Here is a 288,358-nt window from a genome sequence, read left to right as displayed (position 1 = left end):
CGATGCAGTGTCTGTTTATAGAAGGTTATGGCCCGCTGTCAACTGACCTCACAGCTGCTCCAGGCTCTGGAGGGATTCCGACCATATTTTTGGGATTCACGCAGCTGCCTGATTGAGAACTGGAGTCGGCTGTGCTGCTCTCCAGTCTGGTACTCCAGTTAGTGCTGGAGAGGGAGAGCAGTGACTGAGAACTGAGTGATCAGTGGCCATGTGATCACTCAGTTCATAGTCTTAAAGCCAATGCGGGACGTGTTTACTTATTTTAAAGCTCCCTCAAGCAAAAAGACAAACAAACTTGAATATAGTCTCAAATCTTATAGATATTTACAATTCCGTTACCCTGGAATATAATTATACATTTTTTGTTCCAATATGCTCAACAGGACTTTATTTCAAATACTATATTGCATCATCTCACCCATACTTTGTGACACCGCTCCCCTATTCAAAAGCTACTTTGGAATTTCTCTTTTGTATTCTTAAGCCTAGAAAGCGTTCCATTAGGGGTCTTTTTGGCTGAAATATATTTAACATCTTTTGATATTAGACTGCCATTCTTTGGGTTCACGTGTGCCTTCTATACAAATGTATTTGAGTGTGTTGTGTGAATATGTGTCTAGGAGAGAAAAGCGTTCCCTCTTGATAAAGTCAAGAGGGATGACATGTCATTGGGGGTGCAGCATGACAGCGTGTGCAGTTTCAGCTTGCAGAGTAGAGGTTATCCACCTACAGTGCGACCGGCTGTATTATCAGTCCTGGGAAAGCTGGCATGACTGAATATGGTTACCGTAATATGTACAGCACATCCATAAAGTATTCACATCACTTGACTATTTCCATATTTTATGTTATTCCAAAATGGATTAAATTCATTCTTTTCCTAAAAATTTTACAAACAATACCCCATAATGACAATGTGAAAGAAGTTTTTTTTAAAATCTTTGTAAATCTATTAAAAATAAAAAAAATCTCATATACAAAAGTATGAACAGCCTTTGCCATGACACTCAAAATTGAGCTCAGGTGCATCCTGTTTCTCCTGATCATCCTTGAGATGTTTCTTCAACTTGATTGGTGTCCACTTGTGGTAAATTTAGGTGATTATACATGATTTGGAAAAGCACACACATGAAGTTCAAGGAATTGGCTGTAGACCGAGACAGAATTATAACGAGCCACAGAGCTGGGGAAGGGTACAGACCATTTCTGCAGCATTGAAGGTCCCAATGAGCATAGTGGGGTCCATCATCCGTAAATGGTGAGAGGAGAAAGCAAGCGCTCTGAGAAAAAACAATCCAGTGGTCTAGTGGGATAATTGCCAGTATATAATCAGCTAGTCGAAAGATGGTGAAAAGCTGATACAACTCCTGAAGATGGAACATGGGAATCAAAAATGTCCATAAACAGTTTAAAGACATTCAAGTCCATAATATGAAGCGTGGAGTCCCGAAAAAAAGTCAATGTGCTATTTGAGGTAAATGCATGAAAACTGCAATAAGGGCTGGCTCCGAGACACAGGGAAGTCAATTATGTGGATGAGAACAGATAAAAAGGACACACAGAGCGCCTCTAAGTGCAGTATTAGTTTATTACAAATGGAAGCACAGAATATAGTAACTCACAAAAAGTTAGGTATCACAGGCTTGTAATTGCTCCGGTAGTCTGTGGAGGGAAGCTGTAGGGTCCAGGTGTCCTGGAAAGAAAGATGTTTGCAGCTGATAAGGTGGAACCAATAGACGGTCTTCCGGGAACCAGGTTGGAACGCAGCGTACGCTGCGTGGCGTCACCGGAGCTAGGAATGACACGCCGCTTTTTCCTTGTCACTTGAAAAAAGAGCGCGCATGCCCATTGTCAGCTTGGCGCATGCTCTGAAACGCGTTGTGTCATTCCTAGCTCCGGTGACGCCACGTGGCGTACGCTGCGTTCCAACCTGGTTCCCGGACATCAGCTGAACCCGAAAGATGCCCGGCCGGTCTTTCCATCTACCGGTTCCACCTTATCGGCTGCAAACATCTTTCTTTCCGGGACACCTGGACCCTACAACTCCCCTCCACGGACCAATTACAAGCCTGTGATACCTAACTTTATGTGAGTTACTATATTCTGTGCTTCCATTTGTAATAAACTAATACCGCACTTAGAGGCGCTCTGTGTGTCCTTTTATCCATCATCCGTAAATGAAAGAAGTTTGGAACCATCAGGACTCTTCCTATAGCAGGCCGCCTGGCCAAACTGAACGATCAGGGGAGAAGGGCCTGAAGCCCCATACACACGCACCGATTGTCGGCCGAACGATCGGCCGTCTTTTGTCCAGTGTTGGTTGAAATGTGCTCTAGACTGCACACGAATTTTGTCGGCCAACAACAACCAACTGCAGAAGTGATGTCATGTGATGATTAACTTTCCGTGTGTTTTTTCTTCTCTGAGCATGCCCAGTCTTGCTCATCTGGCTTTTGTCGGCTGATATCTGTACTGACTGACGAACAATCGGCCGTTCTGGTGACGGCCAACAAAAATTTTATAGCCTGCACACCAGATTTTGTTCGGCCGAAAAGTCGCAGTCGGTTGTTGGAAGCATCATACTAACAAGCCAACAATCGGCCGATCGGATGTTGGCCGAACATTAACGGCCGACAATCGGTGTGTGTGTACGGACCTTTAGTCAGGGAGGTGACCAAAAGCCGATGGTCACTCTCACAGCTCCAGTGTTTTGTTGTGGAGAGAGGAGAACCTTCCAGAAGAACAACCATCTCTGCAGCAGTCCACCAATCAGACCTGTATGGTAGAGAGGCCAGACGGAAGCCACTCCTCAGTAAAAAGCACAAGACAGCCCACCTGGAGTTTGCAAAAAGGCGCCTAAAGGACTCTGACCATGAGAAACATAACTCTCTGGTCTGATAAAACAAAGATTGAACTCTTTGGCATGAATGGTAAGCGTCATATCTGGAGGAACCCAGGCACTGCTCATCAGCTGGCCAAAAACATCCCCACAGCATGATGATGTTACCATCATGCTTCACTGTAAGGATGTTTTTCTCTTACGTCCTCCGACAGTCGCCGCCTCCTCTAAGTCATCACTGTTGGGTATTGTCTTCCCATCCGCAGGAATAGCTAGGCATATAGACTTAGTCCAAAGACAAAAGGCATTAGCATATACACACCCATGGGGGCTGTCCCATCTAGTCAATACCCCCCCTGCATCACCACTCCCAACTCAGTTTTAATCTGCCTAGCGTCAGGAATAGTCAGGCTTCCCTTGTGCTGGGGCTTCAGTCTCAGCCTTCCTAATCTTTTATTTGATTTTCTTTGAAAATGTCAGTTTTTTTCTCTTACTTTACTAGCTGTTTATTTTGTCAGCTTCTAGTGTTAGTCTTCTCTTCGGATGAAGATGGATTCATGCGGTGCTGGGATTCGGACTGACTGCCCTGGTTCTCCAGAGCAAAAGGGTCAGATGGACCCCCAGCCCGCCATCGAGCGTTCAGCTATGGTTCGCCCTGGCATTACGAACGACCCATCCCTGTTCGCTACAGGGATGCAGCCGTGAGGTGGCTACCTCACAGGACTCGTCTGCGGTGCTGCAGTGTCATGTCCCTGGCTCACGGCACTCCCTGTCAGATAAGGACAGAGGTTTTCCGTGCATAGAGGCTCCCCACGCCATCTGGTACAGGTAAGTACTTTTCTGTGTGGGGCCTCTGTCTGGGGTGGCAGTCTGTGTTGCTGTGTGTTCCCCGTGTCTGTGCCTGTGCGATCCCTGCGGGGATCGCTTGTGCAGATCTGTATGTTGCCTGGGGGGTCCCTGTCCCTGTGTCACCTAGGTGCATTGTTGGGGGTGCAGACGTTTGTGATTGTGCGGCGACCGCAGCGGTGCATTTTCGCGCGGTCCGCCATCTTTGCTATGGGCACACATGGTAGACAACAGGCTTGACAGTGGCATGCAATGCCAAGCCGCTGCAAGCAAAGCCAACAAAATACTGGCATGTATAAAAAAGGGGATTCACTCCAGAAATAAAGAGATTATTCTCCCTCTCTACAAGACTCTGGTCCGGCCACATCTGGAGTATGCTGTCCAGTTCTGGGTACCGGTCCTCAGGAAGGATGTGCTGGAACTGGAGAGAGTCCAGAGAAGGGCAACAAAAATAATTAGGGGAATGGAGGACATCAGCTATGAGGAAAGACTACAAGCACTGAACTTATTCTCTCTGGAGAAGAGACGATTGAGGGGGGATATGATATCAATGTACAAATACTGTACTGGTGACCCTAGCATAAGGAACAAACTATTCAGAGAAAGGGAATACAATAAGACACATGGCCACTCACTAAAACTAGAGGAAAAACGGTTTAACCTTAAAATACGTAAGGGGTTCTTCACTGTCAGAGCAGTAAGGATGTGGAATTCTCTTCCACAAGCAGTGGTATCAGAAGGGAGCATCAAAAAACTATTAGATGGGCACCTTAAAGACCACAACATACAGGGGTATACAATGTACGGTTAACAGCAAACTCACACACACATCATAGGTTGAACTGGATGGACTGATGTCTTCTTTCAACCTCACTAACTATGTAACTACCGTATTTATCGGCGTATAACACGCACCGGCGTATAACACGCTCCTCACATTTAGGAGGGATTTTTTAGGAAAAAAGCTTAAAATTTTAAATAAACAGCATTGAACTATTTAATCAAATGCAGTCTTACCTGTGCCCATGAATGCAGCCTCATCAGCGCAGTGTCCATCAATGCAGCCTAGCCAGCGCAGTGTCCCCAATGCAGCCTAGCCAGCGCAGTGTCCCCAATGCAGCCTAGCCAGCGCAGTGTCCCCAATGCAGCCTAGCCAGCTCAGATTGCCCATATTGCACAGATCCCCAGCACAGATCGCCCATATTGCACAGATCCCCAGCACAGATCGCCCATATTGCACAGATCGCCCATATTGCACAGATCGCCAGAACAGGTCGCCCATATTGCACAGATCCCCAGCACAGGTCGCCCATATTGCACAGATCCCCAGCACAGGTCGCCCATATTGCACAGATCCCCAGCACAGGTCGCCCATATTGCACAGATCGCCAGCACAGATCGCCCATATTGCACAGATCCCCAGCACAGATCGCCCATATTGCACAGATCCCCAGCACAGATCGCCCATATTGCACAGATCCCCAGCACAGATCACCCATATTGCACAGATCGCCCATATTGCACAGATCGCCCATATTTCACAGATCGCCAGCACAGGTCGCCCATATTGCACAGATCCCCAGCACAGGTCGCCCATATTGCACAGATCCCCAGCACAGGTTGCCCATATTGCACAGATCCCCAGCACAGGTTGCCCATATTGCACAGATCGCCCATATTGTGCAGATCGCCCATATTTCACAGATCGCAAGCACAGGTCGCCCATATTGCACAGATCCCCAGCACAGGTTGCCCATATTGCACAGATCCCCAGCACAGGTTGCCCATATTGCACAGATCCCCAGCACAGGTTGCCCATATTGCACAGATCGCCAGCACAGATCGCCCATATTGCACAGATCGCCAGCACAGATCGCCCATATTGCACAGATCGCCAGCACAGATCGCCCATATTGCACAGATCGCCAGCACAGATCGCCCATATTGCACAGATCCCCAGCACAGGTCGCCCATATTGCACAGATCGCCCATATTGCACAGATCCCCAGCACAGGTTGCCCATATTGCACAGATCCGCAGCACAGGTTGCCCATATTGCACAGATCCCCAGCACAGGTTGCCCATATTGCACAGATCGCCAGCACAGATTGCCCATATTGCACAGATCGCCTGCACGCAGATCGCCTGCACACAGATCCCCGCACACAGATCGCCTGCACACAGATCGCCTGCACACAGATCGCCAATAATTTTTTTTTTAAAAAGTCGGGCAGCGCTGAGGCAGAGGTGGGCGGGCCGTGCGAGGAGAAGCGAGTACGAGCCACCACTGTCATCTGACGTCCCGGCGCCTAAAATAGACGTCACACCTCCCATGTCCCGGCATTGGGCCATTGTGCTGTCTATCATAGGAGGCGGGACTTCCTATGACAGCAGCCACTCGTCCTTCCTTCTGCTCCGCCCGGCCCGCCCCCTCCTCTTCCTCTCAGCGCTGCCCGGCTTTTTTTTTTTTACTATATCGGCGTATAACACGCACTGGTGCTTTGCCCTCCATTTTTAGGAGGAAAAAGTGCGTGTTATACGCCGATAAATACGGTATATCTTCTATTTCACTTCAGTGGCAAGGTGAAGCAGCGGCCTTGCCGCAAACACTAGTCAGTTGTCTTCAGAAATTGTGCGTAGTTAAAGTTGGAGTATCCCACTCATCCCTTCTCCCATCCAAGTTCTAAAATAAAACACAAAAAAAAAAATAAAAAATCCCCTGGATTGTTCATTGTCTGAGCCAAGTCTTAAAGTGATAAGTTCTACAGACTGTTGCTATGGGTAACCCAGGGGGAATCCACACTCAGCAGCTCCCTAGGGGGCAGTGCTACATCTGTAAAGGTGAACTAACACACTCACACTAAACCTAACCATTAGGGGCTATAACAAGGGCACTGTTTCAGGCATGCAGAGTTATTCTGAGGCACTTGGAGATCAGAGAACCCCGCACACATATAAAAAATCACTACTGTGCATGGGCAACACACTTACAATGAAAAAATACATTTACATTTAGGGGCTGGCCCAATAAAATGGAATAAAAAACTCTGGACTCCTTGGATGGATAACCTGGGCTTGAATCCAATTGACTTGGTAGTAGGCCGGATCCTCTGTAGTTAGGGAGTAATTGTGCTCCTTTTATTGTAATGTATATTAAAGCGATATTAAAGTTTTGTTTTTTAAATAACAAACATGTCATACTTACCTGCTCTGTGCAGTGGTTTTGCACAGAGAAGCCCGGATCATCCTCTTCTCAGGTCCCACGCCAGCACTCCTGGCCCCTCCCTCCTGCCGGGTGCCCCTACAGCAAGCAGCGTGCTGTGGGGGCACCCAAGCTGGCGCACTCCCGAACCGCAGCTCTGTGTGCCCATTCACACACAGAGCCATAGCTTGGCCCCGCCTCCTCCATCTCCTGTCTGGCTCACTGGCAGTGATTGACAGCAGGGAGAGCCGATGGCTCCAGCGGCTGCCAAAAGCCAATCAGGAGTGCGAGTCCCTGGAAAACCAAGGCTCTGGTGGACATGGCATAGAACCCCAGTGTTTATTTTGTTGTGGAATGACTCTGAGCCCATAGGCTGTATATACACTCACCGGACACTTTATTAGGTACATTTTTTCAATTGCTTGGTAACACAAATTGCTAATCAGCAAATCACATGACAGCAACTCAATGCATTTAGGCATCTAGATGTGGTGAAGACAGCTTGCTGAAGTTCAAACGAACAACAGAATGGAGAAGAAAGAGGATTTAAGTGACTTTGAACGAAGCATGGTAGTTGGTGGCAGACGAGCTGGTCTGAGTATTTCAAAAACTGCTGATCTGCTGGTATTTTCATACAAAGCCATCTCGCCGGTTTGCAGAGAATGGTCCAAAAAAGAGAAAATATCCAGTGAGCGGCAGTTGTGTGGATGAAAATGCCTTGTTGATGTCAGAGGTCAGAGGAGAATGGGCAGACTGATTCAAGAAAGGCAACAGTAACTCAAATAACCACTCGTCACAACCAAGGTATGCAGAATACCATCTCTGAACGCACAACACACCGAACCTTGAAGCAGATGGTCTACAGCAGCAGAAGACCATACTGGGTGCCCCTCCTGTCAGCTAAGAACAGGAAACTGAGGCTACACTTTTCACAGGCTCACCAGAATTGGATGATAGAATATTAGAAAAACTTTGCCTGGTCTGATGGGTCTCAATTTCAGCTGCGACATTCCGATGATAGGGTTAGAATTTGGCGTAAACAACATGAAAGCATGGATCCATCCTGTCTTCTGTCAATGGTTCAGGCTGGTAGTGGTGGTGTAATGGTGTGGGGGATATTTTCTTGGCACGCTTTGGGCCCCTTAGTACCAATTGAGCATCGTTTAAACGTCGCGGCTATCTGAGTATTGTTGCTGACCATGTCCGTCCCTTTATTACCACAGTGTACCCATCTTCTGATGGCTCCTTCCAGCAGGATAATGTACCATGTCACAACGCTCCAATCATCTCACCACTGCTTTCTTGAACATGACAATGAGGTCACTGTACTCCAATGGCCTCCACACTCCCCATATCTCAATCCAATAGAGCACCTTTGGGATGTGGTGGAACGGGAGATTCGCATCATGGATGTGCAGCCGAGGAATTTGCAGCAACTGCGTGATGCTATCATTTCAATATGGACCAAAATCTCTGAGGAATGTTTCCAACACCTTGTTGTATCTATGCCACAAAGAATTAGGGCAGTTCTGAAGGCAAAAGGGGGTCCAACCCGGTACTAGCAAGGTGTACCTAATAAAGTGTCCGGTGGGTATACACCCTAGCTCTTCCACTGTATTACTACAACATACCCTGGAAAATGCCGGTCCCCTTCCAAATGCTCTGTCACAATTGGTTTCTGGGCTTTGTGTTCTCATCGGTGATCCTAGATCCTGCATGAAGGTTTCCACTGGGGGGAGGTGAAGAGGATCAGCAAATGTCTATTTCTTCTCTCCTTTTCCTGTTTGACGGTTGTAATTTATTTTTCAAATGAAAATAACAAACATGTTATACTTCCCTTCTCTCTGCATTGGCATTGTACAGAGTGCCCCTGAACCTCCTCTTCTTGTGCCCCCCGCTGGTAGGCTTGTGTCATCTTCCACCTGATTTCCAAGCCCTGCACCCATTGGGAAACCTGGAACAGCATTGCGGGTGCTGCCGGGTAACTATTTTCATGCACTCTGATTAAACCAAGAGTCCTTTGGTGAAATCAATTGGCCAAAAGTGAAGCTCTCTAGAGAGTAGTGATCACTCCCATTCACTGGCACGCTTTGACCAAGAGATTCCAAGCCTGCCCACCACGACAAGGTAGACTCTTCTAGGGCAGGACCTACACTGACTACACTAAGCTACCCTACTTGATGCTAGTCATCATTTTTTAATGTAGACAGGCTGAGGAAGAAGCTTGGAAACATGTTCCTGTATCCTACTGTGCATGTGAACATCGGCTACATGGGGGGGCCTCCACTTCTGGGGTTGTGGATTGGTGACAAACATTGGTACTTAAAAATCCCCATAGGCAACATTTTAAAAATTTCTACAGATTACTAGCTTAGAGTTACAGAGGAGGTCTAGAGCTCAAATTATTTCTCGCGCTCTAACGATCGCGGCGATACCTCACATGTGTGGTTTGAACACCGTTTACATATGTGGGCGGGACTTGTGTATGCGTTCGCTTCTGTGCTCGAGCTAACGGGGACAGGGCGCTTTAATTATTTTTTTCCTATTTATTTTATTTATTATTTTTTATTTTTACACCGTTTAAAAAAAAAAAAAATGTTGATCATTTTTATTCCTATTACAAGGAATGTAAATATCCCTTGTAATAGAAATAAGAATGACAGGACCTCTTTATTGTGAGTTCTGGGGTCAAAAAGACTAAAAAAAATTGCTGAAAAAAAAATCTGGTTGCTAGGCAACGATGTTTAACGTCGCTCCGGTCCACCAAGACCATAGAGTCGAGTGGGGGCCATCTTGCCCTCACTCGACTTCCTGTCTGTGAGGAGCGGGGACCGGATTGTTTTCCTCGCTGCCGGCGGATCCGGTAAGCTGGGAAAACGGCCGGGACGCGGCGGGAGGGGGGGGGGGGGGCGCACCGTAAGGGTGATCCCACGGCAAATCCCCCGCTGGGACCACTGTTATCTGAAAGCAGATCGCCCGCCGTCTAAAAAAATACCGGGTATTTAGCGTTAAAGGACCGGCGTATAATGATGGTGGGCAGTCGGTAAGTGCTTAAGGGGGGGGGGGCTTTCTTTCTTTTTTAGGGAAACATCAACTACAACTAATATACACATCCTGTATAAAAAGAAAAGATTGATGAAACTATACATTTACACTTATATAGTTATACATTTTTTTAAGGGGGAGGGGGGGGTTTTTTTTTCTTTTTTTTTTTTTTGGGAAACATCAACTACAACTATATATATATATATATATAAGTATACACATCCTGTATAAAAAGAAAAAAATTGTTATACTATACATTTTTTTTAAATCATTAGCTATTAAAATCCAATTATAAACATCCTGTATAAAAAGAAAGAAGATGTTACAGTATACGGATTAATAGCACATACCGAACACCATTTTCATCAACCCGTATGGAATAGAAGTAGTTGTTGTCGATCAGGTCTTGATTGTTGATTTCCTCCATCCTGACCAGTCTCAGTCTGATGACCTGCGGTTGTGGGTTGGGAACCGCAGCCCGGCACAGTGGACACGTTGCGCTCTGCTGAAGCCATTGTTGGATGCAGGCGGTGTGGAATTGGTGAGCGCAGGTCAGAGTCCTGGTGTCTTCGCCATCTTCATATCCTGAAAGACAAATGGTACAAATCACCTGCTCCTCGCCGCGTGGCTCCATGGGCGGTGGTGGTGCTGGGTGGTGTTCAGCAGCCATGTTGCGGTCTCTTGGTGAACGGCTCCTGTTGATTGGCTCGTCCTCCTGTCTCTGCCGACGCTGAACTCTGGACCTCGTCCGGTGGGCGATTGGTGACTCTTCGCCTTCCTGACGGGAGTGTCTTTGCCGGAATCGGGGACGTGAAGGACGAGGCATCCTGATGGTATTGGATGCCTGTGTACCTGAAAGCGGCTAAAAAAACTGAATATTAATACTAATATACAATACAAACTATAATAGTACGATGGTAAGAGCTGTAAATATAAATAAAAGTTATAATATTCGCAGTAAGTAGCAGTAAATAGTAGTAAATAGCAGTGAATAGCAGTGAATCGCTGGAGCTAGGCCCTGACGATGTCACCTCGGCAACTCGCTATGGAGAAGTGACCTGAGTCACCTCAGGCTGCAGGTAAACAACAGGACCTCACACCAACTGTCACTTTTCAGACCTACATTTCAGGCCTACATTTTGATTGGCGATATGTCGGTCATACAACACAGTAACCATATAAATTTTATATCATTTTATAGATTTTACATTGAATTATACAGTAATGGGTTATTTGAATGGTTATTTTTCAAATCGGCCAGAAGATGGCGATGTCATTCTACAATGTAATACCGATCCTCGCCATAGAGGTCACCCTTCCTGATTACCTGAATAGAAATCAGAGAGAATAGAGAATGATGTGTTATTTCTATCAGACATGTGGATGTGAGGAGGTCGGATGAAAGATTGTGAGGGGGGGGGGGAAATGGCGGCTGGGGGGGAGCAGAGGGAAGGAGAAGGGTAATGGAGGTCGGGGGCTTTATGGAGAGACTGGGGGGGGGGGGGTGTATAGAAAGGCCTGATAGATAGAGAGGTGATGTCTGGAGAAAGTGGACCTCCCCTATTACCCCCCTTAGTGTTCTTTCATCTGCCAACCCCCCCATATTTATACAATAATGACCGCCCCCATCCCCCCACTGCTCAGATTGTGATCGGTGTCATACAATCAGTGAGGTCACATCCGGGCGTTTACAATCGCAGGCAGAATCGCCGCAGTTCTTCCCGCCATCCCAAAACATTCTGCAAATCCGCATCATGCAAGGTTTGACACCCAGAAGAAGCCCCGCCCCTTTCTCAGAGACGCGCTTCGCACAATTTATCACACAACAATGGCGGCAGAACCGCGCCCATGTTTAGGTGCCATTGAAAACGAATTTGTAAAAAAAAAAAAGATTTGTCGGCTTTGCAGAGCGTGTTTGGAATGGCGGCAGAATTGCGGTGATTCTTCCCCGGATCGCAGACAGCCGGGTGTGACCGGGGCCTGAAGAATAAAATGATAACTCAGGGCCGGTTCACACCATAGAAATGCAGTCTGGATGCGTTCCGGATGCTTTTTTGCACACGCGTTTTTGATGCATTCTGGTGCATTTTTTCCTTCACCTTAAATAAGGACATTGTGTATTCCGATGCGTTTTTGATGCGTTTTACTGCTTTCCAGTTTAGTGCAGACAAAATGCCGCATGTTCTACATTATTTTCAGGAACTGGAATGCACTGGTGAGATCCATGCCATTGAAAACCATAGAATCTACTTTACATGCGTTTTTGATGCAGAAAAAGAAGCGCACTGGACCGCATGTTGTGTGAAGCGGCTCTAAAGGAAAAATGTATTTTTTATCTTTGGACGGAGTAGAGAGGGATTGGAGCCCCTGTCAGGTTTTTATCGCTGTCTGTGTCCCCGTGAGGGGGATTCATCCTCTATTTATCCTGTTTACCATTATCATCCAAAGTGTCCCCAGAAAAGTCATAGAGGAGAAATCGTCCAATGGGGACACTAGTTCTGGTCACCTGGGGGGTCCCTAAGGAATCCCCTTATTTGCAGGGATTTCCTCTTCCTGTTTTGGCTATGGGGACAGGAAGTGAAGGGAATTCTGGGACACAGATGGCAGAAAATAATCTGACCGGGGTGACCCCAATAGCACGGGGAATCGGTGCGGTCGGGCCGGGGAAATTACAGAAGGAAACCCTGTGCAGCTCTCTGCAGCAGCTGAAAGCCAGTTTCTCCCCCTCCTGCCAACTTTCAGCTGCTGCGGGAAAAGAGAGACAGACATAGGGCATCGTTCCGGTAATTTCTTCTCCAGCACTGATCCCCCCCCCCTCCCTGTTCTGCCTGCTTCTGATCCCCCCCCCCCATGTGCCCCCATTTCACGGTACCTCCTGTGTAACTCCACACTGGTAACCTGTCAGGGCATTTAAGTGTCACCTATGGAGAATTTTCCGTCATTCCACAGGCAGGAAGAATTGTAAAGTGTGACATGTTAGGTATCTATTTACTCAGCGTGACTTCATCTTTCCCATTATACTAAAATATTGGACTGACTTTTTTTTTTTTTTTTTTTCAATTCATGAAAATATGTTTTTTAACCCAAAACATTGTGTTTAAAAAAATGCTGCGCGAATACTTTGTGACATAAAGAATTTCAACACCCACTATTTTATTCTAGAGGGCCTCTGCTAAAAAAAAAAAAAAATAATATATATATATGAATATATTCATATATATGAATGGATATTCGCTATTGTCACATGGATTCTTCTCCTGGCCAATCAGGAAGCGGGTCCTGAGATCCTTTTCCCGATTGGCCAAAAGGAGAAGCCATGCCATTGTCCGAGGAGACGCAGGAGACCGATGGGGAAGCCGCCGCTGCTGCCAATTGCCCACCACATGTCCATGGTGAGTGAGCCAGTGACCGGGGGGGGGGAGGTTTGGTGGTGTATGGTGTGCGGGCAGGTGTGGTCCGTCTGATGCTAAACCCCCCCCCCCCCCCGGCTCCAGCCGCCACTGGCTCCAATATTCACACTTCTTCCAGAAGGGTTTCATCCATAAACAAAGCGCTCCACAACACTCTTCCCTTGTCCTGTACCTCACACGTGTTGGTGAAGGAACCTCTCCAGAGGAACCCCCCCACATATTAAAGGCCTTTATTTCATGTGGGTGTGACACCCCTAACTAATGTCCCCACAGTGATGGCCTCCGTTCCTCCCCACCACTACAACAACCGCCTCCTTTATTCTCTCCTACCCAGAAAACAGAGGGGGGGGTCATAGCGGGAAACCTTTTTATGGAGACAGCTTAACCACTTTACCACCGGAGGATTTTGCTGTCTTACGTCCAGGCCACTTTTTGCGATTCGGCGCTGTGCGACTTTAACTGACAATTGCGCGGTCGTACGACGCCGTACCCAAACAAAATTGATGTCCTTTTTTTCCCACAAATAGAGCTTTCTTTTGGTGGTATTTGATCACCTGTGCGATTTTTACTTTTTGCGCTATAAACAAAAAAAGAGCATACATTTTGAAAAAAATAACAATATTTTTCACTTTTTTATATGAAATTCCCCCCCCAAGAAAATGAAAAAATCAAAATTATTTTAAATTTTTGGACAATTTGTTTTCTTCTACCTATGTTTGGTAAAAAAAATCACAATAAGCGTATTTTGATTGGTTTGCGCAAAAGTTATTGCGTTTACTAACTAAGGGAAAGATTTCTGTCATTTTTGGTGTTTTTTTTTTTTTTTAACGAGTAATGGCGACGATCAGCGTTTTTTTTTTTTTTTTTTTTTGCGGGACTGCAACATTGCGGCGGACAGATCGGACCCTTGACTGACATTTTTGACACTTTTGGGGGTACCAGTGACATTTCTATAGTAATCAGTGCTATACATATGCACTGTTACTGTAATAATGACACTGGCAGGGAAGGGGTTAATTTTATTGGAGAGGGAGGGGTTAATGTATGCCTGGTGCTTACTAATGTGTGTGGGGGGAGGGGACTGAGTGACACAGGGAGAGATCGCAGGTTCAGCTATGCTGAACTTTGCAATCTGACCCTGCCTGTCACTTAGAAGATCCGCCCGCTTTGTTTACACAAGCGGGCAGATTTCCACACTAGATCCCCGACGATCGGGGAAGAGCGGCGGCAATTGCCGCTACTCCTCCCCTGGCCCAACTCCCGCTGTGACTGAAAACAGCGGGAGCGAGCCTCCGGTGGTGCGCGAGCGCCGCCCACAAGGGGAGGAGTCCAGCGACGTAGGGAGGAATCGAGCCACTTTGCCGCAGTACAGTCCCAGTGACTGGTCGGCAAGTGGTTAAAGCAATTGCCCGCACATTAGTCAGTGCCTTTAGGGTCCGTTCACACCATGCCGGCATCTGAATCACACAGGAATGCTCCATGTGTTCCTCTGCGATTCATCCCGCATGCAAAACACGCAGATTTGTGATCTGCAGCGAGTGTCATAAGAATTAAACCACACCCCAAACACAGGTGACAAACGCAGTGCATTTTCCCATCCCTGCCCACACCAGATCACATGATACTTCTGTACCATACGATTTGGTCGCAGTGCATTTTAGAATGGAGTGCATGCAGTACTTTTGGCGCAGTGCAGTTGTAGCCCAATCAAAGCGAATGGGTTTGAAATGGGTGGCACAGAGCCGCACAGGAACGCAGAGCTGCGGGGGTGGTGGGAAGCGGCACTCGGTGTTAGGGATAGACCGATAATCGGCACCCGATATGCACTTTCAGCCCCCCTGGAAGTGGCTGATATTGACAATATTTTTGTGACGTCATTCTGCCTTCTTAGGCCGCCTCCCTCGCCTTGGACAGCCTCGTCTGGAGTTGGGTCTCGCGGGAGTGTATGACAGCCATACACCCACCCACAGCCCCTGTGCCACCCACCCACCACGGGGTGCCAGCAAGCCAGCCATTAAGCATTAAACAAACATTAACATGTTCAGTACCAGATTTGTGTCAAAAATTGTCTTTATTTTTCAAAACTTTAAATGTACAAAATATCGACCGATACCGATACGTTGTGACGAAAATATCGATAACGGTCTCTCCCTACTCGGGGGACACACGTCTCATCCCGTACAGACGCCGGCTCCAGGCTGGTGAGCACAGGGGGGGTACAGGACAAGGGAAGAGTGTTGTGCAGCACTTTGTTTATGGATTGAAGTCTGAATATTGGAGCACGTTAACCCCTTTTTCACACTGATGCGGTTCTGATGCGTTCCAGAACTCACAGATTTGCCTGTCAAGGGAGATAACATGGATTTCTATGGAGGTCGTTCACAGCTATGCACTCCAAACGCAATGTGATTTTCAAATGGGTGCTGTGCGATTTTTAAACCCCATAGACATAAATGGAAACCGCAATGAATCAGTGCAAGATGCACCGATTTGTAATGTCACATAATTGGCTAGAACAGAAATCGCAGCTGTTTAAATTTGCGTCAGAATTGCTACAGAATCGCACGACAAGTGCTCCTGAAATCGCAGATGAAGACGCATAGAAATTGCACCTCATCAGTGTGAACCGGGGCTGATACAAGTTGGAGCACTTTGACACCAATTGGATTATTCTGCAGAACTTTGAAACTATTTGGTCATTATTGTTGATTTATTTTGATTTTTTTTTAAGGTGATTGAATGAATTACACAGAGGAGTTTATGAAGAGCGGAGGAACGCTCTGCTGGGGTAATGATTGTATGCATTGCTCTCCTTTCCTGACTCTCATGTGCCACTTGCTGGATAAGAGGTGGCTGGAAGCCCTAATAGTGAATGGCAATCCCAACCTTTAGATTATCGCCAATCCTCACATCTCGTGGCTGCATTACATTTCATGTTGGGCTTTTTTATTTAACCACTTGCTGACCGCCGCCGTAATGTTACTCACGGCGCTCAGTCACGTAGTACTATGTGACTTTGTGCACGTGGTTTCGGTGGCGCGTGCACGCCGCCGGGGCCTCGCTCCTGCTGTGTTTAGACACAGCGGGAGGCGGGCCTTGGGAGGAGCGGTGGCCATTGCCGCTGCCCTCCTGCGATCGTCTGAGAAACTGAGAGAAGATCCGCCTACTTATGTAAACAATGCAGGCAGATCTTCTGTCAGACAGGCAGGGAGAGCTAAGCTGAAACCCTAATCTATCTGTGCCTGTCACAGAACCCCCCCCCCCCCCCCCCACAATGAGCAAGCACTTTAGGCATACATTTAACCCCTTCGATCACCCCCAGAATTAACCCCTTCCCTGCCGATGCCATTTATACAGTAGCAGTGCATATTATTTAGCACTGATCACTGTATTAGTGTCACTGGTCCCCAAAAAGTGTCAAAAATGTCAGTTAGGGGTCCAATCTGTCCGCCGCAATGTCACAGTCCCGCTTAAAATCGCTGATCACTGTCATTACTAATTAAAAAAATAAATAAATAAGTCCAAAAATCTATCTAAACGCTATAACTTTTGCGCAAACCAATCAAAATACGCTTTTTGGGATTTTTTTTACCAAAAATATGTAGCAGAATACAAATTGGCCTAAACTGATAAAAAAATGTAATTTTTAAAAAAATATTTTATTAGGCATGTTTTATAGCAGAAAGTAAAAAATATGGCTTTTTTTTTCAAAATTGTCGCTCTTTTTTTATAGATCTAAAAACCGCAGAGGTGATCAAATACCCCCAAAAGAAATCTCTATTTGTGGGAAAAAAAGGACATGAATTGTATTTGGGTACAGCGTCACACGACCTCACAATTTTCAAAGTAACGCAGTGCCGAATCGCAAAAACTGGCCTGGTCATTAAGGGGGTAAAACCTTCCGGAGCTGAAGCGGTTATTTACCGCAGGTGCTTATATATCGCCGTCACTTTACACAGCGCTTTACATATTCTACATTCACATCAGTCCCTGCGCTCAAAGAGCTTACAATCTAATTCACATTCATACAAACACATATTAGGGCCAACTAAGACATGAACCAATCAACCTACCAGCATGTCTTTGGAGAGTGGGAGGAAACCGGAGTACCCGGCGGAAACGCACGCAGGCACAGGGAGAACATGGAAACTCCAGGCAGGTAGTGCAGTGGTTGGGATTTGAACCGACAACCCTTGTGCTGCTAGGCGGAAGTGCCGGCTTTTTTCTTCTTTTCACCGGCTGATCCCACCAGCAACACACTTTATATCCAGCACTGCAAATACAGAAAGGAGGCGCTAATTAAACTTCTATTTATCTCACATTTATTAAATAAAAACTGACAGTCAGATTTTTAATGAGAGAAGAGATGTTATCGGTCTCTTCTGTCATAAAGGACCCCTGTATACATGTGCAATGCATACACTACATTATGGTATAAACCTGCAGGGGGCTGCTTAGAATATTTTTTAAAGAGTTTAATACCACTTTAACCACTTGTCTGCTGGGCACTTTTACCCCCTTCTGCCCAGGCCAATTTTCAACTTTCAGCATTGTCACACTTTGAATGACAATTGTACCCAAACAAAATGTTTATCATTTTTCTCACACAAATAGAGCTTTCTTTTAGTGGCATTTAACTACTTCAGCCCCGGAAGGATTTGCCCCCTTAATGACCAGGCCCTATTTTGTGATTCGGCACTGCATTAATTTAACGGACAATTGCACAGCCGTGCGACGCTGTACCCAAACAAACTTTCCATCCTTTTTTTCCTACAAATAGAGCTTTCTTTTGGTGGTATTTGATCACCTGTGCGATTTTTTTTTATGCGCTATAAACAAAAAATGAGTGACAATTTTTGAAAAAAAAAAACAATATTTTTCACATTCCTTTAAATGACATTCTCAAAAAAATAAATGTAAAAATCTAAATTTTTTAACATTTTAGGACAATTTGTTTTCTGCTACATATTTTGGTAAAAAAAAATCGCAATAAGCGTATTTTGATTGGTTTGCGCAAAAGTTATTGCGTCTACTAACTACGGGAAAGATTTATGTCATTTTTATTGTTTTTTTTTTTTTTACTAGTAACGGCGGCGATCTGCGAATTTGTGCGGGACTGCAACATTGCGCCGGGCAGATCGGACACCTTACTGACATTTTTGACACTTTTGGGGGGACCAGTGACATTACTACAGTAATCAGTGCTATAAATATGCACTTTTACTGTAATAATGACACTGGCAGGGAAGGGGTTAATACTGTTGGTTGTCAAGGGGTTAAAGGTAAGCCTGGGGGAGTGATTCTAACTGTGGGGGGCGGGGCTTGTGAGATGATCACAGAGACATGTGATCCTATATAACATGGTCTCTGTGATCATCCCAGGAAGAAGGACGGACGGCTTTGTTTACATCAGCCGACCGTCCTCTGTCAGCAGGGAGAGATCGCCAGTGTCAGGCAGCAATCGGAGCCGCTTGACACATGCACTGGCTTCCCGGCTGAGGTGCGGGACGCGCTCACCCCCTATTCCCCCTTGAGCGAGCGCCGTACATCTGCGGTGGCTGGTCAGAAAGCGGTTAATCACTACTGGGTTTTTTATTGTTTGCTAAAAAGAAAAAGACTGAAAATTTTGAAAAACAAACAATTTCAGAGTTTCTTATAAAAAACAGGTAATTTTTTTCTCCTTCGCTGATGTGCGCTGATGAAGCTGCATTGATGGGCTGCACTGATGGGTGGCACTTATGGGCACTGATAGGTGGCACTGGTAGGCAGCACTGATAAGTGACACTGATGGTGAGGCACGGCTGGGCAATGATAGGTGGCACTGAAAATAAAGAAAAGGTTTGGGACTTAGCATGAGAGACACGACAACCCAAAACTGACAGGACAAAAATACCGTATTTATTGATACAACAAAAAATCCAAACATGATGAAATGATTACAAACATGACATACAATAGTGTAGAAAGGAAGTTTTAAAAGTCAAATACATGGCCCCAATCTAAGTTAATAAAGACCAGCATGGCAATCAACATGAGTAAGAAAATGATTGAGTAAGGTCATAACATCCATAAACTGACGCATTTCGTGGACTAAATCTCGCCACTTCTTCAAGAGTAGATGTATGATCTGTGTCTGATAAAAAACATACGTATAAGGAATTGCAATAATGTTGGTAAATAAAAACTGGGCAGGGGAGGGAAGGGGAGACAGAATACCACACCCCAAGACTTACATAGAACTCTGGCAGTAACTGGTAACGGAGGTAGAGGCAGGGGCCCAGACGTCTCCCACGGAAGCAAAGGGCGCAGAAGGCCCACGGATATGGCCAAAGACGCCACACACAAAAGAGAGTGTGGGTTGGAGTGATTGGAGTAGTACTGATAGCACCATAGAAAGGTATCTATAAAAGATAAGTAATATTAAGTAGTAAATGTGTATGTAGTATATGGAAAAACATCATACTACTGAAATGGTATAAGTGGAAAGTGAGAGGATAAAGTATTCTAATTAATCCAAGTGACTGAGAGATGAGGGGAGTGAAGAATGAGGGAAATAAAGAAGGTAGGCTTGAAAGCCAAGTGTGGAGAAATCATGATGGTGGAAAGGTAAACCAAGTGAATAATAACTCAGAAAGAAAAGAAGGTAGATACATGCATCCAAATGACCGCAATGGCAGGAATATTACCAGATGGTGTAAGCTATAATGAAAAATGATGTGCACTAAGGGTAACCAGAGTGGAAGTATGTAAGAAGGCAATACCAGAGATGTAAATCCCAGACTCCAGTGCAAATGTGTCCCGTATTCGCCAAGGCCGCTGGCAGTAGTGCACCCAACGTCACGCCAGTGTATGTGTGGGGACCCGCAGGAACAGCAGACGGATGGCCAAACCGTTCGGCGGGCCGCCTAATATACACAAGGAATGGGAAACAGCCAGGGCAATGATAGGTGGCACTGATTGGCAGCACTGGTGGGCACTGTTGGGACTGATGTCCCTGTAACAGAAGCCGGTTATCTGCTTTCTTCTTTGTCTTCTTCTGACAGCGTAAGGAGAAAATAAAGCAGATAACCACCTTGTGTTTACTTCTATGATCAGCTGTCATTGGCTGACAACTGATCACGTGGTAAGGGGCTACTGTGATTGGCCCTTTACCCCAATCTATGGTCATCTGAGTTTGAAGTACTCCACAATCACAGAGCATGCCACGGCATCACAGGAGGACGTCCTCCCGGCAAAGGAAGACCACGCTGTAGCCATCTTTCAGCTGATAATGAGAGTGATTGCACAAACTCCTGTGATGTTGATTGTCACGTGGTGTTTCAAGGAAGTAAACATAGGAAGGCTTGTGAGAGTGAGTACCTATGTTGTGGAGAGAAAGAACTAATCGATCAGCGGTGTTTGCCAACTAAGTCGGTTGCTTCAAAAAGAGGCTGAATGTGTTTCTAAATGTACAAAAAAAGCATATCAGCAAGAAACAGAACTTCCTGAAAGGGCTTACTGGTGCATTTGAGCGTTGTTTTTGTTCTTCAACTGAGCTTCTTCTTATTTGGATATGCCAAGAACAGCCCCAGATGCAGATTTTGAGATGAAGTTCAAATAAAAATCTCTAGCCATCTCACCTGGTTGCTTTTGACTTCAAAGCACAGGCTGTTTACCTTCAAATTGCTAAGCTCATTTTAACTTAAAGTAGTCTCTGTTGACTGGGTAAACTTATCTCCTTATTTTGTAAATATGTAAATGAATAGTATGAAGGCTAGGGATGAGCAAAACTGCCAAAGTTTAGTTTGTAGAACAGTTTGGTAAATCTTGCTTGAAGTTCACAAACACTGCAGTGAACTCCACTGAATATTATGGTGGTCTAATCTTGTTATTTCTCGTTCAATACTTTTATTGAGTTCTATAAAACAGCCATAAAGCAAGTTACAAAACAGAAGCAGAAATACTGTTATTGTTACAGAAGTATTATAAATGTTATACTGTATAGTGAAGTTTGCACAAAAGGAAGGAACAAAAGAAAAAGGTAGAATTATTAATATGATATTCTGAGATATTATGATTTTGAGAAGGTATGCAGAACATGGCTGTGGGGGAAAAAAAAAAGGGAAAAGGAAGAAGTCAGCAGGGTGTGGGTAGGGTAAAGTGGGTAAAGGAGAGGGCATCGAGAATAGAACTTGTACCACAAAAGTTAATTGCATGTAATAATGCATTTTTCATCCTATGTTTAACTTCAACAAGATTCAAAGTTGTAGTCTTCCAAGCTTTGGCTATGGTTTGTTTAGCGGCATTAGGAAGCTGAAGGAATAATTTGAATTGTTTTCGTGTCAGGCATGCAGGTTGTAAATTTAAAATGGCAATTACCGGATCTGGAGTAATATCTATTTCAAACATTTTAGATGCTAGAGAGAATATTTCTTTCCAAAAAAACTGTAGCAATTGAGAAATTCCACCATATATGAACATGCGTACCTATTTCCGTACAACCTCTAAAACAAAAGGTCGGATAGTTTGGTGTGAACTTGGCGATTCTAGCTGGTACCAAGTACCATCGTGAAAGAACCTTGTATGATGATTCAATTGCGATAATATTTGAAGAAGAGGATTTTGTTACAGATCAGATTTCAGACCATTCTGATTGGTTAAGTGTACGGCCAAGGTCTGTTTCCCATTTCCTGACATAGTTTGGGGTATCTACGTCTGGATTGTTAAGCAATTGAGAATATAGGCTAGAAATTAGACCTCTGGAGTGTGGGTTGTTGATACAGATACGCTCAAATTGAGAGAGCTGATTCAGAATGGTACCATTTGTTATAAATGGGGTATAGAAATTTTTAATTTGGAGATATCGAAAAAGTTCTGAATGTGGTAAATGATGTGATTCACAAAGTTCAGGAAAACTTAAGATAGAAGAGCTAGAAACCAGATTAAATAGCCTTGACAGGCCTGACCTAGACCATGCCCGAAATGAATTTGGGAATTCCCAAGCCGGATAAAAGGCTGGATTTCTCAGAAAAGATTGTAGTGGATTGTGTGTAGACTGTAAATTATAATTAGTCTTTAGTCTATCCCATAAAGAGAGAGAACGCTCCTCTGGGGCGATCCTGCATGTCATTTTGGTGCCATCCACCGCCATTTTGTGGGCGGTGGAACGATCGGTCCGGCTGCATGTCGGCGGCCATTTTGGCGTAGCCTCCAATGCATCCCTATGGGGCAGCCATTTTCCCAGGGTCTGGCTTATAGTCCAGCCCTCTCCAGCAGCACTTCCTTTCCATCAGCAGCAAGGACACTGGTAGCAACGCTCTGCGGGCTCTGCAGGTTATCACTATCAATTTCCCTCTGTATATCGCTTCTGGCTCAGTTTCTTTTCTCCTTTGGGGGTCTTTCATCACTGTAGCAGTAGCGGTGGGCTGCGCACACCGCAGCGCTCTTAAAGGGGACAGTACACCGTTTTTGCACTGTAGTTTGTTCTGATAACTTGAGCCATGGATTCTCAGGAAAGCAAGTTTCCTCTAGCTTTAGTGGGGGGCCCCAGTTCTCCTGTGGCTCCGCTGCGACCGGATCTGGCTGCTGTAGTAGCAACTTTGGTGGCAAATATGGAAATGCTGATGTCTGAACGGGCTGCGAGAAAGAGGCCCAGGTTGTCTCTCTCTTCTGATTCAGATGGGGATATGGCTGCTGCGAGCGTGCCCTTTTCAGGGTCCCGCTCATCCTTAGACCCCCCGGGGTCTGAGGGGGAGGCTGAAATGGAGGGTGTTGATACATCCTCCCCAGGGTCACCTGAAGAACGGGCGACCATGGATGAGTTAATTGTTTCTGTTAAAGAAACCTTGCATTTAGAGGATGAGCCCTGTCCTCCGGGCGTTGTGTCCTCATTTGGGACGCACAGGACCCGCAAGTCTGAGCAGGTTTTTCCCTGCCCAGCGGAATTCCATTACACTGTTAATGAAATGTGGCGCACGTTGAAACGTCCATTCCTGGTATCTAGTCGGTTCAAATTGCTTTATCCTTTTGCGCCCGCTACGGAATCACGATGGTGTGTGCCTCCACAGGTGGATCACACTGTGGCCGTGTTGAACAAGGCTACCTTGGTTCCTACTGAGGATACCCCGGTTTTCCGGGATCCCACGGACCGGCGGTTGGAGTCTCTTGCTCGCCATTCCTATACGGTGGCGGGTTCATTGCTCAAACCCGTTTTCGCGTCCATTCTGGTGGCTCAGGCGGTGGCTGATTGGACTAAGATACTTAGGAGCAATCTCGTGTCTGATGATGTGCCGCCTGCCGGCTGGAAATGGTGGATCAGATCCACCAAGGAGTCATGTACTTGTGTGATGCAGCCTTAAATGAGGCTCCCTTGGTGGCTCGCCTCTCTAGTGTCGCGGTACTTAACCGGCGACTGATATGGCTGAAGAGCTGGTCGGCCGACCAGTCCTCGAAGAAAACTGTTGCTGATTTCCCCTATGCTGGCTCTCGCCTTTTTGGCGAGGCGTTGGACACTTTGGTAAAAGGCGTCACGGGGGGCAAGAGCACTATGCTGCCCCAGAACCCGAAGAACAAGTCTTTCCGAGGCAAGAGGGGTTCTGCGCCTAGATCCAATCAGGGGTCCTTTCGTGCCTTTCGGAACCAATCCAAGGGCAAGCCCTTCAAGGCTCAGGGCAACCAGAAGAAGCCCTGGGCGGGTAAGCAGAAGGCCGGCAATGCCGGCTCGGCGGGACACTCCGCCTCTGCCTGAAGGGGCGCCCTCACCCGTTTCAGGGGTGGGGGGGACGTTTGCGCGGTTTCCTCCAACCTTGGCTGCTCCGGATATCGGACAGGTGGGTTCAGGAAATCGTTCGATCACGTTACAAGATCGAATTCCTCTCCCGGCCGGCGGACAGATTCTTTCCCTCCAATCTCCATCTGCTTCCGGGGCGTTTGCAGGACTTGCATCAAGCGGTGCAGGACCTGCTTGCTCAGGGAGTGATTGTCCCGGTGCCTCATCGGGACAGGTTTAGGGGGTTTTATTCGAATCTGTTCACTGTGCCCAGGAAGGAGGGCAAAGTGCGTCCTATTCTGGACCTGAAAGCGCTGAACCGCTTCGTGCGTGTTCGGAAGTTTCGAATGGAGTCTCCGTTCGGTTGTGGCCTCCTTGAGTCCAGGAGAATTCCTGGCTTCGATAGATCTGAAGGATGCATACCTGCACATCCCCATTTTCGAGGGTCATCAGCGGTACCTTCGGTTTGCTGTCGCAGAGGACCACTACCAGTTTGTGGCGTTACCTTTTGGTCTCGCTTCGGCACCAAGGGTGTTTACCAAGGTGTTGGCGCCAGTTCTGGGCCTGCTGCGGGCCCAGGGCATTGCGGTCCTGCGGTACCTGGACGATCTGCTTCTGAGATCATGTGCCAGCCAGGACCTTGTGCGCGATCTGTCCATCACGGTACAGACGCTCCAGGAGTTCGGATGGACCATCAACGTTCAAAAATTGGCGTTGTCTCCATCGCTTCGCCTTCCCTATCTGGGAATGGTTTTGGACTCTGCTCAGGCAAAGGTGTTCTTGCCGGAGGACAAGCTCCGGACTTTGCGGGACAAGATCAGGTCCCTCAGGGACAATCCGTCCTCATCACTCAGGACCTGTATGCGGGGCCTGGGGTTGATGGTGTCGGCCTTCGAGGCGATTCCCTTTGCCCAGTTCCACACGCGGGCTCTCCAGACGGAGATCCTGGCCAGGTGGGACAGACTACCTCAGTCCTTGGATCTGGATGTCTCCTTGAGTCGCCAGACCAGATTGGCTCTTCTGTGGTGGATCCAGTCCCCGTCGGTGGCGGAAGGCAAGTCCTTCCGTCCATTGGTGTGGACGGTGGTTACCACGGACGCCAGCCTGTCGGGCTGGGGTGGAGTCCTGGGCAACCTGTCTGCCCAGGGCACTTGGTCGGAGGAGTCCTCCCTCCCGATAAATGTGCTGGAATTACGAGCGATCAAACTCTGTCTCTTCCAGTGGTCGGACTGTCTCCGGGGCCTGCCTGTTCGCGTACAGACGGACAATGCTACCGCGGTGGCTTACATCAACCACCAGAGGGGCACCAGGAGTGCTCGAGCGGCCCGGGAGGTGACCGACATTCTGTCTTGGGCCGAGACTCATGTCCTGGCGATCTCAGCAGTTCACATTCCGGGTGTGGAAAATTGGCAGGCCGACTATCTGAGCCGCCAGACCCTGGACCAGGGGGAATGGTCCCTACACCCGGAGGTCTTTCAGATGCTGTGTGCGAGGTGGGGATCCCCAGACGTGGATCTGTTCGCATCCCAGCTAAATCAAAAGGTGGAAAGGTTCGTGGCAAGAACGCGCGATCCGTTGGCGGACGCCTCGGATGCGTTGGTGGCCCCTTGGCATCAGTATCGTCTGATGTACGTCTTTCCTCTGATTCAGTTACTGTCCCGGTTCCTTCGCAGATTGGTCTCGGAACCGCACGTGGTGATTCTGGTGGCGCCGGACTGGGCTCGCCGGTCCTGGTACGCCGACATTGTTCACCTGGCAGTGGTGCCTCCGTGGCGTCTGCCTCTGCAGGAAGATCTCCTGTCTCAAGGCCCGATCTTCCATCCTGCTTTAACGGCCTGGCTGTTGAGACCCATGTCTTGAAGGACAAGGGTCTCTCCCCTGAGGTTATCCCTACCCTGGTCAAGGCTAGGAAATCCTCCTCTGGTAAGATCTATTACCGTACCTGGAAAGCCTATTTCGCCTGGTGTGAGTCCAGGGGGTTTTCCCCTCGTTCTTACTCGGTGTCGAGAATCTTGGCTTTCCTCCAGTCTGGAGTGGATCAGCGCCTGGCGCTGGCCACGATAAAGGGCCAGGTGTCTGCACTGGCTGTCCGTGTTACAGCGTGCTCCCTTTGAAAACATCAGGGAGATATTGTTGCCTCTGCTGTCGAAAAAGGTTGCTTTTCTAGTGGCGATCACTTCGGCTCGCAGAGTGTCAGAGCTGGCGGCGTTGTCTTGCCGCTCCCCTTACTTGATAATTACTTGATAATTCACAAGGATAAGGTGGTTTTGCGACCACCCCCATCCTTCCTTCCCAAGGTGATCTCGGAGTTCCACCTTAATGAGGACATTGTCCTGCCTTCGCTTTGTACAAAGCCTAAACATCCGAAGGAGATTGCCTTACATTCCTTGGATGTTGTCAGGGCGATCAGGGTTTACCTGTCGTCTACGGAATTCTTTCGGAAGACGGATTCCCTGTTTGTCCTTCCTGAGGGATCTCGGAAGGGCATGGCTGCGTCCGCAGCGACTATTGCCAAATGGATCAGACAGACCATTGAGCAGGCTTATGCCTTGAAGGAACGGGTTCCGCCCTTCCCTGTTAAGGCGCACTCTACCAGGTCTTTGAGTGCATCCTGGGCCTATTGGCATCGGGCCTCGGTGGCCCAGGTGTGCAAGGCGGCGACTTGGTCGTCGGTGCACACCTTTTCCAAATTCCAGAAAGTAGATGTTCTGGCATCAGCTGATGCTTCTTTTGGCCGCAAAGTTCTCTGTGCGGCAGTGCCATGATGGACCCTTGAATTTTTTTCTGGGTCCCTGGCTGTTGGTATTTGCTTTCCTGGGCTGTTGCTCCTGTTGAGCATTGTTTTTTCTGTTGCCCAGTTGGTTCTCTTACGGTGCATGTAAGATTCCTTTCTCTGATGTGGGTACTGCGTTGCCTTTTCTAAGGTTGCGTCTCCCACCCCTCATGTCTATACTGCTTTGGGACATCCCAACAGTGATGACTTAGAGGAGGCAGCGGCGACTGTCGGAGGACGTTAGAGAAAACTGAATTTTTGTAAAATCTTACCTGTAAAATTCCTTTCTCTGAGTCCTCCGACAGTCGCCGCCCCGCCCCTCTTTTGGGGTTCTTATTACCTACTGCTATGCTACCAAACTGGGTTGGGAGTGGTGATGCAGGGGGGTTATTGACCAGATGGGACAGCCCCATGGGTGTGTATATGCTAATGCATTTTGTCTTTGGACTAAGTCTATATGCCTAGCTATTCCTGCGGATGGGAAGACAATACCCAACAGTGATGACTTAGAGGAGGCGGCGACTGTCGGAGGACTCAGAGAAAGGAATTTTACAGGTAAGATTTTACAAAAATTCAGTTTTTTTTTGCAGCAGGAACTGGGAGACTAGTCAAGATAGAGGAAAAGATGAATGCAGCAATGTACAGAGACATCCTTGATGAAAACCTGCTCCAGAGCGCGCTGGAGCAAAGGTTCATCTTTCAACAGGACAATGACCCTAAGCACACAGCCAAGATAACAAAGGAGTGGCTACGGGACAACTCTGTGAATGTCCTTGAGTGGCCCAGACTTGAACCAGATTGAACATCTCTGGAGAGATCTGAAAATGGCTGTGCACCGATGCTTCCCACCCAACCCAATGATGCTTTAGAGGTCCTTCAATTAAGAATCTGCCCAAAAATAGGTGTGTCAAGCTTGTAGCTTCATACTCAAAAATTTGAGGCTGTAATTGGTACTTTAACAAAGTACTGAGCAAAGGCTGTGAATACTAATATACATGTGATTTTTTTTTTTTTGTTTGTAGAAATTTGAAGATAATCATGAATTTAATCCACTTTGGAATAAGGCTGTAACAGAACAAAATGTGGAAAAAGTGAAGCACTGTAAATACTTTCCGGATGCACTGTAAGAGTTTCTAAAAAATGAAGGTGCTTTAATAAAATAATATGCTGTGTGGAATTTTATTTTACCTTGTTTAAGAGAAATCATTTGAATCATTTGAATTGATATACAGTACCTGCAGACATGTTTCTCTAAAGCGATTTTGCCTTTCTTGTGAGAGACTAACAATAAAAGTTGGTGGGTGTGTGTCCAACACGTGGTGGAGCAAAGCACTACTATGATCACTTTTTATCTTATTTTTGTAATATGTTAAGTATTTAATGACATCGGCACTTTGTTTAGATTTTTATATTATTAAGTTGAAGAGCTGCACTGAGGATTATAATGGATTTTCAATTTACTTTTATTTTTTTAAAAAGGGAGATTAATGCAGTAGCACACTAACTGAGATTATATATATATATATATACATATATATATATATATATATATATATATACACACACACTCTATCTCACAAATGTTAGTACACCCCTCACATTTTTGTAAATATTTTATTATACCTTTTCATGTGACAACACTGAAGAAATGACACTTTGCTACAATGTAAAGTAGTGAGTGTACAGCTTGTATAACAGTGTAAATTTGCTGTCCCCTCAAAATAACTCAACACACAGCCATTAATGTCTAAACGGCTGGCAACAAAAGTGAGTACACCCCTAAGTGAAAATGTCCAAATTGGGCCCAATTAGCCATTTCCCCTCCCCAATGTCATGTGACTCGTTAGTTTTACAAGGTCTCAGGTGTGAATGAGGAGCAGGTGTGTTAAATTTGGTGTAATTGCTCTCACTCTCCCATACTGGTCACTGGAAGTTCAAAATGGCACCTCATGCAAAGAACTCTCTGAGGATCTGAAAAAAAGAATCGTTGCTCTACATAAAGATCGCCTAGGCTATAAGAAGAATACCAAGACCCTGAAACTAAGCTGCAGCACGGTGGCCAAGACCATACAGCAGGACAGGTTCTACTCAGAACAGGCCTCGCCATGGTTGACAAAAAAGTTGAGTGCATGTGATCAGCATTATATCCAGAGGTTGTCTTTGGGAAATAGATGTATGAGTGCTGCCAGCATTGCTGCAGAGGTTGAAGGGGGTGGGGGGAGCCTGTCAGTGCTCAGACCATATGCCGCACACTGCACCAACATGGTCTGCATGGCTGTCTTCCCAGAAGAAAGCCTCTTCTAAAAATGATGCACAAGAAAGCCCACAAAACGTTTGCTGAAGACAAGCAGACTAAGGACATGGATTACTGGAACCATGTCCTGTGGTCTGATGAGACCAAGATAAATTTATTTGGTTCAGATGGTGTCAAACGTGTGTAGCGGCAACCAGGTGAGGAGTGCAAAGACAAGTATGCCCTGCCTACAGTCGAGCACGGTGGTGGGAGTGTTATGGTCTGGGGCTGCATGAGTGCTGCTGGCACTGGGGAGCTACAGTTCATTGAGGGAACCATTAATGCCAACATGTACTGAGGCAGAGCATGATCCCCTCCCCCCAGAGACTGGGCCATAGGGCAGTATTCCAACATGATAACGACCCCCAAACACACTTCCAAGACGACCACTGCCTTGCTAAAGAAGCTGAGGGTAAAGGTAATGGACTGCCAAGCATGTCCCCAGACTTAAACCCTATTGAGCATCTGTGGGGCATCTTCAAACGGAAGGTGGAGGAGCAAAAGTTCTCAAATATCCACCAGCTCTGTGATGTCATCATGGAGATGTGGAAGAGGATTCCAGTGGCAACCTGTGAAGCTCTGGTGAACTCCATGCCCAAGAGGGTTAAAGCAGTGCTGGAAAATAATGATGACCACACAAAATATTGACACTTTGGGCCCAATTTGGACATTTTAAGTTAGGGGTGTACTCACTTTTAATGCCAGCGGTTTAGACATTACTGTGTGTTGAGTTATTTTGAGGGGACAGCAAATTTACACAAATTTTGTTATACAAGCTGTACACTCACTACTTTACATTGTAGCAAAGTGTCATTACTTCAGTGTTGTTACATGAAAAGATATAATAAAATATTTACAAAAATGTGAGGTATGTACTCACTTTTATGAGATACTGTGCGTATATATTCATTCTATCTTAATTTTCTTTTTCTTTATTTTGAATTTATCGCTCCTAAACACAGAGGGATTTAGTATACTGTAAAAAACAAAAGTGTGTGTATATGTATATATATATATATATATATATATATATATATACATACACACACATACACACAGCAAGTAAGATAGGTATTGAACACGTCACTATTTTGCTAGGTAGATAGATTTCTAAAGTTGCTATTGACATGAAATTTCCACCACATGACGGTAACAACCCACGCAATCCATATATATAAAGAAATCAAAACAAATATGTTCAGAAATTACGTTATGTGTATTAAAATAGAATAACATAGGGACAAAGTATTGAACACATGAAAAAAGGCATGGAAAGCTAAGACACCAGCTGAAATCTATCAGTAATTACAAAGCAATCCATCACTTGTCAGTGCAAATTTTATATCAGCTGGTTCAGGCTCAACTGATGGCCTATAAAAAAGGTGTCTCATTACCAAGGTGTCACACAAGAAACATCTCATAATGGGTAAAAGCAAAGAGCTCTCTCAAGATCTTCGCAACCTTATTGTTGCAAAACATACTGATGATATTAAAAAACGGAATTTTTGTAAAATCTTACCTGTAAAATTCCTTTCTCTGAGTCCTCCGACAGTCGCCGCCTCTTCATATTCGTCACATATGGGTATTAGACTTTGCTCCGAAGGAGTAGCTAGGCAACAGAATATGTTAACATTAAAGCTTTTAACATATCCCACCCTCAAGGGGTGGTCCCCTCAGTCAATACCCTCCTACTTCCTGCAACCATATCTCAGTTTTAGTGGAATAGCAGTAGAGTATACAACCAAACCCCAAAAGAGGGGCGGGGGCGGCGACTGTCGGAGGACTCAGAGAAAGGAATTTTACAGGTAAGATTTTACAAAAATTCCGTTTTCTCTTACGTCCTCCGACAGTCGCCGCCTCTTCATATTCGTCACATATGGGGACGTCCCAAAGCAGTGCAAACATGAGGGGTGGGAAACGCATCCGCGCCGAAAGGCAACGCAGTCTCCGCATCAAAGAAAGGAACCTTACCAAAGGAAGGAACCCAGCTGGGCAACAGGAAAAAACAGGTGCTCAACAGGAGCAACAACCCAGGAAAAGACAAATAACCAGGGGATAAAAAAACTTATCCCAACAGCCAGTGGTCCCTACAAGGGACCCTAGGGAATCGCCGCACTAAGAACCTTGCGGCCAAAGGAAGCATCCGCCGATGCCTGAACATCTACTTTGTAGAATTTTGTGAAAGTGTGCACGGTCGACCAAGTCGCCGCCTTACACACCTGGGCTACAGAAGCCCCATGACGACAGGCCCAAGATGTACTCAGAGATCTAGTAGAGTGCGCCTTCACAGGCAAAGGGGGAACCTTCCCTGCAAAGCATAGGCCTGTTCAATGGTCTGCCTGATCCATTTGGCGATGGTAGAGGCCGACGCCGCCATGCCCTTCCGAGGACCCTCTGGAAGAACAAACAAGGAATCCGTCTTTCGAAAAGACTCAGTCGATTTAAGGTAAACCCTTATCGCCCGAACAACATCCAAAGAATGTAATCTCACCTCCTTCGGATGTGTAGGCTTCGCGCACAGCGAAGGCAAGACAATATCCTCATTAAGATGGAATTCCGAAACTCGTTTCGGAAGAAAAGAAGAAGGATTAGGTCGCAGGACCACCTTATCCAAATGAACAACCAGATACGGAGACTTGCAGGACAAAGCTGCCAGCTCCGACACTCTGCGAGCCGAAGTGATCGCAACCAAAAAGGCGACCTTTTTGGACAACATAGACAACGAGATCTCCCTGATCTGTTCAAAAGGAGCACGTTGTAACACAGATAGAACGAGATTCAAGTCCCAAGGGGGCAGAGGATCCCTCCTAGGAGGAACCAGATGCCGCACACCCTGAACAAAAGTGCCAACCAAGGAGTTGGAGGCCACGGGACGTTGAAACAGAACGGCCAGCGCAGACACCTGACCCTTTATCGTAGCCAGCGCCAAACGCTGATCGACACCCGTTTGAAGGAAGGACAGCACTCGGGAAACCGAGTACGTGCGGGGAGAAAATCCCCTGGACTCACACCAAGCAAAATAGGCCTTCCAAGTACGGTAATAAACCTTCCCCGAGGAAGACTTCCTCGCGTTGATCAAGGTATGAACGACCTCTGGGGAGAGACCCTTCTCCCTCAGGACCTCGGTCTCAACAGCCAGGCCGTCAAAGCCAGCGACTGTAAAGCAGGATGGTATATTGGACCTTGAGACAGGAGATCGTCTCGAAGAGGCAGACGCCACGGGCCGTCGACCGCCAGATTCACGAGGTCTGCGTACCAGGACCGGCGAGGCCAGTCCGGTGCCACAAGAATCACCGTGCTGCGTTCCGAGTGTAACCTGCGAAGGAACCTGGACAGCAACTGAATCGGTGGAAACGCGTACATCAGCCTGTACTGATGCCACGGGGCCACTAACGCGTCCGACGCGTCTGCCCGAGGGTCGCGCGTCCTTGCCACGAACCTTCTCACCTTGTTGTTGAGACGAGACGCGAACAGGTCCACATCTGGAAGACCCCACTTCGCGCACAACATCTGGAAGACAGTCGGGTGGAGAGACCATTCCCCCTGATCCAGGGTCTGGCGACTCAGATAGTCCGCCTGCCAGTTCTCCACCCCCGGAATGTGAACCGCCGTTATCGCCGGGACATGAGTCTCGGCCCAGGTCAGAATGTCGGCCACTTCTCGAGCCGCTCGGGCACTCCTGGTGCCCCCTTGGTGGTTGATGTAGGCCAACGCCGTGGCATTGTCCGTCTGCACCCGAACCGGGCAGCCCCGCAGCCGGTCCGTCCAGCGATGAAGACAGAGATTTATCGCACGCAATTCCAGAATGTTGATCGGAAGGGAGGACTCCCCCTCCGACCAAGTCCCCTGGGCAGACAGAACGCCCAGAACACCACCCCAGCCCGACAGGCTGGCATCCGTGGTGATTACCGTCCACGAGATAGGACGAAACGACTTGCCCCCGGACACCATCGGGGACTGGAGCCACCACAGAAGGTCTCCTCTGGTGCGATGACTCAACGAGATTTGAAGATCCAGAGATTGAGGTCGCCCGTCCCACATGGACAGGATCTCCGCTTGGAGACCCCGCGTGTGAAACTGGGCGAAGGGAATCGCCTCGAAGGCCGAGACCATCAATCCCAGACATCTCATGCACGTCCGCAGAGACGAGTGCGGAACGTCCCTGAGGGACCTGACTTCCTCCTGAAGAGTTCTGAGTTTGTCTTCCGGCAGGAAGACCTTCGCCTGTACCGAGTCCAGAATCATTCCCAGGTAGGGAAGACGAACCGACGGACTCAGCGCCCAGAACACCACCCCAGCCCGACAGGCTGGCATCCGTGGTGATCACCGTCCATGAAAGAGGACGAAAAGACTTTCCCCCCCCGACACCGCCGGGGACTGGAGCCACCACAGAAGATCCCTTCTGGTGCGATGGCTCAACGAAATCTGGATATCCAGAGATTGCGGTCGCCCGTCCCACCTTGACAGGATCTCCGCTTGGAGACCCCGCGTGTGAAACTGGGCAAAGGGAATCGCCTCGAAAGCCGAGACCATCAGTCCCAGACACCGCATGCACTTCCGCAGGGACGAGCACGGAACGTCCCTGAGGGACTGGACTTCTCCCTGAAGAGTCCTGAGTTTGTCGTCCGGTAGGAAGACCTTCGCCTGGACCGAGTCCAGGATCATCCCCAAATAGGGAAGACGAACCGACGGACACAGCGTCGACTTTGGATAATTTATCGTCCAACCAAACTCCTGCAGAGTCTGCACCGTGACGGACAGATCCGTCTCCAGGCCCTGGCTGGTCGCAGACCGAACCAGAATATCGTCCAGATACCCCAGGACAGAGATGCCCTGGGCTCTTAACAAAGCCAGCAGTGGTGCAAGCACCTTGGTGAAAACCCGCGGAGCCGAGGCGAGACCAAAAGGTAACGCCACGAATTGGTAGTGATCCTCCACAATGGCGAATCGAAGGTACCTCTGGTGACCCTCGAAAATGGGGATGTGTAGGTACGCATCCTTCAAGTCGATGGAGGCCATGAATTCCCCCGGAACTAGGGCCGCCACCACCGACCGCAGGGATTCCATGCGGGACTTGCGAACCCGCACAAAGCGGTTCAGAGCCTTTAAGTCCAGAATTGCCCTCCTTCCTGGGCACGGTGAACAGATTGGAATAGAACCCCCGAAATCTGTCCCGATGAGGCACCGAAACCACCACTCCCTGAGCTCTCAGGTCCCGCACCGCTAGGCGCAGATCCAGCAAACGCTCCGGAGACAGTTGAAGATTTGAGGGAAAAAAATCTGCTCTCCGGCCGAGAGAGAAACTCGATCTTGTAACCAGATCGAACGATTTCCTGAACCCACCTGTCCCGAACACGGGTCAGCCATGGTTGCGGAAATCCGAGCAAGCGTCCCCCCACCCCAGAACCGGGTGAGGGCGCCCCTTCAGGCCGCACTGTTGTGGGCAGCGGATCAGGATTGGCCGGACTTCTGCTTACCTGTCCACAGCTTCTTTTGGGAGCCCTGACCTTTGAACGGCTTGCCCTTATAGTGCGACCGAAAGGCACGAAAGGACCCCTGAGAGGGCCTAAAGGAAGCATGCTTCTTACCAGGAGCCGCCTTAGCCTTGTGGGATTGGGGCAAGAGCGTGCTCTTACCACCCGTGATCCCCTTTATCAGAGTATCCAAGGATTCGCCAAAAAGGCGAGAACCATCATAGGGCAGATTGGCTAAGGTCTTGCGCGAAGATTGGTCCACCGACCAGCACTTCAACCAAACCAAGCGGCGAGACAACACCGCCACACCGTGTACACGTGCGGCCAACGGAACCATATCCAAGTCCGCATCGCACAAATACATGAGACCCTGATGGATTTGATCCACCATATCCAATGTCGCCGAGGGGGCAGAATCAGCCACCAAAACGCGCCTAAGCACCTGCGTCCAGCTCGCGACCGCCTGGGCCGCCATAAGTGAAGCAAACAGAGCTTTCAGCATAGAACCCATAATAGAATAGGTATGACGGGCAAGAGACTCCAACCTCTTGTCCGTGGCATCCCGGAACACCGGGGTATCCTCAGCAGGAATCGCAGTGGACTTATTCAAAACCGCTATCGCGTGATCCACTGGAGGCGGCACACACCAACGCTCGTCAGTAGCGGGCGTGAAAGGATAACGCAGTTTGAACCTACTTGGTACAGCAAAAGGCTTGCGTATATTACGCCATTGATCCTTGACAGCGCGCTGAAAATCATCAGTGCAGGGAAAAACCTGTGATGTTTTGCGTCTTTTCTTCGTCCCATAAGCTGCCAAGGCAGCAGGAGGACATGGCTCATCCTGTAATCGCAGCATTTGCTTGATAGAAGCAACCAATTCATCCATGAGTGCAAGCTCTTCAGACGAGCCCGGGGGAGAATTATCAACCCCTTCAACCTCAGCCTCCACCTCGGACCCTACAAGATCCAGGGAGGAACGGGACCCCGACAAGGAGACCCCAGCCACAGCAGCCCCATCACCATCACCCTCTGAATCAGAGGAAATTGAAACTCTGGGCCTTTTAGAGGATTGAGCAGCCACCAGCATTTGCACCTGAGCAGCAAGGCTAGCCACAACCGCAGCCAAATCCCCCCCCTGGGGGGGAAACAGCAGTCCCCTGGCTTCCCACCAATGTGGCAGGAAATTTGCTTTCCTAAGAATCCATGCCCCAAAGTATGTGGAAAAAGAAAGGGTCAACTGCCCCTTTAACAAGCGCGGCGAGCGCAGCCCACCGCACACACACACCACACAAGTCGACCCCCACAGGGAGAAAGACCAACTCAGGCAAGGATACAGGGATAGGGAGGTAAAAACCTTGAAAGACCGCTGCTGCTTCTGCCTCGATCGGTCCTCCAGGAGAAAGGAAGTGCTGACATGCAGGGCGCTATATTAAAGCCTATGGAAGGTTACAAGAAAATGGCCGCCTGCAGTGTTAACATGCGGCCGGAGCGAAGGCAGCCAAAATGGCGTCGTTTGGCGCCGAAAACGCCGCTCCTCCACCTCAGTGAAGTGAAAAAAAACCACACCACATTATAATAAAACATGGCGGACCGCCGCAGCGATCGCTGTAATGTGCCCCAAACATGATATAATCATGCCCCACAGCACACAGCCATTCACACATACACAGGCTGACACAGACAGTGCAGCACAGCCCCCCCTCCTTGCAGCCCACAGCATGCAGCCAGAGAGATACGGAACTTAACAGTGTGAACACAGGCAGGGTTACACAGTCCCAGACTGACACCCCCCAAACAGACAGGTCCCCACACAAATACACTTACCTCCTAGATGGCGTGGGGGACCCGCACAGGCGAACAAGCCACTGCACATGTGACAGGGAGAGTCGCATCCAGGACGCAGAAGAACTGGGGTTAAGAGCGTCCAGTGAGGTAGCCACCTCACCGTAGCATCCCTGCATCGAACAGGGATGGGTCGTTCATCGCGCCAGGAGCGATACCTGACTGAACGCTCGATGGCAGGCTGAGAAGCCACTGACCCACAACCTGCGACCAGGGGGATCAGCCCGAGACCCAGCCCGCACGAATCCTCTTCATCAGAAGAACTAACCAATGCTGACAAAAACAACAGCTAAGTAAAGAGAGAGAAAAAACTCAAACAAAATCAAAAAAGAATAGAGAAAGGCTGAGACAAAATGCCCCAGCATAGAGACATCCAGCTACTCCTGACAAGCTAGACATTGAAACTGAAGTATGGATACAGGAAGTAGGAGGGTATTGACTGAGGGGACCACCCTCTGGGGGTGGGATATGTTAAAAGCTTTTATATTAACATATTCTGTTGCCTAGCTACTCCTTCGGAGCAAAGTCTAATATCCTATTGTGACGAATATGAAGATGGCGGCGACTGTCGGAGGACGTAAGAGAAATAATAATGTTTGGAGGTTAAATTGCACTGCACATCACCCCAAAATCACCAAACCAAAAGTCAAAACGGGGAAGGTCTCAATATAACATATGGATAAGTGGCTACCTACATCCTATTGATTTGGAAGAGATTGATCAATGTTTTTCAGCGTTAGATGCTCTGTATGATGATATAATAAGCTCCTGAAGAAGTGGTGAATGTCCTGTGAAACATGTTGAGCACAAATTGATCCAGATGTTATATGTCATATTGATAGTCACAATATCCTTAGGGTGACTCCATCTGTGATGCATTATATGTAGAGCATAATTTTTAAGAATATTGAGCATTTGCATATCTATATTTTAAATATGGAGATGTTTCTTCTTTATTTTTATACACTTTTGGATAATAAAACAATGTTTTAAGAAACCCTTTTTTTGTTAAGCTTGTGTATGGTACCATTAAAGTCCGTATATGTCTCATTTCTTCTCTCCTCCAAACCAACAGTGAAGTTTGGAGGTGGTAACATCATGGCATGGAGCATATGGTCCTGGCAAACTTCATATCATCGAAGGAAGGATGAATGGAAAAATGTACCAAGACATTCTTAATAAAAACCTGCTGCCATCTACTAGGATTGATGATGATGAAACGAGCGTGGACATTTCAGCAAACAATGATCCCAAACACTAAGCCAAGGAAACTCTCAATTGGTTTCAAAGGAAAAAAAAAAGCTGCTAGAATGGCCCATCCAATCACCTGACTTAATTTGAATAGAAAATCTATGGTAAGAATGAAACATCAGAGAAGAGGCACACGGAACCTTTAAGATTTGAAGACTGTGTGGAAGAATGAGCCAAAATCACATATGAGCAATGCATGTGACTAGTTTCTCCATACAGAAGGCGTTTTGAAGCTGTCATTATCAACAAAGGATTTTGTACGAAGTATTAATAAAATTTCAGTTTGCGTGTTTAATACTTTTCCCTGTGTCATTCCTTTTATTACACATAACTTAATTTATGAATTTATTTGTTTTGGTTTCTTTGTATGGATTGTTACTGACAGGTGATGAAAATGTAATGTCAATAGCACCTTTAAAAATATACCGGTAGTTATCTAGACAAATGGTGACGTGTTCAATACTTATTTTACCCATGGTATATACACGCACATTTTTTTTTTTTTAGCAAGGGGTGCATCCTTTAGCCATTGTCAGTGAAAACTTACAACGTAGGCTGTTCTTAACCACTTCCTGCAAACTGACGTATCTGTACGTCGGCTTGAAGAAGTGGTTGTACCGGGGTGATGCCTGCAGCAGCTCAGCTTCGATCGGGTCTCTGATCATGTAACCCGGAAGTGACGTCACTTCCAGTTTACTCAGCTGCCAACTATCTGTATTCAAAACGATGAAATCTGCATTTTTGAATACTTTGGATGCACAGTGGAGGGACTTGGGGTCTTTTAGACCCCAGATCCCTCCATAAAGAGCACCTGTCACTAGGGATGTTTACATTCCTTGTGACAGCAATAAAAGTGATCAGATTTTTTTCCCCCAAGGAACAGTGTTAAAAATAAAATAAAACAAATAGGTAAAAAAATAAACATTTAAAAGCACCAAAGAAAACCCATATGCAATTCGCACCCGCAAATGTAAACTGTGTTCAAATCACACATGAGGTATCGTCGCGATCTTCAAAGCGAGAGCAATAATTCTAGAAAAAGACCTCCTCTGTAACTCTAAACTGGTAACCGTTAAAGTTTTTTAAAGCGTTGCCTATGGAGATTTTTAAGTACTGTAGTTTGTCGCCATTTCATGTGTACACGCAATTTTAAACCATAACATGTTAGGTATCTATTTACTTAGCGTGACATCTTTTACAACATACAAATTGGGCTAACTTTTTTTTTAATTCAGTGAAGTGTATTTTTTTCCAAAAAAATTGCATTCGAAAGACGCTGCGCAAATACCTCGTGACATAAAATATTTCAACGACCGCCATTTTAATCTCCAAAGTCTATGCAAAAAAAAATGTATGTGTGTGTGTATATGTATATATTTTTTTTTTTTTATAGTATATATATATATATATATATATATTTTTTTAGCAAAAACTTTGGAGAATAAAATTGCGGTCGTCGAAATATTTTTTGCCACTAGGTATTTGCGCAGCGGTCTTTCAAACACAATTTTTTGGAAAAAAAAATATAGATAATGTTTGGGGGTTCTAAGTCATTTTCTAGCAAAAAAAATACAGATTTTTTACTTGTAAACAACATGTGTCAGAAATAGGCTTGCTCCCCAAGTGGTTAACAGCATTAAAGTATAGCATCTGAAAAAGGACTTTTTTTTTTTTTTTAATCAATCACCTCCTTTTAAAAAAAAAAAATCACCTTTTCTATTATCATAATTAAGATTCAAACACCCTGGGGTTTTAGTCAGATAAGCATAAAACTAGATAAGGATTTCACACAATGGTTTATTTCCCCATTAAAATATATATGCTAGCACATCACAGTTTGGGGAGAGAAGGGCAATAGTCTGTGTGATCCTTGCAGAAAGATAGCGGTCAGGTTTGTCCAAACTGGTTTCTCTGCCATCATTCTTCAGTCTCTTCTATTTTGGTGGTCTTTACACAAGAAAGATTTTTGTGCAGTTTACTTTTTAGCGACAATTAAGACAGCTGAAGGCACCAAACCTGCAAAATTCACAAGGAAGAATGAGTACAGAATTCATGAGGAAGAAGAATGACAACACAAAATGTGGATCACAAAATCGCAAAAGAACATTTTAAAACCAGTATAAAAAATATCTACCCTGTCTTTATATGAATTCATGTGACATCTCTGCGACTAGAGAGGAGCTACATTATCAGGTAATACGGAATGCTGGCATATTTTGTAAAGTGTAGCAATAGGAAAAAATAACATTGTCCTTAAACAGTTCACCACACCTCAATGCATTCACTGATAGCCGTTTACTATCATAAACTACACTTTTTTTGGTTATTACAGAACCTAAAAAAGGGGTGGAGACCAGAATAAATACTGACTATTGTCATATATGAACTCTTTATTAATTGAAATAAATTTACTGACTATAGATTTGCAATGATAGTGGATTCAATTTGTGCCAATGATATAGGGAAGTAGTGCTGTGGTTTTCCACCAATACCTGGAACCAAGTTGGGGATGGCTACAACATCTCTTGACCGTCTTAAAGCGAAAGTATCGTCGCTTTTTTACCTTTTACCTACAGGTAAGCCTATAATAAGGCTTACCTGTAGGTAAAATGAATATCTCTTAAACCTGCAAGGTTTAGGAGATATTCGCCCTGCATGCAGCCGCTGAAACCAGCGGCGCATGCGCTCTGAAGGTCCAGGGGACCTTCAGAGCTCTTTCCCGGAAAGTGATGCCCCATACACACGTGCAGATTATCTGCAGACTTTTGTCTGCAGACTTACCTTTTCTATGTAGTGCAAGGGCCTGCCGGATTGCATACAAATTGAAAGTGTTTAGGTTTGACCTCATATTATATGGTTTTGGTAAGTCTGCAGACAAAAGTCTGCAGATAATCTGCACGTGTGTATGGGGCATAACTCCCGCGCGCATGCGCGACGTCATCGTTGCTCCGTTGTCACCTTGCTTGTGGAACCGTATTGCAACCCCAACTATCATTACTAGCTATTTGAAGACCATCCATCAACAGGAATGAAATGCAAGGTTTCCTGAAGTATGTTGATGCAGATGATATGTGACTAAAGCTGGCCATACAATGGAAGATTTTCTAATGTTTATTCAAAAAAATCTGAGTACACTGAAGAATTCCAACAGAGATTTGGCAAATGCTGTTTTCTTCTAACAACTGATTTTGATATGAATGGAATTTCCAGAACGAAGTTCACTGTTAAAAATTTAAGACCCGTGGCCACTCACTAAAACTAGAGGAAAAACGTTTTAACCTTAAAATACGTAGGGGGTTCTTCACTGTCAGAGCAGTAAGGATGTGGAATTCTCTTCCACAAGCAGTCGTTTCAGCAGGGAGCATCGATAGTTTAAAAAAACTATTAGATGGGCACCTTAAAGACCACAACATACAAGGGTATACAATGTACGGTTAACAGCAAACACAAACACATCATGGGTTGAACTGGATGGACTGATATCTTTTTTCAACCTCACAAACTATGTAACTATGTAAAAATCAATTTTATTGTTAATGGTCAAAAACTAACTTTAATTTGACCTCACTAAGATTAGTTTAAAGTCCTCATCCCTATAGAAAACCTGCAGTATTTTCTCCTGCGAGACACTCACCAAGCTCCTGCAGTGGCTTTTCCATATCTTCTTCAGTAAACACCCTTCGTGGGAAGCTAGTCAAAAGGTTAAAAGGTTCTTCTGGGACACCAGGCCAGTTTAATTCCACATACAATCGGACAGCAGCCAGCTGCTCTCGAGCACGAAAGGTTTGCGATAGGGCAGTGCCATCCAAAAGGCGGACCTGAGAGCAAGAACAGTTTTGTGCTACTACTATAAAAATTGACATCACCTATAAACCTTTGTAATTTCAACATTTTCCAAAAAACATATATTACTGCCATTGAGAATTTTTCCATTCTGCAATATAAACATTATTACTACTTCACAAATAAAACCATGGCTGCAAAAATATATAAAAATGTACCATTTTCTGGCAGATTTGCCCTATTCAAGGCTAGAGAAATGATAGATTTGTGCAAGCTTTGATAATCATTTCTTCAATAGAGATGTGTTGTAGATAGCACACAGTGTAATTCAGTGTGCCTGGATTTACCTGTATACGACACTGATCATACTCCTTCTTAGTAGGTGGCTCCTGTGTTGGGGAAGATGGGGAGATTGCGGTGGCTTGAACAGGTGTCTCTGCTGGAGGGGAGATTGGATCTGATGTCTCTCCACCATACTGGAAGAAAGTAGAATTACAAGTTGGAATAATACAATGTACCTACCCCATCTGTCCTAATGATAGTACTAGAAGATTTTATCTAGAAGGCTCAGGGAATTTTGTTCTCATTATCACTGTGGTGACATTATCCAGGGCCGCTGTTATAAATTATGGGGCCCCATAAAGCCTGCCTGACGGGATCACCTTTGAGCCCACCCTCAGCCCTAACTCTGACCCTGCCTCTGACCTAGTCCCGCTGGCTACCGATGTTTTCTTGGGACCAAAAGCTGTTTTTGGCAGCTCAGTCTTTGCGCTGGGGGCGCACAAGAGGCACACTCCCAGGTAGGGCTGAACGATAGTCGATATGATATCGACTATTGTTCTGCGGCCGTAGGCGATATTCATATTGCCGAGGTCACGATATTTTGCATAGCAAGGGGAAGGGACTCGGAGGAGGACTCACAGACTTCCATTAGGCAGGGACTCGGAGGAGAACTCACACATCAATCCCACTGCAGGCTGCAGCCCGCCCCACACGTTCAGTGAGTCTCACTCTCCGCCCTAGTTTTCTCAATGGCACATTCAGGGAACCAATCACGCCGCGAGCAGCTGCACAGCTAACCAATCACGCGTGCCTGCACACCTGATTGGTTCGCTGTGCCGCTACTCACAGCGTGATTGGTTCCCTGAATGTGCCATTGAGAAAACTAGGGCGGAGAGTGAGACTCACTAAACGTGTGGGGCAGGCTGCAGTGCACGAGTGAGTAAGTGTATGCGGCTGTGCTGTGATCCTTTCCCGGCTCCTAGTCCACCGCTCCAGCCTCCTACCACCACTGTGAGAAAGACTGAATAATCCGATCGATTCCACACTGTCACTGAGACTGAGTAATTGATTTGAAAGTACCATTATTAACCCTGACCTGCCCAGTGCCCTGTATCTGCAATTAAAAAATTTAGAAGGCTGCCTGCATGCTTCATGATTTCCACTCCCAGCATCCTTCCCAATCCCTTGTTGACTTTAGCCTGGATTGACGGGTCCCTCAATATCGCAATATATATCAATAAAAAAAAAATATCGCAATATATTTTTTTTTCCAATATCGTGCAGGCCTACTCCCAGGACATAAACATGGCCTGCCCAGGGATGCATAAGTACAGAATATGGGTGTTAAAAGCCAAGCTTTTTTTGCTGCTGCACAAATGGGTTGCGGGGATGTAAAAGGGTTAAAGGGTAGTGGTTGGGGGTGGTAAAAAAATCAGCTCAGCTGTGTGTTTTTACTCCTTCCTAAAAGGCAAGTGTAAAGTAGTGTCCATCTGTGCTTGTTATCAGCCCAGCAGGTGCTTTATGGCTCTGTCTAGGTGTCCATGATTGTTGGGAGCTGTACTGTCACACAGTACAGCCATACGTCATCAAAGCCAGCACCCAACAGCCATGTGACACTTTGACAGAGCCATACAGCACCTGCTGTGCTGTGTGATTACCATAATGCTGATGATCATAAAATAAGCACAGTGAGTATTCTGGGCACCCTAAACAGATATTAGTGTAACACAGTGCAGCCACACCACCTGCCACCGCTGTCGACATTAGACTTGCTGTTCCCTGCTGTCAGCCACTTCCCATCAGTCTCGGCACCTGAGGGAGCAGAGCGAAGCACATGTACATGAGTCAGGGAAGGCAGTGGGCAGCCGGCCGACCGGCACTACAACCCGCATCCTGAAAAAGGAAAAAAAAAAAAAAAGGCCCTCCTCTGCTCTCACCTCCTGGGTCCCCCTGTTGACCTGATGAAGCCCAGGAGAATGTAATTATACACCCCACTAAACAAGCAGGAAGAGAGGTGTAGTTTAGGAAGCCTGTTTTTTTTATTTGGGAGAAAATAATCATAAAGCTGCCAGGGGCCCCCCTGTAGAGCCGACGGGGCCCGGGCCAACAGAATGGGTTTTACTGCCTTATCAGCAGCCCTGATATTATCTCTGGGGGAAGGTGCATAACACCCTGGACTCAGTTTTTTCCTAACTCTTCCAGGTACCATGCCATTGGGTGTCATTTAAAGTTTTACTAAACCCAGGACCCTGCATTCACTCTATCTGGTCTCCCACAGTGCACAGAACATGGAAATGCATTTCCATTTTATTTTAGTAAATATAAACTGCTAAATACCTTTTCTAATCAGCAGTAGATAGTCTTGTGACTCCTATCTGGTTAAAGCTTGTAGAAGAAGTTTTTATTCTCCTTTAACTGTCCTATGAGGCTGCAGGACCCCTGACCCTCGATCTGGACAGTGCTGATTGGCCCTGTGCTGATCACATGCACCCTCCCCAAACTGAGCATGTGCAGAGTGACTCCAAAGGCTCGGTCTTATAGGGAGATGGATTGGGGACAAGAAGGGAAGGATAAAGGAAGACAGCTTTTTTACACAATGCGGAGGATTAACCCCTTAGGTTCCACAGTGAGCGTAACAAGCATGGTTTACTACATAAAAACACAGATTTTACTGTTGTGTGTTTATTAACACTTTAACTTGGAAAATGTAATTACTGCAAGGGAACTGTGCAGGAGAGGGAGGTAGCTGAAGTTTTTTCAATGCATACTGAATTAAAAACTCACCTTCTTCGGTAGCTATGGGTAACTGCTTTAATTTCATTAAATAGTACCCAAATTGCATGTTATAAAATAAAAAATAAAATTGCCATGACTTGTAATTGTATACAACCAATTGTATACTTAAATCCAGCAGGACATTCTGGTCAGGACAAAGACTTCAATTCCATATATAGTTGCCTTTTCTTTCAATACTCTAAGTGTACAACTGTTCTCAGGCAGGATAGTGTTTTACTGCACTACGACTACACACATCTATAGCTGGATGTTCTGATTTTTTTTAGTTATGACAAAGCCTTCAGTATTTACTATCCCACAACTAGAGCAGGCATCACTAAATGGCGCATTGTGAAGGAGGGGTACTATAAAAAGGGGGCGAGGACAGGATAGTGATGGGGGGGGTGACAAGAAAGGGGCTGGGAACTGCAATTTAAAGTAGGGGATGATATAAAGAGGGGCTGCAGACAAGAATGTGAAGGGGGGCTAAGGACTATAATGTGAAGGGGGACTGAGAACACTGATGTAATAAAAAGGATAGTGATGTGAAGGATCTGAGGCTAGGTTCACATTATTGTGTAATGTGTGTAGGCGGCCCATCAGTGGCGGCCCGTGCATAGGGGGCGCCAGGGCACCGCCCCCCTTAAAAAAAAAAAAAAGACAAATAAGAACAATAAAGTTATCTAAAAAAAAAAAAAAAAAAAAAAATCAGTTCGCCGGCCTATGTGGTGGCTAAAGGGGGGGGGGGGGGGGGTTTAACGACCCAGAAAGGCGCTGATTGGCTGCCTTCTGTGGGCGTAACCTGGGCGCAGGAAAGAGTGCTTGGCCACCCCCACCTTCGTGATATCCTGGCTGTGATTGGTCCAGTCTCCAGCCTGGACCAATTATCATCCAGGACATCCGATCGCTGACGTTGCAATGGGCGCGGTGCCGGTGCGTGCGTCAGTCACTCACCGTCACCGCCGCTCACTTACCGCCGGTTCCCGCCGCAGAAGAGGACGAGGGAGAAGCCGCTCACATTCCCGCCGCCGCTCACCTTCCCGCCGCCGCAGAAGAGGACGAAGGATCGAGGAGGGGAGAAGCCGCCGCCGATAGCCGAGCCGCCGCCAGGTAAGTACATTGAGTTGAAGGGAGCACGCACGCTGGTCTCTGCAATCATTGGGGGACAATGCTGTGGGCACTCTGCAATCATTGGGGGACAATGCTGTGGGCACTCTGCAATCGTTGGGGGGACAATGCTGTGGGCACTCTGCAATCGTTGGGGGGACAATGCTGTGGGCACTCTGCAATCGTTGGGGGGACAATGCTGTGGGCACTCTGCAATCGTTGGGGGGACAATGCTGTGGGCACTCTGCAATCGTTGGGGGGACAATGCTGTGGGCACTCTGCAATCGTTGGGGGGACAATGCTGTGGGCACTCTGCAATCGTTGGGGGGACAATGCTGTGGGCACTCTGCAATCGTTGGGGGGACAATGCTGTGGGCACTCTGCAATCGTTGGGGGGACAATGCTGTGGGCACTCTGCAATCGTTGGGGGGACAATGCTGTGGGCACTCTGCAATCGTTGGGGGGACAATGCTGTGGGCACTCTGCAATCGTTGGGGGGACAATGCTGTGGGCACTCTGCAATCGTTGGGGGGACAATGCTGTGGGCACTCTGCAATCGTTGGGGGGACAATGCTGTGGGCACTCTGCAATCGTTGGGGGGACAATGCTGTGGGCACTCTGCAATCGTTGGGGGGACAATGCTGTGGGCACTCTGCAATCGTTGGGGGGACAATGCTGTGGGCACTCTGCAATCATTGGGGGACAATGCTGTGGGCACTCTGCAATCATTGGGGGACAATGCTGTGGGCACTCTGCAATCATTGGGGGACAATGCTGTGGGCACTCTGCAATCATTGGGGGACAATGCTGTGGGCACTCTGCATTGAAAGGGGCTCGCACGCTGAACTCTGCATTGATGGGGGCACGGAACAGTGTTCATTGCATTGAAGGGGGCACAACACAGTTGCATTGAAGGGGGCACGCACGCTGAACTCTGCATTGTGGGGGCACAGCACAGTGTTTATTGCATTGAAGGGGGCACAGCACAGTGTTCATTGCATTGAAGGGGGCACAGCACAATATTCATTGCATTGAAGGGGGCACGCACGCTGGTCTCTGCATTGAAAGGAGGCACGCACGCTGGTCACTGCATTGAAAGGGGGCATGTACGCTGGTCTCTGCATTGAAAGGGGGCATATACCATCTCCTGTACCATGACCTGTGACATGCCTATACCATATCTGTGCCATGCCTATACCATATCTGTACCATACCTATACCATCTCCGGTACCATCACCTGTGCCATGCCTGTACCATCACCTATGCCATGCCTATACCATCACCTGTGCTATGCCTGTACCATGACTTCAAAGTCACGTAATTTTTTACTGCTTTTTTGTGAGGCGAAGCAATACCCATTACATTTTTCTTTTTGCGCCCCCCCAAAAATTTTGAGCACCAGCCGCCACTGCGGCCCATTTCTTTTAGTGGGCTGCGTTATAAGCAGAAAACACAGAAAAATAAGTCCCTGACCTTTTTTTATTGCGCTGTACCAAGCTGCATGGTACTGAGGCACCATGTGATGTGGCACTCGTAAAGACGCGCCACGTATGCCATTGTGGTGAGGTGCCATTGAGAGCCAAACATATGGTTCGGACCTCGGCTGGAAGAAAATTTTACTGACTGGACCTTCATGAATTTGAATTCAATACCCCTGAACTAGAGGAATACTCATGTGCTTTTCTTGAAGCTAACAAAATGCAGCAGCTTGTACTCACCCTTCTGGCTCTCTCTGCTTTATCCCTTGCAATTTTTTCCCGGACACGCTCTCTGTAAATGAGAAATGAATATAAGAGCTTCCGCCATCCACTTATGCAGCAGAATATAGCAACTGTTAGTGTTCTTTTCACAAATTTTACATAGAAAATACTTCTATAAGCACCGCCACCGCTCTGATAAAGAGATGGGAAACACTGGGCCAAATCTCATTTTCCTCTTCTAAATCATCTTCTTGAAAACCTTAATGCCTCGTTTCCACTGAGCGGTACTATACGGTACACAATTTTTTGATTCCATTGTCAAAAGTTGTGAATGGTACCCTAATTACGAACCGTGCCGTACCACTTTTTTGGTACCTTTCGTTGGGGTACCAAGCACATTAGTACCGTACCAACAGGGTGGAGCTATACTGTTGAGGTACTGTTGTCGGTGGAAACGCAAGCCTGTTCAAGGTGTACCATACAGAACCGTACTGAACTGTACCGAACCGCTCAGTGGAAACAAGGTATAAGTGAGCATATCTGAGAGCTTTTTTAACGTATTGCACATCTATCTGGGTTTCCAATGTGTTGGACACATTTACTCTTTCACATCTAAAAATCTCCAAACTTTAAGCGGTTTTAAAGGCTTAAGGTTTTTTACCTTTATGCTCTTTACTTTTACCTCTATGCATTAAGCAACACCTCGCCCAGCCTCCCTGCCAATACTTTCCTGAGCCTGATCTTGCTCGAGCGCTGTGCACATGAGCCTCTGCTCTCGGGGGACTCTTCCTCCTCATTGGCTGAGCAATTGGCTCCCGCTGCTGTCAATCACAGCCAGTGAACCAATGAAGAGAAACAGCGGTGGGGCTGAGCCGCGGTTGAGATTGCGAATGGACATGCAGAGCAGAGGCTTGGGAGAGAGCCTGCCTGGGTGCCCCCATAGCAAGGGGGAGGGGGTACTTTGAGAAGAAGAGTATCGGCGCTGCTCTGTGCAAAACACTGCACAGAGCAGGCAAGTATGACATGTTTATTATAATAATGTAAAAAAAAAAAAAACCCAAAGCTTTATGATCACTTTCTTTTATCTTAAATTGCTCTACATTTTCTTCAGCATTACCTCTTATACAGTGCCTTTAAAAAGCTGCTTCTCTAATTAATGCTCTCCTTGCTCAGCCAGTCAGTTTAGGTGGACAGACATGTCTTGGTAGGTTTTCAGTTGTGCCATACTCTTTCCATTTTTGGATAATGGATTGAACAGTGCTCCATGAGATGTTGAAAGCTTAGGATAGTTCTTTTTTTATAACCTAACCCTGCTTTAAACTTCTCCACAACTTTATTCCTGACCTGTCTGGTGTGTTCCTTGGCCTTCATGATGTGGTTTGTTCCCTAAGGTTCTCTAACAAACCTCTGAGGGCTTTCCAAAACAGCTGTATTTATACTGAGATTAAATTACACACAGGTGGACTATTTTTTACTAATTAGGTGACTTCTGAAGGCAATTGATTCCATTCGATTTTAGTTAGGGGTATCAGAGTAAAGGGGATTGAAAAAAATGCACACCACAGTTTTCTGATATTTATTTGTAAAAAAATTTGAAAACCATTTATCATTTTCCTTCCATTTCACAATTATGTGCCACTTTGTGTCAGTCTATCACATAAAATCCCAATAAAATACATTAACATGGAAACTTTCAAGGGGAATGACTAGGTTTTCAAGGCACTGTACATTCCCAGTCCCCATTGCCCATTTCCTTTCCTTGATCTCGGGTGGATGGGTATATGATAATACGCACCTTTCAAATCTATGGCTGCTAGAAATGCATCTTTGGGACTCAGACTCATACAAGAAAGTTCAATTTATTCAAACTGTGCATCAATCTGAATTTGCCTGTGCTGCAGAGTTGGGTTATGAAGAAACCGTTTTTTCTCTTTTGTTGTGTGGATTTTTGGACTTAGAATTAGCTGCTAATCTTCTTGCCAACCAATGGGCTCAAACAAACAGAGATGCATTTGCAGGCCTATGGGGCGTACTGCATAAAAAACGCTTGCATTTACTGAACCTCAGAAGCCCAGCCGCTATGTAACTGTACCAATAGGAGTTCTTGACAAAATACAATGTACAGGGCTGTATGTGTGAACGCCGGTACTTGCAATGTACAAGCACATGCATATGGGAGTATTTTCTCAAATGTGAAACATGCGCATTCAGGAAAATACTCCCAGAAAAATCACGGGTAAACAAGAGTACAGGCATTTACACACATATAAAGTGCCAGAAAGACAGCGCTTGCAATAATGTGCATGTCCAAAAAATAACATAAATATAGGAAACATCAATTAATTAAATCATGTAAAGTGCAATTGTGCTACGCCAATTATAACTACCACCCTCAATTAACAGAATAATTAAAGTGCAATAGTGCCAAAACTAAATGACAATTTTGTGCATAAAGTGCAAAAGTGCTGGATGCAAAATAACCAGTGCTAAAGTGCAAAAAATGTCCAAGATTGGGTAAACATTCCACTCAAAATACAACTTCAATAAGGTGCTGCAATCAAAAGGAAGGTGCTGGAGGTGCTCCACACAGTGGAAAGGTGCTTCAAAAACCCTCTTGGGGATCCACTCACCAGAACTAAATGGTTAATGAGCCTTGAACATGGAATATCCAGTGGTCCTCCAGCGTATGACCCCTTTTGGGGTTACCCAAAAGGATGGATGAGCCTTTGAAGTGGATGGGTCAAACCTCCAGCCTCCAATATAGTAAACCCCTCGATATTCACTTGAAAAGAAGGGAATGGACCAAGAATAGTGAAGCCCGCAAGATATTTTTATTATTCAAATGCAAGATTAAAAATACTCACACATTAAAAGTATAAATGCGTATGAAAACCACATTAAACAAACGATAACCGTCTCCTTCCGGGAACGCAGCTGGCGTGCATTCCACGAGATGCAGGAAGGGACGTCGTGACGTGGTTGCCGTCTGCCGGAAGTGCGTCGACGGGTTTTGCCCACCTACAAAGGGGTGCTATTAAAGACAATCTTTGATAATGCCCCTTTGTAGGTGGGCGAAACGCGTCGACACACTTCCGGCAGACGGCAACCACACAAAGTCAATTCCTGCATCTCGTGGAACGCACGCCGGCTGCGTTCCCAGAAGGAGACGGTTATCGTTTGTTTAATGTGGTTTTCATACGCTTTTATACTTTTAATGTGTGAGTATTTTTAATCTTGCATTTGAATAATAAAATATCTTGGGGGCTTCATTATTCTTGGCCCATTCCCTTCTTTTCGAGTGAATATCGAGGGGTTTACTATATTGGAGGCTGGAGGTTTGCTGACCCATCCACTTCAAAGGCTCATCCATCCTTTTGGGTAACCCCAAAAGGGGTCATACTACGCTGGAGTACCACTGGATATTCCATGTTCAAGGCTCATTAACCATTTAGTTCTGGTGAGTGGATCCCCAAGAGGGTTTTTGAAGCACCTTTCCACTGTGTGGAGCACCTCCAGCACCTTCCTTTTGATTGCAGCACCTTATTGAAGTTGTATTTTGAGTGGACTGTTTACCCAATCTTGGACATTTTTTGCACTTTAGCACTGGTTATTTTGCATCCAGCACTTTTGCACTTCATGCACAAAATTATTGTCATTTAGTTTTGGCACTATTGCACTTTAATTATTCTGTTAATTGATGGTAGTTGTTATAATTGGCGTAGCACAATTGCACTTTACATGACTTAATTGAGCTTTCCTATATTTATCTTATTTTTTTGGACATGCCCATTATTGCAAGCACTGACTTTCTGGCACTTTATTGATTTTCTTGGTTTTTACCTAGTGAACAGCAGCTGCAATAGCACTTTTTATTCATAGTTCTAAGCGTGGTTTATAATTATATATTTTTTACACGTTTACACCCATATAATCGAAAAACAAACACCGGCCTAGTGCATTATCCTCCACAAAGGTTTTATTTGATAAAAGGTATAAAAATACTCACCAACAAGTTCTTGGTACAAGCATATCAAATGGATGTATTGCCATCAGCATCGGAACCAAAGGGTGTATCGTCCTCTGGAGCTTGAAGACTTACGCGTTTTGAGGCTTAGCCTCTTCCTTAGAGCCTCCAGGAAGAGGCTAAGCCTCAAAACGCGTAAGTCTTCAAGCTCCAGAGGAGGATACACCCTTTGGTTCCGATGCTGATGGCAATACATCCATGTGATATGCTTGTACCAAGAACCTGTTTGTGAGTATTTTATACCTTTTATCAAATAAAACCTTTGTGGGGGATAATGCACTAGGCCGGTGTGCCCTTGTGTTTGTTTTTCGATTTTAGTGGTCTCAGACTACCCTGGTCTTGTAAGGGGCTGCAAGGCTGAAGTATCCAAGAGAAGCCAAGTAGAAGGTTTTTCGTTAGCCACAGGGGTGTGTGGCTGGATGTGGTTAGAAGAAGCGCAGGAGATAGGTGCTTTGCACCAAGTTTTTGGTTTGGTTTATAAGCATATAGCTGCATACAGTGATTTTTGTAATTCCTTCCTATTGGCAGAACTGCACAGCACCTGGGCATCCCAGGCATCACAAATACAAGCATATTTTATGCTGCATGTCTATACATCTGCAATTACATCTGTGTGCATGTTCCCTGAAGAAAAAAATTTTTAATAACTGGACTGTTTCTTTTTGGAGGAAATACCTTCTTTTTCTCTCTCGCCTTGTCCTACACGTGATCTAGACTTGGTTAAAACAAATAATCTCTTGTTGGGGGACTGACACACAATCACTCGCACAGATGTCACAATGGGAGCAGCGGCTATATCCGTGCATCCGCTGCGTCCCAATAGACTGCATTGGGGCCTGCCAGCATGGGGATGCATGCAACATCAAAACATGGCCCTGCATGGTGCACAGAATTAAATGTCCCTTGTGAACAAGGCCTTTAAATAACTCATGAGGTCCAATTTGGAAAGGTTCAACACAAATCTTACCTAGCTTGCAGCTTGTTTTTAGTGAATATTAACACTTTATTAGGATCGGAGTTTAACACCCCCAAACTGGAGCTAAATGGTGCAGTAAAGGCTTCAACAAAATGGTTCACTGCTTGCTGTACACATTTTCTAATACAAAGCTGAATTTTGTATAAACAAGGCCTTAACCAACTTTTTTTTTTGTGACACTCATTTTCCAGACCCCTATATATAAGAACTAACCTGGCCATTCTCTCCTCTTGCTTTTCTCGCCTCCTCTCTTCCACAGCTTTTTGCATCTCTTGCTCTTGAAGTTTTTGTTTGATTGCAATTAACTCTTGTCCCTGTTTCCGCCTCTGTTTCTCCTGCTCAATTCGCTCCCGTTTTTCTCGCTCTTCACGTTCTTGTTGCTTTTGGGCTATCAGTTCCATCATCCTATAGATATAATCCTAAAGATTTATTGGGCAATGTACACTGTAGTTGCAAGCATTAAACAAAGTGTGCACAGAACACAAGGTTGTGGTTATTGACACAACACAGGCCATTCACAACAAAGTGATGAAGTCAGCCTGGTAAAGAGGGGTAAAATATCGTGCAGCAACACCTGCTGGCTACAAGTTGTAAATATATTTTTTTAGTCCTGACCAAGTAAGACAATATACACGCTTTTCTTTGCTTACTCACCTCTACTAACAGTTACATGTCAACAAATGTTGTTGCCCTGCTGCAAGATGGTCATGTGGTAGCATACACAGGGCTAAGGACTGTTCACATATGGCAGTATTGGGGCTTAGAATGAGCCACATGCTACCCCACAACTGGAAGAAATTCGTATTTTCTTTCCCCCTGACAGCTTAACTGAGTGGGGGGCAAATGAATGGTGAATATACACTATGTGCTGACTGGTTAATGTTGGGGGGGGGGGGGGGGGGTACCTTTTCATTGTACTGAATGTGTAAAGCGATTTGCACTTTACTGTTCTTTCAGTGCAATTGTAAATATATGGTTTTGGGACTTTTTCTAAATATCTCGATTATGTAAAAATACAGGAAAATCACACTAAATCAAAACATGAATGTGAATATTAAACCACAAATAAATAAAATACAATAGTGAAAAATCCCAAAATTGTGATTAAAAAAAACAAATATGTGAAACAGAAGATTTTGTCCACAAAGGCCATTTTGCAAAGGCATAAAAAAGTGACCTATGTCCTATGGACAAAGCTGTATTAATCACTTAAGGACCGGAAGGTTTTATCCCCTTAATGACCAGGCCATTTTTTGCAATTTGGCACTGCCCGACTTTAACTGATAATTGCGCAGTCATGCAATGCTGTACCCAAACAAAATTTATGTCCTTTTTTTCCCCACAAATAGAGCTTTAGTTTGGTGTTATTTGATCACCTTTCCGGATTAAATTTTTTGGGATATAAACGAAAAAATACAGGCAAAATGTATTTAGCTACAGGTCTTTGATAAAAAAAAATCTCAATAAGCGTATATTTATTGCTTTGCGCAAAAGTTATAGCATCTACAAACTATGGTGTATATACTGGAATTTACGCAGCTTTTACTTTCTAAATACCCATCTCATTTCTTGAAGTGCTAAAATGGCAGGGCAGTACAAAACCCCTCCTAATTACCCCTTTTTGGAAAGATACCCCAAGGACTTTCCTGAGAGGCATGTTGAGCCCATTGAATATTTATTTTTACTGCAGTGCTGGTTTAACTACGACCAGGATGTACTAGGCCGCTGGTGCTTGCCAGTTCACCAGAAGGTCGACGGCACTAGTACCGACACTGCTGCATACGAGAACCCTGTAATTACTGCACCTCAGCAACAGAACAGGGTCGGGTATGCATGACCTTAGCAGGGTCCACTACTTTGTCATCAGAGCTATCTGTCAGGGTGCCGCTGCTCTCTACAGGTTCGAATACTGCGCCTGATTCTGACAGTGAGGCTTCCCCATCCCTCTCATCAGTCGTGTAGGCATCGTGTAGGCCTCTTCACTAGTGTTCCTCTGTTTGGGTATTTTGGCCAATAAATTTATAGGTACCTAGTGTGACTCACAGGTATAAAAGCACCTGCTTGTCTAAGACTGTTTGAACCGCTACCAAAAAACGGAATTTTTGTAAAATCTTACCTGTAAAATTCCTTTCTCTGAGTCCTCCGACAGTCGCCGCCTCTTCATATTCGTCACATATGGGGTATTAGACTTTGCTCCGAAGGAGTAGCTAGGCAACAGAATATGTTAACAATAAAGCTTTAACATATCCCACCCTCAAGGGGTGGTCCCCTCAGTCAATACCCTCCTACTTCCTGCAACCATATCTCAGTTTTAGTGGAATAGCAGTAGAGTACACAATCAAACCCCAAAAGAGGGGCGGGGGCGGCGACTGTCGGAGGACTCAGAGAAAGGAATTTTACAGGTAAGATTTTACAAAAATTCCGTTTTCTCTTACGTCCTCCGACAGTCGCCGCCTCTTCATATTCGTCACATATGGGGACGTCCCAAAGCAGTGCAAACATGAGGGGTGGGAAACGCATTTGCGCCGAAAGGCAACGCAGTGCTCAACAAGTGCTCAACAGGAGCAACAACCCAGGAAAAGACAAAAAACCAGGGGATACAAAACTTATCCCAACAGCCAGGAGTCCCCAACAAGGGACCCTAGGGAACAGCCGCACTAAGAACCTTGCGGCCAAAGGAAGCATCCGCCGATGCCTGAACATCTACTTTGTAGAATTTTGTGAAAGTGTGCACGGTCGACCAAGTCGCCGCCTTACACACCTGGGCTACAGAAGCCCCATGACGACAGACCCAAGACGTACTCAGAGATCTAGTCGAGTGCGCCTTCACAGGCACAGGGGGAACCTTCCCCTGCAAGGCATAGGCCTGTTCAATGGTCTGCCTGATCCATTTGGCGATGGTAGAGGCCGAAGCCGCCATGCCCTTCCGAGGACCCTCTGGAAGAACAAACAAGGAGTCCGTCTTTCGAAAAGACTCAGTCGACTTAAGGTAAACCCTTATCGCCCGAACAACATCCAGAGAGTGCAATCTCACCTCCTTCGGATGTTTAGGCTTCGTGCACAACGAAGGCAAGACAATATCCTCATTAAGATGGAAGTCCGAAACTCGTTTCGGAAGAAAAGAAGGATTAGGTCGCAAGACCACCTTATCCAAATGAATAACCAGGTACGGAGACTTGCAGGACAAAGCCGCCAGCTCCGACACTCTGCGAGCCGAAGTGATCGCCACCAAAAAGGCGACCTTTTTGGACAACATAGACAACGAGATCTCCCTGATCTGTTCAAAAGGAGCACGTTGTAACACAGATAGAACGAGATTCAAGTCCCAAGGGGGCAGAGGATCCCGCCTCGGGGGAACCAGATGCCGCACACCCTGAATAAAGGTGCCAACCAATGGGTTGGAAGCCACGGGACGTTGAAACAGAACGGCCAGAGCAGACACCTGACCCTTTATCGTAGCCAGCGCCAAACGCTGATCAACACCCGTTTGAAGGAAAGACAGCACACGGGACACCGAGTACGTGCGGGGTGAAAACCCCCTGGACTCACACCAGGCAAAATAGGCCTTCCAAGTACGGTAATAAACCTTCCCCGAGGAAGACTTCCTCGCGTTGATCAAAGTATGAACGACCTCTGGAGAGAGACCCCTCTCCTTCAGGACCTCGGTCTCAACAGCCAGGCCGTCAAAGCCAGCGACTGTAAAGCAGGATGGTATATCGGTCCTTGAGACAGTAGATCGTCTCGAAGAGGCAGACGCCACGGGGCGTCGACCGCCAGATTCACGAGGTCTGCGTACCAGGACCGGCGAGGCCAGTCCGGTGCCACAAGAATCACCGTGCTGCGTTCCGAGTGTAACCTGCGAAGGAACCTGGACAGCAACTGAATCGGTGGAAACGCGTACATCAGCCTGTACTGATGCCACGGGGCCACTAACGCGTCCGACGCGTCTGCCCGAGGGTCGCGCGTCCTTGCCACGAACCTCTTCACCTTGTTGTTGAGGCGAGACGCGAACAGGTCCACATCTGGAAGACCCCACTTCGCGCACAACGTCTGGAAGACAGCCGGATGGAGAGACCATTCCCCCTGATCCAGGGTCTGGCGACTCAGATAGTCCGCCTGCCAGTTCTCCACTCCCGGAATGTGAACCGCCGTTATCGCCGGGACATGAGTCTCGGCCCAAGACAGAATGTCGGCCACTTCTCGAGCCGCTCGGGCACTCTTGGTGCCCCCTTGGTGGTTGATGTAGGCCACCGCCGTGGCATTGTCCGTCTGCACCCGAACCGGGCAACCCTGCAGCCGGTCCGTCCAGCGATGAAGACAGAGACTTATCGCACGCAATTCCAGAATGTTGATCGGAAGGGAAGACTCCCCCTCCGACCAAGTCCCCTGAGCGGACAGAACGCCCAGAACTCCACCCCAGCCCGACAGGCTGGCAGCCGTGGTGATTACCGTCCACGAGATCGGACAAAACGACTTGCCCCCGGACACCAACGGGGACTGGAGCCACCACAGAAGGTTTTCCCTGGTGCGAAGACTCAACGAGATCTGAAGATCCAGAGATTGAGGTCGCCCGTCCCACCTGGACAGGATCTCCGCTTGGAGACCCCGCGTGTGAAACTGTGCGAAAGGAATCGCCTCGAAGGCCGAGACCATCAATCCCAGACATCTCATACACGTCCGCAGAGACGAGTTCGGAACGTCCCTGAGGGACCTGACTTCCTCCCGGAGAGTCCTGAGTTTGTCTTCCGGCAGGAAGACCTTCGCCTGCACCGAGTCCAGTATCATTCCCAGATAGGGGAGACGAACCGACGGACTCAGTGTCGACTTTGGAAAATTTATCGTCCAACCAAACTCCTGTAGAGTTTGCATCGTGACAGACAGGTCCTCCTCCAGACCCTGGCTGGTCGCAGACCGAACCAGAATGTCGTCCAGATACCCCAGGACAGAAACGCCCTGGGCCCTCAATAATGCCAGAACCGGTGCAAGCACCTTGGTGAAGACCCGCGGAGCCGAGGCGAGACCAAAGGGCAACGCCACGAACTGGTAGTGATCCTCCGCAATGGCAAATCGAAGGTACCTCTGATGACCCTCGAATATGGGGATGTGAAGGTACGCATCCTTCAAATCGATGGAGGCCATGAATTCCCCCGGAGCCAGGGCAGCCACCACCGACCGCAGGGATTCCATGCGGAACTTGCGAACCCGCACAGAGCGGTTCAGAGCCTTCAAGTCCAGAATCGGACAAACCTTGCCCTCCTTTCTGGGCACGGTGAACAGATTGGAATAAAACCCCCGAAACCTGTCCCGATGAGGCACCGGAACCACCACTCCCTGAGCCCTCAGGTCCCGCACCGCCAGGTGCAGGTCCCGCAAGCGCTCTGGAGACAGTTGAAGATTTGAGGGAAAAAATCTGCTCTCCGGCCGAGAGAGAAACTCGATCTTGTAACCAGATCGAACGATTTCCAGAACCCATCTGTCCCGCACACGGGCCAACCAGGGCTGAAGAAAACCGAGCAAGCGTCCCCCCACCCCAAAACTGGGTGAGGGCGCCCCTTCAGGCCGAACTGTTATGGGCTGCAGGTCCGGATTGGCCGGACTTCTGTTTACCAGACCAGGGCTTCTTCTGAGAGCCTTGACCTTTGAACGGTTTGCCCTTGTAGTGCGGCCGAAAGGCACGAAAGGACCCCTGAGGGGGCCGAAAATTAGCATGCTTCTTCCCAGAAGCCCCCTTAGCCTTGGGGAAATGGGGCAAGAGAGTGCTCTTACCCCCGGTGATCCCCTTAATCAACACATCCAAGGACTCCCCAAAAAGGCGAGACCCATCATAAGGCAGATTGGCTAAGGTCTTACGTGAAGATTGGTCCACCGACCAACATTTCAACCAGACCAGGCGGCGAGACAACACCGCCACGCTGTGCACACGTGCAGCCAACGGAATCAGGTCCAGGTCCGCATCACACAGATACATGACACCCTGGTGGATCTGATCCACCATATCCAGGGTCGCCGGCGAGGCCGAGTCGGCCACTAGGACGCGCCTAAGCATCTGCGTCCAACTTGCGATCGCCTGGGCCGCCATGAGAGAAGCAAACAGAGCCTTAAGCATAGAACCCGTAACAGAATAAGTATGACGGGCAAGAGACTCCAATCTCCTATCCGTGGCATCACGGAAAACAGGGGAACCCTCTGCAGGAATCGCAGTGGCTTTGTTCAAAACCGCAATTGCATGATCCACTGGTGGAGGCACACACCACCTTTCATCAGTGGCAGGCGAAAAAGGATAACGCAGCTTGAATTTACTCGGTACCGCAAAAGGCTTGCGCAGATCGCGCCATTGATCCTTAACAGCGCGCTGAAAATCAGCATTGCAGGGAAAAACCTGCGGCGTCCTGCGTTTCCTCTGCGTCCCATAAGCCGCCAAGGCAGCGGGGGGACACACTTCGTCCTGCAAACGCAGCGTTTGCTTAATGGAAGCAATCAACTCATCCATGATTGCAAGCTCTTCAGGCGAGCCAGGGGGAGAATTATCAACCCCCTCAACTTCAGCCTCCACCTCAGACCCCACTAGATCAAGAGAGGAGCGGGACCCCGATAAGGAGGCCCCTGCCAGAACAGCCCCATCACCTTCACCCTCAGAATCAGAGGAAAGAGCAACTCTGGGCCTTTTAGTAGATTGAGCAGCCACCAGCATTTGCACCTGAGCAGCAAGGCCAGCCACAATAGTGGCTAAATCCCCCCCTGGGGGGGAAACAGCGGTCCCCTGGCTTTCCACCAATACTGTAGGAAATTTGCCCTCCTGAGAATCCATTGCCCCTGTAATGCCAGACAACCAAGGGTTAACTGCCCCTTTTAAGCAAGCGCGGCAAGCGCAGCCCACCGCACCACACTCAAGCACAATGAGACCCCCACAGGGAATATGCAAACTGAACACAGGCAATGGATAGCAAGAACAGAAGGATAAAACCTGAGGAGACCCTCGCCGCTGCTGCTGCCTCGATCGGTGTTCCAGGAAAGAGGAAGTGATGCTGCCAGGGCGCTTCTATGTAAGCCTATGGAGGCTACAAGAAAATGGCCGCCATGCATGTAAACCATGCGGCCGGAGCGGGTGTAGGCAAAATGGCGTCGTTTGGCGCCGAAACCGCCGCTCCACAGTGCATTAAAACACACATTACATTCCAGTATCAGAATACATGTCAGATCGCCGCAGCGATCGCCGTATAGTGCCCAAACATGCCAAAAAAACATGCCCCACAGCACACAGCTTCTCACACTGACCAGTCTGACACACACAGTGTCATACAGCTCCCCCCCCCCCTTGCAGCCCACAGCATGCAGCCGAGAGATAGGGAGACAAGCAGTGTGAATAGAGGCAGGTTACACAGTCCCAGACTGACACCCCCCCAGACAGACAGGTCCCCACATAGATACACTTACCTCACATGGCGTGGGGGACCCGCACAGGCGAACAAGCCGCTGCACATGAGGCAGGGAGAGTCGCAATTCAAGACGCACAAAATGGGGGTTAAGAAACCGCACAGCGTCCAGTGAGGTAGCCACCTCACCAATCATCCCTGCACCGAACAGGGATGGGTCGTTCACTGTGCCAGGAGCGTTACCTGGCTGAACGCTCGATGGCAGACTGGGAAGCCACTGACCCACGACCTGCGACCAGGGGGATCAGCCCGAGACCCAGTCCGCATGATCCTCTTCGTCCGAAGAACTAACTAACGCTGACAAAATAACAGCTAAATAAAGGTAGAGAGAAAAACTCAAACAAAATATTAAAAAGAAGAAAGAGTCTGGGACAGAAAGTCCCAGCACAGAGAGAGCCAGCCACTCCTGACAAGCTAGACATTAAAACTGAGATATGGTTGCAGGAAGTAGGAGGGTATCGACTGAGGGGACCACCCCTTGAGGGTGGGATATGTTAAAGCTTTATTGTTTACATATTCTGTTGCCTAGCTACTCCTTCGGAGCAAAGTCTAATACCCCATATGTGACGAATATAAAGAGGCGGCGACTGTCGGAGGACGTAAGAGAAAATGTAATTGCTAGCAGAGATCAGGCCTGACACTAGTGTGCTGTGTATTGGACGTGACCGTAATCTGTGGATACTGCACTTCTTGGGGGCTAGGCGGAGGGGCTAAACATTTTTAACGTGTTTTGGGAACACTATACTATACTATACTATTGGAGACACTAGTATAGGTTTGATCAAAGATATTGATCCATTATACTAGTAATGGAGGTGTTTAGAGCGTGTGTGTCACTGACAATCAAAGGGTTAAAATGTATTACTAAATATGCTGTGGACAATCTGACATTGTCCTGTATTGACGCTAACTGACGTCACCTGTGACACTAATACAGTGATCAGAAAAAAGATTTGTACACTATTAGAGTGACATGGCAATGAAGGGGGTTAACTGGGGGTGATCAGGGGGTTAGATCTTAATTAGAGGATATATGGCAGGTACCCTAAACCTATCTGGGACTGCTACCACTAACTGTTGCTCACACAAACTGGCGTCACAAGTGACACTAATACAGTGATCAGTAAATTATCTGTATACTGTATATAGTGACACTGTGACAGGGAGTGAAAGGGTTAACGGGGGGGGGGGGATGATCAGGGGGTTAAATATGTGCCTATGTGTACTGGTGTCAGTGTAGTGATTGTGTACTCACGGTAGATGCCCTCTCCTCTCATGCTGGAACCGAAAAGGGCTCTAGGAGAGAAGATTGCATCATTTCCTATGCTTGCGTTTACATTACACAGGCGATTCTGCAATTAGTCAGAACCGATAACCAGATCCAGGCCAAAAATCATTGGCCTGGACCTGATGACTGATCAGTTCTGAACTGAATCAGCACATCGCAGGGACGGCTGGCGTGCCCCCCTACCTCAGCGCACGACGGACATACAGTTACATTGTTTTGTGCAGCCGAGCCACCTTGTGGCAGGTGATCAGTAACTGGTTAAAAAGAATAATATATAGTAAAAGGAACAAAGAACAAAATAGGCAATGACAATACAAGCCGCGCCAGGGGGATCTATCCAATCCCCTATCACCTCTCTGACGAAACGCATTGGGCAAGGCTACGTCATCATGCACGGGAGTCCAGTGCAACCATACAACTTGCTGTTTTGAAAAGCATTAATATTTTTATCGTCACTATAGGCGGCTTGTACTATCTTTGCCCATTTTGTCGTTGTGTATATTATACTGCTAGTGTTGCAGCACTTTTTACTATATAATAATCTTTTTTCACCTTTTTTTAAGTTTCACAGGTTACACTATGGGCATATATTTTTTATCTTCTAACATATTTACAATACTTATGGAGCAATCCTGATGGGAGGCATGTCTGGTGCCTGAAGTATCCTGCTCAAAAGGATTTAACAAGCGCTTTCGACCATTTATTTAATGGTCCACTTTATCTGGTAAGAGGCTCATTTATGTGGTGTCACTTGGTGGTGGATGCACAAAATATTTGAAGTGTGGGGACACCTATAAAAAACAAGGACTATGTATTCATTTAGTTTTTACCATAGGACTCTGTCACTTCTTTGCACCTTTGCAAAATGGCCTTTGTGGACTAAATCTTCTTCTGTTTAACATATTTGTCTTTTATCACAATTTGTTTTTTTCCACTATTGTATTAATTTATTTGTGGTTTAATAGTCACATGTATTTTTTGATTTAGCGCCATTTTCTTGTACATATTTGTTTTTTGCTGTTATATTTACAATTGCTTAATTGGCTGCTTTATCACTTATTAGTTTACACGCTCCAGCACAGGTTTTCTACATTATTATCTAGATTATGTGCATGTGTAAAGTGCAACACACCTTTTTGTCTGTTTTTCCCTCTGCTCTTCAGTTAAACCTTGTCTTTCATCTGTAAAAGAAACAAACTGCAAATCAGTCAAACAAACAGGATCTTTGCCAGAAGGAGTTTTCATACCATTAAGTTTTTGGATAGAAAGGAAAAAAAAAAAAAAAAAAAACCTGGTAAATATGTATTGTAGTCTGTGTCCCCACTGGGGAGATTCACCACTTCTATTTGTCACGGTGATCATTGAGACCTAGGCAGGAAGTGATGTGAAATCTGAAATTTTTAGAGTTGTCCCTAGAACAGGAGGTGAGAATACATTTTCCAACGAGGAAAGCTGTTCTGGTGACAACTGTCTAAAAGGGAATTCTCTGCATTTTATAGAGTTTCTCCCACTGCCTGTGACATTTTCAGGACAGGCATTAAAGGGAAATCTCCCTTATGACCCAAAGACGATAAAAAAAAAAAAAAAAAAAAAAAAAGGAGGTTTAACTTGTCCCTACTCTACCAAAAAAAAAAAAAAAAAATTATATATTTATATATATATATATATATATATATATATATATATATATATATACACACACACACACATACACACACACACACACACTTTACAGGCAATACAAAAATGAGAATGAGCTATGGTTTACTTTTTGACATAAAACACAAGATTTCTTCATGGAGAATAAAAATAGATGAAGTCCACTAATCATATATATTACACACACACACACACACACACACTGATCCATTGCAACTTTATGACTACTGACAGATTAACCACTTCTGGAAAGTAAGGTTTTACCCCCTTAATGACCAGGTCATTTTTTGCGATACGGCACTGCGTTAGTTTAACTGACAATTTAACTGACACCAGGGGCGATCAACGGGTTAAATGTATCCATAGGGGGTGCTTTCTAACTGTGGGGGGGGGGGGGGGGCTTGCTGGATGAACACAGAAACCCGTGTTCCTAAATGAGAGGAACACAGGATCCCCGTGTACAGAACAGCGGTCTGCAATGGCAGACAGAGTGTAAGGAAAGGACTGCAGATAACTGGCAAGTCTGTTTACATGTGATCAGTCGTGATTGGACACATCTGATCACATGGTAAAGGGCCGCTGTGATTGGTGATCAGCTGTGTCCAAAGGACACAGCGGTCACAGTGAGTGCACACGGGGCAGGGTTCTGTAAGGATGTCCATAGACGCCCTCCCAGTACTAGAGAGCCACACTGTAGTTGTCTTTCGGCTATAGCGCAGTAATAAAGTGGTTAAGCTTTCTTCCAGGAGTGTAGATTAGGCCCAAAGTCAAGCTATCAAACCTTCAGAAATAAAAGTCACATTAGGTACACAGGGACTTTTCTGGCTAATAAAAAGGTAATGACAGACATGTCACCATTTTTTTTTTTGAACAGGTCATTTTTTTAATAGGCTAAAATGGCTGTCAGGCTCTTTGTAACCATTTGAGTTTCTTGGAGTGTGACACTCCCAGGCATTAAAAGGGTCAAAATAAATGTGTTTCTTTTTAATAGGCAGGCTGGCTTTTCTAGGTGGCATATACAGCTGCTAGATCACTTTTATTGAATAAACAGTGTTCCATTTTGTGCTTGGCTCAGCTGCAGCAGAGAACAGGGGAGACATTAGGGGTCCGATAGACCCTTGATGTTACAATAAAGAGTACCTATCACCTGCCCAATGCTATCACACAAAGATCATTAGCCCCCTGAAAAAAGCAGAAAGAAAAAAAAAAATATTAAAACAGCATCCCCATCACCCTGTATATACACATATATGTAAACAACTACTGCGCAACACACAATCAGTATCTTTGTGCGTGCAGAGTAGGAGAAATCATTTTAGGTCCCTGATTTATAGTGAACTCTGAACAAACAAGCTTGTAAAGGCATTTAAAGCAGTTCTTCACCCTCAAACCAAATATAAGTCAGCAGCTACAAATACTGTAGATGCTGACTTTTACTAAGCATGCAGATGATGTCATCCTCATCCGACTATCCACCAATCCTCGCTGTCAGTTACTACACCGAGCCTGCTTCCTGGTTTCAACCCCGCCGTACTAGCCGGCCACGGCAAGGGGATCTCAGCTCTAGCAGGATGGATGTCTAGGACTGGATGATGATCACTTCCCCACATTGGAACCTTGTCTATGGGAATGAATATATGCTTGCAGATGTGAGTGTATAATGTTATTCATTAAATATGTCATATAAAGTCTACAGAGGCGCCTCTGTCTTTGTTTTACTAAGAAGACGCTTATCTTTCCAGGGATCCAGTGTAATCCTCAGCCAAGCTGGCTCTTCGGGTCCAGGCACTGGCATGTTTACTTTGGGAACCTGGCTATGACAGCTGGCGTCCCACTGCACATGCGCAAACTGCACTACTCTTTGTGAATGGTCCCGCGGCTTTCTGGGACCTGTGACATGTCGGGGGGGTGCGACCGGAAATAGGAGCAGGTCAAAACCACGTACATATCACTTAATTTTGGATACTGTCATTTTCTGAAGGTTTGACATATTTGGTATATATTTACTCAACACAACCGCATCTTGTTTTGTACAACAACTAGGATTTAAATTGGGTTTGCTTGCACAAAAAGTATTTTCTTAATGAAAATATAGATTTGATAAACAGTTGCAAATATTGTGCGATATGAAAAACTGCGGTTAACATTTTTTTTTATTCTACATAGCTTGTGTTTTCAAAAAAATCTATAATAATTTTCTAGCCAAAAAAAAAAAAAGGATGCTTTTACCATGTGTGCGAAAAAAATTAAAAAATTCCTCCAAAGGTGTAGTGAATAACGCAGAACTCCAGGCGAAAAACTAAACGTAATTAAAAAAAAAAAAAAAATGATCTGTGTAAGTGGATTTGTAATACTTTTCAGGCACTATTATGGTCCACACATTTCTGCCACTGTGCCACGAAGGACAGCTATGAAATTAACTTTCTTATATCCTACCTCAGCTTTACAGCTTCTTTTGTCACCTGCCTGCTGAATGGACAGTGAAATAGCAGATGTTCATTTATTGTCGCATATTTAGGGCCCTTTCACACGGGCGATCCGATCAGATCCGCCTGTCAGTTTTTTAGGTGGATCTGATCGGATCCTCCATGCAGCTCTATGGGGCAGCGGATGTCAGCGGAGACAGCTCCGCTGACACCCGCTGCCATCCATGTCGGATCCTGTCCGTGAAATCTGGACGGATTGAAACCCTATTTTTCCATCCGTTCAGTGATCGGATCGGATGAGAGCGGACAGGCGGTCCGCTCTCATCCGATCCCCCATAGAGGGCAGCGGGGGCTGAGACACCTCCCTCTCCGCTCTGCAAGCGGAGACGGAGCTGTCATCCGCTGGCTCAGCGGGGATCCCGGATCGATCCCCGCTGAGCAACACGTATCCGCCTACGGAGGCGGACCGTGTGAAGGAGGCCTTAGGCTGCAAATGGAGAGGTCACCTGCAAAGCTGAACCAGGAAATAGGGGTGTCAGCTGACTTCCTATTCAGTACGGCAATGCATGAACCACACGTCTCTGAACAAGATTACAAAGATTTTGCAGGTAAAACAACTCACTCACACAAGCCGTTTACTTAAATGTTTAGCTGGAGTTTTACTTTAAAATAATTGCTTCCGTCATGTTCAGGTAATGTATACACTTCAAGACAATGTCATGGAAAAACTGACGATTCCAGACCTGAGCCTGTGTCCATTTCTTGTTCAGCATTCTCCATTTCTTGTTCAACATTCTCGCTGGGCTTTTCTTTGGCTACAGGTTCAACAGGTTCATCTATGTCAGGGTCATCTTCATGTTCCACCAGCCTGAAAAAATTAAAATTAAATGGCAGAAAGTCCTAGAACCTCTTTATTATACTGTAAACAGAGGTGATCCAACTTACCAGTCCATTGCAGACTCTATACCTTGGTTGCCTGTGGCAGTCACTGCCTTTTCCCTGCATAAAGGAAACATAAAATAAGCGTGCAAAAAACAAACCCAACAACAGTTAAAACATAATTCTACTAAACAGTGAAATCAATCTTGGGTGGAAACCAGGGGCATAACAACTTCATTGGGCTTCCCGCCCACAATCTATGCATTGATGTTCCTCAGCATTAAGCCCAATGTCAAATACCATATATGTTAATATATATGTTCTATGGCAGAAGAAAGAAGCATATATTAATTGAACCACTTTATTACCGGGCTATACCTGAAAGATGGCTACAGAGCTGCTATTTTGTCCTGGGAGGACATCCATTGACATCCTCCGGAAACACACCTCCCGCGCACCCTCCTTTGGAAACAGCTGATCACAGACTGAGGTAAAGGGCGAATCACAGTGGCCCTTTACCATGTGATTAGCTGTGTCCAATCACAGTTGATTACATGTAAACAAACTTGCAGGTTACCTGCATTCTTTTCCCTATGCGCTTGTAACTGTGTGAGGAAAGGAGAGCCGATTAGTGGTAAGGCTGACAGGGCACATTTACGCTGATAATCAGTGCCCTGATTATCAGTGCTCGTCAGTGCCACCTCATCAGCGTACATCAGTTAAGGATAAAAATTACTTCTTTGCTAAATTTTATAACAGAAACCAAGAAACTTTTTTAAAATGTTCAGTCTTTTATAGTTTGTTTAGCAAAAAAAAAAATAAAAACCAGTGGTGTATAAATACCACCAAAAGAATGCTCTGTCTCAAAATGATGTTAAAAATGTAATTTCGATGCAGTGTTGCATGATAGTGCATTTGTCAAAGTGCAACAGCTCTGAAAGCTGAAAATTGGCATGTGCAAGATGGGGTAAAAGTGCCCTTTATTGAAGTGGTTAAAAAAAAAAAAAAAAAAAAAAAAAAAAAAAGGAATTTTTGTAAAATCTTACCTGTAAAATTCCTTTCTCTGAGTCCTCCGACAGTCGCCGCCTCTTCATATTCGTCACAATGGGGGTAATTGACCTTTGCTCCGTAGGAGTAGCTAGGCAACAGAATATGTCAATATTAAAGCTTTTAACATATCCCACCCCCAGGGGGTGGTCCCCTCAGTCAATACCCTCCTACTTCCTGTATCCATACCTCAGTTTTAGTGGAATAGCAGTAGAGTATATAACCAAACCCCAAAAGAGGGGTGGGGGCGGCGGCTGTCGGAGGACTCAGAGAAAGGAATTTTACAGGTAAGATTTTACAAAAATTCCGTTTTCTCTTACGTCCTCCGACAGTCGCCGCCTCTTCATATTCGTCACAATGGGGACGTCCCAAAGCAGTGCAAACATGAGGGGTGGAAACGCAGCCGCGCCCAAGGCAACGCAGTCTCCACATCAGAGAAAGGAACCTTACCAAAGGAAGGAAACCAGCTGGGAAGCATGAAAAAAACTTGCTCAACAGGAGCAACAACCCAGGAAAAAACAAATAACCTAGGGATAAAAAACATATCCCAACAGCCAAGGGTCCAAAACAAAGGACCCTAAGGAACCGCTGCACTAAGAACCTTGCGGCCAAAGGAAGCATCTGCCGATGCCTGAACATCCACCTAGTAGAATTTTGTGAATGTGTGAACGGTCGACCAAGTCGCCGCCTTACACACCTGGGCCACAGAAGCCCCATGACGACAGGCCCAAGACGTACTCAGAGATCTGGTAGAGTGCGCCTTCACAGGCATAGGAGGAACTTTCCCCTTCAAAGTATAGGCCTGTTCAACAGTCTGTCTGATCCATTTGGCGATGGTAGAAGCCGACGCCGCCATGCCCTTCCGAGGTCCCTCAGGAAGGACAAACAAAGAATCCGACTTGCAAAAAGATTCAGTCGCTTTTAGGTAAACCCTAAACGCCCGAACAACATCCAAGGAATGCAAATCCACCTCCTTCGGATGTTTAGGCTTCGCGCAGAGCGAAGGCAAGACAATGTCCTCATTGAGGTGAAAATCCGAAATCCTCTTCGGAAGAAAAGAGGGGTTAGGTCGCAAGACCACCTTATCCAAGTGAATGACCAGATACGGAGACCTGCAGGACAAAGCTGCCAGCTCCAACACCCTGCGAGCCGAAGTGATCGCCACCAAAAAGGCGACCTTCTTGGACAACATGGACAAAGAGATCTTCCTGATCTGTTCGAAAGGAGCACGTTGCAACACGGACAGAACAAGGTTCAAGTCCCAAGGAGGCAGAGGTTCCCTCCTAGGAGGGACCAAGTGCCGCACCCCCTGAACAAAAGAGCTAACCAAGGGGTTAGATGCCACAGGAAGTTGAAAAAGAACGGCCAGCGCAGAAATCTGACCCTTGATCGTAGCCAGCGCCAAACACTGGTCAACACCCGTTTGAAGGAAGGACAACACCCTAGACACCGAGTATGTGCGAGGGGAATACCCCCTGGACTCACACCAGGCAAAATAGGCCTTCCAAGTACGGTAATAGACCTTCCCCGAGGAAGACTTCCTCGCGTTGATCAAAGTGTGAATGACCTCACGGGAGAGACCCCTATCCCTCAGGACCTCGGTTTCAACAGCCAGGCCGTCAAAGCCAGCGACTGTAAAGCAGGATGGAATATCGGTCCTTGAGACAGGAGATCTTCTCGCAGAGGCAGACGCCACGGAGCGTCGACCGCCAGATTCACGAGGTCTGCGTACCAGGACCGGCGAGGCCAGTCCGGCGCCACAAGAATCACCGTGTGCGGTTCCAAGGTCAACCTGCGAAGGAACCTGGACAGCAGTTGAATCGGTGGAAACGCATTCATCAGTCGATACCGATGCCACGGAGCTACCAACGCGTCTGACGCGTCCGCCCGAGGATCGCGCATCCTTGCCACGAACCTTTCCACCTTGGTGTTCAGACGAGACGCGAACAGGTCTACCTCCGGAAGACCCCACTTCGCGCACAACATCTGGAAGACATCCGGGTGGAGGGACCATTCCCCCTGGTCCAGGGACTGGCGGCTCAGATAATCCGCCAGCCAGTTCTCCACCCCCGGAATGTGAACCGCCGATATCGCCGGGACGTGTGTCTCGGCCCAAGACAGAATGTCAGCCACCTCCTGAGCCGCTCGGGCACTCCTGGTGCCCCCTTGGTGGTTGATGTAGGCCACCGCCGTGGCATTGTCCGTCTGCACCCGAACCGGATGGCCCTGCAGCCTGTCCGTCCAACGTCGAAGGCAGAGATTTATCGCTCGCAATTCCAGAATGTTGATCGGAAGGGAGGATTCCTCCTCCGACCAAGTTCCCTGGGCGGACAGAACGCCCAGAACACCACCCCAGCCCGACAGGCTGGCATCCGTGGTGACCACCGTCCATATAGGAGGACGAAAAGACTTGCCCCCCGACACCGCCGGGGACTGGAGCCACCACAGAAGATCCCTTCTGGTGCGATGGCTCAACGAAATCTGGAGATCCAGAGATTGCGGGCGCCCGTCCCACCTGGACAGGATCTCCGCTTGGAGACCCAGCGTGTGAAACTGGGCGAAGGGAATCGCCTCGAAGGTCGAGACCATCAATCCCAGACATCGCATGCACGTCCGGAGGGACGAGCACGGAACGTCCCTGAGGGACCTGACCTCCTCCTGAAGAGTCCTGAGTTTGTCGTCCGGTAGGAAGACCTTCGCCTGGACCGAGTCCAGAATCATTCCCAGGTAGGGAAGACGAACCGACGGACACAGCGTCGATTTTGGAAAATTTACCGTCCAACCAAACTCCTGCAGAGTCTGCATCGTGACGGACAGGTCCTTCACCAGACCCTGGCTGGTCGCAGACCGAACTAGAATGTCGTCCAGATACCCCAGGACAGAGATGCCCTGGGTTCTCAACAAGGCCAGAACCGGTGCAAGCACCTTGGTGAACACCCGTGGAGCCGAAGCGAGACCAAAAGGCAGCGCCACAAATTGGTAATGATCCTCCAAGTCCGCATCACACAAATACATGACACCCTGATGGATTTGATCCACCATATCCAGAGTCGCCGGCGGGGCAGAGTCAGCCACCAGGACGCGCCGAAGCACCTGCGTCCAATTCGCGACAGCCTGAGCTGCCATAAGTGAAGCAAAAATAGCTTTTAGCATAGAACCGGTAACCGAATAAGTATGACGGGCAAGAGACTCCAGCCTCCTGTCCGTGGCATCCCGGAACACCGGGGTATCCTCAGCAGGGATCGCAGTGGACTTATTCAAAACCGCCACCGCGTGATCCACCGGAGGCGGCACACACCAACGTTCATCAGTAGCGGGTGTGAAAGTATAACGCAGCTTGAACCTACTTGGTACAGCAAAAGGCTTGCGTAAATTGCGCCATTGTTCACCAACAGCGCGCTGAAAATCTTCAGTGCAAGGAAAAACCTGCGATGTCTTGCGTCTTCGCTGCGTCCCATAAGAGGCCAGGACAGCAGGAGGACATGGTTCATCCTGCAAACGCAGTGTTTGTTTGATAGAAGCAACCAAGTCATCCACGAGTGTAAGCTCTTCAGACGAGCCAGGGGGAGAATTATCAACCCCTTCAACCTCAGCCTCCACCTCAGACCCCACAAGATCCAGGGAGGAACGGGACCCCGATAAGGAGACCCCAGCCACAGCAGCCCCATCACCATCACCCTCTGAATCAGAGGAAATTGAAACTCTGGGCCGTTTTGTGGATTGAGCAGCCACAAGCATTTGCACCTGAGCAGCAAGGTTAGCCACAACAGTAGCCAAATCACCCCCTGGGGGGGAAACAGCAGCCCCTTGGCCTCCCACCAGAGTGAGAGGAAATTTGCTTTCCTGAGAATCCATGCCCCCAAAAGTTTGCAGAAGAATAAAGGGTAACTGCCCCTTTAAAAGCGTGGCGAGCGCAGCCTACCGCACTCTCACACCAGCACAAAGCCGACCCCCACAGGGAAAAGTACAAACTCAGGCAGGGATAACAGGGATAGAGAGGATAAAACCTGGAGAGACCACCGCTGCTGCTGCCTCGATCGGTGCGCCCAGGGAAAAGGAAGTGATGCAACACAGGGCGCTCTGTTAAAGCCTATGGAAGGCTACAGTGCTAGCATGAGGCCGGAGCGATCGCCGACAAAATGGCGGCGCTTGGCGCCGAAAACGCCGCTCCCCACAAACAGTGAAAACCACAGTACACGTGCAGTATAATAAAACAATGGCGGACCGCAGCAGCGGTCGCCGCAAGTGTGCATAACACGATCCAATCATGCCCCGCAGCACACAGCCTGTCACACAGTAAAAAACAGCACACAGTCTGACACAGAAACAGTGCAGCATAGCCCACCTCCTTGCAGCCCACAGAATGCAGCCAAGACCGATAGGGAGTCCTTTAGTGTGAACAGAGGCAGGGTTACACAGTCCCAGACTGACACCCCCCAAACAGACAGGTCCCCACACAGATACACTTACCTCCTAAATGGCGTGGGGAACCCGCACAAGCGATCAAGCCACTGCACATGGGACAGGGAGAGTCGCAGTCAGGACGCAGGAGAACTGCGGTGCGAAACCGCATGGCGTCCAGTGAGGTAGCCACCTCACCATAGCATCCCTGCAGCGAACAGGGATGGGTCGTTCACTGTGCCAGGAAAAATACCTGACTGAACGCTCGATGGCAGGCTGGGAAGCCACTGACCCACGACCTGCGACCAGGGGGATCAGCCCGAGACCCAGCCCGCATGATCCTCTTCATCAGAAGACCTAACTAATGCTGACAAAAGTAACAGCTAAGTAAAGAGAGAGAAAAAAACTCAAATAAAATCAAAAAAGAAGAGAAAGGCTGAGACAAAATGCCCCAGCATAGAGACATCCAGCTACTCCTGACAAGCTAGACAATGAAACTGAGGTATGGATACAGGAAGTAGGAGGGTATTGACTGAGGGGACCACCCCCTGGGGGTGGGATATGTTAAAAGCTTTAATATTGACATATTCTGTTGCCTAGCTACTCCTACGGAGCAAAGGTCAATTACCCCCATTGTGACGAATATGAAGAGGCGGCCACTGTCGGAGGACGTAAGAGAAAAGAAGATTACATGCTTAAACTTTTTGTCAGCTTGTGTTTTTATATATATATATATATATATATATATATATATATATATATATATATATATATATAACACGATCAGAATATTCATTAAAACAGTAACAAAAAGTCCAACAAATGTCCTTAAAGCTGAGCTCAAACTTTCTTTTCACTAGAACGGAATGGAATGATCAGTCCCAGCATAGATCATACCTCTGTACCATATTGCTCTGATGTCTGCACATCTCCTGATATTCTGGGTTTAGTTGAGGTTTTGTACCATGGGACATTCTATATAGTCTGGATGTAGACTGAGATACCTCTGTACCATATTGCTCTGATGTCTGCACATCTCCTGATATTCTGGGTTTAGTTGAGGTTTTGTACCATGGGACATTCTATATAGTCTGGATGTAGACTGAGACCCTTCCATAGCCACCTCCTGCTGCATCTATAGCCTAAAACAGCCTTTTTCAACCAGGGTGCCCAGGCACACTGGGGTGCCTTGAGGTTTCTTCAAGGGTGCCTTGGCAAAATGCCTAAAAATGTATCAGAAATTTTATACAAGCCAGCAGGTGGATGAAGCCTGCCTTTTAGTTATACAAAGCCACAGGTATGCATTATGCACCAATATGACTTTCTAGACACTGGTATCCTTACAACCAATGACATCATCAGTTAATAAGAAAGATGTCTGTTGCCTCCACAGCACCCTTGTGTGACCCTCCTGTGCCCCTCTCCCTCAGCACTGGGGTGACAATAGCTGACTGATGGAAAGAAATTGAGGGAGAGGAGAAACATTGGAATAATAGTCAGTACCAGTGTTCAAAAGTGTATTTGCTTTGGAAGAATAAATCACCTCTAACTTTGGGTGTCCTCTGTGTGGATGTTGCTGCATTATGTAAATCTATATGAACAGTTTTTTGCATTTTACAATGGGGTGCCTCGAGATTGTCCATAATTTTAAAGGGTGCCTTGATATTGTCTATAATCTTAAAGGGTGCGTTGACTGAAAAAAGGTTGAGAAACACTGGCCTAAAACACACCCCTGTGTAGTCTCAGACTCTGTAAACGATGCAACTTTTTCACAGCTCCGATGGTGGGTGGGACAGAATATATCCTAATTAGCATTGAATTGCACCCAATCACACCTACAGGAAGAGTCCAAACCTCCCAGATCACAGCATTATGGAAAACACCTTCATACACAGCCTGTTCTGATAGCTAGCTGTGCTGCTGCTGGAAAGGATTAAATGGATCATAACTAGAATTCAATCCTGCCCAGTTAAATATGCCGACCAGTGTGAACAGGGAGAATTCTACCCTCAGATCCCACCCTCTCTAGGTCCTGCTCTCTGTGATGTTAATAACTTACATACGAAGGAAACACCTTCATAATAAACTCCCCTCGCCCTTCCTCTGTAGTCTTGCAGTAAGCCAACATTCATTGGCATGCTACAAGACAGGAATGACGCAGGAGGCGGTATGAAACATTTACACCTGCTTTACAGACTGAAGAGTGATCTGCATTCGGACCCACTTACATCAACTCCCAGAACTACTACAAGATAATCCCGTAGCCTGCCCTGAAACTACAGAGGCTCAAAGCATGATGGGACATGTAGTATCAGGAGAGATAAAGGAAGGAAACAGAAAGTCAGAGAACTTTGAAACCCAGCCAGAAGTAGTGACATCACAGACACAGAAACCTGCTTTTTACAGCTAAAGTAGGTAAAATGACACTGGGGTTGGGATTCATTTAAATGCACAATGTATCGGTTTTGGGAAGGAAAAGCTGTAGTTCTTTAAAGACTAACTAAAGGCAAAATTGGAGTTAAAGCGGGTTCTAGCCACAAAATCGACATAGTCGATTTTGGGCCATCCGCTTGCTATAGCTCACCTGAAAAAGATATGGGTAGTTAGGATTTTTTTTTTTTTTTTTTACTTACCCTGTAATTGCAGAAAAAAAATACTCGCCTTCCTTCCACTTCCTCCCTCGGCCGCACGGCTCGCGCCGTCACTTCCGCTTTGCAATGATTCCTTGGAGCTGAACGTCATCACTCCCAGGAATCAATGCGCCTGCACCGGCCCCGCTCGTCACTTCCGGTGCAACGCCGCATTCCTTGCTAAACAGTTTCTGGGCATGCCCGGAAGCTGTGGAGGAATGCGGCGCCGCACCAGAAGTGACAAGAGGGGCCAGTGCAGGCGCATTTCTGGGAGAAGACGACACGGAAGAGGACACGGAAGAGGACGCAGAAGAGGACGCGCTGGCTTCAGCTGTCCACAACAGAGATGGCAACGCTGGAGAAGAAATTTTAAAAGTAAGTATTTCTTCTTGCAGGTAAGTGCGAACCGGGACAGATCAGAGGCTAGAAATTGTGGAATGTACTAGCCCTGACTGTCCCGGGGGTATGTTTATTGAAATTTTTTTTGTGGCCGGAACTCCGCTTTAAGAGGGATTAGAACACCTGTCAATTTTTATTGTTGCCTGTGCCCCATTAGAGAGATTTATCCTCTCTATTTGTCCTATTTACTGTTATCACCAAAAGTGAAAGTAAAAAAATCCCCAAATTTGGGTTGTCACCAGAACAAAAGAGGCAAAAAAACAAAGCTCAACCACAAGTGTAAACTAAGCCTGAGAAACAAGTGGAAACTTATGCATCATACACACGCAACGATGATCAGCCGACTTTTGTCCAGTGTTGTTGTGTTGGTTGAAATGTGCCTAGACTGCACACAAATTTTCTCGGCCAACAAAAATCTACTTCAGAAGTGATGTCATGTGATGGTTTACTTTCCCTGTGTTTTTTCATCTCTGAGCATGCCCAGTCTTGCTCATCAGATTTTTGTCTGCCGAAATCTGTACTGACTGACGGAAAATCAGCCGTTGTGGTGACGGCCAACAAAAATTTTATAGCATGCACACCAGATTTTATTCGGCCGAAAAGTCGGAGTCGGTTGTCGAAAGCATCATACTAACAAGCCAAAAATCGGCCGATCGATGCGTGTGTACGAGGCATAAGTCTAAAGCCTCGTACACATAATCAGATTATCAAATGATCTGTCGTCCGTTTTTTGTTGCATGCTAGTCTGATGTGGAAAGTGAAGAAGTTATTTTCATACGAAAATTCCTGTACGCCAGAATTCTACTTCAGAAGTGATGTCATGTGTTGGATTGTTTTGTATGTGTTTCTTAGTTTTTGAGCATGCCTAGTCTTGCTCTTACGATTTTTTTCAGACGAAAACTGAACTAATTAAATGAAAAATCGGACGTTGTGTTGACGTACCATAAAAATTTTATAGCCTGCACATCCAGTTTTTGTCGTCCGAAAAATCGTAATTGGCTGTCAAAAGCACCATACTAACAATCCGAAAATCGGCAGATCGTTAGTCTGATGGAATTTTCCTTCCGATTTTCGTATTGTGTGTACGGGCCTTTAGACACACAGGGGTTGATTTACTAAAACTGGAGCACTCAGAATCTGGTGCAGCTGTGCTGTAACCAATCAGCTTCTAACTTCAGTTTGTTCAATTAAAGTGGAATCAAAATCTCCATCTCTAAATCTACTGTCAGCCACTCCAAAACCTAATCTATCTAGCTCTGTTAAGAAGAAGAAAAAAAAAAAACCTAAAAAATAAATAAATCACCGTACTTCCCTCTTCTAAAGCCGATCTGGTCCAGTCTCCAGCGGCAGATGTGCAGATGTGTACAGAGAAAGCAGACAACGGCTGTGAAATGCCTGGGAAGTGACGTCACCCATACAGTTACTATGTGTCTCCCGTTGGCTGCCTCTCCTACACACTGAAGCCGCTGCTGACAGCTCAGCGTAGGACTGGACCAGCTGCAGATCAGGCAAGTATAGCTATCTCTTCCTTGCAGGGTTAGATAGATTACGTTTAGAACGTGGCTGAGAGTAGGTTTAGCGTTAAATGGGTTTTGGCTGAACGTCTACTTTCACCGGTTGCCGACTGCCCACTGCAGTTATACTGCGGCAGGCAGCTGCTCCTGCGCAAACTGACGTTGGTATACGTCGGTCGCGCGCCTGCATCTAGAGGGCGCGCTCCTGCCCCCGCTCGTCAGCGGGGACTCCGATACACGGGGCAGGCGGCTCCGATTTCCTCGCTGAGAGAGAAGGACGAGCAGCTGTTGTAAACACAGCTGATTGTTCTTCTCCCTGCAATGATCACAGAGCTGCTGTGATCCTTCTATATCCACTTAAGCCCCGGAAGATTTTACCCCCTTCCTGACCAGGGCCTATTTTGCGATTCGGCACTGCGTGACTTTAACGGACAATTGTGCGGTCATGCAACGCTGTACCTAAACGAATTTGGTGTCCTTTTTTTCCCACAAACAGAGCTTTCTTTTGGTGGTATTTGATCACCTGTGCGATTTTTTGATCATGCGCTATAAACAAAAAAAGAGCGTCAATTTTGCAAAAATAATATTTTTCACATTTTTTTTATATGAAATTCCCCCCAAAAAAATATAAAAATCTAAATTTTTTAACATTTTCGGCCAATTTGTTTTATGCTACATAGGTTTGGTAAAAAAAAAAAAAAAAAAAAAAAAAATTTGCAAAAAGCGTATTTTGATTGTTTTGCGCAAAAGTTATCTCGTTTACTAACAAAGGGAAAGATTTTTGTCATTTTTGTTGTTTTTTTTTTAACGCGTAATGGCGGCGTTCTGCGTTTTTTTGCGGGACTGCGACATTGCGGCAGACAGATCGGACCCTTGACTGACATTTTTGACACTTTTTGGGTTACCAGTGACATTTCTACAGTAATCAGTGCTATACATATGCACTGTTACTGTAAAATTACACTGGCAGTGAAGGGGTTAATTTTTTTTAGAGGGAGGGGCCATGTGTGTCCCTAGGGGAGTGACTCTGTGATTGGCTGTATGAAGTGATCAACGGTTCTACATAGTAGAACTGTATGATCATCATTCATACACCAGGGAGAATGACAGGCAGCTTGTTTACACTAGCCGTCTGCCGTTCTCCCTCTCCACCGACGATCGTGAGTGACCGGCGGATGATCGGGTCCGCCGGTCACATGCGCGGGGGGGTCCGTGACCGCGCGGGAGCGCGCCTCCGGCGGCGCGCGCTCGCTCCCGAGACTCTCACAGGCTAGCGACGTAGATCTACGTCGCTCTGCCTGTGAGGTGCTGACTGCCGCAGTAAATATACTGTGAGCAGTCGGCAAGCGGTTAAAGGAACACATGTCTCTGATCATTTCACAAGCCACGCACCCACAGTTAGAAACACACCCCTAGGTACACATTTAACCCCTTGATCACCCACAGTGTTAACCCCTTCCCTGCCAGTGTCATTATTACAGTAACAGTGCATATTTTTAGCATTGATTACTGTAGTAATGTCAGTCAGGGGTCCGATCTGTCCGCCGCAATCCTGCAAAAAAAAAAAACGCAGTTCGCCGCCATTACTAGTAAAAGAAAACAAAAAACAAACAAAAAAAAAACCAATAAAAATGACAAATCTTACCTGTAGTTAGTAGACGCAATAACTTTTGTGCAAACCAATCAAAATACGCTTATTGCGATTTTTTTTTACCAAAAATATGTAGCTGAAAACAAAAATTGGCCTACAATGTTAAAAAAATTTGGATTTTTACATTTTGGGGGGGGGGGGGGGGGGCAGGGGAATGTTTTATAAAGCAGAAAGTGAAAAATATTGTTTTGTTTTCAGAATTGTCGCTTTTTTTTTTAAAATCGCACAGGTGATCAAATACCATCAAAAGAAAGTTCTATTTGTGGGAAAAAAAGGACATCAATTTTCTTTAGCTACAGCGTCGCACAACCGCGCAATTGTCCGTTAAAATAACGCAGTGCCGAATCGCAAAATATGGCCTGGTCATTAAGGGGGCAAATCCTTCTGGTCCAGAAGTGGTTAAACTTTGACAATAATACCTGGAGGGCCAATGAACACTGACTTGCACTAAAATGTATAGAAAATGCATGTACATTTTGTGACTACATATCCATTTAGTCACATTTAAACACGCTCCGTTGACATACATTTTGACATCCGCTGACATGCATGTGCTGCGTTATTGTGTGAATAGGACACATTAGAAATTGTTTTCAAAGCGTCCTTCTGTTGATCTGCATTTTACAGCTGCATTTAAACGCAGATCAACGCACTGATGTGTGTGAATTGGCCCGGAAGCAGAGCTGCACCAGATTCTGCACACCCCAGTTTTATTAAATTTCTCCCATAGTTTACACTATATGAAATATATCCTCAGCAAAAATGTTTTCTTTCATCTTTGGATGGAGCGTGGAAGGGTTAGAACATCTGTCAGGTTATAAATGCTGTTATCAGATAAACTTACTCAATGCAATGCAATGCCCCACCCTATTAACCATTTCAGCTCTGGAAGGTTTACCTCCTTCATGACCAGGCCATTTTTTTCGATGTGGCACTGCGTTAATTTAACTGACAATTGCGCCATCGTGCGATGCTGTACCCAAATATAATTTGTATTCATTTCACCCCACAAATAGAGCTTTCTTTTGGTGGTATTTGATCGCCTCTGTGGTTTTTATTTTTTTTTCGCTATAAAGAAAAAAAGAAATCTGACAAATTTGAAAAAAAATAAAAACAAATAAATAAATAAATAAATATATATATATATATATATATATATATATATATATATATATATATATATATATATATATATATATATATATATATATGTGTGTGTGTGTGTGTGTGTGTTTTACTTTCTGCTAAAACAACATGTCCAATAAAAAAAAAAAAAAAAAAAAAAAAAAAAAATGTAATTTCTTCGTCAACTTGTATTCTTGGTCAATATGTATTCTGCTACAGATCTTTGGTAAAAAAAATCCCAATAAGCAGATATTGATTGGTTTGCGCAAAGGTTATAGCATCTACAAACTCATTTTTTTTTTTTTTTTACTAGCAATGGCGGCGATCAGAGACTTATAGCAGGACTGCGACATTGCGGTAGACAAATTAGACACTGACACTTTTTGGAGACCGGTGACCCCAATACAGTGATCAGTGCTAAAAATTTGCACGGTCACTGTACTACTGACACTGGCAGGGAAGGGGTTAATTGTGTGATGTGCTTGCAATATGGGTAGGCAGAGATCCGTGTTCCTGGAACACAGGATTACAACCTTCCCTTCTCACAGAACAACAATCTTCCTTGCTTACATAAGCAGAACGGGCCCAAACGACTGATCGGATTGGCGGGTCCCGGAAGACATCACGTCCACTGGACCCGCTGATTTGCTCCCGCTGTGTCCAACCACAGCGGGAGTGGGTCAGCGGCAGTGGGTGTGCACTCCCCTGACATGCAGGATTACGTACAGGTAGATGATCCTGCCCAGGAGAGCTGCCTTGCCGCCGTAATACTGTCGGCAAGCGGTTAATGTGACCAACAAGATCAGTATATGAAAATACAGCAAAAAACACAGGGAGAAGACCTGTTTTCTTAACCACCGCCTTCCCAAGCCTATTCTGACACTTCGCTTCTACATGTAAAAATCAACTTTTTTTGCTAGAAAATTATTTAGAAGCCCCAAACATTATATATATATATATATATATATATATATATATATATATATATTTGTTTTAGCAGAGACCCTATAGAATAAAATGGAGTGTGTTGCAATTTTCTATGTCACACGGTATTTCCTCAGCGGCTTTTTAAACACAATTTTTTGGGGAAAAAAACACATTCATAAATAAAAAAAATAAAAAAGCAGTAAAGTTAGCCACATTTTTTTGTATAATGTGAAATATGTTACATCGAGTAAATAGATACCCAACATGTCACGCTTTAAAACTGCCTCTGCCCGTGGAATGGCAGCAAATTACGGTGCTTAAAATTCTCCATAGGCGACGCTTTAAACACCGTTACTAGTGCTAGAATTATTGCTCTTGCTCTGACACTCACGACAATACCTCACGTGTGGTGGGATCACCGTTTACATATGCGTGCGGGAGTAATGGATGCGTTCTCATTTGCGCGTAAGCACGGCAGGACGGTGGCGCTTTAAATTGTTTTTTATTTTATACAAATTTTTTTTTTTTACACTTTTATTTGTACAAACTTTATTGCTAACACAAGGGATGAACAACATCCCTTGTGATAGCATGAGCCCCGACAGGTCCTCTTTATGGAGAGATTTGGGGTCTATTGGACCCCAAATCTCCTCTCTCTGTCCAATGCAGCCTCCGCCGCTGGCCACATCACTCCCACTCTCCGCGATGGGACTGGAGAGCCAGGAGAGGTGGCGGCGGGAGGGGGGGGGGGTAGGACCCCCTTTCGCCACCTGCAGAAGTGATCGAGTGGGTAATTAGCCACTCAGATCACTTCTGCCTTCTGCAGAATCACTAGCTGAAAATAATGGTACCAAGACGATGCCTGTAGGTGCAGGCATCATTGCAGTATAACCACTGAAACCCAAGGACTTACGGGTACGTCCTTGGGTGGGAATTGCTTAAATAATGCATACTATACGTTCAATTGGGCATACTTTTGATATTGAACATTGATCTGAAATGTGTTGTGTTGTCTTATAATCCAGTGTAAGAGATCAGTGACTTACGCTCTGGTCTGGGGGAATCCCATCTCTAGGAGACTCTCCAGCGTTGAACACTGCGACATTTCTGGAGGAATAAAATATGTATATTTGTAAATTGTTCTCCAGCAAAAATATCTATTTCTACACAAACATATTATTACATGTGATGCCATTCATGCATGCTGGATACTCCCTAGTAGAGCTGCACGATTAATCGTATAGGAATCGCAATCTCGATTCGCACCCCCACCTACGATCTCAATCCCGAAAGTTAACGATTCTCAGTGTTATATGTGTCTATGACACAGACAGCTGCAGCCCGCATGCTAGAGACTTGGGATGTCTGCCTGACACCCGTGCGATATCCTGGCTGTATGTGTCAGAGCTCAGCTGACAGAACGGAGCCAATGCTTCTTGTGTAGTTCGGGCTCTGTTCTGTCACAGGCGGAGTGATATCAAATGCACTCCGCCTGTGAGAGGAAACCGAGGAGAGCTGAGCTACAGGAAGCATTGGTTCTGCGCTGCTCCTCACTTCGCCAGCAGAACCCACATCACTACCCACCAACCAATTTTACCCACAGCAGTACCCACCAAACAACCGTGCCTACAGCAGTATCCACAGCAGTACCCACACACCAGCAGTACCCGATAGCCAGCAATACCCACAGCAATTCCCACCAACCAGCAGTACCCACAGCATTACCCACCAACCGTACCCACAGCAGTACCCACCAACCAGCAGTACCCACCGCAGTTCCCACCAGTCAGCAGTACCTGCCAGCCAGAAGTACCCACAGCAGTACTCACCAACCAACAGTACTCACAGCAGTACCCAGGGGTAATCCATGACAGATTTATTATAAAGATATATATATATATAGATATATATATATATATCTATATATATATATATATCTATATATATATATATATATATATATATATATATATACATGCACTGCTGCAAGAAAAAGTATGTGAACCCTTTGGAATGATATGGATTTCTGCACAAATTGGTCATAAAAATGTGATCTGGTCATCATCCAAGTCACAACAATAGACAATCACAGTCTGCTTAAACTAATAAAACACACAAAGAATGAAATGTTGCCATGTTTTTGCCATGTGTGAAAGGGGCCTAAACAAAGAGCGACAGGAGTAATTCATCGCTCTGCACTGCTGGCTGCGCTAGGGGGCAGTGTAGTGCACAATTCAGATCATTGCACTCTTTTTTTTTTTGTATGAGCTTTATTTGAACTGTACAGAATGTACACTTCATTCATTGCAATGCCTGACATTGCAGTGCTATTCAGGCCAGTAGTGTGCTGCAATAAAAATGAAGCATGTCTGCTATTTAATCGCAGCACTAAGCTGTGTTGCAGTATGAATGGGACACATCAGAAACAACTGTTTATGTGTCCCTGTGTTGACAGAAGGTTTACTTGCAGCACGGCACATAGTGTGAATTAGCCCTAATTCTACTTGGCTGATGAATAAAGTTGGCCATACATTTTACAATCAGATTTTACGAGGTGTGTTTAAAAAGTTTGGCGAATGGTCCAATATCTCAATGGCAACATGGGCCAGGTGCGCACGCATGCACCTGGCTATCCAGAGACACGTCGAGAAGCACCACCTAGTGTGGAGTACACGTGACGATCCGGGTAAACCCGCTGTAGGCAGTCGATAGTCAGTATGAGAGGTAGGGTAACAGTGCAATGAGAGGTAGGGTAACAGTGCAATGGACCAACGAGTGAACATCAAGTTCTGCTACAAATTGGGGAAAACTGACAGAGATGTATGAAATGTTTGTGCAAGAGTACGGGACGGAAGCTGTGAGCAGAAAATGTGATTACGACTGGATCAAACGCTTTAGCGGAGGGAAGGAAACGAGTGAGGATCAGTCACGTTAAGGTCGGCCATTGACAAGCAGAACCCCAAAAATGGGCGTGTGGGAAAAATTCCGGCAGGAGATCGATGATTGACTGCGGAGGAATTGGACATTAGCAAGGTGCACCATTGATCGCAAAGGTCTGGATAAGCGGAAGATCTTTTCCCGGTTTGGGCCACACAAGCTGACAGATGAACAGAAAGCATAACAGATGGAAACTTCTGGAGATTTCATTACCATGTGTGACCAGGATCCATCCTTTCTGCCAACCATTGTCACAGGGGATGAGACCTGGTGCTACCAGTTCCACCCGGAATCCAAGTGGCAATCGACAGAATGGTATAGCTCATCTTCCCTGCGACCCGAATATTCTCCGCCTGAAGAGCGTCATGAAAGGCGGCAATCCAAGAATGTGTGACATCGGTTCTGCGATCGATTCCTAAAGAGGCCTTTGCTGGCAGTTTCTACAAGATTTATGAACTAGAGGTGCATCAAATGGAAAATATGGTGCCGAAACCAAAAATGCAGGATGCACTTTGCTGAAACCAAAATTAGTTTAAAAAATATATATATTTTTTTATATATAATTGTATTATATTCTACTTTTTATAGGGGTTGTAAGGCCCCATTCACACATGCTGTCCGTTTTTCATCCACCCGTTGACAGATGAAAAACGGACATCAATGTATCTCTATGTAAAAACGGATCGGACGAAAAACGGATGTAAACGGACAAATGGTCCATTTTAGCATTGGTAGTGGATGTAAAAAAAAAAAAAACGGATACATTTTGACGTTACTGAACTGATCAACTGAACTGAGCTGCAACAAAGAAAGTTTTTCACCCTCGTGCATAGAATGCACGAAGGTGAAAAACCTTGAGGAAAAATAAGAAACATCCATTGAATTGCATTGATGCATTTGAATGACATGGAAAACACCATAAGCACAGGAAAATCGTGGTAAAGTCGCTGCATTTTCGGCACCATTATCTGCACCTTTTTCTCTATCTGCAAAATGCCAAAAACACAATTTTCGACTGCCAAAATTTTGGCGCATCTCGTATGAACGTTGCCAAATATACGGTATGAAGGATGACCATTATTTTGAAGGCCAATAAAAGATAATTTGTTTGTATCTTCTGTTTTGTTTTCTGATACCATTCGCCAAACTTTTTAGACCCACCTTATATAATGTCCTTATTGGTGGCCACACACACTTCGCTTTTATTGTGCAATTTGATTGAAACAATTGAACAAGCAAACATAAGAGGCATCATTTCCTTTCTAACTGATTTAGATCAGATTCAATCTAACCATGATGGGCCAGGGTGGGAAATTATCGATCATGCGTCATTGATCAGCAGCACTGAGACACCTTATTCATGCATTTGTTTTTTTTAAAACAGATGCGATCGATAACTTATGATTGACTCTTTTAACCATCGATCAGAATCCACCTTCCTGTGTATATCATACTGATCTAATGGGTTGCTAATGATAGAGCGAATATTTTATATTGAGGGAGGTTGATTGGAAAGAAAACAAACAATCATTATTAAATTGTGTAAGATCTACCAGAAACACTGACACATTTCATCCAATTTGCATCAAATCAAATAGCCCCTTATACTACACAGGCCACACATGCTTTGATATATTTTTTTATTTTTTTTATTTGACTGATGTGCCACTCAATCAAAATAAACGAACCTGCAAACAATCAAATAGCCATAATGTCTCTGTTGATCAATTAAAATCAGATTAATTCAAACCAAGTTGATTAGCCGGGGCAGAAATGATCAAACTTTTTGCATTGATTGGCAGCATCAAGATACTGTGTTCACACATCAATCAGATTATGGGATTACGAGGTGCGGGTGATAATTTATTATTATAATTTACAGCTGTAGCTTAACTATCGACTGAAATCCTCTTCCCTGTGTGAGTGTGTGTCATATCGATCAAATGAGTTGTTGACTTTAGATTAATCATTCCTATCGGAAGGATCAATTGGAAAATAAATTGTTTAGCAAAGCATGTATGGTCACCATGACAATCTTCTTTAGATCTACCATCAACTATTGGCACGTTTCCACTGCATGGTACGTGTTAGAGCGGTTTTGTACAGCAGCGCTTTTCCACTACATGGTACGGCTCACTTAAACAGTACCACCTCGGTTGGGGTTCCAAGCGGGCCGTACCTATACCATATCCCACAATCCTTTGCATGCAGCCTTGATTGTCACTACTAGCCACTGATTGGTCAGAGAATCGTTGTAATCCCACCCACTTACTACTTTAGTGGAAAAGCAAACCGAGCCGAGTAGAGCCTATAAAGTACTGAAAGGTGCCGACTTGTACCACGCAGTGGAAAAGCAAACCGAGCCGAGTAGAGCCTATACAGTGCTGAAACGTGGCGACTCGTACCACGCAGTGGGAAAGCAAACCGAGCCGAGTAGAGCCTATACAGTGCTGAAATGTGGCGACTCGTACCACGCAGTGGAAAAGCAAACCGAGCCGAGTAGAGCTTATACAGTGCTGAAATGTGGCGACTCGTACCACGCAGTGGAAAAGCAAACCGAACCGAGTACAGCTTATACAGTGCTGACTCGTACCACGCAGTGGAAAAGCAAACCGAGTCGAGCCTATACAGTGCTGAAACATGGCAACTCGTACCACGCAGTGGAAAAGCAAACCGAGCCGAGTAGAGCCTATACAGTGCTGAAATGTGGCGACTCGTACCACGCAGTGGGAAAGCAAACCGAGCAGAGTAGAGCCTATACAGTGCTGAAACGTGGCGACTCGTACCACGCAGTGGAAAAGCAAACCGAGCCGAGCTGGGCCAAGCAGTGCCGAGCCGGTACTTGCAGTGGAAAAGTGCCATAATGTAATGTGGGGGCCTATCCCCACTGTACACAGACTGAGCGCAATTTATTGTCCTCCTATTATAGTCTTAAACCAGATACACACTATACAACTTTAGTTGTTAGATTTCCTTCAGATTTACCTTTTCTATGTAGTGTAAGGGCCTGCCTGATTGCATTCAAATTGAAAGTGTTTAGGTTTGACCTCATATTATATGGTTTTGGTAAATCCAAAAGGAAAAAAAAAATCTAAAAGAAAATTGTGAAGTGTGTATCCAGCTTTAGGAAGGCCATACATGTACAATTTTCCTTAAGGCCCCTTTCACACTATCCGTCCGTCGGACGGAGTCCGTTTTTCTCAGCGGGGGATCGATCCGCCGATCCCCCGCTGAGCAGAAGGATGACAGCTGTGTTTCCGCGCTGTGTGCGAAGACAGAGCTGTAATTTCCCCATGCATCTCTATGGGGGAAATCGGATGGGAGCGGACCGTCGGTCTGTTCTCATCCGATCCGCTGGACGGATGGACATGTCTCCGCTGACATTCGATACCCCATAGGGATGTATAGGGGGGACCGTTCAGATCCACCAAAAAAAAAAAAAAAAACAGACAAGGTCCTGTTCACACCTGAGCATATTTCAGCTCGTAAAACGCTCATCTGTGAAGTCTCAAAACGCCCAACAAGCAAAACCCCATTCATTTCAATGACCCCTGTTAACATCTGAGCGTTCTGTCCTGAGCTTCTTTTTTGGCAGATTACAAGCGTTTTTTTTTTTAGATGTCAATGCCTGCCTCCAAACATTGGAAAAAAAAACGCCTGAAAAAAGCACAAAAAAAGCCTTAAATAAAAAAAAAAAAAGCACAAAAAAACGCCTGAAAACAATACGCTCAGGTGTGAGCCTAAGGCCTCTTTCACACGGGCGTTCCGTATGTCCATTTTTCATCCCATCCGTTTGCGGATGAAAAATGGACACAATGTATCTCTATGTAAATACGGATGTCAGCGGATGACACCAGTGACATCCATTTTGCATCCGTTCCATTCTTTTAAACGGAAGAGAACCCTATTTAACTTCCGTTTAAAAAATGGAACGGACGCAAAACGGATGTCAGTGGTGTCATCCGCTGACATCCGTATTTACATAGAGATACATTGTGTCCGTTTTTCATCCGCAAACGGATGGGATGAAAAACGGACATACGGTACGGACACTCCAATGTGTCATCCGTGTCAGTTTAAAAAAAAAAGGAACTGATTGGACGAAAAAAAAGGAACGCCCGTGTGAATTGAGCCTTAAGTGGGGCACAGTATAAGAAAATCGGACGACCGATTGTCTGATTTTCCTTATTGTTTCATAGCAAATCGGAGCCCGAAGAAAGAATTTTCTTAGGAAAATTTATATGAAAATTCTCGCACGACAAAGGCTTTTTTTGTTTATTGCTTCTGATCATGCGCAGTCTCTTTTCTGATTTTTCTTGTTCAAAAATCGTACGAAAGCAGTACACATTAAAGAGGAAGTAAACCCTCCTCTACAACTTGTACCTATAGGTAAGCCTATGAGAAGGCTTACCTATAGGTACTGTAAATATCTCCTAAACATGTACCGTTTAGGAGATATTTACTTTACATGCAGCCAGTGATGTCACTGGCGCATGCGCTATGAAGGAACGGCCGCTGGTGCCGTTCCTTCAGAGCCCTGTGTCGTGACCGTCGGCTCTCGCGCGTGCGTGGGAGTGACGTCACCGCGGCTCCGGCCAATCAGATGGCCGGATGCCGTGATCCCGGAAGACGGACGACTGAACAGGTCGCCCGTCATACAGGTAAGCAGATGGCACGGCGGGGGGTCGTTCTAAGGTAAGTATTTCATAATGAGCTAGTATGCGATGCATACTAGCTCATTATGTCTTTCTCTTGCAGGGTGACAGAAAAGAAAAAAAAAAAAGGGGGGGTTTACAACCTCTTTAAACGAAAAATGTTTGTTTTTTCCCGTACGAGAAAAATTTTGGAGTTTGTCCCTTTGAGAAATTTCGTATGGAAATTCTAAATCATCTGCAGAAAGTTCTGTACACACTATATGAAAATCGTAGGAAAATTCGGTACACACTATACAAAAATCGTACGGAAATTCCAAATCATCTTCTAGTGTGTATGAGCCTTTAGATTTACCAAAAACCATATAGTAGGAGGTCAAAACGAAACACATTTCAATTGTATCCAATCAGGCAGGCCCTTGCACTACATAGTTGTAGGTAAATCTAAAGGAACATTGTACAAGGGAATTAACCGATTGCCGACCGCCGCAAGTAGATTTACTGCGGCGGTCAGCCCCTGCCAGGCAGAGTGACGTTAATTAATGTCACTAGCCTGGGAGGGTCTGGGGAGCGAGCGCGCGGCCAGAGGCGCAGTCACGGACCCCCCCCCCCGCGCGTGTGACCGGCGGACCCGATGTCCGCCGGTCACTCAGCGATCGTCGGGGGAGAGGGAGAAAGTCAGGCGGCTTGTGTAAACAAGCCACCTGTCATTCTCCTCGGTGTAAAAACACTGATCACACGGATCTACTATGTAGATCTGTTGATCAGTGTCCTTACAGCTCAAGCCACAGCCAATCACAGTAGAAATCACGCCCCTAGGGACACACACAGCCCCTCCCTCCCAAATAAAGTTAACCCCTTCACTACCAGTGTATTTTTACAGTAACAGTGCATATGTATAGCACTGATTACTGTAGAAATGTCACTGGTAACCCCAAAAGTGTCAAAAATGTCAGTCAAGGGTCCGATCTGTCCGCCGCAATGTCGCAGTACCGCAAAAAAGATCGCAGATCACCGCCATTACGTGTTAAAAAATTAAAACAACAAAAATGACAAAAATCTTTCCCTTTGTTAGTAAACGCGATAACTTTTGCGCAAACCAATCAAAATACGCATTTTGCGATTTTTTTTACCAAACATATGTAGCATAAAACAAATTGGCCGAAAATGTTAAAAAATTTTGATTTTTACATTTTTTGGGGGGGAATTTCATATAAAAAAATGTGAAAAATATTGCTATTTTTGCAAAATTGACGCTCTTTTTTTGTTTATAGCGCGTGATCAAAAAAAAAAAAATCGCACAGGTGATCAAATACCACCAAAAGAAAGCTCTGTTTGTGGGAAAAAAAGGACGTCAAATTCGTTAAGGTACAGCGTCGCACGACCGCGCAATTGTCCGTTAAAGTCACGCAGTGCCGAATCGCAAAATACCCCCTGGTCTTTTAGCAGGAAAATCCTCCGGGGCTTAAGTGGTTAAACATGTATGGGCAGCCTTAGTAAATGTAATCACACCATACAATGTGATCGTACAATCTCCTTCAGATCTAGTGTAAGGGCCTGTCTGATTGAATAGATCCTCCTATTATACAGTTTTGGTGAATTCATAGCATTGTACAGTGCCAGAAGATTATACAACCGGATTGTACAATCTCCAGTGTAACATATCTGTCGGATAAGCAGGCTACAACACACAATATATATAAAGCAGATCACACACACAGAGAACACAGCCATCCATGGTAGGCTGTCCAGTATGGAGGGGACACAATACACAGCCAGCCATATCTATGGGACCATGTGTTCCCCACGCTCCATGGACCCCTCCCCCGCCTCATGATTTCCCCCCCGTTCCCCGCAGCACTCCGCATTTATTTCCAATCACCGCACACAGCTAGAAATAGAACGAAAGAAGCGCTAGTAACGTCACGTGACTTCACTCACCGTCGGCGTCTGTGAACCACGTGACCAAGCACAACCGGAGAGGCGGGGTCAAGCACTTCCAGGTTACGGAAGCCGAGAGGGGAACCGCCTGCGTACTACGTAACGTGACGTGACGTTTGCAGGGGGTGTGTCTGTCGCTATTGGAAACTGGTACACAATCTACTCTGATTCTATTCTGGTGGTCAGTGGTCACTAAGGTTTGTGGTATGTTTTAGTTGAGTAAACAGGGAGTAGTGGGATTGTGGTTTCCAGGGAAAAGTCCTGAGTGGAAAGGAATGAAGCTGACCATACCTGTTATGTGATTGTACAAAGTCCTGTAGGTCTACCCACAGATCTGTGAAGGCCTGAGTGGATAATTGTTGAAAGGTTTGTTTGAAGCTGGCCATACATTAATCATTTTATGTTTCAATTAGCCAGCAGGTTGATGGAAAAAAAAAAAAAAGATCCGATCCCCACAGCCATACATTTGATGTGTATGAGGGAATCCTTCCTACTATGGTATTGTGTCCTGACTAGGGATGGGCCGCTCATAAGGCAGTACAACCAGCATCCCTGTACTGGGCCCAGACCTCATCCGTTCAAAAGGGGGGCCCAGGAACCTGCCTGAGCAGGAGGCCCATCAGTGCTGCCTTATTCCTGACACTTGTGGCCCCTGTGCAGTGCTGCTGATTTCTACTTTTCTTTTCTTCTTCTGGCCACACTACAAAAGGATCAGTTCTAGTATCTTCACCCCGTCTCCCTGCTCTCTGGGACCCCTGTGTGCCCTTTCCCCCCACAGTGCTGCCGTTTTCCCTCCTCTCCCGCTGGCAGCTTCTGGGGCCATCAGTGTTGCCTTATTGCTGACACTTGTGCAGTGCTCAGGACTTCTACTTTTCTTTTCTTCTGGCTGCACTACAAGAGAATCAGTTCTAGTATCTTCGCCCCTTCCCCCTGCTCTCGGGGACCCCTGTGGGCCCTTTTCCCCCCACAGTACTGCCATTTTCCCATCTCTCCCACTGGCAGCTTCTGGGGCCATCAGTACTGCCTTATTGCTGACACTTGTGCAGTGCTCAGGACTTCTACTTTTCTTTTCTTCTGGCTGCACTACAAGAGGATCAGTTCTAGTATCTTCACCCCTTCTCCCTGCTGTCTGGGACCCCTGTGTGCCCCCCCAACCCCCACAGTGCTGCTGTTTTCTCTTCTCTCCTGCTGGCAGCTGCTGGGGACATCAGTGCTGCCTTATTGCTGACACTTGTGGCCCCTGTGCAGTGCTGCTGACTTCTACTTTTCTTTTCTTCTTCTGGCTGCACTGCAAGAGAATCAGTTCTAGTATCTTTGCCCCTTCTCCCTGCTCTCCGGGACCCCTGTGTGCCCTTTCCCCCCCACAGTACTGCCATTTTCCCATCTCTCCCGCTGGCAGCTGCTGGGGCCATTAGTACTGCCTTATTGCTGACACTTGTGCAGTGCTCAGGACTTCAACTTTTCTTCTGGCTGCACTACAAGAGGATCTGTTCTAGCATCTTCGCCCTTTCCCCCTGCTGTCTGGGAGCCCTGTGTGCCCTTTTCTCCCCACAGTGTTGCCGTTTTCCCTTCTCTCCCGCTGGCAGCTGCTAGGGACATCAGTACTGCCTTATTGCTGACACTTGTGGCCCCTGTGCAGTGCTGCTGATTTCTCATTTTCTTTTCTTCTGGCTGCACTACAAGATAATCAGTTCTAGCATCTTCGCCCCTAGTTGGTTGAGTGGCAGCCAATGGAGGGATTGGCAGAGGGGGGTAGCAGACGCCGAGCAGGTTGTAAGGTGGATGAGCCTGGCAGCATCCGTTCATAATGGACTGAAGGAGAGATAGCCTATGTAAAGGTAAGCCAACGAGCAGGGAGTTGCAGTAGTTGAGGCGAGAGATGACCAGGGAGTGGATTAGAAGTTTTGTGGTGTCATTGGTTAGGAAGGGGCATATCTTGGTGATGTTTGATCTGTACCTGCCTTGGTGCTGCACGTGTGATCAGTTATGACACCAGCTATTTGATGGTTTGACATTTTGGTTGAGAGCACAAGCAAATGTGATGTGATAGTTAGCCATTCCGACATGCTGAAACTATTTTTAAAACCATTAAAACATTGGGTTTAGTTCTGCTTAAGTCCCAGTTCACACTTATGCAAATCTAATGTGATTTTGATGCTTTCCAGAATGCATAGATTCACATGCCAAGTGAAAAAACAGTGCTTCTTATGAAAGCTGTTCACATAGATGCAGTGCTATTCTGGTGAGGTAAAAAAAAGGGTCCTGTGTGCGAGTTTAGTGTGGAACGGTGTGATTGTAAAGCGGATATCCAATCTAAAGTTCAAAAATGAAAAGTCAGCAGCTACAAAAACTGTAGCTGTTGACTTTTAATAATAGGACACTCACCTGTCCCAGGATTCACAGATGTCCTCATCCGGCCAGTTTCTTCACCGGGCTTTGGTCCCTGGTGCCAGCATACTAACGGTGGGCAGCCAGCTGTGACTGCTTGCGTTTTTTTACAGCTGGCTGCTCACTGCACATGCGTGAGCCGGGCTGCACTTTTTGATTGGTTCCGCAGCTTTCTGGGACCTGTTACATGTCCCAGAAGGCTGCGGAGGAAGAGGGGGGAAAACTTCGGCTTAGATCGCCATGGCGATCTGACCGGAAATGGGGGAATGGGTACCTGTCAAATCAGGTACCTGCTTGTCCCCCCCCCCCCAGAAAAAGCGTTGCATGGTGTAACCCATCGCTTTGTCGCCTCACAATATGCCTACCATCTTCTGTTCTGACATTATTGGGAGCCGGTTGTCTACTCCTGGTTCTTCCAGCTGGCCCCCTGGTGGTTCAGCACATGTACTGTGTGGTGGAGATTGCCCCGAAGCCTCCTGAGATGCATAATGCAAGATCCACAAGAGACCTCAGTGGTCTGTCAAATCCTGGCAATGGCCAGACAGCCCCTGCAGCCTTGAGGCTTTGTGGCTCAGCCAAAAAAAGTAGGGCATGCCGCGTTCAGCTGGTGATACTGTCTACCGACATGCTTCATAAAAGCGACCGGGTCACACCACAAACTCACTGGGACCACATCTACTGGATGGAGATACAGCAGGGTGAAGAGGGATTTCAGTGTGCATTGTTTTTTCCTGTTTCCAGCAAAATATGTACTACATAGACTGTGATGGTAGTGCATGTAAAACACAAGTAAAATGAGTGTAAAAAAAGAACATGACTAGCACTTTGTTTCAGGTGATGGGAACGTCTCATCGCTGTTGAGCAACAGCGCGTCACAAAAGATTCTCTTGGGCAGCTCCAAGTGGGCGACTTGTAGGACAAACGGAGCTTGCTTGTCAGTAGTAGGAGTTTCCATCAGAGCGGTGTCAAAGAAAGGTTGTTGAGAAAGGGCCAACACCGGAGAATTTAGGATTGGCAGGCTGGTACTGTCTGGGGAGGCCACAGTGGTTAGGTCCAGTATTGGTGGTGATGGAACGTCGTCCGAGACGATCTTTAGGGAAAGGGCAGGTGGAGATCCGGCCTTGGGTAAGCAGGGTGGCAGCTCGACCCTGAGTCTTGTGGGGGAGACCATCCCAGGAAAGTCCCTCAGCGTTGGCTGTGGAATCTTGGCTGGGAGTTCCTGGTGGGTAGCAGCTCCGGTGCTCTCGGAAGTCACAGGCATGCCGCTGGAGTTGAGGGTCACTGCGGACTCGACTTTGTTCAAAGATCTAAACAGGAGCCCCTCGCACTGAGGACAGCAAGCCTGCGGGTGGAGGAGGGACAGACGTCTCCAACAGGTGGGGCAGATGACCTGAAGATCTTCGTGGGTACCCCAGTGATACTGGGCAAACCCTACTGTAAGCAAGTGCTGAGCCCCAGTGTCAGTGATGGTCAGATTTTTTCAGCTTCAGTCTAGGCATAATGACTCATATCACACATGTGGGGGACCCAAATGTCATTCTCGGATTACCCCTCATCAACTTCCCTGCCAATCCGGCGATGGTAGCTTGAGCAGGAGCTAATCAGGAAGTAGATGTGCTGTTCATGCGGGCTATCACAAGGCAAGCCTGAGCAGGCTCTAGAAAATAACTACAGCCATGGTCTCTTTAGAGGTGGTCTTTAGAAGCATGTGGTGGCTGTAGCCCCATGTTGGGCACCATAAGTGTAAGGGGGGGTAGAAACAGGGGCAAAGCAGTTCGGCGGTATACCCATGCCTACTACTCTGAGCTGTATACCCCTAGTGGTTCTTTGGGCTACACCAGGTGATGAACTGGGTCACTAACTCTTGCACATGGAGTAATACTTCACCCAAAGGCATGCTCACCAATGCCTAGGACCAGGCAGGGCTGCGGGCATGTGAAAAATCAAATATTAGGTGCATGGTTTATATGCATTGCTTTATGTCATGTTTACTCTGTTTGTTGAAACACTAATAAAACGTTTTAAAAGAGAAATCAAACATTAGGATGGACCTCTGACTCAGAGATGAGCCACATGTGTGTAGTACCAAAATACAAGAAAATTGTCTTGCTGAATGAACCAAGATATAAATGTAAGTGTAAACTTGGCACATAGAAAGCCAGCAAACTCATTCGGGAAAGGCGGCAAAACATTAACCCTTTCTCCCTAACCTTGGCTAACTAAACATACTCACCTAGATCAATGCTGCATCTGTCCCCAGCCGCCTCTGGAACTGAGAACTGAGTGATCAAAGACCACTAATCACTTGGTTCTCCACGTTCAGTGAGCAGAGAGGCGGTGACTGTCAGTCACCGTCTCTCTGCTCTGCTCTTCCATCACTCACTGGTGCGCTGGCTGTGGAGGGGGCGAGAGCGACTGGCTCATTCTCTCAGTGGCTCAGCTGCCAGTCAGGAATATGGGTGGATCCCCTGACATTACAGTTGGGATCTCTCCAGAGCCTGGACCGACTGAGTGATGTCAGCCGACAGCGAACTTTAGCCTGCTGTCAGCTGAATATGGGTCACAGGAGTGAAAAACTTAAGTACAGTCCTTTGACCAACAGGGAGAGTAGGCCAAAAGAGCTTTGGTCCTTCTTCTCCTTTTAATGATACATTTCTATATAGAGTGGGACCATGGAGAACAACATGTAGCCACCCTTTCACCGTTGCTCCCAAAATGCAATAGGGACTATTGGATTTGTATTCTACATAGAGCAGACTGCAACTAACATTCATTCCAAACACAAGTGAAGGAGAAAAAGAGAGGTTGGAGAGCTCACTGAGGCACTGAGGATGTTACAGGGAGGTAGAAGAACACAGTAAAACAATTTAATAAAAAATAGATTGCAGAGCCATTAAAGTAATTGTAAATGTTGTTTTATAATTGAAAAATTATCTGCTTTCTTCAATGGCATTGCACAGAGAGGTTCCTTACCCCATCGTCTGAAGTCCATCGCAGATGCTGTCTGCTCCTGCTTCATGTGGGTTCACCAATAATAAGCCCTGTACTATGGGTGCACCCGTGTAAGAGCCTTTCAGAGCCGAACTGTATGCGTCCTTAGACACAAACATCACCAGCAAGCCATGCCCCCCCCCCCCCCCGCTCCCTCTTGCCAGGATTTGACTGACAGCAGCAGGAGCCTATGGCTCCCATTGCTCTTAGTGTGTCCTGTAAGAGGAGAAAAGAGAGAGCATGGGTACTGCAGATGGGATAGTGCTGGATCGGTGGAGGGAGTCAGGTTAGTGTTTGTGGGGACACAACAACTACAGAGAAAGCAATAAGGTAAACAACGCTTACAGTACTTTAAGTAGTGGATTTTACCCTATTTGGTATAAAATTTCCATGTTATAACTACTTACAAAAGGTTTGTAATTGTAAAGAAAAAAAAGCCCTCACACAATACCATAGTTGCTAATTCGTATAGCCTGTCAAGTAGTTCCTCAAACTACAAAGCTGTAATAGTACTACAAAACTTGAGAAAACGACATACAAAATTATTAAACTGCAAGGTTTGGCAAAAATCCGTACTATATTTGCTATTCATCAACTATTAGCAGTACACCCACAATAAAAGGTAAAATAGTACTACAAAGCTGTAGTATATTGGAAAAATTATCTTACAATTATTTTACAATCAGATTGCATTGTGTGTTTCCAAATTATAGACTATGATGAATAAACTGCTTTATATAAAAACTGAAAATGGCACATACAGTATATTTAAAAAACTAGTGTTTTCTTCCCTACAGTTTCAAAGAATGAGTGTAGTTATTGCACAAACTACTAATTACTAATTGATGAAACAACACAGATATAAGCTATAAGCCAAATTTGTGTTGCATTGTGAAAACAGCATATTTTGTACGTACCAGTTAAAACTTGACAAAACGACATACAAAATTATTAAACTGCAAGGTTTGGCAAAAATCCGTACTATATTTGCTATTCATTAACTATTAGCAGTACACCCACAATAAAATGTAAAATAGTACAAGCTTCCCACAGCATAGAATAATATATGATATTAAAGCGGAGTTCCACTTCCATTTTAGGTAGTAATAACCCCCTAACATGCCACATTTGGCATGTAATTTTTTTTTTGGGGGGGGGGGGGCGGGTACCTAGTTTTGACAGGTACCCGCTCCAACTTCCGCTCGGAGCGCTGCAGCGCCCTGCACGGAAGTTCTCCTCTCCCCCTCCCTCCCTGCAATCTTCTGGGACATGTCAGAGGTCCCAGAAGATTGCCGGCCAATCAAGACGCGCAGCTCAACTCGCGCATGCGCAGTGCGTACCCGGCTGTGAAGCGACAAACTGTCACAGCCAAGTGCCCACACCAGTGATGCCGGCGCCACTGAGACCAGAGGGAAGAGGATTGAGGCTTTGGGCGGCCGCATCGCTGGACCGTGGGACAGGTGAGTGAAAAGGCTGGAACTCCGCTTTAAGAAATCTCAAAAACATCACTTTTTAACCACTTAAGCCCCGAAAGATTTTACCCCCTTCCTGACCAGGGGGTATTTTGCTATTCAGCACTGCGTGACTTTAACGGAGAATTGCGTGGTCGTGCGACGCCGTACCTAATCTAATTTGACGTCCTTTTTTCCCCACAAACCGAGCTTTCTTTTGGTGGTATTTAATCACCTGTGCAATTTTTTGATCATGCGCTATGAACAAAAAAAGAGCGTCAATTTTGCAAAAATAACAATATTTTTCACATTATTTATATGAAATCCCCCCCCAAAAAAATTAAAAAATCAAAATTTTTTAACATTTTCGGCCAATTTGTTTTATGCTACATATGTTTGGTAAAAAAAATCGCAAAAAGCGTATTTTGATTGGTTTGCGCAAAAGTTATCGCGTTTACTAACAAAGGGAAAGATTTTTGTCATTTTTGTTGTTTTTTTTTTTTTAATGCATAATGGCGGCGATCTGCGATTTTTTTTTTTTGCGGTACTGCGACATTGCGGCGGACAGATCGGACCCTTGACTGACATTTTTGACACTTTTGGGGTTACCAGTGACATTACTGCAGTAATCAGTGCTATATATATGCACTGTTACTGTAAAAATACACTGGTAGTGAAGGGGTTAACTTTATTTGAGAGGGAGGGGCTGTGTGTGTCCCTAGGGGCGTGATTCTAACTGTGATTGGCTGTGGCATGAGCTGTAGGAACAATGATCAACGGTCCTACATAGTAGAACCGTATGATCAGTGTTTCTACACAGGGGAGAATGACAGGCGGCTTGTTTACACAAGCTGCCTGACTTTCTCCCTCTGCAGCGACGATCGCAGAGTGACATCGGGTCCGCCGGTCACACGCGCGGGGGGGGGGGGGGGAGGGGGGGACTCGTGACCGCGCGGGAGCGTGCCTCAGGCGGCGCGCGCTCGCTCCCCAGAGCCTTACAGGCTAGTGACGTTTATATACGTCACTTTGCCTGTGAGGGGCTGACCGCCGCAGTATATCTACTTGCGGCGGTCGGCAAGTGGTTAAAGTGGAACTAAATTCTGCTGACTAGGCTGTTGCCATAATATGCATGTTTGCACACTTACCACCTTGTCCACCCTTCTCCATTTAAGACAGGTTCAGGTTCTAGAGACAAGATATACCTGTGCCCAAATGCCAATAGCTTGTACATGCATTTAAATGATCAGGTGCCAAAGGGGTGTGATCAGATGTTAACACTACGAATTCTGGATAAATTCTGGAAGCTGGTTGGCTAGCTTGTATTGCAATTTGTGTGAACTAAAAATCCCTTTTTTTTCCATTGCATAGTTTGCTGGAAAGGGTGTATAGCAGTGTGCAGAGGTTTATCCAGAATTTGTAGGTTTAGGTTCCAGACACCTCCTCCCTGCCACTTCTTCCAGGTCCAGTGTCGCTGCTCTTTGGCTCTGTGCACAGGAGTTGCATTGTCCCCAGCACCATTCCTGGCATCTTACAAATCCTGGGAATGAGTCCCGACTGTACACTGCGCATGCGTTGTGCAGTGTACACCAAAAGATAACTAGAAGCCAGTGGAAAAAGCTTTTTTTTTTTTTTTTTTTGCTAAAAGAGACTACCTTACATGTCTCTGCTGCTAAAAACAGTGTACATTTTTACTGTGTGACCTAGTTATTTTAACAAGAATCCCCAGGTGTCACTGAGGTTGGTGTTTTCCTCGTGGCCCTGACGTTCAGATGCAATTTAGATGTTTTCTAATATACTTTGGCTAGTTGGAGAACACCTTGTGTGTTTGGCCTGTGGCTAATCTTTCACACGTGCCATGGTGTGTAGTGTTTTTTTTTCTTTATTCCCTTTAATGATGTCTTGTGTAGTTCCACAAAGGCTGTGTATTGCATGAAAATCACACACATGTGATCTGAGCCTGAGGTGTGCGTTTTTAACTCATGTTGATGCATGTTATTGTGTTTACCTTATAATTATGTGATGATTAATTTTCTCAATTACAGGATTTCAGTTTTTTTTCTTGCTCTTAAAAAGGCGTGAGATTAATTTGGATGGTTCTAGTTATACAACAGGTAAGCATTCTATAAAACAAAGAGTCTTTCTAATGAAAGAACAGTTTTGACTTTAATGAAAACTGAGGTCTTTTTCATTACCTTGTAACAAAGAAGTATCCATTGTCATTCCCCTTGTAGTTCAGAGTTTGCAACCTATGCAGATTTTAGTCTTTTCCTTCATTCTGATATAGTAATGTTCACAGAACATCATTTGAAATAACTGATTCAATGTACAATACCAGTTATCATTTGCAGAAATTACCCGGTCAGGTAAGGAGGGCTGAGGGTAAGGGAGTCATTCTGAGGTATAATATTACCTACAAAATACTGATATTTAGTTACAACCTTAGTGATAATATTTACTGTAGATTATGATATATTTAAAGTCTTTGCAATTTTACGTCAAGGAGCATTATTCTGAAATTGTTCGACAATTTTTAGATGCAGCTTTTCACAGATTGGCCAGTCTCTGCCCATCTTTTCTTCTGATACACTTTGACTACACTGACTTTTTAGGATGCTCTTTTTATGTTACTAACCAGGGCCGGACTGGGAATAAAATTCAGCCCTGGAAATAATTTCATACCAGCCCCATAGCATTGTTGTACCGACCCAACAGCATAACGAGATTATTTTCTTGTTCATAAAAGGGAAAACTATGCATTTTTTAAAGCGCATTTGTTAAAGCACATTTGAAGAGTGTATTATATATAGATAACACAGATATGTAAGCATATAGGGCTTTATGTATATATATATATATATATATATATATATATATATATATATATATATATATATATATATAAAAGCAAATTTCGGTTAAAAGTGATGTAAAAAAGTGCGGACATGGTACAGGAGGTGGTCATAGGCTGTGTGGGCATGGTACAGGAAATGTCAGAGGCTGCGGACATGGTACAGGAGGACATGTCAGAGGCTGTGGGCTTGGTGCAGGAGATGCAGGGGCTGCAGACATAGTACAGGAGATGCAGGGGCTGTGGACATGGTACAGGAGATGCAGGTGCTGCGGACATGGTGCAGGAGATGCAGAGGCTGCGGACATGGTGCAGGAGATGCAGAGGCTGCGGACACGGTGCAGGAGATGCAGGGGCTACGGACATGGCGCAGGAGATCCAGAGGCTGAGGGCATGGTGCAGGAGATTCAGGGGCTGCAGACATGGTGCAGCAGATGCAGGGGCTGCGGACATGGCAGGAGATGCAGGGGTTGTGGGCATGATGCAGGGGCTGCGGGCATGGTGCAGGGACTGCGGACATTGTACAGGATATGCAGATGCAGATATATGTGTGTGTGTGTATATACATATATATATATATATATATATATATATATATATATATATATATATATATAAAAGCAAATTTCGGTTAAAAGTGATGTCAAAAAGTGCGGACATGGTACAGGAGGTGGTCATAGGCTGTGTGGGCATGGTAGAGGAAATGTCAGAGGCTGTGGACATGGTACAGGAGGACATGTCAGAGGCTGTGGGCTTGGTGCAGGAGATGCAGGGGCTGCGGACATAGTACAGGAGATGCAGGGGCTGTGGACATGGTACAGGAGATGCAGGTGCTGCGGACATGGTGCAGGAGATGCAGGGGCTACGGACATGGCGCAGGAGATCCAGAGGCTGAGGGCATGGTGCAGGAGATGCAGGGGCTGCAGACATGGTGCAGCAGATGCAGGGGCTGCGGACATAGCAGGAGATGCAGGGGTTGCGGGCACAGTGCAGGAGATGCAGGGGCTGCAGACATGGTGCAGCAGATGCAGGGGCCGCGGACATGGCAGGAGATGCAGGGGTTGTGGGCATGGTGCAGGGACTGCGGACATTGTACAGGAGATGCAGATGCTGCGGGCATGGTGCAGGAGATGCAGGGGCTGTGGGCATGGTGCAGGGGCTGCGGACATGGTACAGGAGATGCAGGGGCTGTGAACATTGTACAGGAGATGCAGAGGCTGCGGGCATGGTGCAGAAGGTGCAGGGGGTACGGACATGGTACAGGAGATGCAGGGGCTGCGGGCATGGTCCAGGAGATGCAGGGGCTGCGGGCATGGTGCAGGAGATGCAGGGCTGCGGACATGGTACTGAAGATGCAGGGGCTGCGGGCATGGTGCAGGAGATGCAGGGGCTGTGGGCATGGTACTGGAGATGCAGGGCTGTGGACATGGTACTGAAGATGCAGGGGCTGTGGGCATGGTGCAGGAGATGCAGGGGCTGTGGGCATGGTACTGGAGATGCAGGGCTGTGGACATGGTACTGAAGATGCAGGGGCTGCGGGCATGGTGCAGGAGATGCAGAGGCTGCGGGCATGGTGCAGAAGGTGCAGGGGGTACGGACATGGTACAGGAGATGCAGGGGCTGCGGGGAGGGCATGGTGCAGGAGATGCAGGGGCTGCGGGCATGGTGCAGGAGATGCAGGGCTGTGGACATGGTACTGAAGATGCAGGGGCTGCGGGCATGGTGCAGGGGCTGTGGGCATGGTACTGGAGATGCAGGGCTGTGGACATGGTACAGGAGATGCAGGGCTGTAGCCATGGTACAGGAGATGCAGGGCTGTGGACATAGTGCAGGAGATGCAGTGCTACGGGCATGGTACAGGAGAATCTCCTGTACCTTGCCCGCAGCATTGCATCTCCCAAGAAGATGCAGGGGCTGCGGAGGAGTCTCACTTACCTTTTAGTGAGGTGCCTTACATTTAAAAATGGCGCCCGCCGGCGCCAACACGTCCCTGCGCATGTGCCGTCTGCCTGAGAATAGCAGAATGTGTACGGCTTTCCTGAGCGGTGGCGGCGCATGCGCAGTGCGCATGTCGGGGCCATTTTTTTTTACAGGTTTTAGCAGCCTCAGAGCAGGGGGACTTGCCGGCCTACCAGGAAATTTCCCGGTTTCCCAGTAGGCCAGTCCAGCCCTGTTACTAACCTGTTGCCAAATAACCCAACTAATTGCAAAATGATCTTCCAGCTTTTCCTAGTTAGTACCGCTTCTTTGCCAGCTTTTTGTTGCTCTGTTCTAACTTTTCTGAGATGTGTTGCTGCCATCAATTTTCAAATTACTTTATAATTTTCCTAAAATGGTACATTTAAACATTTGATATGTTTTCTGTTTTCTATGGTGAACAAAATATAGGTTTTTGGGATTTCCAAATCATTGCATTCTGCATTTATGTAGATTTTACTTAGCGCCCCAAATTTTTCAGAATTGGGTTTGTAAATTTAATGGGGCCCAAAAGTGAGAGTCCTTTCTTTTTGTGCTTTCGAACTTCAGAAGACCCAACACATGGGGACCAATTAGCTTCAGAATAGAGTGCAGCTCTAGTCACTTGGTCTTTGCTCCCAGGAGAGGCACCCTCAAGGGACACATGATGGTAGATTTAGGTAAGAAAAAAAAGATGTTAGAGATTTCCAGCTCTCAGGACAACAATTAAAACCGGTAATTCTGCATAGAATATTCCAATCACACATGCTTGTAAAAATCTGGAAGTTTGGAAAAATCTGGATAGTAGCAACTACCACCTGGAAACCAGTGTCAACACAATTCAGAAAATATATAATCGCCAGCACACCATGGATCTTCATAATATTGTCCACATTTTTATTAAAGCAATCACATCACTCACACAACACAACACACACCTCTCACTCGCTGCCAGCCACACAATAATGTAACAACAGAGTTAACACTAAGGTAGCACTTCACAGAGCAAAGTTCTTTAAAGTTATTGTAAAGTCTTGTTGTTTTTTTTTTAAATAACAAACATGTTATACTTACCTCCTCTGTGCAGTTGGCTTTGCACAGGGCAGCCCGGATCCTCCTCTTCTCAGGTCCCTCATTGCTGCTTCTGGCCCCTCCCTCCTGTCGAGTGCCCCCCCCCCCCCACAGCAAGCAGCTTGCTATGGGGGCTCCTGAGCTGATCTGAAGCTGAGTGTGTACATTCAGGCATATAGGCTGCCGTTTGGCCCTGCCCCCTCTCTCTCCTGATTGGCTATTTGACTTTGATTGACAGCTGCGGGAGCCAATGGCACTGTGGCTGTGTCCCAGCCATTCCGGAGGGATGATGGCCAAGGGACTGGTGGACATCACTGGACAGAGAAGGACCTCAAGTAAGTATTAGGGGGTGCTATTTCACACAGAAGGTATTTATCTTAATGCAAAGAATGCATTAAGATAAAAAAAAACCTTCTAACTTTACAACGCCTTTAACTGCTGGTTAGAACATTCAGATATTCAATTTAACAAGTTTTAAATATTATTTTAATGAAAGAAAAAGGGTGCAATAATATTTGCAAAAAAAATTACAAAAACATCCACCTGGTCTTTGGTTCAGTGCAGAGCTTGATTCACTTGCAGAGTAAAGTTGACCATAGATGAATCGAATCTCAGCCGGTTCAGCAGGGATCCACTGAGATTTGATCCATTTATGGCAGGCTAATCGTTTTTCTTGAGCATTCATAGGTGTTTCAGAATTAACTCTACTCGATCAAAGGGTCTGAATAGTGTGAAGTAGGTGTGCTGAAGAGTGTTTTATTATGTTCAGCAGACACGCCCTGAAAGTGGTTATAAACCCCAGACATGAAATATGAACAAAGCATATCCCTCTTGTCAGAACTGGTATTGAAAGAAATATACATATTTCATCATTTTTAATTTTTTTGGACTAGTTTTCTTTTGTGTTTACAAACGTTTTTATTAGGAAGGTCAGAAACACGTACAACCATATAATAAAGAAAATGTGTACAGTAGTATTACAATGTATGTATTTAATAGGGCTAATATCTCAGAATGTTGTATAAGGCTTGAATTTACAATATGTATATATTACATACATAATGTGTACATATTATATATATATTATATACATAACAGAAATAGTGGACTATAGTTTCAAAAACTGTATTAAGTTCACCTGTGACAATAGCGAATGAAAATTCGCTATTGTCTCACGGATCCTCCTCCTCCTTGGCCAATGCCATTGGCCGAGGAGGAGGCGGGACGCAGGAGGACTCGAAGAGATGCGGGGACTGAAGAGAGGAAGCCACCGCTACAACAGGTAAGCCAAGTGCACTGGTCTGGGGGGCATGGCACGCTGTTCACTCTGCATTGTAAGGGGGCACGATGATCTCTGCATTGTGGTCAGTCTGCATTGAAGGGGGCACGCTGTGGTGAGTCTGCATTGTAAGGCGGCACGCTGTTGTCAGTCTTCATTGAAGGGGGGGAGCTGTGGTCAGTCTGCATTGTAAGGGGGCACACTGTGGTCAGTCTGCATTGTAAGGGGGCACGCTGTGGTCAGTCTGCATTGTAAGGGTTGTAAGGGGGCACGCTGTGGTCAGTCTGCATTGTAAGGGGGCACGCTGTGGTCAGTCTGCATTGAAAGGGGACACGCTGTGGTCAGTCTGCATTGAAAGGGGGCACGCTGTGGGCAGTCTGCATTGAAAGGGGGCACACTGTGGTCAGTTTGCATTGAAAGGGGGCACGCTGTGGTCAGTCTGCATTGAAAGGGGGCACACTGTGGTCTCTCTGCATTGAAAGGGGGCACGCTGTGGTCAGTCTGCATTGAAAGGTGGCACGCTGTGGTCAGTCTGCATTGAAAGGGGGCAAGCTGTCGTCAGTCTGCATTGAAAGGGGGCACGCTGCGGTCTCTCTGCATTGAAAGGGGGCACGCTGTGGTCAGTCTGCATTGAAAGGGGGCATGCTGTGGTCAGTCTGCATTGAAAGGGGGCACGCTGTGGTCAGTCTGCATTGAAAGGGGGCACGCTGTGGTCAGTCTTCATTAAAAGGGGGCACGCTGTGGTCTCTCTGCATTGAAAGGGGGCACACTGTGGTCTCTCTGCATTGAAAGGGGGCACGCGGTGGTCTCTCTGCATTAAAAGGGGGCACGCTGTGGTATCTCTGCATTGAAAGGGGGCACGCTGTGGTATCTCTGCATTGAAAAGGGGCACGCTGTGGTCACTCTGCATTGAAAGGGGGCACGCTGTGGTCACTCTGCATTGAAAGGGGGCACGCTGTGGTCAAATATAACAGGCTAATTTTTAAGTTGATCATTTTGTACGGCCCCCGAATGATGTTACAAAAATCCAAATGGCCCTTGGCAGAAAAAAGGATCCCCACCCCTGGGCTAGACCGTTTTAGTGCCCCCTTATCCATTTAGGTTTAGGCTTGAGAGGAAACTTCAGATAAAAAGATTTCACCAAACGGGGAGCAAAAACATCCGTAGAAGTTATCCAACATCTTTCCTCAGGACCATTTTCCTTCCAGTCAATTAGATATAAAAGCCTCCCCCTAGAGTATTTAGAATCCAAGATTCGCTTGATTTCATAGTGATTTGTAGTATTGATCGTTGGAGAAGGATGATTGCATTGAAAGGGGGCACGCTGTGGGCAGTCTGCATTGAAAGGGGGCACACTGTGGTCAGTTTGCATTGAAAGGGGGCACGCTGTGGTCAGTCTGCATTGAAAGGGGGCACGCTGTGGTCAGTCTGCATTGAAAGGGGGCACACTGTGGTCTCTCTGCATTGAAAGGGGGCACGCTGTGGTCAGTCTGCATTGAAAGGTGGCACGCTGTGGTCAGTCTGCATTGAAAGGGGGCAAGCTGTCGTCAGTCTGCATTGAAAGGGGGCACGCTGCGGTCTCTTTGCATTGAAAGGGGGCACGCTGTGGTCAGTCTGCATTGAAAGGGGGCATGCTGTGGTCAGTCTGCATTGAAAGGGGGCACGCTGTGGTCACTCTGCATTGAAAGGGGGCACGCTGTGGTCACTCTGCATTGAAAGGGGGCACGCTGTGGTCACTCTGCATTGAAAGGGGGCACGCTGTGGTCAAATATAACAGGCTAATTTTTAAGTTGATCATTTTGTACGGCCCCCGAATGATGTTACAAAAATCCAAATGGCCCTTGGCAGAAAAAAGGTTGCCCACCCCTGGGCTAGACCGTTTTAGTGCCCCCTTATCCATTTAGGTTTAGGCTTGAGAGGAAACTTCAGATAAAAAGATTTCACCAAACGGGGAGCAAAAACATCCGTAGAAGTTATCCAACATCTTTCCTCAGGACCATTTTCCTTCCAGTCAATTAGATATAAAAGCCTCCCCCTAGAGTATTTAGAATCCAAGATTCGCTTGATTTCATAGTGATTTGTAGTATTGATCGTTGGAGAAGGATGATATAGAAAAGGAGAAAACCTGTTGATGATGTACGGTCTCAGAAGTGAAACATGGAAGACATTTGAAATCCTTAAATGTGAAGGGAAATGGAGCTTGAAAGTAAAACCCTGGCAGAGGGTTTTAAATGAACCAAAGAAATGAGGAGGACATTTCATTGTGGGTACTCTGGGATGAATATTCTTAGTAGAGAGCCAAACTTTGTTGCCAGGAAGAAATTTGGGACTTAAATGGCGATGATGATCTGCAGCTACTTTGTACTCTACCTGGAAGCTGCCAAATGTAAGTTATTGGAAACATCTGCCCAGATGGAAATGAAGGACTGTTGAATCTATGCAGCCGCTGGCACTACAGGAGAGATGGGAATGGGAAATGGTACCGAAGGATGATGACCATACATCATTAAAAAGGGAGACTCCCCAGTGCTGGCATTAGCATGGTTATGGAGGGCAAACTCAACCCAGGGTAGAAGGTCTACTCAATCATCCTGATGGGCAGAAACAATGGTACAAAGATACCATTCAACATTCCAGTTGACCCTTTCAGTTTGCCCATTAGACTGCAGGTGAAAGGCTAATGAGAAGTCCAACTTGACATCAAAGAATGTGGCCAGAGCCTTCAGAGACAAGCTGTAAATTAACTCGTCTATCAGGGACAATGTGCAAGGGAATACCATAAATACAAAGGATTTTCTTTATAAAGATGGAAGCCAGAGTGACAGCTCAAGGTAATCCCAGAAGTGGAGTTAAGTGACACATTTAAGAAAACCTGTCCACGACCACCCAGATAATAGTGGAGCCTGCTGAGGGGGGTAGCTCAGAGATAAAGTCCATGGAGATGCAACACCAAGGTTCATCTGGAATAGGCAGAGGTAAGAGGAGACCTGCTGGAGCAGAAATGGAAGACTTAGACTGCATACAAATGGAGCAGGCATGAACATAATCATCAACATCCTAACAAAGGAAGGGCAAAGGGAAGGCCACCAGTAGTGATGCTACTGCAAGGCACAAGTGCGTTTTACACCAGGATGTCGAGAGAGTTTGGAGGATGTGCTCATTTGAGAAGCTTGGATGTAAGGGAGGGTACTACAAGGTCTTACCGGGTGGAATATATGAATACTGAAGACGGGTGGTGGCCAGAATACGATTTGGTTCTGGTGCAACATGGCACTCAGAGTCAGCAATGTCAAATGACCTGAACAGGGCATCAGCATGGCCATTTTTGGAACCAGGCCGAAAGGTAATATCAAAGTTAAACTTGGCAAAAAAAGACAGCCCATCGCGCATTTCTGGGATTAAAGCATTGGGTGGATTGCAAGTCCTGGAGATTCTTGTTATTGGTATAAATCAGGATACGGTGTGGAGATCCCTCCAGTTGATGCCCTAACTCTTGCAGCACCAGTTTAATAAACAGAAGTTCCCAATCCCCGATGGTGTAATTTCTTTTGGCATTGGAAAACTTCTCAGAGAAGTCTTGGAAGGCCTGATAATGTCGAGGGAGCATCGGAGAGGTGGTGACCTCAGCCATGGGAAGAGGTGAAGAAAGAGGTGGGAGAACCTTGGGGAGACAAGTCTGGTGGCATTGCGCCCCCCAAGACATCACCTAACATAGAAAAGGGACAGCAGAAACCAAGGCAGCCATCAGAAATTTTGGAGCCCCTTACACAGCTGTAGGCCTGGGCCCCCCCCTTCCCCCCGGGCCTGACCTCCAACATTCCCCAGGGCTCGCCCACTTTCTGTCCCACCAAATCAACCCATAATATACACTGATTTTGGTTATTTTCATGAAAGAAATGTAGTCGTATACAATTTGGCCTAAATGTATGAAAAAAGATTTTTTCTTTGCAAAATTTTATAACAGAAACAAAGAAAGATGCTTTTTTTTTTTTTCAAACTTTTTCTGTTTATTTAGCAAAAAAATGAAAAACCCCAGTGGTGATTAAATACCACCAAAAGAAAGCTCTATTTGGGTGGAAAAAAAAAAGATAAATGTTTGGGTTTAGCGTTGCATGATTGCACAATTGTCATTCAAAGTGCAACTAGGGTTGCCACCTCATCTCTTTAAAACAGAACACATATTAATTACACAGGTTCTGTGGCTGATTAAGGTGGTAATTAAACTCACTTGGAGCCTTCTCTGCATTAAATTAGCCTCAGAACCTGTGTAATTAATTTGTGTTCTGTTTTAAAGGGATGAGGTGGCAACTCTAAGTGCAACAATGCTGATGGCCCAATATAGCAAAGAGATATCCCCATCCAGCAAAGAGACAGTCACAGGCAGGCTGGCAGCACAAGCCCACATCCACACATGAAGCCCCTCAGTATCCTTATAATCCCAGTCTGCAGAAATGTCACCTCAGCTCAAATCACAGTCCACGAAAGCTACGCCAGACCCCCCTTTCCTCTTCACCTCCACGGTGTCACCAACCAACTAAGCTCCGAACCAGCCAGTGACTGATCAATGCTGCACTGTCCCTGAGCACACGCTACCAGGGCCATCCTAATAGCATTATGGGCCCCTGGGCAAAGTAATGCACTGGGGCCCATACAAGCCTTCCCAATTTTTGCACCTACTCTCAGAAATAAAGTATAAATAGTTGACAGATTTAATAGATCTGTTCTTAGATTATTTGTTTATTAGATTTGATAGTTTCAGTGCTACAACTTCCCCGCAACTGCGTGCCATGCTTGTGGTGGGGTGATGCAGTATTTTGGGAGTTAAAACAAGTGGTGAGGAGGTGACATCACTTCTTCACTGCCTGATAAATGCCTCTAAAAAGGAATCCATGTGTGGATTGTTTTTCAGAGGAGTGGCATCCTTTTTCAGACATAATGCAGAGCTACTGGAACGATTCACAGCATCGGCAGCTCTGCATTGTCGGCTGTGGTAGAGGCAGTGCATCACATGGCTCCCTTTTTTTTTTAATGAACTTTATTTTAGGTGTATAAATTGTACACTTCATTCCTAGCAATTTACTGGAGTAAGATGGGCTGCATTGTTGTGCGATTCGGCATAGCATGTCTGCATTTTATTACAGCATGCTGAAGCACAGCCATAGGCTGCATTGCAGTGTGAATGGGACACATAGGAATCAATACATTTCCTGAGTGTCCCTGATGTGACAGATGTTGCAATGCAGCAAAACATGTGTCACTGTATATCGTGTAAATTAGGCTACATTCACACCAGGGATTAGTGCCAGTTTTAATTGCAGCAGCTCTCAGCAGCTGTCAGCAGGTAAGTGTGGCCACTGGCCCTGTTCACTATGACAGGTCGCTGGCAGCTACACCTATTTGTGGCCCTCTGCACAGCTAATGATTACCCGCAGAAAAGTGCATCCAGCAGCAGTCACTATAGTGAACAGAGCAGGCGGTCACATATACCCAGTGACCCACAGCTCTCAATCAGAGACACAGAGCAGAGGAGGGGGGGTGCATCTGCAATTGTCAAGGGGGGGGCGAGTTAGAGACACTCACCAATTATCCAGCCAGGATCTATCACTGTGTTGGCCCTGCTGTAGTGGGCGTGTACTCTAGTTTGGCATCTGTCCTGCATACACACAGCAAGCCCCTTCACAGTGTGTGTGTGTGTGTGTGTGAGAAAGGGGTGGAATATGGGTAGGGCCACTGGGGCAGGCACAGCAGGGGTAGGATGGATCATCAGACGAGGAGCAGAGTCACTGGACTGGCATGTTGATCACACTTTGCTGTGCACTCCCATTCCTGTCTCACTCGCAGGTTTTGTGCAAATGAGACATTGAGTAAAAAGATCGGTACAGCACAGAGAGAGTGCACAGCAACAAACTCCCGAGACAGGTAGCTGCCCAGACCAGTAATTGACCATGATGAGAACCTAAATACTGCAGGCAGCAGGTGCACACCACTGCTAATAAAATTACCGTTAGTGTGCAGTGTACCATGCCACCCCAGCACTGCCAGCAGCTTACCGCTAGATTCGACCGGCACTGATGGGGCCCCTGGGCTGTGCCTGCTCGATAAGATGGCCCTGCACGCTGATGCTCTGCTCTCCTCTCTGTCTCTCTTCCGGCCTAAGTTTGAGTGTACCGCGCTCCCTACCACTGGTCACGTGATGACCCAGCGGCGCTCCACCCACCTGCTGGCAAAGCGTAGGAAGCTGTAGGTGAGAGGAGCAGTCTGTCCATTGGGCTATGTTCTCCCCTCATTACTGAAAGGAAGAAACAGCTGAGCGGGCGGCGGGCCCCTCAGGTTGGTCGGGCCCCATACATGTGTATGGGCTGTACCCCCCTGATGGCGGCCCTGGCAGAAACAGACGAAGTAGTGCATCGAGTCTGCCCGTTTTTTTTTTTTTTTTTTTTTACTGTATTGTCTGAGTATAGATCTATGTGTGTCCCAAGCATGTTTGAAGCCATTTACTGTTGACTGTCTCACTACCTCTGCTGGTAATTTATTCCAAGCATCAACTACCCGATTAGTAAAATAATACTTTCTAAGGTTCGTTTTGAACTTTACTCCAGTTAGATTGAAGTCATGTCCCCATGTTCTTTCATTTTGGTTTCATATCGAAAAAACTGCCCTCCTGCTCATCTCACCAGAAGTCCAATCTAGATAGGGTAAATGTTTTTGCAACCGCAGAAGACCAAAAATGATGGGACTGAAAGACTTGGGAAGTAACAGGAAGGAGATTTCTTCACAATGTAGAACACCAACATGCCTAGTTATGGAAGTGGTTTGGAACCACAGGGGTACTAAAGCTAAGGTAGAGCCATTCACTGCATATACCGAGAGGGGGATCACCAAAGGAACATAAGGAAGGCCCAATTCAGCAGCCAGGGACTGCTTGATGAAACTTTGGCTGCCCCAGAGTCCTAATATACAGATACTTGATATGCGAAGATATGAGTTCAGGGACCAAAAAATGGAGACAGGTATGATGAATTGAGGGAAAGTGGCAGAATTTAGTTTCAGGTCTAGATTAGCTCCCTCAGAGCGACCTAGACCCGAGAGTTTCCTGGAGGGACTGCACAGGCCTTTAAAATGTGACTGTTGGCCCAACAGTATTAGCATAGGCCAAGTTTCAGGTGATGAGATCACTCCCAAGGCATGAGGAGTGTTTGCCCTGGATGCAAAGGTTATTTAGTTGCCAGGATAGTTGCAGAAGTGGGTTGTCAAGAGCTTTCTGGAATGATTTACTGGGAAGCAGCGTGGACCAGTTGTCTCGTGATCTCGCTCTTGGAAACGTACATCAGTTTTAAAGCTAAAGTCAGTTAGGTCATCTAGGGTGGAGAGTAAGGTTTTGCCATCTAGTTCATCCCTAATACAATCCATTAAGCCCTGCCAAAATGCCAGTTCTGAGGCTAAGGTGCGAAGCTTAACCGCGTTTTGGCCAACAGTGATGCTTCCTTGACAAAGCCGAAGAAGTGCTCTAGCAGCAGATGAAGCCCTGCTTGGCACATCAAAGGTCTTATGGAAGGCTTCCAAGAAGGCGATCAGATTGTAAATTGTAGCATCTTGACACTGCCAGAGTGGTGAGGCCCCGACCAGAGCATCACTGGCAATTGAACACTGATCAATGAAGCCCCGACAAGCTTTTGGTTCGCCAGAAAAGTTGGGTGGTGGAGGCAGCTGGAGTTTCAAAAAAACGTCTGACACAGGAGGAAAAATGGAAGCCAGAGAAGCAGGAACCACTGCTATCGTAGGAACGGAAGGAGAAGTGGTCATGACTTGCAACTAGTCTAAATGATAATAAAGTTCCTGTGAACATTGAACTCTCTGCCCCAAATACTGAGGTTGTTTCTGTAGGGGGTGCGGTTTCTACGGTAGTGAGAACTTGTAGAAAGCTAATGCAGGGTTCAGAGTTTAGGCCTCAGCCTGCCTCTTCCCCACGGCCCCTGATGGTCGGGGTGGACTTGCAGCAAACTGGAACCAAGTTGTAACCCCCAAGTACACCTGGCTGACAATGCCGAGACCAGATGCAGATTTTAGATGGCAAGAGACAGAAGAGGATTAAGAAATAGGCTAAAGTCAGAGTGGGTGGCAGACAATTAGTAATACAAGGCAATTCAGGAGCACAGAAAAACTAGGAAGTTGCTCAGAAAACCTGGGCTACACTGAGCATATCTATATATAGTGAAGCAGACTGGGAGATGATCCGGGAAGTGATAGAAGGGAAAGAGGTATAAATCCACAGTAGAGCAGGCAATGCCTATAGGTGAACACAGAGACTAACAGTAAATGTGAGAGGAATCACAGATCTAGCAGAACCATTGCAGCAAGGATGTAAGAATTTTGCAAACAGAAAACTTCAGGCTAGACTGTGACATGTAATTTATTCTCTCTGCCCCCTGGTTTCTGACAGCTCAGACAAGTTTTATAAATTCTGGATTTTGAATGGGTGTAGAGAAGAGAGGACTGCAGATAGACTGGTACAACCTATGTAGGAGGACTTGTTTCATCTCTGTGTATCAGCTGAGGTCAATCACTTCACAGGGTAAATGCAAGGTTTTACAACCACTTTAATGTCATCAATTCTAAATGCATCTATATTTTTATTTCCGTTCCATTCCATCCTCTTAAATTGTAAGCTCTAATGAGCAGGGTTCTCTGATTCATACTGTATTAAATTGTATTGCAATTGTACTGTTTACTCTCATGTTGTAAAGCGCTGCGTAAACTGTTGGTGCTATATAAATCCCGTATAATAATAATAATAATTTTCTAAGGTTTCACATCGCAACAACAAGCATATCATTTAGCAGAACAAAATTATGATTTGTTCCATTACAAATATGATGTATATATATTATGTATATTTCTCTTAGGTCTAATGGGTTTTACTAGCCCTGTAAACCTTGTAATATGCATAGATGTCTTGGTAACTAACTGATTGGAATCTTCTTATACATTAGTGTAGCCCTTTTTGTTAGAAAGTTATTTCCCATTACTGTAGGAATTGTGAAGATTGTATGAAACCTAATCATGTGCAGTTTTAGTATAGTAAAAAAGATCCTAGTATCACAGATGTGTATTTCTGTATTGCACTCAAATTTTTAAAAACATGGTCATTTTTGACAGGGATTAGGAGTGTTTTGAAGGCCTGGGCTATGCACTGTTCATGATGTCTTAGCTTTTTGTCTGGTTTTACCACTTCTCTACCACGATTCATTTGTGAAAGGCAAAGTAATGGATGCCTATTTTTGCAATGGCATTTATAAACTGCTTTGTAGAAAACACCCTCAGGTAACTGGTGCATCTGTTGGAGGTGTGTGATTGAGCTGGTATTATCTTTTGCTCAAATTGCAGAAAAGTCAAAGTGGCTCAAGTATATGTGAACAATATGTTTTTTTTACCAATCACAGTGATCACATGTGTAAACATTGTAGTACTATGCAGCCATTCTTTCCTGCTTCTCTCAGATCATATCAAAGAATTGGAGTTGAGCTGTTCTATTTATCCTGTCAATGATACATTGTATCCCTGTGTGTGTCAGAGAATACATTCTGTACACAAGAGAATACATAGTAGTGGAGCCATATTTATCCCTGTGGCTGCCTACCCTCCCAGACCAGTGTGTCTGCCCGACCTTCTCACACAGCTGCAATCCGGCTGGTCGGCGTGATGTCGTCACCGGCATGGCTCCACCCAACGCGTTTCGTCACAACATGGACATCGTCGGGGGGAAGAGAGCTCTTTGGAAGAGAGTTGGTCGGAGCCTGGCCAGCAATGATCATGTCCGCGGGCCAGATCATGGTGGTGTGTTATGAGTCCTGTCTCTTATGTGAGTGATATTTTATAATAAACTTCATGCAGTTTTCATAGTATTACATTATTCGGTTTGTCCTTTTGCTCTCTTTAGAATTTTTGAGCTTTAATGTTGGGCATCCTCGATGACGATAGATGATCGTTGCAGAGTGCTATTAGTGGTGGTGCTTATTCCTCATGCGCTGCTGAACTCTTATAATGTGGAGATCTTATTCATCTGGGCACATTTGGTGGTGTGGTACACTAAAGCGGGCACAGGCGTGGAGTTGATTTTGGCACAGTAATTCCATTTGACTCAAAATCTTAAAGATGTCACTTATGGACTTTAATATTTACATTTAAAGGCACAAGCACCTTTTTTATTATTGTGATTGTGAGCACCACTTTAACTATGGAGATGTTTTTGGAGTAATGGAGTATAAAGTATGGTACCCCTCACAGGGGCCAGGATTCTTTAATTTCTGGTTAGAGCTTTTAGAGATTCCAGCTTATAGAGATTTGTTTTAATGAAAGAACAGGAAAAATTGTGCAAGAAATGTTTACAGAAAATTATATCACAAAACAGACCAAAAACAACAGCAAAATAAATGAGATAAGCTGCAGATAAAGCAAGTTTTGATTGACCCTCGAGAGCAGTGGTTCTCAACTCCAGTCCTCAGGACCCACTAACAGGCCAGATTTTAAGTATTACTTTGGGGAGATGCAGACTAGAGTACTGCAATCACTGAGCAGCAAATTATATCACCTGCGATGTATTTCAGTTATCTTGCAAACCTGGCCTTTTAGTGGGCCCTGAGGACCGGAGTTGAGAACCACTGATCTAGAGGGAGTCGCTGAGCTAACCCTCACCCATTGTTGAGCTCTAGGAGTGCTGAAGTGTTTATTTATACTTCAGTGAACACTCCCCTAATGCTAACTATTCAAATAATATTAATATTTCGAGATGACTACGTTTTACAATCCGACATCCAACATATTATTGTACAGAATGAAATTACAATTTGTCAGACACCACGCATGTTATACTGTAGATCATATGCGCATTCTCCTTATTGTGCATGATTCACCTGCTGGACATTGTAGCATAGGCATGGAACAGGAAGGCACTTCTAAGTGCAGTATTCCAACAGTATTTTCATTGCATGAACTGTTAAAAGCACTTACAAGATCCAGTAATAAACAGGCATGTCAGTAGAATAATCTTGGCTGAAGAGGTCTGATGAAGGAGCCATTGCACATGCTTCGAAATATGTTACCGCCCCCTGCCTGACTTCACTTCCGGTACATGTGTTCCATGGTGGTCCTGGAAGTAAGGCAGCCATTTTGCCCCCTCACTCTCCCCTCCTTCTGCAGCTGCTGGTTGGCTTCTCCTTGTGGAGGCTATGTTTGGAGCCATGACTCCCATGAGCCAAGATTGTTCTACTGTTGGAATACTGCACTTAGAAGCGCATTCTGGGTTCTTTTTATTTTATGCTAGAGTTGCTTCTCCTCATTGAAGTGCTTCTCCAGTGCTATTCCAGTTTCCACATGTGACGGTGTTCAGGGAGTGATGGTTAGATACATGGGGTACGCTGAGAGAATGGTTTGGATGGCTTCAGAAGGGACAGTAATATTTGTCAGCAATATCTCCCAGGGAATATGAAGATTTAATTCCATTTTACACTGTGAGAACTATAGCCTGTTGCCATGAAGTCTGACTCATTGACTGTCATTGGCAGTCTTGTCCTATTGTCTATCTATTGAGATGGAATGGGGATTGTATTAAGTCTGCCTGTCCCATTGTTAAATGTTAATGACCTCACATTGTTCTGTCCAGATGGTAGACAATTAGTTCAGGTTAATTCTGTTTCTGTATACAATTTCATCTGCATAGGATAATGTAATCAGGCAACCCCTGACCTGTGTGTAGTAATTTGATCAGGAGGGGGATGTGCTCATGTGTGTATAAATAGAGTGTGAAACTGTTCAATAAAGGAGAAGGTTCCAAAACTTGTACGAGCTAAGGGCTCTTTCACACAGGCGCTCCGTATGTCCGTATTTCATCCCATTTTTTTTGCGGATGAAAAACGGACATAATGCATGTCAATGGGATTGCGGATGTCAGAGGATGACCATCCGCTGATATCCGATTTTCGTCCTTTCCGTTCTGTTCCGTTTTTTGGAACGGAACAGAACCCTATTTTTCTTCTGTTTAAAAAACGGAAAGGATGCAAAATCGGATGTCAGCGGTGTCATCCGCTGACATCCGCAATCCCCATAGACATACATTATGTCTGTATATCATCTGCAAACGGATGGGATGATATGCGGACATACGGAGCGGATGACACAAGTGTCATCCGTGTCCGTGAAAAAAAAAAAAAAAGTGCCGCTGCGGAATAGAAAAATCGGAGCGGCCATGTGAAAGAGCCCTAAGGCCAAACTGGGTAAAAGCCAGTCAACCTAACATTGTTTTTTTTTTTTAAATAATAGTATCAAGTGAACTGACCAAAGAATGCCAGTGCTGCAATTCAATAGAAAACTAGCTATTTGGCCATTTGTTGCGTGCTTTTGCATGTTTTTGCATGATTTTCTGCTCAAATGAAAAAATGTAAGAAATAAAATAGTAATAAAATATGAATAAATAAATGGAAATGGAAAATACATAAAAAAAGTAAATAAATGATAGGAAGACAGTGATTGTATCCTTTGTAGTTATTTGAAATCCTTTTCATTTCTGTTATCTTTCCACAAGAGGTCATCAGAGACCTTCATAATAAACCATCACCTATTGCCTTATGACAAAATAAAAGACCTACACCATTGTAATCATGTTCCTAATGTGCTAGAGCTTATTGTTTATTCAAAAATAACATATCCCTCAATTAAGCTTGCATATGAACAAAACACCCAGGGCTGCTGTTAGAAATCATGGGGCCCCATACAGCCTACCTGGCATCCCCCCCCCGAATATATCAAGACAATATTGTCACTAAAAATACACTGAAATCATTATAAGCGGGCACAAACATAACAGAGAACCCGTTTAAATTAGCCCTTTTTAATAGTTTTTTACAGTTAAAAAAAAAGTTATATATATATTTTTTTAAAATGTTCACAATTATTTTATATTACAATTTTTTAAAATCTTTTATTACAATGTTTAAGTATTATTTTTCTTTTTTACAATTTGTTAATTTTTTTAGAGGAAAGGGAAGCCTGCAGCGTTTAGGGGGCGGGGGAGGGGGGAGGGAAACAAATACAGGAATGATGCCCTGTGTCTGTGCCTCTCCCCGCAGCAGCTGAAAGGTGGCAGGAGGGGGAGAAACTGGCTTTCAGCTGCTATGAGAGCCATGCAGGGCTTCCTTCTGTAATTGCCCCTCTGCCCGACCGCACCGATTCCCCATCCTGTTGGGGCCCCCCTGTGTGCCTGGGCTCCCTACAGGAGGACTGGTGGTTCCCCCCCCCCCTATCAGCGGCTCTGAAAACACCTTCTATGCACCTGTGGTGGTCCCTGAACACAGGTAAAGCTGTAGACAAGCCTCATCTCTAGCACTAGTTAAAGAAGTCCTATATTTCTTCCCTGTTATCCCACAGTCCAATGCAAGTGCCTCCTAATTGGCCACTGAGTGCTAGTCTTCAATTGTGGGACATCAGGGTACAACCAGAGCTCTGGCAGAGTTCGTACAGAGAACATAGAATGTCCGATCTGGTAAATATATTATAAAGTTTGCCAATCCTGGAATTGTTGTGTGCAAGTTTTCAGCAATGTCATTGTAGCAGTATAACCCCTTCTCACTACACACATATCAAATTAGGCCCCATTCACACCTCAGCATTTTGTAGCTTCAAGCTCGAAGCTCCTAAACATTGGAGGAGAAAAAAAATCAATTATTCTGTATAGAGGTGGTTCACATCTCCACTCCAAGTCACCTAAAGCCAAATGCCTAAGGGCTCTTTCACACGGGCGATCCGATCAGATCCGCCTGTCAGTTTTTTAGGCGGATCTGATCGGATCCTCCATGCAGCTCTATGGGGCAGCGGGTGTCAGCGGAGACACCTCCGCTGACACCCGCTGTCATCCGTATCCGATCCTGTCCTTGAAATCTGGACGGATGGAAACCCTATTTTTCCATCCGTTCAGTAATCGGATCGGATCGGATCTGATGAGAGCGGACAGGCGGTCCGCTCTCATCCGATCCCCCATAGAGGGCAGCGGGGGCTGAGACACCTCCCTCTCCGCTCTGCAAGCGGAGACGGAGCTGTCATCCGCCGGCTCAGCGGGGATCGCGGATCGATCCCCGCTGAGCAGCACGGATCCGCCTACGGAGGCGGACCGTGTGAAAGAGGCCTTAAGCTCATAAAAGTTCTGGAGCTTTTTTTTTTACCTAGAATCGGGCAGATTTGAGCATTTTTGGTGCGTTTTTATTCCCATAGAAATTAATGAGAAACTAGCCAATAGCGTGTTTTTGTGTGATTTCCTGCTCAAATGAAAACATTTTAAAAATAAAATGTTGATACTATATGAATAAATACACTGAAAAAAATACACAAAAAAATAAATTATTAATATGTAAAAATACATACAGTATAATACAAATAATAATTAATAATTAATAATAATTAACCCCTAACCTTAAAGAGGAAGTAGATTTTGTAAAAATTTTTTTAGTTTTGGTTACTTTACCATCAAAGTAAATGCATATTGTGCTAGTATGCAACGCATACTAGCACATTATGTCACACTTACCTTCAAACGAAGCCCGCGTCGTCCCCGCTGGAAGTCGCATCCATTTTTGCTGGCTTTTGGGTCTGCGAACTCTGGCTGGTTTGCTGGCTGGAGCTGTGTGACGTCGAGCCACTGGCCACGGGACAGGGTTTTGAAGAAACTGCACGGGCGGCCGTTTCTTCAGAGCGCATGCGCTGATGACGTCATCGGCTGCATGCAATGTAAATATCTCCTAAATGGTGCAAGTTTATGCGATATTTACAGTACCTATAGGTAAGCCTTAATATAGGTTTACCTATAGGTACAAACATTACAGGAGGGTTTACAACCACTTAAAAAAAAATTTAAATAAATTTATTATTATTAATAAGGCGGTGAAAGTGCCTGGTATTGAGGCGGTTAATGTAATAAACACAGTCATATTGGCAGGCTTAGGAAGACTTGTGTTACCATCACAAACTGTCTGTTTGGTTGCAATGGTATATCTAATTCTGTTTAATCTGCTGATATAGTGGAGGTGAGTAGAAAACGGAAAATTTATATCAAATACTTACCGTAATTTTCCTTTCCTGATGGACTCCATGGCAGCATACGTATCGGGTTTGGCCCCGCCTCCAAACCTACCCATAGGACCTCACTCCCATAAATCTTTGCTCCTGTTCAGCACACGTGTTCTGTAACTATCCTCCACAGAAATCCGGGAGGGAACTCCTGCTGCCATGGAGTCCATCAGGAAAGGAAAATTACGGTAAGTATTTGATATAAATTTTCCGTTTTCCTGACAGACTCCATGGCAGCATACGTATCGGGAAATAACTCGCCGTACACACAGGGTGGGCAGGTGCTGAACAGAAAAGTTTAATGCATTTTGTCAAACAGACAGGACTTGCAAACCGAAATTCACAGAAGAAAGAGCCGCTGGCTCAACACAGTAATGGGATAAAAAAGTGTTAATAGAGGACCACGATGCTGCTCTGCAGATGACTTCAGGAGCCACATGTCTGGATACTGCCCAGGAGGTAGAGATGCTCCGCGTCGAATGAGCTGTAACTACTGCTGGAGGGGTCAAGCCCTTAGCCCTATAAGCCCACTGGATGGTCTGGATGATCCAAGAAGAAATGGATCTCGTCGAGGCTCTTGAACCTTTGTTTTTTCCATAGAAAGTAACAAAAAGATGTTGTGATTTTCTGAAAGAGGAAGTGGCATCTAAATATTTCTTAATACACTCTCCAACATCCAGCGGATGAACCGAAGATTCTTCCTCTTCCTGTCTAAAGGTTGGTAATACTGTTTCTATGTTTTCATGGAAGACAGAGGTCCTTTTTGGTCTCGCATCCAGCATGGGAATGAGCACCACTCTGTCAGGAAAAAAAGTTAAGAAAGGCTCTTGTGTCCCAAAGGACCCAATTTCCGACACTCTTTTTGCTGAGGTTATAGCTACCAGAAACACTGTTATCAGTGTAAGCTCTCTTATGGTCAAAGAATCAGACCTGTCTTGAATCTGACCCGCCAGGAAATCCAGAACTAGTGGCAGATCCCACTTGGGAAACCTGGGTTTTCTCTGAGGTCTGATTCTCACTGCCCCTTGGAAGAACTGACGAATTAGGGCATGAGTGGCCCAGGAGATCCCTGTAAAAGCGGAAATAGCCGAGACCTGGACTCTGAGCGAACTTACTGATAGAGGCAAGTCCAGTCCTGATTGGAGAAAACTCAACACATCCTGGATCTTAATTGAAGATTGAGGATCAGGCCTTGTAGTCAGCTGTGCAGAAAATTTTTCCCAGATTCTCTGATAAACCCTATTCGTTGAGCTTCTTCTAGCACTAAGCAATGTCGAGATTGCCGTATCTGGACAGCCTAAAGCCTGTAACCTCCTCCTTTCAACATCCAGACCCTGAGATGTAGACGGTCTGGGCACGGATGGAGTACAGACCCCTGGGACAACAGATCCGGTCTGAAGGGTAGCGGGATTGGGTCTCGGACACTGAGTAGCGTCAGAAGGGGAAACCATGGCCTGTTCGGCCAGAAGGGAATCACCGCCACTACCTCCACTGGCTCCGACCTGAGTCTCCGAAGAAACTGTAACACAATCGGAATCGGTGGGAAGGCGTATGCCCTGTGGAATCTCCACTGATCCGAGAGTGCATCTATCCCTGATGCTTGTGGATCTCTGAATCTTGAATAGTACCTCGGCAGTTTGTGATTGCAGGGGGAGGCGAAGAGGTCTACCTCTGGAGAGAGCCCCAATGTTAGGATCCAGTCGAACGTTTCCTTGTGAAGGGACCATTCGTTGTTGTCCAGATCCACTCTGGACAAGAAGTCTGCTTTGACATTCTGGACTCCTGGAACATAAACCGCTGAAAGATTCGAGAGATTTCTCTGTGCCCAGGACATAATCGGCTCCACTTCCCTCAATAGGGACCAGCTGCGTGTTCCCCCTTGTTTCCTGATGTATGCCACTGCTGAGGTGTTGTCCAGACGCAGCATGACAGGTTGGTCTTTTGTCAGGTGAGAAAAAGCCCGAAGAGCTTGGAATGCTGCTCGGAGTTCTAGTATGTTGGATACTAATCCTCGAGTGGAAAACTCCCACCTGCCCTGTGCCACCTCCGACAGACAGTGGGCACCCCAGCCTATGTTGCTGGCGTCCGAGGTAACCACTACCCACGGAGCTGGCTCCAGAGAGTGGCAGTTCAGCAGGTGGCCTCTGCATAACCACCAGGGGAGACTCGCTCTCATTGAAGGGGTTAAGAAGATGCGTTGATCCAGATGCCACGTATCCCATTGCTGAAGGAATCCCTTCTGAAAGGGTCTCATCCTCCACAGGGCCCACTTCACCATGGGGACTACTGCGACCATAGTCCCGATCACCTTCAGGCATTGACGTGCCTGAAGATGAGAGGATGAGAGGGCAAAGCGAATCCTGTCTCGAAGTGTCCCTATCTTTTCCTCTGGAAGAGAGATAGTCGCCTTCTCTGTGTCGAACAGAGCGCCCAAGTAGATCAGGGACTGAGTTGGAGTCAGGTGACTCTTCTCCTTGTTGAGTAACCAACCAAACTTCTGGAGAGTGGACACGACCTGCTCCAGATGAACTAATAGTTGGTCTCTGTCTTGGGACAACAGGAGGAGATCGTCCAAATAGTGGTGAAGACGGATACCTTCCAATCTCAGTAGGGCTACCACGGCCAATAAGATTTTTGAAAAGGTCCGTGGAGATGTTGAGAGCCCGAATGGGAGACAGATAAACTGAAGATGTAATCCTCCCACTTCGAACCGGAGAAACCTTTGAAAATCTTCGTCCACAGGGACATGAAAGTAGGCGTCTTTCAAGTCGATGGACACCATCCAATCTGCCGGCTGGACTGACTGCTGTATGGACAACAGGGTCTCCATTTTGAACCTTTCTTTTTTTATGAATTTGTTCAAGAAGGTCAAATCTATTACTGGTCTCCATGATCCGTTCTTCTTTTGGACCAGAAAGAGCGGAGAATATATTCCTTGGCCTCGCTCGGACTCTGGAACGGAGATGACAGCCCCTTGAGCCATGAGAGCTTCGACGTAAGAAAACAAAATCTGACACCTTTCTTCTAGGGATGGAATGGCAGTAGGCAGAAACCTTGAGCCTGGCATCTCCTTGAAGACCCACTTGTGGCCTGAGGACACCGTCCTGACGACCCAGGGGTCCTGAATCGAAGCCGCCCAGACATGTCGGAAGGAGCGTAGACGCGCACCCACCCGACATGTCTGAGCGGGCCCACCTTCAAAAGGACTTAGTGGGCTCACGGTCCCCCGAGGAGACATTCTTTGTCGTTTTCCTGGAAGACTGTCTGGATCTCCAGTTCCGGTTGAACTCCCGACCAGGTCTATAAGAACGAGCTTCCCTGGCCCGGTCAGGCACAAATTTTCTGGTAGGCTGTCCTTTCTTGACGTTGAACTGGCGCCGATCCTGGGGAAGAAACCCAGACTTACCGCCTGTAGCCCGGGTTATGGCCTCGTCAAGTTTATTCCCGAAAAGGGAGGACCCCTCAAAGGGAATACGGCACCAAACTTGCTTTGATGCCGGATCCGCAACCCAAGGGCGGAGCCAAAGAGCTCTCTTAGCTGTGACCGAGGACAGCATAACTCTTGCCAACAGACGGATCAGGTCTATGGAAGCCTCCCCAAGGAACGACGCGCCCAGCCTAAGCTCCTGGATTGGAGCGCTTCTGGCCACCTCCTCTGAAACCGATCTGACCGATTCGTCTACCACATCAGCCCAAGACTCCATGGCTTTGGATAGAGCGGCTAAAGCCAGGACTGGCTTACAGGCCATACCTGCTGTAAGGTAGATTCTTTTCAAATCAGAGTCCATCCTTCGGTCCAACGGGTCTTTAAATGAGACCGTATCCTCTAAGGGAAGGGTCACATGCTTGACCAGTCTCATCACTGCTGCGTCAACTAGGGGAGGAGACTCAAGATGTTTCACATCATCCTCTTTGAAGGGGTAAAGTTTAGCCATCTTGGATACTAAGGAATTCTTTCGTTCCACCTTTCTCCACTCCTCCAAGATGATTTCACCCAACTCTCCCAGGAAGGGAAAATTAACACGCTCCTTATTGAGCTGTTTGAAGTACTTCTTCTGCTTGGGAGGGGGAACAGCTGACTCTTCCCAATTTAAGGTCTCTCTGACCGCTTTAACCAGGGAAGGCACCAAGGTATATTCAAAACCCAAGCAGGGATCTTCATCTTCAGAGTCGCTACCCGACAAGAGCATCGACTGATGGCTTGTGTGGGCCGACTCGAAATCTTCCTGTACCTGTAGTGCTACAGGGGAAGGGCTTGGGGAAGCCGTTGCAGTGTCTTGAGAACGACTGACACCCAACTCTGCCAAAGAGTCCTTTACCACTCTCTTGACCAAGGCCTCAATGCGTTGATCGGAAGTATCCCTCTCTCCCGCAGCCTGGGAGAAACATCTATCACAGAAGAGCTTCTTCTCCGGGACACTAGCGCCACAGCCTCTGCAACCTGCTTTGTCAGGTCTCCGTGCGTGGCTGGCTGAAGTAGACGATTTTCGATGATGTGAGCCCGAACGGGACTTTCCTGTAGAGTGCCGGTGGCGAGAGCTCGAGCGCCTTTCACTTCTTTGAGAAGAGTGCCTAGTCTCTGAACGAGGAGGGCTGTGAACAAGAGAAAAAACAGAAAAAACAGACAGGAAGCTAGGAACACTTGAGTTCCTACCCCCACCCCCTATGACCCACAACCCCACCAGGAAGCCCCAAATACCTGTTAGGGGCGGGCTGACCACCGGAGGGCAAAGTAGCTTCCATTCTGATGCTGACCTACAAGAATGAGCCGGACAGCAATGTCAGAAAACCAGCAAAAGAGGAGGGGGGGGGGGCGCTCCCAAACTGGGGCCAGTACTCACCAAGAACCAGAGGTTAGCAGGTAGAGCGGCAGCGAACAGCAGGCGTCCAAAAACCGATCGGATGCGGAGTATATAACACCCAGTATCAGCAGTGTGTATAAACACAACACTGCTGACAGTTCTGGGGTTTAAATATGGCGCCTGGTGACGTCATCAGTGATCGCCACCGACGCCGACTCACTGCGCATGCGCCGAGCTCCTACTGCGCACGCGCGAGAGCCAAGCCTCGTTCTCGAGGCGCCGCACATGCGCAGTAGCGTATCGCACCGGCGGCCGGTCAGGAAGTGAACCGCTGACCGGCCCCGGACCACTAGCCACCAGGGAAGGCAGGAAAGACCAGGTAAGAGACAAATACAAAATCCAGGACAATACAAGCATATAAAATAGCTGCCATGGAGTGTACTCACGAACCGCAGACCACCAGGGATGGATGCACACCGGACTTATCTCTTCAAGGGTACCGGCCACCCGCAGCAGCTGGGCTTTTTGGCCAAGGCTGCTACATCTTCGCCCCTCCTCCATACCCCGCAGCAGCTGGGGCTTATTGGAGAGCTCCATACCCGACTGGTAGAGCCATCCATCACCCGGAATCCATCTTCAGGTAGGATATCAGGTAATCCTTTGGAGGACAAAAAAAGAACACGTGTGCTGAACAGGAGCAAAGATTTATGGGAGTGAGGTCCTATGGGTAGGTTTGGAGGCGGGGCCAAACCCGATACGTATGCTGCCATGGAGTCTGTCAGGAAATGTTATTTTATTTTTTTTTTAATTGCCGACAGACAGGATATTTATGACAGAAGAGACCCTATCGCTCTCTTCTGTCATTCATTTTTTCTCCTGCCTGTCATCCGTCATGTACACTGAGCCACGCATACGCAGCTCAGTGAACATTTATGGCCGCTGCGATGTGGCTGCCGCTGCGATTTGACATGTCAAATCGGAGCCAATTGCTGCCAATAGGAAATTCGGAATCTGTGCGACGCTGACTTTGCGGCACCGCACCGATTCCCAAAGGAACCCGCACAGATCTTTGTGAAATTGCCCCCGAAGTCAGACTGAAATTCCGGCTTGAAATGGTGCGAGTTCAGCTGAACTCGCACGATTTCAAAACAGTCTCAGTGTGAACCTAGGCTCAGTGTTTTACTTTTTGTGTAAATAAAGACCTTTGCTTCTTTGAGCATTGTGTATATTATTAGAGCTATTATTATTTATATTATATTATTATTATCAGAGCACTTACAGAATAGCTCATTAAAGGAACAGACAAGATCTATAGATTGGTAAACTGCAATATATTACATTTTTGTGTAGTTGGCTTTATACATGCTCTAAATATATTAAACAAATGTTAAGCATATACATTAAACATAATGATTATCTTTTTTTTTTATTATAGTTTTAATTGTGGTAAACTGTTGCAAATATTATAGATGAAAATCTGGGCAACAATTGTGTAAAAGCACTGATGAGAACACCTGCATACTGATTGATAATCAAAACCTAATGGAAGGATTTTCTAATTCTGATCCAAATTATTTAAGCTTATTGGTAAGTATGATTATTTTATTAGCCAGCTCACTTTTCATTAAAAGAAGGCATTCTTGCAATGCTCAGATACAGTGAATAAGTATGTAGGTGTTAGGGCTCATAAACAGATTCCATTCTCCTTATTTCAGGGGCGTAACTACAGGGGTTGCAATTGCAACCGGGCCCCATGCTCCAGGGGGCCTGCATGGCTCCCCTGTACACCTGGATGGAGGGGGCAGGGGCAGCATGTAGAGAAATCACTGTCCTCCTTTTTCCTCCTGTAGCTGCAGGAGGAAAATGGATGAGATTGGCTCCTCTGTATGCTGCCTCCACCACTCCTCCTATTCAGTTCACTTGTGTTCTTCTGTCTCTGGGCCCATGTGTGCTCCCCTGGTCCCCCCCCCCTACTGTGCTCCCTTCCCTCTTCTGCCGGCTGCTGCAGGGGATGTGTCACAATAGAGAACCAGTAAAGGGTCGGTAAATATGTAATTTACCAGCTCCTTCCTTTTCTGAATGAACAGAGTCATAGTCAGTGACATTGTAAAAAAATTTAATAAAATGATAAAAAATAATACAATTAAAATACCAAAAAATAAAAACTACTGACACCAGTGGGTGAACTTTCAGGATCACAAAGGTCATACTTGCGCCTGGGCCATGGCATTCCACCACCGTGGGGAGGCCCCAAGATGGCAGGAAGGGAGCCCACTGTAGAAGTTGTAAAAGGGTCCCAGAAAGAGAGTGAAGGGCCCCAGGATCAGTGGGAAGAGCCTCAGGTTTGAAGGGAAGGGCCCCAGCCAGGGATCCAAGGGGCTCTCATGGTTTCTTGCACCGGGGCCCTGAAGGTTCTTGTTACGCCTCTGCCTTATACTATCTTGCTGAACTGGCCAAATTTCGATCAGCGTATGTCCAGCTTAAAAGGCTAAGTTCACCTTTGTGATAAAAATTATAGGGAATTTGCAGGGAAAAATGTGCATTTATTATTTTTTCCAATGGAGTATGCAGAGCATTGCACCCACGATCAGTAGTCATGGTGCGATGTAAGGCTCCTGCACACACTGCCTAGAGCTCTCTGCCCATACCTCTGTACAAGAGCATAAGGAAAAAGGGGTTGGGACTTTGAATGAGGCATGAAACTGAATCTGATTGCAAGACACACAAGTGTGGAGTAACAGTATTCAATTTATTAGTACAACAAAGGATAACAATGATATATCATCTAATATATAAAACACATGTAGACAAGCATGATAAATACCAATCTGACCAAGACATGTTGGAAAAGTACAATTTGTCAATATTGAGGTTGCTGGAATACAAAGATAAAATGCATGGGATAAACGCATGAAAGAAGATATAAAAAGTAGTAACAAAAAGATTTCATCCTGTAATTTTCTATGCGTTTTGTGTTTCCACACTCTTCAGGAGCAGAAGCAATCGTTGTCTATAGAAAAGAAATAGTAAAATAGTATGAGTGTCATAAAATGTATGACAAAGTGTCTCGAAATGTCAACGCCCGCTCAGGGCAATGTCTGTTACAATCAAAAATGTATAACTTACGGGTTGGAATAGTCGCCAAAATGGGGTTTGTGGAGGAAGGTCCTCTGAGACCGTCTAGCCCGGGAACTGAGGGAGCAATGCCATGTGCGTGAGAGGTGAGAGGGAAAAGATGGAAGAAAGATGCCATCTCTTATAGAGAAAAAAAACACAGCCTCAGCTAAATGTCCAATGTGGATCCTGTAACATGTATATTATAAGATAAATATATACACATGAAAAAAGGGAGTATAATATCAAAGAAAATAGTATCATAGCTGAATACCAAAAATGATGAAGCTGGGGAATGAATACCAAAGATGCCAAGAGAGTAGGAATAATGTGAAATAATATGAAAGTGGAATAAGAGCAAACAACATAAGTTAAGTAAAAGGGATGTCATAAAAGTGACTAAAGGTGTAACAAAGAAAGGAAAAGTGAATAGATGATAGAGAAGGGGTTGAATGGTGGTAAGCATAGGGATGAAACCTGCACCAAGCACCCTCCTGCAGTGGAAAGTAAAAAGAACAACGTGAAGGATTGTAACGCTCCTGCGTTTTACGTATGATGTATGAGGATTTTCAGCTGCAGAAATATTCCACTTCAGTAGTCATGTAGAGAAACGCTGAGACACCAATCCCAACTCTCAATGACTCATCATGTGTGGATGATCTCAATTCAGCAAGTAAATACACACACTCAATAAGATGTTTCCTAGAGTGACTTATGTATATAGTAACACAGTGATGATAGGCTGAAGAGACAGGTTGGGTAGAGATGGTAGATGACAGACACTTGAAAGGAAATGTTCTTGAAAGTAAGATATTAGCAGATGGGATGCAAATAGGTTTAGCAATCATGTATGGTAGCAGATGACAGAGTAGCAGGTGGACATACAAGAGAGATCAACCCAGTGCAAGAACAGGTGGTAGTAGGCTCAAGAGCTAGCAATCTTAGATAATGCAGATGTAGTAATAGTCCTTAGTATGCAGAGCTAGATAGTGTAAGCTTTAGTATAAAGGTTATAGAGGTTTCCCCTGTGGGGTACTTATCACTAATAGCAATGTAGCAGAGGAGAGGTTCGGCAAGAGCGGATGATCCGGTAGCGGGATACAGGGATCAGCGCAGCGTGGTTCCGACAGCGAGGTATGCTTGCAAGCATGAGAGCTTCAAGACAGGTTAGCATCAAGGCACAAAGCAGTTTGAACGAACACATGTGAGTGAGAGCCGGCGATCTAAATAGCCATCCAGTCCGGCGCTCAGTGATGACAGCATCAGTCTTAAAGGTGTATGCGCACCTTACCAAAAGAGAATGGTGGGGCGCATACACTTATGAAAGAGTAATTAGGGTACCCAAAGGTACCAGAACATTACAGTACCCCCCCTTAAGGCCGGCTCCTGAAGGCCTCTGGAGCTGGTTTGTCTGGGTACTTCGCATGAAAATTGCGGATTAATCTAGAGGCATGTATGTCAGAGGTGTTTAGCCAGGTGTCGTCTTGGGGCCCATAGTTCTTCCATCGAACCAAGTACTGAAGTCTTCCTCTGTGGATACGAGAATCCAGAATCTCTTTTATCTCGTATTCTTCTCCACCTTCAACTTGTACAGGAGGAGGAGGTGGGATAGTAGGCCTTATTCCTCGGTCAGGAACATGGGGCTTCAGTAGCGACAAATGGGATGTATTTTGAGGTCTATTGGCAATGTAAGCTGTACTGCAGCTTTTCCAATAAGTTTCTTGATTGGGAAAGGTCCCAAGAACAGAGGTCCAAGCTTTTTGCTAGGGATTTTCAGTCTTAAATTTTTTGTTGAGAGCCAAACGAGGTCCCCGATAGCGTACTGAGGAGAAGGTCTTCTGCGAAGATCATAGTACTTCTTTTGTTGACTATGAGCGTGTGCAATGGTAGTATTAAGCAAACCCAGAGAGTCCTTTATTTGGGTAAGATAGTCTGAAGCTACTGGGTTATTTGAAGGAAGGATGCGTGGTGGAAGAATAGAGGGATGAAACCCATAGTTCAAGTAGAACGGACTCTGCTTGGTCGTACTGTGGGTTGCGTTGTTGTAGGCAAATTCTGCCAGAGGGAGAAGATCCACCCAATCATCCTGTTGGTAAGAAGTGTAACAACGTAAATATTGCTCGATGCATTGGTTGACTCTTTCAGTCTGTCCGTTGGTCTGCGGATGGTAAGGAGAAGTGAGCTTCCGCTCGATCCGTAGTATGTGACATAGTTCTTGCCAGAACTTGGAAATAAATTGTGATCCACGGTCAGACAGAAGAGTTTTTGGGATACCATGTAACTTAAAGACATGTTTCATCAGGAGTTCTGCCGTTTGTTTGGACGAAGGTAGTCTGCGAATAGCAATGAAATGTGCCATTTTTGTCAGATGGTCCACTGACACTAAGATGGTATTAAATCCTTTGGAAGGAGGCAATTCCACTATAAAGTCCAAGGACACAACTTCCCATGGAGTTTGGGGTATTGGTAGACTGCATAGTAGACCGGATGGTCTCGTAGTGTCAATTTTGGACCTGGCACAGACATTGCATGAAGAGACGAATTTTTGTATAGATGTTTTCATGTCAGGCCACCAGAATTGCCTGGTAATCAGATTAAGAGTCTTTGTCATACCCATATGTCCTGCCATAGGCACATCATGCGATAATTCCAAGATCTTGGTGCGTATGGTAGGTGGTATGTAAAGTTTGTCGTTGTAGTAGAGGAAGCCTTCTGCATCAGTATTTAGTTGTGGTGGGGGTGTATCCAAACTTATACCATGCAAAACCTCTTCCTTCAAGGAACGGACAACTCCAATAATGCGTTTGTGAGGTATTATAGGAACGGAAGGGATTTCAAAGTAGTTTTCTTCAGTTAGTCGTGATAGTGCATCCGCCTTTTTGTTCTTATCTGCAGGTGTGTAGGTCACTAGGAAGTTAAACCTTAGAAAGAATAGTGACCATCGTACCTGTCGGTGCGAGAAAGTTTTGTTAGTCTGAAGATATTGGAGATTTTTATGGTCCGTGTATATAAGTATTGGTAATTGGGTGCCTTCGAGTAGATGTCGCCAATTCTCCAGAGCCAATTTTATAGCAAGCAGTTCCTTTTCACCCACGGGGTAATTTATCTCTGGACTGCTTAGGGATTTAGAAAAAAAGGCGACTGGATGAAGTGGTGAAGTGTGAGTTGGTCGTTGGGAGAGTATTGCTCCTACTGCCATGTTTGACGCATCTACTTCCAGAATGTATTGGAGGGATGGGTCTGGATGGCGTAATATGGGAGCAGAAGTAAACCTTGTCTTTAACAGGTGAAAAGCTTTATTTGCTTCATCTGACCATTTGAATGGTTTTTTAATGCTAGTGAGCTGTGTGAGGGGTCTCACAATGGCAGAGAAGTTTCTAATGAACTTCCTGTAGAAATTCGAAAATCCAAGGAATCGCTGTAGCGCCTTGCGTGTGGTTGGTGTAGGCCAATCCTGAATGCAGGATATCTTACTCATGTCCATCTCGATTCCTGTTTTGGATATGATGTAGCCTAGAAACAGTACCTCTTCTTTATGAAACAAGCATTTTTTCAGTTTCACATAAAGGTTGTGTGCAAGCAATCTTGATAATACTAGTCTTACATGTCTTATGTGTTCAGACAGGGATCGTGAATATATAAGTATATCGTCCAGATATACCACAACACAGACATCTAGTAAGTCTCTGAAAATATCGTTTATAAATCGTTGAAAAACTGCAGAGGCGTTGCATAGCCCGAATGGCATTACAAGATATTCGAACAATCCGTATTTGGTTCTGAATGCAGTCTTCCACTCGTGTCCATCACAGATTCGAATGAGATTGTATGCTCCTTTCAGGTCCAATTTTGAAAAATAGGTAGCTCCACGCACCTGCTCAATGAGCTCAGGGATAAGCGGTAGAGGATAGCGATCTTTTATTGTAATAGCATTCAATTGCCTATAGTCGATGATAGGCCTGAGACTTGAGTCCTTATTGCGGACAAAAAAGAGTCCTGCTGCTGTGGAAGAAGTGGAAGGTCTAATAAAACCTTTTTCCAAATTCTCATCCAAATAGTCTTTGAGATGGGAAAGTTCATCCTGTGAAAGAGGATAAACATGACCGAACGGCAATTTGCTATTTGGGAGTAGATCAATGCTACAATCATAGTCTCGATGGGGAGGTAGTGCTTGAGCATTTTTCTCAAGAAAAACCTCAGAGAGATCCTGATAACATAGTGGTGCAATCTCATCTGTCACCACAGACAGGATCTTCCCGAAAGACGGGAGGTTACACGTACCCTCGCAATAGCAAGAGAGGAAGGTCAGGGTCCGTTCCTTCCAATCTATGGTTGGTTGATGTGTGTGCAACCAGGGAAGTCCCAAAACAATGGGAAAGTGGGGTGAAGGTATTAGATCGAAGGTAGTGGTCTCCATATGAGACCCGTTAGTAGTGACTAGGAGTGCCTGTGTCTGATCAGTGATCGGACCAGAGGATAAAGGAACACCGTTAATAAGACTCACTGAGACAGGTTTAAGTTTAGAAATAATAGGAACTTTATTTAAAGCAGCAAAACGTATGTCAATATAATTTCCACAAGATCCTGTGTCAATCATGGCCTTAGTAGTAATCCTGTTCTGGTCCCACTGTAATGTTAAGCAAACAGAAAGGTAAGGGTTAGTGATTGAAGTTGTCAATCCCCCTAGGAGGACATGTGAACACTCACCCTTCCTTTTGTAGACTAGGGGACAGACGTTTATCTTGTGATCCGGGGATGCACAGTACAAGCAGAGATTACCAGATCGTCTTCTGGCTCTTTCCATAGTTGATAGAGGTGGGCGTATGGTTCCTACCTCCATAGGAACGGGGTCAACGGCCGAGATCCGAGAAGAACTGGATAATGGCATTCCCATTTTCTCAGCCTTTCTTTCTCGTAGTCTTCTATCTATGGTGATACTGAGTTGTATCAATGCATCCAGGGTTTTTGGCAGATCCGCTCGGGCGAGCTTGTCTTTAACGGCCTCTGATAGGCCAAGCCTAAATTGGGATTTCAGAGATGCATCATTCCATTCTGAATCAAGGGTCCATCTCTTGAATTCTGCGACAAAGTCTTCTACAGGTCTCCCACCTTGTTTCAAGGATCTTAATTGAAGATCGGCAGTACTCTGCCTATTGGGATCATCATATAGGCTAGTGAGTTCTGCTAGGAACAAGGCATAGGAGTTGAGAAGCTGGTCGCTTTTCTCAAAAAGAGAGTCTGCCCAGGCCCGAGGATCGCCTGTTAGGTAAGAAATAATAGTACAAACCTTAATGTGATCAGTAAGGTAGGTACAGGGTTTTAGCAAGAAAAGTAACTCACATGCGTTTTTAAATTCGCGAAATTTTTTGCGATCGCCTGTAAATACCAAAGGAGGATTTATTTTGGGTTCAGGGGACTGAGCAGTGGTAAGTTGTGTCAGTCTAATTACCTGCTGCGACAGAGCCTGATTGTCTTCTTTTAATTCAGCAAGTGCGTGTATTAACGCAGTTACTTGCTGTTTTAATTGTGTCATCTGAGTGGTTATTTCTGCTGAATCCATTTGTGGTTCGTTCAATCTGTAACGCTCCTGCGTTTTACGTATGATGTGGATTTTCAGCTGCAGAAATATTCCACTTCAGTAGTCATGTAGAGAAACGCTGAGACACCAATCCCAACTCTCAATGACTCATCATGTGTGGATGATCTCAATTCAGCAAGTAAATACACACACTCAATAAGATGTTTCCTAGAGTGACTTATGTATATAGTAACACAGTGATGATAGGCTGAAGAGACAGGTTGGGTAGAGATGGTAGATGACAGACACTTGAAAGGAAATGTTCTTGAAAGTAAGATATTAGCAGATGGGATGCAAATAGGTTTAGCAATCATGTATGGTAGCAGATGACAGAGTAGCAGGTGGACATACAAGAGAGATCAACCCAGTGCAAGAACAGGTGGTAGTAGGCTCAAGAGCTAGCAATCTTAGATAATGCAGATGTAGTAATAGTCCTTAGTATGCAGAGCTAGATAGTGTAAGCTTTAGTATAAAGGTTATAGAGGTTTCCCCTGTGGGGTACTTACCACTAATAGCAATGTAGCAGAGGAGAGGTTCGGCAAGAGCGGATGATCCGGTAGCGGGATACAGGGATCAGCGCAGCGTGGTTCCGACAGCGAGGTATGCTTGCAAGCATGAGAGCTTCAAGACAGGTTAGCATCAAGGCACAAAGCAGTTTGAACGAACACATGTGAGTGAGAGCCGGCGATCTAAATAGCCATCCAGTCCGGCGCTCAGTGATGACAGCATCAGTCTTAAAGGTGTATGCGCACCTTACCAAAAGAGAATGGTGGGGCGCATACACTTATGAAAGAGTAATTAGGGTACCCAAAGGTACCAGAACATTACAAGGATAAACCCAGAAAGTGTAAAAAAAAAAAAAAAAAGGGCTAATATGCGAGAAAGAAGAAAAGATTACCTTGTGTGAATAGATAATATCTTATGGAAGATCTGAGATGAGTGTGCACTTGGAAAAATGTCCAGTGGCGATCCCCAAGAGGGGAGATATATACTGTAAATACTGCCTCAGACAGGGAAGCACAAGAGCCGCTCCCAGCATCACGTAGCACTTCGCAAGAAGGAGTGCGCCCCAATCCTGTCAGAGCCCGACAGATATAAGGCGCCAAAAATCCCTCATAAGTGAACGCAGGTGGATAAAATCAATGTGCCGATGACACGCTACCACCGTGGTGGCGTCATGTCCAGCAGTGGTAGTTTGTCATCAGCTCTTGTGCTTGCCTGTCTGAGGGATTATTTATATATATCTCCCCTCTTGGGGATCGCCACCGGACATTTTTCCAAGTGCACACTCATCTCAGATCTTCCATAAGATATTATCTATTCACACAAGGTAATATTTTCTTCTTTCTCGCATATTAGCCCTTTTTTTTTTCACTTTCTGGGTTTATCCTTCACGTTGTTCTTTTTACTTTCCACTGCAGGAGGGTGCTTGATGCGGGTTTCATCCCTATGCTTACCACCATTCAACCCCTTCTCTATCATCTATTCACTTTTCCTTTATTTGTTACACCTTTAGTCACTTCGGGACATCCCTTTTACTTACAGTATGTTGTTTGCTCTTATTCCACTTTCATATTATTTCACATCATTCCTACTCTCTTGGCATCTTTGGTATTCATCCCCCAGCCTCATCATTTTTGGTATTCAGCTATGATACTATTTTCTTTGATATTATACTCCCTTTTTTCATGTGTATATATTTATCTTATAATATACATGTTACAGGATCCACATTGGACATTTAGCTGAGGCTGTGTTTTTTTCTCTATAAGAGATGGCATCTTTCTTCCATCTTTTCCCTCTCACCTCGCACGCACATTGCATTGCTCCCTCAGTTCCCGGGCTAGACGGTCTCAGAGGATCTTCCTCCACAAACCCCATTTTGGCGACTATTCCAACCCATTTGTAAGTTATATATTTTTTATTGTAACAGACATTGCCCTGAGCGGGCGTTGACATTTTGAGACACTTTGTCATACATTTTTTGACACTTATACCATTTTACTATTTCTTTTCTATAGACAACGATTGCTTCTGCTCCTGAAGAGTGTGGGAACACAAAACGCGTAGAGCATTACAGGATGCAATCTTTTTGTTACTACTTTTTATATCTTTTTTCATGTGATTTTCCCATGCATTTTATCTTGGTATTCCAGCAACCTTAATATTGACAATTGTACTTTTCCAACATGTCTTGGTCAGATTGGTATTTATCATGCTTGTCTACATGTGTTTTTGTCAGGTAAACTCCAACAGTTTGGCTAATCAGCGAATTCGCGCATTGGCGCGAATGAGCATGTGCGGCCAACTCCGGGCAAGATCAACTAAGAACGTGCGTGCGCCAATGCGCACGCGTGCACGCAAGACGTGACGGCGCTTGGTGCCAAACGGCCTATTTAAACTCAGCAATGACAGGCACTAGTTGCTGGATGATCTTCAGCTCCCTGTGTCCCTTGTGCCTTGTTTTTGCCTTTATCTTGGATTTCCTGTTGCCGACCCGGATTGCTTGACCATCGACTCTTCTTAATATCTCTGGCTTCTGACCCTTTGGCTTGTCCCTGGACTTTCCCTGTTTTCTCCAGTGTCTGACCCGGCTTGGCTATTTGACTCCGCTTTACCAGTCTCCTGTGGGCTATCCAACTTACCTTGTTCCTGCAGCACACCTGCCTGGCTTGTCAAGTGTTCCAGATCCGCCTTGGACCTATCACCCATTGGCCTCAGCCACCATCTGGCCATCCCAGCCGGCAACCCGTGCTACTTCGGGCACAGCACTCCCTGTCTCACCTCCAGGGGTGTTCTGCACCTAGCCGCAAGGGGAGCCCTCTCTACACTCCGGCTTCGGATCAGGTACGTGACAGTTTTATATATTATATGATATATCATTGTTATCCTTTGTTGTACTAATAAATTGAATACTGTTACTCCACACTTGTGTGTCTTGCAATCAGATTCAGTCTCATGCCTCATTCAAAGTCCCAACCCCTTTTTCCTTATGCTCTTGTATTTAGGGATGGAGGTACAATGGTCAATTGTAACCTCATTCAAAGTCCCAACCCCCCCTTTCCCCATTTACACATACCTCTGTACAGGCAGACAGGTCCTGAGCTTTAGATAGTGTGAATAAACATTGCTGATCAACGTGCCAGCAGTTCATGCATACTACAAGACCGTCTGTCACGGTGGTGGACAGGACTTGCACTGTATTCATTGACAGATTTCTGTGAATGAATGACATGATTCTGTGGGCAGAGCCCCGCACAGCCAACCTGTTTTCAAAATGGGACAGTGGATGTGGGGAGAAGATCCCCCACCCATTGTCACATAGAGGGGAGCTCTGGTGGCAGGAGGCAGGTGCATTTAAGCATGTTATTTGTTACATCCTAATATACAGGTGCATCTCAAAAAGTTTGAATATCATCAAAAAGTTAATTTCTTTCAGTAATTAAATTGAAAAAGTTAAACGCATATATTATATAGATTCATTACACACAGAGTGATATAGTTCAAGCATTTCTTTCTTTTAATTTTGATGATCACGGCTTACAGCTAGTGAAAACCCAAAATTCATTATCCCAGAATATTGTGATAAAGTTAAATTATGTAGACTCATGGTGTCACACTCTAATCAGCTAATGAACTTTAAAGGTTTCCTTAGTCTTTACCTGGTCTCTCAGTCTGGTTCAGTAGGTTATACAATCTGCTGACTTGACAGTTGTCCAGAAGACAGTCATTGACACCCTCCACAAGAGGGTAAGTCACAAAACGTTGTTGCTAAAGAAGTAGGCCGTTCACAGAGTGCTCTATCCAAGCATATTAATAGAAAGCAATCCAATTTGCAAAAGTGTGAACCCAGCCTTAAGGAGGGGCTTGTGCGAAACCTATAAGTATTACTTGCCCCATTAGACTTTTTATTTCCAATTTGGGGTATTTTTTCTGACTTCTTATGTAATCACTGGGACAAGAAGTGCAGGGTAATCCTAATGAACACCAAACAGCAATTTCTCTTTCCTATGCAATCCGTAACTTTAAATGGACTGTAAACACAGAAGGTTTTTTTTTTATCCTAATGCATTTGTTGTTAAGAGAAAAAAACCCTCTGTGTGCAGCAGCCCACTTCAGCCCTCCAATACCTACCTGAGCCTCTCTCTATCCGGCGATGTTGCAGGAGTGTCTAAGTTGCCCTGGACTCCCCTCCTCATTGGCTGAGATAGCAGCTCTCATTGGGCAAGTGTCATTCCCAAATGGCAGATAAACATGAGATGGGGTTAACCAGTGACGTCACTGGGTGATCCCGCCACATAATGACACTTGCCCAATGAGAGGTAGATATGGGCAAGGGTCACATGGTTACGTTACCGGGTAACCCCAGCCCCTATGTTTATCTATCATTCGGCTGTGTCCCTGGGTGGGAGAAGTCGTGTTCAGCGGGCAACGTTTTTTTTCTTTTTTCTCTGTTCGGCAATTTTATGTTTTTTTAAATAAAGGACTTGTCAAAAAATGGTGGTGTGTTTTTATTAACTTTTTTTGGGTGAATGAGTAGTGGTACTATGTACCCCAAACTCATTTACATGGGGTGGTTGGGATAAGGGGGGGCCCCCTAGTTAAAGGGGGCTTCTAGATTCTGATAAGTCACCCCCGCACCCCACATCAACATGGGGACAAGGTACTTTGGCAACCCCCCATGTTGAGGGCATGTGGCCTGGTATGGTTTAGGGGGGGCTTGCTCATCTCTCCCCCCCCATTCCTGGCCTTCCATGCTGCATGCTCAGATAAGGGTCTCATATGAAATTTGGGTGAGACCCAACGCCATTTCTTTTTAAATTTTGGTCTGTGGTTCCCTTTAAAACCCATACCTGACCCAAAGGGCCTGGCATGGATGTGGGGGGGGGGGGGCCACGCTGTTTTTTTTTTCAGAATTTCCAGTTGCCTGAAATTCTGTTTTCTTTCAGCTGTCATTAAGGAGGTGGCGGCTGGCTTCCCCCGCTCCTTGACCAGCTATTCTCCACACAGTATTTAAATCGATTGATCATTTTTCGACTGATCTCAATCGTCCTGAAAATTTGTATTTCATTAGAAAACAAATAAACTAAACTATAATAATTTCTATGTTAAAATTTGTTACTTTTGTCATTCGAAGATTCGAATAACCAAAAATTTTCGATTTGGACCAAAACGAATTGCACATGTCTATCTTAGAGCTGCGAAGGAGATTGGTGCTGGAACACTTTCTAGATGCTATGTAAGCCCAGCATGTGTCACTGGCTGTGGGTCCCATTCTGGTTGATGTATGAATAGTGAAGTATCTTTATTCAAAGTTGCAAGTCCAGTATATTTTTTTAACTGGTTCCCGTTATACTGCGGCAGGCTTGGTCTCCTGCGCGAACCGATGTAGCTCTAAGTCGGTCATGCGCAGGGTGCTGGGGGGCGAGCGCGTGCCGCTGCCGGCGAGCTCCCGCCCCCACTAGGCAGCGGGCATGCCACCAGGCACCTGCTATTGCTCCCCACTGAGAGAGAAGGACTGTCAGCTGTTGTAAACACAGCTGACCGTTCTTCTCTCTGAAATGATCACAGAGCGCCTGTGATCCTGCTATATAGGATCACAGGTCTCTATGATGATTTCACAAGCCCACCCCCATACAGTTAGTAAACACTCCCCTAGGCTCATAATTAACCCTTTGATCACCCACTAGGTTAACCCCTTCCCTGCCAATGTCATTATTACAGTACCAGTGCATAATGTTAGCATTGATTACTGTAGTAATGTCACTGGTCCCCCCAAAAGTGTTAAAAATGTCAACTAGGGGTCTGATCTGTCTGCCGCAATGTCGCAGGCTCACTAAAAATCGCTGATTGCCGCCATTACTAGTAAAGAAAAAAAAATGACATAAATCTTTCCCCTAGTTTGTGGACGCAATAACTTTTGCGCAAAACAATCAAAATACGCTTATTGCGTTTTTTTTTTTTTTACCAAAAAAATGTAGCAGAATACAAATTGGCCTAAGAGGATGAAAAATTTTGATTTTCAATTTTTTTTGGGAATGTTATATAGCAGAATATGAAAAATATTGTTTTTTTTTTTTTTTTCAGAAATGTCACTATTTTTATGCTTATAGCGCAAAAAAAAAAAAAAAAAAAAACTGCATAGGTGATCAAATACCACCAAAAGAAATCTCTATTTGTGGGGAAAAAAAGGACATTAATTTTATTTAGGTACAGCGTTGCACGACCCTGCAATTTTCTGTTAAAATAACACAGTGCCGAATCGCAAAAAATGGCCTGGTCATTAATGGGGCGAATCCTTCCGGTCCAGAAGTGGTTAATACTGGCCCATAGCGTCATGGCATCTTGCCCATCTGGCTCATCCCCTCCTGTGCCTCACCATTGGCTAGAGAGTTGGCTATCATAGTCATGGGCCAAAACTTATACAGAGAAGGTGGAAGTGGAACCACAGTAACTATTATATGGGGGTCATCTTTTGCATCTTTTTAGCATTCTATGAATTTAAAATATATGCAGCTAAAGACTTACAAAGGAATACATAATAAAACCACAACAGTAGATCATAGTAATGGTAAAATTAAAACTGAAGTTTAGCCATAAAATATCTTTAGCTTTAGTGAGCTACCTTACCTGTAATGAAGTATGTCCCATATTGTGCAGACAACTACTGTATATCTTGTACAGATTTTCTGTACAGGGATTGTGATGGTACTCACCGTCACTGGGAGTGAAAAACAGATACTTTATGGTTTGGATAACTTCAAATGAGAGAGTAATATTTATCAACAATATCTATCAAGAAATATGAAGATTTAATCTTACTTTACACTGTGAGACCTTTAGCCTGTTGCCATGAAGTCTGTATCTCCAAAATAATCAAAGCAATGCTTAGATGTGTATTGAGATAATGTGTATTGTATTCCAGGAGCTCGAGGATGGCCATCTGCTACTTAATTGGCTCAGGTTGATTGAATAATTGTCATCTGTTAGTTGCTGAGTGGAAATAGAATACTGTTTGTGTTGGTTGTTCTTTAGATGTGTTAATTATATTTCTGTATACAATTTCTTCTGCATAGGATAATGTAATCAGGCACCATACCTGATGGGGTAATTTGATCAAGAAGGGGGATGTGCTCATGTGTGTATAAATTGAGTGTGAAACTGTTCAATAAAGGAGAGAGTCCTGTACAAGCTAAGTTGTCGGCTAGCTTTGTATGTAGGGCGGCTTGGAAAATCTGCTATCTATTTTCACGACTGGGAGGAAGCCATATACTGATGGAAGTCCACAAGTACAGTGTGGGTTGAGGTTTCGTTACAGGGATACTCAGTCCTCTTCCTGCTGCTGAACTTTCATTGATGTGGAGGTTAATAGCATCAGGTCAGGTCCGGTAAAGCTGCTGTGAAAAAGGTTCCTGAAGAGCACGTGCTCCCATCTTCCTCCTCCTCCATTGAGAAACATTCTTTAATTGCTTTCACTGCCTGTAACATGATAAGGGGGAGAATCCTTTGACTTATCAGACCCTCCACCATTCACAGATTGTGTTACAGACAGTGAAAGTAATGAAATATTTTTTTTAGTGAAGGAGGAGAGGGAGGGTTCTTCTCAGGAACCCTTTCACAGCAGCTTCAAAAAAGTTATCAAGTTATGAACCCCCATGTTGCTGAAAGTTCAGAGGCAAGAAGAGAACTGGGCACCCTGCACAGAAGATTTAGGCTCCATTCACACCTGAGCGTATCATTTTCAGGCGTTTTTTTTGGGCATTTTTTGTAGGTGTTTGGAGGCAGGCATTGTCATCTAACAAAAACGCTTGTAATCTGCCATAAAAGAAGCTCATGTTCTTTCTCAAGCTTCAGGCAACAAAACACTCATATGTGAACAGGGGCCATTAATATGAATGGGTTTTTGCTTGTTGGGCGTTTTGAGACTTCAGAGATGAGCGTTTTACGAGCTGAAAACGCTCAGGTGTGAACAGGGCCTTAAAGCGGACTTCCAGCCTTTTCTGTGTTTATTAAAAGTCAGCAGCTACAAAAAGTGTAGCTGCTGACTTTTAACCACTTAAGACCCAGAAGATTTTACCCCCTTCCTGACCAGGGGGTATTTTGCGATTCGGCACTGCGTGATTTTAACGGACAATTGCGCGGCCGTGCGACGCTTTATCTAAACGAATTTGGCGTCCTTCTTTTCCCACAAACAGAGCTTTCTTTTGGTGGTATTTGATCACCTGTGCGATTTTTTGATCATGCGCTATAAACAAAAAAAGAGCGTAAATTTTGCAAAAATAGCAATATTTTTCACATTTTTTTATATGAAATTCCCCCCCAAAAAAATGTAAAAATCTAAATTTTTTAACATTTTCGGCCAATTTGTTTTATGCTACCTATGTTTGGTAAAAAAAAATCGCAAAAAGCGTATTTTGATTGGTTTGCGCAAAAGTTATTGCGTTTACTAACAAAGGGAAAGATTTTTTTCATTTTTGTTGGGTTTTTTTTTTTACGCGTAATGGCGGCGATCTGCGATTTTTTTTTTTGCGGTACTGCGACATTGCGGCGGACAGATCGGACCCTTGACTGACATTTTTGACACTTTTGGGGTTACCAGGGACATTTCTACAGTAATCAGTGCTATACATATGCACTGTTACTGTAAAAATACACTGGTAGTGAAGGGGTTAACTTTTTTTGAAAGGGAGGGGCTATGTGTGTCCCTAGGGGCCTGCTTTCTACTGTGATTGGCTGTGGCTTCAGATGTATGAACAGTGATCAACGGTTCTACATAGTAGGACCGTATGATCATCCTTCATACACAGGGGAGAATGACAGGCAGCTTGTTTACACAAGCCGCCTGACTTTCTCCCTCTCCCCCGACGATCGCAGAGTGACCAGCGGACATCGGGTCCGCCGGTCACACGCGTGGGGGGGTGCGTGACCGCGCGGGAGCGCGCCCCCGGCGGCGCGCGCGCGCTCCCTAGACCCTCACAGGCTAGCGACGTAGACCTACGTCGCTTTGCCTGTGAGGGGCTGACTGCCGACGTAGATCGGCGTTAGGCAATCGGCAAGTGGTTAATAAACACACACTCACCTGTCCCACGGTCCAGCGATGCGGCCACCCAAAGCCTCCATCCTCACCCGCGCCGGCATCACTAATGTTGGCACCCGGCTGTAACAGCTTGCGGCTTCACAGCCGGGTACGCACTACGCATGCGCGAGTTGCGAAGCGCGTCTTGATTGGCCGGCAATCTTCTGGGACCTCTGACATGTCCCAGAAGATTGCGGGGAGGGAGGGGGAGAGGAGAACTTCCGCTTAGGGCCCCGCGGCGCTCCGAGCGGAAGTAGGAGCGGGGACCTGTCAAAACTAGGTACCTGCTCCCCCCCAAAAAAAGGACATGCCAAATGTGGCATGTCAGGGGGCTAGGACTACCTAAAGCTTTAAGCTGCCAGATCAGCGTGAGATAAACTTCATTACAGGTAAGTTAGCTTACTAAAATGATAGATAATTTTTTTTTTTTAGCTAAGCATTAGCTTTTAATGATAATGCCATTACATAAAATAACTATAGTATATTTCTGTTTTATAATTTCAGTTACTCTCTCAGAATAAAGAAAATACATTTCTATATATAAATACTTCTCAAGGTGAAGAAGCAAGAGCTTACCAGATGTCATCTTCACCAAATGACCCTTTTCATAGCACATCTTTAAGTTCAGCAAAAAATGAAAATACTGGATTTTTGCCAAGTATGTTTTTCCACATTATCATTTCTTAATGGGGACATAAGTCAATGGGTATGGAGACCATAGAATCTTATTCAAGTCTGTGAAACCTTAGTGAATTCTTTTACAAAATGCAATTGCCCCAAAAGTACACCACTAACACCACATGATCATTGTTTACAACTTTGATAAATGCCACAATGGAATCCTTGTATAGCAATAAGGGTCCTTTCACAAGGGCTTTCCACCTGGCAGACTCTGTTTTGCTCAGCGGGCATCGATCCGCCGATCCCCGCTTAGCCAGCGGATGACAGGTCCATCTCCGCTTACTTTGCAGAGATAGACCTTTTAGAACCCTGCTCTCCTCTATGGGAGATCGGATAAAACGGGCTTGCCTGTCCGTTTTCATCCGATCCTATCCGATCCTCCAGACGGATGAAAAATAGGGTTTCCATCTGTCTGGATTTCATGGACAGGATCGGACTGGGTAGCAGCGGGTGTCAGCAGGCATGTCACCGCTGACATCTGCTGCTCCATAGAGGTGCATGGAGCGTCCAATCAGGTCTGAAAAACTAACAGGTGGACCTGATGGGAAAGCCTGTGTGAAAGGGGCCTAAAGCTGGATACACACTATACAATTTTCTTTAGATTTTTTCCTTAAAGCCTCGCACACACGCAACGAATTTCCGCCGACCGGTCGTCTGTCTTTTGTCCAGAGTGGTGTCTGTTGGTTGGAATGTGCTCTAGACTGCACACAAATTTTCCCGCACGACAGAATTCTACTTCAGAAGTGATGTCATGTGTTGGTTTGCTTTCTTTGTGTTCTTTCATCTCTGAGCATGCTTAGTCTTGCTCATAAGATTTTTCCCCATCGAAATCTGTACTAATGAGACGAAAATCGGACGTGTTTTAATGGTCGACAAAAATTTTATAGCCTGCACACCAGGATTTTTTCGGCCAAAAAGTCGGAGTCGGATGTCGGAAGCATCATACTAACAAGCCGAAAATCGGCAGATCGGTCGTCGGACGAAAATTCCCAGCCCAATTTCCACTCATGTGTACGGGCCTTTAGACTTACCAAAACCATATAATATGAGGTCACACCTAAACACTTTCTATTTGTATGCAATCAGGCAGGCTCTTGCACTACATAGTTGAAGGTAAAGCCCCGTACACACGTAGCGATTGTCGGCCGTAAATATTCGGCCGCCGAACGATCGGCCGATTGTCGACTTGTTAGAATGAGGCTTCCAACAACCGACAGCGAATTTTCGGCCGAACAGAATCTGGCGTGCAGACTTTAACATTTTTGTTGTCCGTCACCAGAACGGCCGATTGTTCGCCAGTCAGTACAGAATTCGGCCGACAAACAGCAGATTAGCAAGACCGGGCATGCTCAGAAAAGAAAAAACACACGGAAAGTTAACCATCACATGGCATCACTTCTGCAGTCGGCTGTTGTTGGCCGACAAAATTCATGTGCAGTCTTTAGCACTTTTCAGCCGACAGGACAGCACCGGACAAAAGACGGCCGATCGTTCGGCCGACATTCGGTACGTGTGTACGGGGCTTTAATCTAAAGGAAATCTACCAACAAAAGTTGTATAGTGTGTATCCAGCTTAAGAGATAATTAGTGGAATACAATGTAACAATAATGAGGTTTGATAAACCCCAAACTGAGTGCACAGAATTTGGAAGCTTATATCTCCAAAATTTACAAGTCAGAGAAGAAAAAGACCAGATTTAACCACTTGCCGACCGCCGCACGACTATCTACGGCGGCGGTCAGCCCCTCACAGGCAAAGTGACGTAGGTCTACGTCGCTCGCCTGTGAGGGTTTAGGGAGCGAGCGCGCGCCGCCGGAGGCGCGCTCCCGCTCCCGCCTGGTCACGGACCCCCCCGCGCGTGTGACCGGCGGACCCGATCGCCGCCGGCCACTCTGCGATCGGCGGGGGAGAGGGAGAAAGTCAGGCAGCTTGTGTAAACAAGCTGCCTGTCATTCTCCTCTCTGTATGAGAGATGATCACATGGATCTACTATGTAGATCCATTGATCACTCTGCATACAGTTGAAGCCACAGCCAATCACAGTTAGAATCACGCCCCTAGGGACACACACAGCCCCTCCCTCTCAAATAAAGTTAACCCCTTCACTACCAGTGTATTTTTACAGTAACAGTGCATATGTATAGCACTGATTACTGTAGAAATGTCACTGGTAACCCCAAAAGTGTCAAAAATGTCAGTCAAGGGTCCGATCTGTCCGCCGCAATGTCGCAGTACCGCAAAAAAAATCGCAGATCGCCGCCATTACGCGTTAAAAAAAAAAACAACAAAAATGACAAAAATCTTTCCCTTTGTTAGTAAACGCAATAACTTTTGCGCAAACCAATCAAAATACGCTTTTTGCGATTTTTTTTACCAAACATAGGTAGCATAAAACAAATTGGCCGAAAATATTAAAAAATTTTGATTTTTACATTTTTTTTGGGGGGAATTTCATATAAAAAAAAGGGAAAAATATTGCTATTTTTGCAAAATTTACGCTCTTTTATTGTTTATAGCGTGTGATCAAAAAATCGCACAGGTGATCAAATACCGCCAAAAGAAAGCTCTGTTTGTGGGAAAAAAAGGACGCCAAATTAGTTTAGGTACAGCGTCGCACGACCGCGCAATTGTCCGTTAAAGTCACGCAGTGCCGAATCGCAAAATACCCTCTGGTCGTTTAGCAGCCAAATCCTCCGGGGCTTAAGTGGTTAAATATTATAACGGTGGTAAAACCACCACATGACATCTTAGAGTAGACATGTGCAGAACATAAAAACGTGTTTAATTTTGTTTTGGATAGATTTGTTATGTTACTAATTTTGTTTAGTTTAATAATTTCAGAATGTGTTTAGTTTAGTTTCCTATAAACATGACAAATTCCATATAACCCCCACCCCCCCCAACTAGAATATAGGTCAGTGACACAAAGCAAAGCAGGATATAGCATCATAAACAGGTGCCTAGAAGAGTCTGCAAAGCCTCCTAATGCAGCCCTGTTGTAAGTATTTTTTTTTTTTAAACTAATACTAATTTCTACTTTAACTAATTTCACTCTGTTCAATAACATGTTGGTTGTCAGACTGTAAAACCCTGTCACCTGGAAATATAGATGTAACTAGAATAACTGGCATTAACCGGTTCCCGACCGCCCGCCGCTGATTTACTGCAGCAGTGCGGACCTCGTAGGTTCACGCACCTGCAGCTAGGGGGCGAGGGCCTGCCACCGACGGCGCGCTCCCGCCCTCACTCGGCAGCAGGGACTCTGATGCAGCGGGCAGGCGGCTCCGATTGCTGCCTGACACTCACGATCTCTCCCCGCTGAGAGAGAAGAACGGTCTCTCTGGAATGATCACAGAGTGCCTGTGATCCTTCTCTGTAGGATCACAGGTCTCTATGATCATTTCACAAGCCACGCCCCCAGTTAGAATCTTTCCCCTAGGCTCACATTTAACCCCTTGATCACCCACAGTGTTAACCCCTTCCCTGCCAGTGTCATTATTACAGTAATAGTGCATATTTTTAGCACTGATTACTGTAGTAATGTCACTGGTCCCCCCAAAAGTGTCAAAAATGTCAGTTAGGGGTCCGATCTGTCCGCCGCAATGTCGCAGCCCAGCTAAAAATTGCAGAGCGCCGCAATTACTAGTAAAAAAAAGTTCCCGTAGTTAGTAGACGCGATAACTTTTGCGCAAACCAATCAAAATACGCTTATTGGGGTTGTTTTTTTTTTTTTGAACAAAAATATATAGCAGAAAACAAATTGACCTAAAATGTTAAAAAAATTTAATTTTTAATTTTTTTTTTTTTGAGAATGTTATATAGCAGAATGTGAAAAATATTGTTTTTTTTTTCAGAATTGTCGCTCTTTTTTTGTTTATAGCGCAAAAAATAAAAATCGCACGGGTGATCAAATACCACCAATAGAAAGCTCTATTTGTGGGAAAAAAGGACATACATTTTATTTGGGTACAGCATTGCACGACTGCGCAATTGTCCGTTAAAGTTACGCAGTGCCGAATCGCAAAATATGGCCTGATCATTAAGGGGGAAAATCTTCCGGTCCAGAAGTGGTTAACAGAGTGTCTGCTGAACTGTAATATAAAGTATCGGTACCCCTATATCACACCCCGCAGATCTTGTGATTGGGTGGGGGTTGGTTTAATGACACACTCTAGTCTAGAAGGTCTAGAAAAAGCTGCTGTAATCAGCAATTTCAGCTCTTGATTTTTTTGAAATTATGAATGAATCCTAAGAGCCAGTGACTCTAAGGCCTCATGCACACAGGACGTTTTTGCAGCTGCTGTTAGCAGCGTCAGACGTTTTTTTTTGCAGCTGCAGAACGCCCATCCATGTTATTCTATGGCCTCATGCATACATAGAGCTTTTAGGAGCTCCAAGTGGCATAGGCGTTTAATAGCTGCATAAAAAACCTAGGACCAGTGCGTTCTGGAGCTGCAGCGTCAAGATGTAAAAACGTCTGACGTTGCTAAAGGCTGAATAATGTTGCTTAACGTGCGTTAAGCCACCTTATGCGTTTTTATTCTTCCATTCAAAATCAATGGTTCCCTATGGGAGCCTATTGATTTGAATGGAAGGCGCACCGCAAGTCGGATCAGGATGATCCGACTTGCGGTGCGACTTGCGCTGTGAGAATCTTGAGGGGGAACTCCATGCCAAAATGGGGAAAAAACGGCATGGGGTTCCCCCCCAGGTTCCAAACCAGTCCCTTCAGGTCTGGTATGGAATTTGAGGTTAGCCCCACGCCGAAAAAACGGCGTGGGGTCCCCCCCAAAATCCATACCAAACCCTTATCCGAGCATGCAGCTTGGCAGCCCAGGAAAGGGGAGGGGATGAGCGAGCGGCCCCACCCCCCTGGACCATACCAGGCCACACGCCGTCAACATGGGGGGTGTGGGTGCTTTGGGGCAGGGGGAACCCCAAAGCACCTTGCCCCCATGTTGATGAGGACAAGGGCCTCTTCCCGACATCCCTGGCCGGTGGTTGTGGGGGTCTGCGGGCAGGGGGCTCATAGAATCTGGAAGCCCCCTTTAACAAGGGGGCCCCCCCAGATCCCGGACCCCCTCCCTATGGGAATGGGTATGGGGTACATTGTGCCCCTACCCATTCACCCCATAAAAGGCAGTGTATGTAAATAATGACAGGAGACGTTTTGAAAAGTTTATTAAAAATCTTCATCCGGTCTTCTCCGCTCTGGTCTTCTTTCCGATCTTCTGGTTTTCTCCTCTCCGCTTTTCTCCCCTCCGCTCTTCTGCCCTCCGCTCTTCTGCTCTTTTGCCCTTCTGCTCTTTTGCCTCCTCTGGTCTTCTTCTTCCTCCGGTCCTCCTCCGACGCTGTCCCCGGTGATTATGCCGGTCTCCGGTCTCTGCAGCTTATTATATAACCATTAGAGGCCCCACCCCCTTATGGCACCGATGAGACCAGAGGAGGCAAAAGAGCAGAAGAGCGGAGGGCAGAAGAGCGGAGGGAAGAGTGGAGAGGAGAAGACCAGAAAAGCGGAGAGGAAAAGACCAGAGAGGAGAAGACCAGAGTGGAGAAGACCAGAGCGGAGAAGACCGGATGAAGAATTTTAATACATTTTTCTACTTGCGGGAGCCTATTGATTTGAATGGAGGCAGAAAAATTGCTGCTAAAAGCGAAGTGGCCAAACGTGCAATAACACAAATTGAAAAAGCTACTAAAAGCACGTTTTTACAGCTGCTTTTTCCTGGCATTAGAAGTGGCTCTGCAGCTCGTTTTTTCTGACGCCCCGTGTGCATGAGGGCTAATACATCAGATTGTAAAATCAAGAAAAAACTTTATATGTAACTAAAATGTAGTATATGTTTTAAACCCAAAATTATACAAATAAATAACAAAGTGCAGCACTATCCAAAATAAGAGCAAAATATTGTATTATCCTATCTCAAACATTCAAAATGTGTGCCATACAATCCATCAAAAAAAGCCAGTGTCAAACAAATAGCGCAGGCCAAAGCCACTAAGGGCAATACAAAACTGTTTATATGTTATAAAAGTTCACAAGTGATTGTCTCAGAACTCTCGTGCTGTGCACAGACAAGTGACCTTTTTGAAAAGTCCTCTCTCTCCACCTTGTGCTACTGAATCTGCTCACCTTAAGCATAGACCTCTTATATTATAGGAGGTCTAATAGCGCTTGTAGACATGTGTTGTTCGTTTCGTTCCGAATAAATATTCGGACACATTTTTACCCCAATTGCAGTATAAACAAAGTTTCCCGAATGCTCCGAATAATGAAACAAAATTTGTCCTCATTTCGGAAATTCGAATTGAAATGTGAATCGAATTTTACATCAAATTCCAGTCGAATTCCAACTGTAAACAAATTTCTGAAATCAAAGACTATGTGTGTTATTAGAGTTCCATTTTGAAAAAAAATCTGTTTTTGTTAAGCCAAAGTTGATTTAAAAAATCATTGTAATCGTTTGATCATTTGATGAAGATTTTTTTTTTTTTTTCGTTTGTTCACATTTAAATTGAAAACAAAAAAAAATCTAAAGTTTTCGATTCGACTGATTCAAAATTGATCGATTCGAACATTTTGAATCGAAAAAATCCGTAAATAGAAAATTAAAAAAAAAACATAAAACGAATTCCAAATATGAATTCCGAATACGGATTAAAGGAATCGACCGAATTTAACAAAATTAAATAACTAGATTAACGAATATAAACAAAACAAAACAAAAACTCTTTTTTTTTTTTCGGCATGCACACGTCTAAGCGCTTGATGAATTTAAGGTGAACAGCTTTCACAGCCAGGCTCAGATGTAGCAGAACACAGCTGCAGTAAAGGGTTAACCTCAAGTCACTCCAGTAGTGAAGCTGTTCAAAAAAGAGAGCAAAGACACGTCCCCCTATCAGTTTTTTTTTTTTTTTTTTTGCTGAAGGGCCATATTCTAGGGGTGATGCTGATTTTTCATTCTGGGGAAAAAGGTGTGAAAAGGAAGGTGGCTGTTTAACACTTCTTTTTTTTATTTTTATTTTCACATTTATAACACAAGCAGAGGCAGATTCGTCAGTTACATACTGAAAAAAAAATAAAATAAAAATACTGTACATTTAGAAAGGCACTATGCATACTCTAAAAGGGTCAAGCTTTAAAAAAAAACATTGGAGTGTACTGCTATAGGAAAAAATGAATATTTCTTAAAGCGTAAGGCTTCTTTCACACGGTCAGCCTCCGCAGGCGGATCCGTGTTGCTAAGCGGGGATCGATCCGCGATCCCCGCTGAGCCGGGCGGATGACAGCTCCGTCTCCGCTTGCAGAGCGGAGAGGGAGGTGTCTCAGCACCCGCTGCCCTCTATGGGGGATCGGAGGAGAGCGGACTGCTTGTCCGCTCTCATCAGATCTGCTCCGCTCCGATTACTGAACGGATGGAAAAATAGGGTTTCCATCCGTCCAGATTTCAGCACAGGATCGGATGCGGATGGCAGCGGGTGTCAGCGGAGGTGACCTCCGCTGACACCCGCTGCCCCATAGAGCTGCATGGAGGATCCGATCAGATCCGCCTAAATAACTGACAGGCGGATCTGATCGGACCGCCCGTGTGAAAGAGCCCTAACTCTGCTTTTGTTGAGAAAAAAACATCTATGTACATTACAAGGATTTTAACAAACTTTGTTGCAGATTTCTACCTATTGTTATTCTGAAGAAATCATTGTTTGTTCCTCTGTGCCTCTGTGCTGAGTGGGTCAAATTGGAGTGGTTTCATAATTATCTATCAGCTGTGCAGCTGCAAAGCTCTAATGAGGAAATCTGCTGGGCCTGCGTCCCTTTAGACGTGTTTCTATTGGGAGTATCTCACCAAAAATGACATTTTTGTTGCAGGGGATGCCAGAAATCTGACTTGTATCTTCTGGGCAGACTTCTGGAAAAATTTATGAGCCAATCACACAAGCAGGAACTTACTTTTCTGGTGTGTGGTCAGTACACATTCTGTGTATAGAACAGCTCCAGGTAGCCATATTGCATTGCATTTTCAGAAAATACAACAGCTACAGATTGAAAAGGAAAGGTCATTTTTAATAACATTCAATTACAATATGATTTGTGTTGCAATTGTATACGCTATATTGTTTTTTCTTTATTTACTGATCCCCCCCCCCCACAAAAGTGGAGTTGAGCCCCGTACACACGTACCGATTGTCGGCCGTAAATATTCGGCCGACGACCGTTCGGCCGATTGTAGGCTTGTTAGTATGATGCTTCCGACAGCGCATTTTCGGCCGAACAGAATCGGTGTGCAGGCATTAAAATTTTTGTTGGCCGTCTCCAGAACGGCCGATTGTTCGCCAGTCAGTACAGATTTCGGCCGACAGACAGCAGATTAGCAAAACTGGGCATGCTCAGAAAAGAAAAAAGACAAGGAAAGTTAACCATCACATGACATCACTTCTGCAGTCGGCTGTTGTTGGCCGACAAAATTCGTGTGCAGTCTTTTGCAGTTTTCAGCAGACACAACAGCCCTGGACAAAAGACGGCCGATCGTTCGGCCGACGATCAGTACGTGTGTACGGGGCTTTACCCTTTAAACTGTGTTGTCAATGAAAGCTGTACAGAGTGGGTTTGTTCTGTTTAGGTATTGTGTACTTTTCTTTTTATTATTTACTCTATTGCTTGGTTCTATATTATGACATAAGCAGATCATTTTCTGTCTTTAGTTGCACCAAAGCCATTACCTGCTTTGAGAAGCATTTTACCAGCTAATGTTACGCCAAGCATCACACAACAAACAGTGAGTCTAGTCTGAATTTATTTTTTACCTATAGTATGATTTGTATTAAAAATGTTACTCTCTGGGCTGTTTTTCAGGGGGAACGTGGGGGAACGCAGTTCCGGCACCTCCAGCACTGAATGTACTGTATGTAATGGCAAGGGATGCTGAGGTGTGCTGCAGGGTCAATTGATGCTGGCTGCTGTGGGATAATAATTGTGTGTGACGGTCTATTGTTGCTGGGGAGGTTTGTTGTTGCTGTTGGGGGATCTAATGTTGTTGGGGGAAGAAACAAAAAACAATGTCCCTGGGGAATTTGAATGGACCAGGCTAGAGAGAGTGAGTATAATAAGAAAATATAGAAAAAGTAGATAAAAAATAGCATTTATTAGACAATTTTAAAATAGACATATAATGAACAATCATTTCTTCTATGAATTCGTTTGGGGAAGGGATTTCAGGCTGGGTTTGGCAAATTCCTGTATCAATCCCCTATCTTTGTATAATGTTGTTGGCGGGGGGGGGGGGGGGGGGGGGGGGTAAATTTTTGCTGGAAGGAATCTACTATTGAAAGAGGGGGTTGATTGTGGCTGCTGGGAGATCTGTTATTGCTACTGTTTTTTTTTTTTTTTTTTTTTTGCGGGGGTCCATTGCTGCTGAGGAAATGTATTGTTGCTGGCTTCAGGGGATCTATTTTACTGCTTTTCTTGTTATCTTTAACAAATTCAATACAAATTACTTCAAAATGGTAGTTGGCTCTGTATTCTCTAAAAGGGGCGGTACTGGGAAGTGCATAGGGGGTGGAATCAAAGGTGCATCAAGATGGGTAGGGGCGGAGACAAGAATTGACTCAGAAGGGGGGGGGGTTCCTGCACCTATTCTCTGAGAACAAAAACCTTGGTTACTTATTTTAGAAAGTTGTGCAAAAAAGAAATGTTTATAATCAATATATTTATGTGCATGGAGCCATGGACTAAAATAAATCTGACAAATATAACTCATTTTAACCACTTGCCTACCGGGCACTTTCACCCCCTTCCTGCCCAGGCCAATGTTTAGCTGTCACACTTTGAAGGACAATTGCACGGTCATGCAACACTGTACCCAAATACAATTTTTATATTTTTTTCACACAAATAGAGCTTTCTTTTGGTGGTATTTAATTACTGCTGGGTTTTTATTTTTTTACTAAAAAAAAAAAAGAAAAAAGACTGAAAATATTGAAAAAAAAATTTTCTTAGTTTTCAGAAAATTTTGTAAATAAGTAATTTTTTTTCCTTCACTGATGTGCGCTGATGAGGCTGCACTGATGAGGTGGCACTTATGGGCACTGATGAGACAGCACTGAAGGGCACTGATTAGGTGGCACTGATTAGGAGGCACTAATATGTCGCACTGATGGGCACTGATATGCGGCACTGATGAGCACTGATAGGCAGCACTGGTGGGCACTGATAGTTGGCACTGGTGGGAACTGATAAGCGGCACTGATGGGCAGCACTGATGAGCAGGCACTGATGGGAACTGACCAGCATCACTGATGGGCACTGATTGGGGTCACTGATGGGCACTGCTGGGGCTTTACTGTAATCAGAGCACTGATGATCAGTGTCCTGATTACCTGTCCTGGTCATCCCTTCGGGGAGGTTCCGCTGATTGGCTCTCCCACCACATACACTGATAGTGTAAGGCAAGGAGTGCCAATAAATGGCACCTCTGCATTTGCATGTTACGTTTATGGCTGTGATTGGATACAACAGATCACATGGGCAAAGAGCCGCGTCATCGGCTCTTTACCGAGTTTAGGGTCGCACTGTGTCTCGCGGGCACGCAAGAGCGCCACCGTTCTGGGTGCCATCGTATGACTTCGTCCCTGAACGAGAGCCGCACCACTCCTCCGTCATTTGATGTTGGGCAGGCTGAAAGTGGTTATACTAGTATTTTTGATGCTTTGTTTCAATAATAAACATATTTTTGTTTTGTTTTTAAAACATATTTGTTTTTTTGTAAACAGTTAGAGACTCCAACCAGGATGTATGAGACAAGAATGGATACCAATGTACATTTTCCAGAGAAACAAGATTGCCCACCTTTGACCTGGGGATCATTCGGATCTGGTTTCCTTATGGTAAATTATTGGCTCTTTGTTTTGAATGGTGGTAAGACTTGGCTTGTTACTGGGGGTTTCAGCCTTTTGATCATCATTTTTCCTCACATTGTTAAAAATGTTTTCCTGTTAAATGTAGAAATGTATCCCAGTGTTAGTAGTAACAGATAACATTTTTACGTTTTTTAATACATCCTATGTTTTGTTAAAGCATATATAAACTCTAAAACTTTTTTTCTCTTACGTCCTCCGACAGTCGCCGCCCTCTTCATATTCGTCACAATGGGGTATTAGACTTTGCTCCGAAGGAGTAGCTAGGCAACAGAATATGTTAATATAAAAGTTTTAACACATCCCACCCCCAGGGGGTGGTCCCCTCAGTCAATACCCTCCTACTTCCTGTATCCATACTCCAGTTTCAATGTCTAGCTTGTCAGGAGTAGCTGGATGTCTCTATGCTGGGGCATTTGTCTCAGCCTTTTCTCTATTCTTTTTTGATTTTGTTTGAGTTTTTTCTCTCTGTTTGCTTAGCTGTTCATTTTGTCAGCGTTAGTTAGTTCTTCTGATGAAGAGGATTCGTGCGGGCTGGGACTCGGGCTGATCCCCCTGGTCGCAGGTTGTGGGTCAGTGGTTTTCCCGGCCTGCCATCGAGCGTTCAGCCAGGTATTGCTCCTGGCACAGTGAACGACCCATCCCTGTTCGGTGCAGGGATGCTTGGTGAGGTGGCTACCTCACTGGACGCTGTGTGGTTTCTTAACCCCGGTTTCGTGCGTCCTGGTTGCGACTCTCCCTGCCTCATGTGCTGCGGTTTGTTCGCCAGTGCGGGTCCCCCACGCCATTAGCAGGTAAGTGAATTTATGTGGGGACCTGTCTGTCGGGGGGGGGGGGGGGGTGTCAGTCTGGGACTGTGTAACCTGCCTCTATTCACACTATTGGGCTCCCTGTCATTCTGCCTGCACGCTGTGGGCTGCAGGAGGGGGGGCTGTGTGGCACTGTGTGTCCGCCTGTTACTGTGTGAAGCGCTGTGTGCTGTGGGGCATGCCTGTGGTCATGTTGGGGGCACTGTACAGCGGTCGCTGCGGCAACCTGCCATGTTCATTTTTACATGGGCGATGTGTTACATCGCAGAGCGGGGAAGCGGCGTTTTCGGTGCCAAGCGCCGCCATTTTGCCTGCATCGCCCCGGCCGCATGTTTTCAATGCGGGCGGCCATTTTCTTGTAGCCTCTCATAGGCTTTACAAGAGCGCCCTGATTGCATCACTTCCTCTTTCCTGATGTGCACCGATCGCAGCAGCAGCTACTACAGGGGTCCCCTCAGGTTTTTTAACTTTCCTATCTGCCTGTATCCATTGCCTGTTTTCTGTGCTCTCCCTGTGGGGGTCTCATTAGGCTTGTGTGTGTGGCGGTGGGCTGCGCTCGCCGCGCTTGTTAAGGGGGCAGTGACCCTTTCTTGTCAGCATAAGTTTTGTGGGGCAATGGATTCTCAGGAGGGCAAATTTCCTGCCACATTGGTGGGTAGCCAGGGGACTGCTGTTTCTCCCCCAGGGGGGGATTTGGCTGTGATTGTGGCTAATCTTGCTGCCCAGGTGCAAATGTTGGTGGCTGCTCAATCCACAAAAAGGTCCAGAGTTTCAATTTCCTCTGGTTCAGAGGGTGATGGTGCGGGGGCTGATATGGCCGGGGTCTCCTTGTCGGGGTCCCGTTCCTCCGTGGATCTTGTGGGGTCCGAGGTGGAGGCTGAGGTTGAAGGGGTGGATAATTCTCCCCCTGGCTCGTCTGAAGAGCTTGCGCTCATGGATGACTTGGTTGCTTCCATCAAACAAACGCTGCGCTTGCAAGATGAACCGTGTCCGCCGGCTGCTTTGGCAGCTTATGGGACAAAGAGAAGGCACAAAACATCGCAGGTTTTTCCCTGCACTGATGATTTTCAGAGCGCCGTTAAGGAACAATGGCGTAATATTCGCAAACCTTTTGCGGTACCCAGTAGGTTTAAACTGCGTTATCCTTTCACGCCCGCTACTGACGAGCGTTGGTGTGTACCACCTCCTGTGGATCACGCGATCGTGGTTCTGAATAAGTCCACTGCGATTCCTGCTGAGGATACCCCGGTATTCCGGGATGCCACGGACAAGAGGCTGGAGTCTCTTGCCCGTCATACCTATTCTATTATGGGTTCTATGCTAAAAGCTCTGTTTGCTTCCCTTATGGCGGCCCAGGCGGTCGCGAGTTGGACGCAGGTGCTTAGACGCGTTTTGGTGGCTGACTCAGCCCCGCAGGCGACATTGGACATGGTGGATCAAATCCATCAGGGTGTCATGTATTTGTGCGATGCGGACCTGGATATGGTTCCGTTGGCCGCACGTGTACACCGTGTGGCGGTGTTGTCTCGCCGTTTGGTTTAGTTGAAGTGTTGGTCGGTGGACGAATCTTCTCGCAAGACTTTAGCCAATCTTCCTTATGACGGTTCTCGCCTTTTTGGCGAATCCTTGGATACACTGATAAAGGGGATCACGGGTGGTAAGAGCACGCTCTTGCCCCAATCCCAGAAGGCTAAGTCGGCTCCTGGTAAGAAGCATGCTTCCTTTCGGCCCTCTCAGGGGTCCTTTCGTGCCTTTCGGCCGCACTTTAAGGGCAAACCGTTCAAAGGTCAGGGCTCTCAAAAGAAGCCGTGGACAGGTAAGCCGAAGTCCGGCCAATCCGGATCCGCTGCCCACAACAGTGCGGCCTGAAGGGGCGCCCTCACCCGGTTCTGGGGTGGGGGAACGCTTGCTCGGTTTTCTACAATCTTGGCTGGCCCGTGTTCGGGACAGGTGGGTTCAGGAAATCGTTCGATCTGGTTACAAGATCGAGTTTCTCTCTCGGCCGGAGAGCAGATTTTTTCCCTCAACTCTTCAACTGTCTCCGGAGCGTTTGCGGGATCTGCACCTGGCGGTGCGGGACCTAAGAGGTCAGGGAGTGGTGGTCCCGGTGCCTCATCGGGACAGATTTCGGGGGTTCTATTCAAATCTGTTCACTGTACCCAGGAAGGAGGGCAAGGTTCGTCCAATTCTGGACCTGAAGGCTCTAAACCGCTTTGTGCGGGTTCGCAAGTTCCGCATGGAATCTCTGCGGTCGGTGGTGGCTGCCCTGGTTCCGGGGGAATTCATGGCCTCCATCGATCTGAAGGATGCGTACCTACACATTCCCATTTTCGAGGGTCACCAGAGGTACCTTCGATTCGCCATTGCGGAGGATCACTACCAATTTGTGGCGTTGCCTTTTGGCCTCGCTTCGGCTCCGCGGGTTTTCACCAAGGTGCTTGCGCCACTGCTGGCCTTGTTGAGGGCCCAGGGCATCTCTGTCCTGGGGTATCTGGACGACATTCTGGTTCGATCTGCGACCAGCCTGGGTCTGGAGAAGGATCTGTCCGTCACGGTGCAGACTCTGCAGGAGTTTGGTTGGACGATAAATTATCCAAAATCGACACTGTGCCCGGCGGTTCGTCTTCCCTATTTGGGAATGATCCTGGACTCGGTCCAAGCGAAGGTCTTCCTACCGGACGACAAAATCAAGCTTCTTCAGGGAGAAGTCCAGTCCCTCAGAGACATTCCGTGCTCATCCCTGCGGAAGTGCATGCGGTGTCTGGGTCTGATGGTCTCGGCTTTCGAGGCAATTCCCTTTGCCCAGTTTCACACGAGGGGTCTCCAAGCGGAGATTCTGTCCAAGTGGGACGGGCGTCCGCAGTCTCTGGATGTCGAGGTTTCGTTGAGCCGTCGCACCAGAAGGGATCTTCTGTGGTGGCTCCAGTCCCCGGCGGTGTCGGGGGGAAAGTCTTTTCGTCCTCTTTCATGGACGGTGATCACCACGGACGCCAGCCTGTCGGGCTGGGGTGGTGTTCTGGGCGTTCTGTCCGCCCAGGGGACTTGGTCGGAGGAGGAATCCTCCCTTCCGATCAACATTCTGGAGTTGCGTGCGATAAATCTCTGCCTTCACCGTTGGACGGACAGGCTGCGCGGCTGTCCGGTTCGGGTGCAGACGGACAATGCCACGGCGGTGGCTTACGTCAATCACCAAGGGGGCACCAGGAATGCCCGAGCGGCTCGGGATGTGGCCGGCATTCTTTCTTGGGCCGAGATTCATGTCCCGGCGAAATCGGCGGTACACATTCCGGGGGTGGAGAACTGGCAGGCGGATTATCTGAGTCGCCAGACCCTGGATCAGGGGGAATGGTCTCTCCACCCGGCTGTCTTCCAGATGTTGTGCGCGAAGTGGGGTCTTCCGGAAGTGGACCTGTTCGCGTCTCGTCTGAACAACAAGGTAAAAAGGTTCGTGGCAAGGACGCGCGATCCTCGGGCAGACGCGTCCGACGCGTTGGTGGCCCCGTGGCACCAGTATCGGCTGCTGTATGCGTTCCCGCCGATCCAATTGCTGCCCAGGTTCCTTCGCAGGTTGAATTCGGAACCACACACGGTGATTCTTGTGGCACCGGACTGGCCTCTCCGGTCCTGGTACGCGGATCTCGTGAACCTGGCGGTCGACGCTCCTTGGCGTCTGCCTCTTCGAGAAGATCTCTTGTCTCAAGGGCCGATATTCCATCCTGCTTTACAGTCGCTGGCTTTGACGGCCTGGCTGTTGAAACCGAGGTCCTGAAGGATAGGGGTCTCTCTCCGGAGGTCATTCACACTTTGATTAACGCGAGGAAGTCTTCCTCGGGGAAGGTCTATCACTGTACTTGGAAGGCCTATTTTGCCTGGTGTGAGTCCAGGGGGTTTTCACCTCGCACTTACTCGGTGTCTAGGGTGTTGTCCTTCCTTCAGACGGGTGTCGACCAGCGTTTGGCGCTGGCTACGGTCAAGGGTCAGGTGTCTGCGCTGGCCGTTCTTTTTCAACGTCCTGTGGCGTCTAACTCTTTGGTTAGTACCTTTGTTCAAGGGGTGCGACATCTGGTCCCTCCTAGGAGGGAACCTTTACCTCCTTGGGACTTGAATCTTGTTCTGTCCGTGCTACAACATGCTCCCTTTAGAACAGATCAGGAAGATCTCGTTGTCCATGTTGTCCAAAAAAGTCGCTTTTTTGGTGGCGATCACTTCGGCTCGCAGGGTTTCGGAGCTGGCAGCTTTGTCATGCAAGTCTCCGTATCTGGTCCTTCATCTAGATAAGGTGGTCTTACGACCTAACCCTTCTTTTCTTCCGAAGAGGGTTTCGGATTTTCAAATCAATGAGGATGTTGTCCTGCCTTCGCTCTGCGCGAAGCCCAAGCATCCGAAGGAGGTGGAGCTGCATTCCTTGGATGTTGTTCGGGCGATCAGGGTTTACCTGAAATCGACTGAATCTTTCCGCAAGTCGGATTCCTTGTTTGTCCTTCCTGATGGACCTCGGAAGGGCTTGGCTGCATCGGCCTCTACCATTGCCAAATGGATCAGACAGACTGTGGAACAGGCCTATGCTTTGAAGGGGAAAGTTCCCCCTGTGCCTGTGAAGGCGCACTCTACAAGATCTCTGAGTACGTTTTGGGCCTGTCGTCATGGGGCTTCTGTGGCCCAGGTGTGTAAGGCGGCGACTTGGTCACACCTTCACAAAATTCTACAGAGGGCGGCGACTGTCGGAGGACTCAGAGAAAGGAATTTTACAGGTAAGATTTTACAAAAATTCCGTTTTTTATATTACAGCTTACCAGTCCTAAATGTGGTGGCTGTAATATAAAAAAAAATGTTTTTATTTCCTTTCTCAAGCTTTTTTCTATTTAGTTTCACCTAGTGATTCTGTAAACAACGCACTACCTGTCCTAAGGTGGCTTTGCTTACTCACGCCACAGAATCTGTGGAGGAAGACATGGTTGTCACCCAGATTGCTCTCCTGATTTAGACCACAACTCATCGTCCACTCCATTATCTAGGGAGGTGTTCTCTTGAAGTTCAGCTGGGAAGGTAAAGGTAGGCAGGAAAACTGATAGGATTTAAAGTGATTTTTAAAAAAAGAACAAACATGCTTATACTTACCTGCTCTGAGCAATGGCTTTGCATAGAGCAGCCCCGATCCTCTACTGGGGTCCCCTGCCGGCACTCCCAAGTCCCACTGCTGCGTCCATTGACACAGGCAACAGGACACGGCCCTGCCCCCCGCTCCCGTCCCGTGTCACAGCTTTTGTTTGACAGCAGCAGGAGCCAATGGCTTCTGCTGTTATTAATCTGGTTTCCTCCCACTTCTTGTTGTGTCTACAGTACAGGAGGTGAATTGAATCTCCTATATGGGACACAGAAGGCAAATAAAACAATAAAAGATCAGTTTATTTTTATTATGTTTTGTATATATTTTATACTTTCTTAGAAAAAATGCAATATTGCATATAAATACCTAGTTATATTTCCAGCCAGCCAGCAAATAGAGCTTCCAGCTCTTTTCATGTGTTTAGGAGACAATCATAAAAGTATAACCAAAGTGTGGGCGGGGCTTAGACGCCCTATTGGGGACGCTGCAGAACTGCACCCACTAATGCCTGAAGCACAGGCCCGGAGCTGCTTTCATGTGAAATCAACATTAAAGCGGTACTCCAAATTAGAAGTGGGTAGCACTTGCACAGTTAACTCTCTTGTTTCGTAAATGTTACACTTAACACTTCTCTCCTTAGAAGACAACACTCCCAGGTGTACAGCATTTAGGGACTGGTACTGCAGAAGCTGTACCAGTCTTTGCCAATCCAGCAGTTCATGTCACCTCTCTCCCAGTGACTAATCCTATAATTGCTAAGGGACACAGGAAATGTTCTCTTCATGCTTATGCTCAATTTCCCTGGGCCCCTCTGAATAGCTCTCTCCCGTGACTCCAGGCTGGGTCCATAGGTACTCTGAGCCGCAGGTCTGGCCCCAAAGTGGGGAATCACCCACTAGTGGGGATGCAAGGCACTGAATCCCCTCCACTACCAGAGCGCAACCGTCATCTTTGCCATGTCACCCATCTCCTGGCTGATTGGCATGTGACACAGACACTTTAGTCCTTAATAACAACACATTAACTTCCTCTGGATAACACTCTGTGTTTTAGACCCATGTTCTGTATCTTCCTCTAACTTGGCCACCTTTTTGTTTTGCAAGCCCTGTTCTTTTGATACCTTACGCATGCACCCCTTTAAGAGACTTCAGACCAATCAAAGCAAGTAAACAAACACAACTCCTTTACTGAGGTAGTTGCTGATAACAGTACAGTTCTCCAAAGACATCTTCAACACTGTCCCTATACAAAGCTCTTCTAGTGCCTCATAAAGTGTGCGTACCTTAGGCAGAAGGCAAGTCCATAAAGCATTCCCTTCTCCGGAAAGTGTCCCTTTAGGCAATAATCCACAAGAGGTAGTAGCAGCGCCTTAGAGTCCATAATTGGCGGTAATCCAGAATGACAGAAAGTCCATAATTAGCAGCTACAAGTCAATGAGTGTCTTCAGACTCAAGACCCTCACCAGGAACCCCAACTGGGCTCCCATCACTCCCCAAAGGGGATGATCACACCAGCAGAATAACAAGCTACATTTTGGCTGTCACAGGGGGCTGCTGATGAAGGGGCTTAGAGTCAGCCTCTTTTATGTGGGTTGACCTGTATGGGGTGAAAAACTTGCTGAAAATACCATAAAAAAGTTAACCCTTACAGTCTGGTTACCTCCAGTTCACTGGTCAACCTGAGGAAATCAAGACATTGACAAATTTTGCACCAGGCTGACTCAATTAACATGAGGGTACGAGCACAGACAGGAAAAACAAGAACTCACAAAGGAAGACATGATAACTCTCTTGTAGGCACCTGCCTACAACTGGCAATATTTTTTTTAGTTTTTGATAGAGTGGAGAGGGATTAGAACATCTGTCAGTTTTTTATGCTGTCTGTGACCCCGTTATGGAGATTCACCTGTTTACTGTTACTATTGAAATATGAAAATAAAAGGAAATCCTGTTTTTTATACCAAAACAGGAATATAGAGAAAATTGTCCAATGGGGTCACTAGTCCTGCTGACCCTGGTGTTAGCCCAGGATTCCCTCACTTTGGTACTTTGCAGGGATTTCCTCTCATACCCTTTTTTTTTTTTTTTTTTTACTATGGGACAGAAATTAAAAGGAAATCTCCCCAATAGGGCACATATGGGAAAAAAAAAAAAACATGACTTGGGTGCCAGAAACCAAAAAGCAAGCTACTCACTAGGGGGGGAACCTCTGGGTGAGTCTAGGATGGAAAAGGACCTGGGGGTACTGGTAGACAACAGGCTTGGCAATGGCATGCAATGCCAAGCCGCTGCAAGCAAAGCCAACAGAATACTGGGATGTATAAAAAAGGGGATTCACTCCAGAAATAAAGAAATTATTCTCCCACTCTACAAGACTCTGGTCCGGCCACATCTGGAGTATGCTGTCCAGTTCTGGGCACCGGTCCTCAGGAAGAATGTTCTGGAACTGGAAAGAGTCCAGAGAAGGGCAACAAAAATAATTAGGGGAATGGAGGACATCAGCTATGAGGAAAGACTACAAGCACTGAACTTATTCTCTCTGGAGAAGAGACGATTAAGGGGGGATATGATATCAATGTACAAATACTGTACTGGCGACCCTAGCATAAGGAACAAACTTTTCAGAGAAAGGGAATACAATAAGACACGTGGCCACTCACTAAAACTAGAGGAAAGGCGGTTTTACCTTAAAGTACGTAGGGGGTTCTTCACTGTCAGAGCAGTAAGGGTGTGGAATTCTCTTCCACAAGCAGTTGTATCACCAGGGAGCATTGATAGTTTAAAAAAACTATTAGATGGGCACCTTAGAGACCACAACATACAGGGGTATAAAATGTACGGTTAACAGCAAACACACACACACATCATAGGTTGAACTGGATGGACTGATGTCTTTTTTCAACCTCACTAACTATGTAACTATGTAACTATATGACAGAGGTTATAAACCCACCTTACTCGGTTCAAAATGAAAAATGTTTTGCTTTTAGTTCTACTTTAATAGATGTACCGTTTTCTGAAAAATCAATAGCAAAAGCTCAAGTGAAAAGTCGGAGCATTGATTGCTCTCCCCCCTCTATCCTCAATGCAAACCGCTTCTGCAATGCAATGTTCTCTCTTCAAAAAATTGAAAATGCTTTCAGATTTCAGCAAGCTGTGTCATCAATGCACTCCATTTTAAATGTTTTCTTGTAAAACAGATATTTTATCTAAATAGAGATTTAAGACATCAGTTTCAGAATGTAAGTAAAATTGACCCCAAACATTATTATTTTTTAAGGCAATATACAATTCTCTTGTACAATTTTCCTTGAGATTTACCAAAACCTTATAATAGAAGGTCAAACCTACACACTTTCAATTTGTATGCAATCAGGCAAGCCTTTGCAGGACATAGTCGCACTACATAGTTGATCGTATATCTAAAGCAAATTAAATAAGAAAATTGGATAATGTTTTCACTTTCGCTAGGTAAATTAAATAAAGCTATGCTGACTTTGAGCATTCAATGCAGATGTATGAGCAAAAAATCCTTTTTTTTTTTTTTTTTTTTTTATATATTTCCTTAACAGTGATTGGGTATCCACTTAGCTAGGTAGTAAAAATGAATTTGGCAAAATGAAAATTCAACTGCTAAAGCGAATATGCTCTTCTTCCTTAATAAATCAACCCCAATTTCTCCTGGGAGAAAAAAAAGAGAAAAACTCTGGTACTAATAATACTATGTATTATTATATTATAGTAATCTATAGTAATCTATGTACAAAAACTTTGCTATACAAATGTGACAAACGTGTGCTGTAGAATTATCTCCTATGATCGTAAGTGACATCTAGTGACAATAATACAGCCTTTTTCCTGATTGAGGAATTGAGAAAAAATGCATTATGACCATTGGATGTCACTTACCATCATAGGAGCCAATGATATTACATGAAATGCCACAGGTTTTGTTGAGGCTATGCTAATGTTTGTTACAGTCATAGAGTAAACATTTTTTATGAAGACCCCCTTAGTGGAATAAACTACACCAAAAACCCCACACCCTCGGAATGAAGAAAAAGCAAATTCAGACAAATTTTGCTTAAGCAACACAAAGAGGGAGTTTACACTGAAATCACTCCACTAATCTCTTTTTTTTTGGCTCCTGGCTCCACCACATGACATCTTAGAGCTGCAAAGGAGGTTGGTGTTGAAACACTTTCCAGATGTTCAGTAAGCCCACCATGTGTCACCGGCTGCGGGTCCCATTCTGATTGATGTTTGACTAATGAAGTGTCTCCAAGCATATTATATCAGTTTAGTACTGGCCTGTTGCGTAAAGGGCTCTTGCCCATCTGGACCACCCCCTCCTGTGCCTCACCATTGGTTAGAGAGTTACCCATCATAGTCACGGACCAAAACCTATGCAGAGAAGGTGCAAAGAGACAGGCCAGAACCACAGTAACCATTAGATAGAGTCATCTTTTGCATGTCAGCATTTTATTAATTTTCAATCAATGCAGCAACAGACTTACAAAGGAGTACATTAAAAATCCTAACAACAAATTATAGTAGTAATAAAATTAATACTGAAGTTTAGGTATAAAAAAAATCTCTATAGTTGTAGTGAGCTAACGATACCCATAATGAAGCATGCCCCCCCATTGTGCAGGCGACTATGTCCTGGACAAATCTTCTGTGCAGGGATGTTCAGTCCAGTCCTCTTCCTGCTGCAGGTTTTCTGTGAAGCAGCTACAGTATCTACCAAAAGTTAGTACACCCCTCACATCTTTGTAAATATTTTATTATATTTTTTCATGTTATAACACTGAAAAAATTACACTTTGCTAAAATGTAGAGAAGTGAGTGTACAGCTTGTATAACAGTGTAAATTTGCTGCCCCCTCAAAATAACTCAACACACAGCCATTAATGTCTAAACCACTGGCAAAAAAAGCGAGTACACCCCTAAGTGAAAATGTCCAAATTGGGCCCAATTAGCCATTTTCCCTCCTCTGTGTCATGAGGCTTGTTAGTGTTACAAGGTCTCAGGTGTAAATGAAGAGCAATCTGTGTTAAATTTGGTGTTATCACTTTAACTCTCTCATACTGGTCAGTGGAAGTTCATCATGGCACCTCATGGCAAAGAACTCCCTAAAGATCTGAAAAAAAGAATTGTTGCTCTACATAAATATGGCCTAGGCTATAAGGAAGATTGCCAAGATCCTGAAAATGAGCTGTAGCACAGTGGCCAAGACCATACAGCGGTTTAACAGGACAGGTTCCACTCAGAACAGGCCTTGTTATGGTTGAATAAAGAGGTTGAGTGCCCTTGCTCAGCAGTATATCCAGAGGTTGTCTTTGGAAAATAGACATATGAGTGTTGCCAGAATTGCTTCAGAGGTTAAAGGGGTGGGGTTGAAGGGGTGGGTGGGGGTCGGCCTGTCAGTGCTCGGACCATACGCCGCACACTGCATCAAATTGGTCTGCATGGCTGTCGTCCCAGAAGGAATCCTCTTCTAAAGATGATGCACAAGAAAGCCTGCAAACAGTTTGCTGAAGACAAGCAGACTAAGGACATGGATTACTGGAACCATGTCCTGTAGTCTGATAAGACCAAGATAAACTTATTTGGTTCAGATGGTGTCGTGTGTGTGTGTGGCGACAGCCAGGTGAGTAGTACAAAGACAAGTGTGTCTTGCCTACAGTCAAGCATGGTGGTGTGAGTGTCATGGTCTGGGGCTGCATGAGTGCTGCCGACACTGGGGAGCTACAGTTCATTGAGGGAACCATAATTGGCAACATGACATACTGAAGCAGAGCATGATCCCCTCCTCTCATAGACTAGGCCGCAGGGCAGTATTCCAACATGATAACGACCCCAAGCACACCTCCTAGACGACCACTGCCTTGCTAAAGAAGCTGAGGGTAAAGGTGATGGACTGGCCATGCATTTCTCCAGACCTAAACCCTACTGAGCCTCTGTGGGGAATCCTCAAACGGAAGATAGAGGAGCACAAGGAGTGGAAGAGGACTCCAGTGGCAACCTGTGAAGCTCTGGTGAACTCAATGCCTAAGATGGTTAAGACAGTGCTGGAAAATAATGGTGGCCACACAAAATATTGATACTTTGGGCCCAATTTGGACATTTTCACTTAGGGATGTACTCACTTTTGTTGCCAGTGGTTTAGACATTAATGGCTGTGTGTTGAGTTATTTTGAGGGGACAGCAAATTTACACTTTTATACAAGCTGTACACTCACTACTTAACATTGTAGAAAGGTGTCATTTCTTTAGTGTTGTCACATGAAAAGATATAATAAAATATTTACAAAAATGTGAGGGGTGTACTCACTTTTGTGAGATACTGTATGAGCACCTGCTCTCTTCTTCTTCCTCCATTAAGGAACAATCTTTTATTGCTTTCACTGACTTTAACATGATCTAAGAATGAAGGGGAGAATCCATTGACTCAACAGACTCTTTGCCATTCACAGATTGTGTTACAGGCAGTGAAAGCAATAAAATATCTTTTGTCAGTGGAGGAGAGGGAAGGTCCTCCTCAGGAACATTTTCACAGCAGCTTCACAAAAGACCTGAAGTTATCAACCCACATGGTGCTGGAAGTTCAGAGGCAAGAAGAGAACTGTGCACCCTGCACATAAGATTTATAAAGTATCAAGCTGCCTGAATAACGTGAGATATACCTAACTACAGGTAAGTTAGCTTACTAAAGAATTTTTTTTTTTTTAGCTAAACTTTAGTGTTAATAATAATAGCATAACATACAATAACAATAGTACATTTCTGTTTTATAATTTCAGGTACTCTATCAGAATAAAGATAATACATTGCTATATGAATCTCAAGGTGCAGAAGAAAGAGTGCACCAGATTTTATCTTCATCAAATGACCCATTTCCTTGCACATCTCTAAGTTCAGCAAAAAATGAAAATACTGGATATTTGCCAAGTATGTCTTTTAAAATGATCAATTCTGAAAGGGGACATATGTCCATGAATGTGGAAACCATGGAATCTCATTCAAGTTGGAAACCTTAGTGAATCAGTCCTAATTTTTTTTTTTTACAAATCACAATTACCCCAAAACACCACTGCATTGTCCACATATTTGATAAATTCCACAGTGGAATCCCAGTACAACAATAATAGATGATTAGTGGAATATAGTGTGACAATAATGAGGTTTGATAAATCCCAAACTGAGTATTCAAAATGTGGAAGTACTGAACACAGTGTCCCTCTTATATCTCCAAAATGTGCAAGTCAGATAAGAAAAAGCCCAGGTTTAAATATTATACCTGTGGTGGAGACATGACAAATTCCACATAACCCCCCTCTAGGACACAGCTCAGTTTAGGACAGTGACATAAAGCAGAGAATGTTGAAAACAAAGTAGGATGTCCTAAATATCTGGTAGCATCATAAACATGTACTTAGAACAGTCTGCAAAGCCTCTTAATGCAGCTCGGTTGTAAATAACCTGTTGTTAAACAGTTTTGAAGAAAATGCACATCCTGGCCTGGTTTTTTTTAACTATCAAAACCCACCTCCGGTTCATATTTGTTAAATCAGACTGTAATGGCTATACCTTCATAAAACATGGTTTTACTGATGTATAAGAACATAACAATCAGTTAGATATCAAATATATTATAGTGGGCAAAAGGCTGATGTCAATCAAATTGTAATTTCATTCCATTCAATAACATGTTGGTTGTCAGACTATAAAATCCCTGTCACCTGGAAATATAGATGTACAAACCTGATTCCAAAAAAGTTGGGACACTGTACAAATTGTGAACAAAAACAGAATGCAATGATGTTGAAGTTTCAAATTTCCATATTTTATTCAGAATACAACATAGATGACATATCAAATGTTTAAACTGAGAAAATGTATCATTTTAAGGGAAAAATATGTTTATTTTAAATTTCATGGCATCAACACATCTCAAAAAAGTTGGGACAAGGCCATGTTTACCACTGTGTGGCATCTAATCTTCTTTTTATAACAGTCTGCAAATGGCTGGGGTCTGAGGAGACAAGTTGCTCAAGTTTAGGAAAAGGAATGTTGTCCCATTCTTGTCTAATACAGGCTTCTAGTTGCTCAATTGTCTTAGGTCTTCTTTGTCGCATCTTCCTCTTTATGATTGTAACGCTCCTGCGTTTCATGTATGGTGTGGATTTTCAGCTGCAGAAATATTCCACTTCAGTAGTCATGTAAGAGAGATGCTGAGATACCATTCCCAACCTCAATGACTCATCATGTGTGGAAGGTCTTAATTCAGCTAGTAAATACACACACTCAACAAGCTGGTTCCTAGAGTGACTTTATGTATGTAGTAACACAGTGATGAAGATTTAAGAGACAGGTTGAGTGGAGGTGGTAGGTGACAGACACTTGAAGGTAAGACAGTAGCAGATGGATGCAGGTAGGTTTAGCAATCATGTATGGTAGCAGATGACAGAGTAGCAGGTGGACATACAAGAGAGATCAACCCAGTGCAGGAATAAGTAGCAGTAGTCTTAAGAGCTAGCAATCTAGATATGCAGATGTGATAAATAGTCTTTACTATGCAGAGCTAGATAGTGTAAGCTTAGTATAAGTTTATAGAGGGTTCCCCTGCGGGGTACTTAGCACTAATAGCAATACAGCCGAAGGTTGGTTCAGGAGGAGCGGATGATCCGGAAGCGGGATGCAGGGATCAGCGCAGCGAGGTTCCGTCAGCGAGGTATGCTTGCAAGCACGAAAGCTTCAAGCCAAGTTAGCATCCAGGTAAGGGTGTTTGAACGAACACATGTGAGTGAGAACCGGCGCTTTAAATAGCCATCTAGTCCGGCGCTGAGTGATGACAGCTTCAGTCTTAAAGGTGTATGCGCACCTTTCCAAAAGAGAATGGTGGGGCGCATACACTTGTGAAAAGAGTAATTTAGGGTACCAAAGGTACCGGAACATTACAATGATGCGCCAAACGTTTTCAATGGGTGAAAGATCTGGACTGCAGGCTGGCCATTTCAGTGCCCGGATCCTTCTTCTATGCAGCCATGATGTTGTAATTGATGCAGTATATGGTCTGGCATTGTCATGTTGGAAAATGCAAGGTCTTCCCTGAAAGAGACGACATCTGGATAGGAGCATATGTTGTTCTAGAACTTGGATATACCTTTCAGCATTGATGGTGCCTTTGCAGATCTGTAAGCTGCCCATGCCACACACACTCATGCAACCCCATACCATCAGAGATGCAGGCTTCTGAGCTGAGCGCTGATAACCACTTGGGTTGTCCTTGTCCTCTTTAGTCCGGATGACATGGCGTCCTAGTTTTCCAAAACTTCAAATTTTGATTCGTCTGACTACAGAACAGTTTTACACTTTGCCACAGTCTATTTTAAATGAGCCTTGGCTCAGAGAAAATGCCTGTGCTTCTGGACCATGTTTAGATATGGCTTTTTTGAATTTTTAATCTTTTTTTTTCTTTTCTTTTTTTATGGGGGGCGGCGCCCCTGCGCCCCCTATAGACAGGCCGCCACTGACTGCCACTCTGAGAGGCTCTTTTTATACCCAATTATGTTGCAAATTGGTCCTCCAGCTGTTCCTTATATGAATATTGTATGAATATTTAACTTTTCCAGCCTCTTATTGCTACCTGTCCCAATTTTTTTTGGAATGTGTAGCTCTCATGAAATCCAAAATGAGCCAATATTTGGCATGACATTTTGAAATGTCTCACTTTCAACATTTGATATCTTATCTATATTATATTGGGAATAAAATATAAGTTTATGAGATTTGTAATTTAGTCCATTCCTTTTTTACTCACAATTTGTACAGTGTCCCAACTTTTTGAAATTGGGTTTGTAGTTAGAATAATTACCATTAACCGGTTGCCGACCGCCGCACGACTATATACTGCGGCGGTCAGCCCCGGCCAGGCAGAGTGACGTATCGGTACGTCACTCGCCTGTCACTGACTTGCGAGCCTATAGCGAGCGGGCGCGCGCCCGCCGAGGCGCGCGCCCGCCGCGGCTCGTTCACAGGCAAGTCAGTGCGTGTGACCGGCGGACTCGATGTCCGCCGGCCACACTACGATCGCTCCTGTGAAGGGAGAAAGACAGAGCAGCTTGTGTAAACAAGCTGCCTGTCAGTTCTCCCTGTGTAAAAGTAAAGATCTGACCGTTCTACTATGTAGAACGGTTGATCTTTGCTTTTACACCAATAGCAATGTCCCTACACAGTAGAAAGCACGCCCCTAGGACACACTTAACCCCTCCCTTCCCAATAAAGTTAACCCCTTCCCTGCCAGTGTCATTTTTGCAGTAACAGTGCATATGTATAGCACTGATTACTGCAGTAATGTCACTGGTAACCCCAAAAGTGTCAAAAATGTCAGTCAAGGGTCCGATCTGTCCGCCGCAATGTCGCAGTACCGAAAAAAAAATCGCAGATCGCCGCCATTACGCGTTAAAAAAAAAAACACCAAAAATGACAAAAATCTTTCTCTTTGTTAGTAAACGCGATAACTTTTGCGCAAACCAATCAAAATACGCTTTTTGCGATTTTTTTTACCAAACATAGGTAGCATAAAACAAATTGGCCGAAAAATGTTAAAAAATTTTGATTTTTACTTTTTTTTTTGGGGAATTTCATATAAAAAAATGTGAAAAATATTGTTATTTTTGCAAAATTTACGCTCTTTTTTTGTTTATAGCGCGTGATCAAAAAATCGCACAGGTGATCAAATACCACCAAAAGAAAGCTCTGTTTGTGGGAAAAAAAGGACGTCAAATTCGTTTAGGTACAGCGTCGCACGACCGCGCAATTGTCCGTTAAAGTCACGCAGTAAAAAATCGCAAAAAAACCCCTGGTCCTTTAGCAGCCAAATCCTCCGGGGCTTAAGTGGTTAAGGGAGTGTGTGCACATCAGCACCCCTATATCACACCACGCAGGTTTTGTGATTGTGAAGGGCATGGGGATGATGTGAAGGAGGCCTGAGAACACTACTCTGAAGGGAAAACTGTGAAGTGAAGTGGGGGACTAGGATGTGTGGGGAACTGAGGACACAGGTGTAAGAACAGGATTATGATATAAGAAAATTTTACTGATCAGTCCTCCGTAAATTTTCATTTAATACCCCTGCTCTAGAGGGTCGACAAAAATCTGCAGTAATAAGCAATTGCAGCTCATGCAATTTTTGACATTACGAAGGAATTCTAAGAGTTTGTTATGAAAGCCAACGACTCTAATACATCAGACTGTAAAATCAAGAAAAAACTGCATACGTACTATAATTTATATATACTGTGGGTATAGAAAAGAATCTCCCCACGCAGTTTTTGTTTTATACAGCTGTACTCTCTCATCCATGTCTTTATGGACCTTGCTTTGTGCACTGGTGCGCAGTCATATTGAAACAGGAAGGGGCCATCCCCAAACTGTTCCCACAAAGTTGGGAGCATGAAATTGTCCACAATGTCTTGGTATGCTGACACCTTAATAGTTCCCTTCACTGGAACTAAGGGACGAAGCCCAACCCCTGAAAAAACAACCCCACACCATAATCTCCCTCCACCAAATGATCTTGACCAGTGCACAAAGCAAGGACCATAAAGACATGGATGAGCGAGTTTGGGGTGGAGGAACTTGACTCTCAACCCGAACATCTTTGGGATGAATTAGAGCGGAGACTGCGAGCCAGGCCTTCTCGTCCAACATCAGCGCTTCACCTGACAAATGTGCTTCTGGAAGAATGGTTAAACATTCCCTTAGACAACTCCCAAACCTTGTGGACAGCCTTCCTAGAAGAGTTGAAGCTTTTATAGCTGCAAAGGGTGGGCCAGCTCAATATTGAACCCTACGGACTAAGACTGGGGTGCCATTAAAGTTCATGAGCGTGTAAAGGCAGGCGTCCCAATACTTTTGACAATATAGTGTATATTTAAAAAGCCACTTTATAGAAAGATTGTAAAACACCCATTGGGGTGTGCTGCTATGGGACAACATGAATATTTCTTGAATTGTGTTATAAAGGAATGTTGTGCATAGCTGGTTTGTTCTGTTTAATTGTATTAGTACTTTTCTTTTTTCATTATTTATTGCTTGATTCTATATCATGACATAAGCAGAAAATCTTTTGTTTTTAGTTGCACCAAAGCCATTACCTGCTTTGAGCAGTATTATACTAGCTAATGTTATGCCAAGCATCACACCACAAACAGTAAGTGGAGTCTGAATTTATTGTTTACCTATAGCATGACCTATACTATAGCATATTAAATATGTTACTTTTATTTAGAAAAATGGTGAAAAAAGGTTGACTAAAATAAATCTGAAAAACAACCCATTTTAAACTAGTATTTTTTAATTTTCCTGTTTTAAAACATATTTGTTTTGTAAACAGTTAGAGACTCCAACCAGGATGTATGAGACAAGACTGGATACCAATGTTCCTTTTCCAGAGAAACAGGATTGCCCACCTTTGACCTGGGGATCATTCCAAATTGGTTTCCCTATGGTAAAGTACTAGCTTTTTTTTTTATGGTAGTAAGACTTGGCTCGTTACTGGGAGGTTTTGCCTTTTGGTCATCAATTTCCCACACTATTAACCACTTCTGGACCGAAAAGGATCTGCCCCCTTAATGACCAGGCCATATTTTGCAAATCGGCACTGCTTTTCTTTAACGGACAATTGCACGGCCAAGTTTTTTATGGTAGTAAGACTTGGCTTGTTAAGGCCCGTACACACGTACCGATCGTCGGCATACAAACGTCGGTGGACGAAGGATCTGCCGATTGTACGCGTGTTAGTATGGTGCCTCCGACAGATGTCTGCGCACAATCCGCGGACAAAAGTCTTTCGTGCAAACATGAAAATATTTGTATGCCGACACCAGAACGGACGATTGTTCGCCTGTCAGTACACAATTCGGCCGACAGACCGCAGATTTGCAAGACTGGGCATGCTCAGAAAATAGAAAACACAGGGAAAGTTAACCATTACATGACATCACTTCTGCAGTCGGCGGACAAAATTCTTGTGCTGTCCTTGTGCTGTCTTTGCACTTTTCAGCAGACACCGACATCCCGGGGAGAAAAGAGGAACATTTGTAAGCCGACCATCGGTACGTGTGTACGGGGCTTTACTGGGAGATTTTGCCTTTTGGTCATCAATTTCCCTCACTATTAACCACTTCTGGACCGGAAGGATTTGCCCCCTTAATGACCAGGCCATATTTTGCAAATCGGCACTGCGTTACTTTAACGGACAATTGCACGGCCAAGTGACACTGTACCAAAATAAAATTGATGTTCTTTTTTCCCACAAATAGAGCTTTCTTTTGGTGGTATTTGATCACATGTGCCATTTTTATATTTTGCACTATAAACAAAAAAAAAGAGCGACAATTCTGAAAATAAAAAAAATATTTTTCACATTCTATATAACATTCCTCAAAAAAAAATGTAAAAATCAAAATTTTTTGACATTTTAGGCCAATTTGTTTTCTGCTACATATTTTTGATAAAAAAAATCAGCATATTTTGATTGGTTTGCGCAAAAGTTATCGCGCCTACTAACTACGGTAAAAATTTGTCATTTTTATTGTTTTACTAGTAATGGTGGCGATCTGCATTTTTTTTTTGCGGGACTGCGACATTGCGGCGGACAGATCGGACCCCTGACGGACATTTTTGACACTTTTGGGGGGACCAGTGACACTACTACAGTAATCAGTGCTAAAAATATGCACTGTTACTGTAATAATGATACTGGCAGGGAAGGGGTTAACACTGTGGGTGATCAAGGGGTTAAATGTGTACCTAGGGGTGTGTTTCTAACTGTGGGGGGGGCGTGGCTTGTGAAATGATCTCAGAGACCTGTGTTCCTATATAGAAGGATCACAGGAGCTCTGTGATCATTCCAGGGAGAAGAACGGTCAGCTGTGTTTACAACAGCTGACCGTTCTTCTCTCTTCGCGGGGAACGTTCGGAGCCGCCTGCCCCCGTGCATCGGCTTCCCTGCTTCCCCACAGCTTCCCCTAGCTTCCTGTGCGCGACCGACATATACCTACAGCGGTTCACGCAGGAACGGCTGCCTGCCACAGTATAACTGCGGCGGGGGGTCGTAAAGTGGTTAAAGGCCACGTTCACCGTTTCAGGCAGAATTTCATTTTCCATAATAAATAGAAGCATTTTCTAATGTCTTTACTGCCAAAGCCATCCCGATGTGCTTATCTCTCACTTAAATAGACCATGACAGCTTTGAATCTGCACCTCTCTATTTCAACAAACACAGCAAAGACGCTCATGGGACATTTTGGTGCATTGTGGTTTGCAGATTTTTTTACCGCACGTTTGCCACACGTTGTTACTTTCGGCAAAATGCGAGTTTGCATCCATGCTGCGGGTGCCGTTAACAAATAATGACACCAAAAGCACAACTAGTTCATTTTAGGTTATAAAGGTGGCCATACGTTATATACAATCTGATCTGATTCCCTTTAGATTTACTAAAACAATGTAAAAGGAGGCAGGTCTTTGCACTATATAGTTGATGGTAGATCTAAAGGAGATTGTATAATCAGATTGTATAGTGAATGGTGAACTTTATGGACTTCCAGGGACACACTTCCATTTTTTTCAATACCATAGCTCTGCTCCACATAGGCTGTTATGTGATCCCTCAGCTCCTGCACCTTCTGCGAAATGAATGATGTATGCAAGAAGAAGGTAAGCTACCAAACAGTCGATCATCAGTTTGAGCAATCTCCTGGAGGGGGAGGGCAGGTGCTGGGTGTGTGTTAAAGCAGTAGTAAACCGCTGGGTGCTTTTTTTTTTGCATTGCATACTAGCACATTATGTGAAACTTACCTGAAAACAAAGCCCTCCAGCGATGGGCTGTCACCATTGGGGGCCGCTTCCATCTTCACCTGGTCTTCCTTTTGGGTCCGTGGACTCCGGCTGTGTAACTGGCTAAAACTGCAATGACATCACTCCCGCGCATGCGTGGGGAGCCCCTGTTTACGGCACAGGATTTTGAAGGAACAGCCTGGGTGGCCATTCATTCAGAGCACATGCACTGGTGATGTTACCAGCTGCATATACAGTAAATATCTATTAATGTTTAGGTGATATTTACAGTACCTATAGGTAAGCCTTGATATAAGCCTACCTATAGGTACAAGTCTGTGATGAGCGTTTACTCCCACTTTACTGTTTTACACACTTCCTATGTTTGATTAAAGCATATATAAACCAAAAAACTACCGGTAATTTATTTTATTGCAGCTAGGGTGGCTATGCTTACTGACTCCGCAGAGTCTTCGGGGGAAACCATGATTGTCACTGAGATTGCTCTCCTGATTTAAGCCATTTTCTTTCCTTCAACTATAGGTTGAAGGAAAGAAAATCACTCAGTTGCCCCATCAACATAGTCAATGTTGATGGGGGAATCTCTCCATCTGCACTATTGTATTCTGGAAGCGGGAGGTTTCCCTTCTGTCAGAATACAATAATCACTGCTGTTGGCTATAGTCGCCAGCAATGATCGCATGATAGATCAACTTCAGTACAACCAGCCTGTCCATAGATGGATCTAAATTCAGCCGGTTCCTGCTGAACCAGCCAAATTTTGATCCGTCTTTTGTCGACTGGAACACTTTGTTCACTTCATTACATAGGGAGTTCCACAGTGAAGATGAAGTTAGGTGGGAAAACTGCTAAGATTTAGGATTATTTGATGTATCAATTCAGCACAAAGGAAGTTACAGAGACACTTCTGGAGATCTGGCAAGATAAAACAGTTATTTATTGATCGTTTAGTACAGGCCAGAAGCATAGCCGTAGACGACAGGATTACATTCAGCAACCTTCAGGTGATTGGACACCTTTAGGTAGCAGCATATAATCTAGTTGTCTATGATTATGCCTGAGTTCTTTACTGTACTCTAAGAAACAGATTTTACAGGTCAAAAATCTTTTTCTTTTCTGGAATGGCATTAAATGTCCTATGACTGTGCTACCTTGGAAAATGGAGGTTCTTATGCTTATAGTTCTTTGTTTGTTGTACGATAATTATGAACTTTGAGGGGTTAAAGAATAACACTACTTTGTAAAAAAATGTATAAATCGCTTTTGTCCTTCATGGGTAATAATTTGCTAGTTACTTTAAAACTATGGGTACAACCAGACAGCATCACATTCATGTAAAGATTTAGTAGGCATTCTATATTTGCAGCAAAAGTCAATCATGTTAGTTTTGCATAGAGTATTAAGGAGTTAGAAACCCTGTCACATTTTTATTGCTGTCTGTGTCCCCATTATTACCCCAGAATGAACAGTCCAGGGGATTTGGTTTTTGTGTTTTATTTAGAACTGGGATGGGAGAAGGGATGAGTGGGAAACTCCAACTATGAACTATGCACAATTCTGAGGACAACTGGCTGTAGTGTTTGCGGCAAGGCCGCTGCTTCATCTTCCCACTGAAGTGAAGATAAAAAGTATGATCCGGTTTAAGTTACTCTTCAGGGTCTAACTTGGCACCCCCTTTCTCACTTGCTGTGTGTGCTGAACTCCTGTCCACTGACACTCCACTGGAGCGGTCCTCCTTCCTGGGCAGACCCCTGACAAGCTTCCTGGTACTCAGGGACACTGTTTTTTCCCCAGGTTGCTCTGTCTCCAACTCCACTTGTCAGCTTTCCTGGACCTTCTGGCTCAGCTCCACACCCCTGGTTCACTAGGCCGACTGCCTGTGACCACCTTCCACAGCAAACAGGAGGAGGGGACAGCCATCACCCTCCTCCTGGGACCTGGCTTCCCGCCCAAAGACACCCTGTCACATGTGCCCTTGGCTTTTATAACATATACCAGGATGCACCACTGTTTGTGCCAACCCACTGGGATAGTTACAAAGCCTGTGTGTCACTGGCTGGGTTTCCTCCACTGTCCAACAGGCCCCCCTATTGGATACAGTGGGGACACTCCCTCAGCCCAGATGAATCACACATGGACACATGCAACAGGCATAACTATTGATCAGGCTCCCCTGATAAGCAGATGGAGCAGGCTATGTTTTACCTGCTACTCCCCTGTTAAGCAGGCAGAGCAAACTACTCTCCATCCTAGCACCTATCTAGGAGGGTGCTACATAACTAAATTATACAACATTTCAAACAAAAGTGAAAATATTTCCTGCATGCAGGTCATTTTAATACATAATAGTGCTGCAATGCTGTATTGTTTGTATTTCCAAACACCTCTTCTGTGTATCCCTTATGTGAACCACACCGTGCACTCTATGCTCCCACCTTATATATTGACCCATATGATGTAGAGGTAAAAAACAGCATTCCCCACCAAGGGGCACAATGCCTTAGATCACTTCCTCTCTATTACCAAGAGTTACTTCTTCCCTTTGTAGGTCTTTTATTTGGATTGCACCCCAATTCCACTTTCATTCTTTTTCCGTTTATGTCCACTCAAAATAAACAGATGACTTTCATAGTGCTACTGTTAAAACAATTACTTTATTTCAAATGCATAAAACCATTCACATTTTAATGTGCACCAGTTCTGTGCACATTTTAAATAGCATGGATAATGTCTCCTTAACCACTTGACGACCTCCAAAGACGCCCAAAAAATGCCAGATAAATGCCAGCAAAAAAAATGCAAGGTGTAGAGAAGCCGCCACACTGCTGTATTAATAATTATAAGAAAAATTATATATTTTTTCTGGTTCTGGACATGCTACAGAGCTGAAACTTCACAGGTACACTTTTTAGACCCCCCAGACACGAAATCCAAAAAAGACATGCCTGCCTCCAAAGACGCCCAAAAAATGCCCGATAAATGCCAGCAAGACAAACGCCCAGGTGGAGAGGAGCCATATGCCTGTGCTACTAAAAATTCTAAGAAAAATGCTCTGTTTTTTTCTGTTTCCAAGTTGGATCCTTATCTTATTTCAAGCGTCTGTGAAGAGACTTTACAGGAAAGGGAAATTAGGTCACAACGCATCATATTCTGATTGGCCAAATACCAAGTCGTACAAAGTCGTCTATCATATAAGTCGCGAAAAATAATTCACAAGTCGCGCTAAGTCGCGCTGAAGTTGCGCTAAGTCGCGCAACTTCAGCTAAGTCGCGCTGAAACTCACGCTAAAAAGTCGTCCCTTATGAGGCGACTTAGAGGTCGCGGCAGTGTGAACCGGCTCTGCTAGTGCTCAATAAATTAATGTGTACAAAGAATAACAAAAACAGATAAATGTAAAAATATTGAAAAAATAAATATAGCATATGTCAAAAAAACTACATCAAATCAGTGCAGTCCAAAGAGAAAAGTGTCCATGCAAATTAAAGAGGCAGCCTTCTTCAAATGGATATGATTCACAAAATAGTGTTTCTTACTCCTTCCACTCCTTACTGATACTCGAATAGTATATATACAAAGGAAAAATCTGATAGTGCTTATATAGTTATAAAATTGCAGTTTATTAATTACACATATGCACGGGGTACTCACATTTCACTGGTGCTTGCAGCGCACCAGGCTTAATAAGAAACTCCCCTTGCTCCGCACAAGCCTCGCAGAGAACGCCAGAGAGTTGTCTGTGAGGCTTGTGCGGAGTGAGGGGAAACCTCCAAAAAACAGAGTTTCTTATGCCTGTTAAAGTCTGGTGCGCTGGAAGCACCAATGAAATATGAGTAAAATGGGGAATATGTGTATTTAAAAAACTGCAATTTCAAGCATCCCTGAGAGGGCAGAAGGCAAGAACCCAGTAGCATTTATTGAAGCCTGGCTGGCAGACACTTTTGGCCAACAGACATTTTCACCCATGTTCGCAGTGGAACGGGCCCATAGGGTCCCTGCGAGACCACCCCCGCCTGGAGCCCCAGCACGGCTTTTCCTATTTCGTCTACTTAACTTTAACCTCCTAGGCGGTAATCCCGAGCGTGACTCGGGGTTGGTTTTTCATATCAGGAGCGGTAACCCCGAGTCACGCTCAGGGTGGATAGGCAGAGAGCGCAGCGGTGTTCTCTTACCTTATCCTGGCGATCCAGCGATGATCTCTCATTGCTGAGATCGCCAGCAGAGAGTCCCGCCGCTCCTCCGTCCACCGTCGGTCTGATCACTTCCTAGTTCCGTTCCCTGCAGCAGCAATGCTGCATGGGAGCGGAACTAGGGAGGGAAATTCAAAAAAAAAAAAAAAAAAACGTTGCACAAAACACATAACACATTTTATATATATATATATATATATATATATATATATATGTATATATATATATATATGCATATATATGCATATATATATATATATATATATATATATATATATATATATATACACATATATATGCATATATACATATATATGCATATATACATATATATGCATATATATATGCATATATATATATATATATATATATATATACATACATATATATATATATATATATATATACACCGGTATATATATGTATGCATATATATATATGCACACACACACATATACATATATATATATATATATATATATATGTATATATATATATAAAATTATATTATTGATTCAATTATAATTCATGCGTTATATATTACACATATATATATATGTGTGTGTGTGTGTGTATATATATATATATACACACACACACATATATATATATATATAATATATAATGCATGAATTATAATCTAATCAATAATATAATTTTATTATATATATTATATATTAAATAATAAAATTATATTATTGATTCGATTATAATTCATGCGTTTGTGTTTCAAATTTATCACTAGACTCTTGTTTTGGTCAGGTTTAAGTCAGTAATTATTAAGAATTGTAGGCCTATAATACATAACGCCAAATTTCCATGAAAACAATTGTACCGCTTTTGGTATGTAATTCCTGACATAATCATACCGCCAGGGAGGTTAAGGGTCAAAACGCCATCCTGTCTAAGGCTAGAACCACTGACATTAAAGTGGATAATGTAAAAGTCTCGCTGTTTCCTGACTTCTCGGCTGAAGTCCAAAAACAACGAGCAAAATTCCTGGATGTCAAGAAAAGGTTGAGAGTCCTGGGCATTCAATACTTCATGGTATACCCGGCCAAGTTAAAGATCATTGCCAATGGCAACACTCCGGTTCTTTGATAACCCTGTGGCAGCCATGCACTGGCTGGATAGAGAACAGCGGAATCTGGCATGCAGATCTTTATCATGAGGCTGTGTTTCCCATATACTACATGGGTGCTTCAGAATTATTTGCTGCAAGGTAGGGATTGGTGAGACTGTCCTACATTCCTCTCCATTATTTATTTTCTCCCCCTTGATATCGTTGTGGTGGAGATGTCATGAGTTTTATTACCAATTGCTTCACAACAAGTGCATGCTTGATAAGGGTGGTATGCCCTCACAACCGCCTCAGTATCCCCATACTTGCCAACTGTCCCATTTTTGCCAGGACAGTCCCGGCAAATAGGAGCCTGTCCTGGGTAATTTACATTGTCCCGGCCAGATCTTTGCACTTTATTTATATTTAAATATTACATTTTTTGTATGGCCACACCTGAACACATTTGACACTTTAGAATTGCAGTGAATTGTGATGAGAATTTTAAACTTTAGGCATAAGTAGTGCAGCTGAATAGGAGAACTATTCCAACTCTGCTACTTTGGCCTTAAGTTTGAAATTCCCTTTTCAATTTCCTGTAATTCTCTCTTTTTTGAGTAGACCCTATAATTGGATGATAAGTAGGCGTAGATTAATTATGCGGAGTGGGTGGAGCTTCAGGGAAGTGGATGTGGTAAGTAATTGATAGCTGTGCTGCAAAGTGTCCCTGGAAACCTTTTTCAAATGTTGGCAACTATGTATCCCCCCTTTATGGTCCTGCATGGATCAGATTACCCCTCCACGAAGGGAGATGTCCTGACTTGTTGGACCCTGTTGGTCCGGAACTGTAAAGTTTACTATTACATTTGCACTGTTATTTTTTATTTTTCAGGTGGGACTTCTGAACATTTATCCATTATTATCATTTTGAGTCTATTTCACTTGGTGTTGAACTTTCCTTACTTTTCTCTGCTTTATGGCTGGAATAAGCCTAAATGCAAGTATTAACAAGTTTTTTAAGGTCTGCTGTGGACTAGAATACAGTATGTATGATCATATTCACAGGAGATGGGTCCCTGAACATTTCTCCATCTATAGTCTATCGGTACTATGTCAGGTACTAGTATTGATAGCTTATTGCTATTGTCATGGAACTTCAGAGGGATGAGTGATAAAACTAAGCGTGGAGCCATTTTTAAATATTTCTCAAGGTTCACATCTGATTTGTATACAAGAGACGCATCTCCATCATGACTCCATCCACCTGTTGTGCTCATGTAATTATCCCAACCAATTTCATTCCACCTACTCCTCCTTCTCTAGAGGTGTGAGTGTGTTAATTTCTAAAGCAATTTCCTTTACATGTATACAGCAGCAGGTTGATATGGCTGGAAGATTCATCTATTTACTATGGCTTTCTCTGTATTATTGCTGCTTTTTACATCCCACCGGCTTTCTCTTTTGACCTTCTCAAAAGCCCCGCCCAGTTCCTGGCTTTATTCCCGGGTGTACCTATGTTAGTGCTAGGGGATTTTAATAATGGGTACATGATGAAGCACAATCACACAGCACATGTCAATATGCAAGACATATTGGTCAATAAATAAATAAATAGACAAGACAAGAGGGGCACGGACATGGATACCATGGAGAGAAAAACAACATCTCACAGCATGTATGTGTACAATGCATATAACATCAATATATAAAAAATATCATACACCGACACATGTACATATGAAATACACAATACATGATTGCTTTCCAATCAAGAATAAATATGAAAATATGAAACAAATATGAAAAAAAATCTGCATATCCAATAACTCAACATTTTATTCTATGAATACTCCATGAATCCGTGTCCTGATCAATCATTTAATAGCTCTACGCATTTCGTGGAATTTACATCCACTCTTCAGGAGCTTTGTAAAAATAACCTGTAGATATAGACTAATTAGCACGGGTGTCATTGTAATAGAAAAAATACACCAGTAAATTCAACTCTAGAGCATCAAAAATCTGAACGCTAATACTTACAAAAACAGGATTATAATATACAGAGAATCAACCAGAAAATCTCCAAGAATAATCTGGGATTAGAAGGTATGGAAAAAAATCATTCCTAAATGTTGAATGCACCAGAATGGATAAACGCCTTTCTCCGGGGCTGAGGCGGGTAAAAGCCAAAATGTCCAAGGTGGAACAGGGGAGGGAAAACAGATGAACCCCACAGAGAATATGGGTATAGAGCCTGTGGTTTCAACACATATGTGACCAGATATTCTGTTTAGAAAAAATTATATAGTGTCCATATAATTTGTACACATATTCTATTAAAAACTTAATCAGAAATTGGTGGTATATGTGAAAAAGGCCAATTGGAAAGGATATACACCAAAAGTGCCACGTGAGCCATATATGACAAAAAAATTAATCAATAACAAACAAAAGAGGGGAAAGCAGAAAAACCATCCCATAAGAGATAAAAAAAAAGATAAAAAAGGGGGGGGGGGGAAGACAAGACCATGCAGAAAATATTGAAAAAGTGAAAGTGCATAGTGATGGGATATTGATAAAACACTTACAAAGCGAGGATGACAAAAAAGTGATGGTCAGAAAACCAAAGTGCAGTCAGCGCATGAAGGAAATGTGCCCTACTAATCCATCAAATTTATACCCCCACGGACCTAGGCAGATCCCCGCCAGCGCCATGCAGACGCTAGAGGAAGGGGCGGGATGAGATAAACCTGGTATCCGGCAGGTACCCCTTGTGGTCAGAGTGGAACATAGATTAATATTCCATCACTATGCACTTTCACTTTTTCAATATTTTCTGCATGGTTTTGGTGTGTATCCTTTCCAATTGGCCTTTTTCACATATACCACCAATTTCATCGTTCATTTTTCATTTCATTTCATTTCATTTTTTTCATATTTGTTTCATATTTTCATATTTATTCTTGATTGGAAAGCAATCATGTATTGTGTATTTTATATGTACATGTGTCGGTGTATGATATTTTTTATCTGTCAATATATTGATGTTATATGCATTGTACACATACATGCTGTGAGATGTTGTTTTTCTCTCCATGGTATCCATGTCCGTGCCCCTCTGGTCTAGTCTATTTATTTATTTATTGACCAATATGTCTTGTATATTGACATGTGCTGTGTGATTGTGCTTCATCATATAGCCACTAATAAATTAATATTTGGTTACCAACTATTCAATTTGGATTATTTTGAGACAGCATTTACCTCAATCAAAGTCCCAATGCCCCCCTTTTCTTTCTTTTTTGCATATAGTTCCAGGGATGGAGGTTTCTGCTGTGATGCTTCAGATCAATTTTATTTGTTACATGGGATTTTAATAATGTTCTTAATCCACAAATGGACAGATTCTCCATATCCCCGCACTCAACAACTGCAGACTTGTTCAAACTAGATTTGCTTGTTTACTCTCTGAATTAGGGCTTCAGGATGTATGGAGGGAGAAACACCCTGATGTGCACTGCTATTCTTGTCACTCGGCTTCCCATGAGGGTCTGTCTCGCATTGATCTTGGCCTGGGGAACTCCGTCATCTTGCCCTACGTAATAGACTCTGCATATGAACCACGTCTCCTTTCAGACCACTCCCTATTCTGGGTGCATCTAGCCATAGCAGATCTACCTACTTGGTCTCTGTGAAGGGTTAAGCCGTTTTAACTAAAATTATGCAAAGAGTCTCGTGAGCTACCATGTAAGTTCACTGATAGTAGAAGTAGTGACTACGAAACCAGCTGCTGACATTGTATGTGCTTACTCAATCCAAATCAATATAAGTGCCGCGCTACATTCCCAATAATGTACAAACATAAACAGCAGTTAATACAACATAAAATTGTGCATAGAGTAATAATATATCTTGAAATTGTGTATAATAAACATGCAGTATAAATGTGATATAATCCACAGTTCATATATTCCCATATGTGGTGATTATTCCAACATAACCTGATCAAAGACTTCAATCCAATTTAGTGCTCCAATCAATAATGTGCTCCAATAATGAAGTGATCTGCCACCTCACTCATGCTCCCCCCTCCTGAGTGAAGGCTCAGCTCAAGAGATGTGACCCCACAATTAAGCTACGTCAGAATGCACCTGTGAACCTCCCTGGGTTCAATCAATATGATGTAGATCTCCTGGCAGCTCTGCTCACGCATACACTGATCTCCCAGTCAGATGTGATGATGCATAAAAAAGAGGACTCCAATAGTGCTTATACCCAGTGGCGGAACTACCAGGGTTGCAGCAGTCGCACTTGCAACTGGGCCCTGGAGTTCCGCCACTGTGGGGGGGGGCCTGCCGCTCTGCGACTGTGGGGTCACTGCGAGAGGAGGGGACCTGCCCCCGCCTGCCCATTCTGTCACTGCTAGGGGAGGGAGTGGTCACTGCGAGAACCCATTTTGGCTGACATTGTTTCCAAACCCTGATAAGATTGCAGGTTCAATACGAAATATTCTAGCACAGCTATAATCTGGAATTCACTAAAAGCATTTCTCAGAGGGCTTATTATCAGTGAAACCACTGCCATAAAACGTAAATGCAGGGAATAGGATGACACGGTCAGAAAAGAATTGCAACGTAGGGAGAAGGATCTAGTAGCACACCCTAATGCACTCATCATAACTGGGTTGAGGCCCAATCTTTAAATAATTCAGTGATCTTAATAGCTACAGAGAAGAAAAGGTATTTCCTGCAGCAAAGCTTCTTTGAAAAGGGAGAGAATACAGGTCATCTTCTGGCTCCGGTGGTTAGGGCGCAGCAGGATCTAGATGCCAAGCGGTTGATATCCTGTAATGTTCCGGTACCTTTGGTACCCTAAATTACTCTTTTCACAAGTGTATGCGCCCCACCATTCTCTTTTGGAAAGGTGCTCATACACCTTTAACCACCTTAGCGGTAATCCCGAGCGTGACTCGGGGTTGATTTTTCATTGCAGGATCGGTAACCCCGAGTCACGCTCGGGGTGGATTGCAGAGAGCGCAGCGGAGCTTCTCTTACCTTATCCTGGCGATCCAGCGATGATCTCTCATTGCTGCGACCGCCAGCCGAGAGTCCCGCCGCTCCTCCGTCCCTCCGTCGGTACGATCACTTCCTAGTTCCGTTCCCTGCAGCAGCAATGCTGCATGGGAGCGGAACTAGAGAGGGAAATTCAAAAAAAAAAAAAAAAAACGTTGCACAAAACACACTTTATATTATATTATATATATATATATATATATATATATATATATATGTATATATATATATGCATATATATATATATATATATATATATATGCATGCATATATATATATATATATGCATGCATATATATATATATATATATATATATACATATATATATATATATGCGTATATATATATATATATATATATATATATATATATATATGCGTATATATATATATATATATATATATATATATATATATGCGTATATATATATATATATATATATATAAAATGATATTATTGATTCAATTATAATTCATGCGTTATATATTATATATATATGTGTGTGTATATATATATATATATATATATATATATATATATATATATATATATATATACACACACACACACACACATATATCTATATATAATATATAATGCATGAATTATAATCTAATCAATAATATAATTTTATTATATATATTATATATTAAATAATAAAATAATATTATTGATTCGATTATAATTCACGTGTTTGTGTTTCAAATTTATCACATCTGGGATGTCTACTAGAGTCTTGCTTTGGTCAGGTTTAAGTCAGTAATTACTAAGAATTGTAGGCCTATAATACATAACGCCAAATTTCCATGAAAAGAATTGTACCGCTTTTGGTATGTAATTCCTGACATAATCATACCGCCAGGGAGGTTAAGACTGAAGCTGTCATCACTCAGCGCCGGACTAGATGGCTATTTAAATCGCCGGTTCTCACTCACATGTGTTCGTTCAAACACCCTTACCTGGATGCTAACTTTGCTTGAAGCTTTCGTGCTTGCAAGCATACCTCGCTGACGGAACCTCAGGATCATCCGCTCCTCCTGAACCAACCTTCGGCTGTATTGCTATTAGTGCTAAGTACCCCGCAGGGGAACCCTCTATAAACTTATACTAAGCTTACACTATCTAGCTCTGCATAGTAAAGACTATTTATCACATCTGCATATCTAGATTGCTAGCTCTTAAGACTACTGCTACTTATTCCTGCACTGGGTTGATCTCTCTTGTATGTCCACCTGCTACTCTGTCATCTGCTACCATACATGATTGCTAAACCTACCTGCATCCATCTGCTACTGTCTTACCTTCAAGTGTCTGTCACCTACCACCTCCACTCAACCTGTCTCTTAAATCTTCATCACTGTGTTACTACATACATAAAGTCACTCTAGGAACCAGCTTGTTGAGTGTGTGTATTTACTAGCTGAATTAAGACCTTCCACACATGATGAGTCATTGAGGTTGGGAATGGTATCTCAGCATCTCTCTTACATGACTACTGAAGTGGAATATTTCTGCAGCTGAAAATCCACACCATACATGAAACGCAGGAGCGTTACAGATTGAACGAACCCACAAATGGATTCAGCAGAAATAACCACTCAGGTGACACAATTAAAACAGAAAGTAACTGCGTTAATACACGCACTTGCTGAATTAAAAGAAGACAATCAGGCTCTGTCGCAGCAGGTAATTAGACTGACACAACTTACCTCTGCTCAGTCCCCTGAACCCAAGATAAATCCCCCTTTGGTATTTACAGGCGATCGCAAAAAATTTCGCGAATTTAAAAACGCATGTGAGTTAATTTTTTTGCTAAAACCTTTTACCTACCTTACTGATCACATTAAGGTTTGTACTATTATTTCTTACCTAACAGGCGATCCTCGAGCCTGGGCAGACTCTCTTTTTGAGAAAAACGACCAGCTTCTCAACTCCTATGCCTTGTTCCTAGCAGAACTCACTAGCCTATATGATGACCCCAATAGGCAGAGTACTGCCGATCTTCAATTAAGATCCTTGAAACAAGGAAGGAGGCCTGTAGAAGACTTTGTCGCGGAATTCAAGAGATGGACCCTTGATTCAGAATGGAATGATGCATCTCTGAAAACCCAATTTAGGCTTGGCCTATCAAAAGCCGTTAAGGACGAGCTCGCCCGAGCGGATCTACCAAAAACCCTGGATGCATTAATACAACTCAGTATTACCATAGATAGAAGACTATGAGAAAGAAAGGCTGAGAAAATGGGAATGCCATTATCCGTTTCCTCTCGGATTCCGGCCGTTAACCCCGTTCCTATGGAGGTAGGAACCATACGCCCACCGCTATCAACTATGGAAAAAGCCAAAAGACGATATGAAAATCTCTGCTTGTACTGTGCATCCCCGGATCACAAGATAAATGTCTGTCCCCTAGTCAACAAAAAGAAGGGTGAGTGTTCACATGTCCTCCTAGGGGGATTGACAACTTCATTCACTAACCCTTACATTTTTGTTTGTTTGACATTACAGTGGGACCAGAACAGGATTACTACTAAGGCCATGATTGACACAGGATCTTGTGGAAATTATATTGATATATGTTTTGCTGCTTCAAATAAAATTCCTATTATTTCTAAACTTAAACCTGTCTCAGTAAGTCTTATTACCGGTGTTCCGTTATCCTCTGGTCCAATCACCGATCAGACACAAGCACTTCTAGTCACTATTAACGAGTCTCATAGGGAGACTACTACCTTCGATTTAATACCTTCACCCCACTTTCCCATTGTGTTGGGACTTCCCTGGTTACACACACACCAACCAACCATAGATTGGAAGGAACGGTCCTTGGCCTTCCTCTCTTGCTATTGCGAGGATACGTGTAACCTCCCGTCTTCCGGGAAGATTCTGTCTATGGTGACAGATGAGATTGCACCACTATGTTATCAGGATCTTTCTGAGGTTTTTCTTGAGAAAAATGCTCAAGCATTACCTCCTCATCGAGACTATGATTGTAGCATTGATCTACTCCCAAATAGCAAATTGCCGTTCGGTCATGTTTATCCTCTTTCACAGGATGAACTTTCCCATCTCAAAACCTATTTGGATGAGAATTTGGAAAAAGGTTTTATTACACCTTCCACTTCTTCCACAGCAGCAGGACTCTTTTTTGTTCGCAATAAGGACTCAAGTCTCAGACCTATCATCGACTACAGGAAATTGAATGCTATCACAATAAAAGATCGCTATCCTCTACCGCTTATCCCTGAGCTCATTGAGCAGGTGCGTGGAGCTACCTATTTTTCAAAATTGGACCTGAAAGGAGCATACAATCTCATTCGAATCCGTGATGGACACGAGTGGAAGACTGCATTCAGAACCAGATACGGATTGTTCGAATATCTTGTGATGCCATTCGGGCTATGCAACGCCCCTGCAGTTTTCCAACGATTTATAAACGATATTTTTAAAGACTTACTAGATGTCTGTGTTGTGGTATATCTGGACGATATACTTATATATTCACGATCCCTGTCTGAACACATAAGACATGTCAGACTTGTACTATCGAGATTGCTTGCACATAACCTTTATGTGAAACTGAAGAAATGCTTGTTTCATAAAGACGAGATACTCTTTCTAGGCTACATCATATCCAAAACAGGAATCGAGATGGACATGAGTAAAATATCCTGCATTCAGGATTGGCCTACACCAACCACACGCAAGGCGCTACAGCGATTCCTGGGATTTTCAAATTTCTACAGGAAGTTCATTAAAAACTTTTCTGCTATTGTGAGACCCCTCACACAGCTCACTAGCATAAAAAAACCATTCAAATGGTCAGAAGAAGCCAATAAAGCTTTTCACTTGTTAAAGACAAGGTTTACTTCCGCTCCCATATTACGCCATCCAGACCCATCCCTCCAATACATTCTGGAGGTAGATGCGTCAAACATGGCAGTAGGAGCAATACTCTCCCAACGACCAACCCACACTTCACCACTTCATCCAGTCGCCTTTTTTTCTAAATCCCTAAGCAGTCCCGAGATAAATTACCCCGTGGGTGAAAAGGAACTGCTTGCTATAAAATTGGCTCTGGAGAATTGGCGACATTTACTCGAAGGCACCCAATTACCAATAATTATATACACGGACCATAAAAACCTCCAATATCTTCAGACTAGCAAAACTCTCTCGCACCGACAGGTACGATGGTCACTATTCTTTCTAAGGTTTAACTTCCTAGTGACTTACACACCTGCAGATAAGAACAAAAAGGCGGATGCACTATCACGACTAACTGAAGAAAACTACTTTGAAATCCCTTCCGTTCCTATAATACCTCACAAACGCATTATTGGAGTTGTCCGTTCCTTGAAGGAAGAGGTTTTGCGTGGTATAAGTTTGGATTCACCCCCACCACAACTAAATACTGATGCAGAAGGCTTCCTCTACTACAACGACAAACTTTACATACCACCTACCCTACGCACCAAGATCTTGGAATTATCTCATGATGTGCCTATGGCAGGACATATGGGTATGACAAAGACTCTTAATTTGATTTCCCGGCAATTCTGGTGGCCTGACATGAAAACATCTATACAAAAATTCGTCTCTTCATGCAATGTCTGTGCCAGGTCCAAAATTGACACTACGAGACCATCCGGTCTACTATGCAGTCTACCAATACCCCAAACTCCATGGGAAGTTTTGTCCTTGGACTTCATCGTAGAATTGCCTCTTTCCAAAGGATTTAATACCATCTTGGTGTCAGTGGACCATCTGACAAAGATGGCACATTTCATTGCTATTCGCAGACTACCTTCGTCCAAACAAACGGCAGAACTCCTGATGAAACATGTCTTTAGATTACATGGTATCCCAAAAACTCTTCTGTCTGACCGTGGATCCCAATTTATTTCTAAGTTCTGGCAAGAACTATGTCACATACTACGGATCGAGCGGAAGCTCACTTCTCCTTACCATCCGCAGACCAACGGACAGACTGAAAGAGTCAACCAATGCATCGAGCAGTATTTACGTTGTTACACTTCTTACCAACAGGATGATTGGGTGGATCTTCTCCCTCTGGCAGAATTTGCCTACAACAACGCAACCCACAGTACAACCAAGCAGAGTCCGTTCTACTTGAACTATGGGTTTCATCCCTCTATTCTTCCACCACGCATCCTTCCTTCAAACAACCCATTAGCCTCAGACTATCTTACCCAAATAAAGGATTCTCTGGGTTTATTAAATACTACCATTGCACACGCTCACAGTCAACAAAAGAAGTACTATGATCTTAGCAGAAGACCTTCTCCACAGTACACTATCGGGGACCTCGTTTGGCTCTCAACAAAAAATTTAAGACTGAAGATCCCTAGCAAAAAGCTTGGACCTCTGTTCTTGGGACCTTTCCCAATCAAAAAACTTATTGGAAAAGCTGCAGTACAGCTTACATTGCCAATAGACCTAAAAATCCATCCCATTTTCCATGTGTCGCTACTGAAGCCCCATGTTCCGGACCAAGGAATAAGGCCTAATATTCCACCTCCGCCTCCTGTACAAGTTGAAGGTGGAGAAGAATACGAGATAAAAGAGATTCTGGATTCTCGTATCTACAGAAGAAGACTTCAGTACTTGGTTAGATGGAAGAACTATGGGCCCCAAGACGACACCTGGCTAAACACCTCTGAAATACATGCCCCTAGATTAATCCGCAATTTTCATGCGAGATACCCAGACAAACCAGCTCCAGAGGCCTTCAGGAGCCGGCCTTAAGGGGGGGGTATTGTAATGTTCCGGTACCTTTGGTACCCTAAATTACTCTTTTCATAAGTGTATGCGCCCCACCATTCTCTTTTGGAAAGGTGCGCATACACCTTTAAGACTGAAGCTGTCATCACTCAGCGCCGGACTAGATGGCTATTTAAATCGCCGGTTCTCACTCACATGTGTTCGTTCAAACACCCTTACCTGGATGCTAACTTTGCTTGAAGCTTTCGTGCTTGCAAGCATACCTCGCTGACGGAACCTCGCTGCGCTGATCCCTGCATCCCGCTTCCGGATCATCCGCTCCTCCTGAACCAACCTTCGGCTGTATTGCTATTAGTGCTAAGTACCCCACAGGGGAACCCTCTATAAACTTATACTAAGCTTACACTATCTAGCTCTGCATAGTAAAGACTATTTATCACATCTGCATATCTAGATTGCTAGCTCTTAAGACTACTGCTACTTATTCCTGCACTGGGTTGATCTCTCTTGTATGTCCACCTGCTACTCTGTCATCTGCTACCATACATGATTGCTAAACCTACCTGCATCCATCTGCTACTGTCTTACCTTCAAGTGTCTGTCACCTACCACCTCCACTCAACCTGTCTCTTAAATCTTCATCACTGTGTTACTACATACATAAAGTCACTCTAGGAACCAGCTTGTTGAGTGTGTGTATTTACTAGCTGAATTAAGACCTTCCACACATGATGAGTCATTGAGGTTGGGAATGGTATCTCAGCATCTCTCTTACATGACTACTGAAGTGGAATATTTCTGCAGCTGAAAATCCACACCATACATGAAACGCAGGAGCGTTACATATCCGAAGAGATGCCTACCACTAATTGTGACATGGTTGACACATTTTACCATTTTTATGCAGACTTGTATGCCTCCAAAACCCTTTGCCTCGGCCTCTGATCTAAAACTATTTTTGCAAGACTGTACCTTCCCCTAGTTGTCCGCCTCTGAGGGGACTGCACTAAACTCCCCGATTACTATAAATGAGTTGTCCAAAGCACTGGCTGCCGCCCCTAATCACCAGTCCCCTGAATCAGACGGCCCTTCTGCGGAGGGATACACCATATATGGGGGTGTCCTCCTACCTCCGCTGTTAAAGACCCTAAGTGAGGCAGCTAAGACAGGGCTCTTGTCTGATTCCACAAACGAGGCCATAGTTGTGGTGATTCCAAAGCCAGGGAAACATAGGCTTCTCCCAGACTCGTACCGTCCCATCTCCTTGAACGTGGACATTAAGTTACTTGCACGCGTTTTGGCTGCCAGTCTCTCTAGAGTGATTGAAAAACTGATTCATCAGGACCAGTCAGGTTTTGTTCCTACTAGGTCAACAGCTAATAATATCAGAAGATTGTTCTTCAATTTACAGGTTCCAGTGGATAATCCGGGAGGTAAGGCCATTCTTTCTTTAGATGCAGCCAAGACTTTTGAGAGAGTCGAATGGCCCTATCTCTGGGACATTCTCTCTCACTTTGCGTTGGGGGAAGACTACATCAATTGGATGCGTGTTCTTTACTCTGATCCCAGGGCTAGACTGTGTATCAACAATGTCCTCTTTCCCTCTGCACAGGGGCATTAGACAGGGGTGTCCTCTCTCTCCCCTTCTATTTGCCCTCGCAATGGAATCATTGGCCATCTTAATCCTCAAGAATCCAGCCATTGTGGGATTTATTCGTGGTTCTCTCGACTAAAAAATGTCCCTATATGCGGATGAAACTCTGCTCTATCTGGGTGACACAGCTGGCTCCTTGCAGACTCTGATGACCACTATCAACAAATTTTGTGAATTCTCCGGTTTTACTATAAATTGGTCTAAATCCATCCTTATGCCCCTCGACCCGCTAGGAGCACCCCTCCTGGCCTGTGCAGACCAAATTGCTGTAGCTAACTCCTTTAAATACCTGGGCGTGAGGGTCTCTCTTGAGCCCTCACACTGTCTCCAAATTAATCTTAGTCCATTGCTGGATAGACAAAAAATAAAAAGCCTAGGTTGGTGTAAGCTCACCCTGTCTGTAGTGGGCCGAGTAAATTTAATAAAGATGTTCTGGGCACCGCAACTTCTGTACATCTCTCACAACTTGCCTATGTGGATCTCTAATAAGTGGTTTAAATGCAGAGACTATCAATTCAAGGATCTCATTTGGAGAAGGAAAAAGGTTTTAGCTTAACCACCCTGCAGTATGGCAAGGATAGAGGGGGCTCTGCAGTCCCACACCCGAAGACGTATTTTATGGCATCCCAGATACAGCAATTTGCTGGCTGTTGTCAGTGAGTCACTGATGACCCTATAGTTAGACTGGTAAGCTCATCTAACACTAGCTTGCCTGTCAACTCTCACTTGGAGATGGATCTACCAAGCCTCCCCTCTTCCTCCCCTACAGCAACTATTCTTCAAAAGGTTTGGAAGGCCATGAGGAGGCACTCCATGTTACGGGTCCTTTGGATTTTACCCCGATATGGCATAATCCTGATTTTCCTGAGCTTTGTAGGTTAACAGGTTTCTCAACTTGGCAGCAAAAGGGTATTTGGTTTTTTCATCAAGTCTTTAGGAGCACCACCCTAAAGGCATATGACCACATGTGCAATAAATTCTCACTATCTCCTAGGCAATTTTACCAACACCTTCAGTTTAGACATACGTTGCAGATTCAACAGCGAATCCTTAATTTGACTACCTCTAATTCAGTCCTGGTGACTGAGATTTTACATTCAAATACTCGCAAAGGTTTAATCTCTCATGCTTGTATGAAACTTCTATCCTCTATCCAAGACCATACTAGACTGAAATGCAGAGCTTGCTGGGTGATGGATATTGGAGAAATTGATGGTGATTGATGGGACATGGCTCTGGAAGCAATCCCTATAACTTCCCTATCCTCCTCCCACAAGCTCTCACAGCTATTCATTCTCCATAGAGCTTATCACACACCTGCTATGTTGTTTGATTGGGGAAGGAGAGATACGCCGCTATGCCCCAAATGCAATGTACATAGAGGCGATTTTTTTTACATATTGTAAGGGGTTGGCTCGGTAGCGGGTGTGGGTGACCCCTTGGGTGGATTTGCTACACAGAGAGACAGCCGAGGAGTGGTTGAAAACAACGGTCTATGGTTTATTCTTCCAATTTGCTGGAAACAAGTGCAAGCATCCAAACAGCATAAATCAAATAAACATAAAATAAACCCTGGCCACTTGGGGCGTCTACCTTCACAACACAGGAACCTACCTAAGGAGTCTGTCCCAACCTACTGTTGGGCAGACACTGCTGGTAATACAGCAGAAAACCAATAGTCTTTGTTTTCATTTCACACAGAAAAGTCAACAACACCTCACCTTCAGAAGTCTCTCAGCTCACTGCTCTCCTTAACGCACAAAGCCTCAGGATGCAGCAATCAGTAGTCATCCTCTGGATAACTTATAGAGGCCTTAATTGCCTCATTCTGAATAGCTGAAGCTTTCCAACGTCCTTAAACCTTTCTGGCTACCTTCGCAGCCGACACCTGATAGTAATTGGTGAATTGTCTAAACAAGGCAGAAATGTATCTCCCGTCTGTGACAACACCCGCAGATTTATCTGAATTCCTGTCACATACCCCCCCTCTTGTTTCAACCCTAGGGTTGGGACATAGGTTGCCAGGCATGCATGCACTCGTGACAAACCATCTGCATTCCCCATTTTAACACCGGGGCGATGCGTTACCACAAAACTAAATTCCTGAAGGGCCAGGAACCACCTATTTATTCTCCTATTGGTCTCCTTGTTCTGTGCCATCCACTTCAATGGGGCATGATCCATCACCAGTTCAAACTGTCTACCCAGGAAGTAGTACCGGAGAGAATCCAAAGCCCATTTCACCACCAAACACTCTTTCTCAATGGTGGCATAATTCTCCTCATGGGCCTTCAACTTTCGGCTGAGGTACATAACAGGTTGTTCTTCCCCTTGATAATCTGGGACAGTACAGCTTCTAAACCCACATTTGACGCATCTGTCTGAACCACAAAGTCCCCTGAAAAATCAGGCGAATTTAAAACTGGCTGACTACATAAGGCCTGTTTTAAAGCCTGAAAAGCTTTTTCTGCTTCGGGAGTCCATTTGATCATGACAGACTCCTTCCCTTTGGTCAAATTGGTCAGGGAAGCAGCCTGTAGGCAAAATGGGGAATAAAACGGCGATAATAACCTGCGATCCCCAAAAATGCACGAACCCATTTCTTATTGGTGGGACGTGGCCAAACCTGAATAGCCTCAACTTTGTTTATTTGGGGCTTGATTAGACCTCTTCCAATGGTATACCCCAGATACTTCGCCTCTTCTAGCCCAAGGGTACATTTTTTTGGATTGGCTGTAAACCCGGCTTTCCAGATGGAATCCAACACAGTCTGAACTTTTGGTAAGTGTGAGTCCCAATCCTCACTGTGAGGACGTCATCGAGGTATGCGGCAGCATAGGCTCGATGAGGCCGAAGGGTCTTATCCATGGTGCGTTGAAATGTGGCGGGAGCATTCTGTAACCCAAAAGGCATCCTCCGATATTGGAAAGATCCGTCTGTAGTTACAAATGCTGTTTTTTCCCTGGCCGACCCCGAGAGAGGAATTTGCCAATAACCCTTGGTCAGGTCTAACGTCGTCATGTACCAGGCAGTGCCTAGGCGATTAATCAGTTCATCTATGCGGGGCATAGGATAGGTGTCAAACTTAGTGATTTTATTCAGGTGGCGAAAGTCATTACAAAACCGCCAACTTTCATCTGGATTGGGCACTAAGACAAAGGGACTGGACCAATCACTATTTGACTCTTCTATCACCACCCAACTCAAGCATTTTTTTTACTTCCTGGCAAATCGCCTCTCGCCGGGCTTCTGGAATTCTATAAGGCTTTAACTTGACCTTATCCCCTGGTGTGGTGATAATGTCATGTTTAACTCCGAAGACCCAACCTGGCAGGTCTGAAAACTTCTCCCTATTACGGAGCACAAATTCTTTAACCTCCTGTTGCTGAGTTTTGGACAGAGTCTCCGCTATCCCAACTTGAGGGACAGCCAGGTTAAATGGAGCAGAAAATCGAGTAGTCTCAGCGACCAGGGACTCTCTATCCTTCCATGGTTTTATTGTGTTTTTGTAAATCAAGTTGCGCTAAATGTGATCTATGGAGGTATAAAGTCCACAAAAGTCCCAATATTGATGACAGATGAAGAAGTATCCTGGGTAAGATCCTGAACCCAACTCCCTTAAGAGTGTATGCTTACCAGAATAAGGTAAGAATGAAGCGGATAAGCTTTATCTTGTCACTTTGATAGAAGATCCAGGTCCGTGTGAGCAGTGAACTCAGAGGTCATTGGATCATGAAAAAAATATAAACAAACGCAATAGCGTAAAACCCAACAACTTAGTGTATTATCACCATGAGTGTGACTTGAAAAAGGAAATTGGGAAGTGTGTAATTAGAGCTGGCACCAAGATAGCTTAGTAGAAGCAAAAAGTTGAGGGATAAATAACCCTAACAAAAGAAATGCGGATAAGTGCAAAAAATGTTCCAGTTGGAGTTGCCTCTTACCAGACAAAAATATTAAAAAGCCCAAGTGAAGGATAACAATATTAAAGATGTGTATTGGACCATCACCAGCTAGATCAGCCTCTTACCGAATGAAAGTTAAAGCAAGTGTGTAGAAATCAATCCAAGTGACACAGGATGCAATACTAGGAATCACCAATAGGGGTCGCCTCTTACCAGATATTGGACTCAGTCAAGCTTGTATGGTAGTCAATAGGCAGGGTCCAACCATGAAATATGGGACAAATCCTCGATGTACAAACGATCCAAAATACAGCCAGTAAACCATGAACAACGGTACTCGCAATGGGACACACCCGGGATGATCAGATCCGGGGACCTGCTGAACGATCCTGTGCTGTGTGGCAGTGTCTATGATACAGGTGCCGGTTGCTGCTGTAGGTGGCGCAGGCTCCCTGGATGGGCAGCCCTGCAGATGTCTGTGTACAGCGGGGTCGATGAAAGCAGTGACCCGGAACCGGAAGTGATGTCAGCGACCTGTCAGTTCCTCCACAGGTCGCTGACATCACTTCCGGTTCCGGGTCACTGCTTTCATCGACCCCGCTGTACACAGACATCTGCAAGGCTGCCCATCCAGGGAGCCTGCGCCACCTACAGCAGCAACCGGCACCTGTATCATAGACACTGCCACACAGCACAGGATCGTTCAGCAGGTCCCCGGATCTGATCATAACGGGTGTGTCCCATTGCGAGTACCGTTGTTCATGGTTTACTGGCTGTATTTTGGATCGTTTGTACATCGAGGATTTGTCCCATATTTCATGGTTGGACCCTGCCTATTGACTACCATACAAGCTTGACTGAGTCCAATATCTGGTAAGAGGCGACCCCTATTGGTGATTCCTAGCATTGCATCCTGTGTCACTTGGATTGATTTCTACACACTTGCTTTAACTTTCATTCGGTAAGAGGCTGATCTAGCTGGTGATGGTCCAATACACATCTTTAATATTGTTATCCTTCACTTGGGCTTTTTAATATTTTTGTCTGGTAAGAGGCAACTCCAACTGGAACATTTTTTGCACTTATCCGCATTTCTTTTGTTAGGGTTTTTTATCCCTCAACTTTTTGCTTCTACTAAGCTATCTTGGTGGCAGCTCTAATTACACACTTCCCAATTTCCTTTTTCAAGTCACACTCATGGTGATAATACACTAAGTTGTTGGGTTTTATGCTATTGCGTTTGTTTATATTTTTTCATGATCCAATGACCTCTGAGTTCACTGCTCACACGGGCCTGGATCTTCTATCAAAGTGACAAGATAAAGCTTATCCGCTTCATTCTTACCTTATTCTGGTAAGCATACACTCTTAAGGGAGTCGGGTTCAGGATCTTACCCATGATACTTCTTCATCTGTCATCAATATTGGGACTTTTGTGGACTTTATACCTCCATAGATCACATTTAGCGCAACTTGATTTACAAAATTTCTTTAGGGTGTGGTCACACTTGAAGTTGCTGCTTGTTCGTTTTATTCCTCTAGCGCGGTTAATCCCCCCTTTTTACTTCCATGATTTTAACAAGTTCACGTGATAGAGCTGCTCAGGTTTTCGTCTTCCCGGTTGGCTAATTTTATAATTCACCACCCCCATTCTCTCCAACACTTCATAGGGACCCTGCCATTTGGCTAGGAATTTACTTTCGACCGTGGGGACCAGCACCAACACCCTATCACCAGGTGCAAACGAACGGACCTGGGCCCCACGATTGTAAATCCTTTGTTGAACCAACTGGGCTTGGGCTAAATGTACCTTCACACTTCGATGAGGGGAACTCTCACTCTCCCATGTTTCCCTGGCAATGTCCAGTAGGCCCCGGGGGTGCCTCCCATACAGTAGCTCAAACGGAGAGAACCCTGTGGATAGTTGGGGAACCTCTCTTATGGCAAACATCAGATAAGGGAGCAGATAATCCCAATTCTTTCCGTCTTTATCCACCACCTTCCTCAACATTTGTTTTAAAGTTTTATTAAACCTCTCCACTAACCCGTCTGTTTGAGGGAGATATACTGGTGCACGTAATTGGGTCACTTTCAGGAGTTTACACAGTTCTCTGGTCACCCTAGACATAAACGGAGTGCCCTGGTCAGTTAGGACTTCCTTAGGAAGACCCACACGGCTGAAAACCTGAAATAACTCCTTGGCAATGGTTTTAGCAGAGGTATTTCGGAGAGGAATCGCTTCTGGGTAACGGGTGGCATAGTCCATTATTGCCAAGATGTGCTGGTGCCCTCTAGTGGACTTCAGTAAGGGCCCAACCAAGTCCATGGCGATCCTCTCAAAAGGGACCTCGACAATGGGCAGGGGTACCAACGGACTGTGGAAATGTGGCGTGGGTGCAGTAATCTGACACACTGGACAGGAAGAGCAGTACAATTCCACTTCCGTAGTGATCCCAGGCCAATAAAACCTCTGGGTGATTCTCTCCCGGGTTTTTTCTGCTCCCAAATGTCCCCCAAGAATGTGCCCATGGGCCAGTTCCTAAACCATCTTGCGGTACGGTTTAGGCACTACCAGTTGCTCAAGGGTGTCCTCTATCCTCTGTGACACTCAATATAACAGGTCCCTTTCAATAATGAAGTAAGGGAGGGCAATCCTCTCGTCAGGGTTAACTAACTCCCCATCTATCTTCACTACATTCTCCCGGGCTCTTAGCAATGTGGGGTCCCTCAATTGCTCAGTGATAAAATTTTCTCGGTGCACCTCGAGGTCATCAAACCCTATCGGCCGCTGTTCCTCTTCTGAGGTAGCAGGCTCCTCCCTAGGGACTGGTGTTTCCCCTGCTAAGACTGAGAACGGAAACTCAGGAGAATCCTCCCAGTTAGAGGATTCTGGAGTAGATGTTTCAGGCTCAGAAGAACCACCTACTGGGGAATCTGGGCAATCCCAGAGTTCCCAGAACTTTGGGAAATCCCTTCCCATAATGGCGTCATGTGGCAGTTTGGGAACTAAACCAACTTGGTGACACAAGTTACCGAGGGAGGTTTCAAAGGAAACCGTAGTCACCGGATATTCTCGAGTGTCCCCATGTACACAAACTACAGCCGTTTTCCTAGGATGTAAGGTTTTTCCCACCACTAGATCACTTTTCACTAAGGTGACCAGGCTACCTGAATCCAACAATACCACAACATCTTTACCATCTAAGCACATTCTATATAAAGGTTTCTCATTCCCCTTTACTGCAGTGCATGTGGTTGCAAAAAGGGACTGTCGTCTCTCTGTCAGAAAGTCACACTGCATGGGTTCATCACCCGCTGGGCAAACCGCTGCTACATGTCCCTCTTCCCGGTAACAAATCAACCTTCTGGTCCTCTCCTGTGGGATGGGTCTTCCAAGCCGCTCTCGCCAAACATTAGCAGTAGTCCCGATAATACCTCTAGTTGCTCTTTGGTTCCTCTCTCCACCCCCATCCCTTGATGCAGTTTTACCTATAGGTGGGGTGGGTCTGGTCTTGGGGGTGAAAAGTCTGTGCGTCTCTGGGGAAAGAGGTTAAATTCTCTGTTGTTAGGTACCTTTTGACCAGGTATACTAGTTTGTCTGCGGTTTCCGGTCCACCATGGCTCACCCATTTCTGCAGGGTGTTAGGAAGAGACCTAAGAAATTTGTCCATGACTACTCGTTCTACAAGGCAGAAATGTATCTCCCGTCTGTGACAACACCCACAGATTTATCTGACTTCCTGTCACAATATGCTGTGCCCAAAACTTATGAGGTATTGGAGACCATCTCCATACTTCCCCAAGTGGCACAGGGCATATACACTATGATAACGAGACTGCTGTACTTGGCTAGGAAGCTGATAGCCAGGTTTTGGATATCGCCTACGATACCTTCCAGAAAGAAATGGGTTGAATATGCTAACTCTCTCCTACTCAGGAAGCAACTGGCTTATCTCCATCCAAATGCGTTAAAGAAATGTACTCATGTGTGGATGAGCTGGCTGGATTCTCCTGGCCTTGCTCCTACACAATTAGTACTGGATAGACTATTACAAATCTGAGTGAATATAGGGGTTGATTTACTAAAGGCAAATCCACTGTGCACTGAAAGTGCACTTGGAAGTGCAGTCGCTGTAGATCTGAGGGGAAGATCTGAAACGAGGGGAAGCTCTGCTGATTTTTATTATCCAATCATGTGCAAGCAAAAATGCTGCTTTTTTATTGTCCTTGTGTAGGGGGTCAGCCCCTTGAATGACTTAACTCCATTACACTGTACTTCTATTGAGAAATTCCCACAGACTGTCATGCATCTTTCAGCCACCAGATGTCACTGTTGTTGTTAATGAGAATAAGCCACAGTTGTTGGTGTTTTTCAAGTGAAGGGATCTTTTCTGCAAAGGAGGAGGAAACAGGAAGTTCCTGGGACGGTGTGGTGTTCGTCTCTCTATGGCTGTGCTGAGCTGTGGAAAGGTACTGCATGCTGTGGCCTTGAGAGGGCATATAGACTGTATAATCCAGGGACAGAGCAACAGGATCTTGCCAGAGGAGACAGAGCTGAACTGTGGTACTACGGACTGCAGCTGAGAACAAGTGAAAGAGAGGAGAGAACATCCCAGAGCACCTCAAGCAAGTTACAGAGCAAGGGGCCAGACTGCAGTGACCTCCAAGTGACAGAACAAGATAAACAACCTGCAAAGAAACCCAGACCAGTGCATAAGAGACTGCAGCTACAGACAGCAAGGGACAGATCCAGAGACCTGACTGCATCCACCATCACAGAGACTGAGATAAAGCAGCTGTACCTACAGAACTGTGAGTGTGCACCGGTGCTAACCTGTGGCAGGGCATAGAGCAGGTTTCTGTAGACAGAGCGTTGCAGCAACGTGTCCCGGTTAGCGGGAATCAGATAGGATCATATAGCAGAGTAGCCTGTATTTCTGTGTGTGCGTTGGCGGGAGCGCCATTTTAAGTATCACATTGCAGTTAACTTTGCTGTAAACCTATGTAATCTGTTATTACTGTTAACATCATTCTCCGGCCATTATACTCTGTTGGTTAATAAAGCCGGTATCTGCTTCAGACTCTCTGTCTGCTGTACCGTACTTGAATTCTGCATTGCGGTCCTCTACTCCTCTGACCGCTACACTTGCATGTCACCTCAGATCTACAGCGACTGCACTTCGAAGTGCACTTGAAGTGCACAGTAGATTTGCCTTTAGTAAATAACCCCCATAGCCTGTTTTATTGCTAAAGAAGCTGAGATACCCCACCCACCACTGATGTTCATTAAGTTAATATGGTTCAGAGCCTTTCTGTTATTACTTCAGAAAAATCGAAAGAAATAGCATTGTGCATTATGTTTACTTTATTGGTGAGAAATAATCCTTCTGAATATCACCTTCACACTCTAGTGTATTTACGCATTATCTTTCCCATGCTGCCGGATATGTGAAATATACGACCCATAGTTATCAGTTATGGACTGTTGGAAGTGTTCTCTGATTAGGGACTCATGTGGATATTGCACACTACTATCTCGATATCACCGAATTGAATGCATCTTTTGTTTTTCTTTTATTTTCTCTCTTTCGAGCTTACGAAAGATATGTTTTTGTTGATACATCTTTTTGTAAGTTCTAATGAGTGTGACATTTGTTTGTCTTATGTTTGACTTAATAAACAAAGAATTTGAAAAAAGAAATGGCATTGTGCATAGATTACTACACTATAGGCTCGTGTTGTTCTAATTTATTTTTCCTTTGTTGTTTGGTTTCTCTCTCTGTTTTACATTCTGTATTTTTATAATGTATGATTTATACTGACCATTCTGCTCCTGTAATGTGTAGATGCCTTTCTCTTTTATATCAATAAAAAAGTTTGGATTAAAAAAAAAAAAAAACTGCAGGCATCCCAACCTGCCAAAATTCATTTTAGGAAGGTGGCACTCCGTGCCGCCTCCCCTCTGCGCCGCCACGCCCTTCCTGTGTTGCCGCCCCCCCCCCCCGCACTAATTGAACACAACTAGAGGGTGATCAAATTAAATGGAATCAGTATACAGAGGTTTACTTCTTCTGAGAGATATTAAAGAAACACTCTAACCACCATGACCACTTCAGGGATTTGAAGTGGTCATGGTGGTAGGAGTCAGAAACACTGCACATGCTGGGATATTTACTGTTTTGTGCTGGGGGCTAGTTGCACCCCTAGCACATATGACTTAGGCAGCCAGAAAATGTCATGTCCTTATTCATACAAGACATATTATGGCAAAATACAACTAGTTATTAAAAAACATATTGCAACAATTTACACACGCTAATGCACATACATTCTCTACTTATTTTGCAGACTGCTGGTGCGGTTACTGCTGGCGGGTACTGCTGGTGCGGTTACTGCTGGCGGGTATTGCTGGCAGTTACTGCTGGTGGGTAATGCTGGTGGTTACTGCTGGTGGGTACTGCTGGTGGGTAGTGCTGGCGGTTACTGCTGGCAGGTAATGCTGGTGGGTACTGCTGGCAGGTAGTGTTGGTGGTTAATGCTGGCGGTTACTGCTGGTGGTTACTGCTGGCGGGTACTTCTGGTGGTTACTGCTGGCTGGTAATGCTGGTAGGTAATGCTGGCAGGTAATGCTGGTGGGTAATGCAGGGGGGTACTGCTGCCACTGCTGGCGGGTAATGCTGGTCATGTGGGGACTGCTGGAGGAAGCAGCGGCTGCAGTAGAGAGCAGAGCCGCTGCTTCCTGTATGGCTCCCTTCACAGGTGAAGCGCATTTCATATCACTCCTCCTGTGACAGAGCCGGAACTATACAGGAAGCAGCGGCTCTGTCACTGACTGCAGACATCCTAAGTCTCCCGTGGCAGCCGGGAGATCGCACTGCACTTGCGGGTGTCCGTGAGCCGCCGGATAAAGACAAGAGACTCCCGCAAGTCACGGGAGACTTGGGATGTCTGAAACTGCAATTTTAAAACAATATAATTACTATCAAATTTTTCCTTTGTATAAATACTTTGGATGTCACAGTCTATCTGAGAGAAGATAGCAGAGAGAAGGCTTGTAGTGCGTGGTTTGTTGCCCAGGAGAGGCTAAAAAGCTTTTATTGACCCTACTTAGCTGTAGGGGGTCACATTACACCAGGTGAGAATATTCCTGGGGGGGGTCACTTTATGGTGACTCATTGTTTTGCAATTCGAGCACCAATAAGGTGTGGAGGGAGTAAGAAACACTATTTTGTGGATTGCATCCGTTTGAAGAAGGCTGCCTCTTCAATTTGCAAGGACACTTCTCTCTTTGGACTGCACTGATTTGATGTAGTTTGTTTGACATCTGCTATATTTATTTTTTCAAAATTTTTACATTTATCTGTTTTTGTTATTAATTGTACACAGTAATATATTGAGCATTATAGCTCTGCACATTTTGTTAATATTTTTTAATGTTGTTAACAATTACCTTTCCATTTCAACCTGTAATTTTTCAATGTCACTTTCTACCAGTATGGTAACCTGGAGTTGTTTTGTACACCCTTTGTGTATAAAATGCCTCCAGAATTGTAACATTCTTCTTGTGTGATTGGCTTACTGCTTTTCTAAGAAGTCTTTGCACTAACCACTTGCCGACTGCCGCACGACTATATACGGCGGCAGTCAGCCCCTCACAGGCAAAGTGACGTATGGCCCCCCCCCCGCGATCGCCGGTTACACCGGGAGAAAGGCAGGTGGCTAGTGTAAACAAAGCCGCCTGTCATTCTCCCCTGTGTAACAGCAGAGATCACACGGTCCTGCTATGTAGGACCGTAGATCTCTGCTGTTACATCACTAGCCACATCCAATCACAGTAAGAAGCACGCCCCTAGGGACACACTTAACCCCTCCTTCTCAAATAAAGTTAACCCCTTCCCTGCCAGTGTCATTTTTACAGTAACAGTGCATATGTATAGCACTGATTACTGTAGTAATGTCACTGGTACCCCCAAAAGTGTCAAAAATGTCAGTCAAGGGTCCGATCTGTCCGCCGCAATGTCGCAGTCCCGCAAAAAAAATCGGAGATCGCCGACATTACTCGTTAAATAAAAACAATAAAAATGACAAAAATCTTTCCCTTAGTTAGTAAACGCAATAACTTTTGCGCAAACCAATCAAAATACGCTTTTTGCGATTTTTTTACCAAACATATGTAGCAGAAAACAAATTGGCCTAAAATGTTAAAAAATCTAGATTTTTACATTTTTTGGGGGGGAATTTCATATAAAAAAATGTGAAAAATATTGTTATTTTTGCAAAATTGTTGCTCTTTTTTTGTTTATAGCGCATGATCAAAAAATCGCACAGGTGATCAAATACCATCAAAAGAAAGCTCTGTTTGTGGGGAAAAAAGGACGTCAATTTAATTTGGGTACAGCGTCGCACGACCGCGCAATTGTCCGTTAAAGTCACGCAGTGCCGAATCGCAAAATAGGCCCTGGTCAGGAAGGGGGTAAAATCTTCCGGGGTTTATGTGCAAGTCAAAGTTTAGGCATCCCTGCAATAGAAGTTTCATTTTTGGTGAGATACTCTAAGGCTTTTATACACCGAAAGGGATATAGACGGTGCAGCTTTCCTCATTAGAACACTGAGTTTTGCTCAGTTGGTTATAATAATGCCCCGTACACACGTGCAGATTATCTGCAGACTTTTGTCTGCAGACTTACCTTTTCTATGTAGTGCAAGGGCCTGCCGGATTGCATACAAATTGAAAGTGTTTAGGTTTGACCTCATATTATATGGTTTTGGTAAGTCTGCAGACAAAAGTCTGCAGATAGTCTGCACGTGTGTATGGGGCATTAAGTCTGACTCAGTTCAGGATCTGGAATCTAGAAAGGACACTGTGAAATGTGTAGCTATTTCTTCAGAGCAGAGTAAGGTAGGAGTCTGCAACAAGGTTTGTGAAAATCCTTTCATTAAATACAGTATATAATTCATCTAGAGGGGATTGTATATTTCTAAAGTAAACTAGACCTCTACTTTAAGCTTAATGTTTAGTGTTAGTGGTTACTATCAGAAGTACCCGTGACTAGGGTTGAGCGGACACCTAGATGTCCGTGTTCGACGGGTTCGGCCGAACTTTAAAAAAAAGTCCGGGTCCGTGTCCCGGACTTTTACCGAACTTTTCCCGGACACCGAACCCCGTTGAAGTCAATGGGGACCCGAACTTTAAGGCACTAAAATGGCTCTAAAACACCAATGGAAAGGGCTAGAGTGCTGCAAATGGCAGCAAAACGTAGTTAAGAGCATGGCAAGTGCTCTGCAAACAAATGTGGATAGGGAAATAACTTAAAACAACAAAAAAAAAAACAGAAAAATAAAACAATGTTCTTCATCTCTGAAGGACGAGGCCCATATGGAGTAGGAGGGAGGTTGAGGTGGTGGTGGATGTGGCGGTGTCATAGGCGTGCGCACAGGGTGTGCCTGGTGTACCTGGGCACACCCTAATCACCTAGGGCACATAGCATTATCGCTCTGTTTGCCAGTGAGGAGATGGGAAAGATCTCCCTCGCACCTGCTCTGCTCTATTTCTCTTTGCCAGCAGGGAGAGTAATGTATCGGGGCCATGTACATGTAGGCAAACACATGCATGTGTATTTCAACTTTGGGGTGCACACCCTAATGCAATAGGCTGCGCACACCTATGGGCGGTGTAGGTGGAAGCGGCGGTGGAGGAGGACCAGGGCCGGATTAAGAGCATCATGGTCTTGGTGCTGAGGATTTTGAAGGGCCTTAAGGGCCGTGCCTTGGCATGCACCCAGAGGAGGAAGGGTGCAGCCATGCATGCCTAATTCAACATGGGATGCTGTCTCTGAAGCCCATAAACACATCCATGCATCGGCAACTGTCCCTCCTTGTCCGGCCTTCGCGCTGTGTGGGGAGGTTCTGAGGGTGCTGCCTGGGGAAGCGAGCATAGAAGCCAGACTTCTGTGTTTACAAGTGACAGAAGAGCGGTCACAGTGAATATGGCCAACCCGGGGCCTATATAAAAGGTAGGGGCCTGCATGGAGCTGCAGCTCCAATAGCCCCTACGTTAATCTGGCCCTGAGGAGGAGGACGAGGTAGCCAACACTGCTTCTTTTCACAAATTTTAAATGAGGGTACACCCCAAAAGAGTGAGAAAGAGCAAAAATGGAACAATGGCTGGGTAAGGTCGGTATCCATTGCTATTCTGCACAAGGTACGGAAAAGTCCCGTGGGATCCATGCCTGGTTCATTTTAATGAACGTGAGCTTGTCCACATTGTCTCTGGACAGACGGCTGCGCTTGTCTGTTATAACACCCCCAGCCGTGCTAAATACCCGTTCAGATAATACACTGGCTGCAGGGCACGCCAGCACCTCCAAGGCGTAAAGGGCAAGCTCAGGCCATGTGCCCAATTTGGAGACCCAGAAGTTGAAGGGGGCAGACCCGTCATTCACTACATGTAGGCGTGTGCACACATGCTGCTCCACCATGTTGGTAAAATGCTGCCTCCTGCTAAGACGTTCCATATGAGCTGCTGGTGCTGCTGTTTGTTGTGGCGTGCTGACAAAGCTTTTCCACATTTCGGCCATGCTAACCCTGCCTTCTGAGGTGCTGGCGGTGCCCTGGTTGAGTTGGCGACCTCCTCCTCCTCCTCCTCTGCCTTGTGCTTCCACTGTGGCCCCGCTGTCAGATGGGAATGCCAGCAGCATCGCGTCTACCAGCGTGCGCTTGTACTCGCGCATCTTGTGATCGCGCTCCAGTGAGTGAATTAAGGACGGTACGTTGTCCTTGTAACAGGGATCCAGCAGCGTGGCCACCCAGTAATCAGCACAAGTTAGAATGTGGGCAACTCGGCGGTCGTTGTGGAGACACTGCAGCATGTAATCGCTCATGTGTGCCAGGCTGCCCAGAGGCGACGAAAGGCTGTCCTCTGTGGGAGGTGTATCGTCCGTGTCCTCTGTATCCCCCCAGCCACGCACCAGTGATGGCCATGAGCTGGCCTGGGTGCCACCCTGCTGTGAACATGGTTCCATCTCCTCCTCCAGCTCCTCCTCATCCTCCTCATCCTCCAGAACTGTGCCCCTGCTGGACAATTGTGTCCCTGGCGTTTGTGTGTGCAGGGACCCACCCTCGGAGCCCCTTGCGAATGACTGCCCTGAAAGCCTTTGAAATGTTACCTCTTCATCCTCCTCCTCCTCCTCCTCATCCTGTGCCACATCCTCTTCCATCATCGCCCGAATTGTTTTTTCAAGGAGGCATAGAAGTGGGATAGTTAAGCTGAGAACGGCGTCATTGCCACTGGCCATGTTGGTGGAGTACTCAAAACAGCGCAACAAGGCACAATATATGCAAATGTCAAATATGCAAACTATGCCGCAATTTAATGTTTTTTACACCAAAAGGGTGTGTATTGAATAGCGGAATAGGATAAAAAACTGTGTATCTCACACGTACAAACACAGACTAGGCCCGATTAAATTTTTTTCAATGTCACTTTCCCACAAAGGTTTTGTTCACTGCACCCCACAAAGATTGTGTTCACTGTACCCCACAAAGGTTTTGTTCACTGCACCCCACAAAGATTGTGTTCACTGTACCCCCCAAAGATTTTGTTCACTGCACCCCACAAGGATTGTCTTCACTGCACCCCACAAGGATTGTCTTCACTGCACCCCACAAAGATTGTGTTCACTGCACCCCACAAAGGTTTTGTTCACTGCACCCCACAAAGATTGTGTTCACTGTACCCCCCCAAAGATTTTGTTCACTGCACCCCACAAGGATTGTCTTCTCTGCACCCCACAAAGATTGTGTTCACTGTACCCCCCAAAGATTTTGTTCACTGCACCCCACAAGGATTGTCTTCACTGCACCCCACAAGGATTGTCTTCACTGCACCCCACAAAGATTGTGTTCACTGTACCCCCACAAAGGTTTTGTTCACTGCACCCCACAAAGATTGTGTTCACTGTACCCCCCAAAGATTTTGTTCACTGCACTCCAAAAGGATTGTGTTCACTGCACCCCAAAAAGATTGTGTTCACTGCAGCCCACACACAGAAAAATGGATGTGGATCACTGACACCTGCCTATCTCCTATCCCACACCACACAGCAATATCGATTGTAGTTTGTAGAACACACTTTCCCTAAAATTCAGCAGACTCTGTCCCTAACAGGATTGAGAAGAGATCGTAGATCAGGAGAACTAAGTGCAGACCACACCCCACACAGCAATATCGATTGTAGTTTGTAGAACACACTGACCCTATAATTCAGCAGACTCTATCCCTAAAATGCCTACAACTCGCCCTGCCTAAACACTCCGACCTGTCCCTCAATTCTATCCGGACACAAATGTTTTTTTCCTGCCTATCTTTCCCTAATCAGCAGCCAGCACGTTGATGTGTGCTCTGTCCCTGATCTAAGTAGCATAATGACGCCGCTGCGGCTGCCTCGAACTTATAAAGACTTGGTCACATGCTTCAGACGGCCAATCACAGCTACTGAGACATTTGCAGGCATGGCTGGGATGGCTTAAGGCACACCAGTTAAACGATTGTTGATTGGCTGTTGAAAGCCCGCCATGAAAAGAGCGCCAAAGCATGCAAAACCCGGAAATAAAACGACCGAACACAGATTTTTACCCGAATATACAGTAAAGTGTCCGTGTTCGTGTTCGGGTAACAAAAATCCAATTATTCGGTACGAACACGAATAATACAGTCCGTGTTCGCTCAACACTACCCGTGACTATTACTTTTTCAGTTGTAAGTAGTATAAAACACATCCAGTAAAAATAATTTGTGCCAAAATATATCCTGTATCTCTAGAAAGTTTAATGCCAATCAAGCCACTTTACATAAACCAAAAATTAATGTTCTGAAATTCCTTTGTGCATTACCAGGTGGATTATGGACCAATATATACTTGTAATTATGGTGCAGTATTTCAACCACAAGCAGATATGCAAGAGGACAAGCAACTTGTTTTTACAGGGTAAGACAAAGGGAGAAGAATAAACAAAGGAATATTGTAGTAAAGAGGAGGTCCCGCCCCCCCCCCCCCCCTAGGAAAGAATTAAAAGTCAGCAGCCGCTGCCATTGCCTGTAAAGGAAACCAACAGTGAAGCCTAGCAGCTTCACAGTCAGTTCCCCACTGCGTATGCGCGAAGCGCGCTGCACTTTGTGAATGGCCCGGCTGCGGTTGAAACAGCAGGGGGCCGAACTTCTGGGGGACCTCACCGAATCTTGCCGCAGCCAGGTCTCCCATAAGTGGGGACAGGTACCTGTCAAAAACAGGTACCCGTTCCCCCCTCCCCCCCGAAAGGTGCCACATGTGAGGGGGGAGGAAGCAGATAAGCGGAGCTTCCACTTTTGGGTGGGCTCCACTTTAACCAGTTCGGACTGCATCACGTAGATGTAATGCAGCAGGGCGGCCCCACTGCGCAATATCACGTACAGGTACGTGATTTGCGCCGCAGCTAGGGGGCGCGTGCGTGGCCGCTGTCCCAGTGGCAATCAGAATCAGTTCAGGACCGATCAGTCATCAGGTCCATGCCAATGATTTATGGCCTGGACCTGCTGATCGGTTTTGACCAATGGAAGAACCTCCTGTGCCCGTGTAATGTAAACACAGACACAGGAAATGAGGCAATCTTCCCCCCCTTGAGCCCTTTTAGGTTCCACCGAGCGAAGAGAGAGCATCTACAGTGAATGCACAAGCACTGCACTGACACCAGTACACGTAGGCACATATTTCACCCCCTGATTCCCCCCCCCAGGTAACCCTTTCACTCCCTGTCACAGTGCCACCAAGTACAGTGTACAGATATTTTACTAATCACTGTATTGGTGTCACTGGTGACACACAGTTAGCGTCAGCGGTAGTTAGCGTCAGTCCCAGATAGGTTTAGGGTACCCACCATATATTCTCTAATAAAGGTTTAATCCCTTAATCACTCCCAGTTAACCCTTTCACTCCCTGTCACAGTGTCATTAGTACAGTGTACAGACTTTTTTCTGATCACTGTATTAGTGTCACGGGTGACGTCAGTTAGCGTCAGTTATTGTCAATCCCAGACAGCATCAGATTTTCACCCTTTGATTGCCAGTAACACGAACACACATGCACACTATATACCTCCAGTACTAGTATAGTGTCTGAACAGATCAATACTTTGATCTGTTTAGAACTATACTAGTGTCCCCAATAGTATAGTGTTCCCAAAAATGCAGCGTTAGCAGGATCAGCCCTGACACCTGCCAGCCCCTGCATTTAGCCCCTCCGCCCAGCCCACCCACACAAGTGCAGTATCAATAGATCACTGTAAATTCCAATACACAGCACACAAATCCCGACTGGTAGCCCACCGATTCTGCAGTGCCCATACTTCCCTCATTCATTGGCCAACCTGGAATTCAGGTGGAAGCAGCGGATTTTACTCCCCTTGATTTTTTTTTAGCTGTTTTTCATGGAAGATCTGTATAGATGTATTGTGGACCAAAGCAATTTGTATGCTAATTAATCTATTGCCGCAAACCCAATTTTTAACCCTTGCCAGACAATTTGGCTGGAAACCTATAACTGTTCCCGAATTTAAGACCTTTCTGGGCGTATCCCTCAACATGGGCATTACTAAAAAGAGTAAGTTGCAGTCATATTGGTCTACTGACAAAATTCATAATATGCCCGTGTTTTCTGCTGCCATGGCCAGGGCTAGATATGAGCAAACATTGCGGTTCATGCATTACAACGTGACCCTGAACATGACCGGCTCACAAAATTCAGCCCCTCATAAACCACTTCAAACCAAAAATTTTCAGCCTCGTAAATTCCCGAAAAAAAAGTCTACGTTGATCAGTCCCTGATTAGGTTTTCTGGCTGCCTTGCTTTCAAATAGTTTCTCCCCAGCAAGTGTGCCAGATATGGGTTCAAGCTGTATAAGCTCTGTGACAGGGCAACAGGCTATACATATAGTTTCCTGGTTTACAAGGGAAAAGGGGGTAGCGTGGAGCCCCCCAACTGCCCAGACTACACAGGGAGCAGTGGCAAGATTGTTTGGGACTTGATGTCACCCTTATTCAGAAAGGGGTACCATTTATACGTGGAAAATTTCTACACAAACATGCCACTTTTTAGACACCTCTTTCAATTAGGACACCTCTTCCACTTGCGCATGCGGCACTGTGCGATCCCCCAACAGCTTGTAAATGCCCCACTTAGTCAGGGGAGAGAGCCTGCTTGAAGTGCAATTAATTGCTTGCAGTGAGGTGGAAGAACAAATGGAACGTTTTTGTTCTGTCTTCCATTCACGCAGATATGACAGTCCAAATTACTACGGCGACTGGTGTTGTCGAGGAGCCCCTCTGTGTCCACGACTACAACCGTAAAATGGGAAGGGTGGACTTCAATGACCAGATGATGGGGCAATACTTAGTTGCCCGTAAGGCCAGACTCTGGTAAAAAAAAAGTGTCTGTATACTTATTCCAATTGGCTCCTATCAACGCTTATGTACTATACAGAGTGTCAGGAAGAAGTAGATCCTTCCTAAAATTCAAGAAAGAGATCATCACAGCCCTTTTGTATCCAGAAGCTGCTGTGGCCCAATTTTCCCAATCAAGATGCAGTGAGCTGGCTGCATGAGAGGCTTTTTCCAGATGTCCTCCCTGGTACCCTTACCCAAAGAGTACCCCAAAAAAGATGCTATGTCTGTAGCAAGCACAGATACAGGCGTGACACTTGCTATTTTTATCCCTCCTGTCCTGGTGAACCTGGTCTCTGCATCGGTGACTGTTTCTGTCGCTACCACACACTAGTGGATTATTAGTAAAGGGTACAGCACGGAACAGTCTAGGGCACACATTCACACAGGGTCTCGAAAGATGTTAGATGGCTATCACATTTTGAGAGACCCTAACCTGGAACGTTTATAGTTACAATACAAGTGTAAAAAAAAAAAAAAAAAAAAAAACATAAAAAGAAATATAAAAAAGACAAAAATAGTTGTCATTTAATTGTTCTTAATGTTTTACTGTATTTTATGCTATACTGAAAAGTTTTATTGTTATTGTGTTTTATTGTTAACCATTGTTTGCTTTGCAGGTATGCCATTCAGCTGCAGCACTGATTTGTTTATATTGACAGCAACAGGGTTTGCTCTCACAATACGTAAAATCAGCAACTCCAGCACTGTAGGAGGTGATTTCACCACCACAGATAAAAAAAAAAAAGAGCATATATGGCGAAGCATAGAGGGTGAGGTGGACATAAAGGTGGATTGCCCCTATGCTTCGCCATATATTTTTTACTCTTTTTTTTTTTTTGGCACAGATTGCAATAACATTTTTTTTATTGAGTTAATGTTTTGATACTGTGTTTTATTGTTTGCTTTGCAGGTAAGCTATTCAGCTGTAGCACTGACTTGTTTATTTTGACAGCAACAGGGTTTGCTCTCACGATACATAAATCCGTGACTCCAGCGCTGTAGGAGGTGATTTCACCACTGCAGTTAAAAAAAAGCATATTTGCCAAAGCATAGGGGATGAGCTGGACACAGAGGGTGAATCTCCCCTTTGCTTCAGCATATATTTTTATTCACTTTTCTTGAAAGAGATTTCTTCATCCACATCGATCAATGTGAATGGAGCAATCTGTTAGGGGCTGAACAAAAAAAAGAACAGTGCATGTATGCCCATCATTATAAGTGGGTGGATGCAGGGTGGTATTCTAATGGTGGGCATACCACCGATTAATCAATGTGAATGAAGAAATCTGTTAGGTTTTCTTTTTTCATTCAGCCCACAGGCTGCATGAAAAAAAAGAACGTTTCAATTAATGCCCAACAAGGCCTTGCAACGTATTGGTATGTTGCTGGACTTTGAGTGGTTATACTGGAAGGAGGCCTGCAGGTTTAGACATTATCTTGGTTTTGTTTTTTCAGCCGGCGGTCAGCTTTCATGCAAAAGCAATCCTAGTGGCCAATTCACCGCTAGATTGCTTTTACAAGCAGTGGGAGAACCCCCCCCCCCCTGCTTCCTTCCATGGTTTTCTCCAGCTCTCCTGTCCCACCGGGGTTACCCGAGAATGCAGCCGGTGGTTCCATCAGCTTACCATAGAGCTGATCGGAGACCAGAATGTCTCAAATCATCTCTATGATCTAAGAAACCGGAAGCTACGAGCATTTGACTTTGATTTCGCCGGATATAAACAGCGCTATTGGGAAAGCATCTTATTACACTGATAAACAGGACAAATAGAGAGGGGGAATCCCCCTAACAGGGTAAAGGACAACAATAAAAAGTGACAGGTGAACTATAGGCAAAACGTGTTTGGGATTTTAGATAGAGTAAGAGAGGATCATAACCCCTGTCAGTTTATTTTTTGCCATCTGTATCCCATTAGGGAGATTTCCCCTCACTTCCTGGCCCATAGCCAAAACTGCAAGCGAGAGCAAATCCCTATAAATGAAGGGAATCTCTTAAGTCTTCCCCTCTATTACATTTCTGGGGAGCAACCTCAAATTTAGGATTTTCTTTTACTTTCACTTACAATGATAATGGTACACAGGACAAACAGAGAGGATGGACCTTGCTAACCGGGGCATAGACAGCAATAAAAACTGTCAGGGGTTCTAATCCCTCTCCTCTCAATCAAAAACTAAAAAAAAAGTTTTGCCTTTAGTTGTACTTTAAAGTAGCATGGGCTGAAGTGCTGCACTGACTTTAGAGCCCAATTGGAATGAAGTAGGCTAAACAGTGCAGCCCGACTGGGGGTGATTCTTCTTATGAAAATGTAATCACACCAGCGAGTTTCACATTTAAGTTTTTCCCACCTCAATAAAGTATAATTCTAGGTAAATCCTAACTAGTCTTTAAAATGCTCCCTTCCCCCTCCTCGCACCTATGTTGACTAACCTATGTAAGAAGATTACTTTTAGTCTGCTCCAGTTTGGTACCATGAGCCGGCTCCTCTGTGTCAGCCAGCGATTGCTACAAGGGAGAGAAGGGAGAGCCATCAGTGGATGGGCCAAGTGGTTCCAACAATGTGATCTGGCTCCCCTGTGTCAGCCAGCTGTGGCTGCAGGGGATAGAAAGGAGAGCCCACAATGGATGGGCCATAGGAGCTATGGGTGATGTCACCTGAAAAAAAGTGGCCTAAAAATAGGTGAGTATGTACATATTTTATTTACACAGATTAGTCTGTATTGGTGTTAGGAGGGGGAGGGAGCATTTTTAAGAGTAGTTAGGATTTAGCCTGGAATTCCATTTCAACCATGCAACTATGTTACTCTTAAAGTGGGAGTAAACTCCCTTGGTTGATTTTTACTTGTGGGTAGGCCTATGATAAGGCTTACCTATAGGAACATATAGGTATTTACTTGCGAAGCCGCTGGTGACGCCACTGACACATGTGCTCTGAAGGAACGGCATACCCATTCTGTTCCTTCAGAGTCCTGTGCCTTGAACAGCTGCTCCCTCGTGCATGTGCGGGAGTGGCGTCATTGGGGCTTGTCCAATCGAAGGACTAGAGCCCGCCAACCCGGAAGGAAGACCGGGTAAAGATGAAAGCCCTGTCAGCGGTGACAATGTGCTGCTGGAGGGCTTTGTTTTAAGGGAAGTTTCACATAATGAGCTAGTATGCAATGCATACTATCACATTATAACTTTGCCTTGCAGGTTTAAAAAAAAAAAAAAAAGCAGACAGTTTACTACCGCTTTAAATCCTTGAACAAAACGACAATATTTAAATATCTGAATGAATGAGCTTGTCAGGCCCAGACAAACTACAATGCTCAGGAGTGCCTATATTGTACTCTAGGATGAGGAATTTACAGGGAAGTAAAAATGCCTATTTTTCTCAGTCTATTGAGGTACACAGGTCCTGCTCCTTTGTGTTTTAGCCCTGTTTATTGCTTGTCCAAAAACTGTAGCATCATTGGGAGAGTTATATTGGGCCTGGCTCAAAGTTTTTACCTGTTTGCCAGTGTTCCCATCTCCTGTGGGCAGAAGTAGAACACAGCTGTATTAGAATTCCTAAATTGCTGTGCCCCTCAATGGACTTCAAGAAAAAGATTCTATGGTAAGTACAAAAATCTTATTTTCCTGGCAGTCTCCATGGCAGCCTACGTGTGGGTTAACCCCGCCTCCACTCCAAGGGTATAGGACCCCCCTCCCATAAATTTCAGCTCTAAGGTACAGCAGGTGTTTCTTTTTTGTCCTCCTCCAAGGACCTACAATTTTGTCCGGCTTACCTCAGGATACTTTGGATGGTGTCTGCATGTCCAGGGCCCAGCCACGAGTGACATTTGAAATCCCCCAGCTCTCTGCGGTTGACTGAAGCTTGGCCGGCATTCTCTGACAGGGTCTGAAGATTCTCATTACAGCTCTTCATGGCAGCGGTATTTGTGACTTATGTTTACCTTGTTTGTGTCTTTCTCTATCGCTAGCGGCGTTTGTTTGTAGCCCCAATGGCGCTGGAATGCTTCCTGCGTTCCAGCATTCCTTCCTCTTCCTCCTCTGCTGTCTGCGGCCAATCGGTGGACGCTTCTTGGTCCACCGATTGGAGTGCGTCGCGAGCGAAGCCGAGGCTTGGTACACGCATGCGCACTAGTGATCGCGGCTGCATCACCGCTGACGTCATTCCGGCGGGGGATTTAAGCAGCTGTCAGTTCCCCTGTACTTTGGGAAGTACTGTGGGCGTTGCGGCAGCTTCCCTGTGTCTCTAGATTCCTTGCTACAGGTATGTGCAACGGATGCTTGACTTGCAGAGGGGGGATGGAGTGTTGTTATCTTACACTATGTCACTATATTGTCCTGGTGTCTGATGTATATTACCTTTCTTTATCAGTCTGGTTGTTTGGCCTGAAGTATGGATCCTGCATCACCGCCCTCCTGTGGCCAGCCCTCTCATAACAGGTGGGTGCTGGCATTTTCATGGGGGGGCGGGGGAGGGCTAGCTGGTCCCTGTTTGATGGATAAATCCAGTGTCTCCCCGACTTTCTTTTTTTCCATCAGCTCTTCCAGGCCTGGTTTATCTCAAGAAAGAGACCCTGTCAGACCACGTGGGAGTTCATCCTCCGAATCAAAGCGCCATGAATCTCCATCAGGGAGTAGGCAGCAGGAGAGACGCTCTAATTCCTCCTCCAGACACCATACACAACGTCAGAGTCACCGCTCAAACCAGAGAGCTTGTTGGGGTTGTGGGGCCCATGTCCTGGAGGACAAGTCCCTATGTGAGCCATGTTTTGCTCAGGCAGCCGGTGAGAGGGAGCCTGAGGACCAGGGATTGGAATCCCTGGTAAAGAGGATAGTGCAACAGTCCCTGAAAGAATGGGGTACGGTCCCAGCACCTGGTCCCGCTACATCCAGTTTTCCAGCTGAAGCGCCGGAAGATCAAGGCCCCTCTCAACCGAGCATTACTTCTGCAAAATCATCTGACAGTGATTCGGAAGAAGAAGGGGCAGTAGGCGGCTTTGAGTTTGCCCTGGTTTCACCCCTGATCAGAGCCATTAAGGAAGCTCTAAAATGGGAGGATCCTGTGTCTCCCCAGAAAAAACAGCGGAAGTTCTTCAAGCACCTTGGCAATAAGCGTATTAACTTCCCTTCCCTCTCTAAATTACAAGAGGTGATCAGGGGCGGACTGACCAGTCGGGCATTTCGGGCATTGCCCGAGGGCCCGGGGGTCGGGAGGGGGGCCCGGCAGGGACGTCTTTCTGCATGGACACACTGGCAATTTGCCCTGGGACCCCACGCAGGGTGACAATATCCCTGATCTGATCTCCGAGGACGCTGCCGCAGCAGCTTTACTGTGCGCTGGACTGGTTGCTAGAATGGCCAGTGTCAGGGTCCGGACTGGTAGCAGGAGCGGTGCAGGGAGTGGATCCGCTGTGTCAGTGAGGGATTGGCATGGACCGTACAGGAGGATCGGTTCTAAGTAGTTACTGGTTTTCACCAGAGCCCGCCGCAAGGCGGGATGGGCATGCTGCGGCGGTAACTACCAGGTCGTGTTCTCTGGTAGCGGCTCAACCTCACTGACTGCTGATATAGGCGTAGTACAAAAGGGACAGGCAGAGGCGTAGTCAGACGTAGCAAAGGTCAGGGCAGGCAGCACAGGTTCAGAGGCGATAGTCGTTAGCAAAGGGTTCGGCAACAGGCAAAGGATTACACAAATAACGCTTTCACTAAGGCAACAAGGCAACAAAGATCCGGCAAGGGCTGGAAGGGGCAGGTCACTTATATAAGAAACAGGAAACAGGTCACAGGAAACAGGAAACAGGTCACAGGTCACAGGAAACAGGTCACAGGAAACAGGAAGGGAGGTTTGGACCAGGCACCAATTACTGGTGCACAGGCCCCTTAAATTTCAAACGACCGGCGCGCGCTCGCCCTATGGTGCAGGGGCGTGCGCGCCAGGAACCATGTGAGCGGGGAGCGGAGGAGGGAGCCGGAGCGGGCACAGGTGAGTGGATCTGGAACGAACGCTGCAAGCGCTCCGGTCCAGAAGCAGGGACCGGAGCGCTCAGCGTTACAGTACCCCCCCCCCTTTGGTCTCCCCCTCTTTTTGGTACCCAGAAACCTGAGGATGAGGTTACGGTCCAAGATATTCTCCTCTGGCTCCCAGGATCTCTCTTCAGGACCGCAGCCCTCCCAGTCCACCAAAAAATATCTTCTCCCCCTGACCAATTTAGAGGCCAATATCTCCTGAAGGGAGAAGACATCCGAGGTACCGGATATAGGCGTGGGAGGAAGATTCTTGGGGGAAAAGCGATTAAAGACCGCAGGCTTGAGGAGGGAGACATGAAAACAGTTGGGAATTTTAAGGGAGGGAGGGAGATGGAGTTGGTAACACTCAGGATTGATCCTCTTCTTGACCTTGTAGGGTCCCAAATAACGAGGACCAAGCTTGTAACTAGGAACCCTGAAGCGGACGTACTTGGAGGAGAGCCAAACTCTGTCCCCAGGAACCAGGACAGGAGGAGACCGACATTTCTTGTCCGCTTGGATTTTCATGCGGGATGAGGCCTGTAAGAGGGACAGGCGCGTCTCACGCCAGATGGCAGAAAAGTCTTGCACCAGGTCATCCACTGCAGGTACACCGGAGGAGGAGGATAACGGCAGAGGAGGCAGAGGATGACGACCGTAAACCACGAAGAAGGGAGACTTGTTGGTGGCGGAAGAGTCTTTGTGGTTATAGGAGAACTCCGCCCACGGGAGGAGGTCGACCCAATCGTCTTGACGGGAGGAGACGAAGTGGCGAAGGTAGTCGCCCAATATTTGATTGACCCGCTCTACTTGTCCGTTGGATTCCGGGGGCACAATGTGCTGTGGCTTGACTTCCTCTCCTGTGACATCAGACGAGCGAGAGAGGGCATTGGCCCTGAGGTTCTTGCTCGCTGGACGAAAGTGGATCCGGAAGTTAAATCTGGCAAAAAATAGAGACCAGCGAGCTTGGCGGGGATTTAGTCTCTGAGCAGACTGGAGGTAAGATAAATTTTTATGATCCATGTAGATGATCACGGGATGTACCGATCCTTCCAGTAAATGCCGCCACTCTTCCAAGGTTAGCTTGATGGCGAGTAATTCTCTATCCCCAATAGAATAATTTCTTTCAGCGGGAGAGAAAGTCTTAGAGAAAAACCCGCAAGTAACCGACTTGCCTCTCGTAGTCTTTTGCATGAGCAAAGCACCAGCACCAACAGAGGAAGCGTCTACTTCCAGGTAGAACGGCTTAGTAGGATCCGGTCTGGACAGAACTGGGGCGGTGACAAAGGCAGACTTAAGAGCGCTGAAGGCCTTCTCGGCCTGGGGCGGCCAAGATTTCGGGTTAGCCCCCTTCTTGGTTAGGGCTACAATTGGTGCCACAAGGGTGGAGTAATGCTGGATGAACTGTCTATAATAGTTTGCGAATCCGAGGAATCGCTGGATGGCCTTAAGGCCAGAGGGACGAGGCCAGTCCAGGATGGCAGACAGTTTGGCAGGATCCATTTGTAGTCCCTTGGCAGAAATGATGTAGCCCAGGAAGGGAAGGCTGGTACGGTCGAACAAACACTTTTCAAATTTAGCGTAGAGACGGTTCTTTCTGAGACGGGAGAGTACTAAGCGGACATGAGCACGGTGTTGGTCCAAGTTAGTAGAGAAGATGAGGATGTCATCCAAATAGACCACGACACAGGTATAGAGCAGGTCTCGGAAAATGTCGTTAACGAACTCCTGGAAGACCGCTGGAGCGTTACAGAGCCCGAAAGGCATGACTAAGTACTCAAAATGCCCGTCTCGGGTGTTAAAAGCCGTCTTCCACTCGTCACCCTCTCGGATGCGAATAAGGTTATAGGCCCCTCTGAGATCCAACTTGGTGAAGTACTTGGCGCCTTGTAACCGGTCAAAGAGTTCCGTAATCAGGGGAAGAGGGTAACGGTTCTTTACAGTAATGCTGTTGAGACCGCGAAAGTCTATGCAAGGCCTAAGGGTACCATCCTTCTTCGCAACAAAGAAGAATCCTGCTCCGGCAGGAGAAGAGGATTTCCTGATAAACCCTCTCTGCAGGTTCTCCTGGATATACTCTGACATGGCTAGAGTCTCTGGAGGGGAGAGAGGATAGATTCTTCCCCTAGGCGGCGTAGTGCCAGGTTGAAAGTCAATGGGGCAGTCATATGGCCTATGTGGAGGCAACACCTCCGCCTGTTTCTTGCAAAAAATGTCTGGAAAATCCGCATATGGATCAGGCAGACCGGGAGGAGGAGAAATAACAGGTGCAGATTTGACTCGTACCGACTTGAGACATCTGCCGAAACAAGCCGAACCCCAGCTTCGAACCTCTCCGGAGGTCCAATCCAGAACGGGACAATGGTGCTGGAGCCAGGGCAGACCCAAGAGGAGTTCTGAGGTGCAATGGGGTAACACAAAAAACTCCAATCGCTCAGAATGCAGGACTCCGATGTCCATCTGGAGGGGTTCTGTACGGAACTGCACCATACCGTCGAGTCTCTCTCCATTAACTGTGGAGATGAAGATGGGCTTCAGTAAACGAACCACAGGGATGTGGAACTTGTTCACCAGCGAGGCGTCGATGAAGTTACCGGCTGAACCGGAATCCAGAAAGGCAGAGGCAGCAAAGGAGATCTTGGCGGACACGGAAATCCGCACAGGTACCGTAATGCATGGAGAGGAGGTATTCACACCTAGCAACGCCTCTCCCACGTTGACTAGGTGCGAGCGTTTCCCTGACGCGGTGGACGGAGAGGACAGTCCTTTAGAAAGTGCTCAGTACTGGCACAGTACAAACAGAGGTTCTCGTCTCTACGGCGGTTCCTTTCTTGCGTGGTCAGGCGAGACCGATCCACCTGCATGGCTTCCTCGGCGGGAGGCCCAGAAGAGGGTTGCGGTGGAGGCTGGAAGATAGGCGCCAGACGAGGACTTTCCTTTTCCTGTAGCAGTTCCTCTCATCGTTCAGCAAAACGCAGGTCAATCCTGGTGGCCAAATGGATGAGGTCACTCAGGTTGGTAGGGACTTCTCGTGCGGCCAGGACGTCCTTTATGTCGCTGGACAAGCCTTTCTTAAAGGTAGCACATAGCGCCTCGTTATTCCAGGAGAGTTCCGAAGCCAGGGTGCGGAAACGGATAGCATAGTCTCCGACAGAGGAACTCCCCTGGGACAAGTTCAATAACGCAGTCTCTGCTGAGGCAGCCCGGGTTGGCTCCTCAAAAACACTCCGGAATTCCACAAAGAAACTCTGGACACTGGCAGTGGCAGGATCGTTGCGGTCCCAAAGCGGTGTAGCCCAGGCCAGGGCCTTCCCCGAAAGCAGGCTAACGACAAATGCCACCTTGGCTCGCTCCGAGGGGAACTGGTCAGCCGACATCTCCAGGTGAAGGGAGCATTGGGATAAGAATCCGCGGCACAACTTGGGATCACCGTCGTACTTGGCCGGCATGGACAGACGGACTCTAGAAGTGGCGGCGGCCACAGGCTGCGGTGGTGAAGCAGATGCAGGCGGTGGAGGCGGCTGCTGCTGTGCTGGAAGAAGCTGCTGCAGCATGGCGGTCAACTGTGCCAGCTGTTGACCTTGCTGAGCGATCTGCTGTGACTGCTGGGCCACAACTGTAGTAGGGTCCGCGATACTAGGCAGAGGCACATCAGCGGGATCCATGGCCGGATCTTACTGTCAGGGTCCGGACTGGTAGCAGGAGCGGTGCAGGGAGTGGATCCGCTGTGTCAGTGAGGGATTGGCATGGACCGTACCGGAGGATCGGTTCTAAGTAGTTACTGGTCTTCACCAGAGCCCACCGCAAGGCGGGATGGGCTTGCTGCGGCGGTAACTACCAGGTCGTGTCCTCTGGTAGCAGCTCAACCTCACCGACTGCTGATATAGGCGTAGTACAAAAGGAACAGGCAGAGGCGTAGTCAGACGTAGCAAAGGTCAGGGCAGGCAGCACAGGTTCAGAGGCGATAGTCGTTAGCAAAGGGTTCGGCAACAGGCAAAGGATTACACAAATAACGCTTTCACTAAGGCAACAAGGCAACAAAGATCCGGCAAGGGCTGGAAGGGGCAGGTCACTTATATAAGAAACAGGAAACAGGTCACAGGTCACAGGAAACAGGTCACAGGAAACAGGTCACAGGAAACAGGAAGGGAGGTTTGGACCAGGCACCAATTACTGGTGCACAGGCCCCTTAAATTTCAAATGACCGGCGCGCGCCCTATGGTGCAGGGGCGTGCGCGCTGGGAACCATGTGAGCGGGGTGCGGAGGAGGGAGCCGGAGCGGGCACAGGTGAGTGGATCTGGAACGAACGCTGCGAGCGCTCCGGTCCAGAAGCAGGCACCGGAGCGCTCAGCGTTACAGCCAGCCGACTGGCGTCTAGCAACCAGTGACGTTCTGAGAACGAAAACGAGGCCGAGGAGAGGACCCAGGAATCTGGATGCAGAGCAGAGGAGGATCTTCCTTGTCCTCCTCTGCGCGTATATGTCTGGAATGTCTGGAATGTGTGGAATGTCACTCACGTCCTCCCTTCATCTGCAGCGTGCGGCTGAGAAACTGTCAGCAGAAAACTTCAGAGCAGGACCGAGCAGAGGCAAACTGCTGCTTGAGGTGATCTCTCTCATTGTAAATGTTGTTTATCTAGTTTTTTTTCTCCCTCTCTCTCTCTTTCTTTTTCCCTCCCTCCCTCTCTCTCTCTCTAGCCCTCTTTCTTTCTCTCTCTCACCCTCCATATCAGACAGTAAGGACGTTGTAAGGGGAGAACAATCAGTGCAAATTCTTATAATCTCCTAATGTATTATATGTGTCTTCAAAAGAAGAAATGCAAGTGTTGGCAAGTGCAAACAATATGAGAAATATTACCCCATGTGGTAATTAAATAAATATATGTAAATTATGAATATATAGTGCAATCAATTATGGCCAGTTCCCTGGCAATTATATGTTGTGTCAATCAAAATATAAGTAAACTATGTCCTCACTAAAAGAAAAAAGGAAAAAGTGCTAGTGCATATGTGACCTTATGAAAAAAAGAAAAAAAAATTATTGTATACAGAAAAATTAAATGGTGATCCACAGTAATGAATTCTAGGAAAAATATATAAATCCTAAGAAAACTCCCCAATAATATGAAGTGTGAATTATATTTAAATAAATATATAAAAACGTGAAAAAATATATATATTAAAGGTAAGTGAATTAATAAATAAAATATTAAAAAATCTTTTTAGTCCATAAACTTTTTTTTTTATAAAAAAAATTGTCCATAATGAATCTTCCCAAGTAACAAGAAAAAAAGTGCAAACGTGCAAAAAAGTGCCACTATCCAATAACTGCGTGTATTCAGTGTCCACACGTGGGGATCCCACCTTCCATGCACCACTATTTCCCCTAAATGGACCCAGCAATCACATTTTCTTAATAACTTTCCAGCCTGGTGGTCAGTTTCCTCAATAATAGTTATCCCGATTGGTCAGTGAGAAAATTGTCCCTTACATTGGGGGTCAGTGACAAGAATGTCTCCTTACATTGGTGGTCAGTGAAAATTATTTAAAGTAAATAAAAATTGTTAAAAAAATTATTGTAAAGCACATCCAGGCAGAGTGCTATTTAGGATGAGCACATGTATGTGAACAATAATGGTGGCACATATGTATGGTATCGTCGGGATCGTCGGAGTGAGAGCAATTCTAGGGCCATAATTTTGTAACATGCTGGTCAGAGCTTTTTATTTTTTATTTTTTGTTTCTTTTTTATTAAACTGTTCAGCTAAGAAGACATTTGTTGCACCTATTATATTGTGCTTAATAATGAAAACCTTAATTTTGGAAATGTACCATTGTTACACTTTATTTAATGTTAATGTAAAGTTTATTTTTCTTTTTTCTCTATAATAAACATTTATTTTGAACATAGTTTAGAGAAATTCTGTGACAAACAAATGTAATGTGGGCAGTGCAAGATTTAGGCGGGGCTTTGTGTGGGTGTGGCTTGAGTGTGGGCGGGGACACATGGGGGCCCATGATCTCTTATTGCCCGGGGGCCCCATGAGTTGTCAGTCCGCCCCTGGAGGTGATTACTGAAGAATGGAGTAAAGGGGACGGTAAGTCTTCCCTATCCTCCAAGCTAGGGAAACTATATCCCTTCAAACCTGAAGATGTTGCTCGCCTGGAGTCTGCTCCCCTTGTAGATGCTGCAGTCACAAGATTGGCAAAGCATGTTACTCTCCCCCTGGATGATGCGGTTTCCTTCAGGGATCCCTTGGACAGGAAAATAGATTTAGATCTGAAGAGAATCTATGTTACGGCCGGAGCGGCCTGCAAACCTGTTATGGCATTAGCAATGATGTGGAACATGGAAGTCTGGGTGTCTGATATTGAGACCAGACTTGGGAGCATCTCGGAAGAAGCTGTAGAGAGCTCTCCTATTCATGAACTCAAGTTGGCTTCTGTGTTTCTAGGAGAAGCATCCATTGATGTTCTGAGCCTTTTGTCCAGATCTACGATGAAGTGAGCTGCCACCTAGATAAAGGTAAGCCTGTGGATGTGGTGTATCTGGACTTCGCAAAGGCCTTTGACACCGTTCCTCACAAACGCTTACTGTACAAACTAAGGAAGGTAGGTATGGATCATAAGGTGAGTACCTGGATAGAGACCTGGCTCCAGGGGAGAGTCCAGAGGGTGGTGATTAATGGGGAGTACTCGGATTGGGCGGGTGTGGAAAGTGGGGTCCCCCAGGGTTCTGTCCTGGGACCAATCCTGTTTAATTTATTCATAAATGATCTAGAGGAGGGGATATCTAGTACAATCTCAGTATTTGCAGATGATACTAAATTAGGCATGCCAATATCTTCTATGCAGGATGTGGAAATCTTGCAAGCAGACCTGAACAAAATAACGGGGTGGGCAACCACATGGCAGATGAGGTTTAATGTAGAAAAATGTAAAGTAATGCACTTGGGTGCCAGAAACCAGAAAGCAAGCTATTCACTAGGGGGTGAACCTCTGGGTGAGTCTAGGATGGAAAAGGACTTGGGGGTACTGGTAGACAACAGGCTTGGCAGTGGCATGCAATGCCAAGCCGCCGCAAGCAAAGCCAACAGAATACTGGGATGTATAAAAAGGGGGATTCACTCCAGAAATAAAGAGATTATTCTCCCGCTCTACAAGACTCTGGTCCGGCCACATCTGGAGTATGCTGTCCAGTTCTGGGCACCGGTCCGCAGGAAGGATGTGCTGGAACTGGAGAAAGTCCAGAGGAGGGCAACAAAAATAATTAGGGGAATGGAGGACATCGGCTATGAGGAAAGACTACAAGCACTGAACCTATTCTCTCTGGAGAAGAGACGATTGAGGGGGGATATGATATCAATGTACAAATACTGTACTGGCGACCCTAGCATAAGGAACAAACTATTCAGAGAAAGGGAATACAATAAGACACGTGGCCACTCACTAAAACTTGAGGAAAGGCGGTTTAACCTTAAAGTGCGTAAGGGGTTCTTCACTGTAAGAGCGGTAAGGATGTGGAATTCTCTTCCACAAGCAGTCGTATCAGCGGGGAGCATAGATAGTTTCAAAAAACTATTAGATGTACACCTTAAAGACCACAACATACAGGGGTACACAATGTACGGTTAAAAGCAAACACACACGCATCATGGGTTGAACTGGATGGACTTGTGTCTTTTTTCAACCTCACTAACTATGTAACTATGTAACTATGTAACTATGTAATGTTATCATCAGTGATGGCAAAAAGGGCCTTGTGGCTCCACTCCTGGCTTGCTGATCCAGCCTCTAAGCAGGCGTGGTGTAAGATCCCCTTCGAGGGTACTTCCCTTTTCGGAAATAAATTGGACAGCACCATTGCAAAGGCCACTGGCGGAAAGTCGGGTTTCCTTCCGCAAGATAAACGTCTATTTGGCCAGAAGAAGCCTCAACCTAGGAGGCAATACACTGAGAGGTCAAGAGATGCCGCTCTTACAAATCTACTAGAGACTTTCGGAGAAATTGGAGAGGAGGCCAATCTTCTTCTCAAAGATCATCCAAAAATCCAGCCCCTGCTGGACAAGAATCCACTAAATCTTTTTGAGATTGGGCCCGTTCAGACATGCCAGGTGGGGGCACGTCTTCTCCATTTTCAGCGTGTCTGGACGGCCTCAATCACTGACTGTTGGACCATCAGGACAGTCTCTATAGGCCACAAATGGTCTTTTCCGACAGATCCGGTTCCACGGTTCATTCCAATTCACTTGCCCTGTCAAGAAGAGAGAAGAGAAGTCTTGCTCGCTTATGTAGATGCTTTGGTGGCTCAAGGAGCAGTAGTTCCGGTTCCAGAGCAGGAAAAATTTCAAGGTGTTTACTCACCCCTCTTCTTGGTCCAGAAGAAGAACGGAGCTTGGAGGCCCGTTATAGACCTCACATACCTGAACAGGTTCATAAAGAACGAAAAATTCAAAATGGAAACTCTCTCCACCATTCAGAAGGCAGTGCTGCCAGGGGACTGGCTCGCCTCAATAGATCTAAAAGATGCGTACCTTCATGTACCTGTGGCAGTCGACTTTCACAAATATCTCCGCTTCTGTGTTCTGAACCGACATCTTCAATTCATTTGTCTACCTTTAGGCCTCTCTACCTCGCCCAGAGTGTTCTCCAAAGTTCTCCTGGCTGTAGTGGCCCTCATAAGGTTAAAAGGAATACGTCTACACCATTACCTAGACGATCTTCTGCTGCTGTCTCAAGACAAAGATCAGTTATTGGCACATAGAGATCAGGTCATATTGACCCTCAAAGAATTTGGCTGGCTGTTGAACCTACAAAAGAGCCAGCTGGAGCCCACTCAGCGCCTAGTCTATCTCGGGGCACAATTCAACACCATAGAGAATTCAATCTCTCTCCCGTTAGAGAAGATACCGGTGGTGAGGGAGAGAATCCTTCCAGCTCTTTCTTCCTCCCGGCTGAAAGCCTCTCAGTGCCTCAAAATCATTGGCACCATGGTGTCCACGGCTCCGATGGTCAAATGGGCTCTTTGGCATATGAGGCCTTTCCAGAAAGGGTTCCTACAACAGTGGAACCCGGAAGAGGGGGAGCAATACATTCACATTTCCTCCAGCATGAGATTCAGTCTTCTTTGGTGGCTCCAATGCAAGAATCTGCTCAACTGCCACTCTCTGGTTCCAATCGCATGGACCATAATCACAACAGACGCCAGCAACTCAGGTTGGGGGGCTCATTGTCTGTCGGAAATGGCCCAAGGAAAATGGTCTTCTCAGAGACACACGCCAGTCTCCAATATACTGGAGCTCCGGGCAGCATATCAGGCTCTTCGATCCTTTCAACACCTGGTGGAAGGGAAATCGGTCATGATTCGGATGGACAACACCACGGCAGTGTCTTATGTGAAGAGACAAGGTGGGACACGGAGTCTCTCTCTACTACGAGAATTAGACCCAATTATGTCTTGGGCTCAGGCTCATCTAGTCGATATATCAGCAGTCTACATTCCAGGTCCTCAGAATGTTCAAGCAGATTTCCTGTCCAGGGTCCAGTTGAACCACAACGAGTGGTCTCTCCATGTGGAGTCGTTCAAATGGATCCTGTCATTGGGAGTGTCTCCCGAAGTCGACCTGTTCGCCTCTCCTTGCAACCACAAGTTGTAGAAGTATGTCACGAGAGGCAGGTGCCATCAGGCCTACGGGACGGATGCGCTAATCGACAGGTGGGAGTTCAACAAGGCATATGCCTTTCCTCCGGTATCCATCATTCCCAAATTCCTGCAGAGACTTCAAGCGGAAGATGTAGAAATAGTGATGGTGGCGCCTTTCTGGCCAAACAGGCCATGGTTTCCGCTACTCCTACAGCTAAGTTACCGGGACCTGGTCTCTCTTCCCCTCAGACCAGACCTGCTCCTACAGGGAACGTCAGTACTCCCCTGTCCTGCAATACTCTGGTTGACGATCTGGTTCTTGAGAGGAAAAGGTTGGAATCGCTCAGCTGCCCACCAACAGCCATTTCCACCTTAATGAACGCTAGACGTCCGAGCACAAATAAGGGATATTGCAGAATCTGGTCAAGATTCATGAAGTCTGCATATCCAGAAGGTATGTCTTCCTCAGTTCCTGGGATTCAAGAAGTACTAAGATTTCTTCAGGCTGGCTTAGATATGCCCCTTTCAGTAGCAACTCTAAGAGTCCAAGTATCGGCATTATCTGCCTTCTCTGGGATCATGTGGGCTCAACACCCACTTATTCAACAGTTCTTTAAAGGAGCAGCTAGGCTCAAACCTCAAAGAAAACCTAGGTTTCCAAAATGGGACCTTCCTCTTGTCCTGAATGCCTTCTCAAAAACGGGCATAGAATCTTCTTCTTCTATCAAGGACCTAACCATCCGGACAGTCTTCCTGTTAGCCATCACTTCGGCTAAAAGGGTCTCTGAAATAAGTTCCCTCGGCTATAGAGAACCATTCCTGACTTTCTTCCCAGATTGGGTAGTGCTGATACCCATGCTGAATTCAAATCCGAAAGTCACCTCTGTGTTTCACCTAAACCAGGAGATCGCCCGGGCCTAATTTTCGGTCTTCTGATGAGTCTAATCCTCATCCGTTGGATGTAGGAGAATCCTTAAAAGTTTATCTTCAAGCAACTGCACCATTCAGGCAGTCTAACAACCTCTTTATCCTGTTCTGGGGGAAGAACAGAGGTAAACGTGCTTCATCCAGAACTTTTGCATCATGGATAGTGGCGGCTATCCAACAGGCCTATAGAGCAGAGGGTTTGGCTCCTCCAGAGGCGGTGACGGCGCACTCTACAAAGAGTATTTCTACGTCCTGGGCAGCCTCGCGACACGTGGCTCCAGATGTGATTTGCAGAGCGGCTTCATGGTCTTCGGTCAATACTTTTATGACCCACTATTGTGTGGAGCCTGCTTCTTTGTCTTCAGTTAATTTTGGTTTGACTGTTTTTCTCTGCAAATAGCATGAATTAAAGTTTCTTTGCTAAAGCATTCCCACCCATGTGGCGTGAGCTAGTTATTTCCCACACGTAGGCTGCCATGGAGACTGCCAGGAAAACGGAAAATTCCTATCAAATACTTACCGTAATTTTCCTTTCCTGGTAGTCTCCATGGCAGCCGGAGTTCCCACCCTCTCGTCTTGGATTCGACTAAGATATGAAACACCTGCTGTACCTGAGAGCTGAAATTTATGGGAGGGGGGTCCTATACCCTTGGAGTGGAGACGGGGTTAACCCACACGTAGGCTGCCATGGAGACTACCAGGAAAGGAAAATTACGGTAAGTATTTGATAGGAATTTTCCGTTTTCTTGTATCCTATATGCGGTGTGAACCTTTAGTAGGCTTATTCTCTCATTTTATTATAAATGCACTGTCCCAGGTCCAAACAGAACCAGGATGTGAATTGAAAAAAATATAATCAAACACCTAATCTGTCTCTGCTACAGAGCATTGTGGTTTTTAATAACACTTATGTTAACAGAATATATATATTGAATATTACCATCACTATTCTACAAAACATAAGAAAATACAGCTCAACTAACATCATGAGGTTAAGCATAATCCTCAAATTCTGGATTATGTTCTGATTTTTCTCCTGCTTTGTAACTGGAATTGCTGCTTGTAACATTGTTATGATGTAAAATAGTTCTCATCATAACAGGTAGATCTATTGCTTCATTCTCTTCTGTTCTATCTAAATTTGTTTCCATTGATTCTACTGAAATTAAATGTCCAACCGTTTACGTGTATCTCCTGTATTGAATCACTATGACACTTTACATTTCTTGAGGCAAAAGAATAATTTGATATAAGTAGGGAACACGGGAAAGAGTTCCCTAGAGTGCAAAGACATTTTTCATTGTCTAACCAGATTGGAAAGTCAGCTAAAGATAAACTTACTGGCTATATAGGTTGATAGTGTGACTAGGATTCAATTGCACTAATGCCATATAAAATGCTTAATTCTTGAGAATGTTGTTAAAAATTGCTAAAATAAAATTAATAAGGCTTATTTATTTTTTTTTAGTAACAAACACGTTATACTTACCTGCTCTATGCAATATAATTGCATAAAGCAGCCCTAAACCTCCTCTTCTGGAGTCCCCCACTGGTGCTCTAGGCTCCTCCAGTCTTCTTGCGCCACCACAGGAAGCCGTTTCCTGTGGGAACGCACATGCACCATCAATCTTGAGCCAGACTGTGTGCATCTATTGACACATAAAGCGCGATACTGCTACTGGGAAATTTTTTACCTGAAAAGACAAGTTCAGGATTAGAAAAAAAAAACAAATAGTGGATGCAGCATCGGTCCCCCACTGTCTCTAGACCAAGAACTGAGCAATCAAAGACTGCTGATCTCTCAGCTATTGGTCTTCGGTGACCAGAAAGCTGGTGACTGTCAGTCGCTGGCTCTGTACTACTCTGGGCTGTGGAGGGGCGGGAACGGCTGGCTCAGGCTGTCAGCTGTGCACTTCAGAGGCTGAGCCAGCTGTGGGTCCGAGCATCTGGGTGCTGACTTTAATGTTGGGATCCCTGCAGAGCCTCGATCAGTTATCAGCTGTCAGCCAAAAGCCTGCTGTCAGTTGAATATGGGTCACAGGACTGCAGAAAGAGCTTTGGCACTGATTCTTCTTTAAAGTGGTTGTAATCCCTTACATATACCCAGTGAAGTGAACCGCCTTAGATGATACACAGAGGTTAAAAAAATCCTCCTATATAGGTTTTACTTGTTTATCTGCAGTCTTCTCTTCCCTACACCCCTTCAAAATGACAGAAACGTGTTAAAATCTTTCTTCATCTGTCAGGAGCACTGAGGAGGGGGTGGAGAGTCTGCAGCAACAGTGTGTGGGAGCTGATTGGAGAAAAGGCACCCCCCCCCCTCCACACAGCAGAAGAACTGAGTTCTGAGCTCCCCCCCCCCACACTAATTAATCTTATGAGTTGGGAAAACTTCTTAGAAGTAAATCATGCTGATAACCAGAGAGAAACGACACTTAGTGCTTTGGAGAGAGATAAGTACACACTACAGATACTTTGTATATAGGTGTCCTTTTATGAAACGGAGATGAGCAGTGATCCTGCTGATCACAGCTCATTTCCGATCATTCTCAGTTTATGAAACAGAAATGATCAGGGGAGAACATGTTCTCCGCTGATCATCTCTTCACACGGGAATCTGTCATTGACAGACACAGAAACAGCCAGGCTATGAAGCTGCGATCTCTGCACTTCACTGGCGATCTGGGTCAGAATTCACACTCCCGGGTTCACCAGCCTGGAGCTTGTGAAGCGGGGAGTGAAGACAGAATCGGGGGAGAACTGAGGGGGAAAAAGGAAGATTATGGACTTCCTTCTTCCTCGTTCAGACCCCCCAACACAGTAATCATGTCCCCCTGCCATATTTATGTATATATATTGTGAGGGATTAGCTCGGTAGCAGGTGTGGATAACCCCTTTTGGGGGGGGGTTCGTCACACAGGGAGATAGCCGAGGAGTGGTTGAAAACAACAGTTTATGGTTTATTCGTCCAATTTCTTCAAAACAGTGCATGCAGCAAAAACATCAAAATAAAACAAAACACAAAATAAATCCTGGCCACTGTGGGCGTCTACCTTCTCACACACCGGAACCTATCTAAGGAGTCTTCCCAACCTACTCTTTGGGCAGACCCTGCTGGTTCTACAGCAGACACTCAAATGTCCATTTGTGTTTTCTTTACACAGAAAAAAATTCAACACCTCACCTTTAGAAGTCTCTCATCTGACTGCTCTCCCCAGCTTACACAGCCTCAGGAGACAGCAATCAATAGACTCCCTTTGGACAAGTTATAGAGATCTTAATTGCCTCATTCTGAACAGCTGAAAGTGTTCTCAACTTCCGTACACCTTCCTGCCTACCTCTGCAGCCGACACCTGATAGCAATTAGTGAATTGTCTAAACCAAGCAGAAATATATCTCCCGTCAGTGACAACACCCATAGATTTTCCTGACTTCCTGTCACATACCCCCCCCTCTTGTTTCAACCCTAGGGTTGGGACACAGGTTGACAGGCACGCATGTGCACGGGACAAACCATCTGCATTCCCCATTTGAACACCGGGGCGATGCGTTACCACAAAACTAAATTCCTGAAGGGCCAGAAACCACCTATTTATTCTCCTATTGGTCTCCTTGTTCTGTGCCATCCACTTCAATGGGGCGTGATCCGTCACCAGTTCAAACTGTCTACCCAGGAGGTAGTACCGGAGAGAATCCAAGGCCCATTTCACCGCCAAACACTCTTTCTCAATGGTGGCATAATTCTCTTCATGGGCCTTCAACTTTCGGCTGAGGTACATAACAGGGTGTTCTTCCCCATTGATAATCTGGGACAGTACAGCTCCTAAACCCACATTTGATGCATCTGTCTGGACCACAAAGTCTCGTGAAAAATCAGGCGACTTTAAAACTGGCTGGCTACATAAGGCCTGTTTTAAAGCCTGAAAAGCTGTTTCTGCCTCGGGAGTCCATTTGATCATGACAGACTCCTTCCCTTTGGTCAGATTGGTCAGGGAAGCAGCCTGTGAGGCAAAATGGGGAATAAAACGGCGATAATAACCTGCAATCCCCAAAAATGCACGAACCTGTTTCTTGCTGGTGGGACGTGGCCAATCCTTAATAGCTTCAACTTTGTTTATTTGGGGCTTGATTAGACCTCTACCAATGGTATACCCCAGATACTTCGCCTCTTCTAGCCCAATGGTACATTTTTTTGGATTGGCTGTAAACCCAGCTTTCCAGATGGAATCCAACACAGCCTGAACTTTTGGTAAGTGTGAGTCCCAATCCTCACTGTGAATGACCACGTCATCGAGGTATGCAGCAGCATAGGCTAGATGAGGCCGAAGGGTCTTATCCATGGTGCGTTGGAATGTGGCAGGAGCATTCTGTAACCCAAAAGGCATCCTCCGATATTGGAAAGATCCGTCTGGAGTTACAAATGCTGTTTTTTCCCTGGCCGACCCCGAGAGAGGAATTTGCCAATAACCCTTGGTAAGGTCTAACGTGGTCATGTACCGGGCAGTGCCTAGGCGATCAATTAGTTCATCTATGCGGGGCATAGGATAGGTGTCAAACTTAGTGATTTTATTCAGGCGGCGAAAATCATTACAAAACCGCCAACTTCCATCTGGTTTGGGCACTAAGACAATGGGACTGGACCAATCACTATTTGACTCTTCTATCACCCCCAACTCAAGCATTTTTTTTACTTCCTGGCGAATGGCATCTCGCCGGGCTTCTGGAATTCTATAAGGCTTTAACTTGACCTTATCCCCTGGGGTGGTGATAATGTCATGTTTAACTCCCGAGACCCAACCTGGCAGGTCTGAAAACTTCTCCCTATTACGGAGCACAAATTCTTTAACCTCCTGTTTCTGAAGTTTGGACAGAGTCTCTGCTATCCCAACTTCAGGGACAGCCAGGTGAACTGGAGCAGAAACTCGGGTAGTCTCAGCGACCAAGGACTCTCTATCCTTCCATGGTTTTAACAAGTTCACGTGATAGAGCTGCTCAGGTTTTCGTCTTCCTGGTTGGCTAATTTTATAATTCACCATCCCTATTTTCTCCAATACTTCATAGGGCCCCTGCCATTTGGCTAGGAATTTACTTTCGACCGTGGGGACCAACACCAACACCCTATCACCAGGTGCAAAAGAACGGACCTGGGCCCCACGATTGTAAATCCTTTGTTGAGCCAACTGGGCTTGGGCTAAATGTGCCTTCACAATCGGCATCACTTGGGCAATTCTATCTTGCATTTGGGCAACATGCTCAATCACACTTCGATGAGGGGAACTCTCACTCTCCCATGTTTCCCTGGCAATGTCAAGTAGGCCCCGGGGGTGCCTCCCATACAGCAACTCAAACGGAGAGAACCCTGTGGATGATTGGGGAACCTCTCTTATGGCAAACATCAGATAAGGGAGCAGATAATCCCAATTCTTTCCGTCTTTATCCACCACCTTCCTCAACATTTGTTTTAACGTTTTATTAAACCTCTCCACTAACCCATCTGTTTGAGGGTGATATACTGAGGTACGTAACTGGGTCACTTTCAGGAGTTTACAAAGTTCTCTTGTCACCCTGGACATAAACGGGGTGCCCTGGTCAGTTAGGATTTCCTTAGGTAGACCCACCCGGGTGACAACTTGAAATAACTCCTTGGCTATGGTTTTAGCAGAGGTATTTCGGAGAGGAATCGCTTCTGGGTAACGGGTGGCATAATCCATTATCACCAAGATGTGCTGGTGCCCTCTTGTGGACTTCAGTAAGGGCCCAACCAAATCCATGGCGATCCTCTCAAAAGGAACCTCGATAATGGGCAGGGGTACCAAAGGACTACGGAAATGGGGCATGGGTGCATTAATCTGACACACTGGACAGGAAGAGCAGTACAATTCCACTTCCTTAGTGATCCCAGGCCAATAAAACCTCTGGGTGATTCTCTCCCGGGTTTTTTCTGCTCCCAAATGTCCCCCAAGAATGTGCCCATGGGCCAGTTCCAAAACCATCTTGCGGTACGGTTTAGGCACTACCAGTTGCTCAACAGTGTCCTCTATCCTCTGTGACACTCGATATAAGAGGTCCCTCTCAATAATGAAGTAAGGGAGGGCAATCCTCTCGTCAGGGTTAACTAGCTCCCCATCTATCTTCACTACATTCTCCCGGGCTCTTAGCAATGTGGGGTCCCTCAATTGCTCAGTGATAAAATTTTCTCGGTGCACTTTAAGGTCATCCAACCCTAACGGCCGCTGTTCCTCTTCTGAGGTAGCAGGCTCCTCCCTAGGGACTGGTGTTTCCCCGGCTAAGACTGAGCACGGAAACTCAGGATAATCCTCACAGTTAGAGGATTCTGGAGTAGATGGTTCAGGCTCAGAAGAACCACCTACTGGGGAATCTGGGCAATCCCAGAGTTCCCAGAATTTTGGGAAATCCCTTCCCACAATGGCGTCATGTGGCAGTTTGGGAACTAAACCCACTTGGTGACACAAGTTACCGAGGGAGGTTTCAAAGGAAACTGTAGTCACCGGATATTCTCGAGTGTCCCCATGTACACAAACTACCGCCATTTTCCTAGGATGTACGTTTTTTTTCACCACTAGATCACTTCTCACTAAGGTAACCAGGCTACCTGAATCCAACAATACCACAACATCTTTACCATCTAAACACATTCTATATAAAGGTTTCTCATTCCCCTTTACTGCAGTGTATGTGGTTGCAAAAAAGGACTGTCGTCTCTCTGTCAGAAAGTCACAATGCATGGGTTCATCATCCACTGGGCAAACCGCTGGGCAAACTGCTGCTACATGTCCCTCTTCCCGGCAACGGTAACAAATCAACCTTCCAGTCCTCTCCTGTGGGATGGGTCTTCCAGGTCGCTCTCGCCAAACATTAGTAGTAGTCCTACTAACACCTCGAGTTGCTCTTTGGATCCTCTCTCCACCCCCATCCCCTGACGCAGTCTTACTTATAGGTGGGGAGGGTCTGGTCTTGGGGTGAAAAGTCTGTGCATCTCTGGAAAAAGAGGTCAAATTCTCAGTTGTTAGGTACCTTTCGACCAGGTCTACTAATTTGTCTGCGGTTTCCGGACCACCATGGCTTACCCATTTCTGCAGGGTGTTAGGAAGAGACCTAAGAAATTTGTCCATGACTACTCGCTCCAAAATTTCTGGTCCGGACAGAATTTCTGGCTGCAGCCATTTCTTAGCCAAATGGATGAGGTCATACATCTGCGACCGGGGTGGTTTCTTCAGCTGATAACTCCAATTGTGGACCCGCTGAGCACGGACATCCAAGGTTACCCCAAAACGTGCCAATATTTCCACTTTTAATCGATCATAGTTTTTTGCATCTGCAAGTTCCAAGTCAAAATATGCCTTTTGGGCTTCTCCAGCTAATAGGGGGGCCACTAGTCCAGCCCACTGTTCTTTAGGCCAACTCTCTTTCTCCGCTGTTCTTTCAAACGTGGTCAGAAACATCTCAGGGTCCTCATCTGTAGTCATCTTTGGCAATAAGTGGTTTACCCGAAAAGTCGGTATGTTACTGGCCTGACTCCCAACCTCGGTCTGCTGTCTCTGAAGCTGTTTCACAATGGCCTCCATTTGCTGCTGGTGTCTCTGTTCCACGCCTTCAATGGCCTCTCGGTGAGCTTGTTGTTGAGCTGCAAAGCTCCGCTGAAAATCCGCATTTGCCTGCTGTTGAGCTGCATTTGCCTGCTGTTGGGCTGCATTCGATATAATCAGTTGTTTCAGTATTTCCTCCATTTTTTTGGGTTTACTTTAACTGCCCGCATCCTCCACCATATGTGAGGGATTAGCTCGGTAGCAGGTGTGGATAACCCCTTTTGGGGGGGGGGTTCGTCACACAGGGAGATAGCCGAGGAGTGGTTGAAAACAACAGTTTATGGTTTATTCGTCCAATTTCTTCAAAACAGTGCATGCAGCAAAAACATCAAAATAAAACAAAACACAAAATAAATCCTGGCCACTGTGGGCGTCTACCTTCTCACACACCGGAACCTATCTAAGGAGTCTTCCCAACCTACTCTTTGGGCAGACCCTGCTGGTTCTACAGCAGACACTCAAATGTCCATTTGTGTTTTCTTTACACAGAAAAAAATTCAACACCTCACCTTTAGAAGTCTCTCATCTGACTGCTCTCCCCAGCTTACACAGCCTCAGGAGACAGCAATCAATAGACTCCCTTTGGACAAGTTATAGAGATCTTAATTGCCTCATTCTGAACAGCTGAAAGTGTTCTCAACTTCCGTACACCTTCCTGCCTACCTCTGCAGCCGACACCTGATAGCAATTAGTGAATTGTCTAAACCAAGCAGAAATATATCTCCCGTCAGTGACAACACCCATAGATTTTCCTGACTTCCTGTCACAATATACATGTATATATATACACACATACATGTAGATATATATTTAATGTTGTATATATATATACAATGTATGTGTGTGTGTATTCAGTGTATATATATATATATATATATTTATGTAAGGGGACTATTATTTATTAACCTCGTGTACTCAGCAGTGATAATTTATCTCTGCTTGTTAAAGCGCGCCAGGGATTTTCATACTACTGTAATCTCGCTTTGTCTCACGAGATTACAGACGCCCCATTGACTTCTACACAGATCTCCGAGAAAACCGTTCTCCTCTGATCACCCTGGGCGAACTGAAGTTCTCCAATTCATAAAATGGGTGCCAGATGTAATCATTTTCCCCGGAGAACTGTAGAGAAGCCAACGGAGAAAAAAATTCACCCGTTCATAAAAGGACACCAAAGTATGTGCTTTGTTCAGATTCCATGACTGAGGTTTACAACCACTTTAACGCAGGGAATGCATTGGAGTAAAAAATGTGTAGGCTTTTGCAACCACTTTAAACATTATTTGCCAACTATAGAATCTTTTAAAATGTAAAACAACAAAATTAATTACATTTATCCTTCAGCAATCAAACTTCACTATGGGATCTTAAATCAAAGAAACCATGTACCAAGTCACAGTGTCTAAAACTGTAAGTAGAATAAAATAATGTATTTATAAAAGACAATTTTGTAACACTTAAAGGGTAACGCCACTTTTGTGGGGAACAAAATTTGCAAATAAAAAAAAAAACAATATAGCGTACACAATTGCGACACAAATCATATTGTAATTGAATGTTATTAAAAATTACCTTTCCTTTTCAATCTGTAGCTGTTGTAATTTTTTGAAAATGCAATGCAATATGGCTACCTGGAGGTGTTCTGTACACAGAATGTGTACTGGCCACACCCCAGAAACATAATTTCCTGCTTGTGTGATTGGCTCACCAATGTTCTCAGAAGTCTGCACTAAGAAACCAGATTTCTGGCATCCCCTGCAACACAAATGTCATTTTTGGTGAGATACTCCCAATAGGAACATGTCTAAAGGGATGCAGGCCCAGCAGCTTTTCTCATTAGAGCCCTGCAGCTGCCACAGCTGATAGATTATGAATCCACTTCCATTTGACCCACTCAGCACAGAGGCACAGAGGAACAAACAATGATGTATTCAGAATAACAAAAGGCAGGAATCTACAACAAAGCTTGTTAAAATCCCTGCAATGTACATAGATCACACAGAGGGGAATGTTTTTTTCTCAACAAAAGTGGAGTTATGCTTTAAATGAAAATATTTAAAAGGCTGATTTGTCTAGCATTTTTCAGACAATAACAACAGGTTAAAATCTAATAACCACATAATTTGTGAACTCAGAAAAGGGTTGTTTTCTTTGTACTATTTCCGTGTACAATATAGTGTACTATATATTTAAACCAACCCCATAACAAAATCTAACTTTGGTGTTAGAGAAATAAAAACTGTCTCTGTGTAAAAACACTGTTTTGGGGGGTCTTACAAAAAATATATATATATATATCCTACAAAAAGAGATAAAACCCATTCCTTGCTCCTCTAGAAATTATATATAGTATAAAATTCCCTTTCAGCTAGTAAATATACCAAGTATATGTATCTGTAGTACTAATAGGAAAAAACATGTCCTGGAAATATTGAAATTCCATTTCTTCATCAAAATAAATAAATAATAATAAAAAAATCCTAAAAGGCACATCATAAGATGCAAGCCTAGCATACTGGCTTTTTATCAATGCATTGTTGTACTGTATCAGTCCACCCTATTCCCATTTTTTCCATTTTTTTCCAGGCAACAGACAGACATTTGTTTTATAAAATGTCATGTTTTTATGTTTTTTTTTTTATTTAACCACTTGCCGACTGCCGCACGACTATTTACGTCGGCAGTCAGCCCCTCACAGGCAGAGCGACGTAGGGCTACGTCGCTAGCCTGTAAGGGTTTTGGGAGCGAGCGTGCGCCACCGGATGCGCGCTCCCGCGTGGTCACGGACACCCCCGATGTCCGCCGGGCACTCGCGATCGTCCGTGACAGAGGGAGAAAGGCACTTGTTCTTGGGGCATTTTCCCTTCAGTTTTGTCTTCAGCAAGTGAAATGCATGCTCAATTGGATTCAGGTCAGGTGATTGACTTGGCCATTGCATAACATTCCACTTCTTTCCCCTAAAAAACTCTTTGGTTGCTTTCGCAGTATGCTTCCAATGAGTCCAATGAGTTCTGAAGCATTTGGCTGAATATGAGCAGATAATATGGCCCGAAACACTTCAGAATTCATCCTGCTGCTTTTGTCAGCAGTCACATCATCAATAAATACAAGAGAACCAGTTCCATTGGCAGCCATACATGCCCACGCCATGACACTACCACCACCATGCTTCACTGACGAGGTGGTATGCTTGGATCATGAGCAGTTCCTTTCCTTAATTGTTGACTTTGACACACATACACCTACCTCCTGAAGAGTGTTCTTGATCTGGCCAACTGCTGTGAAGGGTGTTTTCTTTACCAGGGAAAGAATTCTTCAGTCATTTCACCACAGTTGTTTTCTGTGGTCTTCCGGGTCTTTTGGTGTTGCTGAGCTCACCGGTGCATTCTTTCTTTTAAGGATGTTCCAAACAGTTGATTTGGCCACACCTAATGTTTTTGCTATCTCTCTGATGGGTTTGTTTTGTTTTTTCAGCCTAATGATGGCTTGCTTCACTGATAGTGACAGCTCTTTGGATCTCATATTGAGAGTTAACAGCAACAGATTCCAAATGCAAATAGCACACTTGAAATGAACTCTGTACCTTTTATCTGCTCCTTGTAAATGGGATAATGATGGAATAACACACACCTGGCCATGGAACAGCTGAGCAGCCAATTGTCCCATTACTTTTGGTCCCTTAAAAAGTGGGAGGCACATATACAAACTGTTGTAATTCCTACACTTTTCACCTGATTTGGATGTAAATACGAATTAAAGATGAAAGTCTGCAGTTAAAGCGCATCTTGTTTATTTAATTTAAAATCCTTTGTGGTGGTGTATAGAGCCAAAAAGAATTGTGTTGATGTCCCAATATTTATGGACCTGACTGTATGTCTCTATCCCTGTATACTGTGTTCAAGAAGATGCCCATCTAACAGTTTAAAAGTTTTTCTTGGTTTGAAAGGAAAGGCTCCACCTTTTCAAATGATGGGACATTCTATCAGGAATGTAATGAGGTATTGTTAGACCTGCACGCTACCATGCCAGTTAACGAGTATAGACCAAGCTGACAACACTACACAAATCAATAGCTGTGTAAACACAACTAACATCAATTATTTGACCAATTAAATTAAAGTATAGTGTCAAACCAAAATATAAGTGTTACACCATATAAAATGTGGGATGTTGTGATTGAATTCCCAGTGTTGTAAATGTGACTTTCCCAGCAAATCTTTTTTCCCATACCATTATTAAATACAAAGCTCAAAATACTAGTGCCACAAACTTTAATGAAGATAAATAGTCTTCTAAAATATACATGAATTAAATCATACTGTATAGAAAACACACATAAATCATTAGTGCAATTCATGTAAGTGCTTGGATTTAACACCACAATCCCAGGGCTGCAATTAAGTTCATATAGAATGCCACTCCACCGAAAATCTTCCAAACACACTTCCTTATTAAGATCAGTGTCCCGGGTTATCTGTGTGTTCAGACCTTCAGTGACATTTTATCCACACCATGCAATGCCTTACTCAGCCAAAGTGCTCCACTCAAAGTGCAGATTTGCAGCTCACCTTATTATCAGGCCTATATTCGTATACAGGTCTGAAAACACTTTTTAAAAAATCCAGCATTCTCTGTCGATTATTAAAATGCACCAGTCCACCATTTATAATAAATCTCCATAGAGTGATACTGCTTGATTAAAACTTTATATTATATAAAAAAAAAAAACATTCACATTTAGTTTACACTCAGTCGAGTGTTACAGCGCATTAAGACACCTCCCCACCTCCGGTCCAGCTGTGACTGGAAGTAAAGTCACCCGTCACCCGGCCCGCCCTCCTACACGTTACGTCATTGAACACGTGACTTCCTCAGGGTTCCCTCTATGCCTGCTGATGGGGTCCAGTCTGCCTCTATGCCTGTCGATGGGGTTCAGCCGGCTTCTATGCTTGCCTATGGGGTCCAGAGGCTGCTTCTTAGGGCAGGGGAACTGTCAGGGCCTGGTTCATCTGCTGGTGGCACTGTGGTTCTCAGGGCTGATAGCTGCAGGTCCAGTGTCCACCAGCAGGTGTCTCCCAGAAGCCAGCAAGTTTCAGTGATCAGTTCTACCTGGTTTTAGCTGCTAGGTTGCTATATAAGGCTGCTCCCACTAGAACACGGCTCCTCAGTGTTTTGGCTGCTCCTGCTTTGTACCCTGTTTGTTGTGCTGCTGCCTGACTCTGTTGTCATTTACGCTTGATCTTGCCCTTGCCCTGTATCCAGTATTCTGCTGCCTTGTTCACTTCCCAGTTTTGTTTTCCCCTTCCCATCTGCTCCCTGCTTTCTTCTTTGTATCTCATTTGTACTTTTGTATGTATATAGTTAGTTTGTTAGGTTACTGGTTAGGCATTTTGTAATTTAGTTTTTATTTTCATGTTCTTATGTTTATTGCTGTTGGTTATTGTTCACTGTAAATAAATCTCACTTTAAAGATATACATACATGGTCTGGTCCCCGTTTCTGTGTGTAGCTACATACACTATATTGTCAAACGTATTGGCATGCCTGCCTTTACATGCACATGAACTTTAATGTCATCCCAATCTTGTAGTTTGTAGGGTTCAATATTGAGTTGGCGCCCCCTTTGCAGCTATAACACCTTCAACTCTTGTGGGAAGGCTGGCCACAAGGTTTAGGAGTGTGTCTAAGGGAATGTTTGACCATTCCTCCAGAAGCACATTTGTGAGGTCAGGCACTGATAATGGATGAGAAGGCTTGGCTCGTAGCCTCTGATCTAATTAATCCAAAAGGCGTTCTATTGGGTTGAATTCAGGACTATGTGCAGGCCAGTCATGTTCATCCACCCTAAACTCGCTCATCTGTCTTTATGGACCTTGTTTTGTGCACTGGTGCGCAGTTGGAATAGAAAGGGGCCATTCCCAAACTGTTCCCACAAAGTTGGGAACATGAAATTGTCCAGAAAATCTTGGTATGCTGATGCCTTAGGCGTTCCCTTTACTGGAACTAAGGGGCCAAGCTCAACCCCTGAAACCCCCCACCAAATGATTTTCTTGTCCAACATCAATGCCTTTCCTCACTAATGTGCTTCTGGAAGAATGGTCAAACATTCCCATAGACACACTCCTAAACCTTGTGGACAGCCTTCCCAGAAGAGTTGAAGCTCTTATAGCTGCAAAGGGTGGGCCAACTCAATATTGAACAGTACGGGCAAAGACTGGGATGCCATTAAAGTTCATGTGCGTGTAAAGGCAGACCTCCCAATACTTTTGACAATATATTGCAGTGGCGGCTGGTGCTCAAAATTTGGGGGGGGGCAGCAAACAAAAACCACCCCCCCTTCCTTGGGAGAGGGACATAAAAACTGCTATCCACCCCCACGAGAGACGGGCATGCAGGCGGCAATCAGAGGCCTTGTTACCTTAGAAGGCAGATGGTAGTGCTGCTGCTCCTCGCTCCGGGGCTATTTCTTCTCCTCCCGGGTGAACTGGAAATGGTTCCTGAGACTCGATTGGCCATGAGTCCTAGGACTCCCTGACCAATCGGGTCTCAGGACTTGCTTCCTGATTGCCAGGAGGAGAATCAGGAAGACAATAGTGAATATTAATGTGCTATTGTCACACAAGTTAGTGGGCTCGGGACGCAGTGATCTGCGCCCGGAGCCCACCCTTTTTGAAAGCCAATTAGACTAGCCTCAGGCTCTAATCATGTGCTTAAAAAAAAAAAACATTGAAATCCATGCGTCCAGCGCTCCTGTATGTAGATTAGAGGCCAGGCACATGGATTAGGGGGGCTCCGCCTCTGTGCCCCGTATGCCACTGATATATTGTATATCTGGTCATCTCCTGTACTGCTTCACCTTCTGGTATTCTTTACATTCACATCTGTATATAACCTCAAATATTAACTTGGTTGCACTTGCTACTGTACAATTCACACTTGGTTATAACCCGGAGGGTTTAATGTAATTTCACTCCCAGTTCATAGTTCTTTGTGATACATCACTACACATTGCTATAGCACATTCATCTTCTCTTCCCCAATAAATGATGCAGACAAGCTCTCCTTTGCATGGACACTCCATTTACTGAACAGTATGTTATTTACTTTGGAGGTAGAGCAATGCAGTGCAGAACAGCATCCTCACATGGCTTTACAATTCATTCAACTGGCTGTGTATAGATTTAGTTTTGCATAGATTGGCTGTGCTGTCCCTAGTGTTGCTGCCTATACTGTACCTTAAAACTTAGGAAGTCCATAGCAATAAAGTCCATATACGTGGTTGCTCTAAGAAACAGGTCCCACTGGAGGGGAAATGCGGCCACAGAAGTAGACCACATAATATGCGGCCACAGAAATAGACCACATAATACATTGGAGCTCACTATGAAGCTCCCATACCGGACTCCCCACTACGAGGTCAGTTCCCCTGTATATACTGTATGCCCTAAAAAAAAAGGGAAGTGACACACATGCAGGGAAAACCATGTCACAAAATACATTAACCCCCTAAATACATCAGCCAACATATAAAGCTACCGAACACATTAACATAATAAAACTTAGTCACCTGCCTACAAATCATCAGAACTGGTGAGTACAGATTTCACCCGGTGGAGGAGATTGCTTAATAGCACTGGTGGAAGAAACTAATATATGTCCGGAAGACTTTGATCAGGTGGTTTCACATTTTGGATTACAAAGATTCAACGGACTGTGTTTAAATTGATTTGTTTAATTTTTATGTGTGATGTGTGAACAAAATATGATATTATATTACTATATCTATGGTGGTTATTTTGATAATAACAAGATCCCTGGTTACCTTTGTATTTTTCAGTTATTGTGATTGCTTTGCAAATGGCGAATTCTGCAACAATTGCAACTATAACAAGTGCTGCAACAATTTAGACAATAAAGAAAACTGCTTAGAAGCTACAAGGGTAAGACAACATCTATGCTTTTGTTTAGTACATAGCTTTTAAAACATTTGTAATATTCTGAACATGCTTACACTGTATCATATATTATACACCTGAATCATTTACATTTATTTTATCTTAAAGCAGTAGTAAACCGCACCTTTTTTTAAAAAAACAAAAAAGAAAAGCCTGCAAGACAATGGCATAATGTGCTAGTATGCATCGCATACTAGCACATTAGGAAATACTTACCTTAGAACAAAGCCCTCCAGTGGCGCGCTGTCACCGCTGACAGGGCTTTCATCTTCACTTGGTCTTCCCTTCCGAGTTTGAGTGCTCTGGTCGTCTGATTGGCCGAGCTATAAAGACGTCACTCCCGCGCATGCACACGAAAGTCACGGTCGCAGCATGGAGCTCTGAAGGAACGGCACGGATATGCCGTATCTTCAGAGCTCATGTGCTGGTGACATCACCGGCTGCATGCAGTGTAAATATCTCCTAAACAGTTTAGGAGATATTCACTGTACCTACATGTAAGTTTTATTATAGGCTTATCTGTAGGCAGACATGGGCCAAACATCCCCCTGAACAGGGGAGGAAGTTCTAACCCGAACAGCGAACCCCATTGAAGTTTATAGGAGCCAAACAGGAAAAATCAAAAGTGCCCATTTTTAAGGCTAATATGCAAGTAATTGGCCATAAAAGGGGTATGGGGGTCCGGGTACTGCCCTGGGGAACATGTATCAATGCAAAAATGTTTTTTTAAAAATGATCATTGTTTTCAGGAGCAGTGATTTTAATTATGCTTAAAGTGCAACAATAAAAAGGAAAATTCCTTTAAATATAGTGCCTGGGGGGGGGGTTCCCTTAATGTGCCTGTAAAGTGACCCATTTGTAGCTTATATAAAACATGCTGCAGCAAAAATTACATTTCTAAAGAAAAAACAAAACAAATCAAACTCGCGTTTGCAATTGCCAGCATCCGGCTATTAAAAAAATTAAGAAAAAAATGGCGTGGGATCCCCCCTCAGTCAATACAAGGGCCTTCGAGTTACGCCAACATTTTTAAAAGAAATGGCTTGGGGTCCCTTCCAAAATCCATACCAGTCCCTTGTCCGGGCACGTAGTATGGCAGGTCAGGAAAGGGTGGGGGGTGGGGGGCGGGCGAACAAGCCCCCCCTCCTGAACCATACTAGGACACATGCCCTCAAAATGGGGGATTGCTTTGGAGATGGTGGTTCTGGGGGTCTGCGGTGGTTGTGGTTGTATGTGGGTGGGGCGCTTATCGAAATCTGGAAGCCTCCTTTAACAAGGGGCCCCCAGATCTCACCTCCCCCATGTGAATGAATATCGGGTACATAGTACCGCTACGCATTGATCAAAAAAGTGTACAAAAAGTAATAAAAATACAGAGACAAGTTTTTGACAAATCCTGTATTAAAAAAATAAATAGTGTAAATCCATTGTCAATTACGCCGCCCGCCGACCCGAGAAAAAAAAACACTTCACCTTCTGGGATGGCCTTCCGCCTAATGCCTGCTCTGCGCTTTGACATTTCTTATATAGGTAAGGAGCAGGGCCACCTGGCTACAACAATCGATGGCACCATCCCCTTCTGATATCACGAACTGGTGCATGCTGGGCCTGTGACATCACAAGGGGGCAGGGCCCCTTACCTATATAAGAAATGTCAAAGAGAGGAGGCATTTGGTGGGGGGCCGCCCCAGAAGGCGGAAGGTTTTTTTTAATATGTATTTGTTTTGTACAACCTGTGCATATTATGCAATAAAATACAATATTGCTTTTATCGACTGTGTAATTCAATTCTTTCCAGCCACCAACACGTACCTCACACAAAGTCCCGTGGGTCAATTTCTCTTGTTTGTGTATATATTTTGGGATGGAGGAGTGTTTTGGTGGGAATCGGATCATTGCCCCTTTTGAATTTATATTCGGGTGGAAGACACCCACTGTGCCCATTAATGATCCGATTTCCTGTTGGCTGGATACTTTATCTTGGTGCCCCTCTCTTTCTCATCAACTATACTCTCATTTATTGTCTTTTTGTATGCCTTATGCCATTATGTATTGAGATCAATATATACTTTGTTTTTACATCCAATTTGACACAATTATGAGAATTCTGTGTGTCAAGTGGTGGGAGTTCTGGCCCCGGGAGCTGCAATGTGCGAAGAGGGAGTCTCTCTCTCCCTTGCTGTCCCCGCCCCTCCCCTCCCACGGGACGAGCGGGTCCACCTGCACATCGGCGTCATGCCGCACCTCCTAGCGCTGTACGTCAGTGTGTTCACTGACGTCACCGCGCTGATCACGTGCTGTTACATCTGCGGGTTGGAGAGGTCCGCTCCCCAGCGTTCCTCTCCTCCACGAGATCACAGACGCCGCTGCGCTGATTGATCTCTCTATGCCCGCTGCATGACGCTAGGACCCCATCTGTGCTGTCGGCTTCGGATCTAATTGGTAGGTCAGCCACTGAGCTATCTTTTCATCATTTCCCTCCTACAGACCCCCTTTTCTTTTCTCACCCCCTTTCGGCTCAACTGCTTCACATCCCCACCTTATTCCTCTTCCACTTTACCCGGCTTGACACACTGTTATCACTTCTTCACTTCTTCCCTCTCACTCACGGCAATTTCCACTTTTCACCACATTTTCCACTGGGGATCTCCTTCTTCCTCCCACACTAACTCTTTTTATTTCATGCACACCATGTCTGATATTTTTAATTGTAAGCAATGGCTACCCCCTTACTACTACATATTTTTACATGACAGGTTGGAAGGTGCTTCTGTTTCCTTTTCTGTTTTTCCACACTCACCACTCACCTACCAAGGACCCGTATTTCTGGCTGCCATTTTGGGATCCTTCAGCTCCCGGGTCAGATACAACACGCCGCTGTCACACAGGAATCCCCATTATCCCATCTAAGTCTCATTGAGTTGTGAGTATCGCACACTCCATCTAGTTTCCATCTTCTGACGGAAATTTTTGAAAATCAACAATATTGCATATCTTGACTACAATGTTCTTTTTTAGATACACATTGAATATACTGATCTCTGAAGAAGGGAGATTGCTCCCGAAACGCGTCAGATCACAATGTCATAATCAACTGTCATGTTATCTTATTATGTTATATGTATCAATGAGTGGTTACACCAAGATTTTTGCCAACATGTTATTTACAAATGCCTGTGTTGTTTATTTCCTACATATAGCCTTTTGAGCTACAGCATGCGCCATTGAGCACATGTTATCAATTGTTTTGTACAACCTGTGCATATTATGCAATAAAATACAATATTGCTTTTATCGACTGTGTAATTCAATTCTTTCCAGCCACCAACACGTACCTCACACAAAGTCCCGTGGGCCAATTTCTCTTGTTTGTGTATATATTTTGGGATGGAGGAGTGTTTTGGTGGGAATCGGATCATTGCCCCTTTTGAATCACAAGGGGGCAGGGCCCCTTACCTATATAAGAAATGTCAAAGAGAGGAGGCATTTGGTGGGGGGCCGCCCCAGAAGGCGGAAGGTTTTTTTTAATATGTATTTTTTGGGTTCACAATGTTTTTTTCTTTATTTTTTAACCGGCACTTTTTTTTTTATTATTCAGCTATCAGCACATTCAGCAGGGAAGCCCATTGACAGCTTCCCGACCCTGCTCCTTAATACCAAGCTACAGTTAAGCTATACAGCTTGGTATAGGTATTCTATAGTCATTAGTCAGGTACAGTACAGATACAAGGAAGGGAGGAATATAAGACTGCTAATGATGAATGGTTTCCCATTTAAAACTGTCTCATAACACCCAGGGAATTACAGTTGTGTTAGGCCTAAGCAAGTGTAATTCCAATAGCACAGGATTTATAGTCTCTAATGTACAAAAATAAAATATTTCTTTAGGAATGGCTCAAATGCGCATTATAAAGTGTTCCTTGGTGTAATGAATGGACCAAAAAAAAAAAAACACTACCCCTGATTGGCTCCTTGCTGGAATAGAACATCAAGTTTATTAAAAAGAGAAACTGTATTTCCTAGTCTAGGCTCACCATCTCACCAAGTCATTTTTTTAATAATGCGTTCTGACAAGTTTGAGGTCTAAAACAGGCTACGTTCAGCATACAGGTATTAAAAATGATTGGAATAAGGCAGATGCTATAGGTAGGGCAAAAAATGTGCAGCGCTAAACCTAAGTGAATATTATTACATATGAATAAACATAATTGATGCAAAAATAGAATAAGTAAAGATAAATAGAATAAGTAAAAATAAAGTCCAAAGTGACATGAAGAAATATGATCCAGGTGAATTTTCAAAGCACCATGAATAAAGTGACCACCACCGACAACAGGATGGGGTCTGACCAGAATAGGTGGACCCAGTTGGCACATGCCTAGTGGGTCAGTAACGGCATTGGTATATATACTTCCATCCAAGAAAGGAGAAGATGGTGGAGTTGTTAGACACTGTTTTCACTTAAATGATGATAAACATGAATATCCTACTTTGATGTAAACAGCTCCAATCAGAAGGCCACTCAGTACAGTCAAGGGTGGATAGAATCTCTTCCAGTTAGGCTCAATCAAAAAATAAAGAGACTCCACATAGTGTAAAACCATATAAAAATGGCAATTTATTTAAAATAGGAACACATACAATGTAGTAGATAGAAAGAGCTTTCATTATATCATGTAAAACTCATGGAATGCAATGACATCAATGGAGATAGCTTTAGGTAAATTCTGTGGATTGAAGAACAACAAAGAGTAGTCGATAAGTCAGCAAAGAAATGGTACCTGAGTAGCAGTAGATGAGATAGCACACTAGCAGCTAGCATCAATAATCAAGGTACTGAATAGGCAGAATAATATGGCAAATAGAAAGTGTAGAGGCATTGCTTAAAGCAGTATTAAACCCAAAACCAAAAAGGTAATGTATTGCAGCTTAGCTCCTTAGATGTAGTGGCTGCATTTGTTTTTTTAGGCTATTTTCCCTCTGTTTTCACCTGGTGATCTGCCTAGTAACACACCTCCTGTATTAGAGTGCCCTCCCTTTTTTATTTTGGGATAAACGTTTGTGGCACCCTACAGGTAGGTGCTAGGTAAATGTTAAGTGGGCCTTGTCTGCCTAACAGCAGGGCTGTGATTTACTTAGCTAGGGTGTCAGGGCTTCCAGATGTGCCTGCTGAGGGGAGAAGTATCCCCACTGGCTGCTGTGAGAGGATTCTCATAGGGCAGTAAGGGAATCCCAATCAGGGGACACATCCCAGCTTGTAACTACACCAGAAGGCAGATTATGCTGCAAAGGATTCTGGTAGTGGGTATAAGTTTGGGGGGAAGTGCGTGACATGGTGTCTTTGGGGGGAGCAGAGTCCCAGGAAGGAGAGTGCGGCTGTCTCTCCTCCTGTCTGAGGAAGGTGGATGTCTCAGGGTGTCGCCTTAGTGTCCAGAGAGTGATGAGTTGAGCTGAGGGGATCCGGTGTGCCGAGAGCCTGCGGAGAGAGAGAGGGGTCCAGTCCCAGGAAAGCCTACACAGGTCGTGAGTACTGAGGATTGCCCCTGGGGGTCTGCCTGAAGTTAGAGGGGTCCACTCCGGAAGAGGTTCTGGGATCCAGTGTCAGCTAGCTGTAAAGGGGGTACCTAGGTTGAGGACCCTGAAGCTACAGAGGGGGTACATAGTCAGTGGACCCTGAAGAGTTCAAGGTTAAAGGGGGCACCTGCAGTCTGGGCCCTGAATTGCAAAGAACGTGCCAGTTAAAGTGACAGCTATACAGAGTTCTCCAATATACTACCTCAAGCTGTGCCAGGCGGGGGAAAGTATTCACTGACTTTCATAGTACAACAGTTTAGGAGTTCTACAGTTCTCAGTCTTGGATCTTCTGGACTATAAGTCTAGGATTCAGAACTTCTTCTGGTCTACAGAGTGTTCTCAGTGTCAGTGAGCGTTGGCTGGCGCCGACTGGCGTCACAGAAGTGCCAATGGGCATTTCAGTAGTAAAAGTCCTAATTGTAATTAGTTTAAGCCGCAAGGAGTATCCCACTCATTCCCTTCTCCCATCCCCTAAATTCCAATAAAAAAAAAACACAAACAAAGATGCCGGAGTTGTCGCTGCTTCAGTTGTCACACCCAGGGTCACAGCTCACATGGGCTGGAGGGATTACCGGTACTAATGGCAGACCCACATCAGGCCATAGGCCTGGAAATCTTGCTATACGTTAATAGTGGATGGACAGAACCTCAACTGCCTAGATCATCTTTTCTTATCCAGGGTTCAGTAGAAATCTAGGGTTTCTCCAGAGATTGCTAGGGGTTCTTAGAGCAATAAACACATTCTGTCTCTCAGATAAGTGGCTACTGACATAATTATCTGTTTAGCTATCAGTAAGAGTGGAAATCCTGTCACTGTCCACCAATGTAAGGAACATTATTCCCATTGACTACCATGCTAATGTCAGAATATTTATACTGCTCTGAATATAACAGTGTCTATTTATGCAAATAAGCAAAGATCTGTAAGGTAGGAGAATCTCAACTTATTTCCACAAATCAATATGTAACAAATTATTTTTAATCGATTAATTTCTTTTTAACAGCATATACCAATCTTAGTGAAAACAGTCTACAGTAGGGAATATATAAGAATATTTATTCACAAGACATGTATTCACTATAAATGATTAAACTTGAGGTAACACAAAGAGATAACTTTTACATAAAATACAAACTTAAAACGATAAATGCAATGTGATATGTAGCTCAATAATGAAATTAAAAATGAAACAAGATTAAGTTTTCCCCAGGTATAGTAGAAACCATAGATAAGTATTCTATATAAACAGACCACAATTGTCTGCGAATTGCGCAGCCAACAGTCACTCCGCTGCAGTTGGAGTGAGAATAGGCTATGCAAAACGGGAGACTATATTGCCAATATTGTGCTAAATCTGATATTAATAAAAATGTATAAAACAAAAATCAGCTTTTAGAGAACAAAATCTAATATGGTTCATACGGCTGGGATTTCAATCTTATTATCCTTAAATATGTTATATAAAACATATAAGGAAGGAAATAAACAATAGTAAATAATAATCAAATAAACAGCAAGGTATATTTACCACACTTAAGATGGCTGCTAGCTTAAAATGGTCGTTAACAGAGTCCTTAAGATGGCTGCCTTCCCAAAATGGTGGCTAGTTAGGGAGGAGTTTTGTTTGGCATCCTTCAAAGTTTCAGAGACAGATGGAGCAAGATGGAGTATGTATAGATGAGTATATGTATGGATGTGAGTAGCGTGTGTGTTGAAAGTGTAATGAGTGTTGTCGTAATGTGTGTCCTATTACATCTGGGTTCCCTTTTTATATTGTATTGAACAAAAGGCCAGTAAAATTACCATAAGCTGAACCCAGAAGGAGGAACTTTATCCCCATTGGTTGGGATTACTTATCCATTAACTGGTGAGGTCTTTGGCAACGCCTCTACTAATTATTCAGTATATTGGATATTATAATTATATAATAATTTCTCCAATTAAGAATAATCATAAAAACAACATAAAAACCTGTCCATACTCTCATAATATATACATGTCCATCTAATATCTCCATCATGTATCTTGGCAGGGATTGAATCTGGCAACACCGTTTTAATAAGAATACATTATTAATAATACAAAATATATATATATATATATATATATATATATATATATATATTGGAAATTACTGATTTACCCTGAGACTGCATTTAGTAGTAGTCTCCAAAGGGGGCAGTATTGTATTACTCTTTAGATTCAATATATAGAATACAATAATACCACTATTAACTGATAACCTTTGACCTAGGACTGGGTAAAAATAATTAAATCATTTGACCATGTCATATGCTGTCAGACATTGCATCTAGATTGGAAGATCTATGTGGCCATAAAAACTTAAACACAAACGTTTCTAAAATGAGGTAATTTAAGTAGAATTAGTACTTAGCTTCGTCTAAGTAAGATTATTACTGTAGCAAGAATATAAAACCAAAATATGGTATATAAAACATTCCTAAATATGTGTATGCTTTACATAATATAATGACATAATTATTGCTAATATTTTCTCACACATGATATAATGTATCTTTAAAAATATAGTTTAAATTAGTCTGATGAATACACTGAACTATTGTTCATTGTAAAATACAGATAAGATTACAAGCTAGACTGGCCATCAGTGACTAGTATGGTGTCTGGCTAAATGACTCTTATCTGATGAGATGTAAAAAGGCCTCTTATTCATGACCAAGAAAGACAGAAATATCTGCTAAAAATATAAGACCCTTTTGTAAGAGACATTTTGTTCAAAAGAACATATATGAACTTTCAATCACCTCTATACAAGATGGAAGCTGTGCTGTTCAAAATCTCTATATAGGACTGAATATACATGGTGTTTAAATATAATTCCATTTTTCTTTTATTTAATCTCCCCAATAATCCTGACACTAATGTACCAAGAACTGTAAATATAGTAATTAATAATAGTTATTTCAAGGGTTTCTCCATTTTAAAAAGCTTGAGAAAAGCTGATCAATACTATAACTTATTGACACTCGAATTAGGGAGACAAAGGGCATCAGACATGCAGTGGGATTTATGTCATGAGCACTGGGTCAAAGCTAACTAGTGTTGAGATTCAAATTCATGTCAAACAAAAATTCACCCTAATTTATCAAATTTGTGTCATTGAATTTAGGTGCTGACTTATGATGCCCTTTGCACCCTTTGACCCTGGTCAGCAGCCTTACAGCAGCTAATAAGGTGTGGGATCTGGATGAACCCAGCCACTCACTATAGGAGCGAAGAATGAGAACAGCCATAGTGTAAATGTGTTGAAGCTGGTGATACTGAGGGGGCAGGGAGAGCTGATTCAATAGGTAGAGATTGGTATAAGTAATATAATGGACTATGCTCTGTGTGGTATGACACACTCTTCTATACCAACAGACCTTTTAGGAACTAGTTTCTGTCAGTAAGCAGATGTTCATCTTTAGGCCTTCCCTGCAGGTGGACTAACCTTTTCAGGACCAAAGTCTGTGTAATCAGGGTTGGAAGCTCTTTCCCACCCAAAGTCTGTCCATGTTTCCGAATTCTGGGTCCCAAATAAGGACTTATCAATCCTTGATAAGAGCTCAAAAACTCTTATCCCAAAAAACTCTGCTATGACCGCCCATAGCAGATTTACTTCTACAGGGCGGCTCTCCTGTGCAGTATCAGGTCTATATACGTGGTTTTGCACTTCTGCCTAGGGGGGATACGCACGTGTCGCTGGAGGGCCGCTTTTACTGTAATTATTCACAACAGAAGCCAATATGCAGGTGCTGGGCACTGGATGTCCGCTGGCACCCACTAATTGTCAGACAGAGACTCAGGACAGAGATCTTCCTATGTAAACAAGGCAGATCTCTGTTCTGACAGGGGGTTAGGGATGGATTTTGTATCCCTGCAAAGCAGGGTATAAAATCCATCTCTTCCCCTACTAAAAGCAGCACAATCAGTATACAAAAACACTGGCTAGGCACACATTTAACCCTTTGATCGCCTTTAGAAAATTAACTCCTTCCCAGCCAGTGTCATTAGTACAGTGACAGTGCATATATTTAGCGCTAATCGCTGTATAAATATTACTGGTTCTCTCAAAGTGTCAAAAGTGTCAGTTATGTGTCCAATTCTCTGCCACACTATCGCAGTTCTGCTATAAGACGCTGATCACCGCCATTACTAATATCAAAAATGTAAAATAAAGAAAAATTCTAGTGTCTATACCATAGTTTGTAGACACTATAACTTTTGCACAAAACAAGTAGGTTTACGCTTATTGGGATTTTTTTTTACCAAAAATATGTAGCAGATTACATATTGGTCTAAATTTAGAAATTTGATTTAAATTTTTTTTTTATTGAATTTTTTATGGCACATGGTTTTATTTGTTTGTCCTTTTTTGTTTATAGTACAGAAAATAAAAAAAAAACCCAGTGGTGATCAAATACTACCAAAATAAATCTATATTTTTGGGGAAAAAAAGGACACAAACCTAATTTATGTACAGCGTGACTATGCAATTGTCAGCTAAATTAATGCACTGCCGCATCGCAAAACATTGGCCTGGTCATGAAGGGGGGCGGGGGTGAATCTTCCGGAGGTGAAGTGCTTAAATCAGTCTTCTCCTCTCCAACTGGATGACCCCGGAACCCCGCACCCTTCATGGGTGAGAACAGCTAAGTACTCAGAAATTTGTTTACATTGTCCCTCTTAACCACTTAAGCCCCGGAAGATTTTACCCCCTTCCTGACCAGGGCCTATTTTGCGATTCGGCACTGCGTGACTTTAACGGACAATTGCGCGGTCGTGCGACGCTGTACCTAAACGACCCGATGTCCGCCGGTCACTCGCGATCGTCCGTTAGAGCGGGAGAAAGGCAGGCGGCTAATGTAATAGCTGATCCGTCTAAGGGTTAACTAAAATTGTAAAGACAATTTTAATGGCTAAAAAATGATCTAGGGTTTACGACAAAATATATTCTGTGATTTGCCCCTTCTATAAAGGTACTAAAGTCATGTTTCTGGTATAAAGCATTGTTTTTAATTTGGTGCTACAACCAACAAACCCAAATTTAAAAAGTTTTCATAGAAAAGATAAAAAAGCAAAGCAATTAAAAGGGTGAAGAAAATGAAATCTAATTAGGGTTCACGCGTTTTTTTTTTTTCAATTTTGTTTTTTTTTTCTGTTATTTACATATAGTGATAATTAATGGATAAAAGCTAGTAGCTCTCATTTGTAATTGAATGCAGGGCAGGAAACGAACTGCCATACTGTTTGCTCAGTTGCGCTCAATCTTGCAGAAAAAACTGGTGGAAATACTTCTCTCCCCATGTAATAATCAGAGCTCTGTGACAGCAGTGCCCTAACCCTAAGGTCTATTTATCAGGGGCACACAGTGCTCCTGATAGAGAACAGGCGATTGTCATACTGGCAGTCAGTGGTGTATTTAGGTTTTGTGCTGCCCTAGGCCTGACTAAACTTGGGCACCCCCAAATTTAAATATGACCCACGCCTTCCTGTAAAGGCCACACCCCTTCCTGTTTATGACACGCCCCTGTCATCTGTAAACCAAAGACCACAACCACAGACTATCAGTGCCCATCAGTGCAACCTCATCAGTTCCCATAAGTGCAGCCTCATCAGTGCCCATTAGTGCAACCTTATCAGAGTCCATCAGTGCAGCCTCATTACTGCCCATCAGTGCAGCCTCACCAGTGCAGCATATCAGTGTGGCCTCATCAGTGACAATCAGTACAGCCTATCAGTGCCCATTAGTGCAGCCTATCAGTGCATCATATCAGTACCCATCAGTGTAGCCCCATCAGTGCAGCTCATCAGTGCCGCCTCATCAGTTGCCATCACCGCAGCCTCATCACTGGCCATCAGTGCAGCCTCATCAGTGGCCATCAGTGCAGCCTCATCAGTGGCCATCAGTACAGCCTATTAGTGCCCATCAGTCCAACAAATCAGTGCCCATCAGGGCACCATATCAGTTCAGCCCCATGAGTGAAGCTTATTAGGCCCGCCTCTTGCCCATCAGTGCAGCCTATCAATGCCCATTAGTGTAGCCTATTAGTGCATCATATCAGTACCTATCAGTGTAGCCCCATCAGTGCAGCTTATCAGTGCCGCCTCATCAGTGGCCATCACCGCAGCCTCATCACTGGCCATCAGTGCAGCCTCATCACTGGCCATCAGTGCAGCCTCATCAGTGCAGCCTATTAGTGCCCATCAGCCCAACATATCAGTGCTGCCTTATCAGTGCAGGCTCATTAGTGCCCATCAGTGCAGTTTATCAATACACCCATATCAGTGTTGCCTTATCAGTACAGCCCCATCAGTGCAGCTTATCAGTGCCACCTCATCAGTGGCCATCAGTGCAGCCTTATCAGTGCCCATTAGTACAGCCTTTTGTCACTGGATTAGTAAGATTACTCCTTTCTTATAAGATATTTGGACTTGTGTTTGCTGCCGGTGATTGTAATCATAGGATTATTTCATTTATTTGTATAATGACTAGGAAGTCCATAGTCATTATACAAATAAATGAAATAATCAGTGGCAGTAAACGCAAGTCCAAGAATCTTATAAGATAGGAGTAATCTTACTAACCCAGTGACATATTGCGATAGCACATCTGAGGTGAGCAAGTCCAAAATATTATTGCCATCATATACAATTAAAAGTCTTAATTGTATATGATGCAATTCAATATTATCGCTGAAGGACAAGGATGTTTAAAGAAATGACATTTTATTGCCCCTGACAGTTCAGGACATAGCTGGGTGACTCCCACTGCAGCATGGCTGTGTGATGAAAGGAGTTGTTGCAGAAAGAAAGCAAGTAATATTTTCCATGTATCGTTAAAGTACATAAATATATACACATCAGTTACAGGACTGTCTTGGCACTTGCATTTATTTCAAATTTTAAGGCCCCATGCACACTGGACATTAAGCCCCAGTGCATGGGCCTCTGGCATTTAGTTGTGGGAAGGGGGCTCAGGTGCTCTCTCCTGCCCTGCTGCTGGCAGCCTGTCAAACTCTGTGAGAGGCTGACAGCTGCTGAGGCGCAGTATGCGCTCTGGGAGCCATGCATCAGCAATACATACCCAGTGTGCATGGACCTAAAGTGGAATTGGATATAGTAATGAAGAGTTAGAATTGGATAAGGAAGTGTATAACTGAATTGGATATATTAACCACTTATGCTCCAGAAGTTTATACCCCCTTCATGACCAGACTATTTTTTGTTATTTAGCACTGGGCTACTTTAACTGATAATTGTGGGGTCATGCAACGCTGTACCGAAACAAATTTTTTTTTCACACAAATAGAGCTTTCTTTTGGTGGTATTTGATCACCACTGGGTTTTTTATTTTTTATTATATAAACAAAAAATACTTTCTGCTATAAAATATATCCAATAAAACATTTTTAAAAATCTAATTTCTTTATAAATTTAGGCCAAAATCTATTTTGCTAAATGTCTTTGGTAAAAAAAAAATCCTAATAAGCGTAAAATAATTGGTTTGTGCGAAAGTTATAGCGTCTAGAAACTATAGAAACCATAGTATATAATATGTGTAGCACAATTCCCAGCCGTTTTGCTGAATATTGGTCCCCCTGGGTTACCGCTAACAACAACAGCACATTTAAGCATGTTTCTCCAAGTGTGAGCACTGAGACAAGGACCAGTCCAGTATCTTCGGGTTTTTGGATGGGAGAAGGGATGAGTGGGATACTCTTTTAACTCAACTATGCACAACTTGGTGGAGACACTTAAGAAGTACTGTTTGATGCTGGCTTGACGCTGGCTGAATTCCCGCCAACGCTGACTTGACGCTGGTTAAAGCTGGCCGAATGCCGGTTGACGCTGAACTATTCTTGCAACTGAGCTTCCACTAAAGAAATCCTCTATTAGCTGCGTTGGGTACTCCTTCCTGAGGTAGCTACTTGTACACTTTTGCTGCACTGAATGCTTCAGGGCCCACACTGGCACCCCCTTTCACTCCCTTATCTTCAGGGCTTAACACTTGGCACTCCCTTTCTATGCCACAACTACTGGTTAGCTGGCTCTTGAATCCCTTTGACCTTCTGGAATGGCCCCCTCTCTTAGGCAGACCCCTGGGCAGATTTTGAGTACTCACGACACTGTTTTTCCTGGAAGCTTCTGCCCAGCTCCACTCGGCCAGCAACACTCTGGATCCCTTTCTGCAGCCCAGCTCAACCTCCAGTCCTCTAGGCCGACTGCCAGGAGGAGAGACAGCTGTCAGCCTCTTCCTGGGACTCTGCTTCCCGCCAAAGACTATCTGTCACATGCTCCCGCCAGGTTTATACCCAATCCCAGGGTTTGCATTCTGGCAAACTCTGCCCACTGGGACAGCTACAAACCCTGGTGCGCTATTGGCTAGGTTTCCTCCACCGTCCAACAAGAGCCCTCATTGGATACAGTGGGGAGACTCCCCAGACTCAACAGGTCACACCTGGAAACACATGACAGCCTAACTAACTGGTCAGGCACCCCTGATAAGCAGACAGGGCCACACATATACTTTTCCTAGCACCTATCTAGGAGGGTGCTACATATGTACTGGATTTTATTTTATTTTTATATACTAGTAATGGCAGTGATCAGCAACTTATAGGGAGACTGTACTAGTGCCACGAGTAATCTGACACAAACTGACACTGGGTGGGAACTGAATAAATGACACTGATATCACCAGTGACACTAATACAGTGATCGGTGCTAATACTATACACTGTCACTGGCTGGGAAGACGTTAACATATAAGGACAATAAAAGGGCTAACTGTATGCCTAACAGGTGTAAAGTGTGTACTGTGTGCTGTGTTTACTAAGCAATGTGACTGTTTTTACTCCCTGCTTTACAGCCACATTGCCGCTCTCAGTAGAGAGCCCTGTGTTGTTTACAAACACAGGGCTCTGTTCTGTCATTCGCTCAGCCAATCAGCAGGTCCTGGCCATAAATAATTGGCTGGGAACCGCTGTTTAGCTTGTGCTGTAGCTAATAACAGCACACTCGGCGTGGCAGTCGCACGCTCGTACCCCCTACCCAGAAATGCTGGATCACGTATATATACACTTGATCCAGCGCAGCAGGGCCACACTATAGCAGTAAAACTACCAGAGGTGGTCCTCAACTGGTTAAAGAAGAGTTAGAACCATTTACTGCTTGGACACAGACATTAACAAAGAAAACGCTGAATGGTTAGAACATACATTTTACTGCTGTCTATATCCCAATTTTGTAGATTTGCCTTACTCTCTGTGTGATCACTGGTATATAAACCTGATGGAGATTTTAACCCTTCTCCACTCTATCAAAAATGTAAACTTTAAGTTTGGTTCGGTCTGCTTTTATTATGTTTTCCCTGGATCTTTCCTTCCTGAGGAAGGAAAATGGACAGAGGGACATTGTTCCAAACCAGGGAGAGACCCTCGAAATCAAGGACAATTGGGAACTATGCTAAAAAATTTCCTAGGCAGACATTATATACAATTTGTGTATGTTATACATATGTAAACTTTTCAATCTAATATTTTCATATTTAATCTACCTTTTATAATAGGCCTGCAGGGATAAAAATCCAGAAGCATTTCAGCGTAAGATTGGTAAAAGTAAAACTGAAGATCCTAAACCCGGACATTCAAAGGGATGCAAATGCAAGCGATCTGCTTGCCTTAAGAATTACTGCGAATGTTATGAGGTTTGTAAATGTCTTTTCAATTGTTCATATTTAATAGCTTATTGAACTTTTTTAATACCTGGAAAAAAAAAAAAAAACAGAAGATTTTGAACAGTTTTGGAGGAAGACCAGTGGTTTCTCTCTTGAATTCAAATTTTGGGTGGCTTCTTTGTTGAACTGCTTTCCATCCAGCCACTGTACATATTTGGCTGGATGGGAGAAATGCTGATGCGGGTGGATGTACCCATATGCCCTCCCACATTGGCAGCTCATGGGCACTCTGCACAGCAGCGGTATCTGTGACCACTGTGTCCACTAAACACAGCAGATCACTGATCATTGTATTGAGCGGGGCCCTGGCACCATGTGATTGCTGTGACCAATCACAGTTACAGTAGTAAACAAAACTCTCATTGCTTACTACTGTGATCTCTGTGATTGGTCACAGGGCCAATCACAACAGCCCTGTAGCTTGTGATAGCTGTGACTAATCACAACATCACAGTAGTAGAGGTTTTATGAATGAAACCTTTGAACAATCTTTCTGATTGCTTGTAACAGTGACCATTACTGTAATAAGCAATCACAGTGTAACAAAAAAATCCTGATCACCTCCCCAGAGCACTAGTTGATGAAAATGGACAGATAGCACTGGACATGTAGGTTTATTATGCTAGTATTGTTATCTTAAGGTATTACTATTGGTGTAAATGATGTGGTTCTTGGGCAGGCAACTTCTACACCCCAGAGGATCGCCACAGTCTCCTTGGCTTGTAGTGTGATGTAAAAAGAGTTTAAATTGAAGTGCCATACCACTGCTAAGAGGTCCAGATACAACTTTATTCCAATAAAGGTCAGGGTAACAATTCAAAAAGTAGGCAATGCATCTTGGGGGGTCTTAGTGCCCCCTTCATCAGGGTTTTACCAGTGTAAATTCAAAGCACAGACCTACTCAGCAGTTTGTTTGGTAGCCTTGGAAAGCACAGGCCTAGTCAGCAGCTTTTTTGGCAGCTGCCAGACAAGCTGCTACTGGCTACTTTTTGAATTGTACCCCTGACCTTTAATGGAATAAAGTTGTATCTGGACCTTTTAGCAGTGGTGCGACGCTTCAATTTCAACTCTTTTTACAGAGCACTGGGTGGACTCCCTTACAAGCATACCTGCCTATAATCTATCCATTTTTAAATGTGCTCCCACTGTGGAGGCTCTGGAAATTTAGAGTTAAAACCGCAATATATACAGAGGTCCCTTGATGTGGGCACTGCGGCTTACACATATATTTGCAAATGTGTGCAAACAAAACCCTCTAACATTTAGGCTTCATGTACACTACTGCTGATAAACGGACGTTTCTATTACTGTATGTCTGAAAAATGAACATTCATGGCATTTTTTCTGCAATGGAGAAAAGTATGAGTTTATAGGACATTATAGGGCTGTAAATGTATTCCAATTTCTATAATAAATTAATATTCGGGCCAGCAAAATGCATATACACTTGAGGCCATATGAACATAAACTTGCGTACAATACGTGCATAAAAGCACATAAACATGTGTACTTAATAAAATATATTTATTCGCTCATATATTTAATATATATTTATACATTATATATATATATATATATATATATATATATATATATATATATAGATATAGATATATCTATATATATATATTAAAAAAAATGTTTCCTTTAGTTTCTGTTTTAAAACTTTGCAAGTACATCTTGAATGTAGTTCAAAATGTATTTTGCTATGTTTCTTTGGTAAAAAAAAAAACAAAAAACAGAAACAAATAGGTGTATAATATTTGGACTGTGTGAAAGTTAGTCTACAAAATATACTATACATATTTGAATTTTATCAACCCTGATGTTCAGAATGCCGATCTCATTCCCTGATGTTCAGGCTGCCTATCTCATTCCTTGAGGCCCTAAAAGGCCAGGACAGAACCCTCCCCCCCCTGAAGATGACCTCTTAACATAGACATACTTACAATTACACCCTAAAACATATTCTTCTCCTCCCGAGTATGGGGATATAACATGTATGAGACTTAGAGGGATCCAAAATCCAATGAGCACCTCCAGGCTTTTAAGGGGCATACATTTTGCATCTGATTTCCTGACCCTCCAATGTTTTTAATTAGAAGCTTGGTGAGTCTTTTGCCACAATTTTTTGAGAAATGAAGAAAAACAATTAAATATGTATTTGCTGTAAATAAGATGTTTCTAACGCACAGCATCAGTTTACTTAGAATTACACCCCAAAACACATTCTGATACTCCCCCTAAGTATGGGGATAACATACATTTGACACTTCTTTGCAGCCTAGCTGCATAAGGAGACCCAAAATCCAAAGAGTACCTTCAAGCTTTCAAGGAGCAGAAATCAGGCACCTAATTTGCTGACTACCTGTCACATGTTTGGAGGTCCAGGAGTGCCAGAAGAGTAGAAACACCCACAAAATGACCACATTTTAAAAAGCAGACAACCCTAGGTATTTTTTAGGAGATATAGTCTTTTTAAGGATTTTGGTTTTTTTTGCTTGAAGTTTTTGGAACATGCGGAAAGAAAATAAAAATGTATTTTTTACAGAAAGTTGTAAATAAAGATATTTCTAACACACAGCATAGGCATACTTAGAATTATCCCCAAAACACATTCTACTACTTCTCCCGAGTATGGGGATGCTACATGTGTGAGACTTTTTCGAAGCCTAGATACATAAAGGGACCCAAAATCTAAGGAGCACCTTCAGGCTTGCAAGGGGGATACATTTCACTTCTATTTTCCTGACTACTCATCACTTTTTGGAGGTCTTAGAGCATCAGGACAGTAGAAATGCAGACAAAATTACAAATTTTGAAAAGCAGCCACCATAAGGTATTTTTTAAGAAGCATAACGAGTCTTTTGAAGATTTAATTGTTTGTCACAAGTTTTTGGAAAATGAAGAAAGAAACTTATTTTTTTGCCTGTTTTACACAAAGATTTCAATTAATAATATATTTCTAACACATAGCATGGGCGTATTTATAATTACACCCCAAACCATATTCTGCTACTCCTCCTAAGTATGGGCATGTTACACATGCAAGACTTTTTTCGCAGCCTCGACACCTAGAGGAACGCAAAATCCAAGTAGCACCTTTAGGCTTACAAGGGGCATACATTACGCATCTGATTTCCTGGCTACCAATCACATTTTTGGTTACCCTGGGGCACCAGAATAGTAGAAACACCCACAAAATTGCCACATTTTGGAAAACAGACACATTTTATGAGAGGCACAGTGAGTCCTTTGAAGATTTCCTTTTTTCCACACGTTTTTAGAAAATAAAATGAAAAAATTTTTTTTGCACAAAATTGTCAATTAAATAAGAAATTTCCCATAGGTAGCAATGGTATACTCAGAATGATACCTCAAAACACATTCGGATACTCCTCCCGAGTATTGTAATACCAAATGTCTGAGACTTTTTTAGACATTGCATCTTGTATATCAGCAAAATTAACCAATATTGTATTAAAAACAGTGTACTGTAATGCTTGCCTCTGTATGAGTGTATAGGGTAGGGAAGTGCCACCTATAACATTCCCAGTTTCTAAATGCCAAGCAAGTCTAGCCTACTGGTACGTGGCTGCCCCCAGGAAATGTTCAAAAATGCAGAAGGCTGAACAAAAGGGTAACAAAAGGGTTGAGGAGTGCAGTTCCCCTCAAAGGATGGCTGGGACTAGTGTCTCACAGGAACGTAGTTAGTGGGACATGCAGTCCAGTTTCAGTTCAGCCTGCAGGCAGAGACATGGTCAGAAAACAGGTAAATAATCAATCCAGGCAGCAGGCAGAAACGCTGTCAATAAACATGTCAGAGTCAGTACAGCTGCCAGGCAAAGGCAAAGCTGCATTGGTGTGGCGGTAATCCACAAGAATGTTGTTGGCTGCCCTGGTTTGGTGATACTGGCACTAGTGTGGCTAGTGACCAGGAACACTGTTGTTGACTGCCCCTGTCTAGTTACACTGGAAGTGTTGTTGCTAGCAATCAGGAACACAGTTGCTGGCTTACACTAGTCTGGTGACACTGGGACTGGGACTGGTGTGGCTAGCGATTAGGAACAAGATTGCTGGCTTACACTGGTCTAGTGAAATTGAAATGGTGTGGTGGTGATTAGGAACACTGTCCATTGACCCTTTATGAGAACAGACATGTTCTCTCTGCTCCAAGAATCAAAACCCATTTTAATTTATTTAAACATAGATAAGGTGAACCAAACATATCAGCCTTTAGTAAAAACCATGCTAATCACTGCCTCAACATCGCAGAGGAAGCCAGTGACCTCAGGGGAGGTAGTGTGACCAATAAAGACCCTAGGAATACAGTATACCCTCAACACATATTGTAAAATATAATTGTATGTTTGTCCTTTCTCACCTGTTCTCAGAATTGAAAAGAAAAGTGCTCAGCGCATAAAGATGCTTGGTGCTTAAACCATCCAACCAGGGCAAAATCTGTTCATCAACATAAGTTCTTTTTACATAAAAAAAATGCTCAGTGCATAAAACATCCAACTAGTGCTTCTGTGCTCTCCATGACCCCTCTATTGCTCGCACACTCACCAGAGTTTTTTGACCCCCTTACTGTTAGCATAGTAGTCAAAAAAAGCTTAGATGGTGTCTCTCCTGGACCAGTGGCATCACTAGGGTTGGTGTCACCTGGTGCGGTAAAACATGGTGTCACCCCCCCCCCCCCCTATATTCGGGCCAGGCAGCAGCTCAGCGTTGGGAGTTTTTTGTAGCAGGTTGCGACGGTCAATAAGGCCTAGAGGATAGCAGGTTAGGCACTTCCAAATGGCTCAGTCCCTAGGAGCAGTAACGGATAATGGTTGACAGTCCATCCTGCCAGACCCAGCAAAAATGCAGCAGTGATCCCTCTGGTTAGACGTTCGCTCCCTCTGGGTTGACCAGGCTGACTTTGGTCAGTAGTGTAGCCCGTCTGTACCCTGGCAATGACAAAGTCTTTCTCTCTCTGGTGGTGCTGGGCAGCAGCATGGCCCTCTCTCTGGTGGTGCTGGGCAGTGTGGCTCTCTCTGACTTCCCCCAGCACAGTCCTCTCTTTATGGTGTAGCACTCACTCCCTCAGCTTTTTCCCAGGTTCCCAGTCCTCAATCTCTCCCCCTAGCAGAGTGCATGCTGGGGGCTGTGGTCTGCTCCCTGTGGACTACAAACCGGGCCGCCAATCTTCCGGGACTACATGTCCCATGATGCCTCCCTAGTCTCTTCTGATTGGCCCTGAGCGGTGGCCAATGGGAAGGGAAAAAGACTGGCCTGCAGCTCGCTACCTGTTCTCTGGTGGACTGAGCGAGGAAAAGAGCCTGCTGTCACTACTTAATCATACCTCCCAACTTTTAAACTTCAGAATGAAGGACACTGGAGGAGTGAAAAGACCTGCGGCATGCTAGGTCGCGGTAAATTGTGGGAGGAGCTTAAGGGATATGTTTAAACAAAAGCCAGGCTTCCTTGTACCTATAAAATATGCTTTGATTGTTTTGTCTGAGCCTACCTTAAAGAATAAATTCAATAAAATAGTCAGGGACTGCATAGCAACCAGCAACTGTTGAGACAATGAAGACTTTGGTGAGAAGTATATAATGTACAGTATTGTGTATATAGTGCGGGAGTGTGTAAAGCAGAGCACAGGGGTTGGGGAGTGCTGCAGTCAGTGACGGGTTTAGGATACATAGTGTAGGCTGCAGGGGTCCTGGGTGTGTAATGCAATGGGTTCAAGATTTAGATGAATGTAATGCACAGAAGGCTGTAGCCAGTGCCAGGTTTAGGAGTACATGATACACACAGAGAGCATGGTCCAGGAGTACATAATGCACAGAACGCAGGGCCCAGGAGTGTGTAATGTATAAAAAAAAAATCAGGAGTACAAAACAAAAAGAGTGCAGGAGACAGGGGTGTATAACTCAGTGTAGGGGTAAGGAAAGGGTAAAATTCCTCCCACATACAAGAGATGGTCAGAGACTACAGACATGATAAAGGAGATGGTCAGAGACTGTGAAAATAATACAGGAGATGGTCAGAGACTACAGACATGATAACTCAGTGTAGGGGTAAGGAAAGGGTAAAATTCCTCCCACATACAAGCGATGGTCAGAGACTGCAGACATGATAAAGGAGATGATCAGAGACTGTGGAAATAATACAGGAGATGGTCAGAGACTACAGACATGATACAAGATATGGTCAGAGACTGCAGACATGATTCAAGATATGGTCAGAGACTGCAGACATGATGCAAGAGATGGTCAGAGACTGCAGACATGATACAGGAGATGGTCAGAGACTGCAGACATGGTACAAGAGACTGCGGACATGATACAAGAGACTGTCAATAACTGTGGACATGATACAAGAGACTGTCAGAGACTGAGGACATGATACAAGAGACTGTCAGAGACTGTGGACATGATACAAGAGGCTGTGGGCATGATACAAGAGACTTTCAGAGACTGCGGACATTATACAAGAGACTTTTAGAAACTGCGGACATTATACAGGAGATGGTCAGACTGCAGACATTATACAGGAGATGGTCAGAGACTGCAGACATAGTACAGGAAATGTGGGCAAGGTGAGGTAAAGTGGCGCTGCCTGATTATAAGTGATAAAAATAGATGTTGCTAATTAAAGTGCTATAGTGTAAATTAATAAAAAAACTCAGTGTCGGAACAATATCAAAATTGGTACATAAATTAATCTCCTTAGTTGGGGTGTTATAAAGTGTTTTAGTGCAAAGAGTGCATAGATAATATATGTGCCAATGACGAAAGATATATTTAAAAGCACACTTGGTATAATGTTCCGTGCACTAAATAATATAGGTAAAATACAGTAAATTCACATCTGTGCTTGTAACGAATAAATACAATAATAAATAGTGCTCATGCAGTGAATAAATAGTCCCAAAAAAAACCAGATCAACAGTCTGTTTTGTTGCTGGGTAAATCCGTGATTAAAAGAAACATATATGCAGTAATCATTGAAAAAACGGCTAATCAGGTGTAAGTAAAGTGCTTCCAATACTTTAGGGGTGATGTGGGTGAAACACACAGGTGCACCCCTCCAATTGCTCCTGCACTCACCGGTGGTATGTACCCCTACAGGGGTAACAAGCCTTATTGCAGCGTTGTCTTGTAAGGCTCCTGAGGGAGGGGGAGGGAATGTCCCCCTTTTGTGCCAGGTAATAGGATCTCCTCTTAAGTGCAGTCGATGATGATATGTAAGGAAGAAGTACTAATATAGTGATGTACCGTTTAACAAAATAGCTTTATTCCGAAAGATAAAAGTCAGGTACTTACATAAAATACAATGGTAACGGGCATCCAAGCAGTTAAATTCCAAGGAGCACTGGATGCTGGTGGAGTGCAGGTAAAGGTTCACAAGGGTATCCGGAACAACTTGCAGGGCCTCCAGGGAATCAAGCAATGTGCAGGTAAAAGCCAGGCCGAGGGTCATACACAGGTATCAGTCCAAATAGGTCGCCAAGACAAGGGGATTGAGCAGAAGCAAGTCCGTTGAGCAAGCCGGGATCGGTACACTAGAAGTCAGGCAGAGGACAAAAGAGCAAGGATGGTCACACAAGCCGAGGGTCAAACACTGGAGCAGGATCGAAGGGTCAGACAAAGCCGTGGGTCAAAGCCAGGAGAGAGAGCAGACAGGTCAGGAACGAGCCGGGTCAAACTGGAATCCAGGAAGTAACAATGCACAGGAAACAGGAAGAGCTGAAGACAATCCAGCAATCTGATGGGCTGAGCAGAGTCCTTTTATAGGCCAGTGAATTAGTCTATGGCCTGAGTCCATTGCAGCCATGGGAAGTACTGGCAAAGTTGCCAGTTGCAGCACAGCCATTTCACTGATAATGAGTCTATGGCCTGAGTCTGTTGCGGCCATTGGAAGTTCTGGCGGAGTTGCCAGTTGCAGCATGGCCGTTTCTCTGACAGAGACTGTGGAAATAATACAGGAGATGATCAGAGACTGTGGACATAGTACAGGGGTTGTCGGAGACTGCGGACATAGTACAGGGGTTGTCGGAGACTGTGGACATAGTACAGGGGTTGTCGGAGACTGCGGACATAGTAAAGGGGTTGTCGGAGACTGCGGACATAGTACAGGGGTTGTCGGAGACTGCGGACATAGTACAGGGGTTGTCGGAGACTGTGGACATAGTACAGGGGTTGTCGGAGACTGTGGACATAGTACAGGGGTTGTCAGAGACTGCGGACATAGTACAGGGGTTGAAAAAAGTCTGGTGCGCTAAATTGTTACCATCATGAACAAGTGTTATGTGATACCAAAACTTGACCTTATTAAACAATTGTGATGATTACAAAAAATAAAATACAGAGTGAATAAATATTCCTTGAAAGAATATTACTTAAAACAAAATTATGCAATTGTCACACAGAATAAAAAGTCCAAATGTAATCATCACAATTGTTTAATAAGGTCAAGTTTTGGTATCACATAACACTTGTTCATGATGGTAACAATTTAGTGCACCAGACTTTTTTCATCACTATTTATTCCTATTGGATCTTTGGTTGCAGCTCACATACATTATAGTACAGGGGTTGTTGGAGACTGGGAGCATGCTTCTGTAGTATACAAGAGACTGGAGACATAGTACATGGCACTCTCCTAAAACATAAAATACTGTTGAAGTTCAATTTTCTTGAAGTTAAAAAGAACATGAACGATCCTTCCAGTGCAAGGGTTACCTGCAATTTACCTTGTCCTACGGTAGCTTCTTCTATTCTGACAGAGAATGCCATAATCAGCAGCGTGGTGTGCCTCCTCCCCCTCCTCCTCTCTGTACAGGAAGTAAACATCACGGAGGAGGGGCGGCTTCAGTTCAGTGTACTCCGTCCGTACATACAGTGAGAAGTGAAGACTGGAGGCAGCTGGGGAGACATCCTGGGCCGGTGTCACCCCTCTGGCGGGTGTCACCCGGTGCGGACCGCCCCCACCGCACCCCCATAGTGACGCCACTGTCCTGGACTCCTCTTGTTCTCCCCCATATTGTTTGTTACTTCTCCTGGGTTCTGTCTGGCATTTGCTTGATAAGTATCACCTCATTATTGCTCATGTGGCATAAAGGACACAAAGGGAGAAAACTATCATTGTGCAGTATTTTATTTAACAAAAGCGAAAATGTAAAATCATTGCACTCACATTAAAGCAATGTAAACCAGCTTCAAACCAGTTTGATTGAGAAGCCACTGACCTGGGGAAAAATACTCAGCTCCTCTGAGCCTGTCCTCATGCCATATTTGCATCGATACTAATTTATGGCCCATTGATGCATGTGCAGCTGCTGCAGCATGACCAGGGAGCTGAATTTCACCCAGCTGAGCAGTGGCTGTTTATGGCCACCTGTAAGAGCTACAAACTCTTCTGGCCTGCCTCAGGAGATTCTGTAAGCTAGGGTATCCTACCAGGAACTGCTTAATCACCAGATTGAGGATGTGATCCAGGCAAGGCAAATGTGAACTTTCCCTACCAAGTGGCAGACAGCAAGTTGTTGTCGTTGTCTCACATGACCTTGCCTGGCACAAAATGACATGGGGTTAACCACCACTGGGCCTGCTTCTGCCGAGCTAACAGAATCTCTGCCCCAATGTGGCTTCCTCATTACGTTAAAAGAAACAGAGGGACTCAAAACAATAAACGGGGTACCCAAAAATGGCCACCTCTGTGGTCAAACGCCCACTCACCTAATTAATAAATGGTGGGCTCCATGGTTTATTATGAAACCACACAAAAATATAGTTTTGCTACTGAGCCCCCAGGGCTTGAAATGAACCAAAATAATAATGTACAAAATCAGTACAAATATAAAAAAAATCTTTATTAATTGTATGAAAAATGGCACAAAATAACTTTAAACAAAAACCACCTTCCATCATTGTTAAAAGACAATGTTATCTTGATATCAAATTGTGCGTCTAGTGCCAAAATGTGGCTTCCCTAGGTATACAAACTGCCAAACTGCTTGACAATGTTTTGTCTGAGCTGTTGCATAGCCGCTCAAATGTTTGAGTGGAACTAATGGTTCTGAGGATTACTCATTTGAAGAGGGAATTGAGTAGGGGGTAAAGGTGACTGATCTGTCCCTGTCACCAGGTCAGGATGTGCATTGGTACAACAAGCTCCAGTGGGGGGTACACCTGTATTCTTCTCGGCTGCCAGCAGTGACCCAGGTGGCTGTGAATGAGATATAATGTCCCTGCCCATACTTGCTAGATCATGTGCCTGTGGATATGTGTACCCTGTAGCTGACAGTGGAACCCAGAGATGGCCTTAAAGATGAAAAATATGGTGATTGAGAACCTGCCACTGCAGTACAGCACAGGCTGCAAATTCACTGCAGGGGGCAGACTCCATGAAGAAGCTGTAAAGCCATAAATCATTAAACTGAGCTGGTATTGAGATGTTGGGCATTGGGGTTTGCTAATTGGGGGTACTTTTTCTTTTGCTCCAGAAGTTGGGGCAGAGAAGCCTGCCTACTCAATGCTAAAACTGGAGATGGCAGGGTGGGGTTGATGGAATCAAAGCATGGGTACAGCCTACACTTTCCCCTACTCCGTTTGTTCCGATGATGCCCCCCTACACTTGCCCCTACTATGTCCCCATTTTGACCCTCTTTCCTGCTCTGTGCAGTAAACCTCTGATACCTCCTAAACACTTTCAACCCTATCCCTGCAGATAATTTGTAGAGTTGGAGGAAAAGGAAAGGAAGGAGCTGGAAGTAGGGAGGAGGAGTGCAGCCCTTGTTCTACCTAATTTCAGCCTTCAGGTTCTACTCTTGCTGAGCTGCGTGGTGGGCACTCGTGCGGTTCTTCATAAATGTGGTACCCAAATGACAAATTGTTTTACCATGCTTGAGACACTGCTGGCAGAGAATGCAAATGACTATGATTGTCTGAAGCATATGTCAAAAATGCCCACACAGCTGAGCTCTGCGGAGCAGGTTAAGGGATAACAGCAGCCTGTAGAGCTTTGCTATCAGGTGGAGAAGAGTAGCTTCTACCGCCACTGGTCTGTGAGCTGCCCTGGCATCCTGCCTCGCCGATGTTGTGCCTTTCCCTCAATTTCCCCCTGTACTAAAGCTAGCACCCAGATACTGTTAGAAAGAAACCTCATCATTTCCCACCCCCCCCCCCGACACAGTCACTGAAGACAACTTGGCTGTAGGCTGCTTCTAGAGGAACATCAGTGCCAATTGGTTCTTCCTGATTGTTATCCCCTCCCTTTGTGCTCCTGTTGCTCTCATCCTCAACCTCAGATGCAATTGTAGCAAGTCTCTGGTGTTATGTTCAAATAATTTAGCTGATTGTTCCAAGCCTGCCAATCAAACTACTCTGTACTTGGGAGATAGAGAAGGAAGATGATGGTTTGGTTAGCCACTCATCTAACCCATCCCTGGATGTAAAGCACGCACACTGCACGCACCCTGCCTCTTGATGCTGCACTCTGACCACCACTTTGGTCTGTGAATACAAAAGCTGCTTGCCCCCATATACCAGAACCTCCGCCTCTTGATTTAGGCCTTCCCGGAAATTATGTTGATGTGGATTTATATTCACTGGTTGTAGTTACAGCTATAGCAAGAGCTGTATGTCCTTTAGAGGACCAAGCTGCACCACATTAGTATGTATGCACCTCTGGTTCACCAGAAAACTACTACAGGAAGGATACACTTTCATCAGTGGTCACCCCTACAGCACTATCATCAGTGTTATTTTCAAATGGGTCAGGTGTCCGCTCCATGGACACTATAGTGTTTTCCTGTTCTGGAGCCTTTTCCTTCCCACTCTACAGTTCCCAGAACAGTGGAAAGTCTCTTCCCATGATTAAACCATGCAACAGTAGTGGGGATACAGCTACTTCATAGCATACAGTTCAGTGACTGGTTTTAAAATTGACCAATGTTGTGGGGTTTTTCTTGCAGTCACCATGCACAGACAGTACTCCTACCTGGAACTGGGTCCCTGGCTCTGTTTTCCAGTACACAGACAGGAGGAGGAGTTGGGGAGGAGGAACACCATTCTGCCGTTCTGATTGGAGAATTGCAGTGGGTTTAACAGATACTTGCAGGGGAGGAGGGACACAGTGACCAGGAAAATGGTGGAGGGAGGTAGGTAATAGGGATGATCGAACTTTTGAAAAGTTCGGTTCGACCAGAACACCCGAATTTCCCAAAAGTTCGGTTCGGATTTCAGAACCCCATTGAAATCAATGGGACCCGAACTTCGGTAATCAAAAAACACAATTTTTTTTTTTTTAAGTTTAAATAATAGCAGTTTTATTAATGAAAGAATTCGTATTTATCATAACCGTACAGATATTCACTTCTTCTTTTCAATAGTTTTTATTAAAGTTTCAAAACATCAAACATAAAATACAGTACAGGTAAACGTAATGGTTGTATAACATTGAACAAATATAGTAAACACACTAGAGTATACCATACAAAACCGTGACGGATAAAAAAACACAATTTTTAAGCCCTAAAACCCAATAAATGCCCCTAAAAAGTGCCTAGGGTTCTGGGTCATGCCCCATTAACTATTAATCACACAAAAAAAAGTTCTTAAAAATTGTCATTTTTGATAAAAAAGCCAATTATTGAAAAAAAAAAAGAGATTTTTTGATTTTGACTTTGGATTTAGTATCTGGGGGGGGGGGGGGGGTCTAAAAAGTGTACATGTGAAGTTTCAGCTCTGTAGCATGTCCAGAACCATGAAAAAAAAAGATAATTTTTCAGTAGAACAGGGATGTGGGACCCTCCTTTAACACCTATATGATCTTTTTTTCTGGTTCTGGACATGCTACAGAGCTGAAACTTCACAGGTACACCTTTTAGACCCCCCAGACACAAAATCACACAAAAAAGGTTCTTAAAAAATTGTAATTTTTGATAAAAAAAGCCAATTATTGAAAAATTAAAAAAAAAAAAAAAGATTTTTTGATTTAGTATCTGGGGGGTCTAAATAGTGTACATGTGAAGTTTCAGCTCTGTAGCATGTCCAGAACCATAAAAAAAAAGATTGTTTGTATTAGAAAACTTTCAGCACAGGAGGTTGGCTTCGCTGCTGTAACACCTTGCCGGTTTAATAGCAGGCATTTTTTGGGTTCTTTGCAGTCAGGAAAAACATCTGAACTTGTGTATAGTGGTACTGTGCACAAGTTCTGATGTTTTGCCTGCCTCCAAAACCCCCCAAAAAATGCCAGCAAAAACACACCTGGGCATTTTTTTTTTTGACGCTAGCGTTTTTTTTGGCATTTTTTGGGGTTCTTTTGAGGCAGGCAAAACATCTGAACTTGTGTATAGTGGTGTATATACACACATACATATATTTATATACACACCTAGACATATATAGGTGTGATAGTAGCAGAAATATATTCTTGCGCTAATGAAATCATTTACAGTAATATATTTCTGCTACTATCACACCTATATATGGCTAGGTGTCTATAAACATATAATTATGTGTGTATATATACCACTATACACAAGTTCAGATGTTTTGCCTGCCTCAAAAGAACCCCAAAAAATGCCAAAAAAAACGCTAGCGTCAAAAACAAAAAAAGCCCAGGTGTGTTTTTGCTGTCATTTTTTGGGAGTTTTTGGAGGCAGGCAAAACATCAGAACTTGTGCACAGTACCACTATACACAAGTTCAGATGTTTTTCCTGACTGCAAAGAACCCAAAAAAATGCCTGCTTTGACATCGGCAAGGTGTGAAAACCGAGGAGAGAAGCTAACCCCCTCAGCTGAAAGTTTTCTAATACATGCAATCCTTTTTTTTTTCTGGTTCTGGACATGCTACAGAGCTGAAACTTCACAGGTACACCTTTTAGACCCCCCAGACAGAAAATCACACAAAACAAGTTCTTAAAAATTGTCATTTTTGATAAAAAAGCCAATTATTGAAAAAAAAAAAAAAAAAAAGAGATTTTTTGATTTTACTTTGGATTTCAGATCTGGGTGTGATAGTAGCAGAAATATATTACTGTAAATGATTTCATTAGCGCAAGCATATATTTCTGCTACTATCACACCTATATATGTCTAGGTGTGTATATAAATATATGGATGTGTGTATATACACCACTATACACAAGTTCAGATGTTTTGCCTGCCTCCAAAACCCCCCAAAAAATGCCAGCAAAAACACACCTGGGCATTTTTTTTTTTTGACGCTAGCATTTTTTGGGCATTTTTTTGGGTTCCTTTGAGGCAGGCAAAACATCTGAACTTGTGTATAGTGGTATATATACACACATAATTATATGTATATAGACACCTAGCCATATATAGGTGTGATAGTAGCAGAAATATATTACTGTAAATGATTTCATTAGCGCAAGCATTTATTTCTGCTACTATCACACCTATATATGTCTAGGGGTATATATATAGACATATATGTGTATATATACCCCCTATACACATGTTCAGATGTCATGTCTGACATCAAACATGTCCTCAAAAAAACACTGGCAGTGGCAGCCCCTGCAGCATAAAAAATGCTTGGCTGGTGAGAAGCCATATTCCTGTGCCGAAGCAATTCAGAGAAATGATCATTTCTCTATAGCGGTCACCCTGCTATGGAAGGGTTTTGTCACCCTGCCATAGCAGTCACTGCCAGTTAACCCTACACTACACTACGGTCCCTTTACACTTAACACTTTCCCTACAGAAACTAAATTTTTGAAGCTAACTTAAGTGTAAAGGAGCACTCTAACTACACTAGATATCCCTTTCCTCACACTAATAAATAGCTAAATGACACTTTTAAAGTAAAATTAACCGAACTGCTTCCACTCTCTTCCATGTCCAGTATAACAATGCTAGGAATATGGCGGGGGCGATCTTATATACTGGGGGGCGTATTCACTAATGATTGGTCTAGGGACCCCCTAGTCACTCCAATCACATTCCTAGCATTCTCCTGCCCCCTCAATTGGCTTTTGCTAATGGTTCTGGTCCAATCACGGGCTTTTAAAGCCCATTTCCTGAAGCATTGCATTTTGGGCGGTTCTGGTTGCCGAATTCCGAACTTTTTGGGCAAAAAGTTCTAAATTCGGCCGAACCTCGAACACCCAATGTTCGGGCCGAACCGATGGTCGACCCGAACCGTTCGATCATCCCTAGTAGGTAAGTGTGAGAGGATATGTTCTGGATGGGTGATTTGAGAGGGGAGAGAACACGTGCTGGAGAGGAGATTGGATTTGAAATCCCCCACCTCTCCTATTTCAAGTCCACTCACATTCCAAAGCAGCCCCCCAGTTTGTATCTGACACCCCCAGCACATGTCACCTCCCCTCCCAAAGTGCCCCCCCATTATATATATATGACCCCCCCAGCACAATTCCACTCCCCCAGTACATATTTGACCCCCCTAGCACAATTACGTGTCCCTCCCAAAGTTCCCTCCCATACATATCTAACCTCCCAGCACAGTTCTGCTCCCCTCCTAAAGCACCCCTCCAGTACATATCTGACCCCCCACCCCCTCCTGCACAAGTAATTTTACCCCCAAGTACAAGTTCACTGCCCTGCCAAAGTGCCCCCAAGCACATATCTGCCCCTCCACCTTCTAGAGCAAGTACACTCCCCTCTCAATGTGCCTCGCAGTACATATCTGACCCCTCCTTCACTCCACCTTCCAGCACAAGTCCTCTCTCCTCCCAAAGGCCCCCCCAACCCATATCTGACCCCCCATCCCACCTTCTAGTACAAGGCCTTTCTGCTCCCAAAGTGCCCCCTCCTCATTATATATCTGACTCCCACTCTACCCCACATTCTAGCACAAGTCTTCTACCCTCCCAAAGCAACCCCCTAGAACATATAAGAAACCTGGGTTTTGTTTAACCATGACCTTAAATCCCTCCCAGTGTAAAGCTTGGCCACACCCATTTTTAGCACGCTGAACGCCTCTACCTCCCTCAAGGGTCCCTCATTCTCAAGTTTGAAAGTTCGGAGGTATGGATTACATCATAACTCACTTTTCAGCAAGAATCAGCAGAATGAGTTCCACTTTTGCCCTTTGCATCCTCCACCAATTGTATAGGTTAGCTTTAAACACAGAGCTCGCAGAAAGGTAGTTCAGATGCCAAAGTGCATCTAAGGACTTACTGCCTATGTCATCACCTATACCTCAAACATAAAACAAAAGAGTTTCCCTTGCAGGGGGTCAGCACAATCCAATAACAAAACTTTCAGCCTCTTTAGCCTCTTGGCTAGCTGTGAGACAGTTTGGGTCTGCTTAGGCAGGCCATAGATGATGCGATTTTCTTTCCTGCAACCAGCATTTACCGCCCAACTTTCGATCCACGTATGGGCTGCCTGAATATACAGAAGTTGATCTATCGATCGACTTCTTTACAACCAGCCTATTAATGGCACCCTAATGCAGCTTGCTAGCTTTTCTGCTTCCTTGTAATGCCCCCTTGTGCTCTCAAACTTCTCCTTTTCCCACTTACTTCCATTTTTTTTGGAAAGAGCAGTGGACATTACGGTAAACTGCTTTATACACGCTACTTATCCCATAGCCCACAGTTCAAAGTCCCTAGTCCATCATAGTGGCAAGCAAGAGAGAGTGCCTACTTTCAGTGGAACCATGAAAAATAAACCTAGCCACCCTCTAACAGAAAGTTGATCACAGAAGAAAAAAATAAATAAAAGGAATCAGGAAATTTGGATGAGGCTGAAAGCAATAGAAGGTACTTTTTGAGTTAAGAGTACATACTTTAGTAGAATTTTTATTTTTGAAACCAGAATTTAGTGTCACTTGAATGGAAAGATTTCCACCGCTGGTGGTGGAAATAGGTGCTGTCTGCCTATAAACTACCTAATGCTGTATTTGGGCTCATTCACACGGAGGTATCTAAAACAAAGTATAAAGCATATCATTTTGTATAAAAATACAAATGTGTTGCGCTATCAAATAAAGTGCTAGTGCATCAATAGTACAATAATACAAATCAATTAAATCAAATGTAAATAAAGTGCCTAACTACAGTAAATATGATATACACCAAGATGTGAAGATAAATTAATTCATAGATGTAGCACCCTCCTAGGTAGGTGCTAGTGAGAAAGTATAGTTTTGAGCCCTGTCTGCTTATCAGAGGGGCTGCAGCTAAATCTATATTGTTCTCTGCCTACCAGAGAGCAGGATCTGTTAGTGAGGTCTGCTCATTGTGCTCAGGATGCAACTCATTCTGTCTAGAAAGTGTTTCACACTGGTCCAATAGGGAGGTATGTTGGCCAGTGGTAGGAAACCTGATGAATGGGTGCACAGGCTTTTGATACAGTCCTGATGATTGGCAGAGGGAAAAGCCAGGAGCACATGTGCTTTAGGTCTTTCATTCTGGATAGCGGAGTCCCGGAGGGAGGGGGGAGGATGCCTCTTCCTCTGTAGAGTTGCCATGCGGCCTCAGGGGGAGGTCCTGGAGAGTAGCAGTGAGGAACTGAACCCGGAGATCCAGAGGAGCTGACTGAGGGGGGAGACACTGGAGGATCTGTCTCTGCAGTACAGTGAGTAGAGAATCTCTTGTCAAGGGGCCTGACCTAAGGGGGGCCACCCCTGTTCCTAAGCTAGTCAGTGGATGGGTGTCAGTTGAAAGGGGATACTAGTGAGAGTGTCCACTAAGTTGTCTTGCTAGGAAGTTAAGAGCAAAAGACTTAACCCTTTCTACTAGTGATCGACCGATATAGTTTTCTTTCGTTGCCGATACTGATATTTTTGCCAATGCATATCGGTATCGGCCGATATTTTCGTACATTTAAAAAAAAAATGTTTTTTTACTTTTATTACTTGACAGGTACTCTTGCAGACAAAGAGAGACAGGGCGCCTAAACAACCAGTGGATGAAAAGCCTGTGTATAACTTCAGCAGCTCCGATGGGGACTCCTGGGTGCAGTCAGTGAGAAGGCTGGAAGTTAGGGGGGGCTTCTGGTAATAATTGTATTAATGAAATCAGTCACAAACACATGATGGTAAATTGCATAGTGGTGGAAAAATCTACACAGTTTATTGCATAAAATCAATAGAAGTTAAAAACACACACTGGTCAGATGTCAGGCTGAGCCTGTGTACTTGCCCCCACCGCTGATGTACTGCTAGCTGGGTTTCTGGCCAGTGTCAACATCGCCAGCAGGCGCCCGTGCCATCACAAGGATGGATGGATGCATGCTTGATGTGACAGGGCTCCAGGTGGACCAGCGGTACACAGACCGATACAGGAAACACTTGCTCCGGACAGCTGAAGCGGTGGCAGCGCGGGAGATGACGTCACTCCACCACGCCGGCAAGAGACAGGGAGGAAAAGCCAATGGTCCCATCACCATGACGCTTGCCGGAGCGGTCAGAGTGATGCCATTATTTGTGTGACGAGCCATCAGGAGCAAGGAAGGGATCCACTAACTATATCTCAAGATGACCATGTGCTGGTAATCAGGGGAGCCCGTCAAGTCATTATGCAGTAGGCCCTGCGGGGACAGTGCTACATAGATATCCAAAGACAATATATTGGCAAGTGGTGTACATTTACACAGGATTGTCAGATTTGGGCGACACATACATCAATTTATGAACTGTTTGCACTAAGCATTCTTTATTTGGACTGCTTTTGCACTGTGCACTTTGCCAATATATTGTCTTTGTATATCTATGAATGAATTTACCTTCACATGTTGGTGTTTATTTTATTTATTTAAGCACTTTATTTATGTTTCACTTAATTGATTTGTATTCTTGTACTGTTGACGCACTAGCACGTTATTTGATAGCGCAGCACATTTGTATTTTTAAATGTAAAAATTTTAAATTTTATGTATGCGGGTATATAGTGAGTGCTGCTATCACTATTAAGTTGTTTTACTCATTTATTTGACTGTTTTATTTTTTCAATATAATTTTGTATGCATTTAAATCCAAAACTATAGGAAAAAATGGGACTGTGTCTACAAAAAAAAAAACTGTATCCTGCGCTTAGTGGAGTACAAAAAAGTGGGACACAGCTTTGTCTGGGGCAATACATATTTGCAGAATTGACTTGCATATGCATGTAAATGTGTGTATGCATATACGTATAAAGCTATTAGAAACATTGCATATGTCTAAACGCAAGCTGTGTATTTTAAGCAGGATGTAAAGCTGAATGTGTACAACAATCCTATACTAAAGCTGACAAGAAGACAAACGTGTCTTTCTCTCTTTACATTATGCAGGATTTGTCTTAAAAGTGTTTCACAAATCATTTGTTGCATTAGTATAAGTCAATGTGTTCTTCATTGCAGGCTAAAATAATGTGTTCCTCTAGCTGTAAATGCATTCGCTGTAAAAATTATGAAGAAAGCCCAGACCGTAAAACTCTTAGGAGCATACAGAAACATCACAATGCAGAACGGTATGAGTCAGAAGAATAATAAATAGAAGGATTTTTTTTTCAATACTAGATTTAATGACTGCAACAAACAGGGCTGCTGATAAGGCAGTACAGCCAGCCCTCCTGTACTGGGTCTGGGCTCCATCGGTTCAAAAGGGAGGCCCAGGCACCCACTTAGCAGGAGGGCCGGCTGTACTGTCTTATTGCAGACACCGATCCTCTCCTGCCTCCCCCTGCAGCGCTGCCAGCTTCTCCTCCTCTTACTCTCTCTGGCTGCACTGCAGGGTGATTCCATTTTCTGTCCAGACCCCCCCCCCGTGTGCCCCTATCCCCCACAGTGCTGCTGGCTTCCCTCCTCTCCTTCCCCCCGTCAGCTGCTATGGGCACACAGGGAGATGTTTCAGGATGGAGAGTGGGGAATGGATTGGTAAATATGTAATTTACTGGCCCCTTCCTTTCCTGAATGAACACAGTAAGAAATCAGTACTAATCACTCCTGTGTTCATTTATCATTAAAGCATAGTAAACTGCATTTATTTGCTTCAGTTTGTAAATGAGCAGGAAGCCTCAGAGCGCTTTGTATTCATTCATCTGTGCAACTGAGGCTGTAGAGAAAGGGACTGATAAATCTATGTCCCTTTGGCCATGGGGGGGGGCCCTGTCAGATAGGCTGTATGGGGCCCCGTGATTTCCAACAGCAGCCCTGGCAACAAAAAAGAAGTATTGCTTTTGTTACATTGGTAAAATGTAAGTATATTATGATAAAGAACAATATCTCAAGAAAGTTACAGTGTAAAATATCTGGTAAAGGCAGAACTAAAATATTCTTAGTGCAGAACTCCTCTTTTCTGGCATATTTGATACTGCAGTTATGGGAAAGTAGAATGATCAACATTGTAAGTAAGTAAACATTGATTACCTAAATGATTTCAGTTATGTGTGTACAAGGCTATTAAAAGATCATTTATGTCAATCTGAAAACCTTAAAATGTTACCATGAAGATTGGTCTACAGCTCTCTATAGTTACACACAGTTGACCATAGAATTTGCACAGACTATAAGGCTGCTTTCACACTGATCTGCTTTTGTGAAAAAAAAATGCACCAAAATGCATGCCTCCATTGAAATGAATGGAAACCTCATAAAAAATACATAAAAAATGCTACACGCCTGTGGGAAGTGCTCAAGCCCAGGTTCACAGAATTGCATGACAAAGGAAATCACAATATATTCAATGGTGCCCTTCTAATCAATGAGACTCAGGTCACTGCAATTTTGGAAAAGGTTCCTGGCGGACTTCAGTGCAATTTCAGTTCAATAGACTATTATGTTATCTCACAGAACTCACATCAGCATAGAAGCATTTTTATGCAACTTTGATGGATGAGTGTTTTTTTAACCCTCACCTCCCCTCCCTAGCCATTCTTCATCCATTGATTTTGATACAGCTGCGATTTTGGAGATTTCTTTGGATCCTTCCTTCTTTCGCCCAATTGATCCTTCCTTCTCTCACTCAGTCCTTTCTTTGCTTGATCAATCCTTCCTTTAATCGATCAATCAATCCTTCCTTCGATTGATTGACCCTTCCTTCGATCGAAGGATCAATTGAAGGAAAGACGGATCTATCAAAGGAAGGATCAATCAGTAGATAAAAGGAAGGATCATTAAACCGAAGGAAGGATCGATCAACCGAAGGATCAATTGATCAAAGGAAGGATCAGTCAAGCAAAGAAAGGATCGATCAAGCGAAAGAAGGAGGGATCCAAGAAGGGCTCCAAAATTGCAGCTGTATCAAATCAATGGATGTAGGATGATCAGAAAGGAGAGGTGAGGGTTAAAAAAAACACTCATCCATCAAAATCCATCAAAGAATGCTTCTTATTAATGTTGTTGTGATTTCTAAAGTCACATGAAAATTGTAAGCAAGTAGCACTGCATAGTTGCACTGTAAATTGAATGAAAATCGCATTATAACAGTGGGAAGTAATATAGGGAAAACGCAAATGCAGCACGAAACGCATCATGCAGTGTGGTAAATTTAATGCATATGTGTTTTTGATGCGTTTTTGATACAGAGCAGTGTGAAAGTAGCCTAAAGCTTGCTATACACTAAGCGAACTTTGGTAGGTTCCTGATGAACTGGTCCTAATTCTCTTCATGGGGGATCCTTTTGCCACTCTTCTGCCAAACGTTTTTTTGTACGTAAGTACTGAGGTCAGTATATTATAGGGTATAGTGCACAGGTAACCAGTCTATGAAAACACATTAAATAAGATTCTATGAACAAAGCACTGTTATCCTTTCCTTTTGTATTTTTTCTCTAGTTTTTACGCAGTTTTTACTTCCCTGGATGTAGTGAGAACTGCATGTACATGTCTACTAGCACAAGCTGAGAAAGCAGAAGAAGAAAAACAGTCAGATGGCATAGCAGAGAAAATGATAATTGAAGAATTTGGCAACTGTTTATCCCAGATGTTGCAAACTAATTTTTAGAGAGATACCAGTGAATTAAATAAATGTTCAGTTTTCTGCCAGAAATATATATTACATTTTAGTGAAAAATAATTATAAACGTGAAAAATCCCCTCACAATGAAAATAATTTAATAATATGTCCCCTGTTAGTTCCTTTAACAGTTGGTAGGGTTACGGGAGGTGTCTGATTTTTTTGAATAGAAAAAAGGTGATTGTATTAGTGCACTTGTAAGAAAAGAGTTGAGTACTGTATGGGACACATTTTTATTCAGTGCAACATTTTGTTTCGAGGCATTTCCAACACTGATACTAAAATCACAAAAATGTATTACAATATAAATTAAAAATTACACAAGCAACAGACGCTATAAAATATATGTATTCATTGTTTAAATTAGATGAAGATCTAAAGAGTAGCTCCACATGCAAACTTAACATGTTTCGAAAATGTCTTTTTCAGGAGTACATATGAGTAAAATCAGCCAATGCTGCCACCCTTGAATACTTGTTTTAAGACATAGATCAGTAAGTAGTCTACCTCTAAAATCATCATCCAATAGCGGAGCTACTGTGATCTTGTTCTATCTAATTTACTATGATGTATGGATGATCGGTCCTCCATCTGTGTTGGTTGAAAGGACCCTCTGGGGATGTTTTTCTTGTTTCCATAGTGGATAATCCAAGACTCTTCATAGATTATTGATCTCCTGCATTATATGATTTATGACAAGTTGGTCATGTTTTTTGCTGATATTTGACCCTGGTTCTGGGGACTTTAATGTTTAATAATTGGCTGTGGAATCTGGGCCTCCATGTGTTTTCCCTTCCTGTGATAGAGCTCCGCTATTGGATGATGATTTTAGTGGAAGACTACGTATCAATAAATGTGTGAAAACAAGTATCCAAGAGTGGCAGCATCTGCTGATTTTATTCACATGTACTCCTGAAGAAGACGTTTTCAAAATGCATAGAGTTTGCATGTCGCACTACTCTATATATCTTCATCTAACATGAACCATAAATAGACATATTTTACAGTGTCTGTTGTTGGTGTAATTTTTAATCTCTTTGTGATTTTAGTATCTGTGTTGTTGTATAGGGTTCTATGTGTCTACACATCATCCACGGCTATGTTTGGTCTCCTCTTATACAATAGAATTTATGTGGATGTAGACATATAGCACACGTTCTCCCTCTGGGATCCCTTTCTTCTAGTTTAAGGTAGTAAAATTCTCTTTGACCCAAGGGGGCTTCCTCTCCTGATGTAAAAGGACAAGCACCAGTCCAGCTTTTACGTTGTTCACATAGCCATTTATACTTCTCATTGGGGATCTCTTGTCTAAAATACACAAAATGGGAACAGGGCACATCTAAATGTTCACTGTGAGGGCAGAGTCCCCCACATCAACAGATGGAAACTGCCTACATTAAACAATTTCTGGGCTACACTTATGTGTATACCACAGAATACAGACTTAAAAGATGTTAAGAAATATCTCCCGCAGTTGATCTACTTCAGTAAGCACTCAAGTCAGACCTTGGATTTGTCTATTTCTTGGATTTTATATTTCTGCTTCACAGAAGTGTTTATCTTATGTATAGCCTTCTCACCCCAAAAAAAAAAAATCCCTTTTCAAGGAAACCTGTATTGAGAAAATGCAGAGGTTGTCAGTGAGGAGCTGTCCTCCAGAGAATTCTCGTTGCCTGGTTGTCATGCTGCTTCAACGGCTTCATGACTTTCTGGGTCACTAACCCAGAGCAAGTGTATAGATCAGGAGTTCTGACTTTGCTCTAACATTCTTATCTTTCTATATATTTAGAAGGTTGGAAATGGCAGCACTCGTAGAGTCATAGTTGTCTTAGTACAGAATTCCTTTAATATATGGCATTTTAGATTGTGATGAGTTACATAGTTCAGCTACTTTTTGCACAAAGTTTTATAACTCCAGTCTTCGAGTACCCCAAACATGTCATGATTTCTCCTGAAATTGATGAAACGGCTGTGGCAGTTACTAAGGCTGGCTTCCCTGCATCCATTTCGCATGACATTCAAGTGTGAGCGGTTCTCAATAGGGCTGGTTCACACAGGTCGGGGGGCCGCGAAGCGGATTGCAAAAGGTTTCTGTGTGTGTTTTGGGTCCAGTCCAGGTGCAAATTCAGGAAAAAAATTCAGACCTGAATCACAGCTAAATACAGACATGCATCGGACCCCAGGCACGAACCTGCGGCCACACATATGTGAACCCAGCCTTAGCCAGTGATACTGATCAAATCAACTGTGCAAAATAATGAAAAGCTTGAAAACCTACTCTGTTGGTTCCAACCAAAATATGCATTACATATGTACTGTATTTTCAGTTTTTTTTCCAGGCTGTTAAGTTTGTTGTTCATTTCTCTCCATATTGAAATAAAAATAATCTGTGAAATACATACTAGTAGTAGATACTCATTAGAAATCTGGCTTGTGGTTGTGTGACAAATGTGAGGAAGTATACAGTATACGAATTTGTATCAGAAGAATTTTTTCCCAGACAGAATTTTGTCCCAGACAGAGTACTTACACATGCAACTCAAGTTACTGTAAAGAAAGCACTTAGGAGTGCGCAAATGCAAACGCAAATAGTACATGACCAAGACTTTATTGTGATAAAACAAAGCAGACAAATACAAACTCACAAAGATGAAATATATACATGCGTTGAGATACACCAAAACATCATCCAGTGGGAATAACCAGTGGGCTGACCTGATGAACCAAAATGTTGGTATCTGAAGTGTTTTCAGGGACCTACCCCCTTTCTCAGCGCTGATAGCTTTGTTTTATCACAATAAATCCTTGGTAATGCACTAGGAGTTTGCTTTTTTTTACAGTTATCTGTCAGGTTCTCCTCATCTGAGGAGGGCTGCACTGGTGAAGCATACCAAAAGGAGTTTAGCACATGACTGTTGATGATCTGCATAACATTGGGATTTTATGGCAGTCCTCTAACTGCTTGGGGTGTTTTGTGTGTTTTTGCGCTTATGCAACTCAATTTACTCCAACATGGAGATGGTTTGCATCCACTTTCCTTATCACCAAATATGAGTGTCTTTCTGTATGAATTTGTCGCAACATTACCGTCAGATGGGTAAAGTGTCTCAAATAAGAACTACATGAATTTGTTGCACATATTCGTAATAACAATGAAAATGTTGCATGGGTTTAATTAATTTGACCCAAGGCTTCAGACTACATCTGTATCATGAGAAATGTTTCTCAAATGTATTCCTGTGTTTGCATAGGTGTGCATAGCCTATTGCATATGGGTGTGCACCCCACATCTCAAATGCACGTGTATGTATGTATGTATATATATATATATATATATATATATATATATATACAGTATATATATATATATATAGTATACCCCTCACATTTTTGTAAATATTTTGTTAACTCAACACACAGCCATTATTGTCTAAACCGCTGGCAACAAAAGTGTGTACACCCCTAAGTGGAAATATTCAAACTGGGCCCAAAGTGTTAATATTTTGTATGGCCACCATTATTTTCCAGCACTGCCGTAACTCTCTTGGACATGGAGATTATCAGAGCTTCACAGGTTACCCTTACCCTTAGCCCTCTTCCACTCCTCCATGATGACATTACGGAGCTGGTGGATGTTAGAGACCTTGCGCTCCTCCACCTTCCATTTGAGGATGCCCCACAGATGCTAAATAGGGTTTAGGTCTGGAGACATGCTTTGCTAGTTCATCACCTTTACCCTCAGCTTCTTTAGCAAGGCAGTGGTTGTCTTGGAGGTGTGTTTAGGGTCGTTATCATGTTGGAATACTGCCCTGCCGTCCAGTCTCTGAAGGGAGGGGATCATGCTCTGCTTCAGTATGTCACTGTACATGTTGGCATTCATAGTTCCCTCAATGAACTGTAGCTCCCCAGTGCCGGCAGCACTCATGTAGCCCCAGACCATGACACTCCCACCACCATACAAAATAAGGTGAAAGACACACCTCTCTCCTGCGCTCAGAAAACGAGGCTCCCCAACTGCTCTTCCCACAAGGCTTTGCAAAAGGCGTCTCAGATGGCTATGGTCTTGCTGCCCTAAAGGACTGGGGCAGTCCAACAGTACTGCAAACAAAAAACACAAAAAGGGCGCACCGACCTAGCGCATTATCCTCAATAATGGTTTTATAGTTGTAACATAAAAAATGGCTACTCACAAACGCAGATGAAATCAATCATATCGGACTCAGAAACTTGAGTGTCAAAAGTAGTCCATACGAAAGTCCATTGTCCTATTAGGATGGCGCTGACGCGTTTCGAGGCCTACGCCTCTTCCTCAGAGCCACTGTATTGTGTTCTACTCACAGGTTTAAATAACAGCACAGTGGCTCAAACCCCATCCATGTGGTCTAGAGAGCTCCTCCCTCTGGGGTGCGGCAGTAATGCTGAACCCCCTCCCACTCGAATCACTGCCTATCCACCTCCAGAAGGGTGGGTTCATGGTATCCATATACTACATACATCCTATTCCGATATTTAAGACACATAATACATATACATAAAAGAAAAGGAAAAATGCAACTGAAAATACAAATACAATTACAAATACAATGTTTTTTAAGTCAAAGTACAATAATAGATCAGACCAAAGAATCTTAAAATCTTAAAATAGAGATAAAAAGGTTCATTTATTAATAAATGGTCATTTATTATTTTAAGCAAAGGTCACTGGTGATTTATCCTTTTTATCTCTATTTTAAGATTTTAAGATTCTTTGGTCTGCACTTAGATCTATTATTGTACTTTGATTTAAAAAAAATTGTATTTGTGATTGTATTTGTATTTTCAGTTGCATTTTTCCTTTTCTTTTATGTATACGTATTATGTGTCTTAAATATCGGAATAGGATGTATGTAGTATATGGATACCATGAACCCACCCTTCTGGAGGTGGATAGGCAGTGATGCAAGTGGGAAGGGGTTCAGCATTACTGCCACACCCCAGAGGGAGGAGCTCTCTAGACCACATGGATGGGGTTTGAGCCATTGTGCTGTTATTTAAACCTGTGAGTAGAACACGATACAGTGGCTTTGAGGAAGAGGCGTAGGCCTCAAAACGCGTCAGCCGTCATCCTAATAGGACAATGGACTTTCGTATGGACTACTTTTGACACTCAAGTTTCTGAGTCCGATATGATTGATTTCATCTGTGTTTGTGAGTAGCCATTTTTTATGTTACAACAATAAAACCATTATTGAGGATAATGCGCTAGGTCGTGCGCCCTTTTTGTGTTTTTTGTTTGCACTCCCACCACCATGCTTGACTGTAAGCAAGACACACTTGTCTTTGTACTTCTCACCTGGTAGCTGCCACACACGCTTGACACCATCTGAACCAAAAAGATTAATTTGGTCTCATCAGACTACAGGACATGGTTCCAGTAATCCATGTCCTTAGTCTGCTTGTCTTTAGCAAACTGTTTGCGGGCTTTCTTGTGCATCATCTTTAGAAGAGGCTTCCTTCTGGGATGACAGCCATGCAGACCAATTTGATGCAGTGTGTGGCGAATGGTCTGAGCACTGACAGGCTGACCCCCCACTCCTTCAACTTCTGCAGCAATGCTGGCAGCACTCGTACATCTATTTCCCAAAGACAACCTCTGGATATGACGCTGAGCACATGCACTCAACTTCTTTGATCGACCATAGCGAGGCCGGTTCTGAGTGAAACCTGTCCTTTTAAACCGCTGTATGGTCTTGGCCACTGTGCTGCAGCTCAATTTCAGAGTCTTGGTAATCTTCTTATAGCCTAGGCCATCTTCATGTAGAGCAACAATTTTTTTTCCAGATCCTCAGAGAGTTCTTTGCCATGAGGTGCTCTACAGGTCCAAGGGAGTCGCCCCTCAAAAGCAAGGGGACCCAGTCCTTAAGGTCGGCAAGTGACAGTTCAGCTCAGTTTCAGGGTCTTGGCAATCTTCTTATAGCCTAGGCCATCTTCATGTAGAGCAACAATTTTTTTTTCCAGATCCTCAGAGAGTTCTTTGCCATGAGGTGCCATATGAGAGAGTGAGAGTGAGAGTGATAGCACCAAATTTAACACACCTGCTTGTGTGTTTAGTTATTTTGAGGGGACAGAAAATTTACACTGTTATACAAACTGTACACTCACTAATTTACATTAGTAGCAAAGGGTCATTTCTTCAGTGTTGTCATATGAAAAGATGTAATAAAATATTTACAAAAATGTGAGGGGGTGTACTCACTTTTGTGAGATACTGTGTGTGTATGTATACATATATATATATATATATATATATATATATATATATTATTTATTATAAAAAAACACACACACACACACGCACACTTTTATAAATAAATATAAACAAACATTTTAAAATGTATTAAAACCTGGATAATGTCAGTAGAGCAGTGGATGGTGTCAGTCAGTAGGGCAGTGGGCGTTGACAGTAGTCTAAATAGGAGGAACACAGGCGATCTGTATTGATTCCTGAGTGAACAACGGTCTGCTGTGTTTACAACAGCAGACCGCTGTTCTCTCTCCATAGGGAGCGATCGCATGTGCCTGGCGGCAATCGTGGCCGCGGGCCCTGTGAATCAGCTTCCCTGCTGGCGAATGGGGGCACGCACACGCCCCCAGGATCGCTTCTGTGGATCGCCATACAAGTAAAGGATTCGCACAGCTGAGCCAGCCTGTCGCAGTATATATGCGGCGGAGGGTCTGCAAGCAGTTAAAGGGAACAGTGCATAACAATATTTTTACAAATATTTTTAAAGTGGACTTACCAGTCCTGCCGCAGGATTCCGAAACAATTATCCAATCTTTACCCATCACGGTGAGTTTCTGTTACTTGCCGACCTTAAGGACTGGGTCCCCTTGCTTTTGAGGGACGACTCCCTTGGACCTGTAGAGCACCCTGCCGGAGCACCTTTCGGGGTTGGTTTTACCAAGGGTCCGGATATCAGGGGCTGCAAATGTTACATTTTTTATTTGTGGTCTTTATTGTGAATATGCAGGCACATGCAAATCCCCATATCCAGAGCTTGGTAAATTTTTCCGCTATATGTCTTTTCCCCTCCCTTTCCCTCCCTATTATACCCTACTATTCGCCTATCACTAATAAAGCCGTGTGTGTGTTTTTTTTTTTTTTAACAATAATCTGGCAAACAGGAAGTGCAGAGACATGCCTTACATCAGGAAGTACATGAGAGGAGCAAAGAGTTCAAGGATCCTCAGAAACAAGGTACAAGGTAGCTGTTTGGCACAGCAAGAGAAGCCTCAGACAGACATCGCAGAGGTCGCAGTTTTAGACCCAGGTCCAAACAGAATATCCCCTTGCTGATCTCCCCTTCCTGTCAATGGCACGGAAGTGACAGAAAATGTCACTTTCCCCAGCCAGTCTGGCAGGTGAAGAAACAAATGTTGTGCAATCTGTTTTCTTGAAGTGCAGGTGAGACATCAGGGGTCTTTTAGACCCTGATGTCTCATTAAAGGGAACAGGTCACCAAAAAATCCATCCCATCAGCAAACCCAGGGCATATATCGTGGGTGCCACCGGGTAAAGGGTGGGGTTAATGAGATAAGCATACAATTGTTTGCTTATCTCCCTTTCCTGTTAACTCAATTGTGAAGCCTATTTGTTTTTAATTAAAATAATAAACATGTTATACTTACCTTCTCTGTGCCGTGGGGTCCATGCCAGTGATCTTGGCTCCTCTTCCTCCAGATTTCCAGGCTCCCTGCCCATTGGAAAACCTGGGACCAACATGGTGGAGGCCACCAGGTAGATGGGAGGGATATCAGTGAAAGTCATATTGCTGATGTCCTCTTGCTGCTAATTCCCTGTAAGTGACATTTATTTAAATGTGACTTTCTGGGTCCTGGTGTCTAATGGAGTTCGATCTACACTCTTAGTTTCATTGAAGGGCAGGTGGGACTTTAGGGGTCTAAAAGACCCCCTAATGTCTCATTAAAGAGAACTGGTCACCAAAAATGCATCACACAGAGGACCTTTTGAACCCATGTGATGGAAAAAGAAAACGTTTAGAAAATAAAATGTAAGTTACACACCCTAATCTTCCGCTGTATTGCTGCAACATACCCTGGAAAATGACGGTCCCCCTTCCAAATGCTCTGTCGCAATTTGTTTCTGGGCTTCGTGTTCTCATTGGCGAACCTAGATCCTGCATGAAGGTTTCCACTGGGTAGAGGGGAATAGGATCAGCAAATGTCTATTTGCCAATCTCCTTTCCCTGTTTGACGGTTGTAATTTTTTTTCAAATGAATATAACAAACATGTTATACTTATCTTCTCTCTGCAATGGCATTGTACAGAGTGCCCCTGAACCTCCTCTTCTTGTGTCCCCCACTGGTAAACTTGTGTCATCTTCCACCTGATTTCCAAGCCCTGCATCCATTGGGAAACCTGGTACAGCATTGCAGGTGCTGCCAGGTAACTATTTTCATGCACTCTGATTAAACCAAGAGTCCTTTGGTGAAATCAATTGGCCAAAAGTGAAGCTCTCTAGAGAGTAGTAATCACCCCCATTC

The 288,358-nt window shown here is 44.7% G+C and overlaps 2 protein-coding genes across 2 annotated transcripts; one reads left to right on the top strand and one right to left on the bottom strand.

The window, feature by feature from the left end:
• Positions 1-39,499: 39,499 nt before the first annotated feature.
• UBXN1 (UBX domain protein 1) lies at positions 39,500-80,911 on the bottom strand. Its single transcript, XM_082269711.1, has 9 exons — positions 80,796-80,911; positions 66,122-66,175; positions 65,920-66,044; positions 62,224-62,272; positions 52,584-52,775; positions 47,389-47,440; positions 41,853-41,981; positions 41,357-41,540; positions 39,500-39,738 (listed from the first exon to the last, which is right to left on the bottom strand). The coding sequence occupies exons 1-9, from the start codon at positions 80,852-80,854 to the stop codon at positions 39,698-39,700; spliced, it is 885 nt and encodes a 294-aa protein (XP_082125837.1). The 5' UTR covers positions 80,855-80,911; the 3' UTR covers positions 39,500-39,697.
• A 71,503-nt stretch (positions 80,912-152,414) lies between these two features.
• LOC309566004 (protein lin-54 homolog) lies at positions 152,415-279,802 on the top strand (the record flags this gene model as incomplete). The annotated part of the gene is made up of 9 exons (XM_082271023.1): positions 152,415-152,510; positions 165,262-165,409; positions 170,602-170,675; positions 170,859-170,972; positions 207,845-207,936; positions 235,942-236,007; positions 242,435-242,537; positions 277,220-277,329; positions 279,634-279,802. 9 exons carry the CDS (start codon positions 152,415-152,417, stop codon positions 279,800-279,802), a joined length of 972 nt encoding a protein of 323 aa, XP_082127149.1.
• Positions 279,803-288,358: the final 8,556 nt, after the last annotated feature.

This window comes from Pelophylax lessonae (assembly GCF_965119305.1).
Source record: "Pelophylax lessonae genome assembly, chromosome: 10".
Taxonomy (NCBI): domain Eukaryota; kingdom Metazoa; phylum Chordata; class Amphibia; order Anura; family Ranidae; genus Pelophylax; species Pelophylax lessonae.
The sequence above is the reverse complement of the archived record's forward strand: the minus strand, read 5'-3'. Positions and strand labels throughout refer to the sequence as shown.

Coding starts and splice junctions, on each gene's coding strand:
- UBXN1 (XM_082269711.1), bottom strand. CDS start 80,854: ATGTCGCAGTGTTCAACGCTGGAGAGTCTCCTAGAGATGGGATTCCCC. Junction 41,982..47,388: donor AAGCAGAGAGAGCCAGAAGG/GTGAGTACAAGC, acceptor ACTTTCTTCCAG/TATGGTGGAGAGACATCAGA. Junction 41,541..41,852: donor ATGATCAGTGTCGTATACAG/GTAAATCCAGGC, acceptor TCTTGCTCTCAG/GTCCGCCTTTTGGATGGCAC.